A 249,932-nucleotide genomic window follows, 5' to 3' on the forward strand; every position below is an offset into this window, starting at 1 on the left:
CTGCAATGAGAAGCCCATGCACCGCAATGAAAGTAGACCCCACTCGCCACAACTAGAGAAAGCCGCGCACTGCAGCGAAGAACCAAAGCAGCCAAAAATAAATTAATTAAATTTTTCTAAAAGCCTATCCTTCTAGTGAATTACTTTTTTCTTTTATCTTTTTTTTTTTTTTTTTTTTTTTTTTTTTTTTGCGGTACGCGGGCCTCTCACTGTTGTGGCCTCTCCCGTTGCGGAGCACAGGCTCCAGACGCGCAGGCTCAGCGGCCATGGCTCACGGGCCCAACCGCTCCGCGGCATGTGGGATCTTCCCGGAACGTGGCACGAACCCATGTCCCCTGCATCAGCAGGCGGACTCTCAACCACTGCACCACCAGAGAAGCCCTGAATTATTTTTTTCAATTAACTTTTTTGGTGTGCAATAGTTTTTATTGTGGTAAAATACATAATATTGATCATTTTAACCATAAGCATACAATTCAGTGATAGACATTCTAGTTATTTCTGATGCAAATGTTTCTCTAGGCCCTAGAGTGTAGGGCACATTCTAAAGAGAGAAGTTTCTAAGTCAAAAGATATATGAATCTTAAGCTTTACTAGATGAAGCTAAATTGTTTTCACAAGTATATCAGTCTTTCCCAAACCCAGTCATGAAGATAGTCCTTTATTTTATCTTCTAAAACTTCGTAATTTTTCTATTCACAGTCATATCTTTAATAAACCTGAAGCTAGTTTTACATATGATGTGAGGTAGAAGTTTATTTGTTTTTTTTTCCATAAGTGCCTACCCAGTTGTCTGAGCATCATTTATTGAAAAGACCATTCTTTCCCTACTGAGAAATGACATGTGATACCTCTGTCATAAATGAAGAATCCGTATATGTATGGGTTCTTTATTTTGTTCCACTGACCTATTTGTTTATAGCCAAGCCAATAAAACAGTCTTAATTACTATAGCTTCAAGATAAATTTTAATATCTGGAGAGGAAAGTCCTGTCATTTTATTTTTCTTCAGTATCACCTTGGCTAGTCTCAGCCTTTTGCATTTCCACATAAAATTTAGAATCAGATTGTAAAGATTCACAGGAGAAAGGGAGACTTGTTGGGATTTTTATTGATAACATTGAATCAATAGACCAATTTGAGAGAAATTGGCATATTTACAATTTTGAGTCTCCAATCCATAAATGTCTCTTCATTTATGTAGTCTTCAAGTCAAAGCCTTTTGATAAAGTTTTATAAGTTTCCCAGTAGAGATTGTGTATATATTTTGTTTCTTGTTACTTTTTGATGTTATTATAGAAGATATCTTTTTCAAATGTCATTATTTTTGCTATTATATAAAATAAAATTTTTGTATGTTGATTTTTGTAATGCCACCTTTCTAAAACTCTTAATAATCCTGATAGTTTATGAAATTTCTTTTCAATTTTTTAATATACATAATCATATCATCTTTGAAACTGAGTTTTATTTCTGCCTTTACAATAATTATTCTTTTTCTTTCTTTTTTGTGCCTTAATGCACAAGATTAAACCTCCAGTACAGTGTTTATTAGAGATGGTGATAGGCAGGCACCTTTGTCTTGTTATCTCAAAGTAAAGCTTTAAAGTTTCACGATTAAGTGTGATGTTTACTGAAGGTTTTGTGATGTCACTGTTGCTGTTGATATACCCTTTACCCAGTTAAGAAAAATTCCCTTTTACTTTTAGTTTCTAAGAAATTTAACATGAGTGGATACTAAAGTTTTATCATAGTTTATTTTATTTATCGTGATGATTCTGTGATTTACACTTTTATCCGTTAGTGTGGTGAATTCTAGGAATTCATCCATTTAATCTAGGTTTTAAAATGTATTGGCATAAAATAGTTCATAATACTATTATATATGCTTATTATTTTTTCTACAATGTGAGGCTATGTTCCTTTTATTGATCCTGACTTTGGCCATTTGAACTATTCTTTTTTTTCCTTGATCAGTTTAGCCAGGAGATTATTAGCATTTTAAAATAAAAGATCAAATTTTGGCTTTGCAGTTTTCCAGTTTACTAATCCTTGATTATATCTTTATTTTGTCTGTCCTACTATTTTTAAGTTTATTTTGCTGTTCTTTTTCCAACTTCTTGCGATGGTAGATATCTAGCTCAATTTTTAGTCTTCTTTTCTACTATGTACTTAAGTCTACATATTTCCTTTTTTAAATTATTTATTTGTTTGTTTGTTTGTTTGGCTGTACCGGGTCTTAGTTGCGGCACACGGGATCTTCGTTGCTGCTTGCGAGATCTTTGTTGCTGCTTGCGGGATCTTTGTTGTGGCATGCCGGATCTTTTAATTGCGACATGCGAACTCTTAGTTGTGGCATGTGGGATCTATTTCCCTGACCAGGGATCAAATCCAGGCCTCCTGCACTGGGAGCACGGAGTCTTAGCCACTGGACCACCAGGGAAGTCCGTATATATTTATTTCTAAGTAATATTTTTGTTATCACTTAGCTCTTCTACATGATGTTTTAAATATATATTATGTTTCTATATTGTATTAATATATACCATATGTTTGTCTTTTTTCTTTTGTGGTCAATAAGAAAATGAGATCATTATTGTACTTCATAACAGCACTCAGTCCCAAGGTTACAGATTGGACTTGGAAAACAGATGAAATTTTGAAGGTGGGTGTTTCCACAAATGAAGAATACCTGAGGCGCAAGAGATTGATTTGCACTACTGATATATTTGCTCTTAAAATGTTCATATCTTCAGTTTCAAAGTTTATGAAAATGAACAATGAATAACATATCAGACTGAGCCCAGGTAGGACCTATATAGCTGAGAGTAATTACACTCACAGCTGAAGAAAGTCAAGATGTTTAGACTGAAAATGGTATAAATCCCAAGTGGCACAAATATATATATATATATATATATATATATATATATATTTATTTATTTATTTATATATGTGTGTGTATATATATATATATATGTGTATATATATGTATATACATATATTCCAACCCTTTTAAAATATTTCACTAGGGGGAATTCCCTGGCAGTCCAGTGGTTAAGACTCTGCACTTCCAGTGCAGGGGCATGAGTTGGATCCCTGGTCAGGGAACTGAGATGCCACATGCCATGGTACAGCCACAAAAAAAAAAAAAATTCACTAGAAATACTTAACAAGGGCAAAAATGTAATGAGGTAGAAAATTTTAATCACCATGGTATCATTTCCTTGGAAAAAACATCAAAATCCAGTCTGATGCTCAGATTTGCAAGTACACAAATTACCTTTACTGGAACTCAGCAAGATATTTAGACTCACACTAACCAAATTCACAAGAGATTTTTTTCATAGCAGCTATTATCCAGTGCAATATACACCATCCCAGAAGATCTTAATGGTTATTAACAAAATGTTAAGTTTATGTATCCATATACTTCAGTGTAAACTGCTGAGGAGGAAAATTTTTTTCTCTACCCTGCTAGATTTGTTAGCAAGACAGTAATAAGGAAGGGCTGGGGTTAAACTAGAGTATGTCATACGTTGCCGAAGTAGAATACCATACTAGGCAATAAGAGAAATTGTAACATGTGCTGGACAAGTTTAAGTTAAGAACCAGAGTGTGAATTTCAGAAACCTCTTTGTGTTCTCTTTACTGATGATTGGGAGGAAGGAGAACTATGGCCTCCTAGGTCTTCATGTGAAACAAAGAACAGGTCTCACTAATTAATGATTTTAAAAGATCAAAGAGGGCTTCCATGGTGGTGCAGTGGTTAAGAAACCCGCAGGAGACACGGGTTTGAGCCCTGGTCCCAGAAGATCCCACATGCCATGGAGCAACTAGGCCTGTGCGCCACAACTACTGAACCCGCGCTCCAGAGCCCACGAGCCACAACTACTGAGACCACATGCCACAACTACTAAAGCCCATGCACCTAGGGCCCATGCTTCACAACAAGAGAAGCCACCGCAATGAGAAGCCTGCGCACCGCAACAAGGAGTAGCCCCGGCTCGCCGCAATTAGAGAAAGCCCGCGCAGAGCGACAAAGACCCAATGGAGCCAAAAATAAATAATAAAATAAATAAATTTATTTTAAAAAAATCAAAGAATGCAGGAATTATTGTTGGGCAAGAGAAGTAATCATAGCAGATACAATAAATCAGTCACAAAATCTCCCAGTTCCATATCAAAGGTAAAGACCAGGGCTTCCCTGGTGGTGCAGTGGTTGAGAGTCCGCCTGCTGATGCAGGGGACACGGGTTTGTGCCCTGGTCTGGGAAGATCCCACATGCCGCGGAGCAGCTGGGCCCGTGAGCCATGGCCCCTGAGCCTGCGTGTCCAGAGCCTGTGCTCCGCAGCGGGAGAGGTCACAACAGTGAGAGGCCCACATACCACACACACACAAAAAAAGGTAAAGACCAGCCATAAGCACATCCTTGAGCTGTTTGCAGAATCTAAACCCCCTTGAACACTCAACCACTAAACTAACTGGAGCTTAAGGACTGATTACGCTGACCTTTGCTGACTCTCTTGACTTCACTCAACTAGGTGCCTGGATTTTGTTAACCTAAACTTTGCCTCATTTTAAGACTAAAATGTCCACCCCAAGGGCAGGGATTGCTATCATTTTTTAACAGGCAAGTATGTTTGAACATGTTGTGCTGCTCAACTAGAACTCCACCTCCATGTGAAAGATCACACTCACCCTTTCATGAATATGCATGCACCCTTAGCTTAACACTTCCCTGATCTTGCTGTGCTGGGAGACAGTGTTTTGAGAGCTATCTCCCTGTCTCCTTACTTGTCACAAGTGAAAAACACCTCTGCTTTGATCAAAAGTACTTGGCGTGTTCATTGGCTATGCACCCCAAGCCACAGACCCATTGAGTCTGGTAACAATTTCTGGAGACGCTGGTGGGTCCTGATCAGGGACTAGGGTGGCCGGCCACACTGGGGTGAAGCAGTTGGTGGGGGCAACTCCTCCAGGGCTTACCTCCGCTACTGATCAGGCCGCTTGGGGTGTCTTGGTTGGTCAGAGGTCTGCTTGGTATCTACCAGCTCAGAGACTGCTCACAGGCTGATCTCTGTGGGTGGAGTGCCCACCTGAACAACTTTGTTCGGTGCCAGCAGACTTCAGAGGGTGAGTAGAATTCAGAACCGGTGCTATATTTAAGTGCAAGTGTTGGGATAATTTCACTTTTGATTAAAGCAGAATTTCAGGAACGTGCAATTGGGGTTTCAGGTGGGACAAATTAAACCTTGGGTTTCTGTAACTCTGGGAGGTTGTGTTCTTCCTGGTAAGGAACCAGAAACCTCTGTGAGTGGGAACTTCGTACCGACTGCTCTGGGGTGTTGCGTTCCTCCTGTGGGAGACTAGAGACCTCTGGGTTTAGAAGCCATGTTTTCTGTGACTTGGGGAGGTTAAGTTCATTTTTTAATAAGAAACAAGCGACCTCTGGGTTCAGGGAATGCAGACCTGGATAGGGCCCCTATCAAGTTTCTGGGACACTGGAGACTGGGCAACTTGTTGTCGCAGCTTTTTGGGGATCAACAGAAAACTTGCCACGACTTAGGAGTTCCCACCTGAGATCAGTTGGGCCAGATACTCAACCACATCAGTTTTTTTTTTTTGTTCTTTTTTTATTTTATTTATTTTTGGCTGCATTGTGTCTTCGTTGCTGAGTGCGGACTTTCTCTAGTTGCGGGGAGCGGGGGCTACTCTTCCTTGCGATGCGCGGGCTTCTCATTGCGGTGGCTTCTCTTGTTGGGGAGCACGGGCTCTAGGGCGCACAGGCTTCAGTAGTTGTGTCACACAGGCTCAGTAGTTGTGGCTCGCGGGCTCTAGAGCGCAGGCTCAGTAGTTGTGACACACGGGCTTAGTTGCTCCGCGGCATGTGGGATCTTCCTGGACCAGGGCTCGAACCTGTGTCCCCCACATTAGAAGGCGGATTCTTAACCACTGCACCACCAGGGAAGTCCCCCACATCAGGCTTTTCCTTTCTTTTTTTTTTTTTTTTGGTTGTGTTGGGTCTTTCTCTAGTTGATACGTGTGGGCTTTCTTTAGTTGCGGTGAGCAGGGGCCACTCTTCATTGCGGTGCCCGGGCTTCTCATTGCGGTGGCTTCTCTTGTTGTGGAGCATGGGCTCTAGGCGTGCGGGCTTCAGTAGTTGTGGGGCGTAGGCTCAGTAGCTGTGGCTCGTAGGCTCTAGAGCGCAGGCTCAGTAGTTGTGGCGCACAGGCTTAGTTGCTCCGTGGCATGTGGGATCTTCCCTGACCAGGGATCGAACCCGTGTCCCCTGCCTTGGCAGGCGGATTCTTAACCACTGCGCCACCAGGGAAGTCCCAGGTTTTTCAATCAGGATGATGAGAGGTGGGAAACTATTTTCAGACTCAGGAGGAGCAGACTCTGATGTCTGTAAATTGTATCAGTCAGCCCCTGAGAATGGCTGCTTCCCTGTGGTACATCAGAATGGGAAACATTTCTGTTCCCGATTGTAGTCCGTTGAGATGTATTATAAGTAATTGTAAATCTTTTGGGTAACAACCCATGACAAAGAAACAGATAGTGATCTTCTGTAATGTTGTCTGGCCCCAATGCTCATTAGGAAGCCAAGACAAATGACCAGAGAATGGATCTCCAAATCACAATATCATCCTATAGTTAGTTCTTTACTGCAGAAGGTTAGAAAAATGGGTCGAGATGCCACATGTACAGTGCTTTATGACCCTTTGTAAAGTGACAGCAAGCCAAAAACCAGTAAGCATTGGGAAACCGATTCTGCCAATCATAGAAGGCCTATATATCAGAGGGCCCTGTAGATTCAGGACTTCCCATGGGAAGGGCCCAACCTCTTGTACCACCCCCTTACCCAGCACCTCTTTTTCTTTTTCCTTTTGGCCACGCCACCATGCGGTTTGTGGGATCCTATTTCCCTGACCAGGGATCGAACCCGTGCCCCCTGCAGTGGAAGCACCCAGTCCTAACCACTGGACTGCCATGGAATTCCCTACCGGGTACCTCTTACCGGGTACCAACACCTGACCCTGTTCCGCCTTCCCTGTCAGAAGGGAAGGGAGGTGTACCACCTCCTGCAGAAGTGAAGAAGGGCCTGACCGTTCCCTCTCAAGATTTTTGCCCTCCCCTTCCTCCTGGGCCCTCTGTTTCAGGGGGAACCACCTGAAGTGGGGCTAATTATCAACCTGAGGTTTCTGTTTGCTGCCTCAGGCAGGTCCCTAATGGTGAGGGGGGCTTACAACCATCTATGTTCCCTTCTCTACCTCAGACCTCTATAATTGGAAAGAACATACTAGAAGCCTGAGAGAGGATCCAGAGAGATTCATAGATTTAATAAGTGGAATATTTATGACTCATAACTCTAATTGGGCAGATCTTCAGTCCCTCTCAACCTCCTTAGAGCTGAGGAAGACCAGTGTCCTGTCGAAGGCTGGGGAAGAGGCAGATAAGCAGCACTTAACTCAGCCAACCACCAGATCTGGAGACCAGCAGTGGAAGCAGTCCCTGCCATTGACCCTACATGGGGTCCCGTGTTTCAGTGAATAGGGCCTGGCTTGAGAATTACCAGTCTCCCACTTAAGGGGATAAAGCCTTCTTGCCGGAGACCCATTAATTGGGGAAAAGTCAAATATTCAGCAAGAGGCTGAAAACCCATCAGCATTCCTAGAGAGGACTAGAAAATGTCTCCAACAGTATACAACTCTTGATCTACACACCCCTGAGAGTAACCCAGTGGTCAATACTTATTATATCTCAGAGTGCCCCCAACATACGAAGGAAGCTGCAGAAAGTAGCAATGGGCCCAAACACCCCAAACTCCCAGCTGGTAGATATTTCTTTTGGGGTGTTCAACAACCGAGATATGGCTGAGGAAGAAAAGGGGGACAAAGGGCTTCCCTGGTGGCGCAGTGGTTGAGAGTCTGCCTGCTGATGCAGGGGACACGGGTTCGTGCCCCGGTCTGGGAAGATCCCACATGCCGCGGAGCGGCTGAGCTTGCGCGTCCGGAGCCTGTGCTCCGCGACAGTGAGAGGCCCGCGTACCGCAAAAAAAAAAAAAAAAAAAAAAAGAAAAGGGGGACAAGAAGCTGAAAAGACCAGGCACCCTCCTGGCTGTTGCTCTCCAGTTCACCTCAGGTAAGCCACGGGTATCGGATGGACCAATGTGGGTGAGTAACCCCGGCCCCCACCGAGGGACCAAAGTGGGGCCACCAGTGAAGTTGGGGCCCAATCAATGTGCTTTCTATAAGAAGGAAGGGCATTTGAAAAGGGAATGTCCTGACCATCCTCAGAGCAGGAGGGCCACAGAAATCCCAAAGCTCATGATACCCCCAGTAGAGGAAGACTGACAGGGCCTTATAAACCTGATAATATATAATCCCAACCTCCCCAAAGGAGCACCAGGTTGTCTTAGAACTAGAGGGGGAGAAAGTAGAATTTTTAATAGATACTGGAGTCACTTATTCAGTCTGGACCACCCTGAGAGGAAGACTGTCCACACTGGAGTATACTATTAAAGAGGCATTAGGCAACTTTACTAGGAGGTTATTTTTAGAACAATTAACATGAAAATAGGACCCTCCACACTACTGGACTCCTTCCTATATGTCCCAGAGTGTCCCATCCCTCTGTTGGGATGGGACCTGCTCTCAAAGTTAAAAGCCTCTGTAAGTGTTGACCTAACGGAAAGGCATATCTCTCAGTGGGGAAAAACAGCTTTTACTAGCCCTGGGAGAGGATATAAGAAAGTCTGAGAACGTACCTGCCCATATCTTAGAGAAGGTGAACCCAGATGTATGGTCTCAGGGTTGAGTCAGAAGAGCTAAAAACATACAGCTGATTAGGATCACCTTAAGGAATTCTGATCAATATCCTCGAGGAAAGCAGTATCCCCTTAAGCCTGAGGCAATCAAGGATGAGTTACATAGGACTGAGTGAACTGGTGAATATGGTTGTAATATTTATGTTTTTTGTCTGAAATATTACTGGCTTTTAATCTGTGTTTTCCAGATATAAGGAAACATTTCCACTTAAGCTAATTGTGATTGACAGCAACTTGGTAAATTATACCTATGTAAGCAGAATTGAAACACTTTTCTTTCTACCTAATCCCTCCAGAAACTGGAAACTCTTAGGTTCCCAGCAGCCTGTCAGGTGAACAAGGAAGGTCAGCTCCCAACAGGTGCAGAAATCTCAAGGTATTTTGTGACTTCAGGAAGAGCGGAATTCATCCAAATCTGTAGATATCATAGGCAGAATCTGTGGCAAGCTCTTGATGTGGCTTTTCTGGCCTTTTAAAGATTCAATCTGAGATTCCTTATGAAAAGTTCCAGCACAGCTAATTGAAAAGACCCTTTATGATCAGTTAGACTTATGTAAATAATCAGGCCAAGTTTATTGAACTTAGACTTATGTAGCAAACAAATTAGTCTTAATTTGGCTATACTGTTTTCCATAGTGGCTGTACCAATTTACATTCCCATTGAATGGAGGAGGGTTCCCAACTGTAAAGTTTAATTAAATTATTAAAAGTACACTCTAAGTTTGTTTCTAAAGCTTATCACAGCAATCTATCTTTAGATGAAGATCAGATGCCCTATGACCTGCAACCAGGAGATTAGGCATCTGTCTCCAATCTAGATAAAAGGATCCTTACCAGGTACCCTTAACTAGCTCATGTGCAGTGAAACTGTAGGGAACTGACTCTTGAGTTCATATTTCCCACTTAAGAAAGGCCTCTGCACTGGACTGGTCTATAGAAAGAACTGCTGACTCCAAACAACATCCACACCAGGGTGACAAGAAGACAGCAACAATGGTAGGCAGCTGACCCGAGAATCTGGACTAGGCCTGTAAGACCCATCCTACTAATTTAATCGAACTCTTTAACAAATGTTTGTAACTGCCTATTAATATTGAAAGTTATTGTTTTATTTCTAACCATACTGGGGACCCCAATGTATAGAATGGAAAGAAAATTCTCTAGTGAAGTTGTCACAGAGCCTAAGTACTCATGACATGTATCATTGCTTGCTTTAAGTCTACTGTTAAAAGCACATGTACAATGTTTGTGTAACAATTCGGTATAATTGATAAATGTATAGCCTATAAAAAGTTTTCCCATTAGCATACCTCTGAGCTTGTTCTCTGTGGTCTGATTAGTTTTCCCCCAAAGTGGATAACTAGGCAAATATCTGTATAAACAAAAAGGGGACCTAGCACTGAGTGACATGATGGACCAAGGTGAGGCAGCAACCTCACTAGCACTGAAGGACAAATATTTTGCTCTAGACAAAGATTTGCAAACAAAAGGGGAAATGATAGACGAAATCTTCACACTGAAGTATGGGTAAGTCATTCTGGCTAATACATAATTAACCTGAACTTTATGCTGACCAGAACCGCCTGCTTTGTGAACTATCAAACATGTATTGTATAACTGCTTTGACCACTAAGGAGGGGAATCATTTGAAAATCCAAATGGAGTGGCTGTAGTTCAGGCATCCAAGGTGGAGCTGGATGGCTGTTGTGAATGTGATTTTTATTCTTTTTTTTTTTTGCCTTGCCACATGGCATGTGGGATCTTAGTTCCCAATCAGGGATTGAACCTGCAGTGGGAGTCTTAACCACTGGACCATCAGGGAAGTCACCCATTTTTATTCATTTTTGTTTGTTTTTTGGATATGATTTTTAGACACATTCCTATATTGCTGTATTTTCTGAACTGTGTCAAGGACACTCACTGGTTCCCAAGGCAGTGTCTGCTGGCATTTGCCAGCTGGAGACCATCCTTGTGGTCTCCTCTTGTAACTATTAAATTTTTTCTTATTTTGGAAATAGTAACAAATGAGACAGTTCAAGCCATAGCCTCCCAGCAGAAGACACTAGATTCTTTAGCCAGAGTAGTACTGGACAATAAAATTGCTTTAGATTAGATTTTAATAGAAAAAGGAGACATATGTGTAGTGGCCAATAGCTCCTGTTATGTGTATGTTAATAACACATCAGAAGTTAAAACCTCCTTAAATAACATTAGGCAACTGGTTACCTGGCTACAACAAGTCTCCCCAGAAGTAACAGGTACAGACTGGTTTTCAGGCTTATTCTTCTGAATTCCTCAGAGAATGAGATCTACTTTTCAAGGTTTATTAAAGTTCAGGTCGTCACTCCTCCTCCTACTTCTAACTGGGACTATTACACTAAAATAGCGGACCAAGGAACTAATATCTTCATCATACAAGACTAGGTTCCAAGACCTGGAACTTGGGAATATTTCCATCTTGGTGTCCATTCCCCAGCTGAGGCAGGACTACACCCCATTTTAGTAGGAAGTATCCAGAGTGGTTATTGCCCCATTCCCTCAAAGATTTGGGGAAAGTTAAAACAGGAGTGGAGATTGAAACTGAGTCCCCCTAAAACTGAGTTCTACTGCCAAGTTTATGATTAACCTCTCTATCCAAAACTATTCTCTTTTTTGTTGTGCCCGTTACCCTCAGGATTGAGGAGTATCAAAGAAATGGGGGGATTAAAACTGAGCAGGTTATGACATAGTATGAGTGTGTTTCATGTTTGGTAATTGCAATCATTGTTGCTTTTGTTGTGGTCATCCATTTACAATGCTTGGTGTCAGTCTATTTATCTCTTGTAAAAATAAAATACAGTGTGTGTGTGTGTGTGAAAAAAAATCCAAATATATATGGGTCCTGAGCAGGACCCTGTGAGGCCCTCCTAGGTACAAAAGCCCCTTGAGTCCCCCATTTCTTATATGTAGAAAAAGACTAGGCCTTCTCTGAATCCCAAACAGCAGACTCAAGCAGTTACTAATTAGGGGAATGCAGAAGCACAGGAAAAGCAGTCAAGAAACAATAATTCAGTGATAAAACAGAATCCTAGTTCCTCCTCAAGGGATAACAATATGTTGAATATATTTGAGTTGTTATGCAGAAACTAAGGCCCCCTGCCCAGGCGGAAAATGGTGACTATGTGCTGACCACAAGTGTGTAGACCCCAGACTGATTAGAACCAGGTTGATGATTGAGATTTCTGAAACACCACCTTGTTACCTTACCACCAACCAGTCAGAAGAAAGTCTATGACCTGATCGTGCATGCTGCAACCCTTACCCCAAGTGTTGCCTTTAGAAACACTTTCCTGAGGGACTTACCTGGTGAGCCAGTGGTAAAGACTCTGCCCTTCCAGTGCAGGGGGTGTGAGTTCGATCGCTAGTTGAGGAACTAAGATCCCACATGCCAAAAAAACAAAAAAACCCACACTTCCCTGTTTGGGTCTTTTGAGCATGAGTTACCCATTCTCCTTCCTTGGTGCCTTGCGATAAACACTGTTCCTTCCTTCACCACACCCCAGTGTCAGTAAATTGACTTTGCTGCACAGCAGGCAAGTGGACCCTAGTTTGGTTTGGTAACAATAGTACCTCATATAAACAGATACATACATTTTAAATTCATAGGTGTGTTAACCAAGGTTCAGCTGGGCTGTTTTCATGGGAAAACTGGATGCCTATGAGTTTACTGGCTGTGACATTGATTGAAATTCACATCTGATTGAATCTTAAGGAATCATAGCAAAACTGTATTCAGCTGAATCTTGGGGAAATATACTTGTAGAAAGGTGTTTTTTATTTACAACGCATGTCTGCTGCCCAAGGACTCTTTCCATTTTGTCAGAGTACTAGGAAATTGAATTAGTAAGGAACAAATGAGATTGCTTGATACACATCACCTATATAGTATTCTGATTTTTAAAAAATACTTAACCTGAATCTAATCGTGAGGAAGTAAATAACCAAATCTGGATTCTCTGGACAACTGGCTTTAACTCTTTAAAAGTGTCAATGTTGTTGACCTAAAACACACTGCCAGATATTTTTCCAGCAAAAGTGGGTTTATTCTGGATCAGCAGAGAATTGCAGTTCAAGATTTGCAACCATGGTGGGCCACATGCAAGTCCCCACACTATAAGGGAAGGAGAACACATTTATAGAGAGGAAAAGGAAGCTGGGAAGGCTGCAGTAAACAAGGAGGTCCTTGCCAGGAAAGAAGAGGAGTCTTCTGCTTTTTGATGGGCTCTGCTATCAATGCAAGGTTTGAGAGCTCCCCCTTCTGGTTTCCTGACTCTACTTAACTGAGTTTTCTAATTTATTTATTTTTAATTAATATTAATAATTTATAATATCAATAATTAATAATGTATTAGTTTATTAATTTTTTTAATGTCATGAAATCAAAACAAAACAAAAAGGCAGGGGAATTCTACTAGAACACAGGAGACTAAAGAGCCTTTGGAAAGGCAATGCCTGATCCCTGACTGAATTCTGTATTTAAAAAAAAAAAATTCATAAAGGATATTTTGGGGACACTTGGAAATTTGATTATTAACTATATATTAGATAATATTCTTTTATCAATGTTAAATTTCTTGACTGTGATAATAGTATTATGTAGGAGAATGTCCTTATTAGGAAATACATGTCTGCAACTTACTTTCAAATGGCTTTTTTAAAGTATATATGTGGGCGGGACTTCCCTGGCAGTCAAGCGGTTAATACTCCCCGCTTCCACTGTAGGAGGCGCAGGTTCCATCCCTGGTCTTCGAAATAGATCCCGCATGCCGTGCGGTGTGGCCAAAAAAATTTTAAATATATGTATATGTGGGTATGTGTATATATGCATGTGAGAGGAAACAAATACAGCAACATGTGCATAGGTGTTTAAATGCACCGTTCTTTCAACATTTCTGTAGGCTTTTTTTTGGCCGCCAAGCGGCATGCGAGATCTTAATTCCCCAACCAGGGATCCAAGCCTGCCCCTGCAGTGGAAATGCAGGAGTCTTAACCACTGGACCGCCAGGGAATTCCCAGGCTTTAATTTATTTTTATTTCTTTTTTGAAGTATGGTTGATTTATATAGCCACTGTGTTATTCATTTATTTTTATTTTTATTTTTTGGCCACACTGTGCTGCATGCAGGATCCTAGTTCTCCAGGGATTGAACCCATGCCCCCTGCATTGGGAGCTCGGAGTCTTAAACACTGGACCACCAGGAAAGTCCCTTCCCAGGCTTTAATTTTTTCAAAATGAAAAATTGCAAATGAAAAGAGGTTTGCTTGGTGGCCAAGTAACTAGAGGTAGTATAGTCCTGAGAGAGGTTTCATCCAGGCTTTAGGGAAGCCTGATGAATCGCTTTTGTTCCATAAGGAAGTATATCTTCCTGCAACTGTTTCTGATGCCAAATTTTGTTTCTTTCCTCCCTAGACTATGCCAAATTCTTGCTGGTGATGTATCCCCATCCTTTAAAATTTTTCCAAAATGAAAAATTGTATTGTGTTCATTTTTAAAAATCAGACTTAAATCTGTATTATTTTTAGTTTTTGAGTGGGTAATACATTCATATGGCCCCAAATTCAAAAAGTACTGAAAGGAAAGTAAACATGTCTCTTTTAGTCTGCCCCCAGACACCCAGTTTCCCTTCTTGGAGACAACTAATGTTATCAGATTCTTGTCCATCATTTCAAAGCTATCTTGAATACAAAAGCAAACATGTATGCAAGTAGGAATGAGTGTGTAAATATATATTTCTTCTCTCCTTCTTTCTACACAAATAGCACAGCAATACACACTGTCCTTCACTTTGCCTTTTTTACTTAACGACATATCTTGATAGGTTCAGATCAATACATAAAGAGCTTCCAACCCATATTTTTCCTTTTTATTAAATCATAATCCACTGGATGGATGTACGATATCTCTATTGATAAACCTGTAGGTTGTTTATCACCTTTTGCTACTGCAAGCTATGCTGAAACTTTGCGTATGTGTAAGTTTATCTGCAGGATATTTTCCTAGAAATGGAGCTGTTGGGTCAAAGTCTAGTTGCATTTGTAACCTTAATAGATGTCACCAAATTGCCCTTTAAAATAGTCAAATCAATCCTACTAGCAATGAGTGCCACAAACTTGCTAATACAGTACATTCCAAACTTTTTGGTGGTATCTCAGTATGGTTTTAATTTATATTTCTCTCATTATGTATGAGGTTGAGCTTCTTTATATATGCTTTAGAGAAATTTTTATGTCCTTTTCTGGGTACTGTTGATAATCTTTGCCCACTTTTCTGAGTTATCTTTCTCATTGACTTGTAGAATGTATTCAAATATAAAAGAACTCTTTGTGATATAGGTTGCCAAATTTCCCCCCTGTTTGTTGGTTTATATGACCTTATTTATGATGGGTTTTGCCATTTAGAAATTTAAAGATATATAGTGATGAAATAAAATTCATATTTTAAGGCAAGACAAAAATTTAAACATAAAATTTTTCTCTGCCCTTTCGGGCCTCCTCCTTCCCCTCCAGTGTGCATTGTGCATCTGTATTATGTATTAACCAGACCTCCCCAACAGCAGAAATACCTGCTTAGCCATAAAGATCAATTTTTCTTTTTCTGGAACCAGCCATATAATCCTTAGTAGAAATCATTCCTTTCTCAATCCTGTAAGGGATCATGATGAACCACTACCCACATTGTATGTGTAGATGACTTTGGTGAACTTAATGAATAGAGATTGGTCCAGAACAGACTGGGTCAGATGACCTGGGAAGATACTGGGAGATACTAATGGAAATTCTTAGCTTAAATATTTACTTACTTTATTAATGTTACTAGCTATATTACTTGTATTCTGCCTATTTTACAAGATTATTGTTTTTTGCACTACCAAATATGTGACTAAGCCTTCAGTAAAATAATGATTAGGGAACTTGAAACGACTGACCAAATATATAGGTCTATAAGAGCAAAGATTGTAATAGTGTTAACTCTAGATATGGGAAGAAGCCATTTCCTGGACCATAACAGATGTAATACAGGCGGTCCAGAGGATCTGGGCTACTGTTAATAGGGCTGAGTCCAGTAATAGCACAATGAGTGGCCTATCAATGAAATCCTCACCTGACCTGAGAATGAGTATTCCTAGCGCTGTGGGATGAATTGGTCATGAAATGCCTCCCATCCTTGGTCAAAATTAAGACACAAAGGGAGGGTTTTGTAAGATAAAGAATGGTGGCCAGGGACTTCCTTGGTGGTCCAATGGTTAAGAATCTGTCTTGCAATGCAGGATATGCTGGTTGGAGCCCTGGTCGGGGAACTAAGATCCCACATGCCGCAGGGCAACTAAGCCTGCGCACCACAACTAGAGAGCCCAAGTGCTGCAACTACAGAGCCCGCACTCTCTCTGGAGCCCACGGGCCACAACTAGAGAGAAGCCTGTGCACCACAATGAAGAGCCCACACTCCACAATGAAAGATCTTGTGTGCCACAACTAAGAAGCGATGCAGCCAAAAAATAAATAAATATTTAAAAAAAAAAAAAAAAGGAATGTTGGCCACCATCCTGTTCTATAAGATTCCAGTCGTTAGCAGTGCAGTCACTGACCTACAGTACACCCGAGAAAGGAATTCAGGGCAAAGAGCAGGACGAGGCATTTCCTGCTCTGGGAAAACTGGCAGAACTGGCCCTCAGATACATATTTTCTGAAGAAAATTTTATGAACCCAGTTTCTTGCATCTTCCCGTACTTAGAAAAGCACTAACACCATTAACTAAGATATCCATTCCTTTCAAATAGCGGTAACCTTCTACCAAAATGTGTGCTTGTTTGCACATACCCCTTTGTTAAAATCACATACATACTGGCCTCCCCCTTTACTTCTTTGGAACAGTCCTCAGAGCTTCTGAAAGACTGTCTCCTGGGTTATAATCTTCAGCTTAGCTCACATAAAATTTTCCGTTTCTTTCTTAGACTGAATATTGATTAATTTTCCATCAACAATAGTCAAATGTTTCAATATTTTCCTTTATAGCTTTTGTAAGGCCCATGGTTTCTCTTAGAACTTTTATGGTTTGACACTTTATATCTTTGATCCATTTAGAAATTTATCCTAACATAAAGTCTGAGATAAGGATCAAAATTAATGTTTTCAGATGGCTATGTGGTTATCCCAACACCATTTAATAAACCCTCTATATTTTTTCCCTCTGATTCAAAATTCCTCTTTTATCATATACTAAATTTCTCTGTATATTTGTATCTATAACTGATTGTGGTAGGCAGAACAATAGCCCCCCAAAGATGCCCACATCCTTTTTTAAAAAAAAAATTTATTTGTTTGGCTGCGCTGGGTCTTCGTTGTGGCATGTGGGATCTTTTAGTTGTGGCATGCGGGATCTAGTTCCCTGTCCAGGGATTGAACCCGGGCCCACTGCATTGGGAGCATGGAATCGTAACAACTGGACCACCAGGGAAGTCCCAAGATGTCCACATCCTAATTCCTGAAACCTGTGAATGTTACCTTACATGGCAGTAGGGACTTTGCAGATGTTTTGAAGGATCTTGACATGGGGAGAGTATCCTGGATTAGCTGGGTGGACCAGTGTAATCACAGGATCCTTATAAGAGGGAGTCAGGATGTCAGAGTCAGAGAAGGAGATGTGATGAGGGAAGCCAAGGTCAAAGTGATTGTTGGCTTTGAAGATGGAGGAAGGGGCCTCAAGGCAAAGAGTGCAGGTGCCTCTAAAACCTGGAAAAAGCAAGGAAATAGACTCTCTCCTAGGACCTCCAGAAGGAACACAATTCTGCCAACACCTTGATTTTAGCCCAGTAAAACTCAGAATTTAGGATTTCTGACTTCCAGAATTGTAAGATAATACAGCTTTCTTGTTTTAAGCCACTAAATTTGTGGTAATTTGTTGCTAGCAGTGATAGGAAACTATGACACTTAGATAACTAGTCTGTGCCATTGACCTATCTTTTTAGCGCAAGTACATTTTAATTATTGTAGTTTTATAATTTGTTTTAATAGCTGGTCAGTTCAGGCCCTTTTATTTCAGGATTTTCATGGCTCTTCTTGCTTTTTATTTTACCATATAAACGTGAGAACTAGCTTGTTCAGTTCCAAAATAAAAACCTTGTTGGTATTTTTACTGAGATCATGTTGTATTAAAATTAAAGATCAACTAATGGAGGACTGCTGTCTTTAAGATGTTGAGTCTTGGACTTCCCTGGTGTTCAGTGGTTAAGAATCCCCCTGCCAATGCAGGGGACACAGGTTCAAGCCCTGCTCCTGGATGATCCCACATGCAATGGAACAACTAAGCCTGTGTGCCACAACTACTGAGCCTGCGCTCTAGAGTCCACGAGCCACAACTACTGAGCCTGTGTGCCACAACTACTGAAGCCTGTGTGCCTAGAGCCTGTGCTCCGCAACAAGAAGCCACCGCAATGAGAAGCCCATGCACCGCAACCAAGAGTAGCCCCCACTGGCCACAACTAGAGAAAGCCTGCGCACAGCAACGAAGACCCAGTGCAGCCAAATAATTAATTAATTAAAAAAGAAAGATGTTGAGTCTTCTATTACAAGTAGATAGTATGCTTTTCTGTTTTGTGTCCTTCTTTAATATCTTTTTTTAATTTATTAAAAAAATTTTTTTATTTTTGGCTGCGTTGGGTCTTTGTTGCTGTGCACAGGCTTTCTCTGGTTGAGGCGAGCAGGGGCTACTCTTCGTTGCGGTGTGCAGCCTTCTCGTTGCAGCAGCTTCTCTTGTTGCGGAGCACAGGCTCTAGGTGCGCAGGCTTCAGTAGTTGTGGCACGTGGGCTCAGTAGTTGTGGCACATGAGCTCTAGAGTACAGGCTCAGTAGTTGTGGCGCACGGGCTTAGTTTCTCTGCGGCATGTGGGATCTTCCCTGGCCAGGGCTTGAACCTGTGTCCCCTGCATTAGCAGGCAGATTCTTAACCACTGCGCCACCAAGGAAGGCCTTTCTTTAATATCTTAAAGTTTCCTTTGATATACACTTTTCTCATTAAGTTTATTCCAAGATATTTTATATTTTTGTTACAATTTAAAACTATCATCATAAAGTCAAAACAAATTTGTACAAAAAGTTCAAACCATACACAAAAGAATGCAGAGGAAGACAGAGTCATCCAAAAATCTTACTAGAGAGCATCCTTCCACATACTAGTTTCTCTTAGCCATAAGGAAGGGCAGTGTCTGTTGGGTAGGCAACCCACAGTGATTGCCACAAATCCCATTGGGATTTCTATTAGGAATTCACTGATTTGGGAGAATTTTCAACTTTATAACATTGAGCTCTTCTGCGAACATAGTTTTAGAGATCTCTCCATGCAGGTCCTGAACATTTCTTAAAGTTTATTCCTAGACATTTATGGGTTTTGTTGCTACTTTGAATGGGATCTTTTTTTCCATTACATTATCTAGTTATTGTTAGCACTTAATAAAGCTCTGATCTTTTTATATTTCGTAATTAGCTACACTAATGTACTCTCTTATTGTCCCTTAAACTATCCAGGCATATAATCATATCTGTAAATCTTTTCCAAGATATGCATCTTTTATTATTTGTTTTTTATCTTTTATTATTTCATTCTTTTGTTATTGCACTTAGTAGCACTTTTTGCACAATAGTAAATAATAGTGGCAATAGATAATTTTGTTCTTGATTTTAATGAAAGTGTTTCTAACATTTCATTAGCAAAGAGATGATGGCAGCTTGTCTGGGATATCTGTATCTATATATTACTGATCGTGTTAAGCAAATATCTAATTCCTTTTTTACCGTTTTTTCCCCTTAATCAGGAATTTATGTTGAATTTTATTGGATATGTAGGGGAGCAAAACTTGGCACACTAAAATGTCTCTTTGGTTTGTGGGTTGTTTCGAGTTGAAAACAAGGCCCAATCAAGGTCAGGAAATAACTTTGACCTTCCCCCTAATTGCCTAAAACAAGTCCACTCTGTGTTCCATTGTCTCTGCATGGCCAAACAAACATTTATTTGCCAAACGTTTGCTTTTCCATCTGCTTGTGAATTGCCTTCCTCTCTTTTGAAGTCCTAAACCACTACCCTCAACATCCTCTTTTGTCCTTACTAAAGACAGTATTTAAGGTGAGGGTTTCTGCTGTTTTGAGGAGTAACTCAGGTTTCCTGGGTCACTCCCAGATATACATGTTATTAAAATTTTGTTTGATTTTCTTGTCTTACGTCAATTTAATTCTTAGGTCAGCCAGAAGAACTTAGGAGGGTAGAGGAAAATTTCTTCCTCCCTGACAGATGCTTTTCCAATATGATGAAATTAACCATTTGGTTTTTCTCCTTGACCTATTAATATAGCCAATTATAACTGACTTCCTAATATTGAATCGTCCTTGCACTACTCAAATAGATCACTTGGATGTGACATGGGGTTTCCCTTTCTGGATTTCCCTTTCTGTACTCCAGGGTGACTACACTGATGAGATCACTTTTTCTTGAGACGAATTATCAAATTTCTGCTGATTAAGTTTTGGTCTTATTAGAAGTTGCCTCCTTGAGCTTTCAGATAGTTCACTTACATTGTAACTTAGAATATATTCAAAACTTTTCAATTACATATTTATAAATATTCTCATGGATTGCTAATTTAACTGTTATCAAGAAATCTATTTTGTCTCATTTCCGACTTCGTAGTGGGTTGCCTTGGATGAAAAGACATATTTGTTTAAGCAGAAAAAAATGGGAGATCACTGGAACATAGGGGTATCTCACGGACCTCAAGAGCATTAAGTGCTGCTGGGCCCCTGAGAAATTGGAAAGATCTGGAAAGCAGTCAGAATTTAAAACTTTTTTTCTGTATGACTCTCTCCCACTTTCTTAGTCTCTAAACTTCTTAATCTTTCTGCAGATGGGGTTTCTCTGGTTTGACATCCACACAGCCAAAGGAATTCCATTTTAATGAAAGGTCGAAGTCATGTATCTTCACTCAGCCAAGAGGGGCTGTGGGTTTGCAGGTGCTCTCAGGAGGAAAGTATGTGAAGAATAGGAGGTGAAGGTGCGTATTTCTGGTATGGAAGGCAGTTCACTATTATCCCCAGGTATCATCTATAACCACTAAGGTTGATTCTACCGCCAAAATGCTTCCTGAATCTGTTCTCTCTGTCACTGCTCTAGCTCAGGCCTTCCTCTCTTGCCTGAAATATTGCAAGAGCTTCCTAACAGTTTTTGTAGTCTTTACTCTCACTCTCCTGAAATCTATCCTTCAATGCCACAAGGTAACAGTGTGAGGATTAAACAAAAACTTTATGAATTTTAAAGCACTCCACAAATATAAAGTGGTGGGGAACAAAAAACAGGTCTAAGCACATGACTCATCAGGTTAAAAACTTTCAGTGATTTCCCCATTACCTAAAGAATAAAGGCCAAAGCTCTATAATGGTCCTAAGCCTCTTCAAAGCCTGAAATAAACGTAATTTAACAGTCTCAGCACCTGTTACTACACTTCTCCTGCCTCATCAGACAACAGTATTCCTTGACCACACTGTTAATTTCCATACCCATGCTGCTCTATCCGCTTATAATGTTTTCATCTCCTCTTCTTCGCCCAGGAAACCCTACCCAACCTTTAAAACCGTAATCAACTTTTAACCACGATAAGATTTACATTCTCAAAATCAATGTCTCCTTCCTCTGGAGTCCCGCAAATCTCCAATGAAGTACCACAGCTTTACTAATATTTCAGTCCTTTCTTCCTCTCCTCCATTATTAGCTCTATGTTCCAGCCTCATCCATCTACTCGAGCGTCCTCAGCTCCACCACCTACAAGGGCCTAGAAAGCCCCTGGCTCCAGAATTTGACTGAGTTGGAGTTCAAAGCAACCTGAAGGATCAAATACCCCAGTTTAGATGCTTAAGAAACAGATCAAGAGTTCCGAAAAGCCTAGCTATTATCTACAGGTGGTGAGGAGCTAAAGCTGCGTCGCCCTCCCGCGGTGCATATTGGGAGATGTAGTCTCGGACCGGCCCACTACCTCTTGGGAGTTGTAGTCCCCGCTCTGGTAAAGGGAGGAAGGACGCAACTTCCAAATTTTGAATTAGTCGTAAGGGAGAAAAACAAGAGGGGAACCCAAAACATCCTGCGAAGTCAAGTTCTTTCGGCCTATCTCGGCCTCACGACTAGCCGAAGTGGCGGGGAGGCGGACCCGAGAAGGGCGGGGAGACGTTACGTTGACGCAGGCGTGACCCTGCCCAATAGGATTTGGCGGGATTTCCGAAGGCGGCAGACGGAGTGGGTGCTGCCGCCTGAGACCGCAGCCTGAAGAGAGCTGAGACGCGCCCCAGGAGCGTAGTTAGGAGCTGAAAGTCGCCGGGGTTTCGTGCAGAAGGCCGGAGCAAGGGCGTAGAGAAGTGGGGTGCAGGTGAGGGGGTCTGCAGTCCGTCCGGGGTCGGGCGCGCGCGGGTCCGGCGGACTGTAGTCGGAGCACGCAGCCCGCCCGGGCGAGTTACGCTGCAGGCTGAGGTGAGTGTGAGGCGCAGGCCTGGCCCCTTCCCACCGCGTAAGCCGGACCCGAACCCGTACCCGGACCCAGACTTGGGCCCTAGCTCCCTTAGCGGGCTTAGGGGCCCCTCCATGCCAAGTAAAAAATTCGGATATGGCGGGGCGGGGCGGAGCAGTGTTGTGCCCGGGCTAGTCCGACCCTCGGAGCTCATTGTGGCGAAAATAGAAGCGCATTCTAGAGCTGGGAGGAACCTTACTGGCCTTCACTTGCAACATCCACTTTATGGGCGTAGGCGAGGAAGCCCAAGATCCAGAGAGGTGTAGTGACTTAAAAGTCACAGCTCTTAAGCTAGAGCCGGATTTCTGGTGAGTGCCCTTTCCGTTACACAAAGTTTGGCTTACAGAGTACCCACCTCCAGTTGCCAGTAAGGTATTTGCGTTTTTTAATGCGGAAGACCGTTCAAGTGATGTCTAGGGAATGATCTCTAGTGAGAATTGTTGTTTTTTCTTAAACTTCTTAAGTGAAGTGTAATATACAAATAGAAAAATGCACAGATCGAAAGTGTTTACAGCTCCATGAATCATTACAAAATGAATATATCTGTGTAATCACCACTCAGGTCAAGAAATAGAATGCTGTCTGTCAGCACCCAAGAAGCCTCCCTTGTGCCCCCTTTTCTAATACTCTCCCTTTTCCCCAGAGGTAACCACAGTGTTGACTACTAACACCATTGTCTAATTTTGCCCGTTGTTGAATTTTGTATAAAGGAAGACTATATATTTGTGTCTGCCTTTGCTCAACATTTTGTCTGCAGGTTTGTAAATGTCTTTGCATTTAGCAGTTCTTTCTTGTTCCTATGTTGTATTCCTTATTCATTATACCTGTGGCGGATATCGGGATTGTTTCTAGTTTTAACTTGTATGAGAAAGGCTGCTGAGAAAGAATATTTCTGTATACATTTTGGTGCACACGTGTATGCTTTTCAGTGGGTTAATAATACAGAGTAGTGAAATTCCTGGGTCATAGCATTTGCCTATCTTCACCTTCCATATTTAATACCAGTTTTCTAAAGTTGTCCAATTTACACTCAAACCAGCAGTGAACGAGTGTTTAGTTGTTCCACACGTTTGCTAATACTTAGTATTGTCGGTCTTTTAAATTTTAGCTATTACCTTGTTGGGGTTTTTTTATTATTATTTATTTATTTTTGGCTGTGTTGGGTCTGCGTTTCTGCACAAGGGCTTTCTCTAGTTGCAGCAAGCGGGGTGCGGGGGGCACTCTTCATCGCGGTGGGCGGGCCTCTCACTATCGCGGCCTCTCTTGTTACGGAGCACAAGCTCCAGATGCGCAGGCTTAGTAGTTGTGGCTCACGGGTCTAGTTGCTCCGAGGCATGCGGGATCTTCCCAGACCAGGGCTCGAACCCCTGTACTGGCAGGCAGACTCTGAACCACTGCGCCACCAGGGAAGCCCTACCTTGTGGTTTTAATTTTAATTTTCCTGATCATTAATGAAGTTGAGCATTTGTTGATATGTTTATTAGCCATTTGGGTATCTTCTGTTGTGCAGTGCTTGTTCAGATCTCTTGCCTGTTCTTCTATTGGGTTGTCTGTCTGTCTTGCTGATTTGAAGGAATTCTTTGTATATTCTGGTTACCAGTTATATATGTGGTAAATATTTTCTCCCCTCACTATCATTTGACTTCATTCTCACAGTGGTGTCTTTTGATGAATAGAAGTTCTAAATTTAAATACAGTCTAGTTTTTCAGTCTTTTGCTTTTTGGTTATTGCTATATGAATACAGTTCAAGCCATCTTTTTCATAAATTATGAAGGAAGACACTTAAATTTAAGCTGCATTCAGGTGATTCTGATATTTGGAATTATCATAAACTCACATTATGCTAAACATGCCATCTAAGAGCTACACCTGAACCAATCAAGAACATGGTTGTCTTCTGTCAAGTCTCTAAGAATGGAGATTTTTTTTTTCCTGTTAATTTTATTTATTTATTTTTGGCTGCGTTGGGTCTTTGTTGCTGCGCACAGCCTTTCTCTAGTTGTGGCGAGCGGGGGCTACTCTTCATTGTAATGCGTGGGCTTCTCACTGTGGTGGCTTCTCGTTGTGGAGCACCGGCTCTAGGTGTGCAGGCTTCAGTAGTTGTGGCATGCAGGCTCAGTAGTTGTGGCACACGTGCTTCGTTGCTCTGTGGCATGTGGGATCTTCCCAGACTAGGACTCGAACCCGTGTTCACTGCATTGGCAGGTGGATTCTTAACCACTGTGCCACCCGGGAAGCCCTTATCTGTTCTCTCTTTTTTTTTTTTTTTTTTTTTTTTTTTTTTACAGTACGCGGGCCTCTCACTGTTGTGGCCTCTCCATTGCGGAGCACAGGCTCCGGACGCGCAGGCTCAGCGGCCATGGCTCACGGGCCCAGCCTCTCCGCGGCATGTGGGATCTTCCCGGACCAGGGCACGAACCCATGTCCCCTGCATTGGCAGGCAGACTCTCAACCACTGTGCCACCGGGGAAGCCCATCTGTTGTCTTTTGAGTTAAATTTATCTTGCTTGTTAAATTGTCCAGATTTAAGTACATTTATTCTTGTGGCCATCAAAACTTGTTTGCTTTTACTAATACCTCATAATAGAAATCTTTTTGTTCTTCATTCTTTTCAACCTGAGCAGTCTTAACTCTATCAAAATAATCTGACTTTGGTATAGGCCTTATATTTATATGGAAGATTTCAAACTGAGCAAGGTAATTCCATGTTATTTATTCATTTGTGCATTCAGTGAGGTCTGGAATTGATTAAAATGGTGATCTTTATGGGACTTCCCTGGTGGTCCAGTGGTTAAGACTCCGCGATTTTAATGCAGGGAGTGTGGGTTTGATCCCTCATTGGGGAACTAAGATCCCACATGCCGCACAGCACCCCCCCCCAAAAAAAATGGTGATCTTTAAATTTCATACACTTCTATTAGAAGCAAACTGTGTGACTGCAAGCCGTCCTTGCCTAAGATGGGGATACTTCTCTCATCTCAGTCCATTGTTTCTCTATCAGGAATGGAGGCTTATGGCAATTATTCTGTACCTTTGTTTCACTCCTGTCCCACCACCCCAAAACCCTGCTTTCTGGAGGGGAACAATGGGACTGAAACAGTTTAACCTTTCATCGATTTTTTTTTTTTTTTAAAGTAGAGTTCTGGAAAGTCTGCATCCACTTGCCAGATATTTACCAAACACCTAAGATGTACCTAAGATTTATCATGTATCATGAGGTGTATACAAATAAATGAGACTTGGCCCCTATCCTTAAGGAATATAAAGCAGGGGAACAGAGGGATATAGTTGATCTAGTTAAGCTGTTCGTCTCTTTTTTTTTTTTTTTTTTAATTTTATTTTTTGGCTGCGTTAGGTCTTTGTTGCTGCACGCGGGCTTCTCTTGTGCGGAGCGCAGGCTTCTCTTGTTGCGGAGCACAGGCTCTAGGTGTGTGGCCTTCAGTAGTTGCGGCGCGCGGGCTCTAGGGCACCCAAGGCTACAGTAGTTGTGGTGACAGACTTAGTTGCTCCACGGCGTGTGGGATGGTCCCGGACCAGGGATGGAACCCGTGTCCTCTGCATTGGCAGGTGGATTCTTAACCACTGCACCACCAGGGGAGTCCAAGCTGTTCTACTTTATAGAAGCAAGATAGTGCTGGCTCCTCCTAAAGTCTTTCTGATACAGCTATCTAGGTGAAAGGGAAGGCTGGTGAGAGATTTTTTTTCTTTTTCCTGCCATGGGTATGTCAGTGATTAAGCCAAAAGCCTAGCAAATAATTCTTAAAGAGATTTATTGTAAAACTATGTTTGCAGCTCTGTACTTTCTCTAGTGTTCTTCCTGATGGCCATCTGTACTTTTCAGTATTGAACACTAAGTAATGGCTATGCAGATGCAGCTTGAAGCAAACGCAGATACTTCAGTGGAAGAAGAGAGCTTTGGCCCACAACCTATTTCTCGATTAGAGGTATGTGCTTGGTTGTTAATTTTAGAATTATAGTGCTGGACAAGATTGTTCTACCTATTGGGAGAAATCACAACCTTTACATAAACCATTGGTTTACTACCTAAGGTCAAAATCCAAATTAGAGTTTTCAGGAGGGTTGTCAAGGATTCTGTGGAAAGGCTTAAGACAGTTGCTAAACACATCTGGCCAGATCTCTTTTTTTGTCAAGAATTCTTCTACTACATTATCATTTTTCTTTCTTAGAGCTGTATGTCAGAAACTAAGAAGCCCTATGATCCCATGGTAGAGTCTCTGCTATTTGTACTAAGTATGAAATTACTGTCCAGGGAATTACAATGGCCTGGGCCAGCTATGCAGGAAGGGGAGAGGAACAATGTCTCTCCACTGACCTCGATCTGTGCTGAAGTTACTAGGAAGACAGCTGTCATAGGCAGAGAGAAGGGCTTGGGGTTACGTTGTGAAAGTTCAAGACTCTGCACAAGAACATCAAGCACCAGAGCTGGGGCCTTGCACTATTTCTGTGCATTGTACAGAGGCCCCAGAGTGAGTGCACTTGACTTGGGCTGAAAGAAGCAGGATAAAAAGCTGAGAAAGCCTTCATTCTTCTGTCTCCTTATGCATATTCCTCCCGTTGCCCCCTAAGCTTCCACTCTCTGGAAGTTACTTAAACGGGTCTGTGATAAACATTGGAAAATTCAGAGTCATAACTTTTGATTTCAGTGAGCATCCTTATACCCACACATATGTGTTGCTTTTTGCTTAAATATTAATAACAGACAGGTTTCTATGGGCAGGTACTATTCTCTCCCCTCTCCCAAACCTTCCCTGACCCCCAGATACATACACATCCCTCTAATAATTCATGCTGTCCTAGAAGTCATGGTTTTGGTGGCTAATAAAAATCAAAACTGACTTTGTATATAGGGAGAAAGAAGTGCCTTTGGGTGGTTTGTTTTTGAGAAGTGGTATATAAATCCCTGACCAAAAGTAGTTTTCTCCATCTTTACTATCAATTGTTAAAACAGAGCTTTCCAGTCATTGTGCTACAAAAAGGTTATGCTAAGACATGCTTCCCTTAGCTCTGGGGCAGTCTTAGCTGTTTATCCCAGCTTAGTGTAAAACATATTTTTTTATGTGTGCTTGATGTGGAAAACATTGGGAAATGTTTAAAGTGGGCTTTTAGGGCCCAGGGTCTCAAAGTTCATTTAGAATCCTAGTCATAAAAGGTTTAGAGTTACAGGTTTAATCCAATTCATGACAAGAGTGTATTTTAATATACATAGTGCTAGTTTAAAACTCCTGGTTTTGCTCTCCAGAAAGTGAGCATAGAGGGAACCTACCTCAACATAATAAAGGCCATATACGACAAACCCACAGCAAACATCATTCTCAGTGGTGAAAAACTGAAAGCATTTCCTCTAAGATCAGGAACAAGACAAGGATGTCCACTCTTGCCACTATTATTCAACATAGTTTTGGAAGTCCTAGCCATGGCAGTCAGAGGAGAAAAAGAAATAAAAGGAATACAAATTGGAAAAGAAGAAGTAAAACTGTCACTGTTTGCAGGTGACATGATACTATACATAGAGAATCCTAAAGATGCCACCAGAAAACTACTAGAGCTAATCAATGAATTTGGTAAAGTTGCAGGATACAAAATTTATGCACAGAAATCTCTTGCATTCCTATACACTAACAATGAAAGATTAGAAAGAGAAATTAAGGAAACAATCCCATTCACCATTGCAACATAAAGAATAAAATACCTAGGAATAAACCTACCTAAGGAGGTAAAAGACCTCTACTCAGAAAACTATAAGACACTGATGAAAGAAATCAAAGATGACACAAACAGATTGAGAGACATACCATGTTCTTGGATTGGAAGAATCAATATTGTGAAAATGACTATACTACCCAAAGTAATCTACAGATTCACTGCAATCCCTATCAAACTACCAATGGCATTTTTTACAGAACTAGAACAAAAAAATCTTAAAATTTGTATGGAGACACAAAAGACCCCAAATAGCCAAAGCAGTCTTGAGGGAAAAAAATAGAGCTGGAGGAATCAGGCTCCCTGACTTCAGACTATACTGCAAAGCTACAGTAATCAAGACAATATGGTACTGGCACAAAAACAGAAATATAGATCAATGGAACAGGATAGAAAGCTCAGAGATAAACCCCTGCACCTATGGTCAACTAATCTATGACAAACGAGGCAAGGATATACAGTGGAGGAAAGACAGTCTCTTCAATAAGTGGTGCTGGGAAAACTGGACAGCTACATGTAAAAGAATGAAATAACACTCCCTAACACCATACACAAAAATAAACTCAAAATTGATTAGAGACCTAAATATAAGACGGGACACTATAAAAAACTCTTAGAGGAAAACAGGAAGAACACTCTGACATAAATCACAGCAAGATCTTTTTTGATCCACCTCCTAGAGTAATGGAAATAAAAACAACAAATGGGACCTAATGAAACTTAAAAGCTTTTGCAAAGCAGAAGAAGCTACAAATAAGATGAAAAGACAACCCTCAAAATGGGAGAAAATATTTGCAAACGAATCAACAGACAAAGGATTAATCTTTAAAATATATAAACAGCTCATGCAGCTCAAAAAAAAAAAAAAAAAAGCCCAATCCAAAAATGGGCAGAAGACCTAAATAGACATTTCTCCAAAGAAGACATACAGATGGCCAAGAAGCACATGAAAAGCTGCTCAACATCACTAATTATTAGAAAAATGCTAATCAAAACTACAATGAGGTATCACCTCACACTGGTGAGAATAGGCATCATCAGAAAATCTACAAACAACAAATGCTGGAGATGGTGTGGAGAAAAGGGAACCCTCTTGCACTGTTGGTGGGAATGTAAATTGATAGAGCCACTATGGAGAACAGTATGGAGGTTCCTTAAAAAAGTAAGAATAGGGCTTCCCTGGTGGCGCAGTGATTGAGAGTTCGCCTGCCGATGCAGGGGACATGGGTTCATGCCCCGGTCTGGGAAGAACCCACGTGCCGCGGAGCAGCTGGGCCCGTGAGCCATGGCCACTGAGCCTGCGAGTCCGGAGCCTTGCTCCGCAACGGGAGAGGCCACAACAGTGAGAGGCCCGCATACCAAAAAAAAAAAAAAAAGTAAGAATAGAATTACCATATGACCCAGCAATCCCACTACTGGGCATATACCCAGAGAAAACCATAATTCAAAAAGACACATGCACCCCAAAGTTCATTGCAGCACTATTTACAATAGCCAGGTCATGGAAGCACCCTAAATGCCCATCAACAGATGAATGGATAAAGAAGATGTGGGGGCTTCCCTGGTGGTACAGTGGTTAGGAATCCGCCTGCCAATGCAGGGGACACGGATTCGAGCCCTGGTCCGGGAAGATCCCACATGCCACGGAGCAACTGAGCCCATGCACCACAACTGAGCCTGCCCTCTAGAGTCCACGAGCCACAACTACTGAGCCCGTGTGCCACAACTACTGAAGCCTGCGTGGCTAGAGCCCGTGCTCCACAACAAGAGGAGCCACTGCAATGAGGAGCCTGCGCACCACAACGAAGAGTAGCCTCCGCTTGCTGCAACCAGAGAAAAGCCCACGCACAGCAATGAAGACCCAATGCAGCCAAAGATAAAATTAAAAGAATTTTTTTTTTAATTTAAAAAGATGTGGTACATATATACAATGGAATATTACTCAGCCATAAAAAGGAATGAAATTGGGTCATTTGTAGAGACATGGATGGATCCTAGAGACTGTCATACAGGTGTAGAGAACAAACATGGACACCAAGGGGGGAAAGTGGTGGTGGTGGTGGGATGAATTGGGAGATTGGGATTGGTATATATACACTAATATGTATAAAATAGATAACTAATAAGAACCTGCTGTATAAAAAATAAATAAAATTCAAAAAAAACCCCACTGGTTTTGATAATGAATAGGTTGATAATTTGTTATTAAATGCCTCAAATTTCAGGTCATACTTTTCAAAGCTTTTGCATATAATATCACAGTTAAAAAGAGCTCTGTGAAGTAGGTAGGACAAATAACCACATTAGACAGATGAGGGAATCGAAGCTTAAATTTATCCACAGTTTTCTTCACTTGCAGCAATGTGGCATACATGCCAATGATGTGAAGAAATTGGAAGAAGCTGGATTCCATACTGTGGAGGCTGTTGCCTATGCACCAAAGAAGGAGCTAATAAATATTAAGGGGATTAGTGAAGCCAAAGCTGATAAAATTCTGGTAAGTACTGTTTGTGTGACCGAGGGAGGCAGTAGTGGTACGAAAGGGTGTACAGTGAAAGGCTACGGTCTTCCTCCTTCCACCCCTCCTGTGTCACCCTCTTCCCCTTTCCAGAAGTGACTGCATTACCAGATGATTATCTTTGTATGTGCCTCCTTGCATAAATTGGGATTTTTCTTAGGGAATTGCAGTATCACAGGTTATGACATAAATATTGCTAAGTTGACTACCAGTTTGCACTCCCACCAGCAGTGAGTGGTATGTACCTTATCATTCTGGATATTATGATTTCATGCCTTAGAAATACACTCATTAGTATGCAGCCACAAAAAATAGTTTCAAAGAATATCCGTTGACATAGGAAAATATTACTGATATAAGAAAGCAGGTTAACAAAACATGTTTGTGTGCATATATGTTTTTGTTTTTAAAAATGTGTGTTTTTATATATGTATAGCACATACACTGGGGATAGATACACTAAAATATTAACGTTGTTTCTGGATGGTGAGAATGTGAGCAGTTTTTATTTTTGCCTCAATTTTCTGAAGTTTCTACAGTTTCTATGATAAACATGTATTAATTTAAATAGAAAAGCTGTTTTGCTTGAATATTAAAGTCATGTTAATTAGGCTCTCAGGGTGTATAATCTGTTAGTCAAGTAGTCATAAGCAAGATTCTTTAATAATAAGGAAAAATGTGATTATGAATCATACGCTTGTTTTTTTTAACCTAAATAAATGACATAAAAGTGATTTCACTGGCTTAACCTAAATGAGGTAGTAACTTAATAACCCTTTATATTATATAGCACTTTAACTTTTTAAAACTTTTTTTTAATTGAATTTTTATTTTATATTGGCATATAGTTGATTTACAGTGTTGTGTTTCAGGTGTACAGCTAAGTGATTCATATACATATATCCACTCTTTTTCATATTCTTTTTCCATATAGGTTATTATAGAATATTGAGTAGAGTTCCCTTATAGCACTTTAACTTTGAAATCCCATCCCTTTCATATATACAGTATTCTCACTTAGCCTTCATAATGACACTGGGAAAGACAGGACCAGTATTATCTCTGTCTTACAGATAAGGAAACTTAGGCACAGTGATTCAATTATTTATCCAAAGCCATGCAGTTAATCACAGAACTAAGACTAGAATCCAATTATTTTCATCCTGATATACTGTGATCCTTTCTCATTTCCCTCCAAAGTCTTACAGCTACTATTCATTTTTCTTGCTTCATATATTCCTTTAGCATTCATACCCTGTGATTACATTTTATTTTATGCACTTATCCTTTGGTATTTACAGGCTATACCTTGGAGATAATAGCAGGTTAGGTTCCAGACCACCATAATAAAGCAAATATTGCAGTAAAGCGCCACGAATTTTGTTGTTTCCCAGTGTATATAAGTTGTGTTTATACTGTTTTGTAGTCTATTAAGTATACAATAGTATTATATCTACAAAAACAATGTACATACCTTAATTTAAAAATACTTCATTACTAGAAAATGCTAACCATCATCTGAGCCTTCAGTGATTTGTAGTCTTTTTGCTTGTGAGGGTCTTGCCTCCATGTCAGTGGCTGCTGACTGATCCGGGTGGTGGTTGCTGAAGGCTGGGGGGGCTGCAGCAATTTCTTAAAATAAGACAACAGTGAAGTTTGCCACGTAGATTGACTCTTCCTTTCATGAATGATTTCTCTGTAATATGCAGTGCTATTTGATAGCATTTTACCCACGTAGAAATTTTTCCAAAATTGGTAATCAATCCTCTCAGACCCTGGCACTGCTTTATCAACCAAGTTTATGTCATGTTCTAAATCTTTTGTTGTCATTTCACCAGGGTCTTCACAGCATCTTTACCAGGAGTAGATTCTATCTTAAGAAACCTCTCTTTGCTTATCCATAAGAAGAAACTCCTCATCCATGAAAGTTTTATCATGACACTGCAGCATTTCAGCCACACCTTCAAGCTCTACTTCTCATTCTTTTGTTACCGACCAGGGTTCTTGGCCTTCTTAATCAATGGAAATTGATCAGAGGCCAGACAAGAAATTCAGGCAAGGCTTTATTGGGGCCCCTGCTGCAGCAGGGGGGAGCGAGAACAAACAACAGGCTCCTTTGCTTGCTCGCTCCCTGAGTGGGGGTGAGCTTGTTCTTTACGTGGGGTGAGGGTAGGGGTGTGTCCAGGCGTCGGGCTGGAGGGGTGGCTTAGGTGGTTTGCCCATCCCTTAGTCCGTGTTTCTTGTAGGGCGCATGGCAGTACCCTCCTTTTGCTCCAGGCTCTTCAAAAGTGACAGTTGGGTTTTTTGGTCTCTTTGTATGTTTTGTCCAGAATTTGCCCTAATTGCGCATGCAGACAGTTATTTTTTGTCCCATACAGTTTCTTTGTATTTTGTTGCTCAAGGAGAGGTGTGTCCAGGTGCAAGCATTGCAGCACTGCAGCAAAGGGTCCCAGGTCCCAGCCTGTCTCACTTGTTTTTTCTACCACATCTGTATTTACTTCCTCTGTTGAAGTCTTGAACCTGTTAGAGTCACCATGAGGGTAAGAATCAACTTCTTCGAGACTTCTGTTTAATGGTGTTTTGATCTTTTCCCATGAACCACGAATGTTGTTGTTTATATATATACTTTTTTTTTTTAACGAATGTTCATAATGGCACCTAGAATAGTGAATCCTTTTCAAAAGGTTTTCAGCTGACTGCCCAGATCCATCAGAGGAGTCACTATCTATGGCTACTATAGCCTTACAAGGTGTATTTCTTAAATAGTAAGACTTGAAAGGTGAAATTACTCCTTGATCCACAGGGTGCAGAATGGATGTTGTTTTAGCAGGCATGAAAACAACATTAAATCTCATTGTACATCTCCATCAGAGCTCTTGGGTGACCTGGTACATTGTCAATGAGCAATAAAATTTGAAAGGAATCTTTTTTCTAAGCAGTAGGTCTCAAAGTGGGTTTAAGATATTCAGTAAACCATGTTGTAAACCGATGTGCCATCATCCAGACTTTGTCATTGCATTTATAGAGCACAAGCAGAATAGATTTAGCATAATTCTTAAGGGCCCTAGGATTTTCAGAATGGTAAATGAACATTGGCTTCAACTTAAAGTCACCAGTGGCATTAGCCCCTAAAATGAGAGTCAACTGGTCCATTGAAACTTTGAAGCCAGGCATTGACTTCTCTTCTGTAGCTATGAAAGTCCTCAATGGCTTCTTCCAATATAAGACCATTTCGTCTACATTGAAAGTCTGTTGTTTAGGGTAGCCAGATTCATTCATTATCTTAGCTAGATCTTATGGATAACTTGCTGCAGCTTCTACATCAGCACTTGCTGCTTCACCTTGCTCTTGAATGTTATGGAGATGGCTTCTTTCCTTAAACCTTATGAACCAACCTCTGCTAGCTTCACACTTCTCTTCTGTGGCTTCCTCACCTCCCTCAGCCTTCACTGAGTTGAAGAGAGTAGGGTCTTGCTCTGGATTAGGCTTTGGCTAAAGGGAATGTTGTGGCTCCTTTGATCTTCTACCCAAACTACTAAAATTTTTTCCATGTCAGCAGTAACGCTGTTTCTCTTTCTTACCATTCATGTGTTCACTGGAGTAGCACTTTTAATTTCCTGCAAGAACTTCCTTTGCATTCACAACTTGGCTAACAGTTTGGCACAAGATGCCTCGCTTTCGGCCTATTTCAGCTTTCGACATGCCTTCCTCACCAAGCTTAATCATTTCTAGTTTTTTATTTAAAGTGAGAGATGTGCAACTTCACTCCTTTCCTCCTCTAACTTCACTTAGAGGCCACTGTAGGGTTATTAATTGGCCTAATTTCAATATTGTTGTGTCTCAAGGAATAGGGAGGCCTGAGGAGAGGGAAGATGGGGGAATTGCCAGTGGGTGGAGCAGTCAGAACACACAAAACATTTATCAATTAAGTTCAGTCTTATATAGGCGTGGTTTTTGGCAGCCCAAAACAATTATAGTAACATCAAAGACGACTGACCACAGATCACCATTACAAATGTAATAATAATGAAAAAGTTTGAAATACTGTGAGAATTACCAAAATGTGACACAGAGACATGAAGAGAGCAAATGCTTTTGGAAAAATGGTGCATATAGACTTGCTCAACACAGGGTTGCCACAAACCTTCAATTTGTAAAACGCAGTATCTGTGAAGCACAATAAAATGAAGGGCAATAAAATGAAGTACGCTTGTATGTTGTTACAGAGTTTATCTTTACTCTTGGAGTTTTCTGTAGTGCAAAGCAAGTATTTAATTTATAAAATTATATGTTTGTGTTGACTATTGTTATACAGAAATTTTCTATGAAAAATAATCTTCAAACGCTAAAGAATCTTCAAAAAATGCATCCTACAGCTTCAGTACATGTAGTTCTGCCACATAACCTAGTCAGATGGACAATATCTGAGATTTATTTAATACCATATAATAATATATATACAACCCAGTAAATTCTGTTTTATTGTGTATCATACTAAGAGCTTTGATTTTTTTTTTTTTTTTTTTTTTTTTTTTGGCGGTACACGGGCCTCTCACTGCTGTGGCCTCTCCCACTGCGGAGCACAGGCTCCGGACGCGCAGGCTCAGCGGCCATGGCTCACGGGCCCAGCCGCTCTGTGGCATGTGGGATCTTCCTGGACCGGGGCACGAACCCGTGTCTCCTGCATCGGCAGGTGGACTCTCAACCACCGCACCATCAGGGAAGCCCCGAGCTTTGAATTTTTAAGCACTGTTATTTTATAGTATTAATTCAGTGGGCTCAAAAATTATAAGTAATTCTTAATTTAAACCCTTAAAGATGTTGCCATCCATGAAGTATGAAGTTGTCATTTATTGGATTGCTCAAATAAATTGTTGAAGTGGTGACTTAATTGAATAAGTAAGAATTCTGAATACCTAATGCCTCTGAAAGATTGTGATATTAAGCCAGTAGGTGTCCCTAAAGTCTATATGTTGCTGATTTCTGGGCATCTGTTTTTGTGACTGAACAAATCCTGACCTTTGCTTATGCCTTGTCAGACATAAAAAACTCCTTGTCAGACATTGAAAACTCCTACAGATTTAAGACAGATGAAAGCAAGCTTATATAAACAAAATAATAGAAGTCAAGTTCTGCCAGATTAGGCAGTTGGCATGGTTTTTACTTCAGATTTCACTTTGGTTATAATCTGTTCCTTTAAGAGCTCATAGACTAGAAAATGTCGAGCTTAAAATGACAAGAAGGGAAAACATCTCCTATGAGTTTGGTTTTTTTCCTTCACATTTTTGATTAAAATTTTTGAACTTACTGGGAAGTTGAAAGAATGTTACAATGAACACTAATTTATCCACCACCTAGACACTGCTATTAACATTTTAATATACTTTTTTATCTCTCTATCCAGCCATCAGTCCATCTGGGATTTTTTTTTATGCTTTTCGAAGACAGTTGTAGATGTCAGTACACTTCCCCCTAAATATTTTAGCATATATTAACTAGAGTTAAATATTGGTTTATAGTTCTTATCCCTTCTCTTCAGTATTTTTATTTTCTAATTTTCATTCATCCTGAAGATTAGTAAAAGTTATAGGAAAAAAGAAGGAAAGAAAATTCTCAAAGAAATAATACAAGATTTCCCAGAGCTAAAGGGAAGCAGAAGTCTAAGGCCCCACAGAGTGTCAAAGACGCACACCTAGACTCCTCAGTGTGAAATTTTCAGTATACCAATTATAAGGAGAAGATTCTGAAAGATTTCAGAGAAAAATGTAAGTGACCTCTAAAGGAACAAAAATCAAAAAGATAGCACATTTCTTATTAGAAATCTGGATGGTAGAAGCTAGTAGAGCAGTGCCTTCAAAATTCTGAGGGTAAATAATTTTAAACCTAGAATTCTATTTGTAGCAATATTATTCACCCAGTGTTAGAGCAGAATACAACATTTTCAGAAATACAAGAATTCAGAACATTTTTCTCTCATCCTATTCTTTCTTAGGAAGTTACTTGAGGTTATACTTTACTAAAATGAGGGCAGGAAACATAGGATCTAGGTTGGAGAGACTCCAACTCAAATAGTCAGTGAAGGAAAGCCCTGGACAGTAGATAGCCTGGAGAGCAGATAGCCCCATTTGCAGAAGAAAAGGATACCTTCAGGGGGGAAAAGGATTAGCAGAATACCTAGTAAGATTGAGAGGTTGGAAAATTTGAGAAATGATAAAGTCAGAGAATACTAGAGAAAGACATTCCTCAGATATAAAATCAAGGTAAAATGGAGCATGATTTTGAAACTAGTGGCATATAAAAAAGAATTCATTTGAATTTGACAGAAACCTTTGAGAGACATTGGTTGTTAACATTGGAAGCTTAGTGAAGGAATTGTATTTCTAGCACACCATTTGGTTCTGCAACAACTATAATATAAACATTGTAAGGAGTTTTCAAGTGAAGTATTAAGCATATAGAGAAGTTTAGAGAATAATGCAAACCCACGATTCAGCTATTTACTGGTTTTCTCCCTTTGTGGAAAGTTTTTAAATTACAAGTTTAATCTCAACTTGCTATAGATCTATCCAGATTTTCTCCTCCCTCCCTCCCTCCCTCCCTTCCTCCCTTCCTCCCTTCCTCCCTTCCTTCCTTCCTTCCTTCCTTCCTTCCTTCCGACTCAAACAATTTATTTTACTGAATTTAGATTCAAGCTCAGCTAATCATTTGGGGCCTGGACTTGGATTCTTTTTCTACTTCAGTGAGTTCTGATAGTTTGTGTCTTTCTAGGGATTTCTGTATTTCTTATAAGTTATCTGTTGGCATATATTTATTTTTGTAATGTTGGTAGTAATGTCCCCTCTTTCATTTCTGATTTTAGTGATTTGAGTCTTTTTAAATCAATTTTGCTTATTTTTTCAAGGAACCAACTTCAGGTTTCGATGATTTTTCTCTATTGTATTTCTATTCTCTATTTTACTAGTTTCTACTCAAATTGTATCTTCTTCCTTCTTGCTTTATGTTTAGTTTGCTCTTTCTTCAGTAACTTAAGGTGGGAAGGTTACGTTATTGATTTAAGAGCTCTCTAATATAGGCATTTACAGCTATAAATCTCCCTTTAAGCACTGCTTTTGCTGCATCCCATACGTTTTGGTATGTTTTGTTTTCATTTTCATTCATCTCAATGAATTTACTAAATCCCCTTGTGATTTCTTTGATTCATTGGTTATTTAGGAATGTAATGTTTAATTTCCATGTATTTGTGAATGCATTTATTTATTATTTTTTATAAATTTATTTATTTTTGGCTGCATTGGGTCTTCGTGCTGTGCACAGCCCTCCTCTAGTTGCGACAAGCGGGGGCTACTCTTCATTGCAGTGCGTGGGCTTCTCATTGCAGTGGCTTCTCTTGTGGAGCATGGGCTCTAGTTGCCCGGGCTTCAGCAGTTGTGGCTCATAGACTCAGTAGTTGTGGCTCGCGCGCTCTAGAGCGCAGGCTCAGTAGTTGTGGTGCACAGGCTTAGTTGCTCCACAGCATGTGGGATCTTCCCAGATCAGGACTTGAACCCGTGTCCCCTGCATTGGCAGGCGGATCCTTAACCACTGCACCACCAGAGAAGCCTGATAACTTTTTAAAGAGAGATCATTCTGGAAATTTTGTTAGATGTTATCTCTTCCCACTGTATGCCTGGTTTTTACTAAGCATATTTCATCGATTTGGCATTTCTTATTTTTCCCCAGACTGAGGCAGCTAAATTAGTTCCAATGGGTTTCACCACTGCAACTGAGTTCCACCAAAGGCGGTCTGAGATCATACAGATTACTACCGGCTCCAAAGAGCTTGACAAACTACTTCAAGGTATAGTAATCCCTTATCCTGTGCTGTGAACTGCGGTTAGCAAAGCATCAGGTTATAGAATATAACTAAATAAAATATTTGGGTCGGGTTTATGTGTTAGATAGAATTAAGAAATAAAGAGAAGTATTCACAATGAAGAAGGAAGACTGCTGGAGGGTGGTACTTGACTTAAAAAATACTAAAATTATCTGCCAATTAAATAATTTAATCTCCATTTAATATTGCATTCTGAGAGTAAGCTCCCTCTGCCTAAAGAATAATTATAACCTTTTATCTACCACAAGGTAGAAAATCTGATTACTGGTTAAAATACTCCACGCTTGAATACTACTTTGTAGGATCAATACATTGTAGTGCACACTAATCTTCAGGACTTTATGGAAAGCTGTAAAGGTTTTGAACTTTTGAAAGCACTGCTGTTTTAATTTTTGCAGAGTTAGATTTGGTCCTTGTTGCTTCCCCAAATATTCGATTATTCAAGTTTCCTTTTTTTTTAGGGCACAAAATAGCATGGGTTCAGGAATCACACTCAAATTTGAGCATTTGCTTTCTCTCCTGTTCCCCCCTCAGCATTTACTGGCTGTATTACATGGTGCAGACTACTTATTGTGGTCTACGCCTCGGTTTTCTTATGTTCATAATGAGGACAAAAAGACTTCCTACCGGGACTTCCCTGGTGGCACAGTGGTTAAGAATCCGCCTGCCAATGCAGTGGACATGGGTTCAAACCCTGGTCCAGGAAGATCCCACATGCCGCGGAGCAACTAAGCCCATGGGCCACAACTACTGAGCCTGCGCTCTAGAGCCCACGAGCCACAACTACTGAGCCCACACGCCTAGATCCCGTGCTCCACAACAAGAGAAGCCACTGCAATGAGAAGCCTGTGCACCACAACGAAGAGTAGCTCCCGCTCACCACTAGAGAAAGCCTGCGCGTAGCAACGAAGACCCAATACAGCCATAAATAAATAAATTTATTTAAAAAAAAAAGACTTCCTACCTTATAAGTTATTGGAATTAAATGAATTGATATATATATAAATACATAGCACAATGCCAGATACACAAGAGACATTTGGTAAACATTAGATATTATTTATAATTTATTTTTTGAAATGACTGTTTATTGACTTGTGATGGCATAGTTCTGTATATTGATTTGTGGTGATAGTGAAATGAAGCTACAGATGGGATAAAATTGCATAGAACTACACACACACAAATGAGTGCATATATACCTGGAGAAATCTGAATAAGCTCTGTGGATTGTATCCATGTCAGTTTTCTGATATTGATACTGTATTATAGTTATGTAAAACGTTAACAATGAGGGAGGCTGGGTGAAGAATTCACAGGCCCTCTCTGTACATTTCTTTGAAATTTTCTATGAATCTAGAATTATTCCAAAATAAAAAGTATTTTTAAAATTACTGCTTGTTGAAAATTGGGGTTCTAAATTATGTAAACATCTTTCTGATGAGCTAGGACATTTCCTTTTTTTATAAATATAAGTTTATTTATTTTTGGCCACATTGGGTCTTCATTGCTGCGTGTGGGCTTTCTCTAGTTGCGGTGAGTGGGGGCTACTCTTCATTGCAGTACGTGGGCTTCTCATTGCGGTGGCTTCTCGTTGCAGAGTATCCGCTCTAGGCACACGGGCTTCAGTAGTTGTGGCACGCAGGCTCAGTAGTTGTGGCTTGTGGGCTCTAGAGTGCAGGTTTAGTAGTTGTGGTGCACGGGCTTAGTTGCTCTGCAGTGTGTGGGATCTTCCCGGACCAGGGATCAAACCCATATCCCCTGCACTGGCAGGTGGATTCTTGACCATTGCACCACCAGGGAAGTCCCCCTAGGACATTTCTATGATTATTGTTTCTAAATATTTGTATTGTGCTAAGAAGGTGTTTCTTATTGCTCTTCTATTAGGAGGAATTGAGACTGGATCCATCACAGAGATGTTTGGAGAATTCCGAACTGGGAAGACCCAGATCTGTCATACGTTGGCTGTAACATGCCAGGTGAGCTTTTGGGGCTCTAACTAATCAGATCAGCAAGAATGTGTTGATTCCTGTTATTAGCAAGCATCTGTTAGCATGGGCAAAAAATGCACTTTCACTGTTTTCAGGAATGCTATAGCTAGGGGAACTTCCCGGGCCATCCAGTGGTTAAGACTCTGTGCTTCCACTGCAAGGTTCGATTCCTGGTTGGGGAACTAAGATCCTGCATGCCACATGGCTCGGCCAAAAAAGAAAGAAAAGAATACTATAGCTAGTTAGAAGATAGACTGCTACTGCAAAACTTCCACAGCGTAGAAACTTTCAGATTATTAATTTCACATACTTTCTTACCAACCACCAGGCCTCCCTGGCTTCACCTGCCCTCTTCACTAGTTTATATTGTATGATTCATCATTAAATGATTCTTCATTAAAGTCATTCCTTTACAGATACCCTCAGATTTACATCCCCCATCTGAAGAGATGCCATTCCTAGATAAACCCTATCTGTCTTTTCAGTGCCTGTTCCCAAATAGCTGATCATACTGGAGAAAAATCCTAACATAAAGGTGATTGGCATCACTTTAAATTCAAGATGACAGATTTTAAGTTAACATTTGATACTGCTTGGCAGACCTACTGAATTTCTCCTCTGAAAAAGGTTGAATTCAGACAGACTTTTTCCCACTCAGTACGACAGTTATCTCATACTTTGTCCTTCTCAAACCTTCATGCTTCTCTTCAACCCTCACTCTTAGCCAAATGACCTAACCTGTTCTTCACATCAAAACTACAAAACCCGGGCTTCCCTGGTGGCGCAGTGGTTGAGAGTCCGCCTGCCAATTCAGGGGACACGCGTTCATGCCCCGGTCCGGGAAGATCCCACATGCCACAGAGCGGCCCGTGAGCCATGGCCGCTGAGCCTGTGCGTCTGGAGCCTGTGCTCTGCAACAGGAGAGGCCACAGCAGTGAGAGGCCCGCGTACCGCAAAAAAAAAAAAAAAAAACTACAAAACCCACCTACCTTTTTTTTAAAATTGATTTTAGGAAGTATAGTTGATTTACAATGTTTTGTTAATTTCTGCTGTATAGCAAAGTGATTCAGTTATACTAATATATACATTCTTTTTCATATTCTTTTCCATTATGGTTTATCACAGGATATTCTTTTTTTTAATATTTATTTATTGTTAATTTTTATTTTTCTATTTTTCTTTTTGGCTGTGTCGGGTCTTAGTTGCGGCACACGGGATCTCTTCATTGAGGCATGCGGGATCTTTCGTTTCGGCGCGCGGGCTCCAGGGCGCACATGGGTTCTGTAGTTTGTGGCACATGGGCTCTCTCATTGAGGCACGCCAGCTCAGTAGTTGTGGCAGGTGGGCTTAGTTGCCCCATGGCATGTGGGATCTTAGTTCCCTGACCAGGGATCGAACCCATGTCCCCTTCATTGGAAGGTGGATTCTTTACCACTGGGCCACCAGGGAAGTCCCTATCACAGGGTACTGAATGTAGTTCCCTGTGCTATACAATAGGACCCTTTTGTTTATCCATTCTATATATAATAGTTTGCATCTGCTAATCCTAAACTCCCAGTCCATCTCCCCCCCCGCACCCCTCCATCGCCCCCCACCTCCAGCAACCAGAAGTTGGTTCTCTATGTCTTTGAGTCTATTTCTGTTTCGTAGATAGGTTCATTTGTGTCATATTTTAGGTTCCACGTGTAAGTGATATCATATGGTATGTCTTTCTCTTTCTGACTTATTTCACTTAGTATGATAATCTCCAGGTCCATCCATATTGCTACAAATGACAATAAAAAATACCCCTCAGCCCAACAATGTATTACTTTGGTAAACTCTAAAAAGGATTTTGGAGAGAGAGACAGTTTTATGGAAAGATGAGTTCAAAGTTAGAGATGGTGGGTTTGAGGTGTTTTGAACAAAATGGCATTACAGATCTTCCTTGATATACGATGAGGTGACATCCTGATAAACCCATCGTAAATTGAAAGTCATAGGTCACAAATGCATTTAATACACCTAACCTACTGAACATTGTAACTTAGCCCAGCCTACCTTAAACATGCTCAGAGCACTTACATAAGCCTACAGTTGGGCAAAATCATCTAATACAAAGCCTACTTTTTTATAAAGTATTGAATATCTTATATGTAGTTTATTGAATACTACACTGAAAGTGAAAAACAGAATGGTTGTAAGTGTACCAGCTGTTTACCCTTTGGCTCAGGCAGCTGCCTGGGAGCACGGCACACTGCTGCTGCCCAGCATCATGAAAGTATCGTACGGCATATTGCTAGCCTGGGAAAAGATGGAAATTTAAATTTTGAAGTATGGTTTCTACTGAATTTGTATCACTGTTGCACCATGGTAAAGTTGAAAGATTGTAAGTCGAGCCATAGTTAAGTTGGGGACTATCTGTAATTGAATCTAGATAGATTATACTCACTTCTCCCATGGGCAAACTTACTGATGGAGTTGGAGAATAACTGAAAGGAAATCTGCCTCCTTTTAGTTTTTTTTTTTTTTTTTTTTGCGGTATGCGGGCCTCTCACTGTTGTGACCTCTCCCGTTGCGGAGCACAGGCTCCGGACGCGCAGGCTCAGCGGCCATGGCTCACGGGCCCAGCCGCTCCGCGGCATGCGGGATCTTCCCGGACCGGGGCACGAACCCGTGTCCCCTGCATCGGCAGGCGGACTCTCAACTACTGCGCCATCAGGGAAGCCCTCTGCCTCCTTTTATCATTATGACAGAGGGGGCTTCCTAGTATCTTTCCTTTCAGTGTGAATTCTTATCATCTCAACAAAATAAGAGTCATTGTTGGAACTCATTTATAAATTTAAACATCAAATATAAATTGTTCTCTTTTGTGTTTTTTTCCCTTATAAAACAAGTTATGAACTATCCTTCATAATTTATTCTGTATTCAAATAGCACTTTACAAAAAATGTTTATTACATTATTGTAATGCAGTGCTATAGTTAAAGATGGTATGTGCCATAAAAAAAAAATATATGGATTTTGTTGGGATCCTGTGTCTTGGGTAGGGTTCACATTTTAGTGAAACACATATATGATGTGCAGAGGCTAATATTATGAGACTGATTTTCTGAAGTTACCCAAGAAAATCTGTCTCCTCATTTTTTCATGTTACAGATATGTCCATCAGTCAATACTTCTGTCTTGAAGTGGTGAATACCATTTCTTTCTTTCAATATTTATTTATGTATTTAGGCTGCACCAGGTCGTAGTTGCGGCATGTGAACTCTTAGTTGCAGCATGCATGCAGGATCTAGTTCCTTGACCAGGGATCAAAGCTGGGCTCCTTGCATTGGGAGTGTGGAGTCTTACCCACTGGACCACTAGGGAAGTCCCGCCATTTCTTGAGATAGGAAAATATTTTGCTTTTTCATGAATAAAAGTTTATCTAATAGCTAGAGGCCCAACTTCATGGTCTTCTGTTTTTCTCATCATTTTCCTTTCTCACTTGTCATCTTAATTGTGTTTCTCTCCTCAGTTGCTCTACTGATCTTTTCATTGCAACTAAAATGTCACCATATGACAGCCACGTTAGGATTCCAGTATCAAGTAGACCTAAGCCATGTTGGCTCCATCTCATACATAACTCCTAGTAGAAAAAGAGTTAGGGGGATAGGAGAACTTTTAGGATAAGAGGGGAAGCAATGAGAAGAGGAAGAGTGGTATAGTAAGCTGTAGAAGCTATAGCTTATTGCCCAAAGCACCATTAGAAAATTGTTAGCTAAAGGGAAATAGGAGTGTTTAAAATATCACCCAGACATGGGTCATTTGACATGATATGTGACCTTTTTAAATAGAAATGATTTCCCCATGTTGTTTTGAGTTTTTTTTAATCTTATTTTTTTTTAATTGTTATATTTATTTTATTTTTGGCTGCATTAGGTCTTCGTTGCTGCGTGCAGGCTTTCTCTAGTTGTGTTGAGCGGGGGCTACTCTTCGTTGCAGTGCGCGGGCTTCTCACTGTGGTGACTTTTGTTGTGGAGCACGGGCTCTAGGTGCAGGCTTCAGTAGTTGTGGCTCGCGGGCTCTAGAGCGCAGGCTCAGTAGTTGTGGCGCATGGGCTTAGTTGCTCCGTGGCATGTGGGATCTTCCCGGACCAGGGCTTGAACCCATGTCCCCTGCATTGGCAGGTGGATTCTTAACCACTGTACCACCAGGGAAGCCCCCCCACCCCATGTTGTTTTGACAGGGATTCATGTGGAATAAATATTTCAAGTACATTACACAATATAGTTGCCATGGCAGCTCAGCCTATCACACTGATGCTCTTAAGTTGTACAAACAGACTCCTATATTGGAAATGTTTATTAAGTTGTCAGATAATGCCTATTAATAAACTGAAGGAAAATTCTAAAATAAATATATCCTCTATAAAAATAACTGAACATTCACAGTTGGCTGAATAACTAGGGATCTTTGATATTTTTTTCAGAGAAAAACAATTCTAATTCATTAATAATAGAAAGGATTACATGTCACCAGCCTAAGAGCTGGAACCAGAGGTATAGGGAGGGTGTTAGATTACTATTTAAATCTAAACATTATCACCTCACATTTTTTCAGGTTTTCTCAACTTAATGAAGCGAAACCCCACTATATATTAGATCTCTGTCTAATAGTGAAGTTATATAAAGTTGGGAGCCATACTTAGGTTACAAAAATGAATAGCCCATGCTTGTTCAAAATTCTAGAATAATTTTAAAATTCTGAGAAGACAGTTTAACATAAGTACCAATTTTAAATGCACATGCCCTTGACAGAAAATGTGTCTTACAGAACTTTTCACATATAGTCAAGAATAAATGTGTAAAGAATCTACACCATAGCATTATAAAATGGTGAAAGTTCAAAACAACTTGCATCACTACAAAATAGGAAGAAGAGTTAAATTATGGTACTAAGCAGGTATTAAAAATAGCTACTTTGGTGGTGTCCCAGCCCAGTAACACAAGATAGCTGAAGTGGCACTGGAAGGGTGAGGTGGAGGAGACAAAATGCAGTGGGGTGCAGAGCATATAGTCCATCCCCTTGTGACTGGCCCAGCAATACCCTGGGACCATGTCCACTTCTCTGCTGTCAGTCGGCCTACCAATGCCATGCCAGCCACTCATGGCCTCCCTTCTCCCAAGGAGGTCTATTTAGCTGGAAAAGAACTCCCTGGCATGCTAGCACTAAAGATACAAGAAAGTGAGAGAAGGGAGAACTTCATTCATCTTAATTCCTGGGGACTTAGCCTCCTGAATGTGAAGATTTTCTCCTCCCCCCAAACTGAGGCAGCTTCTGCTTTCTGTCCTCTTGGCCAGTGGTTTTAAACATTTCCTCTATCAAGACCCTCTTTTGTTATATACGTATCCTTTGCTCCTTTCATGGATTCCTAAGATTTGAAAGATTTATCTGCCAACCTGCATAATGATAGCGTAATCATTTCCTCCTTTCCAAATTAACAAAGCCTTCTGTAATTGAGTATATGCTAAAATCAGTGCCCTAAGAGGTGGAGGATATCATAAGTCTTCCAAGTACATTCTGTATGTCAGGCACTGTGCTAAACAGTTTACATGAATTATCTAATCTTCAAAACAGTGCCATAGGGAGATTTTATCTACATTTTACAGAAAATGTAGAAACAGAATTAATATTCTCAGGTTCACATAGCAAGTGGCAGAATCACATATAAAAAGTGTTTGTATGAAAATGTATAGAAAGTGATCTGGAAGAGGACTCCTGTGGGAGATGGGAGTGATAAAGAAGAACTTTCAATTTTTTACTTTTTTCTATATTGCTTGAATTTTTAATACAAGCATGTAGTACTTTTGTAATTTTGAAAAAATACATTTTCTCAGAAATAGGAAAAGAAAATTTTGGTGCTACCAGGCACTTAATGTAAACTGTCCTGAGGGATTTTCCTCAGAATTTAAAGGTGTATTAGGCTCCAAAGTAGATTTCAAGGGTGGAAAATACACTTTAGCAACATTCACTTAAAATCTGTAGAACTCAGGGTGTCTGGCGTGGGATAGGTAGCCTGAAACAGATTTCCCTGAGGAGCTCATAAGACAGTTTTCATGTCATTCCTCCATTTTCTTTCCTTTTTTAAAACTCTTCGTATTCTTCCTTTTCTGCTTTTGTTCATTTTTAACATCTGTGTGTACGATTGGAGCAAACATCTTTTTATTCTTTCCTGCTCATACTGTAGATGTGCTAGGGATGCCCCTGGGGTATTTCCAGTCTCCTTTAGCAACCCTAAGGAATGAACTCTGCTCAATAAAGTGAAGTGTAAGTGTGGTCTGCATATGCTAAAATTAATTGGGTATTGGATCAGGGTCTCTTACTTATTAAAGCTAAGTAAATGATCTTCTAAATGTTTGTTGTCTTGAGAGAATTGATCGGTCGTGTGTTGGTATACAGTCATAGAATTTTAAAAAAAATTATAAGTTGTTTTTTTTTTTTTTTTTTTAAGAACACCGACTTTGGTCTATATTTCCAAGCACTCCAACTCTGGCTAGACTGTAGCCTCTCGTGTATGGGACACAATGAGCCTCATATCTACTACTAACTGTATTTCTGTCAGAAGTGAATGCCTCCTCCCTACCTCTGATTGTCACTTTAAAGTGTTTTTTCCTTTTGCTTTATTGGGGGTGGGAGGAATTATAGACCCATCATGAGGAAGTTGGTCAGTTATAATAGAAGTACAGTGTCATTTCCACTGTTCTTTTTCTCTCTAGCTTCCCATTGACCGAGGTGGAGGTGAAGGAAAGGCCATGTACATTGACACCGAGGGTACCTTTAGGCCAGAACGGCTGCTAGCAGTGGCTGAGAGGTAGGTTACTGGATCAGATGAGAGAAATATGGCTCCATATGTCACTGTAGTGATTGCCAGGGCTAGTCTGGCTGAAGGGTGTCTCTTCTTCTCTCTTATTGCTCTGTATCCCAAAGTCGTATGTGTGTTTCAAAAGAATAACCTTCCTTAGAGAAAAACATGCTTCTTTAGTCAAAAATCTATGAGTTGCTGTCAGACTGGATAAAAAACAAGATCCAACTATATGCTGCCTTCCAGAGAACCACTTAGATTCAAAGACACAAATAGGTTGAAACTAAAAGGATGGAAAAAAGATATTGCATGCAGACAGTAACCATAAGAGGGCTGGAGTGGTTGTACTAATATCAGACAAAATAAACTTTAAGACAAAAAAAAATCAGTAGAGGCAAAGAGGAATGTTTTAGAACTAAAAGGTCAGTTCATGGGGAAGATGTAACAAATGTAAACATATAGAGACCTAATAGAGCCCCAAGATATGTGAAATACAAATTGATATAATTGAAGGGTGAAATAGACAATTCAAGCTCACTGGGGCCTAATGCCTCACTTTCAATAATGGATAGAACATTTATCAGATGCCCTGATAAACAGCATCTACAAAAAACCTACAGCTAGCATTTTAATGGTAAAAATCTGAATATTTTCTCTGTAAGATTGGAAATAAGGCAAGGATCTCCACTCTCACTACTTACGTTCCACATTGTACTGTAGATCCTAGCCAGTGCAGTCAGGCAAGAAAATGAAATAAAAGGCATCCAGATTGGAATGGAAGATGTAAAATATCTTTATTCACCAATGATATGATACTGTATTTAGAGAATCCTTAGGAAACTACACACAAAAAACTGCTAGAACTAAATTAGTTTGTTGCAGGATGCAATCTCAATATGAAAAATCCATTGTACTTCTGTATACTGTAAATGAACAATTCAAGAATTAAGAAAATAATTCCGTTCACAATAGTGTCAAAAAGAATAAAATACTTAGTAATAAACTTAACCAGAAGTTCAAGACTTGTACACTAGGGACTTCCCTGGTGGTCCAGTGGGTATGACCCCGTGCTCCCAGTGCAGGGGGCCTGGGTTCAATCCCTGGTCGGGGAACTAGATCTTGCATGCCACAACTAAGACCCGGTATAGCCAAAATAAATTTTTTTTTTTTTTAAAAAAGGACTAGTACACTGAAAACTAACATTGCTGAGAGAAATGGAAGATCTGCATAGAGAAACATTCCACATTCATGGATTGGAAGATGCAATATTATTAAAATGGTAAGGGAGTTCCCTGGTTGCCTAGTAGTTAGGATTCTGGGCTTTCACTGCTGTGGTCCAGGTTCAGTCCCTGGTCGGGGAACTGAGATCCTGCAAGCCGAAGTGCAGCAAAAAAAAAAACAACACCTCCCCTCAAATTGATCTATAAATTCAACACAATGCCTATTGAAATGCACCAAGACATTTTTGCTGAAATTGACAAGGTGATTATAAATTAATATGGAAATGTCAAGGACCCAGAATAGCCAAAACATTCTTGGGAGGAAAAAAAGAACAGAATTGGAGGTCTCAGTCTTCCCAATTTTAAAACTTACTATAAACAACAGTAATCAAGACACTGTGGTGCTGCCATAAGGAGAGACATATGGATCAATGGAACAGAATTGAGAGTTCAGAAATAAACTGTTTTGGGACTCCCTGGTGGTGCAGTGGTTGAGAATCCGCCTGCCAATGCAGGGGACAGTTTCGATCCCTGGTCCGGGAAGATACGTGCTATGGAGCAACTAAGCCCATGCACCACAACCACTGAGCCTGCGCTCTAGAGCCCATGAGCCACAACTACTGAGCCTGCGTGCCACAACTACTGAAGCCCACGCACCTAGAGCCTGTACTCCGCAACAAGAGAAGTCACCGCAATGAGAAGCCAGCGCACCACAACGAAGAGTAGCCCCCACTCGCTGCAACTAGAGAAAGCCCTTGTTCAGCAATGAAGACCCAACACAGCCAAATAAATAAATTTATAAGAAAAAAAGAAATAAACTGTTTCACTTATAGTCACTTGATTTTTGACAAAGGTGAAAGACAATTTAGTGAAGGAAATAATAGTCTTTTCAATAAATGGTGCTAATGTAGTTGGATATCCGCCTTACCTTACACTACACATGAAAGTTAACTAAAAATGGATACCATTCTGGTGATTGCTCAGAAAATTAAACAAAGAATTACAATATGATTCAGGAATTCCACTTCTGAGTATATACTCAAAAGAATTGAAAGCAGGGACTCAGATAGTTACACACCAGTATTCATGGCAGCCCTGTTCACAGTAGTAAAAAGGTAGAAACAACCCAAGTATCCATCAACAGTTGAATGGATAAACTAAATGTCCTCTATACATACAATGGAAAATTATTCTCAAAATGTAAGGAAATGCTTACAGTATGCTACAACATGGATGAACCTTGAAAACATTATGCTAAGTGAAATAAGCCAGTCGCAGAAGGACAAATGTATGATTCCTCCTATATGAAGTACTTAGAGCAGTCAAATTCATAAAGACAGAAAGTGGAATGGTGGTTGCTAGGGGCAGGAGTGAGGAGAATGGGGGATTATTGTTTAATGCGTACAGAGTTTCAGTTTGGGATGGTGAAAAAATTCTGGACATGGATGGTAGTGATGGTTGCACAACAATGGGAATGTGCTTCCTGCCATTGGACTGTACACTTTAAAAAGATTAAAATGGTAAATTTTATGTTATGTATGTTTACTGTATATCTATATATATATTTAAAGAATGATAGTCCTATATTTAGCTAAAATTATAAAACTTTTAGGAAAAAAACAGAAAATCTTTGTGACCTTGAAGTAGGCAGAGATTTCTTAGATACAACACAAGAAAGCATAGTCTATGAAAGAAAAAAACGATAATACAGAGTCAGTTTTCATTTAATCAAAATTTGAAATTTCTGTGCTTCAAAGAGCACTATCAAGAAAATAAAAAGACAACCCAAAGAATGTGAGAAAATATTTGCAAATCATATCTGATAAGGTTCTAGTATCAAGAATATATAGGGGCTTCCCACGTGGCGCAGTGGTTGAGAGTCCGCCTGCCGATGCAGGGGACACGGGTTCGTGCCCCGGTCCGGGAGGATCCCACATGCCGCGGAGCGGCTGGGCCCGTGAGCCATGGCCGCTGAGCCTGTGCATCCGGAGCCTGTGCTCCGCAACGGGAGAGGCCACAACAGTGAGAGGCCCGCGTACCGCAAAAAAAAAAAAAAAGAAAAGAAACGGGCAAAGGACTTGTATAGACATTTCTCCGAAGCAGATGTAAAATGGCCAATAAGCACATGCAGAGATGCTCAACATTATTAGTCAAGAAGAAATGCAAATTAAAACCACAGTGAGATACCACCACTAGGATGGCTGTAATAAAAAAGTAACAAGTGTCAGGGAGGATGTGAAGAAACTGGAACCCTAATACATTGCTGGTGAGAATGTAAAATTGTGCAGTCACTTTGGAAAAGAACAACGTGGCAGTTAAACATAAATTTGTCATATAGCCCAGCAATTTCACTCTGGTTATGTACCCAAGAGATATGAAAACATGTCCACACAGAGACTTGTTTGTGGATGTTTATAGTATTGTTATAGTGGCCAAAACCTGGAAACAACCCAATTGTCCATCCACTGATGAACAAATAAAATCTGGTTGATCCATACAATAGACTGCTATTCAACAATTAAAAGGAATGAAGTACTGATACTTGTTACAGCATGGATGACCCTCAAAAAACATGCTAAATGATAGAAGCTAGACATAAAAGACCATATATGATTCCATTTATATGAAATTTCCAGAAAGAAAATCTGTAGCGGGAATTCCCTGGCAGTCCAGTGGTTAGGACTTCCATGTAGGGGGCATGAGTTCGATCCCTGGTCGGGGAACTAAGATCCTGCATGCCACGAGCCAAAAATTAAAAAAAAAAATCACTTCAGGTGTTTTTTTGTTTTTGGCTGCGTTGGGTCTTCGTTGCTGCACGCAGGCTTTCTCTAGTTGCGGCACATGGGGGGGCTGCTCTTCTCTGCGGTGCACGGGTTTCTCATTGCAGTGGCTTCTCTTGTTGCCGAGCACGGGTTCTAGGTGCGCGGGCTTCAGCAGTTGTGGCTTGTGGGCTCAGTAGTTGCGGCACACGGGCTTAGTTGCTCTGTGGCACGTGGGGTTTTCCCGGACCAGGGCTCGAACTGGTGTCCCCTGCACTGGCAGGCAGACTCTTAACCACTGGGCCACCAGGGAAGTCCTATTTGTTTTCTTTTTGAAAATAGCCATTCTGGCAGGTGTGAAGTAATATAGCTCATTGTGGTTTTAATTTGCATTTCCCTTGTGATTAGTGATATTGAGCATCTTTTCATGTGCCAGGTGTTTGTTAAATATGCAAATTATCACAACTCTTCCCTGAGCATTGTGATTCATTAAGTCCAGTTTAGACCTAGGATTTTTTTTTTTTTTTTTTTTTTTGCGGTACGCGGGCCTCTCGCTGTTGTGGCCTCTCCCGTTGCGGAGCACAGGCTCCAGACGCACAGGCTCAGCGGCCATGGCTCACAGGCCCAGCCGCTCCGTGGCGTGTGGGATCTTCCCGGACAGGGGCACGAACCCGGGAAGATCTCTCACGAACCCGGCAGACTCTCAACCACTGCGCCACCAGGGAAGCCCGGAATTTAATTTTTTTAACTCTATCTTCACTTCATTTTCTTATCTCCATGCCCAGACTCAACAAATTCATCATCATCAGTCCACTTAATACAAGAGCTAAACTTCCATTCATGTTGATAATGGTGAAGAATAGCTGGTGAAATGTCCAGGAAAGTGCAAAGACTGCATGTGCCTAATATGATGAATCAGTTCATCATAAGATGTGGAAAATCCAGTTGGATAGAGTAGGATCTCCTGATATTGTGGTTCAGCTTATTGCAGTGTTATTTCAAGTGCTAGAACATTCTTTTGTTTTTCTATTCTTTTGGGTAGGAAAAATGAGAGGAAAACTATTTACTAAAGCTGTCTCAGAAAAATAGTTTTGACACAGTGTATGCTTTTGTAATGATCAGAATCTACATAGAATACACTACTTTTAAAAGACTGATAAAATCTTAAGCATAGAAGTTTTTGGTTCTCAAGGAATTATAGCACACTGATTTTGTTTAAACAGATTATCTTTTGAACTGTTACATAAGGGAGTCAGTATTATACTTTTGGACTATAATTTTAGGTAACATTAATATGAAAATATTACTTGAGTTAAAGTGATGATATATAATTCTCTTTTGGTTTGGGTTATAGATAAAAGCTGTATTCAGCAACATTTATTCAGAATGTACTAGGTATAAAAAAAATGTGCTAGTTGGAAAGGCCTAGTCTTTTCCCTCAGGGAATTTGTTGTCTAGTAAAAGAATGGCAGGTAGCTCCTCACAAGTGCCATAGAAAAGCCTAAATCAAGTTTTCTGTAAGTGCAGAAGAGGGAGAATCACGTCTATTTGAGAGGTGCAGGGAAGCTTTTATAAAAGTGCAGGTATTTAGTTGTCTTGATAGATGGATAAATCAAACTCCCTTTGAAGAAATGGGGTCCCATTAGCATACATTTAATGAGAAGTTGTCTTACTTGGACCACCTTGAGTATTCACGTCTTAGGTAGCAGTTACAAAGGTGAGAAAATATAGATTGTTCTAAGAAAATAGTAAGTATTTTTAAATGCAAAGGGAAGAAAAATCATTATTGAGGTATAAGATGAATTAAGGTATCACTTATTTAACCATACTAGATACATGTCACATATTCTATAACTGTAACTAGTCACTAGCAAGAAAAAAGGGGAGAATAGATGAAATATACTTACTTCTCTTAAACCTCTTACAGTTTTGAGTCCTTAGAAGGTTTTTGAGCTTAGAAGGTTTTATTCCTATACAACAGCAGTTTATGTATGTTTTTAATTGATTGATTCATTGTTTTTGTTTCAGTCCCAATTCTGTCATGCTGCCCTTTGTTTTTCCAGGAGACCACTGTTTCCTTATATTTGGAAATTTCTCATTCTAGTTCAGGAGTCCTCAAAAAATAAATTTGATTTATTCTGAAGTCCTGCCAGGTAGATCTGCTCTAAAGCAGTTGCTGTCATCTCTTTATAGTTTCCCTGGGCTTCCTAATAGAAAGGGAATTATATTCTTTAGCCTTCTCACTATCATTTCTTACCTACCCATCCAGGTTATTTCGTTGTTAGAGATGAATTTCTCATCTGCCTTAGTTCTGTGTGCAGCCTCAAAATGTTCTTTCTTCTAGATATGGCCTCTCTGGCAGTGACGTCCTGGATAATGTAGCATATGCTCGAGGGTTCAACACAGACCACCAGACCCAGCTCCTTTATCAAGCGTCAGCCATGATGGTAGAGTCCAGGTATGTGGGCAATAGAAGATACCAAGTATGTTCCCAGAGCCCTTACCCTGAATCTTGTACATGTGGCCAATTTGATAGTAGCTTGAATTAGATATGGGGAGATTTAAGTTTTAGTTCCTATTTTGCCACTCTTGCTTTGTCGTTTAGGTCAAGTCGCTTTTAAAATATGAAGCTATAATCCACCTGAACTTGTTGGAATTTTTTACTTTGTTATAGGGTTATTCAGAAATGGATGCTGTATAAATAAATAAAATATAACTATAGAATTTCAGGGTAATGGGAAAGAGCAGAATCTGACATGGGCTAGAAACAGGCTTCAGAGAATCCGTGTTCCCTGTAGGTATGCACTGCTAATTGTAGACAGTGCCACCGCCCTCTACAGAACAGACTATTCGGGTCGAGGTGAGCTTTCTGCCAGGCAGATGCACTTGGCCAGGTTTCTGCGGATGCTTCTGCGACTTGCTGATGAGGTAAGTTGTGGGGTAGGGACAGAGAATGCCTACTTTCAGGGGCCATGAATTCTAGTAGCCTTGCTGGGAGGCCAGGATACCAGGGCCTGGTATCATCAAGATATCAGTTAGATATAGAGACTTCAATCGTTCATTGCTTTATGGGGGATAAGCAGTAAGTCTCTTGGAATGTCTGACCACAAAAAAATGACATTTATCCTTTCCCTATCAGTTTGGTGTAGCAGTGGTAATCACCAACCAGGTGGTAGCCCAAGTGGATGGAGCAGCCATGTTTGCTGCAGATCCTAAAAAACCTATTGGAGGAAATATCATTGCTCATGCCTCAACAACAAGGTAAAGTGATGGGAGAGATGGCTTCATCATGGAATGTCATATTAACTGTGCAATAGACATGAAGATAACATTTCCATTTGAACCTTGTTAACTGCTGCTGTTGTGTAATTAGACACGGGAGCCCTTGCTTAACCTAATTGTCATGCTCTGGTTAGAACAGGTGTTTGCTTTTAGTTCATAAAGGAATTAAAAGCTCTCATATGTGGAAGAATAAATGTGAGCAATTGATGTCTCTCATTATTTTTTAAAAGGTTTCAATATGGGAAATCCACTGTGGGGCAGGGGGTGAGCAGAAATGCATTCCTCTGGATTGCAAGTGCCTTAAGGCAGTGGTCCCCAACCTTTTTGGCACCAGGGACCAGTTCTGTGGAAGACGATTTTTCCATGGGGCGGGGGTAGTGGGGGGGTGGCCAGGATGGATGGTTCAGGCGGTAATGCAGGCGATGGGGAGCGGCAGATGAAGCTTCGCTCACTCACCCTCTGCTCACCTCCTGCTGTGCGGCCCAGTTCCTAACAGGCTGCGGACCAGTACTGGTCCATGGCCTGGGGGTTGGGGACCCCTGCCCTAAGGAATACAGAAAGATCCCCAAAGTCCTTCTAGGAAGTATATTTGTCTAAAAATTTTTTAGATCTACTATAAATAGGAATATAATTTTTTTTTTAATGTTGAGCCTTTTATTTATTTTTATTTTTGGCTGTGTTGGGTCTTCGTTTCTGTGCAAGGGCTTTCTCTAGTTGCGGTAAGCGGTGGCCACTCTTCATCGCGGTGCACGGGCCTCTCACTGTTGTGGCCTCTCTTGTTGTGGAGCACAGGCTCCAGAGGCGCAGGCTCAGTAGTTGTGGCTCGCAGGCCTAGTTGCTCCGCGGCATGTGGGATCTTCCCAGACCAGGGCTCGAACCCGTGTCCCCTGCGTTAGCAGGCAGATTCTCAACCACTGCGCCACCAGGGAAGCCCAGGAACAGAATTTTTTAATTATAATAACTTTGGTGCTTTGGTCTGTGTCTTTGTCCCAGACTGTACCTGAGAAAAGGAAGAGGGGAAACCAGAATCTGCAAAATCTATGACTCTCCTTGTCTTCCTGAAGCTGAAGCTATGTTTGCCATCAATGCGGATGGAGTAGGAGATGCCAAGGACTGAATCGTTGGGTTTTTTCCTGTGATAAACCTTAAGTGCTGCAGCCTAATGGAGAGGACTGCTCCCTGAGGTTCTTCACAGGCCTCTTCCTGTTGTGACTGCCGGGAAAAGGCTTCCAGGAAAACAGCTATTATATCGGCTTTTCTTACGGTGTAAACACGAGACAGGTCAGTAGTCACAAGCTGATCTGAAATGTTTATTCCTTCTAGAGTATATTAATCTCTATGTGAATTGTTTGGTTTGGGGGTGTAGGTATGAAGTACCTTTGACATCATAGTGCCTTGGGGTTGACTCAGGACTAACTGCTATTGGCCAATCTTATGTCTCTAAGAGAACTAAAACTGGAGAGACCTGACTTCTCTCACTGTCTGAATAATGTTGGGGAAAAATATGCCTGAGCTATGTGGCAAAGGGAGTGGGTCTCCTCACAGGTTTTTTTTTTTTCTCTGCCAGTAAAACTCTTAAATCAGAAGCAGGTAAAGTTTGTGTGTCTGAATTAGCTTATATAAGAATGTTTTTTTAGATAAGGTGTATTGACTAGGCCTGCTGGGCTACCAGCCCTTCACCATCTACTCTTTTAATGCTAAGAGCAATTCAGGATAGTTCTGGAATCTTAAACATTTCGGAAGCTCTTCAAGTAAGTAGATTCAATGTGAGACTGCTAATAAAGTAGTTATTTGTAGTGAATGTGCCGCTTGTAGGAGTTATTCTGGTACAAGCTGAATATTTCAGGATAGGGCCTTCATAATATAGTTTTGGCTCTGGGTAGGGTGATCAGTTTCTATTGCTTTAAAACTGAAAATTTAAAAGGGAAGTCCCACATTCAGATGATTCATTTTATACTCCTTTAACCTAATAGAAGCTCTCACAAGATGGCTACACCATGGCTTTCCTGTGGCCTTTGTTTTTATTCTTTAAGTTTTGTATGGTATAGGGCTGGTTCTTGCCCAGATTATTCTACTTCAGGGGTTTGAGATACTCCTTCCTCTTCAAACTTCTACTCAGGATGGGTTCTAACCAACTCTTCCAATTTCAAAGGGCTTCTCGGCTAGTATTAGGAGGAGAGGCAGTGCAAATCTCTGCTGTTGCCAGTGTTGATCCTACTATATGTAGGGAGATAGGAAGATACAATTTAATGCAACTTTGTTTTAAAAACAGTTCTGTTCCCTGACTTTATAGAACAGAGTACCTCCTAGGCCTTCTTTGGTTTCTACATTACAGAACAAACCTGGGATGAAATAATAAAGCCACAGTAACAGATTCTGGAATGGAAGCTTGGTTCTTAAATAAAAGCATCTCATCTTTTAGTCCTATAAAGTATTTAAGTGACCTTGACCTAAAAAACTTCTCAAATTTTCTTGTAGGGAGGATTTTCTTTTCAGATGGGATTAGGCTTTGTGCTATTGGCCCTGAGAGGGTCAGGGAACACCTGCTTAGTTGGACTAGGCCTTGTTAGGCTAAAAATAAGCTCTTCTTATGTTTTACATTTAACTAAAATTTTCTCTGGAAGTATTAGGAAGTATTATTAACCAGAGAGCTTATTCTAAACTATTTGGTACTGTTTTTCTACTTGTCTGCAATAGTCTCATAGTAGAAAACAGTTATGGAAGTGTCAAGCAAGAATAAGGAGCTATAACAAACATAGAAAGGGGATTATAATCATGTCTAGTTAAATTTGGTTTATTTCAGGTTTGTACCAAAATATATTCCGGGCAACTCCTCAGATCATCATTTTCACAGTCTCATAAGCCTTATGCACTGCAGTCGTTCCAAAAGCTGCCAGGACTCTGGAAGTCAAGTAGTCCAGCCCCTCGGCCCAGGAATACAGTTACAATCCACATGATAGGTTGAGAAGAGGCGATACCCGTGGACTCTCCGACCTTTTATCCGGGTAGGTTAGGGTGTGATTTTAGGACTATATACTTTGGTGTTGAATATTAATCAGTGAAAAAGAGAGAAGTTCTATGTTTTGTTCCTATAGCTAGCTCTCTGGAGTTTCATCCACCTCACCAGCAGTTGGAAGACAGCTTTCAGTGCTCTACCCACACTGTACCCTAGGGCAGGTGTTATACTAGTCTTGGCTTTTCAAGAATTCACTTTACGGAGAGAGTAACAGAAACCCGGGCCTCAAGTACTTCCCCAATTTCAGATTAGGTAACGGATTAGAATAAGTTAACCAGTAGACAATAAGAAGAAGTTGGGGAATGGTGGCAGGTAGCAGTCAGACCTAGGAGTCAGGACACTCCCTTAACCAGTCTTGCTCAGTTTCCTGATCTAAGCAGAATCTAAGCGAAAAAAGACTTGATTTTTTTAGACTTGATTTTTTTCCCCCTCAAGTCATGAAGGCCGTTGAAATGTGATTATTCTCCTAAAATTACTTCCAATTCTTCCAGGTCCTTCTGGAAAGCTGAATCCTAGGGAGACAAGAGAATAAGACTAGGACTCAAAATCTAAGCCAACATTTCCAAAACCATTGGTACCTGAGAATGGGCCCTTTGCTTCCTTGCTAAACTGTTATCATAGTCTTTTTCCTACTTTCCCAGAAGAGCCTGGAACCTACGAAATCTGTCTCCTCCCCTAGGGGAGATGTATACGAGACAGCACACATGCAAAAGGAGGAAATAAGACCTCAAGGGAAGATAGTCTTTCCTGAAAGGGTGACATAATGACTCAGTGAAGGATCCCTGTGTTAGTAAAGGTCTTAAGTATTACCTCTTTAGTGACATTTGGCAGCTCCAGGGCCAACTTCATCCACCGTTTAGCTTCAGGGTTTTTCCCTAGTTCTCTGTAGCACTGAGAAGAGACAACAGTGAAAACCTGGGAGAAATGCCACCAGGAGACTAGAAGGGGATGAATATGTGTGCCCTCAGGAGTTCCTAGAAATATCAACACACATACTTTCATCTATGTTGAAATAGGCAGGTGAGTTTACCTTGGAAATATATATCCTTCCTGCTTTGGAAAATCCTGGCTGTAGTTCTTCAGCCTGGAGAAGGGAGAACACATTTCAGTGAGGTGTTCCAAAGTCCAAGTCGGGCTAAAGTTTATTACAGAGTTCCAGTCCCCAACCTGGAGACTGATTCAGTGAATCTATATTTTTTATAAGCTTTTCTGATGGTTGTGATTTTCCCATAGAACAGGCACACATAAAACTGCCCTCTACTTAAAACCCCTTCCAATAATGTCCTTAGGAAAAATAAGGTCACTCTGGCTGCTGTCCACCCTTCCCTTCCTTCCCCAATACCTTTAGGAAGCTCTGGAGGGCATCCTCCACAGTGGCACCGAGAGGGCTTTCACACAAGGCTGTCGCAGTTTTTTTTTCTAGCCAGCTTAGGTGAGAGACCTGCCACCAAGAGATCAAGGTGTGACTAAAAACTCAAGTACCTTTAGGAACACTGAATGTTCTGTACTGAAAGCAAACAGGGCCAAATAGGACTGGGTCTAATCACCACTAATGTGACCACTTAGAGGAAATAACACATAAGCCAGACCAGGCTGAGGACCCTGCTCTTCCTTGTAAAGGTGATCAGTGTCTCAGGACAGTTAGTTAGGGCCCTTATGTCAAGCCCTGAAATTTAGCTTACCTGGTAGCACCACCTGCCAAGGAGAAAGTATGCCATGGGGTTTTCTGGCTTGAGAGCAATGGCTTTGTCCACATGCTCCTGAGGGGAAAATATAAATATAAGCTAACATCAGATAGCAGAATTACTAAGGGAACAGAGGCAAGTCACAGAGGCTGCAGGAACACCTTTGCAAGGAGCTAGGATGCAGCAGGGAATCTGGACTAGACCAGCACCGGGGAAGGAGGAGAAGCCTTTCCTCACCTTGAAGCTAAAGCCACTCTGGATGCGCCTCTGGATGCCCTCATGCTCAGCCAGCTGACCACAAAGCACTGCATACCTAGGGGGAAGCAGCAGCAAGCTCAGGGACAAGGACTGAGTACCGTTCCTGCCAGTATTGGGATTCCCACCCATGGGCAATTGCACTGCGCCTGCATCCTTATCCAGAGATGAAAATATCATTTCCATCTGTACTTAATTCCTCTTTTCACAGACCTGTGGTCCCAATTCATATTCTTTAGCAGATACAGTGGTAGGCTCACAATTCTCCAAAGTACCCTAGGTACAAAAAAGGTGGGTCTTCCACATTAAAGCTCTCTTATACTTAATATTTAGGCAAGGTCTCAGTCCAAATTTCCCCTCATAATGAGTATAGTCATAGCTATCATAAACACTTAAGCAGGTATCTAAAAATCAGCATCAAAGTATAAGAGACCTGAGTACACTGCTTTTTGTCTCCTGAGCAGACATTGAAGAAGAAGGTCTCATTAGCCTTGGAAGTATACAGGTATATCACTGGGAAGCTGTTTGGGAATGGGATTCTCTAGGAATTTCTAATGTTAGCTTGGGAACCAACAGAAGCAGAGGAGGAAGAAAAGGCCTCTGATTTCAGCCCTCTCCTCTACATCCTCCCTCCCAGGAGAACAAAGGCAGCCAGCTTCCTATCTTCTGCCTTCAGAAACAAAGGCAGAAGATATTACCCCCATCCCCTCTGCATCCTTTCTAGAAGCACAGTTGACAAATGAGTGTCTAAAGGCCCAAGTTGCTTTTTTGTGTACTCACTAAATATCTGGGGGTATTTGTATCGGATACTTCCAGAGGCTCATTTCCAGTTTAGTCCAAACAGCTGTTCCCCAGGAAAAGCTAAGAAAGTATGAGGTCAATTTCCATCCTTGGGACCCCAGGAGCCCCAAGAGAGCCCACAGGGAAACAGCACCTGTGACACCCAAGAAACAATGACCTGGCCTCTGAGAAGAGGCGCTGCAGAGACAAAGTTTCAGCAACAGATAGAGAAACAGCCTCTCCCAGCTCACAGTCTGAGGGCAGGGTTATGGGAAGTAGGGAGGTGGAAAAGGAACATTTTCACTAAAACTGAGGCGCTGGAACCACGCCCCCAGGACACAGGTTGCCCCTGACCCACATGGGTTGGCAGAACTTTGCCTCACGTCAGACCACAGACAGGGCTGATGGTTTTGTAATATTAGTGACTGCTGAACTTCCTGGGGGTGAGCTCACATCTACTTTTCCTCACGCGAGCCAAGCGAAGAAGCCAAAGTCCACCACCAGCCAGGGATTGCAAGCTAGGGGAATGAAGAGCTTGTGTGGGAGAGGGGAACTGCCACCGTCCCAGCCTCTCTGAGGAGCCAAGAACCCACAAGTTCTGTAGCCAGGGGTGACTACCAAAGCTACTCGTTTCTCCAAGCTTCACCAGAAAGAAAAACTATTCCCCTTGCCTCATCCCCAAGGCACTTCCCAAAGCAAACTCCCCTGGGTCCCTAGCTTGGGGAAGGATGGGACATATGAAAATAAAGGCCAGAGCTCCCTCTCCTGGTGCCTCTGGCAAATGCCTCTTTGGCCACAGGGCAGAGAAACAAAAGGGCTCTCCTCCACTCTAACCCATGCTGGCTCTTCCTGGGAGCCTGCGGGGTGTTATTACCACTGGTGACACTCAGCATTCTCATTCCCCTTCTCCAGAGCGGCCTCCGCTGCTTCTTTTCCTGTAAGACAGAGGTGATCCAGAGTTGACAAGGGCTCCCATGCACCCTTCCACAGGAAAGGCTGTGGGAAAAATGACAGCTTTTGCTCTCACCAACCCCTACCCGAACGGGACTTGTAAATACTTATGCACTTGAGCAGAATGAAGAGCTGCAAATAGCTTTTCAGGGATGACTTCTGCTTCACCTTGTTCTCCCTATCCATCATCAGCTGCCCCAGCTCCCTTATTTTTATAATACCTACCTGATATGCTTGAAGCATTTCAAATATAAAAGGACTCAAAAGCAATCAGAAACTGTCCCCAATAGACCGTTACCCTGGAGAGTTTTTGATTTGGGGTCTGGATAGGCTTCACGGTATCCATGAATCCCACTGAAGTTGTATATAATTTTAGGTATATGTGCATTTTATTGAGGAGAGGGTCCACAGCTTTGATCAAATTCTCAAGAGGGGGACTTCCCTGGTAGCGCAGTTGTTAAGAATCCGCTTGCCAATGCAGGGGACACGAGTTCGAGCCCTGGTCGGGGAACTAAGATCCCACATGCCTCGCAGCAACTAAGCCCATGTGCCACAACTACTGAAGCCTGCGCACCTAGAGCCTGTGCACCACAACAAAGAGTAGTCCCCGCTCGCCGCAACTAGAGAAAGCCTGTGTGCAGCAATGAAGACCCAGTGCAGCCAAACAAATAAACATTAAAAACAAATTCTCAAAAGGATCCATGATCTAGGAACATTAATCATGGCCCTAGGCCAGAACTCCTCACCAGAGCCAAATGGACTGGGATCTGACCAAAGATGAGTTTCATGTAGTTCTTCCCCAAGTTTTCCAGGCACCCAAACTAACAAATCAAGGCCTAAACACATGTAGGCTCTTGACAAGGGTCCCCTAGAATGTCAAGGAGCTGGAGCCCTTCAGATGAGGACCATCACGCCTACACATGGGAAAAGAGAACACTGCAAAATGGGAAATCTGATTAGAACAGAGAGGGCTTCCATAAAAAAAAATGAAATAATGCCACCTGTAGCAACATGAATAGACCTAGAGATTATCATACTAAATGAAGAGAAAGACAAATATAATATCACATATGTGGAATGTAAAAAAAAGGATACAAATAGGGACTTCCCTGGTGGCACAGTGGTTGGGAATCCACCTGCCAATTCAAGGGACACGGGTTCGAACCCTGGTCCGGGAAGATCCCACATGCCGCAGAGCAGCTGAGCCCACGCACCACAACTACTGAGCCCGTGTGACACAACTACTGGAGCCCACACACCTAGAGCCTGTGCTCCGTAACAAGAGAAGCTGCCGCAATGAGAAGCACCTGCACCGCAATGAAGAGTGGCCCCTACTCGCCGCAACTAGAGAAAGCCCACACACAGCAACAAAGACCCAATGCAGCCAATAAATAAATGAATTAAAAAAATTTTTAGAAAAGGTACAAATAAACTTACTTACAAGACTCATAGAAAACAAACTGGTTACCAAAGGGGAAAGAAGGGGGGAGGGATAAATTTGGAATTTGAGACTAACAGATAGAGACTACTACATATTAAGTAAACAAGGACCTACTGTATAGTACAGGGAACTATATTCAATATCTTGTAATAAACTATAATGGAAAAGAAACTGAAAAAGTATATATATGTATAACTGAATCACTTTGCTGTACATCTGAAACATTGTAAGTCAACTATACTTTAATAAAATGTAAAATTAGTAAAATTTTTTAAATGGTGAGGGCTTGGAAGGGAAGACAGAGAACAAAAGTAATGGGTTGAGGTGATAGGCTGGCTATTCTGAAATGTTTCCTCATGTTTAAGTGATAGTAATCATGGTATAATTTTGTATATGCAACAAATACATTTAAAGAGAGCAGATGAGAACCCTACATTCCCCTATCCAAGCAGAAGAACCATACGGCTCCACCACTGAGGGACATTTTCTCTTAGGGGACTTCTCCGCCTCCTTCAAAGCACTATCTCACTAGGGAAATAATGGTGAAGAATGAGGCAAACCAGTTCCCGCTGCCTCCTGGTGGTCCAGCTTCTAGAGAAAGAACAAAATGAAGAACTTAAGGTCCAGCAAGGTTGGTCCTAAAAAGCTAGAATCCCAGAGCAGAGTCTTCAAAGATACTGCATAGTCCTCTGACCTCCAGGAGGAACAGATTTGTCCAAGGTGCTATACTCAGGAAGCCAGACCAGACCAGTGCGGGCTTCGCTGCTAGCTCTAATCACTGCCCCACCTCCACCTGTAGGGTTCATGTTGGCTGTTAGTACACAGAGATGATCAAAAGGGAAAGGAAAGGTGGTTGTTGCTACCAAAAGTGCAAAAAACAGCCCCAAAGGCTGATCAGAATCCTCACCTGAAATTTAAGAGGGGAAGCAGAAACTGTTTTGAAAAGAAGCAAGCTGTGTCCCCTGCATCAGTAGGAGGACTCTCAACCACTGTGCCACCAGGGAAGCCCCTCCAGGGACTTTTTTGAAGATCTATATCAAACATTCAACTCAATTGACCTTTCTATGTTGGCAGAATTCTATAACTGTTTAGAATAATGATCTTGAGGTACTGTCACTCTACATTATCAAAGATTCAGTGTTTGCAGGACTGTACTTATAAAAGTGGGAAAGCAGTTAACTTAACTTTGGATAACTGAACCACAAGATCTGGAAGTCCACTGATGGTGCCTGACTCAAAGGATGTGTAGGTAGGCAGGACATATCACCTTCCCCATAAAACCAGTCTCTATTTTTAAAGTCCGAGGGTTCTCAATGACCTCATGACAGAGAAGGACAGGCCTTGAACCTGGCACAAGTCAGATGTACCCTACACCCCCAGGTACAGATTTTGACAACAGAGTTGCTAAGTAGACCCCAGGGACTTCTAACCTAGCAGTATTCTCCCAAACTGCTCCTTCTGGGCACTCACAAACATACTCCACTCATTCTTAAACACCTGCCCCACAGGCTCCATAACTGAAACCAGATTCCTAAGCAACAGCAAAAAAACCCCTCAGATTAAGAAACGTTGTGCCTTTTGTAGTTGAGGAATGAGAACACAGAACTGTGCTAATATGATACAACTACAATTGGCCTTGGACAACGTGGGGGTTCGGGGCACCGGCCTTCTGCCCAGTCAGAAATCCACATGTAGTTTATAGCTGGGTCCAACCAACCATGGATTGTGGATTGAAAAAAAAATCCACATATAAGTGGACGTGTGCTGCTCAAACCGCTGTTGTTCAAGGTTCAACTGTACTCCTAAAGTCGTGTATACCCGTGTGACTCAAGCACCATGCCATGCAGAGAAGCAGAGGTTGCTCTCTGTCTCCAGGAGGAAGCAGGGGTCTCTGGGAGCCAGTCTGTCCCAAAGAGTAGTAGAGCCCCAGCTGTACCGACAGCGTGTGTCTTGGTGGTTCCCCTGGGCCCCAAGCTGATGGGCTGGCTCCACCCTCAGAGTCAGTCAGTGGCCTTCCCACCAGGAACCTGTCAGCACTTACCACTTAGGGCATAGGACCTCTTCTCACCTGCCTCCTCAGCAAGCTCACACATGTCACTGTAGGCCCGGGCCAGGCGCCAGAGAAAGTCCTGCTGGCTTCCATGCTGCAAACCAAACAGAGGGATAAGACCCCCTTCTCTCAGCTGCAGAGAACTGGGGCTCGACCTTCTCCCCACACCCTACCTTTGAGTGTGTTATGCACACTGACATCAGGCCACCCCACGTGACCTCTCACCTGCAGTTAGCTGATGACATTATCCCTAGTCAACAGATTGCACAACCCACAGAGTGAGGGCATTCTGGCCTTTTAATACTGTGAGGAAGAAAGGTCAATTCCAACATGTAATGAGGCACAACAACAGAGAAGTCTTGCTAACAATGAAAAATTTGTGAAAATGCCCAAGAAAAAGGAAATTCTAACTTTGGAGGCATTTATAGCCAGGTGAGCATAAATTCTGGCAGTGAACCTGAGAAGGGAATTGTGGTTGAGTGACCTAGTGACCTAACACTTGTCACTTGTGATGAAAGCTTTAAATGGGGTAGGCAGCTGTGGCTCTGCCTCAAGGGAAATAAAAGAGGGAAAAACATTCTAGTTCTTTCCACATTTCTCCTTAAGGTGAGAGGAGGAGCTCTTCTGCAGTAGCTCTACAGGAGGCAGCCGACTGCCCTGGGTCTGGCAGAGAAAGCAGCTCTGGGGCAGGCAGCACACAGGGCCGGTGCTCAGCCTCCCAGGAAGAGGATGTACAACCCTGGGTGCAGATGCAGACCTAGCCACCTCACCCTCACTTCCCTTCCCACGTCACCTCGCAGGGTCAGTGACACATTCGCGGGGGGTTAGTGGGGGATGGAGGACAGACAGGCAGTTGGAGCCTCACCGCCAGCTTGTTGTTGAGCAGCAGCTGCAAGCCCTCCCGCTTGCCCTGCTCACTGCCCTGGCGCAGCTCGTCTGCCTGCTGCAGGAGGGCCAGCACATCTTCTGGGCCAGGGGAGCCACCAGCCTCCAGGGCTTCAGGTGCCGGGCCTGAAGCCACCTCCAGGTCCAGAGAATCCTTTCTCCCCATCTTCACGGTCTCACAGCTCACTTCATCTTCCCCGTCGTCATCACTCTCCCTTTCAGAGTCCCGCTCATAGTCAGACTCAGCGTTGGCTGTTGTGTAACTGTGGCAGAGAAATGTAAGTGACAAGGTCAAGGGAGGGATTCCTTAGCCTCAGATCCCTGGGGTCTTGCTTCCACCCACAAAGAGGCACTCTCCACGGCACTGTTGTCCAAAGCACCAACTAAGAAGCATTCCCCTCCACTCAGGGGCAGGAATTAGTCCTTGAGAGAAAGCTTCCTATGGGAAGTATGGGCTGGGGCCCTGTGACAGTCAGAGGCCAGTATGAGAATCCCCTGCTTAGCTACCACCAAGTCTGCCAGAAAACAGACAAAAAGAGAAAGCCTAGAAAGGTATGTACCAAAATGGCAGGAGATCTCACAGGGTCAAGGAATTAATTTTCCCCCCTATACTTCAGTATTAGATATGATTGCTTTACTGAGCATGTATTCTTCTTATAAATAAAGAAATAAAAGTTTAAGATAAAACCTTAAGATGGTGGAACGAGGGGAAGATGGCGGAAGAGTAAGACGTGGAGATCACCTTCCTCCCCACAGATACACCAGAAATACATCTACACGTGGAACAACTCCTACAGAACACCTACTGAACGCTGGCAGCAGACCTCCCAAAAGGCAAGAAACTCCCCACCTACCTGGGTAGGGCAAAAGAAAAAACAGAGACAAAAGAATAGGGACGGGACCTGTACCAGTGGGAGGGAGCTGTGAAGGAGGAAAGGTTTCCACACACTAGAAGCCCCTTCAAGGGTGGAGACTGCAGGTGGCTGGGGGGGTGGGGGGGGAAGCTCCGGAGCCACGGAGGACAGCGCAGCAACAGGGGTGCAGAGGTCAAAGTGGAGAGATTCCCACACAGAGGATCGGTGCCGACCACACTCACCAGCCCGAGAGGTTTGTCTGCTCACCCGCCAGGGCGGGCGGGGCTGCGAGCTGAGGCTTGGGCTTTGGTCGGAGCGCAGGGAGAGGACTGGGGTTGGCGGCGTAAACACAGCCTGCAGGGGTTAGTGCACCACGGCTAGCTGGGAGGGAGTCCAGGAAAAGGTCTGGAGCTGCCGAAGAGGCAAGAGACTTTTTCTTCCCTCTTTGTTTCCTGGTGCACAAGGAGAGGGGATTAAGAGCGCTGCTTAAAGGAGCTCCAGAGACGGGCGCGAGCCGCAGCTAAAGGCGCAGACCCCAGAGACAGGCAGGAGACACTAAGCCTGCTGCTGCCACCGCCAAGAAGCCTGTGTGTGAGCACAGGTCACTATACACAGCCCCCTTCTGGGAGCCTATGCAGCCCGCCACTGCCAGGGTCCCAGGATCCAGGGACAACTTCCCCGGGAGAACGCACGGTGCGCCTCAGGCTGGTACAACGTCACGCCGGCCTCTGCCGCCGCAGGACACTGGTCCACAAGAGACCTTCCAGCTCCAACTAATATCAAACGGCGAAAATCTCCCAGAGATCTCCATCTTAACACCAGCACCCAACTTCACTCAACGACCAGCAAGCTACAGTGCTGGACACCCTATGCCAAACAACTAGCAAAACAGGAACACACCACCACCCATTAGCAGAGAGGATGTCTAAAATATTAAGTCCACAGACACCCCAAAACACACCACCAGACGTGGACCTGCCCACCAGACAGACAAGATCCAGCCTCATCCATCAGAACACAAGCACTAGTCCCCTCCACCAGGAAGCCTGCACAACCCACTGAACCAACCTTAGCCACTGGGGACAGACACCAAAACCAATGGGAACTACGAACCTGCAGCCTGCAAAAAGGAGACCCCAAACACAGTAAGATAAGCAAAATGAGAAGACAGAAAAACACACAGCAGATGAAGGAGCAAGATAAAAACCCACCAGACCTAACAAATGAAGAGGAAATAGGCAGTCTACTTGAAAAAGAATTCAGAATAATGATAGTAAAGATGATCCAAAATCTTGGAAATAGAATAGACAAAATGCAAGAAACATTTAACAAGGACCTAGAAGAACTAAAGATGAAACAAGCAACGATGAACAATGCAATAAATGAAATTAAAAGTACTCTAGATGGGATCAATAGCAGAATAACTGAGGCAGAAGAACAGATAAGTGACCTGGAAGATAAAATAGTGGAAATAACTACTGCAGAGCAGAATAAAGAAAAAAGAATGAAAAGAACTGAGGACAGTCTCAGAGACCTCTGGGACAACATTAAACGCACCAACATTCGAATTATAGGGGTTCCAGAAGAAGAAGAGAAAAAGAAAGGGACTGAAAAATATTAGAAGAGATTATAGTTGAAAACTTCCCTAACATGGGAAACGAAATAGTTAATCAAGTCCAGGAAGCACAGAGAGTCTCATACAGGATAAATCCAAGGAGAAATACACCAAGACACATATTAGTCAAACTGTCAAAAATTAAATACAAAGAAAGCATATTAAAAGCAGCAAGGGAAAAACAACAAATAACACATAAGGGAATCTCCATAAGGATAACAGCTGATCTTTCAGCAGACACTCTGCAAGCCAGAAGGGAGTGGCAGGACATATTTAAAGTGATGAAGGAGAAAAACCTGCAACCAAGATTACTCTACCCAGTAAGGATCTCATTCAGATTTGATGGAGAAATTAAAACCTTTACAGACAAGCAAAAGCTGAGAGAGTTCAGCACCACCAAACCAGCTTTACAACAAATGCTAAAGGAACTTCTCTAGATAAGAAATGCAAAAGAAGGAAACGACCTATAATAACGAACCCAAAACAATATAGAAAATGGGAATAGGAACATACATATCGATAATTACCTTAAATGTAAATGTAAATGGACTAAATGCTCCCACCAAAAGACACAGATTGGCTGAATGGATCAAGACCCTTATATATGCTGTCTACAAGAGACCCACCTCAGACCTAGAGACACATACAGACTGAAAGTAAGGGGATGGAAAAAGATATTCCATGCAAATGGAAACCAAAAGAAAGCTGGAGTAGCAATTCTCATATCAGACAAAATAGACTTTAAAATAAGGACTATTAAAAGGGATAAAGAAGGACACTACATAATGATCAAGGGATCGATCCAAGAAGAAGATATAACAATTGTAAATATTTATGCACCCAACATAGGAGCACCTCAATACGTAAGGCAAATACTAACAGCCATAAAAGGGGAAATCGACAGTAACACATTCATAGTAGGGGACTTTAACACCCCACTTTCACCCATGGACAGATCATCCAAAATGAAAATAAATAAGGAAACACAAGCTTTAAATGATACATTAAACAAGATGGACTTAATTGATATTTATAGGACACTCCATCCAAAAACAACAGAATACACATTTTTCTCAAGTGCTCATGGAACATTCTCCAGGATAGATCATATCTTGGGTCACAAATCAAGCCTTGGTAAATTTAAGAAAATTGAAATTGTATCAAGTATCTTTTCTGACCACAACGCCATGAGACTAGATATCAATTACAGGAAAAGATCTGTAAAATATACAAACACATGGAGGCTAAACAATACACTACTTAATAATGAAGTGATCACTGAAGAAATCAAAGAGGAAATAAAAAAATACCTAGAAACAAATGACAATGGAGACACAACGACCCAAAACCTATGGGATGCAGCAAAAGCAGTTCTAAGGGGGAAGTTTATAGCAATACAAGCCCACCTTAAGAAGCAGGAAACATCTCGAATAAACAACCTAACCTTGCACCTCAAGCAATTAGAGAAAGAAGAACAAAAAAGCCCCAAAGCTAGCAGAAGGAAAGAAATCATAAAAATCAGATCAGAAATAAATGAAAAAGAAATGAAGGAAACGATAGCAAAGATCAATAAAACTAAAAGCTGGTTCTTTGAGAAGATAAACAAAATAGATAAACCACTAGCCAGACTCATCAAGAAAAAAAGGGAGAAGACTCAAATCAATAGAATTAGAAATGAGAAAGGAGAAATAACAACTGACACTGCAGAAATAAAAAAAATCATGAGAGATTACTACAAGCAACTCTATGCCAATAAAATGGACAATCTGGAAGAAATGGACAAATTCTTAGAAATGCACAACCTGCCAAGACTGAATCAGGAAGAAACAGAAAATATGAACAGACCAATCACAAGCACTGAAATTGAAACTGTGATTAAAAATCTTCCAACAAACAAAAGCCCAGGACCAGATGGCTTCACAGGTGAATTCTATCAAACATTTAGAGAAGAGCTAACACCTATCCTTCTCAAACTCTTCCAAAATATAGCAGAGGGAGGAACACTCCCAAATTCCTTCTACGAGGCCACCATCACCTTGATACCAAAACCAGACAAGGATGTCACAAAGAAAGAAAACTACAGGCCAATATCACTGATGAACACAGATGCAAAAATCCTCAACAAAATACTAGCAAACAGAATCCAACAGCACATTAAAAGGATCATACACCATGATCAAGTGGGGTTTATTCCAGGAATGCAAGGATTCTTCAATATACGCAAATCTATCAATGTGATAAACCATATTAACAAATTGAAGGAGAAAAACCATATGATCATCTCATTAGATGAAGAGAAAGCTTTCGACAAAATTCAACACCCATTTATGATAAAAACCCTCCAGAAAGTAGGCATAGTGGGAACTTTCCTCAACATAATAAAGGCCATATATGACAAGCCCACAGCAAACATCATCCTCAATGGTGAAAAACTGAAAGCATTTCCACTAAGATCAGGAACAAGACAAGGTTGCCCACTCTCACCGCTCTTATTCAACATAGTTTTGGAAGTTTTAGCCACAGCAATCAGAGAAGAAAAGGAAATAAAAGGAATCCAAATCGGAAAAGAAGAAGTAAAGCTGTCACTGTTTGCAGATGACATGATACTATACATAGAGAATCCTAAAGATGCTACCAGAAAACTACCAGAGCTAATCAATGAATTTGGTAAAGTAGCAGGATACAAAATTAATGCACAGAAATCTCTGGCATTCCTATATACTAATGATGAAAAATCTGAAAGTGAAATCAAGAAAACACTCCCATTTACCATTGCAACAAAAAGAATAAAATATCTAGGAATAAACCTACCTAAGGATACGAAAGACCTGTATGCAGAAAATTATAAGACACTGATGAAAGAAATTAAAGATGATACAAATAGATGGAGAGATATACCATGTTCTTGGATGGGAAGAATCAACATTGTGAAAATGACTCTACTACCCAAAGCAATCTACAGATTCAATGCAATCCCTATCAAACTACCACTGGCATTTTTCACAGAACTAGAACAAAACATTTCGCAATTTGTATGGAAACACAAAAGACCCCGAATAGCCAAAGCAATCTTGAGAACGAAAAAAGGAGCTGGAGGAATCAGGCTCCCTGACTTCAGACTATACTACAAAGCAACAGTAATCAAGACAGTATGGTACTGGCACAAAAACAGAAAGATAGATCAGTGGAACAGGATAGAAAGCCCAGAGATAAACCCACGCACATATGGACACCTTATCTTTGATAAAGGAGGCAGGAATGTACAGTGGAGAAAGGACAGCCTCTTCAATAAATGGTGCTGGGAAAACTGGACAGGTACATGTAAAAGTATGAGATTAGATCACTCCCTAACACCATACACAAAAATAAGCTCAAAATGGATTAAAGACCTAAATGTAAGGCCAGAAACTATCAAACTCTTAGAGGAAAACATAGGAAGAACACTCTATGACATAAATCACAGCAAGATCCTTTCTGACCCACCTCCTAGAGTAATGGAAATAAAAACAAAAATAAACAAATGGGACCTAATGAAACTTCAAAGCTTTTGCACAGCAAAGGAAACCATAATCAAGACCAAAAGACAACCCTCAGAATGGGATAAAACATTTGCAAATGAAGCAACTGACAAAGGATTAATCTCCAAAATTTACAAGCAGCTCATGCAGCTCAATAACAAAAAAACAAACAACCCAATCCAAAAATGGGCAGAAGACCTAAACAGACATTTCTCCAAAGAAGATATACAGAATGCCAACAAACACATGAAAGAATGCTCAACATCATTAATCATTAGAGAAATGCAAATCAAAACTACAATGAGATATCATCTCACACCAGTCAGAATGGCCATCATCAAAAAATCTAGAAACAATAAATGCTGGAGAGGGTGTGGAGAAAAGGGGACACTCTTGCACTGCTGGTGGGAATGTGAATTGGTTCAGCCACTATGGAGAACAGTATGGAGGTTCCTTAAAAAACTACAAATAGAATTACCATATAACCCAGCAATCCCACTACTGGGCATATACCCTGAGAAAACCAAAATTCAAAAAGAGTCATGTACCAAAATGTTCATTGCAGCTCTATTTACAATAGCCCGGAGATGGAAAGAACCTAAGCGCCCATCATCGGACAAATGGATAAAGAAGATGTGGCACATATACACAATGGAATATTACTCAGCCTTAAAAAGAAATGAAATTGAGTTATTTGTAATGAGATGGATAGACCTAGAGTCTGTCATACAGAGTGAAGTAAGTCAGAAAGACAAAGACAAATACCGTATGCTAACACATATATATGGAATTTAAGGGGAAAAAATGTCATGAAGAACCAAGGGATAAGACAGGAATAGAGGCGCAGACCTACTGGAGAACGGACTTGAGGATATGGGGAGGGGGAAGGGTGAGTTTTGACAGGGCAAGAGAGAGTCATGGACATATACACACTAACAAACGTAGTAAAGTAGATAGCTAGGGGGAAGCAGCCGCAAGGCACAGGGATATTAGCTCGGGGCTTTGGGACAGCCTGGAGGGGTGGGAGGGGGAGAGTGGAAGGGAGGGAGACGCAAGAGGGAAGACACATGGGAGCACATGTATATGTATAGCTGATTCACTTTGTTATAAATCAGAAACTAACACACCATTGTAAAGCAATTATACCCCAATAAAAAAAAAAAAAAAAGTACTCTAGATGGGATCAATAGCAGAATAACTGAGGCAGAAGAACAGATAAGTGACCTGGAAGATAAAATAGTGGAAATAACTACTGCAGAGCAGAATAAAGAAAAAAGAATGAAAAGAACTGAGGACAGTCTCAGAGACCTCTGGGACAACATTAAACGCACCAACATTCGAATTATAGGGGTTCCAGAAGAAGAAGAGAAAAAGAAAGGGACTGAAAAATATTAGAAGAGATTATAGTTGAAAACTTCCCTAACATGGGAAAGGAAATAGTTAATCAAGTCCAGGAAGCACAGAGAGTCTCATACAGGATAAATCCAAGGAGAAATACACCAAGACACATATTAATCAAACTGTCAAAAATTAAATACAAAGAAAGCATATTAAAAGCAGCAAGGGAAAAACAACAAATAACACATAAGGGAATCTCCATAAGGTTAACAGCTGATCTTTCAGCAGAAACTCTGCAAGCCAGAAGGGAGTGGCAGGACATATTTAAAGTGATGAAGGAGAAAAACCTGCAACCAAGATTACTCTACCCAGTAAGGATCTCATTCAGATTTGATGGAGAAATTAAAACCTTTACAGACAAGCAAAAGCTGAGAGAGTTCAGCAACACCAAACCAGCTTTACAACAAATGCTAAAGGAACTTCTCTAGGCAAGAAACACAAGAGAAAGAAAAGACCTACAATAACGAACCCAAAACAATTTAGAAAATGGGAATAGGAACATACATATCGATAATTACCTTAAATGTAAATGGACTAAATGCTCCCACGAAAAGACACAGATTGGCTGAATGGATACAAGAACAAGACCCATATATATGCTGTCTACAAGAGACCCACTTCAGACCTAGAGACACATACAGACTGAAAGTAAGGGGATGGAAAAAGATATTCCATGCAAATGGAAACCAAAAGAAATTGGAGAATTGCTACTGGAGTAGCAATTCTCATATCAGACAAAACAGACTTCAAAATAAAGACTATTACAAGAGACAAAGAAGGACACTACATAATGATCAAGGGATAGATCCAAGAAGAAGATATAACAATTGTAAATATTTATGCACCCAACATAGGAGCACCTCAATATATAAGGCAAATACTAACAGCGATAAGAGGGGAAATCGACAGTAACACATTCATAGTAGGGGACTTTAACACTCCACTTTCACCAATGGACAGATCATCCAAAATGAAAATAAATAAGGAAACACAAGCTTTAAATGATACATTAAACAAGATGGACTTAACTGATATTTATAGGACACTCCATCCAAAAACAACAGAATACATATTTTTCTCAAGTGCTCATGGAACATTCTCCAGGATAGATCATATCTTGGGTCACAAATCAAGTCTTGGTAAATTTAAGAAAACTGAATTTGTATCAAGTATCTTTTCTGACCACAACGCTATGAGACTAGATATCAATTACAGGAAGATCTGTAAAAAATACAAACACATGGAGGCTAAACAATACACTACTTAGTAACGAAGTGATCACTGAAGAAATCAAAGAGGAAATCAAAAAATACCTAGAAACAAATGACAACGGAGACACGACGACCCAAAACCTATGGGATGCAGCAAAAGCAGTTCTAAGGGGGAAGTTTATAGCAATACAAGCCCACCTTAAGAAACAGGAAACACCTCGAATAAAAAACCTAACCTTGCACCTAAAGCAATTAGAGAAAGAAGAACAAAAAAACCCCAAAGTTAGCAGAAGGAAAGAAATCATAAAAATCAGATCAGAAATAAATGAAAAAGAAATGAAGGAAACGATAGCAAAGATCAATAAAACTAAAAGCTCGTTCTTTGAGAGGATAAACAAAATTGATAAACCATTAGCCAGACTCATCAAGAAAAAAAGGGAGAAGACTCAAATCAATAGAATTAGAAATGAAAAAGAAGTAACAACTGACACTGCAGAAATACAAAAGATCATGCCCATAAAATGGACAACCTATGCCAATAAAATGGACAACCTGGAAGAAATGGACAAATTCTTAGAAATGCACAACCTGCCAAGACTGAATCAGGAAGAAACAGAAAATATGAACAGACCAATCACAAGCACTGAAATTGAAACTGTGATTAAAAATCTTCCAACAAACAAAAGCCCAGGACCAGATGGCTTCACAGGCAAATTCTATCAAACATTTAGAGAAGAGCTAACACCTATCCTTCTCAAACTCTTCCAAAATATAGCAGAGGGAAGAACACTCCCAAATTCATTCTACGAGGCCACCATCACCTTGATACCAAAACCAGACAAGGATGTCACAAAGAAAGAAAACTACAGGCCAATATCCCTGATGAACACAGATGCAAAAATCCTCAACAAAATACTAGCAAACAGAATCCAACAGCACATTAAACGGATCATACACCATGATCAAGTAGGGTTTATTCCAGGAATGCAAGGATTCTTCAATATATGCAAATCAATCAATGTGATAAACCATAATAACAAATTGAAGGAGAAAAACCATATGATCATCTCAATAGATGCAGAGAAAGCTTTTGACAAAATTCAACACCCATTTATGATAAAAACCCTGCAGAAAGTAGGCATAGTGGGAACTTTCCTCAACATAATAAAGGCCATATATGACAAACCCACAGCCAACATCATCCTCAATGGTGAAAAACTGAAAGCATTTCCACTAAGATCAGGAACAAGACAAGGTGGCCCACTCTCACCACTCTTATTCAACATAGTTTTGGAAGTTTTAGCCACAGCAATCAGAGAAGAAAAGGAAATAAAAGGAATCCAAATCGGAAAAGAAGAAGTAAAGCTGTCACTGTTTGCAGATGACATGATACTATACATAGAGAATCCTAAAGATGCTACCAGAAAACTACCAGAGCTAATCAATGAATTTGGTAAAGTAGCAGGATACAAAATTAATGCACAGAAATCTCTGGCATTCCTATATACTAATGATGAAAAATCTGAAAGTGAAATCAAGAAAACACTCCCATTTACCATTGCAACAAAAAGAATAAAATATCTAGGAATAAACCTACCTAAGGATACGAACGACCTGTATGCAGAAAATTATAAGACACTGATGAAAGAAATTAAAGATGATACAAATAGATGGAGAGATATACCATGTTCTTGGATGGGAAGAATCAACATTGTGAAAATGACTCTACTACCCAAAGCAATCTACAGATTCAATGCAATCCCTATCAAACTACCACTGGCATTTTTCACAGAACTAGAACAAAACATTTCGCAATTTGTATGGAAGCACAAAAGACCCCGAATAGCCAACGCAATCTTGAGAACGAAAAAAGGAGCTGGAGGAATCAGGCTCCCTGACTTCAGACTATACTACAAAGCAACAGTAATCAAGACAGTATGGTACTGGCACAAAAACAGAAAGATAGATCAGTGGAACAGGATAGAAAGCCCAGAGATAAACCCACGCACATATGGACACCTTATCTTTGATAAAGGAGGCAGGAATGTACAGTGGAGAAAGGACAGCCTCTTCAATAAATGGTGCTGGGAAAACTGGACAGGTACATGTAAAAGTATGAGATTAGATCACTCCCTAACACCATACACAAAAATAAGCTCAAAATGGATTAAAGACCTAAATGTAAGGCCAGAAACTATCAAACTCTTAGAGGAAAACATAGGAAGAACACTCTATGACATAAATCACAGCAAGATCCTTTCTGACCCACCTCCTAGAGTAATGGAAATAAAAACAAAAATAAACAAATGGGACCTAATGAAACTTCAAAGCTTTTGCACAGCAAAGGAAACCATAATCAAGACCAAAAGACAACCCTCAGAATGGGATAAAACATTTGCAAATGAAGCAACTGACAAAGGATTAATCTCCAAAATTTACAAGCAGCTCATGCAGCTCAATAACAAAAAAACAAACAACCCAATCCAAAAATGGGCAGAAGACCTAAACAGACATTTCTCCAAAGAAGATATACAGAATGCCAACAAACACATGAAAGAATGCTCAACATCATTAATCATTAGAGAAATGCAAATCAAAACTACAATGAGATATCATCTCACACCAGTCAGAATGGCCATCATCAAAAAATCTAGAAACAATAAATGCTGGAGAGGGTGTGGAGAAAAGGGGACACTCTTGCACTGCTGGTGGGAATGTGAATTGGTTCAGCCACTATGGAGAACAGTATGGAGGTTCCTTAAAAAACTACAAATAGAATTACCATATAACCCAGCAATCCCACTACTGGGCATATACCCTGAGAAAACCAAAATTCAAAAAGAGTCATGTACCAAAATGTTCATTGCAGCTCTATTTACAATAGCCCGGAGATGGAAAGAACCTAAGCGCCCATCATCGGACAAATGGATAAAGAAGATGTGGCACATATACACAATGGAATATTACTCAGCCTTAAAAAGAAATGAAATTGAGTTATTTGTAATGAGATGGATAGACCTAGAGTCTGTCATACAGAGTGAAGTAAGTCAGAAAGACAAAGACAAATACCGTATGCTAACACATATATATGGAATTTAAGGGGAAAAAATGTCATGAAGAACCAAGGGATAAGACAGGAATAGAGGCGCAGACCTACTGGAGAACGGACTTGAGGATATGGGGAGGGGGAAGGGTGAGTTTTGACAGGGCAAGAGAGAGTCATGGACATATACACACTAACAAACGTAGTAAAGTAGATAGCTAGGGGGAAGCAGCCGCAAGGCACAGGGATATTAGCTCGGGGCTTTGGGACAGCCTGGAGGGGTGGGAGGGGGAGAGTGGAAGGGAGGGAGACGCAAGAGGGAAGACACATGGGAGCACATGTATATGTATAGCTGATTCACTTTGTTATAAATCAGAAACTAACACACCATTGTAAAGCAATTATACCCCAATAATAAAAAAAAAAAAAGTACTCTAGATGGGATCAATAGCAGAATAACTGAGGCAGAAGAACAGATAAGTGACCTGGAAGATAAAATAGTGGAAATAACTACTGCAGAGCAGAATAAAGAAAAAAGAATGAAAAGAACTGAGGACAGTCTCAGAGACCTCTGGGACAACATTAAACGCACCAACATTCGAATTATAGGGGTTCCAGAAGAAGAAGAGAAAAAGAAAGGGACTGAAAAATATTAGAAGAGATTATAGTTGAAAACTTCCCTAACATGGGAAAGGAAATAGTTAATCAAGTCCAGGAAGCACAGAGAGTCTCATACAGGATAAATCCAAGGAGAAATACACCAAGACACATATTAATCAAACTGTCAAAAATTAAATACAAAGAAAGCATATTAAAAGCAGCAAGGGAAAAACAACAAATAACACATAAGGGAATCTCCATAAGGTTAACAGCTGATCTTTCAGCAGAAACTCTGCAAGCCAGAAGGGAGTGGCAGGACATATTTAAAGTGATGAAGGAGAAAAACCTGCAACCAAGATTACTCTACCCAGTAAGGATCTCATTCAGATTTGATGGAGAAATTAAAACCTTTACAGACAAGCAAAAGCTGAGAGAGTTCAGCAACACCAAACCAGCTTTACAACAAATGCTAAAGGAACTTCTCTAGGCAAGAAACACAAGAGAAAGAAAAGACCTACAATAACGAACCCAAAACAATTTAGAAAATGGGAATAGGAACATACATATCGATAATTACCTTAAATGTAAATGGACTAAATGCTCCCACGAAAAGACACAGATTGGCTGAATGGATACAAGAACAAGACCCATATATATGCTGTCTACAAGAGACCCACTTCAGACCTAGAGACACATACAGACTGAAAGTAAGGGGATGGAAAAAGATATTCCATGCAAATGGAAACCAAAAGAAATTGGAGAATTGCTACTGGAGTAGCAATTCTCATATCAGACAAAACAGACTTCAAAATAAAGACTATTACAAGAGACAAAGAAGGACACTACATAATGATCAAGGGATAGATCCAAGAAGAAGATATAACAATTGTAAATATTTATGCACCCAACATAGGAGCACCTCAATATATAAGGCAAATACTAACAGCGATAAGAGGGGAAATCGACAGTAACACATTCATAGTAGGGGACTTTAACACTCCACTTTCACCAATGGACAGATCATCCAAAATGAAAATAAATAAGGAAACACAAGCTTTAAATGATACATTAAACAAGATGGACTTAACTGATATTTATAGGACACTCCATCCAAAAACAACAGAATACATATTTTTCTCAAGTGCTCATGGAACATTCTCCAGGATAGATCATATCTTGGGTCACAAATCAAGTCTTGGTAAATTTAAGAAAACTGAATTTGTATCAAGTATCTTTTCTGACCACAACGCTATGAGACTAGATATCAATTACAGGAAGATCTGTAAAAAATACAAACACATGGAGGCTAAACAATACACTACTTAGTAACGAAGTGATCACTGAAGAAATCAAAGAGGAAATCAAAAAATACCTAGAAACAAATGACAACGGAGACACGACGACCCAAAACCTATGGGATGCAGCAAAAGCAGTTCTAAGGGGGAAGTTTATAGCAATACAAGCCCACCTTAAGAAACAGGAAACACCTCGAATAAAAAACCTAACCTTGCACCTAAAGCAATTAGAGAAAGAAGAACAAAAAAACCCCAAAGTTAGCAGAAGGAAAGAAATCATAAAAATCAGATCAGAAATAAATGAAAAAGAAATGAAGGAAACGATAGCAAAGATCAATAAAACTAAAAGCTCGTTCTTTGAGAGGATAAACAAAATTGATAAACCATTAGCCAGACTCATCAAGAAAAAAAGGGAGAAGACTCAAATCAATAGAATTAGAAATGAAAAAGAAGTAACAACTGACACTGCAGAAATACAAAAGATCATGCCCATAAAATGGACAACCTATGCCAATAAAATGGACAACCTGGAAGAAATGGACAAATTCTTAGAAATGCACAACCTGCCAAGACTGAATCAGGAAGAAACAGAAAATATGAACAGACCAATCACAAGCACTGAAATTGAAACTGTGATTAAAAATCTTCCAACAAACAAAAGCCCAGGACCAGATGGCTTCACAGGCAAATTCTATCAAACATTTAGAGAAGAGCTAACACCTATCCTTCTCAAACTCTTCCAAAATATAGCAGAGGGAAGAACACTCCCAAATTCATTCTACGAGGCCACCATCACCTTGATACCAAAACCAGACAAGGATGTCACAAAGAAAGAAAACTACAGGCCAATATCCCTGATGAACACAGATGCAAAAATCCTCAACAAAATACTAGCAAACAGAATCCAACAGCACATTAAACGGATCATACACCATGATCAAGTAGGGTTTATTCCAGGAATGCAAGGATTCTTCAATATATGCAAATCAATCAATGTGATAAACCATAATAACAAATTGAAGGAGAAAAACCATATGATCATCTCAATAGATGCAGAGAAAGCTTTTGACAAAATTCAACACCCATTTATGATAAAAAACCTGCAGAAAGTAGGCATAGTGGGAACTTTCCTCAACATAATAAAGGCCATATATGACAAACCCACAGCCAACATCATCCTCAATGGTGAAAAACTGAAAGCATTTCCACTAAGATCAGGAACAAGACAAGGTGGCCCACTCTCACCGCTCTTATTCAACATAGTTTTGGAAGTTTTAGCCACAGCAATCAGAGAAGAAAAGGAAATAAAAGGAATCCAAATCGGAAAAGAAGAAGTAAAGCTGTCACTGTTTGCAGATGACATGATACTATACATAGAGAATCCTAAAGATGCTACCAGAAAACTACCAGAGCTAATCAATGAATTTGGTAAAGTAGCAGGATACAAAATTAATGCACAGAAATCTCTGGCATTCCTATATACTAATGATGAAAAATCTGAAAGTGAAATCAAGAAAACACTCCCATTTACCATTGCAACAAAAAGAATAAAATATCTAGGAATAAACCTACCTAAGGATACGAACGACCTGTATGCAGAAAATTATAAGACACTGATGAAAGAAATTAAAGATGATACAAATAGATGGAGAGATATACCATGTTCTTGGATGGGAAGAATCAACATTGTGAAAATGACTCTACTACCCAAAGCAATCTACAGATTCAATGCAATCCCTATCAAACTACCACTGGCATTTTTCACAGAACTAGAACAAAACATTTCGCAATTTGTATGGAAGCACAAAAGACCCCGAATAGCCAACGCAATCTTGAGAACGAAAAAAGGAGCTGGAGGAATCAGGCTCCCTGACTTCAGACTATACTACAAAGCAACAGTAATCAAGACAGTATGGTACTGGCACAAAAACAGAAAGATAGATCAGTGGAACAGGATAGAAAGCCCAGAGATAAACCCACGCACATATGGACACCTTATCTTTGATAAAGGAGGCAGGAATGTACAGTGGAGAAAGGACAGCCTCTTCAATAAATGGTGCTGGGAAAACTGGACAGGTACATGTAAAAGTATGAGATTAGATCACTCCCTAACACCATACACAAAAATAAGCTCAAAATGGATTAAAGACCTAAATGTAAGGCCAGAAACTATCAAACTCTTAGAGGAAAACATAGGAAGAACACTCTATGACATAAATCACAGCAAGATCCTTTCTGACCCACCTCCTAGAGTAATGGAAATAAAAACAAAAATAAACAAATGGGACCTAATGAAACTTCAAAGCTTTTGCACAGCAAAGGAAACCATAATCAAGACCAAAAGACAACCCTCAGAATGGGATAAAACATTTGCAAATGAAGCAACTGACAAAGGATTAATCTCCAAAATTTACAAGCAGCTCATGCAGCTCAATAACAAAAAAACAAACAACCCAATCCAAAAATGGGCAGAAGACCTAAACAGACATTTCTCCAAAGAAGATATACAGAATGCCAACAAACACATGAAAGAATGCTCAACATCATTAATCATTAGAGAAATGCAAATCAAAACTACAATGAGATATCATCTCACACCAGTCAGAATGGCCATCATCAAAAAATCTAGAAACAATAAATGCTGGAGAGGGTGTGGAGAAAAGGGGACACTCTTGCACTGCTGGTGGGAATGTGAATTGGTTCAGCCACTATGGAGAACAGTATGGAGGTTCCTTAAAAAACTACAAATAGAATTACCATATAACCCAGCAATCCCACTACTGGGCATATACCCTGAGAAAACCAAAATTCAAAAAGAGTCATGTACCAAAATGTTCATTGCAGCTCTATTTACAATAGCCCGGAGATGGAAAGAACCTAAGCGCCCATCATCGGACAAATGGATAAAGAAGATGTGGCACATATACACAATGGAATATTACTCAGCCTTAAAAAGAAATGAAATTGAGTTATTTGTAATGAGATGGATAGACCTAGAGTCTGTCATACAGAGTGAAGTAAGTCAGAAAGACAAAGACAAATACCGTATGCTAACACATATATATGGAATTTAAGGGGAAAAAATGTCATGAAGAACCAAGGGATAAGACAGGAATAGAGGCGCAGACCTACTGGAGAACGGACTTGAGGATATGGGGAGGGGGAAGGGTGAGTTTTGACAGGGCAAGAGAGAGTCATGGACATATACACACTAACAAACGTAGTAAAGTAGATAGCTAGGGGGAAGCAGCCGCAAGGCACAGGGATATTAGCTCGGGGCTTTGGGACAGCCTGGAGGGGTGGGAGGGGGAGAGTGGAAGGGAAGGAGACGCAAGAGGGAAGACACATGGGAGCACATGTATATGTATAGCTGATTCACTTTGTTATAAATCAGAAACTAACACACCATTGTAAAGCAATTATACCCCAATAAAAAAAAAAAAAAAAGTACTCTAGATGGGATCAATAGCAGAATAACTGAGGCAGAAGAACAGATAAGTGACCTGGAAGATAAAATAGTGGAAATAACTACTGCAGAGCAGAATAAAGAAAAAAGAATGAAAAGAACTGAGGACAGTCTCAGAGACCTCTGGGACAACATTAAACGCACCAACATTCGAATTATAGGGGTTCCAGAAGAAGAAGAGAAAAAGAAAGGGACTGAAAAATATTAGAAGAGATTATAGTTGAAAACTTCCCTAACATGGGAAAGGAAATAGTTAATCAAGTCCAGGAAGCACAGAGAGTCTCATACAGGATAAATCCAAGGAGAAATACACCAAGACACATATTAATCAAACTGTCAAAAATTAAATACAAAGAAAGCATATTAAAAGCAGCAAGGGAAAAACAACAAATAACACATAAGGGAATCTCCATAAGGTTAACAGCTGATCTTTCAGCAGAAACTCTGCAAGCCAGAAGGGAGTGGCAGGACATATTTAAAGTGATGAAGGAGAAAAACCTGCAACCAAGATTACTCTACCCAGTAAGGATCTCATTCAGATTTGATGGAGAAATTAAAACCTTTACAGACAAGCAAAAGCTGAGAGAGTTCAGCAACACCAAACCAGCTTTACAACAAATGCTAAAGGAACTTCTCTAGGCAAGAAACACAAGAGAAAGAAAAGACCTACAATAACGAACCCAAAACAATTTAGAAAATGGGAATAGGAACATACATATCGATAATTACCTTAAATGTAAATGGACTAAATGCTCCCACGAAAAGACACAGATTGGCTGAATGGATACAAGAACAAGACCCATATATATGCTGTCTACAAGAGACCCACTTCAGACCTAGAGACACATACAGACTGAAAGTAAGGGGATGGAAAAAGATATTCCATGCAAATGGAAACCAAAAGAAATTGGAGAATTGCTACTGGAGTAGCAATTCTCATATCAGACAAAACAGACTTCAAAATAAAGACTATTACAAGAGACAAAGAAGGACACTACATAATGATCAAGGGATAGATCCAAGAAGAAGATATAACAATTGTAAATATTTATGCACCCAACATAGGAGCACCTCAATATATAAGGCAAATACTAACAGCGATAAGAGGGGAAATCGACAGTAACACATTCATAGTAGGGGACTTTAACACTCCACTTTCACCAATGGACAGATCATCCAAAATGAAAATAAATAAGGAAACACAAGCTTTAAATGATACATTAAACAAGATGGACTTAACTGATATTTATAGGACACTCCATCCAAAAACAACAGAATACATATTTTTCTCAAGTGCTCATGGAACATTCTCCAGGATAGATCATATCTTGGGTCACAAATCAAGTCTTGGTAAATTTAAGAAAACTGAATTTGTATCAAGTATCTTTTCTGACCACAACGCTATGAGACTAGATATCAATTACAGGAAGATCTGTAAAAAATACAAACACATGGAGGCTAAACAATACACTACTTAGTAACGAAGTGATCACTGAAGAAATCAAAGAGGAAATCAAAAAATACCTAGAAACAAATGACAACGGAGACACGACGACCCAAAACCTATGGGATGCAGCAAAAGCAGTTCTAAGGGGGAAGTTTATAGCAATACAAGCCCACCTTAAGAAACAGGAAACACCTCGAATAAAAAACCTAACCTTGCACCTAAAGCAATTAGAGAAAGAAGAACAAAAAAACCCCAAAGTTAGCAGAAGGAAAGAAATCATAAAAATCAGATCAGAAATAAATGAAAAAGAAATGAAGGAAACGATAGCAAAGATCAATAAAACTAAAAGCTCGTTCTTTGAGAGGATAAACAAAATTGATAAACCATTAGCCAGACTCATCAAGAAAAAAAGGGAGAAGACTCAAATCAATAGAATTAGAAATGAAAAAGAAGTAACAACTGACACTGCAGAAATACAAAAGATCATGCCCATAAAATGGACAACCTATGCCAATAAAATGGACAACCTGGAAGAAATGGACAAATTCTTAGAAATGCACAACCTGCCAAGACTGAATCAGGAAGAAACAGAAAATATGAACAGACCAATCACAAGCACTGAAATTGAAACTGTGATTAAAAATCTTCCAACAAACAAAAGCCCAGGACCAGATGGCTTCACAGGCAAATTCTATCAAACATTTAGAGAAGAGCTAACACCTATCCTTCTCAAACTCTTCCAAAATATAGCAGAGGGAAGAACACTCCCAAATTCATTCTACGAGGCCACCATCACCTTGATACCAAAACCAGACAAGGATGTCACAAAGAAAGAAAACTACAGGCCAATATCCCTGATGAACACAGATGCAAAAATCCTCAACAAAATACTAGCAAACAGAATCCAACAGCACATTAAACGGATCATACACCATGATCAAGTAGGGTTTATTCCAGGAATGCAAGGATTCTTCAATATATGCAAATCAATCAATGTGATAAACCATAATAACAAATTGAAGGAGAAAAACCATATGATCATCTCAATAGATGCAGAGAAAGCTTTTGACAAAATTCAACACCCATTTATGATAAAAACCCTGCAGAAAGTAGGCATAGTGGGAACTTTCCTCAACATAATAAAGGCCATATATGACAAACCCACAGCCAACATCATCCTCAATGGTGAAAAACTGAAAGCATTTCCACTAAGATCAGGAACAAGACAAGGTGGCCCACTCTCACCGCTCTTATTCAACATAGTTTTGGAAGTTTTAGCCACAGCAATCAGAGAAGAAAAGGAAATAAAAGGAATCCAAATCGGAAAAGAAGAAGTAAAGCTGTCACTGTTTGCAGATGACATGATACTATACATAGAGAATCCTAAAGATGCTACCAGAAAACTACCAGAGCTAATCAATGAATTTGGTAAAGTAGCAGGATACAAAATTAATGCACAGAAATCTCTGGCATTCCTATATACTAATGATGAAAAATCTGAAAGTGAAATCAAGAAAACACTCCCATTTACCATTGCAACAAAAAGAATAAAATATCTAGGAATAAACCTACCTAAGGATACGAACGACCTGTATGCAGAAAATTATAAGACACTGATGAAAGAAATTAAAGATGATACAAATAGATGGAGAGATATACCATGTTCTTGGATGGGAAGAATCAACATTGTGAAAATGACTCTACTACCCAAAGCAATCTACAGATTCAATGCAATCCCTATCAAACTACCACTGGCATTTTTCACAGAACTAGAACAAAACATTTCGCAATTTGTATGGAAGCACAAAAGACCCCGAATAGCCAACGCAATCTTGAGAACGAAAAAAGGAGCTGGAGGAATCAGGCTCCCTGACTTCAGACTATACTACAAAGCAACAGTAATCAAGACAGTATGGTACTGGCACAAAAACAGAAAGATAGATCAGTGGAACAGGATAGAAAGCCCAGAGATAAACCCACGCACATATGGACACCTTATCTTTGATAAAGGAGGCAGGAATGTACAGTGGAGAAAGGACAGCCTCTTCAATAAATGGTGCTGGGAAAACTGGACAGGTACATGTAAAAGTATGAGATTAGATCACTCCCTAACACCATACACAAAAATAAGCTCAAAATGGATTAAAGACCTAAATGTAAGGCCAGAAACTATCAAACTCTTAGAGGAAAACATAGGAAGAACACTCTATGACATAAATCACAGCAAGATCCTTTCTGACCCACCTCCTAGAGTAATGGAAATAAAAACAAAAATAAACAAATGGGACCTAATGAAACTTCAAAGCTTTTGCACAGCAAAGGAAACCATAATCAAGACCAAAAGACAACCCTCAGAATGGGATAAAACATTTGCAAATGAAGCAACTGACAAAGGATTAATCTCCAAAATTTACAAGCAGCTCATGCAGCTCAATAACAAAAAAACAAACAACCCCATCCAAAAATGGGCGGAAGACCTAAATAGACATTTCTCCAAAGAAGATATACAGAATGCCAACAAACACATGAAAGAATGCTCAACATCATTAATCATTAGAGAAATGCAAATCAAAACTACAATGAGATATCATCTCACACCAGTCAGAATGGCCATCATCAAAAAATCTAGAAACAATAAATGCTGGAGAGGGTGTGGAGAAAAGGGGGGACACTCTTGCACTGCTGGTGGGAATGTGAATTGGTTCAGCCACTATGGAGAACAGTATGGAGGTTCCTTAAAAAACTACAAATAGAATTACCATATGACCCAGCAATCCCACTACTGGGCATATACCCTGAGAAAACCAAAATTCAAAAAGAGTCATGTACCAAAATGTTCATTGCAGCTCTATTTACAATAGCCCGGAGATGGAAAGAACCTAAGCGCCCATCATCGGACAAATGGATAAAGAAGATGTGGCACATATACACAATGGAATATTACTCAGCCTTAAAAAGAAATGAAATTGAGTTATTTGTAATGAGATGGATAGACCTAGAGTCTGTCATACAGAGTGAAGTAAGTCAGAAAAACAAAGACAAATACCGTATGCTAACACATATATATGGAATTTAAGGGGAAAAAATGTCATGAAGAACCTAGGGATAAGACAGGAATAGAGGCGCAGACCTACTGGAGAACGGACTTGAGGATATGGGGAGGGGGAAGGGTGAGTTTTGACAGGGCAAGAGAGAGTCATGGATATATACACACTAACAAACGTAGTAAAGTAGATAGCTAGGGGGAAGCAGCCGCAAGGCACAGGGATATTAGCTCGGGGCTTTGGGACAGCCTGGAGGGGTGGGAGGGGGAGAGTGGGAGGGAGGGAGACGCAAGAGGGAAGACACATGGGAGCACATGTATATGTATAGCTGATTCACTTTGTTATAAATCAGAAGCTAACACACTATTGTAAAGCAATTATACCCCAATAAAGATGTTAAAAAAAAAACAAAAACAAATGGGACCTAATGAAACTTCAAAGCTTTTGCACAGCAAAGGAAACCATAAACAAGACCAAAAGACAACTCTCAGGATGGGAGAAAATATTGCACATGAAGCAACTGACAAAGGATTAATTTCCAAAATTTACAAGCAGCTCATGCAGCTCAATAACAAAAAAACAAACTACCCAATCCAAAAATGGGCAGAAGACCTAAATAGACATTTCTCCAAAGAAGATATACAGAATGCCAACAAACACATGAAAGAATGCTCAACATCATTAATCATTAGAGAAATGCAAATCAAAACTACAATGAGATATCATCTCACACCAGTCATAATGGCCATCATCAAAAAATCTAGAAACAATAAATGCTGGAGAGGGTGTGGAGAAAAGGGGACACTCTTGCACTGCTGGTGGGAATGTGAATTGGTACAGCCACTATGGAGAACAGTATGGAGGGTCTTTAAAAAACTACAAATAGAACTACCATATGACCCAGCAATCCCATTACTGGGCATATACCCTGAGAAAACCGTAATTCAAAAAGAGTCATGTACCAAAATGTTCATTGCAGCTCTATTACAATAGCCCGGAGATGGAAACAACCTAAGTGCCCATCTTCGGATGAATGGATAAAGAAGACGTGGCACATATATACAATGGAATATTACTCAGCCATAAAAAGAAATGAAATTGAGCTATTTGTAATGAGATGGATAGACCTAGAGTCTGTCATACAGAGTGAAGTAAGTCAAAAAGAGAAAGACAAATACCGTATGCTAACACATATATATGGAATTTAAGAGAAAAAAAATGTCATGAAGAACCTAGGGGTAAGACAGGAATAAAGCCACAGACCTACTAGAGAACGGACTTCAGGATATGGGGAGGGGGAAGGGTGAGCTGTGACAAAGCGAGAGAGAGAAATGACATATATACACTACCAAACGTAAGGTAGATAGCTAGTGGGAAGCAGCCGCATAGCACAGGGAGATCAGTTCAGTGCCTTGTGACTACCTGGAGGGGTGGGAGGGAGGGAGACGCAAGAGGGAAGAGATATGGGAACATATGTATAACTGATTCACTTTGTTATAAAGCAGAAACTAACACACCATTGTAAAGCAATTATACCCCAATAAAGATGTTAAAAAAAAAAACCTTAAGATGTAGGTGGAGCTGATCTCCTGAGCTAGATGGCTCACCAGGCTAAGGGTCTGTCAATCATTTTTGCTTTATCAGCCAAATGCACCTGCCAGAACCAACATGGGTGGGTACCAGTCTCTGCGGCCATGGGCGGCCACAGATACCCACATTTTCTTTCTCAATTCAGTGTATACCTCTGTCCCAAGTCAGCAACCAAACCTAAACCACAACAGGAGTAGCCCTTGAAAACCCTGGGAAGTTGCCAGGGCTGGGGAGGGGCCCTTTTGCAGCTGGAAGCAGGAAAGTAGAAAGATGTGAACAATCCCTTGGGAAGGTGTCTATGGGGCCACTATGAGCCAGATGTCTCCTAGGGAGCCCAACCCTGATGCAGCCACTGAAGAGGAAGCCAAGTTTCTCTTGGATCTTGGCCTCCACCAGCAGCTGATTATGGTGTGTTCCCTAATTGCCAAATGAATCAGACAAAAACTGAGTAGAGCAGAAGATAAGGCTTCCAGGGGTCACAACCAGATACCAAAGAGCCCTCCAGACTGAGTGAAGGAGAAGCAAATTCCATCAAAGCCAGAAGGTTCCAAGGCACAAGGAAGATCTTTGAGTCACTTAAGGATAAGCCTTTCTCTGTCCTGAAATGAAAGGGGTAGGACCCCTATGACTGGAGCGATCAGACCTGAAGGAGAGACATGTACGAATAAAGTCAATACAAGACAGCCTAAGGTCAGGGGCTGAATGCTGTGGGCCGAAGTGCTGTCTTCCTCATCCAGAAAGCCAGAGATGACGAGGGGGCCGGCTCCAGAAGGCAGCAGGTGAGAAACCAGACTTGATGCCCAATCCACGCATGCTGTTTCTTTTTTGTGTGTGTGTGGTACGCGGGCCTCTCACTGTTGTGGCCTCTCCCATTGCGGAGCACAGGCTCCGGACGCGCAGGCTCAGCGGCCGTGGCTCACGGGCCCAGCCGCTCCGCAGCATGTGGGATCCTCCCGGACCGGGACACGAACCCGTGTCCCCTGCATCGGCAGGCGGACTCAACCACTGCGCCACCAGGGAAGCCCCATGCTGTTTCTTTATAGAGGAGCTTTCAGACTCATTTAACAAAGGGGCTCCAGTTACATCTATTACAGGAACTTTTGAGGTACTTGTAGGTAACCTGTAACCTTCCTAACCTTGCTTTTTAAGAGGTTATCCAAGTATCTCTCCCCTCTAGCAATTTGCAGTAAAAACTTTAGAAATTAAAGGGACAAGGAAAAGTGGTATCAGATTTCACAACCAACCTGGGTGATGATGAGCAAGACCACAGAGACAGCCTAGAGAAACTCGCTACCAATTCCTAGGCTTAGACAATAACCTGCCCCAAACGAGAAAGTCAAATCAGCATCTACCAGTGCCCCTACTCAGCCCAGCCAGGCCCAAAGGTAAAATGAGTAAATGGATTTTTTGGGGGGTGCGAGCTTGAGTCTCAACATCTCCCAGTGCAAAAAGGAGACCCCGTTCCCTGATCAGCTGAAGGCTACCTTGGCAGATCAGGAATCTCCCGGGGTGGGGGGACCCCTGCTCTCATCCCTGCTGGAGCACAGGCATCAGCATAGTCTCTCCAGGGAGCTAGGCTAAGAGGAAGGTCCTGCAATGCTGTGATCCTGCTGGGTCCTAATGGCCAGGAAGCTCACTTGGACAAGGAAAAGGAGAGGTCAGGAGGGGCCTTGCTGCCACCCAGAGTGAGAGCTGGTAGAGCCCTGTGAGACAGGGAAGCTCTAGCGAGGCCGGCGTGGTGAGGAGACCTTTTATTGCACCTCAGCCCCACTTCAAGGAGCTCTGCCTCACTAATCTGCAACCCTGCTGCCTTACATGCAGCAGGCTGGCAAACACTTGTTGAGTGAATACAGACACCGGCCACCTGGACTTCCATGGGCTTCCAGCCCCATCTCTTCCAAAAGATAGTTTTCACGTGCCAGAGCTCAAGGGCTGCTGTCTCGACATTCACAGCATTCTCTCACATTTCTTGGACCACCAACCCAGCCTCTGGAGAAATCCACCAGAGAAAAAGGGGTGGCCCTTTTGTTTAACATGCCCGGCAGCTTTTGAGATGAGTCAAAGCCTGCAGAGACCTTTGAAAAGGCCCTTTGGACCTGTGCACTCAGGAGGACACACTGTTCCCACAGCAGGGCGAGGACCCAAGGCTCCCTTGAAGCAAGGAGGCCACCTCTACTCCTTGAGGAGAGCCCCCAGGTCAGTGATCAAGAACTCGGTTATAGACGCACCCCCTCCTGGCAATTACTTTTCTTTCTTTCAACTCCTAAGCCCCATTAGAGGTGCTGAGCTGAGGCATTCAAAGACAACCAGGCCTGGGCCCTGACCCTGAGAGACTCTCAGTGGTGGGGGAAGATAAGACCTAGCAGAACGAGGTGATAAAGGCCCAAGAAGGAGTGGCAATGAGGTTGCAGGCAGTTGCTCTTGGCTGGGATGCCTGGGAAGGCTTGCCAGAGGAGCTGTAGGGCAAGTTAGGTTTTGACAGGGAGGGAACTAAAGCTGTGTTTGGAACAATGCTCTGAGGACAAGCTCACGGACCCACCCAGTGATTCTGACTCTACCACATTCAGTTGATCCTCTGGGAGCTCAAAGTTGCTATTTATTTGGAAGAAAGAGGGAACACAGCTTTCAGTGGAGTAGAGTAGCCCATCAAATCATCTTATTCTTTCATCCCTCAAAAAAGCTCTCCTTCCCCAGGGCCCACATGTTTAAAGTCATTCCAGACCAGTCATTACAGAATTCTGGTCTCCTCCCAGAATTCCCCCTGGACCATAACCATGGCAAAATGAATGATTCACCGTGGCCACTACCCCAGATAGCAGCCAGCTAAACCAGAGTCTTGAACCATGCACGACCATCGGCTTCCACATGCCTTAGGGTCGATCATGGGGCTGAGCCTGCTAGAGCTGTAATTAAGAAAAGACACCCTTCCTCTCACACCACTACAGGTGGCTGGCAGCCCAGTCCTGCCCTTTATGGCCTTGGGAGCCCCAGTGAGCATCCCAAGCTGTGAAGCACCTGCACGCTTCCCTGGTTAATCACTCTGGCTCTCACTACCCCCAGAAGTTTGTACAATTACTAAAGATCATCACTAAGGGGTTTGAGTTCTAGTATCCTGGTCTTGGGCAGAGCTGTGACCTCTCCTTCTGTTCTACAGTTATAAAGTTCAAATGGCAAGTGATCGGCTTCCTTGGGTTGCATAGAGATGCTCCTTAAGTCTCAGGGCCCACTATCAACTATTTTGTCCTTTCTTTTCAATCCAGACGTGTCCATTTTTATTTTTTTTAATTAACTAATATATTTATTTATGGCTGTGTTGGGTCTTAGTTGATGCACGGGGGCTTTTCCTAGTTGCGGCGAGCGGGGGCTACTCTTCGTTGTGATGCGCAGGTTTTCACTGTGGTGGCTTCTCTTATTGTGGAGCATGGGCTCTAGGCACACGGGCTTCAGTAGTTGTGGCACACAGGCTCGGTAGTTGTGGCTTGCGGGCTCTAGAGTGCAGGCTCAGTAGCTGTGGCACACAGGCTTAGTTGCTCCACGGCATGTGGGATCTTCTTGGACCAGGGCTCAAACCCATATCCCCTATGTTGGCAGGCAGATTCTTAACCACTGCACCACCAGGGAAGTTCCCAGATGTGTCAAATTTTAATTTCATTTTTGCCCCCTCTAACACAGCCCTCTGGAAGCATGTTTCAGCCCAGAGGTACTAGGTAAATTGAATAGAAAAGGGCTACTTCTTTGAGCCCTTGAGAATACAGATAATAGGGATCAGACAACCCAGGCAACAGCAGTCATGAATGGAGGACCAAAGCTTTTTACCAAGACCTCACTTATTTCAAGAGGCACCTGAGCAATAGTTAAATTCAGCACAGATGCCCAATGGCAGTGACGTAGAAAAAGAGAGAAATACTACTCTTAATTTTCTTAGAAAACCAGATAAGGAGGCAGGAGAATATAATGGTTCAAACAAGAAAACAAGGCTGAAACTTCTGAAGAAGATGTACTGAACAGACCGTACTGCTCTGGAGAGGTCTTCCCTGGGCAGTGAGCCGTGGCAGCTTTTTTTTTTTTATTTAATTAATTTATTTTTGGCTGCATTGGGTCTTCGTTGCTGTGTGTGGGCTTTCTCTAGTTGCGGCGAGCAGGGGCTACTCTTTGTTGCGGTGCACAGGCTTCTCATTACAGTGGCTTCTCTCGCTGTGGAGCATGGGCTCTAGGTACGCGGGCTTCAGTAGTTATGGCTCACAGGCTCTAGAGCGCAGTCTCAGTAGTTGTGGCGCACGGGCTTAGTTGCTCCGTGGCATGTGGGATCTTCCCAGAACAGGGATTGAACCTGTGTCCCCTGCATTGGCAGGCGGATTCTTAACCACTGTGCCACCAGGGAAGCCCCTGAGGCAGCTCTTAATCAATGGGAAGACCTGCCCGGGACTGCAGGCGACATGTCTTCTTGTGAAGGCCCTTCTGTGCCCTGACGACCAAGCCATGCCTCAGAAGGCAGATGAGCCTGGCTGAGCCTGTGCTTAGGAGCTGTATAACCCTGGGAAAGCATGCATCAAACCTCGCTAAGCCTCAAGTCTCTGTCTGAGAAACAGGGCAAAGAACATCACCTACTTCACAGGAACCTTGTGAGGATTAAATGAGGAAATACCTCTGAAGTGCATTGTACAGTGTCTGTTACAGAGGAAGGATAAACAGTAGTTAATACTATAAAGTGTTTTCAGCTGAAGAGGGACAGGCTGCGAAGATCATCCTGAATGGCTGGTTTTAGCTTTTAGTTTCTGTGTGCATGTTTTTAGCTAAACCAGTCATTCTGACCTGACAGAAGGCTTGACTGTTCACTTCACCAGGCTCTTCCTTGAGGAGGAAGAAAGGTCATCAGAGGCCACCAAGGAGAGACCAGCCTCTAGACCTCACATAGGCCACCTGGATGACTGGACCTCACAGCAGAGAAGGGCAGATGCTGCCACCTACAGCATCGGGCACCCCAACAAAGATATTCATTCAGACTCCGTCCTTGGGACCAAAGTTTCAAAATGGCATTAGTGGTTTAAAATCAAAAAGCCCTTTGCCTGCCCAAGTTTGGGGGTTGTCCACCAGACTCCTGCCTGCGGCCCTGTCTCACACACAGTAAGGCCTATGGTCAGACCTGCTGGGCCACCAATTACTCAGGTGAGTCACCGCCCACCTGTGAAGATGGCCAAGATGCATGAGCAGGCCTCTCCCATGGGAAGAGAACTTCCTGAGGGAGGGAGAATGCTTAGTGCTTACAGAGCTCTGTAGACCTGGCCCAGCCACTCAGTGAAGGAAACAGTCTTAAGACAAAGCTTACAAAGTCCTTGTGGTAACACAGGGAAACGCCCAACCAATGTTACAGGAAAACGAAAGTAAAAGATATAATAACTACATAAAAAACAAACCTACTCGGAGGAAAATAACAGATGCAAGCACTAACCACTGTTAACATTTCAACTTGTCTGGATGACATAAGGTGGATGGTTTTTCTTTTTTAGGTACGAAGTGGTGTTTTTGTTTTTGGTGGATGGTTTTTCTTATTTCAACTGTTCTGTATTTCATTTATTTATACCCTTACCTTGTTCCAAAAATTATTTACAGCAGCTTGGTGTGAATTTTCCATTATAAACATTACTTTTACAAAACGTAACCTGGCTGAAGCTACAGCTGTCTCCAGGAGAGAAGACTCACCCGCCTTCGCTCTCAGCATCTGTGAACGTGGCTCCCGAGGTGGCCGTGAAGTAGACAGAGCTGGAGCCGGTGGAGTCACTCCTCTCCCGGGCAAATGTGAACCTTCGCCGCCGGGCCACTTTCTGGTTCTCTTCCAGGTGGGATCTGAAAAGCAGGCTCGTTTCTAGAAGGTGCCATTGGGCCCCATCCAGCCTGCCTTTCCCCTCACCATGAGGGAGCCTCTTACTACTGCTGCTCATTAAAGAGCTAAAAGCAGAGAAAATCCTGGGTCTCTACCCTCAGGAGAGCAAGCAGGGCAGCTCACTGGCCCCAGCCTGCACGGCAGACCAGGTTAGTCAGAACAAAGCATTTCAGCTGCTACAACAGGCCATGAGGGCCCAAAAGCAGCAAGAACTTGTGCAAGGCAAGGAATCAAGCACATGGCTTCCCTGCCAATTAGGTGAGAAGCTATAAAACTGGCTTCGTCCTGAGACGGGCGGACAGCAAAGGCTGAAAAGCTGTAGGGACAGGGAAAAGCTGGGGAGCGGGGGACAAGGCAGAAAAGGAGGCTGCATTACTTACCGGACCTCGCCCACAATCTGCCCAGCAAGCCCCTGCAGGCTGCGCCTCAGCTCCTCCACCTCCCCACGCAGCGCCAGCAGGCTGGTCAGTACAAACTCCAGACGGCCCAGCACCTCCTCCTGCCCTTCTCGTGGAAGGCTCGGAAGCACCGCAGCATCACCAGCCTCACCTGGAGCTGCCCGCAATGGCCTCACTGCAGGAAGGAGGACAGGAGACATTGATGCCCATGGGAGAGAGTGAGGAAACGATCTCGCACCCAGAATTCAGAAACACTTGTTTCTCACTGGAGTTCAATTTACAAAGATCTTTGAGGCTCAGAGAGCATATGTTCACGAGTCCCAGGTAATGATCCAGAAAAAATCAAGGTCCCAACCTCCAAACAAGAGCCCTCTGTTCCAAAAATCTTCCACACCAGGGCCCTTCAGCAGTACTGCATACCATGGCAGATCATGTAAAATGCTCACAAGAGTGTGGTATCCAGAAGGAAGGACAGCTGTCCTGCTAGAGTAAAAGAAAACCCTTTATCTGACTATATTTCATGCCCAAATCCCAGGCAGTCAATACTAACCCACAGCAAAATTAAAATGGAGCTCACTCAAACTCTGATCTTTCATTTTACAAAGAATGGCAAAGAAAACTCTGAGCTCCTCTCAAGAGCTTCATTTAGTATCATCAGAGAGGAGCAAGGAGAAAAGGAGCAGTTACTGAGAGAAAAGGTACACTGGGAAAAGCCCACCCAAACCCCATTGGAAAAACACCATTGCCGAGCCCTGAATTGAGCTCTAGGTAAATGCTAACAGTAAATGCTAGAAAACTGACAGCTACCTAAGGCAAGTGGACTGGAAAATGTAAAAACAGAGAAGAAACCAGTAAGGCAGGACCCACAGTCCAAGCAAGCATAAAGCTGTTAAAGGAAATCTAGTAACAATCTAGGCCAGATTACAATACACACCCAACAGTGTTCCAGTAGGTAAAGCAAGAAAGATCCCTGGGAATGTGGCCACTTTCTCCCAACCTCAGCAGAAGAAACACTAGAGCTAAGAAATTACAAACAAACAAAATACAAGGAAAAGAAAGGAAGGACAAGCACATTTGCAACACTAGGTTACTACCTAGTGCTATAAAATGCTGACAAATGATTGCAATCTAAGGTGACAACTCTTTGAAGACTTCAAAAACGAACTTTTCCAAACCATCTGGCATTTGGTAATCAGAGGCAACACTTGTTCCCAATTAACACAGGGCGAGATGATTTGAATGCTCCTCTATCACACACACCTGGGAGTGGTTTGAACCAGCCCTAGATGCTTTGCTCCAATTAGTTAAGGAAAGTTTTTACAAAACCGAAAGCACTACCCATTTCAGCCGTGGCTGGCTCCCAGCCATATTCAGCTTCAATTGCAGTAAGTGCACTCCCAGCCCCATGCTGTGGAAAGTCCACAGGAACAGGTGACCAGGCCACTCAGGAGAGCAAGCAGCACAGCTGCCACTTACTTGCTCTGTGACAGCCTCGGGAAAGTTACACAATCTTTTTCAATATCGACTTATAAGAAGGATTTTAAAAACTTGGCCTAGATAGTCTCCAAGGTGCCTGCAAAATTTAACACCTAATTTAATACATAAGCCTCAAAAATTTTTAATTCCTACAAGACTAGTTTTTCCTTTTACCTTCTTTTGGACTTTTCCTCTACTTATTAAACAGCTCACCCACACTAATCAAGTGCCTTTAATATATATATAGCACTCCTGTGGCCAGAACTAAACGTGAAAGCTAAGCCTTTTCGCAGTATACTTTCCTGCGATTACAGGAGAAAGACGACAGAAGAGGAAGACTGCTTTTCCTTTTCAATAAACTTTCCCCAAACGTGAAACTCTCGGGCCTCGCACCCACCCTCCTATTCCTTCCTCCGTTGTCCTGTCCCACAGATTCTGCTAAAGGCAGCCCCGACCCCAGGCCCACCCCTCAGCAGTCACTGAGGCCGGCCTCAAGAGACCGTCTCCTACCCTGGCGTCCAGGCTCTGAAGTCTGCATGTAGTCCAGGGAGCTGGGCTGGCTCTGGCTCTGGCCCCGTTTCCACCGCTGGCTGTAAAGGGCACATAGGAATCCAAGGCCCGCGGCAGTGCCCAGCAACAGTCCTAGCCCGGCGCGGGTGCCACCCAAGGCCCCCAGACTAGACATGCTGCACCTGCAGCCCGCGTGAGCCACCGAGAGCAAGCGGGAGAAGGAGGAGGAGAGATTCATGAGCGTGGTCCACCCACCTCCAAGGTTGAACCCCTGGAGATAATCTTGCCCACACCCTGGACACCCACCACCCTCACCCTAGTCCCGACCCTAAGGTTTCTGCTAGCCCCGGACCTGGCTACCGCGCGGTTCAGCCGGCCCGGACGCAGCCTCCCCTCCAACACGCCCCCTAACCCTGATTCCGGAGTCAGGTTGCTGGGCCTCCAAACTCCTCCCCCAGCCTCACGACACTGCAGACCACAAACCCGCCGCCCTGGCTGCAAACCCCTGGCCTCCCCGCCGCGCCATTTGAAGGCCCCCTGGCCTGTCAGGAGCTCAACTCACACTCCTACTCCGCCGCTCACTACTGCGGCAGCAGCCGCCGCTTCGCGCTGTCAATGACCGTGACGTCATCAAACGGTGCCGACCGTCAGCCCTGCGCGCCTATAGAAAGGCGGGGTGAGAAGGTCACCGAGGCTCCGCCTCCGGCGCAGGGTTTTTTCAGGGGCGGGGCCATGGGCTCTGCCAGAGGGGAGAAACCTGCAGAGAGTAGGAAAGGGGGTCCTAGAATGGGTTAGAAGCCGGGAAGAGGGGGAAAGCTGGGAGACCCCTTGGGCTGGATGCTAGAGCAGTAACCCCCACGGTCTGGCCAGCTGAAGTTCCATTTCCCTCCATTTACACCAGATTACTTAGTGTTCCCGGAATATGCTCCGCGTATTCACCCTTTCTAGCTTTTCGACTGCTGCTTTCTGCCTAGAATGACCCTTTCTCTACCTGGAAAACGCGACCCCCCTCCCACCTTTCCTTAACACTGGGTCATAACTCAGACTTTGTTTGATTTCAGCTTAATTTGTTTATGCATTTTTACCCAAACCATTTACTAAGCACTAGACAATAGTGACTGGCATTTCAGATTAGAACTGATAAATTGTTGATTATCCACAAGAGGTCCCTGAGTCCCCAGGGCCAGCTTCTGCCAGTTGAAACCTAAAAACTTTTATTGTAGATGCACACCCCATCATTAAAAAAAAATCTTAAACCTTACATTGTCGTTTTAACATTAATCAAGGACAGGGTTATAAAAACTTTTTTATTTCCAGAATGTAAATGAAATTCATTCCTCTAATGATAACATTTTTTAACATTTGGCTGAGGCTGAAACTTGGGTTTATCTCTGATTGCTTAAATTGGTTCAGATACCATTTCAGGTTTTTTTGTTTGTTTTTAATCTGAGTTAATCATTTTTTTCTACCTACCTGTGGCCCATAGTTCCTTCTATAATTCTATTTTACTCCTGTGATTTTATGCAACTTGTAATTTTAGAAACTAAAAAGACATGATTTTATGCACTATGGTTCCAATTTTATCATCAGCATTCCTTAAAAGTTAAATTTTAGTTTAGTGGGAGCTGAAATATCTAGACCAGTCCTTCCCAAATCCTTTACTAGATATTATTTATTCACTTTTTAATTGTGAGATATTTTACACATTTGAGAGACATTTGAGGACTTCCCTGGTGGCGCAATGGTTAAGAATCCACCTGCCAGGGCTTCCCTGGTGGCGCAGTGGTTGAGAGTCCGCCTGCCGATGCAGGGGACACGGGTTCGTGCCCCGGTCCGGGAAGATCCCACATGCCGCGGAGCGTCTGGACCCGTGAGCCATGGCCGCTGAGCCTGCGCGTCCTGCGCGTCCGGAGCCTGTGCTCCGCAACGGGAGAGGCCACAACAGTGAGAGGCCCGCATACCACAAAAAAAAAAAAAAAAAAGAATCCACCTGCCAATGCAGGGGACATGGGTTCAAGCCCTGGTCAGGGAACTAAGATCCCACATACCACAGAGCAACTAAGCCCGTGTGCCACAACTACTGAAGCCCGCGTGCCTACAGCCCGTGCTCTGCAACAAGAGAAGCCACCGCAATGAGAAGCCCGTGCACTGTAACGAAGAGTAGCCCCCACTCACCGCAACTAGAGAAAGCTCACACGGAGCAATGAAGACCCAACACAGCCAAAATTTAATTAATTAATTAATAATAATAAAGAGTACATTTGATGCATAGGTACATTGCAATGAATCACTGAAAAGCAATGAGGTACCCATCCCACTGCCTAAGGAACAGAACTTCACCAATACCTGCTACTCATTTTTAAGGACTCGGTTTGATTAGTACCTCTTGTGATACACTAAGAGATTAACTATGTTGTCTTGGTGGTGAGAAAGGAATGTTTTTAATATCTTTTCCATATTTTTCCTCATTTTTCTGAAATAAGCATGTATTTCTTTTCTAATAAGAAAAAATATTAACTTTACTTTAGAGGGAATAAAAACCTGTTTCCTCTGGGAAACTTTTCCAGACCACCATCTTAGTGGAATTAATCTTTTTATCTTTCTTTGCTCTTGAGGCTTGTTTACCTCTATAACACTTGGTTCCATGATTATTTGCTTTCTAGTCTGTCTATCCCACTGGGCTGCTCACTCTTCCCTGATAGAGTTCATGCCTGATTCATCCCCTATGCCTAGCAGAGCTCTAATGCAAAAGCCATCCATAAAAGTTGAATGGAGAAAAGAAGAAAATAAAGAACGACCAATATCCAGCCCGTGCCACACTGACAATGCTTTTGTTACCAAACCAGGTTTGTTTGCGCAACGTGTGGCAAGCCAAATGCTGAGACACAGAGGTTTGCGGCAGAAAAATAATTTATTCACAAGGCAGCCAAGCCAGGAGATGGGAGAACAAATCTCAGATCTGCCTCTCTGAAGGTTTGAGCTATTTATGGGATAAAGAAGTAGTGTAGACTTAGGCATGGGGAAAGGTGATTAGAGGTAGGGAAAGGTGAGGTAAATGGTGTTTTGTGCAGGCGTATCTGGATTATATGCTTCTTCATGGGATGCATGTTCAAAAATGGAGGGGCTTAGTGTGATCTGAGAGTGGACTTTTGGCCTTCTAATGTCAAAAGGTTGTTCATTGGACACCTGTGAGGGCCCAGCTTTAGGGTCAGTGGTCCCAACCAGCCTTAGCCAGATTGAACTGACCAAGAGCCGATTCAAAGTTCTGAAAAAACAAATTAAGCCCCTGTTACTATAGCAACCCATACTTCAGAAGTGTTATCTGTAGGGGTGGTTAAGGAGTCTTGTGATATATTACCCAGGCTATGCGATGCCTGGAGGGTATGAAATTAAACAGGGTAAAAAAACAAATTAAGGGTAGCTTAATCTGTGAAGGTAGTTTACAAGCAGAGGGGTTTTTAACAAGCTGTTCCTTATCTGTTGTTCTGTAAAACTGGCTGAAGAATTTCTGCCAGTCACAAACCTCCGTTAACACTGTGGACACAGTTTCATTTTCATAATGAAAGCCGAGTTGTAGAAGAACAATTTCTCCTCTTTTTACAGGGAAGGGAGATCTGCCAGATAAACTCATTGTGGCAAGGGGCGAGGCCAGATGGGAAAACCAAGTAGGGGAATTCATTTCCTCCTGGATATTAGAGATGTTATCCAGCGTGCATGCGTCTGCCAGGGGAATCAGCCGCGCGCTGGGTGATTCTGGATGGAGCGCTCTATCTTATGCTGCATCTGCAGACCAGTTTTGCAAATGTAATAAATCCCTGGCAGTCTGAGATAGGCACTGCCCTCCTGTCTCATCCCCACCCCTCAACGGCCCAGCCTGAGAGAAGAGAGTAGAGCAGACCCCAAACCCCTGTCCTGCTCTCTGCCCAGAACACGAGAGCCTTATGTACCTAGTTCTTTCAAGAGAGGTGACATATGCCTTGGGATGGTGGCCTTACCTCTTGTGTCTAACCTCTAATACGCTTGACACTTAAAAAAAATTTGTTCTTGTAAAATATTTAATGGCTACAAAATAATACTTATAATACATGTATAAAAACTGAGTACATTTATAACCCTTTGCACGCCAGTCCTAGTGTAAGAAAAAGAACATCATTTTTGTCTTTTAAGAACCCTGCTTTCGTTGTTTTGTGTATATTGAAGAATCCTTGCATCCCTGGGATAAATCCCACTTGATCATGGTGTATGATCTTTTTAATGTGTTGTTGGATTCTGTTTGCTACTATTTTGTTGAGGATTTTTGTGTCTATGTTCATCAGTGATATTCCTCTGTAATTTTCTTTTTTTTGTGATACCTTTGTCTGATTTTGGTATCAGGGTGATGGTGGCCTTGCAGAACGAGTTTGGGAGTGTTCCTCTCTCTGCAATTTTTTGGAAGAGTTTGAGAAGGATAGGTGTTAACTCTTCTCTAAATTTCGATAGAATTCGCCTGTGAAGCCATCTGGTCCTGGGCTTTTGTTTGCTGGAAGATGTTTAATTACAGTTTCAATTTCATTACCTGTGATTGGTCTGTTTACCATATTCACAAATTAAAGAATAAAAACCAGGGGCTTCCCTGGAGGCACAGTGGTTTGGAGTCCACCTGCCAATGCAGGGGACACGGGTTCGAGCCCTGGTCTGGGAAGACCCCACATTAGTTGCTGTGGAGCAACTAAGCCTGTGCGCTACAACTACTGAGCCTGTGCTCTAGAGCCAGTGACACCTGTGCTCTAGAGCCAGTGACTCTGCAACTTCTGAGACCGTGTGCCACAACTACTGAGGCCTGTGCACCTAGAGCCTGTGCTCCACAACAAGAGAAGCCACCTCAGTGAGAGAAGCCCACGCACCACAACGAAGAGGAGCCCCCGCTCGCCACAACTAGAGAAAGCCCACCTGCAGCAACGATAACCCAATGCAGCCATAAATAAATAAATAAATAATTTTAAAAAGAATAAAAACCATATGATCATCTCAATAGATGCAGAAAAAGCTTTTGACAAAATTCAACACCAATTTATAATAAAAACTCTCCAGAAAGTGGGCATAGAGGCAACCTACCTCAACATAATAAAGGCCACATACAACAAACCCACAGCAAACATCATTCTCAATGGTGAAAAACTGAAAGCATTTCCTCTAAGATCAGGAACAAGACAAGAATGTCCACTCTCGCCACTATTATTCAACATAGTATTGGAAGTCCTAGCCATGGCCATCAGAGAAGAAAAAGAAATAAAAGGAATACATATTGGGATAGAAAAAGTAAAACTCACTGTTTGCAGATGACATGATACCATACATAGAAAATCCTAAAGATGCTGCCAGAAAACTACTAGAACTAATCAATGAATTGGGTAAGGTTGCAGGATACAAAATTAATGCACAGAAATCTCTTGCATTCCTATACATTAACAACCAAAGATCAGAAAGAGAAATTAAGGAAACAATCCCATTTACCAGCACAACAAAAAGAATGAAATACCTAGGAATAAACCTACCTAAGGAAGCAAAAGACCTGTACTCAGAAAACTATAAAACACTGATGAAAGAAATCAAAGATGACAGAAACAGATGGAGAGATACCATGTTCCTGGATTGGAAGGACCAATATTGTGAAAATGACTATACTACCCAAAGCAATCTACAAGTTCAATGCAATCCCTATCAAATTACCAATGGCATTTTTCACAGAATTAGAACAAAAAATTATACAATTTGTATGGAAACACAAAAGACCCCAAATAGCCAAAGCAATCTAGCGAAAGAAAAACGAAGCTGGATGAATCAGGCTCCCTGACTTCAGACTATACTACAAAGCTACAGTAATCAAGACAATATGGTACTGGCACAAAAACAGAAATATAAATCAACGGTACAGGATAGAAAGCCCAGAGATAAACCCACGTACCTATGGTCACCTAATCTATGACAAAGGAGGCAAGAATATACAATGAAGACAAGACAGTCTCTTCAATAAACGGTGCTGGGAAAACTGGGCAACTACATGTAAAATAATGAAATCAGAACACTACCTAACACCATACACAAAAATAAACTCAAAATGGATTAAAGGGGCTTCCCTGGTGGCGCAGTGGTTGAGAGTCCGCCTGCTGATGCAGGGGACACGGGTTCGTGCCCCGGTCTGGGAGGATCCCACATGCTGCGGAGCAGCTGGGCCCATGAGCCATGGCCGCTGAGCCTACGCGTCCAGAGCCTGTGCTCCACAGCGGGAGAGGCCACAACAGTGAGAGGCCCACGTACAGGGGGAAAAATAAAATGGATTAAAGACCTAAATGTAGGGACTTCCCTGGTGGCGCAGTGGTTGAGAATCCGCCTGCCAATGCAGGGGACACAAGTTCAATCCCTGGTCTGGGAAGATCCCACATGCCGCAGAGCAACTGGGCCCATGTGCCACAACTGTTGAGCCTGCACTCTGGAGCCGCCGAGCCACAACTACTGAAGCCTGCACACCTAGAGCCCGTGCTCCACAGCAAGAGAAGCCACTGCAGTGAGAAGCCCGTGCACCGCAATGAAGAGTAGCCCTTACTCGCTGCAACTAGAGAAAGCCCGCATGCAGCAACAAAGACCCAATGCAGCCAAAAATAAATAAATAAATAAAATTTTTAAAAAGACCAAATGTGAGACCAGACACCATAAAACTCTTAGAGGAAAACACAGGAAAAACACTCTTTGACAAAAATCACAGCAAAATCTTTTATGACCCACCTCCTAGAGTAATGAAAATAAAAAAAATAAATAAACAAATGGGACCTAATGAAACTTAAAGGCTTTTGCACAGCAAAGAAACCATAAACAAGACGAATAGACAAACCACAGAATGGGAGAAAATATTTGCAAATGAAGCAAGAGAAAGGATTAATCTCCAAAATATATAATGCAGCTTAATATCAAAAAAACGAACAACCTAATCAAAAAATGGGCAGAAGACCTCAACAGACAGTTCAGCAAAGAAGATATACAGATGGCCAAGAGGCACATGAAAATATGCTCAACAACACTAATTATTAGAGAAATACAAATCAAAACTATAGTGAGGTGTCACCTCACACCAGTCCAAATGGCCATCATCAAAAAATCTACAGACAAGATTCGTGGGCATTGCTTGATGCTCAGGAATTTCAAAAGAATAAGATTAGATGATTGATAACAAGGATTTCTGCAGAAGAGCTATGCAAATAGACCTCTCAGAATGGGCACAGGGGTGGAAGATGAAATCTATCGCATGCAAAGTCTCACCAAAGGTTATTCAGAGCAGAGGAATCTCAATAATCAAATGGACAGAATGGCCCATTCTACAGATGTTGAGAATATCCCTAACCATCTGCTGCTTGTGCAATGGGTTCATGAACAAAGAGAATCTAATGTATAAGATGAAGGTCATTCATGGGCTGAATCACATGGACTTCCCCCAACCAACATGATCTGGTTAATACAACTCCTGAGGGCCCAAACTGCCAAGAGCAGAGCCCAATACTGTGTATCTTCCCTGGTACTGCAAACCAGCCAGCTATGTGGAGAAGGATGACTATTTGTGGCTTCCTTCCATCATTGTGAGGCTGCGATACCTACACAGGCATGAACTTTATTCTGAATTTGCATATGATATCCCTGCCTGTCTGCAAATTTACAAATTACTTTAATGCCCAATAATGCACTCCAAAACAATGGCTAAATCTCTTCCTAAAAAAGTGAAACATGGACCGTTGCCTATGGAATTCACTGGCGTATAACACAGAAGCAGCTGCTCTTATAAAATGGACGATAAACTGGACAACTGAAGACCCAATTTAGGAAACAGCAGGGAAATGACTTTTAGAGTTTGGAGTGCTGTCCTACAAAATAATGTTTAAGCTCTGAATCCAAAACAAATTTATATTTTGTTTCTCCCTTACCAGAATACAAGGGTCCTGGAATCACGGGGTGGCATGAGAAAGAAAGGAGGCATGGTCCATTGTATTAACTGACACCAAATCACAGACTGTACCTAATGTCTCTTCTGCTCAGATGATCAGAGACTTGAGATGCACAAGATTTGAGGACACTTGCCAAAGAGATTTGGGGAAGAGATGTGGATAAGATCAACTAAGAAGACACCCAGAGCGTGAGAATATTTGCAGCCCTTGTAAATCTCACCAAAAAGGCCGGAATTGTAGGGAAGGCTCTCTTATGAACTATTCCAAACATAAAATGGTGCCATAAAAATATAATAAAAACCTGTGTTGAGCTTCCCTGGTGGCGCAGTGGTTGAGAGTCCGCCTGCCGATGCAGGGGACACGGGTTTGTGCCCTGGTCCGGGAAGATCCCACACACCGCGGAGTGGCTAGGCCCGTGAGCCATGGCTGCTGAGCCTGCGCATCCGGAGCCTGTGCTCTGCAGTGGGAGAGGCCACAACAGTGAGAGGCCCGCGTACTGCAAAAAAACAAAAAACCTGTGTACCCACTACCCAGATTATGAAATAAAACAGTACCAGTACTGGGGGCTTCCCTGGTGGCGCAGTGATTGAGAGTCCGCCTGCCGATGCAGGGGACACGGGTTCGTGCCCCGGTCCGGGAAGATCCCACATGCCACGGAGCGGCTGGGCCCGTGAGCCATGGTCACTGAGCCTGCGCGTCTGGAGCCTGTGCTCTGCAGTGGGAGAGGCCACAACAGTGAGAGGCCCGCGTACCGCAAAACAAACAAACAAAAAAAACAGTACCAGTACTATTTAAGGTCCCTGGGTAACCTTCCATGATCTCGCCATCCTTACTCTTTATACCCCCTCCTAGATGTAACCACTGCCCTGAATTTTGTTTTTTATGTTCCCATTCATAAGTTTATTACACATGTACATATCAACTAAAAACATGTCAATTTTCATATTTTTCCATTTTATATACACGGGAGCATACTATCTGGATTCTTCAGCAACTTATTTATTTTTTGCTCAAGATTAGGAAAAGCATCCATATTTAATTTTCAATAATGTATAATTGTCTAATGAGTGAGTTTATTATGATTGTGGTTAGCAAATACCTTTTGAGTATTATATAAGTTGTTTCTAAATTTCCTTCTGCTATTATAAATAATTCTGTAATTTTTGTACCTGTATTCTTGTACATTGAGTTTATCTTGAGTTTTCTGTTTAAGCAATTATATTGTTTGAATAAAAAAACTCATTTATGAAAAAAAACCGTACAAACAATAAATGCTGGAGAGGGTGTGGAGAAAAGGGAATCCTCTTACACTGTTGGTAGGAATATAAATTGTTACAGCCACTGTGGAGGACAGTATGGAGGTTCCTTAAAAAACTAAAAATAGAACTACCATATGACCCAGCAATCCCACTACTGGGCATATACCCTGAGAAAACCATAATTCAAAAAGACACATACACCCCAATGTTCATTGGAGCTCTATTTACAATAGCCAGGACATGGAAGCAACGTAAGTGTCCATTGACAGATGAATGGATAAAGAAGATGTGGTACATATATATAATGGAATACTACTCAGGCATAGAAAGAAATGAAATTGAGTCATTTGTAGAGATGTGGATGGACCTAGAGTCTGTCATACAGAGTGAAGTAAGTCAGAAAGAGAAAAACAAACATATATTAACGCATATATGTGGAATCTAGAAAAATGGTACAGACGCACCTATTCACAGAGCAGGAATAGAAAGGCAGACGTAGAGAACGGACGTGTGGACACGGCGGGTGGGGAAGGGGAGGGTGGGATGAATTGGAAGATTAGGTTTGACATAAATACACTACCATGTGTAAAATAGCTAGCTAGTGGGAACCTGCTGTATAGCAGAGGCAGCTCAGCTCGGTGCTCTGTGATGGTCTACTTGGGTGGGATGTGGGGGGAGGGAGGTCCAAGAGGGAGGGGATGTGTGTATGCATATGGCTGATTCACTTCACTGTGCGGCAGAAACTAACACAACATTGTAAAGCAATTATACTCCAATCAAAAAAAACCCCAAACCCTGCATGTCTGTCTCCACTCCATCCCTTTCCCTTTTCTCAGAGGTAACCACTCCCCTGAATATTACATTTATCATTTCCTTTTCTTTTAAATCTGACCACGCATGTCTTTATCTCCGAACCATATACTGTTTAATTTTGCATGTTTGTGAGCTTTAGGTAAATAGAATTATTCTATATTTTTCCAAGATTTGCTTTTTCATTCAGCATTTTCGTTGCTATAGTTTCCATTGTATGAATCAACCCAAAACTCCACTTTTGTTGGCCATAAAGTCTGTTTCCAGTTTTTTGCTTGTTACAAACAGTGCTATTATGAATATTCTTTTTTTTAATATTCTTGTATGTGTATCCTGATGCGGTCAGTGAGTTCTCCTAGGTTTATCTAGGAGAGGTTTGGTGGGTCACAGTGATGCATGTCTTAAGCTTTACTAGACGATGCCGAATTGTTTTCCAAGGTGATCGTATCAGTCATAACAATCTGCAATCCCAACAGTAATGTTTCAATTGTTAGACATCTTCACCAATACATGATGCTTACACATTTTTATTTTTTGCAAATCTGTAAAGCAGTATCTCACTGGTTTAATATGCATTTCTGGGATTTCTAATGATATTGAACATCATGTTATAAGTTTATTGGCCATCTCCACTCTCTCTTTTGAAAAGTGCCTATTTGAGTCATTTGCCCATGTTTCTTCTATTGATTTATCTTTTTCTCCCTAATTTGTAAGAGTTCTTCATATGTCCTGGGCATTAATCGTTTGTCAGTTTAACAAATCCTTTGTTAATCTTGAACATGTCTTATCTCTCTAGCTAAACTGTTAGTCCTGGAGGTTGAGGATAGGGATAGAGAGTACAGAAAAATAAATTAGACCAGTAGTGATCCTCTAGGATTACAACTTCCTATTTCCCTTATACCTTTCTCCACATGGGTCAAAGTGCTGGAGGCACAGAGCGTACCCTTCAGTGAAGTGAAGAATTTTCAAGAGCCTGGGAGGGAAGGTTACAAGCTGGCTTTCTTTTGCTTTCTTTATCTTTTTCATTTATTTTTTTGCTCCAAGTATTTTATTTTTTTATTGGGGTATAGTTGTTTTACAATGTTGTGTTAGTTTCTACTGTACATTGAAGTTCCCTGTGCTAAATAGCAGGTTCTTGTTAGTTATCTATTTTATACATATTAATGTATGTATGTCAATCCCAGTCTCCCAATTCATCCCACTGTCTTGCTTTCTTTTTAAAGAACCAATCACAGCAAGGCAGATAAAGAATGTTCAGTTGTCAGACTTTGAAACATTCAGATGAAGGCGTGGACGCGTGGAGGTGAACTCGCTGCACTCTCTTTGGTGGCTGGTGCGCAGAAGTTTCTTTTGCCCCCAGGTGTTGCCTTGTGAGCTCTTACACGTGCGCTGAGTCTCTCCAGCTTCGCCGGAAACTCTCTGAACCGACGGCCAGATTCCGTTGGTTTAACTCTCTCCAGGCCTGGCACTCAGCCAAGCGCTCAGTGCCTTTACAGATTTACCTACAGGGCCACAGAAATGCACGGTTCCGCCGCTGTACTAGGAATTACGGTCGGGAAGGCGGGAAAGCGCAGTGCACCCGAGGGATCTCCTGCCTGTCTCCCGCGCGCTGAAGGAATCTCTGGAGAACGTGTCTCGGGGCCGGGAAGTGGGGATCCGCTAAACATTTTAGAGGCCTTCCGCGGGTGGGGTGGGCAGGAGCTTGGGAGGCCTCAGTGGGGTAGCCGTTTGCACCCTGCTCTGCTTCACAGGGGAGGGGGCGGGGACCAGGAGGACTTTAGAATCTGTTACCGAAGGTGTTGCAGTAACAGGGCGCAAAGTCAACACGCGCTTAGGGCGCCACGGCCCGCCGCAGCCGGCAGAGCCCGGCGGGCCACCCCGGCCTCCGGTCCGGGGCTGGGGGAGCGACACCCCGCCCTCCCCCGCGCCCAACACAGATCCCGCCTCGCCTCCGGACGACCCTCGGAAGCGTCGGCGGAAACCAAGGGTCTCAGGGCGCTGCCCTACCGCTGGGGGCGGGTCTCGAATCGCCGAGCTCCGGGGCGTGTCACGGGCGCCAGCTCCTGATTGGCCGGCCGAGGCGGTAACGGGCCAGGAGCTGCTGGATTGGCGCAGCCGGAGGCCAGAGCAGGAGTAACTGGACTCCAGGTGGCCGGTCGCAGTCCCGGAGCCCGAGGGGCTGGCGTCTGCGCCGGGCCCAAAGTCTAGGGAGAGATCCTGACCGGGACGCGCGCACCATGCCCTACCTGCTCATCAGCACCCAGATCCGCATGGTGAGTACCCGCTGGCCAGCCCTGGGAGTTGGCGTTCGGCCCGGGTCAGGGGTGGGGGGGTGCTGCAGACCGCATCTCGGCGCCTCCTTCCCGGGCGACGCCCGCGCGTGGCCGGACCCGGAAGCCGCCCGGAACACGCCCCCCTGGGCGGCCGGGAGGGAGGCTGGGTCTTGGACTTAGCCTGGATCCAGGGACTCAGAGAGCTCTGGCAGCCCGGCGACTCCAGCGCCGCGAAGGGGGCCGGGTGAGTGCGTCCCCACCACCCAGCGAGCTCTGGGCGCCTGTGGCTCCAGTCCTACCTGCCTGAGAGAAGGTCAAGAGCCTTTGGGAGGGACCCAGGAAGTCCTGGTCTCACATGTGCAGCACCCACTGCCCCACACAGAGCCACTCTGCCAGGGAGTGGGGAGTGGGAGTGGACTAACCTGAGGGAGAGAGGTTTGTTAAAGGATGTGCTAAGACGCCAAGACCCCTGTGCCGAGTGGCCCACTAGCTACACCCTTAGGCACTTCCAGGAAGAGCTCTCCTGAGACCTTAGGAAAGGAAGAGAAGAAAGAACCCGAGACAGCCCATGGGGTTAGAGATGGGAGAACACATTCAACAGTCAGAAACCATGCCCCTTTCCCTGGGCGCAGTTTCCTCTGCAAAAAGAAGGTGCTGGTTGCTCCATGAGTCCCCATTTGGCTTCAGAATAATATGACCGGGTCCCCAACCTGGGTAGCAGGATGCTCCTCTGCCCCTTCCCACTCCCCAGTGCTTGGGTGATCCATCAGAGGGTACACAGCTCCCTTGGGATGCAGGAAATAACAGATGGGCTCACCACTGGGCAGGAGAGGTCTCGGCAGTGCCACAGGGCAGTGGTTTAAGAACCAGTCAGCTGTGCAGTTGTTAAAATGTAGACTCCTGGACCCCTTCCCAGACCTCCGGAAGCACTCTGGAAGCCTGGGGCTTGGGAATTCAGTGCTCCTCAAGCAACTTAAAAAAATAAGTTTCATCGATATATTATACATATCACGACAGAATTCACCAAAGTGTACAATTCAATGGTGATGGGGTTTTTGTTTTTTAGCTTGCTCAGAGTTGTGCATCCATCACCATAGGCAATTTTAGAACATTTCTATCACCTTACAAAGAAACCCTGTACCCATACCCTGTCCCTAGCAGTCACTCATTTCCCCCGGGCCCCTCAGCCCTAGGTAACCACCCGTCTACTTTTCGTTGTAATATGTGGTCTTTGGCCTCTTTCACTTACGTGATGTTTTCAAGGTTCATCCATATTGTAGCACACATCAATACTTGTTCCTTTTTATTGTCAAATAAAATTCCATTGAATGGCTATACCACATTTTATTTATCCACTGATCAGTTGACAAACATTTAGGTTGTTTCCACTTTCTGGTTATTATGAATAACGCTACTGTGAACATTCGTGCGCAAGTTTTTGTGTGGACATGTTCTCATTTCTCTGTTCTCCAGCTTATTCTGATACACAGATGTAGGTGGTGGTGCCTGGCGTGAAGGTGTTGGGCATTGCCCAGCCCGGCCTAGAGGGTGCAGGGAGGCCCCGCATGGCTCAGCCTGATCACTGATGGACTCCACCCCTTCCCAGCTTGTGTTTAGCGCCCAAGATTCCTTTCCTCTCCCTCCAGTCTTTAACTGAAGCAGGCTCAGAGCCAGCAGGCGGGGGAGGAAGGAGAGGCGAGACAGCTCACCTCTGCCTGGCAGCCAGCCAAGCAGCCGCTGTGACTTACCTTGCAGGAGGTGGGCCCCACCATGGTGGGCGATGAGCACTCCGATCCAGAACTGATGCGGCATCTGGGGGCCTCAAAAAGAAGCGTCCTGGGAAACAATTTGTAAGTAGTAGCATTCCTAAGGATCTTCTCCTTGCCAGCCCCTAGACTTGTCTCTGTTCCTTTTACACAACAGGACAATGCCACTGCCTAGCCTCAGGACCCCTCTGCCTGCATCCTGGGGATCTGTCCTCTGTAGGCTTTCTCTGAGAGCTTTCCCACTGGCCCTCCCTTCACAAGGGAGCCCCTGGACAAAGTCCCAGGACAGAGTCTGGTTCCCTGAGTATAGGACTCTGCAAGTGGACTGCTCCTTGCCCTGCCCTTTCATCTCTAAACTGGATCCCATCAAGGCAAAGACAACCACAGAGAAAGGCTTCTGTCTTGAAGAGATGGCTAAGTAACAAAGCTCAGCCCTAGAAACAGGGAGAAGGGAGCCTGGGTCCTGCTTCCAGTTCAGCTGCTGCCTGGGGACTTAGCCACTTCCCTTGGCATCTTTCACACCAGCCCCAAGTCTAAACAGTGATTCATGCTTCCTTTTCTGCCCTTCACCCCTTCCTGCCGTAGGCAGGGAGAACTCTGGCTACACAGGCTCAAACTCCTGAGAAGGGTCACCAGAGTGCACCCCAGTTAGAAGAAGGGAAAGAGGAGGCAAGCTGGCCGTAGCCCCCTGGTCAGGGTTGGAGGACAGAAGCCAACGCCATCCCTTTGCCATAAGGCTTTTGTCTCTCAGATGCCCAGCCTGGGGCTTCAGCCCTTTATCTACTTGATGGCCCTTCAGAATCAATTAACCCTGAAAGAAGGGAAACCAGGCATTCTCCATCCTAGGCAGTGGCACTCAGAGCCAGGAGCTCTTGGGGGCCAAACTTACTGCTCCACCACTACAGGACAGCCAGGCAGCAAGAGGGCAGAGGCCTGGGGGAGGGTCCCAGGGAGAGCAGGCCACTCCTGCTGAATGGGCAGTGGCCCAGGGCACATGGAACTGTTGTCAGACTCATGCCGGTTCTACTCTCTGGATGACATCGGGAAAGCTGCTTTACTCCTCTCTTTTCTCACTTATAAAATGGGAACAATAACAGTACCTTCCTTAGGTTGTTGGGAGGAATAAATGAGATGATGCAAAGAGCTTAGTAGATGAGGGGCAGGGAATGTGTACTCAGCCTGGCACCCAGAAGTCACCCAGCAAACGTCAGTCCCTGTTAGGAGTACTCCTGACCAGGCCTAGTCTGCAGCAGATACTAGCTTGGTACGCAGGGCTGTGCTGTGTACTCCCTCACGCCACCCTCCTTCTCTTCGCAGTTGTGAGTACTACGTCAATGACCCTCCTCGAATAGTCCTTGACAAGCTGGAGCGCAGAGGCTTCCGTGTGCTGAGCATGACAGGGGTGGGCCAGACGTTGGTGTGGTGCCTGCACAAGGAGTGACCCTCCCACGCCGAGGAGCTGCAGTCACCCCTTCTCTGGAGTGGTTGCCATGGGCCCCGACCCCAGGACCCTGCCTCACTCACCGCCCTGCCCATTCTTCCCAAGTCGTCATTTTCCTCGGCCCAGCACCACTGGGCAATGAACGGCCTTCTCTGAAACCTGCCTCAGCCAGTGGGGGGGCAGGGCCCCTGGCCCTGGTGCCCCCAGCTGCCCCTCCAGCTTCAGGCCTGGCACGGGCCCTGGAGGAGGCCGTGTTCTGTGGCAGGCTGAGGAGCTGGCAAGAGCCAGGCTGCCCCTGGCAGGGAGCTGGGTGCCCCCGCGGAGCATGGCTCCAGGACTGGGCGTGTGGGTCCTGCGTAGCTAGTCCAAGCAAGTAAAGGGCTGTGATGAGTGGCTGCTCCTCTGCTCTGCTGGCCACTGACTCTCACCGTGTGGAGCGCCTCCCTGGGAGGGAGAGCCAGGCCTGGGTGGAGCCCTCCGAGGCAGAACCCAGAAACCAGGGTCACACTTGGGCAGGCCCACACCCTACACCTATGTATGCAATAGAGGTAGACTCTAAAAAAAAAAAAAAAAGTTTATTGGTGACATTTAAGAAAAGGGCTGTGGGATGGGAGGGCTGGAGGCAGGAGGCTACGTGGGCTGCCCAGCCTGGTCCTCCTGCTGCATCTGGGCGATCAGCTGCTGCCTCTCAGCTGCCTGGCGCATACGCATCATGACGAGGCTCTCATAGTCCCTCTCGGACCGCACGGAGCCCTGGGGGGACAGAGGGAGGACACGGAGGCGTCAGGGCGGCGGGGCACAGCCCCATGGATTCCAGACTCGGAGGACAGGGCCTAGGGAGAGCCGCCGCCAAGAGTCAAGGAGGGAGGATGCCCAGGAGGGGAAGGACCCTGGAACATCCTGCAATCCCAACTCTCCCATGTTCCTTCAGAGCAAGCAGGCCTTTGGCCCCAGGCCAGCTTCTCAGCTGGCTCCCCTTCAGCCCATCTCAAGCAGCTGTCACCCCACCCCACCTCCCCTTTCCCAGGCCCTTCACATCTACAGTCAGCTCAGGTGAATCACTTCCTCATGCTCTAGCCAGGCCCTCATCCCTTCATTTCCTCCACCCCATGGCTTCTGCTTCTCACAAGTTACCAGTGAAGGGGGGTTGTCAGAAGCACAGAAATACACTCCACTCTGCCAGGTGGAGGTGAGAGCACTGACCCCTCCCAGCTGCCCACCCTCCCTGTGGTCTGGCTCCTGCTGAGGATGCACAGGGAGCCCTACCCGACACACAGCCTCACTCAGCCCCACCCTAGAAGGAGAGAGAAACAAGCATGAGGCCAGCTTGCCTCCTAAAAATACACACTAGGGCTCCTGGAGGGCAGGGCCCGTGGCTTTTTCTTTTATGATCTTGCCCGCACAGTGAGGGGGACTGAACGGTGCAATATTTTCATAATCAAAATAATAAATGACCACCTCAGTGGGCCAAGGCTGTGGGGTGGAGAGGCAGCTCTACAGGAGAGCCCTGAGCCGCCAACGCCATGCCCTGATAAGGTCTGCAGTGGCACTTAAATCATTTCCTCCCTCTGAGCAGCTGAAGCTGCATGAAGAAGTCTGAAGCCCACCAGAGTTGGCACAGAAGGGAGCCAGGCCAGGGGGGCTGCACAGTAGAGCTGCTGAGGCCTGCTTCGCAGTACCCCAAGCTGATGCACCTTCGTGGAACAGGCCAGGAAAAAAGTTTGGTGGTCAGTGACCCGGGGAATTAGAAGGGAGTGGCTGGGGTTAAGATGCCAGGCCCTGGCCAACTGGTTTGGAGTCAGGGGTGTACAGAACCAGGAAGTGTTACCCAGCCCAGATCCCCCTGCCCTTCCCGACAGCCCCACGCCTCCTCCCAGGCCTCCGCAGTTCCTAGGAGAATTGCCCTCCCAGCCAGGCCCACCTCCTAGACTTGACCCAGCCCCTTCCCCAGAGGCAGGACCCCAAATGAGGCCCAGGCAGCCCCACAGGAAGGCAGGACACTGGCTCTCAAATGTCCTTTCCTGCCCTGAGGCTATCTGGGAAAATCCAGGAAGGCTGAGGAAATGGGAGCAGCCAGGCTTGCTGTCAGGCCAAGGGGAGGGCAATTCTCCCCCCGCCCAAGGTAATGCTGCTCTGCTGAGAAAACTTGAAGTCACCCTCGGCACGCCCCGAGCCTGGCCCTGGGAGGAGCCAGCCCTTTATAGGCACAGGGCCGCTCCCCGTTAACACACCCTCTGCCTCCTTCCTTCCCCCCATCCCTGCAGGCTCTGCTAATGAGGGCCAGTCACACACCAGTGGCAGGCCTCTTCCTTCCCCAGCAGTCGTTCCACACGCCTGCCTTTCAATTAGCTCCCACCTCCCGGAGCTCCTCACCCCACACCCACGGGGACTGGGGGGCCAGGCCTGCCCGCAAGGGCGCAGGGCGTTGGGCTGTGGAGGAAGAGGTGGCAGCGTGGTGACACACAAAGCAGGGCTGCCCCAGACGGTCCCCAGAGGAATGTTAGGCTCCCTGGTGCCCCGGGGAGTTGCCACTGCCCCAATCCCTGCCTGCGGAAGCTGCAATTACCTCAGAGCACGAGACCAGCCTCCCACCTGACTGAGTCAGCCGAAGACAACAACACGTCTCCACCGCCACACACTGGCACAAACAGCCAAGCCACTCAGTCTGGGAGCCAGCGGCAGAGAGGCCAGCACCCGCAGGGCCAGGAGCCACCCCGGGTCGCGCAGCAGCTGCCCTCACTCGGGCTCCACGGAGTGGAGTGCTGTTTCTTCCTCCTGGGGTTTTTCCACTGCCCTATCAAGTAACCAGGCCACTCCTGTCCCTCTGGGAAACTCCCGTCGCCAGGAACGCTCAGCTTTTTCGGCTCTCCTGGACACGCGTACGCAGGTCCCTGCTGAGCAGAAACCCGGAGGCCTCTGCTTCTGCCAGCGAAGGCTGCCTCCCTGATTCTCGCCGTTCACTGCTCCAGCGGGACCAGATGGCCCCCAGCTGCCCTTGAACCGGGCTTCTGAGGTACCAGGCTTGTCTGCTGGCTCCCTGGGGCCCCATGGAGATCTGGCGGAAAGGCTCCTTCCGCAGCGCCTCCTTCTTCAAGCGGCTGAGCCTGCGGCGGCCGCGGAGACTGCGGCGACAGGGCAGCGTGCTCAGCCAGGCCAGCACGGCTGGAGGGGACCACGAGGAGTACAGCAACCGGGAGGTCGTCCGGGAGCTGCGAGGGAGGCCAGATGGCCGGCGCCTGCCACTGTGGGGGGACGAGCAGCCCCGGGCCACCCTGCTGGCCCCGCCCAAACCCCCGCGCCTCTACCGAGAAAGCTCCAGCTGCCCCAACATCCTGGAGTCCCCGTCCACCTACACTGCAACCTACTCTGCCACCCTGCCCTCCGCGCTCTCCCTGGCGGACGCCCTCTACCAATACTCCGACGAGGACCTTTCGGACACGCCCCCCTTCCAGAGGACACCTGCTCCAGACCTCAGCGATCCCTTCTTCTCCTTCAAAATTGACCTAGGGATTTCACTTCTTGAGGAAGTTCTACAGATGCTGAGGGAGCAATTTCCCAGTGAGCCCAGCTTCTGAATGGGGGGAGGGTGGCCAGAGGTGGGTGAAAGAGCCAGAAGCCTGGGGACCCAGAGAAGGAGGGGACAGTCGTGGATTAAGGTAGGGATAGGAATCCAGGTCCCTGCCTTCCCTCTGGGTCCTGAACAGTTCTCTGAGTCACCCCAGAGTGGAGGGACAGAGGTACAGAGGCAAGCTGGAAATGTGAGGGGGCACCTGCTGGCAGGAGCCCTGAAGGCAGCTAGCTAGGCTGGGAAAGGAAGGCCACACCTGCAACCACAGGGACCAGGCAGAGGCCAGCAGAGAGGGAGGGAAGCATAAGGGGTGAGTCCAGGAGCGGAGGACGTGCAGACTGGGCACGACAGATGGGTGCCCTGCACCAGCTCCCTCTGAAGCCACTGTCAACAGAATGAGGTTACAGGACAGGTCTGGGCAAAAGTGGTCCAATCCAGGCTGGAGAGGAAAGTGGGAGACCTAAGGGGAGAGGGATGAAACAGGCATGACCTTGTACAGTATGGTAGCCACTAGCTGCACGTGGCTGTTTAACTGAAATTAAATACAATTAAAAATTCAGCCCTCAGTCACACTAGCCACGTTTCAGGTGCTCGACAGCCACATATGACTAACGGCTACCACACTGGACAGTGCAGAGTGAACGTTAACATCACTGGAGAAAGTTCTACTGGGCAGCACAGGCCTAGACCATGGCCTGGGGCCTGGTGGGGGGAAGGGGGAAGCATATGGGGCCTGCAAGGGAAGGGAGGGGCTGACAGAGTAGGAAGAGTGAGGCAGGTAGAGATACACAGTGTAACTCTGGAAAAGCGCCAAACAAATCACTAGCAGAAAAGGGGGCATGAGACACTCAAAGTGCCAGTAGAGCTGCCCGGAGCACGAGCACTCCCTGGTGCCCAAGGAGGGAGGCTCTGGGGAACGCCAGGCACAGACAGCTTGCGAAAGGGGGCTCTGGAGAACGCCAGGCACAGACAGCTTGCGAAAGGGGGCTCTGGGGATTCCCGGAGTTATTAGTGAAGGGACCCTTGGGAAATGCAACAAAAAACAGTGGCAGGTTTTCCTCCTTCCTGCGCCCATGAGAATATGGGAGGGAGCACTGGATCAGGGACAGACATGAAGCTCAGAGCTGTTACAATGAAGAGGCAAGCTGGTCTCCAGAATCCTCACCAGGACTGAGGAACTTTGCTTTGCTCAAAACCTCTGACAACGGGGCTACGACCCCACCCTGAGGCCTGGCCAGAAGACTTGGAGCAGAGCCCAGTTGGCCGCATGAGCTTCTGACACCCCAGGCCTTTCCAGGTGTGGCAGAGGGGGAAGGGAAGCCTGGACACACAGCACCTCCACAACCCAAACCTGTGGCCTCCCCCTTCCCTCCTCTTGTGTGGCTGTGCTGAACTGAAAGCCCCCGTGGGATGGTGATAAAGAGAGCTCTTTGTAACACAGCCTATGGAGTGCCGTCTGGGGCTCTGAAATGCTGGGCCTTAACTGTGGGGAAACAGTCTCTAAAGAAGGATCCCAAGTCAAGCTCAGACCAGGTCCTTTGCCTCCTCTGTCCAGGGTCTGGGACACACTCTAGAGAGCTCCCCATCCTCACGGCCAGGTGAGGGGCGTGGTGGCGGGGTGCCTGAGGCAATGGGAGTGGAGCCCTTGCTGACCCGTAGAGCGGAACATAAGCCTTCGTGGAGCCGTGAGGACTAAGAGCCGGTGTTGGGCGTGTCAGCTCAAGTGCATGCTTTACCACAAGTCGGGCACCAGGCAGCACCTCAGTGTCGGCAGGGTAGCCAGTGTTATTTCTAAAGAGGAGATATTGCCTCTTGACATTAGGTGCCCATCTGGGACAGCCATGGACACACCTGGAAGGAAGCTGGGGAAGGAAGCAGCCACCCTCATCACCGGCCCCTTCCCTGAAGCACCAGGTCATCTCAGCGCCAAATGCTTCACACTGCAACCAAGCGACCCGCAGGCCAGGACAATGCCTTTGGGTGATGATGAGAGACCCCAAAGGGGACCAGAACATGGAAAATAAGGTCTAAGAGGTCTGCATAGGGTGGGCCCCGCTGGCACTCAGAGAGGAAAGGGGATCAGCAAGGAATCACAGTCCTCCTGCTTGGATTGGCAGACCTGCCAATTCCTGATGACTGGGATTTGCGAGGAAAGGGCCCTGAGAAGAGCCCAAACAGGAAGAGGCGCCCCGAAGCCTGAGCAGGCCCAGCTGCGTGAGGCCTGGCTCCTTACCTGGGACAGTCCTGGGTGGTTAGGGCCCATTGTGCTCTGGGGCCGTCCCTCCAACCAGGAAATCTTCAGAGGGTTATCGACTAGGCCCACTTCATTCTGGACAGCCAGCTCCTGTCACATACAGCATCCGGTCCTGGTCCCATCACTCCAGTCGGCTACAAAGTAGCTCTCGCTACCCCCACAGAAAGAACCAGAACCAGCGCTCTCATCCTCCAAGCAAAGCACAGCAAACTTCATACAATGGTGTGCTGAAGCTCTGACCCTCCTTGTGTGCCATGTGAGCTTTCTGACTGGGGAGTGGGGAAAGGGGAGAAGGCAGTGCGAGGGCTCCAACCTGGAGGCGTGCTGGCTTCCAGGGGAAGGTGGGGGGTGTGGAGCCAGGCAGCAGGAATTAAAGCCATCCCCGGAATATTCTCCTGTCCATCCCTTCACTCGCTGTGCCTCTACTCCTGGGAGCTGGAGGGGCTCTGGGAAATCTTGGCTCTGAGCTGGCCCAGAGATCCCCTGGGAGTGTGGACACCTAAGCTCAGAGGGCCTACAGAACTGGATTCCTCCCCTGGAAAGGCAGGGCTGTCGGTAGCCCCCAAAGCCCCACATAGCACTCACCGCAGCCTTGATGGTTGCAAACTCCACCACGGCGGTGCCTGCCTTCTTACTGGACAGTACCAGGTTGAGCACCTCTCCGTACTGTGAAGATAAGGGGGAACCGGTAAGCGTGGCTCAGCCTTCAGGATGGCCCAGCTCACACCAGAGACAAGCCTGAGCCACCCAGAGGCCACTAGGCCATTTTTAGCCGGGGTATAACCTCTCATTGCTAGGTTCAACCAGAAAGGGGATATCAGAGATGGGAAAGAAAGGTTCCCCCGCCCCTCGGGAATGCAGAGGACAGCAAAGGAGAGCTTGGTAGACGTGGGAATTTAGACCAGCAGAGACGCACAGCTGCCTCAGCAACTGAAGGAGGTTAAGAGGATGGGGCTTTGGTGCCAGACAATAGCCTCCTCTTGCCCCACAAATGCAGCCAAGCCCTTTGCTTCTAAGGATGGCAAGGGAAGGGGCACATGGCAACATGAGTGACTGGAAGGCTGTGGCCTGGGGAGAAGGTCTATGACACAGAAAAAAAGGCAGGTAGAGATGGGAAGGAAGGTTAGGCCTGGAGATCCTGGGGTTTGGGCTGAGGTGGGGCCTGAGATGATGGGTTAGGGGGAAGTCAGCAGGGCAGACCTTTTGAAAAAGCCGCAGGAGGACATCTCTGGAATAGCGGCCTTGTGACTTGCTCTTCCACTTGAGCTGAAAAGATAGCAGTGGGTGTCACCATTAAACACTGACTTCTCAACAGAACCAGACCCTGCACGTGAGCTTTACAGTCTGAGCAGACACCCCCCTTCAAAGTACTGGTAATCTAAGGAGCACCCCCCAAAATGCATTCCCCTTGAAAACAGGCAGGTGGCCTGCTCATCCACAGCTACGCTTCCAGCCCTATAAGATGCTCTCCTTCGAGGGCCTCAGGGAGGGCTGCCCTGCAGCCTTTCACGGCCAGCTCTGAGAGGCCATCCTGATGCCCAGGCAGTGGGAAGATGGAAGGATGGGATGTGGGTAGTGGTGTGGCTCCCAGAGATCCAGCGTCCCCGCCAGAAGCACCTGTGCCCATGGAAGCATCTGTTCTGCTGAGAGGAGATGGTGTGAGGTGGCCCGTAGATCCGCAGGGCTCACCTTTAGCTTGGGGGTTCCTCTGCTTTCAGGATTTTCTGCCATTCCTAGAAAATTTAGGAAAATTAGCAACGTAGAATATGATGGAATCAGAGGTTCTCTTTCCCAAAGGAGACACAGCCCAGGGCCAAAGGACCTAGAAAAGATCACTCCTGACCAAGGGCAGTATTTGCCCCGCCCTGCTGTGGAGCCTGGTAGGGCAAGTAGAGGCAATCCCACCCCAACCCTGAGGAGCTGTCACCTTGGGACAGCTGCCCAGCTGCCTGCTGAAGGCCATGGTCAGCACTCTGCCAACGAAGGGCTATGAACACCTACGGGGGGCAGAAGGTAGAGGTATAGACCACACAATTCTACTGAAACAAAGTACCCCAGAGCCTTCCCCGCCCCGCCCTGGTGATCTGCTCCAAAATAGAGCCAGCTCTGCTTGGGACCAAGATAAATGGGGCCAGGAGATCGCAGGTAGAGTGAAAATCCAATAGGCCTCAGAGAACTGGTAAGAAGAGACAGGTGGCATGTGTCCAAGTGGGGTGCCCAGGGGGTTCCAGCAAGTGGAAGCTTCCAGAACAACTTCCCTGAGCAGCCACTGTGGCCACTCTGGGCATCAAGAGCTGCTTCAGAGTGGGAGGCAGGTTTGGGGGATGGACTCTCACCTCTCAACCTCTGTTCCCGTTCCTGGCGTATCTGCTCCTGGATCACCCTCTGCTGCTCCTCCAGCTGCCGGGAACCCTCTTCTCGCAGGCGTTTGATCTGCAGAGTGGGAGTTGGGGAGGGTGACAGTTCTGTGCAGATCCAGTTCCAGGTTGGCTCACCTTGCAAAGGTCCCTGGGACATTCCACCTGCAAGCTAGGCTCAGCAACCTGCAGGTGGGACAGATCACCCAGATCCCACAGAAGAAAGTGGAAATGGCATGCCCTCTCCAGCCACAGCAACCCCTTTGCTCCACCAGCCTCCTCCCCCTCAGATGGCTGCAGTGCCTGGACACTCACCTCTTGCTCTAGTGTCCCGGTGCTCCGGCTCTCCTCCTCCTCCTCCTCGTCGCTGCCGTGGGCCTGGGCCTGCCGCTCCCGGGCCTCCAGGTCTACGAACAAGGGTTGAATGACCCAATGTCTGGTCTAAGCAGTTTCTACATGGCCCCAGCCTACCAGGCTCTGGCTGCTTCCCCAAAGTCTCACACAGCATGAACCTATACAGTAACTCTGGCCCCTCCCTCAATGCCCATGTGCTCCCAAATTAATTTCCATTGAGAAAAGTCCTAACAAGGAAGAGAATAGGATCCAGCTCGGTGGCCAGGGTCTGAAAAAGTTAAAGCAGCTCACGCTGACCAAGCGGGTTCTCCAAACAGTGAACAAGGTGTGGGTGGGTGCTTATGTCAGCAGCCCAGCGCCACGGGTCAGGGCTGCCAGTGGATGGAGCTCCTGGCCTCTGTTCCTGTGGTTTGGCACCACAGCCTGACCTGCGACCTTGCCATGGCTTTGATGCTCTTCCCACCACTGAGCTTGAGTTCCCACAGAATCTTCTTTTTTTTTTTGGCTGCATTGGGTCTTCATTGCTGCACGCAGGCTTTCTCTAGTTGTGGCGAACAGGGGCTACTCTTCGTTGCAGTGCGCGGGCTTCTCATTGCGGTGGCTTCTCATGTTGCGAAGCACGGGCTCTAGGCGTGTGGGCTTCAGTAGTTGTGGCTTGCGGGCTCTAGAGCGCAGGCTCAGTAGTTGTGACGCACGGGCTTTGTTGCTCCACGGCATGTGCACTAGGGATTGAACCCGTGTCCCCTGCATTGGCAGACGGATTCTTAACCACCGCACCACCAGGGAAGTCTCACAGTGGAATCTTCAACCTCCCCCCTCAACTCACATTTACCAAGCCTCACTGTGGACCCGGCTACAACGGCTCCTACAGGGATGGCAGCCACCATGCAAGGACATCACCCCAGGTCCTGGAGCCTTCCCACCTTCCAAGAGAAACCTGCTTGTGGACCTGTCCCAGGCCAGCTGCTGTGACAAATGCTTCTTTCAGGTCTGGGACACACCACTTTGTTTTCTGTTCACTTTACTTACCTAAACTCTTCAGGTTTGTTTGTTTTTGATGGATGTACTGGGATGGTATATGTACATAATAAATATATGGATGTGAAGCAGGCAAGAGGAAGGGGAGAAAAATCGAGTAAAGCATGCTTGGACCAATCTTATGGGGGTGATGAAAATGTTCTAAAATTGATTTAGAGTCATAGTTGCACCATTTGGTAAATTTACTAAAAATCACTGAATTGTTCACTTGAAATGGATGGACGATATGATATACAAAATATATGTCAATAAAGCTGTTTCTTAAAAGACAAACGCCTGGATCTCTTTGGATTCTTCTGAGAGGATTTCACAGAGTGAAAGCTCTGTGCAGAGCTGGGACGAATGAAAAAGAACCAGGACGGCATGGCCAAAAAGAACGCTGACTGTACTCATGCTGTGTGGGTTCAAATCCTGGCTCCAGCAAGTTCTTATCCTTTTGGTGCCTTAGCCTCTTTTGTCTATAAAAAGTGGGTTTCATAACACCCAGCTCCTTGGATAGTTGTAATAATTAAAGGAGGCACTAAAACATCTGTCACAGCGCTTAGCTAATAGCACACCTAGTCACTGTTATTATTCCTATGACTGTCCTTTAGGAGCCACCCCTGAGAACAGGGTTCTGCCCAGAGCCGGGGCCGCCAAGCTCTGAGTTGCTGGAACTGAAGCTGCAGGAGGAAAGGTGGGGGAGCTGCAGGAAAGCGGTCCAGGGAAACTGCAGGCTACCAGCACCACGATGTCACCTACCAAGCTTCACTTTCTTCCTTCTCTCATCAAGTTTCTGGGTCCTCTCTGCTGCCTGCTTTTTGGCTTTCCTGACCTTGTCATATGCAGCCTGGCAGAAGAAAGGAACACAGAGGAGCAGTCAGCCAGGGAACACACACAGAGCCCAGCCACCTCCCCGGCCCTGCCGCTAGCCCTAGAGCCATCAGGAGGCAGTCTGGTGACAGGGTCTCCAGGCTAGGACAGCAAGGACTGTGATGCATGGCCAAGTATAGAGGATGAAGCACACAGTGGTCTATAAATGTGGAGTAATTTAGATAGAGAAGGATGAGCTTACCCTGGCGGCAGCATCGGTCAGTACCTCCAAGGCCTGAGAAAGCTGATGGAAGAGTTCAGCTAAACATAGGGATCAAAAAAGAGAGAGGAGAAAAGTAAAGTTAGACTTGATGATGGTGTACTCCCTCCAGAGAGCACCTCAAAGAAGCCACAGGCTGCTAGAAAAGCAGACATCAGCAGATGATGGACTAGCAAGGAAGGGTGAGTGCATCAGCAATTGACCAGATGCTCCTAACATGCGAAGTGCAGCCTTGGGGCCCAGCGCCCAAAGCCAGGCTGTGTGCGTTGGCCTCCCACGGCACTCACACCACACCCAGGTGGGTTGGCCTCCTTCTCCCCATGCCTAGGAGAGGCTCACCTGCTCTGGGATTATCCGGATTTTTGTCTGGGTGGCAGGAGAGGGCCTTCTGCCTATATGCCTTCTTTATCTGGAAGAGTCAAGATTTGGTTATTTACTCTCTCACCCCAGGACGGAAAGGAAAACATTGTTAAAGTGATAAGGGAAATCCAGGGAGTGCTCTCCATCGCTAAAAGAAAGGCTGCTACACTGAAACCGTCACCTCACAAACACAGAGGAGACCTGCAGTGGGGGCAAAGGCCGTGGAGGGAGCTGACCACTGCCCTGCAGCAGAGGGGCTGGGCCTGCTTCCGCTGAGCACCAGTCTTACCACTGTGGATGTCAGAGGGCTCCTGGAGGGGGGCAGATGTCCCTATAGCCACCCAGAAACAGGCACTCTCACACACTCATGGTGTAATGTAATGTAAACCAGGGCAACCTTTTGCCCTGGAGGGAAATATAGCCATCAAAATTTAAAATGTGGTTGGTCTCGGCTCCTCGTCATGTCCTACGGTCCCTTAGATATGTACCGGAACCCGGGGGCCTCGGGAACCCCGCTCCGGGACTTCAACAGCATCATCCAGACGTGCAACGGCAACATCCAGCAGATCAGCCAAGCCAGAGAAATAACTTGTACATGCTGCTAAGGACTAAGTTGTTCAGTTTCTACTTAGGAGAAGAGTCACTCAGCAATCACCTGGAAGATTTTGCTTAATTATTGTTTCTTAACAGACTTAGAGGCTATTAACACATCTGTGTTTTTGTAAGCTGCTCACATAAAGAATTTGATGAGCCAACTAAGAACTAAGCAAGATTCAAGCAAGCTACAGGAAAATCTGCAACAGTTACAGCACTCTACAAATCAGCTTGCCAAGGAAACAAATGAATTACTGAAGGAATTAGGGTCCTTGCCCCTTCCTTTATCTACTTCAGAACAGCACCAGCAGAAACTTCAGAAGGAACGTCTCATGAATGACTTCTCTGCAGCCTTAAACAATTTCCAGGCTGTGCAGAGAAGGGTATCTGAAAAGGAAAAGGAGAGTATTGCCAGAGCAAGAGCTGGATCTCGTCTTTCTGTGGAGGAGAGGCAAAGAGAGGAGCAACTCGTCTCATGTGACAGCCATGAGGAGTGGAACCAGATGCAGAGCCAGGAGGATGAGGTGGCCATCACTGAACAGGATTTGGAACTTATTAAAGAGAGGGAAACGGCAATTCAGCAGCTTAAGGCTGATATTTTGGATGTCAATCAGATATTTAAAGATTTGGCAATGATGATCCATGACCAAGGTGATCTCGTTGACAGCATAGAAGCCAATGTGGAAAGCTCAGAGGTGCATGTAGAAAGAGCCACTGATCAGTTACAGCGAGCTGCTTACTATCAGAAAAAATCTCGCAAGAAGATCTGTATCCTGGTGCTTGTCCTGTCAGTGATTATTGTAATCTTGGGACTTATTTTGTGGCTAGTTAATAAATGAAGTGATTGCCTCCGAGCCTTCTCCTGCTGAGCTGTTTCCAAGGGCAAGTGCTTGCTGGAGTCTTGCCAGAACAAACTGATCACAAGAAGACAGAATACACCAGAATGTCCTGTAATAATTTAGTTAGAAACTAACTACTAACTAGTCCTTGGAATTAGTGACCTGTGGAGACAGTATTTATCAATTTATGTATACATTTTATTGATGTCTCAAATTAAGAATTAATTTATGTGGATTTTGCTTTCTCTTATATTTTGATTGCCCTTCATCCCAAGTGTTTACTGAAAATTACATTCTAGATATTCTTGTTTTGGTAGGTAACACTATAGTCTTGTAATATTGTCTTTCTATGTACATACAAGATTTACCTTTTTACTAGCAGAGAGATAGAATTACTTTCTGTCACCCAGCATATTGGAGTCTGTCAGAAACTGTGTAATAAGCCAGCAATTTTTATTATTTAATATTTGTTTGAATTTCTAAGAAGCCTGCCCCCTATATGCTTTGAAAGGTTTTGGCAATATATTTAACTAGAGAATTAAAAATTGCACAGGTGATCCAGATTAAATGAGAAGTAACTATTTGAGCTGGTCAGCTGTTGGGGTGTGTGTTAATCTGGGTTTAAGTTTATTATCTGCTAGTGTCATCGACTGCAATTCATCCATATATACACTAAATGATCTTGTTCACTTTTTGAAGAGTTTAATTTAATTAACATTATGATTCTCTGTGAGGTTCCTCTCCCACCTGTCTGTATAGAAGGGGAGAATTAGACAAAGCGTTCTTCTGGAGAGCAAATAGGAATTGTTTGGAATGATTTAATCTTTTGTTGTTGTTGCTCAGTTGTGGTTCTGCATTCCTGGTAAATGATGAATGTTGCCATCAAAAGGCTGCCCCCTACCCTAATAAGGTTTGCTGGGCATTTGATGGCAGGAAGATTTTAAAAGCTAGACTGAAGTTGGTTTAAAATTTAGTCCTGTGAACCTGGCGATAAAGCAAAGGTTCTTTTTTGTAAATAATACTGGTTTGGAATAGTGATGTTAGACTTATCCTAATTTATGAACAAGAGATTAATCTCTCCATGCATAGTTTTAGACAAAACTGTTTCAATAAAAGATTGCTGTCTTGTAACATAAAAAAAAAATTTTTTAATGTACTTTCCCTTTGACTTACTCTGGAATTTGGACTTGTAGAAGCATGCCAAAATAAATATGCAAGGATGTCCACTAAAACATAGTTTATATTAGCCCCAAAGTGGAGCCAACCAAAATCTCCAACAACGGAGACCCATTAAAAAAATTACCATAGACTGAAGTCTGTATGTGCTTTCTAGAAAGATCTTCAAGTCCTCATCACAAGAAAAAAAAATATAACAATGTATGGTAACAAATAGCAAAGCATTATGTTGTACAAAATGTGCCAATTATATACCTCAACTTAAGAAAAAGAAAGAGATATCTTCAAGGTATGGTGCATGAAAAAAACAAGGCTTAGTATATACAATGATCATTTTGGGGTTGAAAATAAGAAAATAAAAGAAATGTAAATAGTTAGAGACACTTGGGCATGTGCACAGCCCTTGTTTTCTCTTCTTTCCTCAAAGCAATCGTAAACTTGTGGTTTCCTTTGGAAAGAAGCTGAAAGTGGAGGGGAAGGAAACATTTACTTCTCATTTTATACTTTTCTGTAGTTCAAATTTTCAAACCTTAAACATGTCTTACTTTATTATCTTTTTTATTGATAACAGGGGTTATCCTGGTGGCAAGGCTATGGTCCTTTTTTAGTTTTTATCTTTGCACCTCTCTGTATTAAAAAGAAAATGTTTTATTTCTTATATTAGTAAAAATTAGCAAAAATAAGCAAACATAGCCACCAAGATTCCCTTATTCCACACACATAAGGGAAGGCAGAGCACAAAATCCCAGAAGCTACCCTCTGCTTCCTGAGGCCTTGCTCTCAGTTCTGCCTGCACACCTTACCTACTGCTCAAACCTCCTGGGAGGAGGAGCCTCTAGACCAGAACCTCTACCAGTAACTAAGAAGACTGGCTTCCCAGGCTTCCCAGAGGGAACCAATAAACACTTCTATCCAAAGTGTGCTAAATAAGGGGCTTCGGAGGCAAGCAGCCAGCACCCCCTGGGGAGGGCCTGCGGGCAGGTGCCTAACTCTACTCCCACCTCCAGAGCTAAGGAGGGCCAGGAGCCACCTAGCCCAGGGCCTCTGGGGTGTGCTGCCACCTGCTGGGCCACGCCTAGAAACACACCTTCACCTGGCAGGGCAACCAAGCCCATCTAGCTCTCCTGGCTGAGCCTGAGGAAGCAGGAACCACTCCCAGGACAGGCTTTGAGCAGAGAGGGTGTAGATGTGCTTCCCTGCTCCCCAACCTTCCCAACTGCCCGCCTATGTTCACCTCCCACCCCAACTCAGGTCTTCACCATTAAAAAGAAATGACAACAACAAAAAAAAAAAAAAAAAAAAAAAAAAAAGAAATGACAACAATAACAAAATCTAGCTTTTTTCACTATTAAGAAATAATAAGGGAAGGGGAGGTGATAGTTTTATATATAGTCTCACACTTGGAATGTTATCTTTTTTTTTATAAATTTATTTTATTTATTTATTTATTTGGCTGTGTTGGGTCTTCGTTTCTGTGCGAGGGCTTTCTCTAGTTGCGGTGAGCGGGGGCCACTCTTCATCACGGTTTGCGGGCCTCTCATTGTCGCAGCCTCTCCCGTTGCGGAGCACAGGCTCCAGACGCACAGGCTCAGTAGTTGTGGCACACGGGCTTAGTTGCTCCGCGGCATGTGGGATCTTCCCAGACCAGGGCTCGAACCCGTGTCCCCTGCATTGGCAGGCGGATTCTCAACCACTGCGCCACCAGGGAAGCCCTGGAATGTTATCTTTACTCTTTTTTTTTTTTTTTTTTTTTTTGCGGTACGCGGGCCTCTCACTGTTGTGGCCTCTCCCGTTGCGGAGCACAGGCTCCGGACGCGCAGGCTCAGCGGCCATGGCTCACGGGCCCAGCCGCTCCGCGGCATGCGGGATCTTCCCGGACCGGGGCACAAACCCATGGTCCCCTGCATCGGCAGGTGGACTCTCAACCACTGCGCCACCAGGGAAGCCCCATCTTTACTCTTTAGGCACCTTATCATTCATCTTTTCTCCCTTTTACTCTTTCTTTTCCTTTCTCCATTATGCCCAGGGCTTTATTTCTTTTTATTTTAAACCAAGCCTTTATTATATATTCTTTATATTTAAGGGTCCTTTATTTGTTTTTTCAAGAAGTAAAACAATACAAAAAATATACAAAGAGAGAGCTAAAAAGCTAATGTTCTTTCCCCATTTCCCCAGCCCTCTCTCCAAGGTTCCAGTGTTAACTGGATGGTGGGTGTCCTTCTAAACCTTCCCCCTTGATCATTCCAACAAATGATCTGGGGTCTTTGGGGTCTTGTTTCTGCCTCTCCACCCCCACCTCTCTCTCTCTGATCCCAGGCCCTTTCTCTGAACTGGTTGAGAGGAAGAGGAAGGGAGAAGAGGGTGTATATTGCCTCAATTTGTAACACCGCCCTCGGAATGAGCTTCCTCAGGACCAGGATTAGCAGGCGTGCACTACTGATACTGGAGGATTTTGTGGAAGATGGTTTCTTTTATATCATGGGGCTCTTATTAAAGAGTTACATGTTCTTTTTTGTAAATCTAAGAGGGACAGTAAAAGGGAGAGAGGAGCTAAGAAGGAATAGCACGAAAGAAAAATAAAAGAAGCATGGGGGTGTGGGGTAGTAGTACATTCTTCATTTTCTTTTCTTTTTTTAAAGAATACTTTACAGATTTTTATTCTAAAGGAATGATATTAAATATTGTTTTGTGGGGTTTTTTTTGTTGTTGTTGTATGCAGGCCTCTCACTGTTGTGGCCTCTCCTGCTGCGGAACACAGGCTCCGGACAGGCAGGCTCAGCAGCCATGATGGCTCACAGGCCCAGCCGCTCCGTGGCACGTGGGATCTTCCCGGACCGGGGCACGAACCCATGGTCCCCTGCATCGGCAGGCGGACTCTCAACCACTGCGCCACCAGGGAAGCCCTTGTTTTGTGTTTTATAATTCATTTTATATGTTCTATATCAGAAGATTGTTTTTTTTTTTACTTAAACAGGAAAACAAAACTGTTCAAACAAAAAACTAATTATATAATAATGGGAAATACTCTACATATATTAATTTGCTTCCTTATCAATTCTCTTTCCAGAATGTGTTCCTTTGACATATGTCTTTAACTGTCTCAACAAACTTTATGTGAAGCAATAGTACAACTGGACCTAGGTCACCTCACTCCCTGTCTGGGTGGACCCCCATCTTACCCCCACCCCTCCAGCCTCCCACACTCCCAACATCTACAACCAAACACAACTGCCCCAATCAACTTGATGTATCCTGGACCCCTATTCCCTCAAGGCCTGACTGGGCCTCCATTTCCAAATCACCCTTTAAAGGTGTAAGGGGTTGAACATTCTGTGTTTCAAGAACCTATTGGAAAAATTTACCAGTCTCATGAGTAGGGGGAGAGGTGAGGCCAGAAAGTCAAGGTCAGGCTGGTATTCATTTTTAGAGAGGAATGTCTAAGGGTAAGAGGGGAGCTCTCCTACAGCCCTTCAGTACAGCACCGAATCTACCCTACCTCCCAGGTCCACTCATGGAGCAGCTAGGATATGGAGGGGCTGAGCTGGAGCTGGGGATACAGAGGAAAATCAGGAATTTCCCTGACACTGAAGAGGAAGGACACTGCTTAGCAAGGAAGATGGCTATGAAAACAATGAATTACACTGAGGCTGTAAGATGCCTGTAAGAGAGGGCCCTAAGAATGGAAACAAAGAGAAAAGAATGGCTAATTTTAGCCCTGAGGGCCTCACAGAGGAGGCAATATCTGAGCTGGATCTGAAAGGTGAGTAACAGTTCTCCAAGCAGGGCCAGAAAGGGTATTCAAGACAGAGGATGTGGAACAGCCCAACTTCTCTTCAAGCCCCAGACAAGCTTAGAGAAGAAATATGTTTTCCTTTACTGAGGAATAAGTACTGAGAAGAGAAAAAGACATGAAAAAGGTGAGACATGGTTGCAATAAAACATGGGAATAAAAATAATGTTTTTGTCAAAGAATATTTTGGTTAATTAAAAAAAAAATTCAACCAAAGAAAAGTAATAGAAGAACATACCAACAAGTTTTAACACACAAACTTGGGGTGAAGAAATGCTAGGGAATGAGAGCATACATGAAGGCAAAGAAATGCAAACTGGGCTGAGAAGAGGAGAAAAAGATTAAAGTTAACTCAGGTATGATACTGAAAGTACAAGAAAGTTAACGTGATTCATAAGGTATGTGTAATTCATAAAACAGAGAGTAGAACAATTAGAAGGGAAAGCCCCACAGTGCATATGAGCAGGGCGAGATGTGGAGAGCCTTCTGAGTTCAAAAGTAATGAACCAGGATGAATGACTGAGGAGGCATTTGGGGTCTCCAAGCCCAAAGAACTTGAACCTCAAAGTTCTCTGTGACCTAATCAAAGTTTATTGTAAAGCACAAAGGCAAGATTAATGGAACATATAAGCATGGCCAAGAAACAAATAGTAATAAATGTAAAAATTCAATGTATAGTAAAAAGTATTACTAAAATCCAATACACTGAGTGAAAAGAAAAAGGTTTTAGCTCTTCATCTCAAACCATATACCAAAATAATTCCAGATAGATAAAAAAACTAAATACAAAAAAAGAAACTAAAAGAACCTAAAGAAAATGATGGTAAAGAAAGAAAATGATGGGACTTTTAATCTGCTTTTAGGATGGGGAAGAAATTCCTAAGCATTAAAACAAGGGAAGGAATCACACATGCATGCACACACACATGCATACTTATACAAAATGAATGGATTTACAAATGAAAAAATTTTAATTTCTCTAAGTAAAAAATCATAGACAAAATTAAAAGATGAGGGATATAATAACAGAGAGAAGTATGTGCATGAAATATGACACACAACACAGTCTTCACTATGCAAAGAAATCATGCAGAAAAAGACAAGCAAGAAAAAGACAAACTACAAGAAAACAGAAAGAACATGAAGAAACAATTCATAGAATATAAATGGTTAATAACAAGAAAAATGTGCACAGCAAAGGAAACAATAAACAAAATGAAAAGAAAACCCTCAGAATGGGAGAAAATATTTGCAAATGAAGCAACTGACAAGGGATTAATCTCCAAAATACACAAACAGCTCATGCAGCTCAATATCAAAAAAACAAAAGACCCAATCAAAAAACAGGCAGAAGAACTAAATAGACATTTCTCCAAAGAAGACATACAGATAGCCAACAAACACATGAAAAAATGCTCAGCATCACTAGTTATTACAGAAATGCAAATCAAAACTACAATGAGGTATCACCTCACATTGGTCAAAATGGCCATCATAAAAAAATCTACAAACAATAAATGCTGCAGAGGGTGTGGAGAAAAGGGAACCCTCCTACACTGTTGGTGAGAATGTAAATTGGTACAACCACTATGGAGAACAATATGGAGGCTCCTTAAAAAACTAAAAATAGAGCTACCATATGACCCAGCAATCCCACTCCTAGGCATATATCCAGAGAAAACCATAATTCGAAAGGATGCATGTACCCCAATGTTCATTGCAGCACTATTTACAATAGCCAGGACACACAAACAACCTAAATGTACATCGACAGAGGAACGGCTAAAGAACATGTGGTACATATACACAATGGAATATTACTCAGCCATAAAAGGAATGAAATAGTGCCATTTGCAGAGATGTGGATGGACCTAGAGATTGTTGTATATACTGAAGTAAGTCAGAAAGAGAAAAACAAATATCATATAATATCACTTGTATGTGGAATCTAGAAAAATGGTAGAGATTAATTTATTTGCAAAGCAGAAATAGAGTCACAGATGTAGGGAATAAACTTATGGTTACCAAGTGAGGAAAGGAAGGGTGGAATAAATTGGGAGATTGAGACTGACATATATACACTACTACGTATAAAACAAATAACTAGTGAGAACCTACTGTGTAGCACAGGGAACTCTACTCAATGCTCTGTGGTGACCTAAATGGGAAGGAAATCTAAAAGAGAGTGGATATATGTATATGTATGACTGATTAGCTTTGCTGTTCAGCAAGAAACTAACACAACATTGTAAAGCAACTATACTCCAATAAAAATTAATTAAAAAGAAAAACATGAGGGATTTCCCTGGTGGCGCAGTGGTTAAGAATCTGCCTGCCGGGCTTCCCTGGTGGCGCAGTGGTTGAGAGTCTGCCTGCCGGTGCAGGGGACACAGGTTCGTGCCCCGGTCTGGGAGGATCCTACATGCCGTGGAGCAGCTGGGCCTGTGAGCCATGGCCGCTGGGCCTGCGTGTCTAGAGCCTGTGCTCTGAGGCGGGAGAGGCCACAACAGTGAGAGGCCCGGGTATCACAAAAAAAAAAAAAAAAAGACAGAGTGGCTGGGACTTCCCAGGTGGTCCAGTGGTAAAGAATCTGCCTTACAATGCAGGGGACGCAGGTTCAATCCCTGGTCAGGGAACTAAGATCTCACATGCTGCCGGGCAACTAAGCCCGAGTGCCACAACTACTGAGCTTACGCGCCTCAACCAAAGCCTGCATGCCACACACTACAGAGCCCACACTCTCTGGAACCGCATGCCACAACTACAGAGCCCACCTGCCCTGGAGCCTGCACGCCACAACTAGAGAAGAGAAAATCCACATGCCACAACTACAGAGAAGCCCACGCACCACAACAAAAAGGCTGCACGCTGCAACGAAAGATTCCCCATGCCTCAATGAAGATCCTGCATGCCACAACTAAGATCTGATGCAGCCAAAAACAAACAAACAAACCCCAAGACCCCTCTATATGCTGTCTACAAGAGACTCACTTCAAGGGCTTCCCTGGTGGTACAGTGGTTGGGAGTCCGCCTGCCGATGCAGGGGATGCGGGTTCGTGCCCTGGTCCGGGAGGATCCCACATGCCACGGAGCGGCTGGGCCTGTGAGCCATGGCCGCTGAGCCTGCACGTCCGGAGCCTGTGCTCCGCAGCAGGAGAGGCCACAATGGTGAGAGGCCTGTGTACCGCAAAAAAAAAAAAAGAGACTCACTTCAGACGTAAGGACACACACAGACTGAAAGTGAAGGGATGGAAAAGATATTTTATGCAAATGAAAACCAAAAAAAGCTGGGGCAGCTATACTTATATCAGACAAAATAGGCTTTAAAACAAAGACTGTAATAAGAGACAAAGAAGGTCATTACATAATGATAAAGGAGTCAACCCATCAAGAGGATATAACATTTGTAAATATTTATGCACGCAACACAGTAGCACCGAAATATATAAAGCAAATATTAACAGACCTAAAGGGAAGCATAGACAGCAATACAATGATAGTAGAGGATTTTAATACCCCTCTTTTGTCAATGGATAGATCATCCAGACAGCATATCAATAAGGAAACATCGGCCTTAAATAACACATTAGTTCAGATGGACTTAACAGACATATATATAACACTCCACCTAAAAGCAACAGAATAGGGGCTTCCCTGGTGGCACGGTGGTTAAGAATCTACCTGTCAATGCAGGGGACACAGGATTGAACCCTGGTCCAGGAAGATCCCACATGCCACGGAGCAAATAAGCCCATGCGCCACAACTACTGAGCCTGCACTCTAGAGCACGTGAGCCAAAACTACTGAGCCTGCATGCTACAACTACTGAAACCTGCATGCCTAGAGCCCGTGCTGTGCAACAAGAGAAGTCACTGCAATGAGAAGCCCACACACCGCAACAGAGTAGCCCCCACTCGCCGCAACTAGAGGAAGCCTGCACACAGCAACAAAGACCCAATGCAGTCAAAAATAAATAAATAAAATAAATTAATTAAAAGAAAAAAAAAGCAACAGAATACACATTGTTCTTAAGCACACATGGAACATTCTGCAGGACAGATCATATATTAGGCCACAAAACAAGTCAATAAATTTAAGAAGACTGAAATCATATCGAGCATCTTTTCTGACCACAATGGCATGAAACTAGAAATCAATTACAAGAAGGGAACTGGAAAATTCAAATATGTGGAGATTAAACAACATGCTACCAAACAACCAATGGTTCAAAGAAAGATCAATGAAAGCAAGATCTTTTTTTTTGAAAAGATAAGACAGATGAACTTTTAGCTAGACTCCCCAAGAAAAAAGAGAGGACTCAAATAAATAAAATCAGAAATGAAAGATGAGCCATTATAATTGATATCATAGAAATACAAAGGATCATGAGACTACTCTGAACAATTATATGCCAAAAAATTGGACAACCTAGAAGAAATGGATAAATTCACAGAAACATACAACCTACCAAGACTGAATAATGAAGAAACATAAAATCTGAACAGACCAATTGCCAGTAAGGAGGTTGAATCAGTAAATAAATATCTCCTAATAAACAAAAGTTCAGGACCAGACAGCTTCACTGGTGAATTCTACCAAACATTTAAAGAAGAATTAGGGACTTCTCTGGTGACGCAGTGGTTAAGAATCCGCCTGCCAATGCAGGGGACATGGATTCAATCTCTGGTCCAGGAAGATGCCACATGCCGCACAGCAGCTAAGCCCGTGCACCACAACTACTGAGCCTGCACTCTAGAGCCCGCAAGCCACAACTACTGAGCCCGTATGCCACAACTACTGAAGCCTGTGTGCCTAGAGCCCATGTTCCACAAGAGAAGCTACCTCAATGAGAAGCCCGCACACTGCAATGAAGAGTAGCCCCCACTCACCACAACTAAAGAAAGCCCGCGCACAGCAATGAAGACCAAACACAGCCTAAAATTTTTTAAAAATTTGTTTAAATAAATTTTTAAAAGTTAAAAAAAAAATAAAGAAGAATTAATACTAATCCTTCTCACTCTTGCAAAGAATAGAAGAGGAGGACACATTTCCAAACTATCTTTGCAAGGCCAGCATTATTGCCCTGATACCAAAACCAGACAAGGATGCCACAAGAAAAGAAAATTATAGGCCAACACCCATGATGAACACTGATGCAAAAATTGTCAACAAAATATTAGCAAACAGAATTAAACAATAATATGTACTTAAAGGATCATACATAATGATCAAGTGGGATTTATTCTAGGGATGCAAGGATAGTTCAACATCCACAAATCAATTAATGTGAAACACTATATTAACAAAATGAAAGATAAACATCTTATGATCATCTCAAGAGATGCAGAAAGGCATTTGACAAAATTCAACATCCATTTATAAAAACTCAACAAAGTGGGTATAGAGGGAATATACTTCAACTTAATAAAGGCCATATATGACAAGTCCACAGCTAATATCATGCTCCATGGTGAAAAGCTGAAAGCTTTGCCTCTAAGAATCAGGAACAAGACAAGGATGCCTACTCTACCCTCTTTCATTCACCATAGTACTGGAAGTCCTAGCCAGAGCAATTAGGCAAGGAAAAGAAATAAAAGGCATCCAAATCAAAAAGGAAGATGTAAAACTGTCATTATTTGCAGATGACATATTATATATATAGAAAACCCTAAAGAGTCCACCAAAAAAACTGTTAGAATAAAAGAATTCAGTAAAGTGGCAGGATACAAAATCAATACACAAAAGTCTCTTGCATTTCTAGGCACTAACAATGGATGATCAGAAAGAGAAATTAAGAAAACAATCCCATTTACAATTTCATCAAAAAGAATAAAATACCTAAAAATAAATTTAGCTAAGGAGGTGAAAGATCTGTACACTGAAAACAAAAAGACAATGATTAAAGAAGTTGAAGAAGACCAAATAAGAGGAAAGATATTCCATGCTCATGGTGTGGAAGAATTAATATTGTTTAAATGTCTTTACTACCCAAAGCAATCTATGGATTCAATGCAATCCCTATCAAAATTCCAATGGCATTTTCACAGGAAAAAAAAAAAATCCTAAAATTTGTATGGACCCACAAAAGACCCCAAAAAGGCAAAGCAATCTTGAGAAAGAAGAACAAAGCTAGAGGCATCAGATGTCCTGGTTTCAAACTATTTACAAAGTTACAGTAATCAAAACTGTATGGTATTGGCATAGAAACAGACACCTTGATCAATGGAACAGAACAGCCCAGAAATAAACCCACATATACAGTCAATTAATTTACAACAAAGGAGCCAAGACTATGTAATGGGGAAAGGACAAAGAAGCCAAGAATATGCAATGGGAAAAGAACAGTCTCTTCAATAAATGGTGTTGCAGGGAGGGGAGGGATAAATTAGGAGCTTGGGATTAACATACACACACTGCTGTATATAAAACAGATAACCAACAAGAACCTACTGTATAGCACAGGGAACTCTACTCAGTATTCTGTAATAACCTACATGGGTAAAGAATCTGAAAAAGAATGAATATATGTATATGTATAACTGAATCACTCTGCTGTACACCTGAAACAAACACAACATTGTAAATCAGCTATACTCCAATAAAAAAATTTTCCCCAATAAAATTTTAAAAAATAAAAAATGGTGTTGGGGAAATTGCATTCCCCATTTTGCATTTTGCCACATGCAAAAGAATGAAACTGGATTGCTATCTTACCCATACACAAAAATTAGCTCAAAATGGATTAAAGACTTGAATGTAAGACCTGAAATTATAAAACTCCAAAAAGAAAACATAGGGAGTAAGCTCCTTAACATTGGTCCTGGTAATGATTTTTTTTTTTTTTTGGATTTGAGAGCAAAAGCAACAAATGCAAAAAATAAACAAGTGGGACTACATCAAACTAAAAAGCTTCTGCACAGCAAAGGAAACCATCAACAAAATGAAAAGGCAACTATGGAATGGGAGTAAATATTTGCAAATCATATATCTGATAAGGGGTTAATATCCAAAATATATAAAGAACTCATACAATTCAATAGCAAACAAACAAACAAAAAAACCCAAAAACAACCTACAAACAACAAAAAACCCAATCTGATTAATAAATGGGCAGAGGATCTGAACAGACATTTTTCCAAAGAAGATATACAGATGGCCAACAAGTACATGAAAAGGTGCTCAACATCACTATCCATCAGGCAAATGCAAATCAAAATCACAACAAGATACTACCTTACCAAAAAGACAAGAATAAGTGTTGGTAAGGATGTGGAGAACAGGGAACTCACGTGCACTATTAGTGCAGCCACTATGAAAAACTGTATACAGATTCCTCAAAAAATTAAAAATAGAACTACTGGGAATTCCCTGACAGTCCAGTGGTTAAAACTCTGAACCTTCACTGCCAAAGGCCTGGATGGATCCCTGGTCATGGAACTAAGATCCCACAAGCCACACGGCATGGCCTAAATAAATAAATAAATATTTTAAAATAAAAAACAGAACTACCAAATGATCCAGCAATTCCACTTCTGGGTATTTATCCAAAAGAAATGAAAACACTAACTTGAAAATATAATGCACCCCCATGTTCAATGCAGCATTATTTTACAGTAGCCAAGACATGGAAACAACCTAAGTGTCTACTGATGGATAAAGAAGATGTGAGATTATACATATACATATACACACACACACATACACACACAGATAGATAGATAGATATACTCATTCAGCTATAAAAAAGGAAATCTTTCCATTAGACAATATGGATGGACCTTGAGGGCATTATGCTGAGTGAAATGAGTCAGACAGAGAAAGACAAATATCATATGAGCTTATTTACATGTGGAATCTAAAAAACAAACAAACAAGAAACGACTCATAGATACAGAGAACAGATTGGTGGTTGCTAGAGGCAGGCAGTTGGGGGAGGGTGGGGGGAGCAAAATGTCAAAATGTACAGACTCCCAGTTATAAAATAAATAAGCCATAGGGATGTAATATACAGCATGGCAACTACACTTAATACTGTACTGTTTATTTGAAAGTTACTAAGAGAGTAGATCTTAAAAGTTCTTATCACAAGAAAAAACAAATTTTAACTATGTACAGTGATGGGTGTAATTTACTTAGACTTATTATGTTCATCATTTCACAATATATATATCAAACATATCGAATCATTATGTTGTATACCTGAAACTAATATGTTATATGTCAATTATATCTAGAAAAACAGGGGACTTCCCTGGTGGCGCAGTGGTTAAGAATCCGCCTGCCAATGCAGGGGACATGGGTTCGAGTCCTGGTCCAGGAAGATCCCACAGGCCGTGGAGCAACTAAGCTCATGCGCCACAACTACTGAGCCTGTGCTCTAGGGCCCATGAGCCACAACTACTGAAGCCCCAGCACCTAGAGCCCGTGCTCTGCAACAAGAGATGCCACAGAAATGAGGAGCCCGTACACCACAACGAAGAGTAGCCCCCGCTTGCGCCAACTAAAGAAAGCCTGTGTGCAGCAACAAAGACCCAACACAGCCAAAAATAAATAATAAATTTATTTTTAAAAATAAAAAAGCAAAAAACCAGGGATGTTGAGCTTCTTTCAACTATTCTAAGCTAGGAAGTAGCATGGTTCACGGAAAGAAAGAAGGCTCTGGAGTCTAACATGTGTTTTCAAATTTTGAATCTTCCGCATACTACTAGCGTGACCTTGGGCAAATTACTGGATCTCACTCAGCCTTAGGTTCTTCAACTACGAAGTGTGGAAAGTATCCCATACACATAGGGCTGTTGTGAGGATTAAAGAAAATAACCCATGTGAAGTACCTAACAAAAACCAGGCACTCAATATAAGGTCCAAACCTCTTGTTTATCCACTCCTGAGAGGGAGGTAAATTGTGACACCAGCCCAGGACAATGCCAACCTGACAGGAACTCCAGGGATGGACATGGGTCCACAATGGGCCCAGGTGAGTCCAGTATGAATTCTTGAGGTGTACAACAAGGCTGGTTTCAGGTCTGCTGGGGGCAGCTCTAAAATTCTATCCTTGGTTAGCCCCCAGGGGCTCTGAACTACTCTCATTCAAAGTGTAGGGGGTACGGGTAAGTAGCCTGAGATCTTCCAGAGTGGCCATGAACCAAAACCCAGCTGGCCTAAGAATGCTGGCCAAGTGTGTCTGTCCTGATTAACTAGTTATTACTATGGTTAGCTCCTAAGCCTGCCCTGGGCAAAGCCCACTGCTAGGTTTTAGCCTCGAAGGCCAGTTCTGACTTTGAACCGGTTGGCCTGGAGTTTGGTGTTTTGTGTTACAAATAAGACTCCCAGCTTTGCCCAGCCCTCCTGGAGTGACTGGTGCCTGAAGAATTTCTCATCATGTAAACACAACTCTCCTACAGCAGGCCTTTGAAAAGCTTCCGTGTCGATATTGTTTATTATGAAATATTCTACCTTATTAGCTAGCAGCTCAAGAGGCTGGATTCAGGGCAAAAAGATGCAACAATATTTTTCTTAACTATGATAAGTTGGGAAGGAAGAGGAACTTTCAGAAGAACAAAGAAACAGTAGGATCCTACATGTAATGATGTGAGAGAAAGACAGGACCATCTAATCCCAGGCATTCGGGTTGGCAGCTCCTCTATGAAACCGAGTCTGCAAGTGCTGGGACACCTAGGCAAGGTTGAAGCAGCCACTGGAAGGTGCCAAAAGCTACTGAATTGTCTTAACACTTGCAGTTTTCCTTCCTTACCTATAGGTTTCTCCTAAATCCCCAGGTTTCTCTAGCACTTGGAAACATTCATTTGCATTTCCTGAGACTTCACAGAAAGGGGGCCCCTTCACAGTTGAGGGGCCTCTCACCCAAAGCCCCCTGCCCAGACCATGGTTTTTTGGAGGACCAGGCTGTCTCCAAGGCTCAGCCCCAGAATAACAGAGATCTCAGATGAACATAAGCTCCACGAGGACTTTAAACTCCAATTTGCAGAAGTGTGGTCTTCCTCCTGATGTCTTTCTAAAATATTACTGCCTTTCCCCATCCTAGGACACTACTTGAATTTAATGTCTTCCATATCTCAGGATCATCATTCAGAACAGAAACTACTGAACAGTACATGTTCAGATGCTACTGAGGGCAGAGTCAGGCTTTCCCTACGCTTCCTTAGGTGGTAATGATCTTAAATTCTACTCTTTTTATAGTTCCTCTATCTCCTCCCCAGTCAGCCTCTACTAGACTGTGCCAGATGCCAGCCTGTCTCTGAAGTGCTTATTATCTGCTGTTTCTTTTCTGGTATGGTCTGGAAAAACAGATAAATTGGTTATGATTGTGCCTCAAATGAGGGCATACAGGTACAGGAAATTATGGGGGTTCTTACGAATAAAGGGAATGTGCTTTAGGGGGCAGGGAGTTTTGCCTATCCCCAGGGGCCAGAACTGTGCACTAGACAGCACCTGGTACTCAGTAGGCAAACAGTAAATATCTATTGAATGAAAGGGGCACATGTCCATTTGTTCTCAACCAAACACAATTAGGAAGCCTCAACTATGTCAATTACTTCAGGCCTATTGAAGAGCAGAAAGAAGTGGGTGCTATCCCAACCCTAGGAGACCTTCCCACACTATTTCATAATTTCCCCTTCTACCTGCTAACACTTCCTTTTGAGAAACTAAGCCTGGAAAAGGGAAGAAATCACTACAGCAGACTGATAAGAGAACTGCAGTGGGAACTAAATGTTATCCCCCCAGAGCCCACATCACAGAGGGGAATAATGAGTCATGAATTAGCAGCCACCCACTCAGCCCTTCCCGGGGCTCCATAACTGATTTCGCCACTCACAGCAACCTGAGCCCAGAGCAGGGAAAGGAGACTGGAGCTGGGTCTCCCGCCATCTCCACTGCGTGGCGCCAGGCACACAACAGGGCCTCTGACAATCCACCTGCCTTCAGTTTCACCTCTTATAAGGAATGAACTCCTGACTCACACAAAAAAGCCAAGCACTAAGGGGTCCAATAAATATAAAATAGCCATCATTAAACTTAAAAGAAAAGTGCCCTACATAGAAGAGATCATTATTTTTTAAAAGGCTGCTATCCTTTCTTATAATAAAACTTGGAGCCAAGTAAGCAGTACAAGTAATTAAGCCCAGTTCTCAAAAGCCAGACTCGTAAGTCAGACTCAGATACAGAGGGCACACAGGGAGGTCACTCTATGTGACAACAGGTACTGAATGAACAAACCATGCCAGTGAATCAGCTAGGAAGCCATTACAGGCCCAGTTCCAGGAATGGGAACAGTCAGTAATCTAGGCCTGGGCAGTAATTTCTCCCTAAGCCTGGGGGAGGCAGACAGTTCCCCAACCCTGTACTAACCATAACACCAGAGGTTATGTGCCTGCCTGATGTCATAGGCAGGAAGTAAACCACAGAGCTCTAGGCACTTACCTGGAAGTCCCCTCTGCCTAAAAGACTGGCCACTTTCATTCCTTACAGCCTGTGGTCCACACTGCAACAGCACTACATAGAAATTCCCAAATTCCTGCGGAAACCAGACTGCTCCAAAGGCTCTGAGCAAGCAGGGTGCCAGCCACCCCTCAGACCAGCACCCCTTAGTTCAACATTCCCAAAATGTGGGCCTGCTGGTGGTAACGAGATGCTGGGGACACCCGGACCTCACACCAACATCTCTTGTAGTCTGCTAACCATGGCCCACAGTCCAGACTCAGGACAGTGACCTGTGTAGCCTGAACCAACTGAGACCATGCACAGAGCCTGGGCTGCTTCTCCCCATATGTTGCCCCTATGCACCCTAAAGGATCTGGATCCCCAGCCCATCCTGAGGTCACTCTTCTGGTCCTCATACCCCTCGGGCTCTCACCTCTGGGTCCCCCTTTAGCACTCCCAGTATCCCTTCCTGGGCCTCAACCCCTTCCCTGCCCTCCTTCTCAGCCCACTTCCCCAAGCCAGCTATCCACCGGGCGCACAGTCTACAGCCCTTCTCCTCCTCCGATGCCCCCTTCTCTCAGGCCCCGGCCTCTCCCTCTTACCCTTACCCTAAGCAGGCTTACATCATGCTCAGACTCTAAAATCCTCACCTGCATTCTTCTATCAGGTTGGAGATTCCCACCCCTCAGATCTGTCAGATACCCTGGGTCTGGCGGCCCCTCACCTCTCCCCACAGCCTGCTGTCACTCTTAACCCCTGGAGACCTGGGTCCCTACCCCCAAAGCCACTCTCCTCTGCCCAGGTGCAGAACTCTTTCTCTCTGGGCCCTGGTACTCCCTACATCTCATTCTTTTTTCCCCTTTACACACTGGTTTCCTTTATAAACAAATTATATTAGTAAAAACAAGTGAGTCGGGCTTCCCAGGTGGCGCAGTGGTTGGGAGTCCGCCTGCCGATGCAGGGGACGCGGGTTCGTGCCCCGGTCCGGGAAGATCCCGCATGCCGTGGAGCGGCTGGGCCTGTGAGCCATGGCCGCTGGGCCTGTGCGTGCGGAGCCTGTGCTCCGCGATGGGAGAGGCCACAGCAGTGAGAGGCCCGTGTACTGCAAAAAAAAAAAAAACAAGTGAGTCAATTTAAAGAAAAATAATAATAACCAAATAACAGTATTCAGGAACAGCAAAAATAGGGAAAGCAGCTATGCAAATGGAGAATAATTTGAATTCTACCTTAGCTGAAATGAAAACTCCACTGTGGTAGTTTTAACACAAATTTTAACATACTTCCTCAAGTTGTCCGGGTCGGCTTAATACCCTTTGAGCTCACCCAGGTCGTTCAGCTTTACCCACAGAGTCAAATCTCTATCTGTGTCACAGATGGGAACACAAGGCTTTCTGGGGCCCGCAGACCCATATCTTGTTACCCTAATTGCTCCTAAGGTGTGAGTCATGGAAAACAGCTCTGAAATAGGAGTAGAAAATGCAGGTTTGGGCAGGCGTTCTGCATTTACTAGCCACCTTATGCTGGGCAAATCAAACTCTGTCAGTGTCAGTCTTCTCATCTATAAATTGGAGCTAATAGTCCTTGCATACCTCACACTCTTGTTTTTTTTTTTAATTAATTTATTTATTTTTGGCTGTGCTGGGTCTTCGTTGCTGTGCACAGGCTTTCTCTAGTTGCGGCGAGTGAAGTCTACTCTTTGTTGTGGTGCGCGGGCTTCTCACTGCGGTGGCTGCTATTGCTGCAGAGCACGGGCTCTAGGTGTGTGGGCTTCAGTAGTTGTGGCACACGGGGTCAGTAGTTGTGGCTCACAGGCTCTAGAGCGCAGGCTCAGTAGTTGTGGCACATGGACTTAGCTGCTCCACAGCATGTGGGATCTTCCCGGACCAGGGCTGGAACCCGTGTCCCCTGCATCGGCAGGCGGACTCTCAACCACTGCGCCACCAGAGAAGCCCTAGATTCTTATGTATTCTTTTTTTTAAAAAATATTTTATTTATTTATTTATTTTTGGCTGGGATGGGTCTTTGTTGCTGCATGTGGCCTTTCTCTAGCTGTGGTAAGCGGGGGCTACTCTTCGTTGCAGTGCGCGGGCTTCTCATCGCGGTGGCTTCTCTTGCTGCACAGCACAGGCTCTAGGTGCGTGGGCTTCAGTAGTTGCAGCACGCAGGCTCAGTAGTTGTGGCAAGCAGGCTCTAGAGCGCCAGCTCAGTAGTTGTGGTGCCCGGGCTTAGCTGCTCCGTGGCATGTTTGATCTTCCCGGACCGGGCTCGAACCCATGTGCCCTGCACTGGTAGGAGGATTCTTAACCACTGCACCACCAGGGAAGCCCTCACAGGCTTTGAAGATCACATCAAATGAGATAATTTATGTGAAAGCACTTTGGTGTCATGTAAATATGAGGTATTATCTTGAATGCTAATGAATAGCTTACAGCTTACAAACACAAATGAATCATTCCTTTTGACTTAACAGGCAGCCAAGGAACTTCAAAAATTCAGAGTTTCAGCCAGACAGACAAACCCAGGAATGAGTTAACCATCAGAGAGGTACAGAGAGGACTTGGAGGCCTGGCTCCTGGTCCCACCCAGTACTGGTCAGGCCCTTGGTGAATGAAGGACAGCTGTCAAGTGAAACCAGGCTCACTGCCCAACCCTGAGGCCTCAGTGCCTGGTCTGGAGGTAAGAGGCTTTGAGAAAGGCTCCCATTGGAGACAGTGGACTGAGTCAGGCTCACCTCAAATCCAGAAATGGCCCCCAGATGCCCACAGAATCAAGTCCAACCACCCTAGGGCCTAGAAGCCCAGAGATACCACATTTTTCAGATTCAACTCCTGCCACACCCTCAACAGACCCTAGGCAATGTCCTATTCCTTGTCATGCCAGGCACTTTGACTTCTATCCCTTCATGTCATTGCTTCAAGTCCTTCTCTGTCCTCAAAAACTTATTCCTTTTTTTTTTTTTTGCTGTACGAGGGCCTCTCACTGTTGTGGCCTCTCCCGTTGCAGAGCACAGGCTCCGGACGCACAGGCTCAGCGGCCATGGCTCACGGGCCCAGCCACTCTTTGGCGTGTGGGACCTTCCCGGACCGGGGCACGAACCCGCGTCCCCTACATCAGCACGCGGACTCTCAACCACTGCACCACCAGGGAAGCCCAAAAACTTATTCCTTTTAAATCTGTAAGAAACAATGTCAATGTATCACATTCTAGGGTATAACAGAAATAAGTGATTTAAATAAAGGTATTAGGGCTTCCCTGGTGGCAGCACAGTGGTTAAGAATCCTCCTGCCGGGCTTCGCTGGTGGCGCAGTGGTTGAGAGTTCGCCTGCCGACGCAGGGGACACGGGTTCGTGCCCCGGTCCGGGAAGATACCACATGCCGCGCAGCAACTAAGCCTATGCACCACAACTACTGAGCCTGCGCTCTAGAGCCCACAAGCCACAACTACTGAAGTCCGCGTGCCTAGAGCCTGTGCTCTGCAACAAGAGAAGCCACTGCAGTGAGAAGCCCACGCACCGCAACGAAGAGTAGCCCCTGCTGGCCACAACTAGAGAAAGCCCGCACAGCAACAGAGACGCAATGCAGCCAAAAATAAATAAAATAAATAAATAAAAATAAAGTTCCCTTTAAAAAATAATTAGCTAGCAAACAGGTAAAACAGCCTTTTCCTTAAAGCAATAATAAAATATAAACTGAAAAGATGAATATTAAGTTTCCATGGTAGTTTTCCTGGTAAATACAAACTTCAGTCTTCAAACAGTTGATCAAAATGCATTTTAAAGCTTCACCAAGTAATACCTGCCAAGATACAGTGAGTTATGTACCCTTCAAAGGGCTTCAAATGAAAGGCAAGGCTGCTATAGACAGGAGAGAAATTCACATGTCAACTGCAGAGCAGTGGAAGGAATATTAAACTGGGGCTCCAGTCTGACCCAACACTCACTCACTGGGTGATCTCAGCAAGTTCCATAGCCTCTTTGGACCTCCATCCTCCTGTCTATAAAATGAAGAGAGTAAATGACCATGATGATCCCTTTTAACCCTGCTGTGATATATTCTTTTCTCTTCTCAAGGTCTTGCACAAAAACACCTCCTCAGGGGAAGTCTTCCATGATCCTGCCAATCATATGAATCTTGTCTTCCTCTTTATTCTGACAGCATTTTCCTTATATACTTTTTTTTTTTTTTTGCGGTTCACGGGCCTCTCACTGCTGTGGCCTCTCCCGCTGCAGAGCACAGGCTCCAGACGCGCAGGCTCAGCGGCCATGGCTCACGGGCCCAACCGCTCCGCGGCATGTGGGATCTTCCCGGACCGGGGCATGAACCCATGTCCCCTGCATCTGCAGGCGGGCTCTCAACCACTGCGCCACCAGGGAAGCCCTCCTTATATACTTTTATTCCACCTCTTTCACTCTACCTCAGAATTCATTCTTTACTATATTGTGTGAGCTGTCAGAAAGCAGAAGTGATGTCTTCTTCAGCTCTAAGTCCCACCATGCCTACACAGTCCCTTGTCCATGGTGACATACTCCATTCATTTGTAGATTTGAACTGAATAGTGAACTCTGCTGATCCTCAATTTTGTTCTACCTGATGCCCCACCGCCTTTCTACCCTGACCACTGCCTTGGTCGAGAATCACTGGTGTAGTGTGAGGTGAATCAGCACTGGTCTATCAGGACTGGAATGAGTGAGAAGGTGTGAGGAGTGGAGGGTAAACTTAGACATGAGTTTGGGAGATGTGCATTGGACATTAGCACTTACAGTGTAAGGAAGGTGGAGCAACAATGATAACAGCATGAGGGAACTTGTAGTGAGTCTGTGCCAAGTGCCTTGCCAAGTGTTTTGCCTGGACTGAGCCTCATAACAAGGCCGGCGAAGAGGGACTGCCACCATTCCCATTTCGCAGACATGGAAGCCAAGGCACACAGAGGTTAAATATTTGCTCAAGGTCACAAACTAGGTAAGTCATGGAGCCAATATCCAGGCAGTCTGCCTCTAAAGTCCACTTTCTTAACTGTCACTGGTGATAAGTACAAAGATGATTATAAACGTACATTTAGAATTGCTCAAGGCTCTGTATTATGATTTCCATCCATTCTCAACACACGGTAGATGTAACAAACAACGACTCTTGGCCTTACTTGTTAAGATTAGTTATAAAAGCTGTCATTTTCTACATGAGTTACACTCTCTAGGAAATCACCATCTGATTAGAAAGCATCACCTTCTAGAATTATCAACTTTGTGACCTCTGCATTTCAAAATGATGGACCACAAAAGCAAGAGACAGAGACGCTGGAAACAGACACGATGGGGTGACCCTCCAGGAACTGCTCTCTTCACATTTGTATCCTTAGCACCAGGCTCTGCGACAGGCACACAGTAAGTAGGCACTTAAAAGTTTGTGGAATCGAATGGTGTTTGTGGGAAATGTTTCTACCCTCCTCGAAAACACAGATGAAGAAAGAGAAAAACAAAAGAGGCAGGGAGAACACTGTAAAGTTTCATTTAATGAACTGTGGGACCTGCTGTGTGTGTGTGTGTGTGTGTGTGTGTGTGTGTGTGTGTGTGTGTGTGCGTGCGCAAGGCACTGGGCACACAGCATGCTGTTTTCGAGAGTCAGGCTGGGAGCTGCCAGCTGAGAGATGGGGTGATCTCCTGCCTACCCAGTGGGAGTGTAAGATGGCACCACTTTCCTGAAAGAGAATTTTTAAAAAGCTTTTAAATACATTTACTTTTGGTAAATATATTTGATTGGTCTAGTAATTTCACTTTGCCACAAAGTATGACTGCATAAGAAAGTAATAATACATATTCAATCATTCAACAAGGATTGACTGAACACCTATCAAGGGCCAGGCATTGTTCTAGGTGCTAGAGACATAGCAGTAAACATAAAAGAGTAAGTCTCTTCCTTCCTGGATTTTTTACATTCTAATGGGGGAGACCAATGGTAAGCAAATGGGCATGTAATACAATGTATAGTAATTAGATGTATGACTTCTGAAAGTCTTTGAGAGAGTAGGGGGTGATACTTGAATGGAAATCTGAATAAGGTGTGGGAGTGAGATATACAACTACCAGGAAAGAGATGTTCTAAACAGAAGGACTAGCAAATGTAAAGGCCATGAAGCAGTAATGTGTTAGGTGAGTTTGAAAAAATATCACTGGAGGCCTCTTTCATATCCATTAGGATGGTTATTATCCAAAACACCGAAAATAACAAGTGGTGGGAAGAATGTGGAGAAATTGGAACGACTGAGCATTTGTTGTAGAAATGTGCAATGGTGCAGCTGCTGTGGAAGGCAGTATGGCAGTTCCTCAAAACATTAAACATAGAATTTTAATGATACAGCAATTACACTGTGGGATACATACCCAAAAGAACTGAAAGCAGGACTCGAACAGATATTCATACACTCATGTTCCTAATAGCACCATTCACAACAACTAAAAGGTTGAAACAACCCAAATGTCCATCAAAAGATGAGTAGAGAAACAGAATGTGTATATACATATGGTGAAATATTATTCAGACTTAAAAAGGAAGGAAATTCTGATCCATTCAACAAAATGGATGAAACCTGAAAACATTACATTAAGTGAAATAAGCCAGATATAAAAAAACAAATACTATATATTTGCATGTTGTATGAGGTACATAAAATAGTCAAGTTCATAGAGAAGAAAGGTAAAATAGTAGTTACCAGGGGCTGAGGGGAGAAGAGAATAGGGAGTTAACGTTTAAAGTTATGGAACTTCAGTTTGGGATGATGGAAAAGTTCTGGAGATGGACAGTGGTGATGGTTGCATATCAATGTAAATGTACTTAATGCCACTGAATTGTACACTAAAAAAAAGGTTTAAATGGAAAATTTCATGTTATGTATATTTCACCACAATTAAAAAAAAATTATAGGACTGATGTGGCTGGAGCCCGGTGAGTAAGGGAAGAGTGGTAGGGAACATGCAAGAGAGGCATTGAGGGCCCCAAGGGCCAGGGAGGGCCTTCAGGCTTCATTCTAACACTGATGAGAAGCCCCTGGGGAGCTGGGAGCAGAGGTAACACAATCTGATTTACCATCTAAAGGCTCACTCTGGCTGCTGTGCGAAGAGGCTCAAGGGGGCAAGAACAGAACTAGGAAAAGGATTAGAAGGCCATTGCAGTCACCTAAATAATCCCTGAGATTAATTCAGAATCTTTTCAAGGTTTGCAAGTGGCATTAATCCATGACCTACTCTTCATCTTGGCAGGCTCTAGGGCCCGGCCCTGTCCTGTGTGTGTGCGCACATACACGCACACAGGCACATGTGCATTAGCACATAAGAACCTGGGGCTTACTGCCTGAGATTCTAGGAGGAGACTGGATTCCTGGGGCGTTATCCTCTCCCCCGGAGAACTTCCACACCAAACCTGGGTCCTCAACTCAAAGCCTTCCTACAAGAAAATGATACCTCGCCCCACCTGTCTCCCTTAGGGCTGGATGGGGAACAAAAACATCTACCTTTGGGACTTGCTGACTCTCTAAATTCCCGTGACATATGTTCTTCTTTGTTTTTATTCTGTTTTGGTTGGTTGTTTTTATTGTAAAACATATATAAAATAAAATATATATTAACATAAAAGTTACCATTTTAACCGTTTTTAAGTGTATAGTTCTATGACATTAAGTACATTAATATTGTGCAACCATTACCGCCATAAGTCTCCAGGACTTTTTTCATCTTGTAAAGCTGAAACTCTGTACCATTTAAACACTAACTCCTCATTCCACACTCACTCTCCTGCCCCCAGAAACTACCATTCTACTTTGTGAATCTGACTACTCTTAGGAATCTTGTACAAGAGGAACCATATAATATTTGTCCATTTGTGACTAGTTTATTTCACTCAACATCATACCCTCAAGTTTCATCCATATTGTAGCATGTGTCAGAATGTCCTCCCTTTTCAAGGATGAATAATATTCTATTGTATGTATATACCACATTTTGTTTAACCATTCATTTGTTGATGGCCACTTTGGCTGCTCCCACCTTTTGGCTATTGTGAATTATGCCACTATGAACATGTGTGTACAAATATGTTTGAGGGACTTCCCTGGTGGTACAGTGGTTAAGAATTCGCTTGCCAATGCAGGGGACACAGGTTTGATCCCTGGCCCGGGAAGATCCCACATGCCGCAGAGCAACTAAGCCCATGCGCCACAACTACTGAGCCTGTGCTCCAGAGCCCGCGAACCACAACTACTGAGCCTGCGTGCCTAGAGCCCATGCTCCGCAACAAGAGAAGCCACCGCGGTGAGAAGTCCACACACCGCAGCAAACAGTAGCCCCCGCTCTCCACAACTAGAGAAAGCCCGTGTGCAGCAATGAAGACCCAACACAGCCTAAAGTAAATAAAATAAATAAAAAACAAATACCTGTTTGAGTCCCTACTTTCATTTCTTTGGGGTATATACCCAGAAGTGAAATTGCTGGATCATATTGTAATTCTATGTTTAATTTTTTGAGGAATTGTCATACTGTTTTCCACAGCAGCTGCACTACAAGCAATGTACAAGGGTTCTAATTTCTCCACATCCTCACCAACACTAGTAACTTTCTGTTTTTGTTTTTCTTTAATAGCCATCCTAATGAGTATGAAGTGGTATCTCACTGTGGTTTTCATTTGCATTTATCTAATGACCAGCGGTACTGAACGTCTTTTCATGTATTTATTGGTCATTTATATATCTTCTTTGAAGAAATGTCTATTCAAGTCCTTTGCCTATTTTTTAATTGAGTTATTCGGTTTTTTGTTGTTGAGTCGTGGTTGTTTTTTTTACAATCGTTTTAACATGAAAAACCATTCTCAGCTCATGGCTCATTAAAAACCAGGTCATGGGCCATTTGACCCCTGAAGTCATAGTTTGCCCAACTCCCTCGTTTTACATTTGAGGAAAGTCAGGCTCTGAATGAGGTCCCAGATCTCCTGATTCTCAAGCCAAGTTGTTCCAGTGGGCTCTTAGCTGCTACTTCCTTCATTCAACAAATATTTATTGAGAGCCTACTCTGTGCCAGTCACCAGGAAGGGGATGCTACAGAAGTGAATGGACCAGACCTGCTCCTCAGAGCTAAGAGTACAGAGGGGAGTAAGGCATGAGATAAATAATCACACAAATGAATATATGCTTGCAAACTGATATAAGTGCTGGAAAGGAGAAGTGGCTGCTATGAAAGTACAATAGGCAAGGCCTCTCTGAGGACGTGCCATTTAAGCTGAGTTCTGAAAGCCAAGTAAAAGTAACCCAGGTTAACAGAAGGGGAGAAAGAGTTCTCGGCAGAGGGAAAAGCATGTAAGAAGGGGTAAGAAATTCTATTGCATGTTTTATTAAAAGTACAATAGGGTTTTAAAGGAGCACCAAGATTATTCCATTTTCCGTGAGTAGAACAAATTGGAGGAGTGCAACAGAGTGTAATAGAATAGACTGGAAGCAGGGAAATGAGTTGGCAGGCCACTCTAATCATTCAGATGGAAGTTGATGGGCATTTGGGCTGGAGTGGTGGTGGTGGAGATGGAGATTAATGAACAGGTTTGGAGATTATTTGAGAAGTGAATTCATTAGGACCTGGTGATGGACTAGATGCAAGAGTGAGAGGATAGGGAGGTATCAAGAATGATTCCAGGGGACTTCCCTGGTGGCCCAGTGGTAAAAAGTCCGCCTTCCAATGCAAGGGACGCGGGTTCGACCCCTGGTCAGGGAACTAAGATCCCATATGCCGCAGGGCAGCAAAGTCCGCACATCACGACTACTGAGCTCGCGCACCTCAACAAGTTGCAACTACAGAGCCCATGCGCTCTGGACCCCACGCACCACAACTAGAGAGAGAATACCTGAACACCACAACTAGAGAGAAAGCCCGCGCGCCACAACTAGAGAGAAAACCCACGCGCCTCAAAGAAAGATCCCACATGCCTCAACGAAGACCTCGCGTGCCACCACAACTCAAAAGACCCAACGCAGCCAAAATAAATAAATAAATATTTTTTAAATTCTTAAAAAAAAAAAGTCGTCTCACCTATCCCTTATCTCACCTGAGTGAAAACTGAATCCTAACCTCACTGTGCTGCTTAGACCTTGGCCTCTTGCCTAGACAACAGCCCCACCTGACCCCCTAGTGGCAGCTCCTCTACCCACCCCCTACTTGTGTCCTTTCTGCACACTGATGTTGAATATTTTCTTTAAAATCTGATTATGTCACTTCTCTGATTAATATATACATCAGTGGCTCTTAATTGCCTTCCTCAGGAGTTCTCAACTTTGAGGTTCCAACACACTGGCTAGATCTGGTGTGAAGTGTCCAAAGTAATTTCTCACTATTAACGAAGTACTAATTAAACAATTTACAAATGTAGAACACTTAGAATAGTGTCCAGCACATAGTATTATATAGGTGTTAGGCATTATTAACAGTGAACATTTAAGACTTATGAGATAGGTGTAACAGATGCTTTTGGTGCTGTGTATACATCCCCATGGCCCACTTCTGATTTCAGCTGCAGCTGCAGGGAACAGTTCTGTACAGGCTGACAGTATCCCTCCACAAGGGCCCTATGGGTCTCCCTGCTTTTCTGCCCCAGAGCTTCCTCTTCTCACAAGCTCTGCCGATGAGCAGAGCAGCCTGGAGGTACAGGGGCATCTGCAGGCATTAATTTCCATCTGGTGGCTTATCTGCCTCCCCTTCCTACACTGCTACAGCTACCACCATAATCCAGGGGAAAGTAACATAAATCTTAATTACAGCTTGATCAGTGTCCCACTCCCTGACACATCTATCAACGCCTTCCCGTGAAACTCTAGGTCATCTGCCTTATCCTTCTGATCCTCCTGATTTTGGCCCACTAGCACATGGTGAGAGGGCAACACCTGAGCATCTACTACTTGAAAAGAGTCAAAGGGCTGGGATGTAAAAAGAAAATAGAGATGGCAGAGTCATAGGTCACACTGCCACGGAGGGTATGAAAAAGGAATGGAGGAGCCTTGAGACCTGGCCTTTCTTCCGCCCTAGGCTCTAAGCAGAGTTAAATCAGCCAGCAAAAGAGAGACAATGAAGCTCCCCCTGCCACAGTTTAGATAGATGCGGAATCGAAGGCTGACACTGCGCAGGCGCAGGAAGTAGGCTAGGGTTGTCTCACACTCACCCGCGGCCCATTCTAGGCAAGGGCCACGGGGAGAGCACAGTACAGTTCCCGCGCTAGGAGCCTCCCTCTCGTGCCCCCTCTTCCTCGTGAGGCCCTCAGACCATTCAGGAAAGGTCTGGGAACCCACCTGAGGCCGTCGGGCCGCCCCTCGCTCCCCACTCAGGGCCCGGCCGAACGTGGAAAGCTGGTGGTGCCAGCCGCGGGCGAGGCGCCAAGACGGGAAAGCCCGCCAGGTCGCTCGGGATCGGCCCTCCTCGCCCCAGTTCTCACCTCTTTGTCCGTCGCCTTCTCCTCGATACCTAATAACGCGTACAGGTCCATCTGTAAGAGCTCCTTGGTCACCGCCATGGTTCCAACCCTGACTGGATTAGTACCACAACTCCCAAGAGCCTAAGCGTGTGGGGATTCCCGGGGACTATCGACCCCCCCCCCAACCCAAGCCTGAGGAAGGCGCTTAGCCTCCTGGGAAATGTCGTGATCTGAACTAGGCTTGACTGCCTCTGAGGGAAGCGGGCACTAGTGAATGAACTACGACTCCCAACAGCCCTCGCGTCCGCCGCTGGTGCTCTCGGGCTGAGGTGACCGTAGTGATTCTCCTGTCGGAGGCCTCGGTTGGCCCGCGCGAGTGGGCGTGGAGAGTAACGGCGGGGCTGGGTGAGGGTGCACGGGGTCCTGGATATGAGCCGCAGGAGCTCAGCTCCGCCGACCTTGCCGCGCCGCGCAGACAACCACGATGGAGAATAGGTGCTACGGCTGCGCTGTCAAGTTCACCCTCTTCAAGAAGGAGGCGAGTCTTCTCTCCCCGGGGGCTAGAGGGCTAGGGAGGGCGCGGAGTAGAGGGAAATGCACAGGACTTGCAGTTCGCAGACTTGTTTTTACGTGCCCTCTCCAGGTGTGTGGTTTTGATGAAGTCACTGAGCCTCAGTTTCCATTTCTATAAAGTGTGGCTAACACTCCCTCGCTTTCGGGGTTGGTGTGAGGGTCCAGTGAGGTGCTGGAGGTGAGAGGTCCCCCATAAACTGTAAATTGGGCTCCTGTCATTTTTGGAAATCTAGGCTTTTCTGTCTGCCAAGTGTAGGATCCGGCTGTTTCCTTCCCTCCACTCTGCTTCTCCACAGCCTACTCTCCATCACACCACGCCCTTTGCTCTCTCTGCTCTGAAACCGTCACCTGCAAGCCCTTCCCCGGTTTCTTGAGTTAGATTACTGCCCTTTCTCCTGCCCCAGGGCACCATGGCAAAGTCTCACTTGTCCTCAGGCCAGACCTGCCAAGTTTCCCTGGTAAACTGCAGGCTTCCTCAGCCTCAGTTGTGACCAGGAGATAGGAACCAGATAGGATGAATGAATAGCAGGTAGGGAAGCAGATCCATGTAGCACTCAGAAACCTGGGTTTTGGAGTCAAAGTGGTCAGGATCCAAATTTGAGCTCTGCTGTCATTCATGGGGTGACCTTGATTTGGGCAAGTCGTGTAACCTCTCTGACCCCGTTTAAAATAGGAATAATAATGGTGGTCATCAGGAATAAGTAAGATAGTGTGTATAAATTGTGAGGATTAAATCAGGTGGTGAAAGTTAAGTACTGAGTTTAGTGCCTGGCACACAGTAAATGCTTAATAAATGGAGGCTGCTACTGTTACCATCCCATTCTGAGTCAAGCCTCCTTTCATCTCTGCTAGAGCAGAGAAGGCATGGGCTCTGCACTGTTTCTCCTTTTTGAAGAGTCAGTGACCTGAAGCATGGGGCTTTGCCTATTTGTCTTTTACACTCCAGTGTCAGGGAATTGAAGACAGAGTAGAAAGCATGGGAATTTTGCATGAAGCTTTCGAGATTTGAATAGAATACTGGAGACTGAGGAATCGCTTTACCCTCCACCCCTGTCTCTCCCCAGTCCTTAGGGGCCCCACTCCTCATCCTCCTCCCAGCAGCTGGTCACAACTCCAGTGTCTGCTCTCTGTGTGTGTTTGGAGAGTCCCAGGGAGGAGCCTGCAGGGGCAGGTGAGAGGTAGACCCCTTGCTTCATGTTTCTTGTAGTACGGCTGTAAGAACTGTGGCCGGGCCTTCTGTTCCGGCTGCCTTAGCTTCAGTGCAGCAGTTCCCCGGGCTGGAAACACCCAACAGAAAGTCTGCAAGCAGTGCCATGAGGTTCTGACCAGGTGAGAAGCCAATATGGTCGAGGGTTCAGCCAAGCATGGCAGCAGGCAGATGGCTAGGCCTCACAGCCTTGTGCTCTATGTCTAGAGTCAGCCCAGGAAGTGTTTGGGGTGGGGGACACTGACAGGCAGATGGCAGGTGACTTCTGACACCAGATTTCTTCTCTATAGAGGATCTGCTCCTGCCAATGCCTCCAAGTGGTCACCACCTCAGAACTATAAGAAGTAAGTGCTGAAGGGACAGAGACAAATGGGGATGGGGAAAGGACAAGGGAGCCATAGGGTAGGAGTCTCTTCCCAGCCTACAGATCAAATGAGCACAGGATCAGGAAAATATCTACCTCTCAGGCTCCTGACTGCCCTCTTGGGCTTAGAAAGCAGCTCACCAGTCCTTTCCCCAGAAAAGATTCTTGGTAGACCTCACCCTCGCATCTGGACTCTCCCGTCGGTCAGCTGGGTTGGGCTGCAGGGTGACATGAGCCAGCGCCACAGAAAATTGTCTGTTGGAGGCCTCCCTAGCTGCCTAGAAATGATTTGAATGGGAAACAGTGAGTGCCTTCACCCCTCCCTTCTGCATTCTTTAAGAGCCTCTATCTCATATCCTGCCAGGCGTGTGGCAGCCTTGGAAGCCAAGCAGAAGCCCAACACTCCCCAGAGCCATGGACTGACCCAGCAAGACCAAGTCATTGCTGAGCGCCTAGCACGGCTCCGCCAGGAGAACAAGCCCAGTGAGTGGGGGCAGACAGGGTGGAAAAGACACTATTCAGGGCTCGTGGGACTAGGATTCCTCTGGATCTTACAAGGCTTCTCTATGCCAATTGCAGAGTCAGTGCCCTCGCAGGCAGAGATAGAAGCCAGGCTAGTTGCACTGAGGGATGCACCCCAGGGTTCCATCCCTTCCACCCAGGAGATGGAGGCACGGCTTGCTTCACTGCAGGGCAGAGTTCCACCTTCTCAGACCCCCCAGCTGGTGAGTGCTGTGGCTTTGGAGGGATGGAGGCCCTGGGACGAGGACCCAGTAGAAGCCCAGATACGTATATGCTTAGATACTTTGCAGGAGTACCTCCTGCTCCTGAGGCCTGCTGCCAGACCAAGGAACCAGGGACAGGCAGCAGGATTGGGTGGGGCAGGAAAGAGTGGCCCCTTGGTCGTGCTGGGGACTGCCAGACCTATTTGATTATGTGGGCTCTGGAATTGTCCCCTTTCCCTGAGCTTTGGGAACTCCTCAGCATCCACCCCTGACCTAAAACTGTTCTGAGCCTTATGGTGTGGCTTCCTGCCTACGCTGCTCCCCACTGAGGTTCCCTCCTCTGAGCAGGCACATCAGCCACCAGACACCAGGACCCAGGCCCAGCAGGCACAGGATCTGCTGACAGAGCTAGCAGCGGAGGTGGCTATTGATGAGAGCTGGGAACGAGGAGGCCCAGGTATCTTCTCCACCTAGCTCCCCCAGGGATCTGCCCTGACTCTTTCCCCAGGTGGGAGAGGCTCTGCTGCCCACGCTCTGGGAGGTGAACATCAATCAGAGAATAGTCAACATTACAAAGGCTACCATTTAGTGAGTATTTACTCCAGTGGGAGCCAGTGTAGGCCTAGTGGATAAGCATGTGGGCTTTAGGCTCAGACAGTGATTCCCTTTTCTACCTCTTACTAGCTGTGTGACCCTCGGCACGTTACTTGACCTAAGTCTCACTTTCCTCATCTGTAAAATGGAGGAATGTGTGGTAAAACCTACCTCACAGGGAAGTCATGAGGAGGAAATGAGCTAATCCAGTAGCGCTTAGGACCCTGCCTGGCTCATAGTAAATGCTTAGTGAATGTTCTCTACAACGATGATGATGATGACAAAGAGGAGGAAGAGGCTATTTACGTTTAGTTGAAATTAAATACAATTTAAGATTCAGTTCCTCAGTGGTACCAGCCACATTTCAAGTGCTCCGTAGCCACAAGTGGCTCATGGCTACAATCTTGGACAGCACAAATACAGACATGATATGGAATGATCCCATCATCTTAAAAAATTCTTTTGGACACTGCTGTTCAAAAGCTTCAGAGCAGTGGTTCTCAACCATGGATGATTTTCCCTCCAGGGCCCATTTGGCAACGTCTGCAGACTTTTTGGGTGTCACAACTCATAGGGTACCACTGGCATCTAGTGAGCAGAGGCTAAGGATGCTGCTAAACATCGTACATACACAGGACAACCCTGCAACAAAGAATTACAGGCATGCCTCAGAGATAGTGCAGGTTCAGTTGAATACCACTGCAATAAAGTGAGTCACACAAATTTTTTGGTTTCCTGGTGCGTGTAAAAATTATGTACACGATACTGTAGTCTATTAAGTGTACAATAGCATGTTTAGAAAAACAATGTACATACCTTAATTTAAAAATATTTTATTGCTAAAAATTGCTAACCATCATCTGACAACATAGGGCTGCCACAAACCTTCAATTTGTAAAAAAAAAAAAAAAAAAAAAAGGCAGTGTCTGTGAAGCGCAATAAACCGAAGCTCAATAAAACAAGGTATGCCAGTATCCTGTCCAAAATGTCAATAGAACCAAGATTAAGAAACCCTGCTTTAGAGATACAATCTCACTGAATAGCCTCAGTAATCCTATAATAACTGTTATTATCCGTATTTGATAGATGAGGAAACTGAGGCCTGGTGAGCTTAAGGAACTTGACCAAGGTCACACAGCTATTAAGTAGCAAAGCTGGGACTTGAACCCGAAGCCGACTGACTTCAAACATCTTACTCTGAAACTCTGAGCTAAAGGGCACCATGTCAGAGCCACACCCACTCTGGTAAAATTCTTCCTGCCTAGTGACGTTCAAGACCTCAGCTTCCCTCATGTCCTCTCTGCGCTGCTCCCTGGAAATGCTGATTCCAGCCTGTAAGGCAGAGAGCCTGGCTGGACCTTGACCTCCCCATATCCTGCTCCTTTTGGGCAGTGATTCTCATACCATGGGGCAACTACCCTAAGGGCAGCATGTTAAAATATCAGGTGGGTGGGATGGATATAATTGAAAAAGAAATGTCTAAGATTACTAGTTCTTTACATTTGGGATAATGGAGGAAATACTAATTTTATTTGTAATATAAACCACAGGAGCTATTGTTGAACAAAAAGCTGATAATCTGTGGGTTTTTTTTTTTTTTTTTTCGGTACGCGGGCCTCTCACTGTTGTGGCTTCTCCCGTTGCGGAGCACAGGCTCCGGACGCGCAGGCTCAGCGGCCACGGCTCACGGGCCCAGCCACTCCTCGGCATGTGGGATCTTCCCAGACCGGGACACGAACCCGTGTCCCCTGCATCGGCAGGCGGACTCTCAACCACTGCACCACCAGGGAAACCCAATCTGTGTTTTTTTTTAAAACGTTGAGAAACGGGCTCAGTGGTTTCTGATGAGAGATCCTGAAATGTCTGCCTCCCTGAATGCATCACCCTTTCCAGCCGCCTCTATCCAGAATGACCTCAACCAGGGGGACCCAGGGGCCCAGAGCACCAGCTGCAAGGGACAGGCCACCTGGTCCCTGGAGGAGGAGAAGAGGAGGCTGCTGGCTGAGGCAGCAGTCACGCTTCGGGAGGAGAACACAAGGCAGGAGCGGATCCTGGCCCTCGCCAAGCGCCTGGCCGTGCTGCAGGGACGCGACCCCGATAGAGGTAGAGGCTGGAGAGCAGCCACTCATTCATGTCCACTGGGCAGTCCTCCCCACTCTCACCCTCAGGCCAAACTGCACAGTGGCTGTACTCCCTGCCAGGCTGAGTCAGGGGCTGGGGGTCCCTGTGCCCAGGGGTCTATCGAGCTCCACCCAGAACCACGAGGAAGGTGCTAGGGCAAAGCAGTGGATGAGGAACAAGTGGCAGCCCTCAGGGGGCAGGGGACCCTGGGTCCCTTCAGGTACGGAGCCTTCTGTTCATGCCCTCCAGCCCAGCATGGTGGGGCAGGGTCTGATCAGAATGGCTGCAAAGGCTGCTCAGTTGTGGAACACGTGCCACTGGAAACCAAACCTCTGCTGGGGGCAGAAGTACAGCCACTCAGGTGAGCTCTCAACCTCACTCCTCTTCCCCTGCTCCCGTCTCTCCCTCTTCAAGTGACCCTACAGGACTACCGCCTTCCAGACAGTGATGACGAAGAGGATGAGGAGACAGCCATCCAGAGAGTCCTTCAGCAGGTCGGCCCCGCCTTACCCACCCGACCACCCCTTGTCCTGTCCCTGCCACACTGCCCCACCACCCACCTGACCCCATTCACTCTGCCTCCGCTCTGGGGCTCGATGGCTAGTCACTGTGCAGCTCCTGTTCTAGCTGGGCCCCCCTGCCCCTGTGACACAGACCTGCCCCTGGGCCCTTGAGATGGGGTATCAGCAGCCACAGACAACATAAAGGAAGATGGGTTAAGAGCTAAGGCCACAGAGCGCAGAAATACTGTGTGTTGGCGGGGCTGCCTGGAGTGGGGAGCTGTACCTCTTCGCCCTGTCCACAGCTCACTGAAGAAGCTGCCCTGGATGAGGCAAGTGGCTTTAACATCCCTGCAGAGCCAGCTCTCCGACCCCAAGCCCAATCCTTCAGGGCAGAGCCTGAGGTGAGGAAAACCCCAGACACAGACCCCTGGGCCGCCACCACAGCCTCCCTCCCTGCCTGGCCGACTGTTCCTCCAGCCGCCCTCCCAGACCCCATCGGGTACCTTATGTCCCCCATTCCTCCCTGCTCTCCAAATGTTCAGGCCGTGGCCGCCAGGCCTGAGGCTGAGGAAGAGGAGCTCCCCTGGTGCTGTATCTGCAATGAGGATGCCACCCTGCGCTGTGCTAGCTGTGACGGAGACCTCTACTGTGTCCGCTGCTTCCGGTGGGTGCAGGTGGAATGTTCTTTGGGGCTGGGAGAGTTGCGGGGCCACCTGTGATCCCTGACCTCTATCTGTGCTCCACAGGGAAGGCCATGATGCCTTTGAACTTAAAGAGCACCAGACATCTGCCTACCACCCCCAGCATAAAAGCCGAGAGCACTGAGGGAACCCTGGTCCTCCCGGGAAGGCCATCCTACAGGCAGTCACACAAGCTGGGGTGCCCTCCAGGGCATCTGATGGGAGAACATGTCAGGCTAGACTGCTTATGAATGCGCTCTTTCCTGAGCCTCCGTCCCTGGAAGGAGGAAGGATTCTCCATTGGAGACGATGACTGGAGGAGCCAGAGGGAAGGCAGAAGTCTGGAGCCTCCAGCATTGAAGTCTGGACTAGGAGTGAGAGGCATGATGGGAAAGACCAGCCTGAATCCAAGGAGGAGTCCTGAAACTTGCTCAAGGGTCCAGGGCCCTCTACTGGCACTTAGAGCATTTAATAAAGTATGTTGATTCATTGGACCCAGCATCTTTTATCTATAGAACCCTGTGGGCCCTGAGCCTAGGCCTTGGAGAGGTGGCAAGAGCAGAGTAGGCTGTAAGTCCAGTCCTGTAGAGTGAGGAAAAGGCTTGAGCCGTCCTGCAGGCTTCTGCAGGCAGGAACAGTCCCACCCATCCTGGTGGCCTCATACGCAGTAGGCATGAATATTCATACTACTGAACTGAACTGAACTGTGCATCCTGCTCTGGGCAGCCCAGCTTAGCCCCCAGGCCCCACCATACTCAAACACTGCATGCACAAGCAGTGAATGCATACCCTGCTTCCTGCCTTACTCCTAAAGGATGCACCTCCAGGGCTCCTGTCCCAACCCACATGCCATTCAGACCCAGTGTCTGTTCCCACCAACTTCCTTCTGACCTGATTCCTGGCCTCTGAGCCTATACCCTTTATACCCCTCTGCTTAGCCCCTGCTTTTTCTCTTTCTGCCTCTGGCTTGGAGCTGGTTCAAGAAAGAGTCCTCAGCCTGAGGTCTCCTGAATCATTTAGTGAGGGAAGAGGGTTTAGCTTTCCCTGAGGCCCCCAAACCCAGCTAGTTTTTTTCCTGTTACCTCTCCTATGGGTCTTTGCCACTTGGGTTCCTATTGGTGATGTCAGGATGCTGTGTCTCTTAGCCAGGTGCCTTCTGCTTGGCCTCCAGGTCTTGCTTGATGGTAATTTCTCTGATGCAGAACTGTGACCTTTATCTTTGAATTCTCAAGCCCTGGGTGGATGGATGGATAGATGGACAGATGGGTGAGGCATGTGGATGCAGACTAGTGACTCAGGATGCTGGCCTTATGGTATAACACTTCAATCCCTCCCTCCTCCATCCCTCAGCACAGATATGCTCCACACTCCATTCAGCTGGGGCTCCTCAAGGTTTTATTCACTCGGCTGCCGAGGAAAGCACTGGGCCATAGCCATGACTGGCTCCCAGAAAGCCCAGCTGACAGAAATTAGCTGTGACTGCACATAGACGGGGGTGTCCAAATGTCCCTCCTCACTCTCCATGTTCCTTGTCTGTGTCCCAAGGAGCTGTTTCCCTCTCAGCTCAGGACCCAGGGGTTCAGGGCAGACCTGGCAGTGCTGAAGCTGATGAAGGTAGTCTCACAAGGCTTATTTCTGAGGCCGACTGAGTCTCCGAAATTTCTTGAGTTGACTGAGCAGCTCAGAGATAAAAGGCTGAGAAAGAAACACGGGTGAGATCAAGGCATGGGGTCACACCCACCCACCACACTGCTCTCCCTAGTCTCCACCTGACCCCATCGCTTCAGAGTCAGGGAAGGGGAGAAGGACCCAGGACCAAGCTTTCCTCTTCGCTAGCTGCCGTCCCGCTGGGCCTCCTCTTACCCCCAGACTAACAGAGCATCCCTTACCTCTGTGGGGCGGGGGCAGTTTTGGAGAATAGCCTGGTAGAAGAAAGCAGAGAGTGGGTTCCCGAGCCACAGCACTTTGTCACGAGTCCCCAATCAGTCTCCCAGGAATTCTCCCCTCTGAATTGGTTCTCCACACACAGATGGGGAGGCAGAACCTGGGTTCTTGGGCTCCCCTTGGTCCAAGCCCAGCTTCCATCCCCCAACCCCTGGGCCCGGGGCCTGGCCCCCCATTCTACCTCCAACTGAGTCTTCTGCTCCTCTGTGGATAGTTCCATGAGAGCCTCCAGGTCGATCTCAGGCTCAGAAGGAGTTGGTTGATCCTGTTTGGGAATCACACGGGGCTCAGAGGAGCCTGGCTAGCTGGTGCTGGGGTGACAGTTAGCTGTCGGGTTCACCCATCTCCCACTCTATTTCCCATGTTCAGTTCCTCTCCTCACCTTACTCAAACCACCCCATTCATCCTTTTATTCAACAGTTACTGAATAACTACTATGGTCTACCTGAAACAGTCTAGGGTTCTTTAAAAAGAGTATCTGTTTAATTTCAATAGTTATAAACATTGTTAGTAGGGATGCAAAATGGTGCAGATGCTTTGGAAAATAATTTGGCAGTTCCTTAAAATGTTAAATATAGAGTTATCATCTGACCCAACAATTCCACTCCTAGGTCTATTCCCAAGAGAAGTGAAAACATACATCCACATATGTCCATATGAATGTTCACAGCAGCATTATTCATATTCAAATGTCCATCAACTGGTGAATGGATAAGTAAAATATGATGTAGCCATACAATATTTTTCAGCAATAAGAAGGAACAAAGTAGTGATTCATGCCACAACATGGATTAACCTTGAAAACATGTAAGTGAAAGAAGCCAGTTACAAAAGGCTTCATATTATATGATTCAATTTGTATGAAATGTCCAGAATAGGTAAATCTATAGAGACACAAAGTGGATTAGTGGTTGCCTAATGCTGGGAGTGGTGGTGGTAGGGAATGGGGTGTGACCACTAGCGGGTACAGGGTTTCTGTTACAGATTATAAAATGTTCCAAAATAAGGGTCATCCCTGGTGATGCAGTGGTTAAGAATCCGCCTGCCAATGCAGGGGACACAGGTTCGAGCCCTGGTCCAGGAAGATCCCACATGCCACGGAGCAACTAAGCCCGTGAGCCACAACTACTGAGCCTGTGTTCTAGAGCCCACGATCCACAACTGTTGAGCCCGTGCATCACAACTATTGAAGCCTGCGTGCCTAGAGCCTGTGCTCTGCAACAAGAGAAGCCACCGCAGTGAGAAGCCCGTGCACCACAACAAAGAGTAGCCCCCGCTCACCACAACTAGCAAAATCCCATGTGCAGCAACAAAGACCCAACGTAGCCAAAATAAGTTAATTAATTAATCTTTTTTTAAAAGTAAGTGCTGGGACTTCCTGGCGGTCCAGTGATTAAGACACCATGCTTCCATTGCAGGGCGCACAGGTTTGATCCATGGTTGGTAAACTAAGATCCCACATGCCACACGGTATGGCCAAATAAATAACAAATAATAAAATAAACTTGTTTTAAAAAAAATTCCCTCTCTGTTAAAAAAAAAACAAAAACAAGTAAGTGCTTTTTTTTTTCTTTTTTTTTTTGTGGTACGCGGGCCTCTCACTGTTGTGGCCTCTCCCGTTGCAAAGCACTCTCAACCACTGCGCCACCAGGGAAGCCCCGTAAGTGCTTTTTTTTTTTTTTTTTTTTTGCGGTACGCGGGCCTCTCACCGCTGCGGCCTCTCCCGTCGCGGAGCACAGGCTCTGGACGCGCAGGCCCAGCAGCCATGGCCCACAGGCCCAGCCGCTCCGCGGCACGTGGGATCCTCCCGGACCGGGGCACAAACCCATGTCCCCTGCATCGGCAGGCGGACTCCCAACCACTGCGCCACCAGGGAAGCCCCCCGTAAGTGCTTTTTGAAGAACATTTTGGATGGTGGAAATGTTCCATATCTTGATGGGGTAGTGGTTATATATGGCAGAGTGCATTCAAATGTACACTTCAAAAACAGGCAAATCTTGTTGTCTGCCATTAGACTTCAGTAAAGTTGATTTAGAAAAGAAAGAAAGGGCTTCCCTGGTGGCTCAATGGTTAAGAATCTGCCTGCCAATGCAGAGGATACGGGTTCGTGCCCCAGTCTGGGAAGATCCCACGTGCCACGGAGCGGCTAGGCCCGTGAGCCATGGCCGCTGAGCCTGCGCTCTAGAGCCCGCGAGCCACAACTACTGCGGCCCGTGCACCTGGAGCCTGTGCTCTGCGAAGAAAGAAGCCACTGCAATGAAAGCCCACACACAGCAACAAAGACCCAACGCAGCCATAAATTAATTAATTAATTTAAAAATATTTTTTAAAAAAAAGAAAAGAAAGAGAAAAGATGCCTCACCCTCTCATTCCTTCCACTGCCAATGGGTAACCACTGTTAACAGTTTTGGTCCTTCTATACCATTTTAAAAATAAACAGTGCTAGGGTTCTAAGTTACTTCTTTCACCCTAAACTCTAGACTTTCCCCTTTGCTTCCTTGGTTTCTAGCGCATCTGATTTAGCATTCATTCATTAAATGCAGATTTATTGAGAGCATACTATGCACCAAGCATTGTGATGGGGCCATAACAGCAAAGACAGACAGACATGATCTTGCCCTTGAAAAGCTTATAGTCTCCTGAGGGATACAGACAAGTCAAATGGCAGTTATAATACAGGGCAATAAGCACTCTGATGAGACACTATGGTAACACATGGAAGGGGAACCTAACCAAGCCTGGGGTTTAGGAAGGCTTCCAGGAAGAGGTGACCTCTAATCTCAGACCTGAAGGCTGAATAGGAGTTAACAAGATGTTTACACTTCTGATGATGGAGTAACAGGGACTGGATTTATTCTCTCAACATAAGTAACTAGAAAACCAGACAAAAATATATGAAAAGTGTTTTCAGACTTTACATAACAGGTAACTCAGCACTACCTGGGAAAGAAACGAAATGAAAGGGAGATCCCAAGCAGAGCACAGTGGTCATACTAAATTGATATGACAGATACCAGAATTTGGGGTTGAGGTGGCTGGAAGTTGCCAGAGTTCTGCAGAGGAGGGAGTTATGAAGAAAGAGACCTCCAGAAATCTACATGAGGGTTCTTCTGAGTCTTTTCTGAACACAAGATACACATTCACAGGGTAAAACTTCACAAAGCCAGGTACTCTGAGGCACTGTGGGCACAGAGATGAACACTTCCCAGACCTCACAGAGGACTGACACAAATCAATTTCCACTCAGTCAGAGTGGACAGTCATCACCGATCATACAGGAATTCAGGAGAGACCTCAGGAGGGCCCTGCTTTACTTGGGGGGTAAATTGTTTCCTAGATTAAAGGCCACTCTATACTCACCCCAACAGAACTTAAAAACAAGCTTCAGAAGGATCAAACTGAACCACAAGTAGCTAAACTGCATCCTAGAACAAAGTCCAACACTCTAAAGGAAGAAAAAAAAATCCAACAACGTAAAATTCACAATGTCCAGCATCCAATCAAAAATCACGAGTCAGGGCTTCCCTGGTGGCGCAGTGGTTGAGAGTCCGCCTGCCGATGCAGGGGATGCGGGTTCGTGCCCCGGTCCCGGAAAATCCCACATGCCGCGGAGCGGGTGGGCCCGTGAGCCATGGCCGCTGAGCCTGCGCGTCCGGAGCCTGTGCTCCGCAACGGGAGAGGCCACAACAGTGAGAGGCCCGCGTACAGCAAAAAAGAAAAAAAAAAAAATCACTAGTCACAGGGCTTCCCTGGTGGCGCAGTGGTTAAGAATCCGCCTGCCAATGCAGGGGACACGGGTTCGATTCCTGGTCCGGGAAGATCCCACATGCCGTGGAGCAACGAAGCCCGTGCGTCACAACTACTGTGCCTGCGCTCTAGAGCCCACAAGCCACAACTACTGAAGCCCATGTGCCACAACTACTGAAGCCTGAACACCTAGAGCCTGTGCTCTGCAACAAGAGAAGCCACCACAATGAGAAGCCTGCAAACCGCAACGAAGAGTAGGCCCCACTCGCTGCAACTAGAGAAAGCACGCGCAAAGCAACAGAAGACCCAGTGCAGCCAATAAATAAATAAATATATTAATTAATTAATTAAAAATAAATCTATAAAAAAATCACTAATCATGCCAAGAAGCAGGACATGTGACCTATAAGCAAGAGAAAAAAATCAATTAATAGAAGCAGATCAGATATGACAGAGATGATGGAATTAGCAAATGAGGAAAACATGAACGTAGTAATAAGAGAAATGGAAGACACGAGAAAGAACAAAGTGAAGCATCTAGAGATGAAAAATAAAATATTTTAAAGAAAAATTTTACTGAATGGAATTAACAGCATATTTGACACTACAGGAAAAAAATACCATTTAAACTTGAGGAAATAGCAAAAGAAACTAGCCAAAATGAAGCATGGAGAGAAAAAAACTGGTAGAAAAGAAAAGAACAGCATAGAGCTTTGGTGATCTGTAGGACCATATCAAGTGGTCTAACATACATGTAACTGGAATCCCAGAAGGTGGATGCTGGGGCCAAATAATAAAAATACATACTAATGATTAGAATTCCACCTCTAAAAAAGGTTTAGTCCTGCTCCTAAAACCATTTTATATCATTTAAGACATTAACTATACATATATTGAACATAGGGTATGTATATCACTGAGAGTCAGATTGTCACTGCAGTCTGGTATTGAGAATATGGGCTCAAATCATAATCCAAAATATTCTTTCCCTCAAGTATTTTTTGAATTCTCAGAAAATGAGCAGATATGTCAAACAACTCTGACCGAGGTGAACAAGTATGGTCATATTGTGACTCTGTATTACATGTGGTGGTTTCCTGACAGATGCTGCCTGATTTGACCCCTTTCTCTGCTCCACTCCATACTCTGTCCACTTACTCCTGATCTCTCTGCCATAGAAACCAGTAATCGAGTGAAATTCAGAGATGAGCTAACAACTGTTTGTTTCACATTTCATTGACCATATATACACACACACACACACACACACACACACACACACACACACACACACATAGTTTTTTTTTTCCTTTGGCCTCACTGCTTGCAGGATCTTTGTTCCCTGACCAGGGATCGACGCTGGGCCCATGGCAGTGAAAGCTCCAAGTCCTAACCACTGGACTGCCAGGGAATTCCTGATAATACATTTTTAAAGTTGTAAGTTTTTTGTTTTTTTTTTTTTGCGGTACGTGGGCCTCTCACCGTTGCGGAGCACAGGCTCCGGACGCGCAGGCTCAGCCACTCCGCGGCATGTGGGATCCTCCCAGACCGGGGCACGAACCCGTGTCCCCTGCATTGGCAGGCAGACTCCCAACCACTGCGCCACCAGGGAAGCCCTAAAGTTGTAAGTTTAATAGATTGTTTCTTAAAATGCCATCACATCAAAAGGGCTGCCTCAAAATGCATGGTATCATGTAAACTATAGGAAACTCTGGGGTGGTCAACAGTGTCCCCTGCTGATGTGTACACTAGATTTGGCCCCAAGGTGGTGACTGGTGACTTTGCCAAGAGGTCTCAATAGAGTGGTGGGAACAGAAGTCAGAATCCAGTGGTTTGAATGGTGATAGGAAAGGAAAAAGTAAGTAAAGCCTCTGAGTTGGTACAAATCCTTTAAGGAGCCTTGTAAAGGAGACAGGAAATAGGGGATGGTAACAAAAGGGGGGCATATTGTTAAACAAGAGTCTCCTTAAAATAGGAGAAACTCATGAGTGTTTAAGTCTCTGCTTAGAAGCCAAATCCACACTCCATTTCTGGACAACAGGAACTCCAGGCCCCCAAGTCAGTTTGTTTTGTTGAACCCAGACTTGGTTTTTCACAAGACCCTAAAGCAGGCTGCACACCCAGTGAGAAGAGGTGGGGTCCTCCAACAAAGGAAGGTTGGGTTCCACTAAGCTAAACTAAACAAATAGTGACGCAACCCACTCCTGGAACCATTCCCAGTGGTGCTACCCAAGGTGGGCATGTGGTGGGGAGTCCCAGTGGGTGGAGAGGGGCTCTATGCAGGAATAACTGAGGCAGGGTAAGCCTGGAGACTGGGTTGCCTCAACCTCTGCCCAAGATAACCAGCCACCTGAGGCTTCCCCAGCCACTTGCCTGCTTCCTGCTGAAGAGGACAGAGATTAGAAGAGGAACCGCCACCTGGCACCTTTGGACAATTGTCATGACAACTGTAGACCAGGTTATTTTATTACAGTCATTGCCTGGGAGCAGTCCTCCCACATGTCCTGTTTTCCAATGTTATGAGTTCATTATTTTACAGCTTTTCCCCTGCCTTGATCTTTGCCCTGAGGTGTCTGAGATATGAGACTTTTTATGTAAGGGCACAACAGTCTGAAATTGAAACTGATCCAGAGAGGGAGGGTGCTGGCAGGAATGAAGGGCAGCGGAGATGTCCTGCAAGGCGAGAGTACACATAGGCAAAGAAAGTTTGCCTCTCCTGTTCCCAGTTCTAGGGCATCTCTCTCCCCACTGCGAGTGGCCCAGGATGCTGCCAGGGACACCGTCAACACCTGGACCAAACCAACACATGACACAGTGAGACTCACAAGACAGCCTGGGCCACATGCATCACTCTTCCCCTCCCCCAACCACAGGACCACTGACACAGCCCTTACCTGGAAGAATCACAAGCCCTTGCTGCCCCCAAAAGAAAAGACAGGACCTGAGTAAGGAAGGAGAGAAACAAGGACCATGGCATGTGGACAAGGAGGACTCTGGTCTCCAGCTTGGTGCGTGGTTCTCGCCAGCCACACGCTACAATCAGCAGTGGAGCTTATGAAAAAGACCAGTGCCTGGGCCCCACCCTAGTAGATTGAAATTCAGTTGAAATGCAGCTGGGACATCGGATTATTACTGAAGTACTTCAGGTGTGGAGAACCACTAGCAGCTTGAATAAACGCTCAGGCGCTACAGGCAGAGCCCCAGCTGCAGCTCCTGGTCCCTGGGCTCCCTAGTGGTGTGACCTTGGGCTAGTTACTCAACATTTCTAAGCCTCCATTTCCTCCACGGTAAACCATACCTACCTAATGGACTTGTGGGGAGGGCTGAATGACATAACACAAGTCAAGTGCTGGGCACTGTGCCTAGTGCAGAGTTAAGTGCTCCAAATGTTATTCTTGTTGTTGGAGCAGCATTTGTTACTACACTAGGATCCCGATTAGTAGGTATCTAGGTTTTAAAAAAAAAAAAAAAAAAGGCTACTCTCCCAGGGTGGGGTTGAGGGGAGTCAGTCAGAGCCAGGCCCAAGGCTAGGTCAGGTGCTGGTATTAGCGTTCACTATTGATCACTTTGACCTTCTAGTCCAGCACTATCTGTTCTGAGATGATGGAAATGTTCTGTATCTGTGCTGGCAACTTGGTAGCCACTAGCCATCCGGATGTATGGGGCACTTGAAATGTGGCTAGTGTGACTGAAGAACTGAACTTTTAATTTTCATCAGTTTAAAGTTAAATAGCTACACATGGCTGACAGCCACAGGAATGAACAATGTCGCTCTACTCGTGTATGTGTGTTGAGGTTGAAAGTAAATAAAGACATAAAATCAAGAAAAATAACTCCTCTACTATCTCATCTGAGCCTCAAAAAGTCCTACGAAAGGGATACGACAGGCACTGATAGCCCCGTTTTATAGATTAGGAAACTAAGTCTCAGGGATGTTAAAAGACCTGCTGCAGATTATGTAGAGAGTGAGAGGCAGAGCCCAGACCAGAGGGAGGCAGATTTCAGGACTGCAAACGCATGATTCACCTGTGGGGAAAAACTTTGTCTCCATGGGAGCATCTCTCATCTGCCCTCCAGCTCCTCCTGAGGCCTCAGAGCAGGCTCTCTCCCGGTCCCCTGGCCCGCGGTGTCTTACCCACCTGGAAGAGATCCTGAACCTGGGCGTCCACCCACTGCTCCATCTCCAGCCAGCTCTGGAGCTGCCCCAGGTCATACTTCACCGTCAGCCGGCCGAGTTTCCGGGACCTGGACGCTTTGGAGGGGTCGGACTGGGACTTTGAGTCTGTGGATGACGTCCTCCTCCTCCCAGAAGCCCACTGGACCTTCTTTCTTGGATTCTCCTTGTTCAGGTTGGGAGATGTGCAGGAGGCAGGGCTTGAAGACAGCATGGAAGGATTGGTTTGGTCAAGGAGCTGGGAAAAACTGCCAGTCAGAGCAAGAGAGCCAGGGAATGAGGAGACAGAACAGAGGGTGAGGCCAGCAGGGAAGAAAGGAAAGCAGGCAGGAGGGAGGGCCAAGGCTCCTGGAGTGGTGGGGGTCAAAGATCAATAGGCCTTTGTCTAGTGCTGGGAATGCCACTCTTTTGGCTCCTGGCTGCTGGTGAGTGGCACTCCTGAGTCGTGCCCCGGGCTCCCTTTCTGCAGCCGCTGGGACGGAGTGATATACCAAGCAAAGGTCAAGAGGATGCCATGCCTCCAGAGGAGGAAGAGGCCCTTGGGTCCTGAGGCGTGCGGGGCTCTGACCTGAGTCATACTCACCTGAGAGCCCTCAGTGTCCCACTTTCCTGGCCTAGATCCACCTGGGCCCCCAGAAGCTGCGGTCACATGGATCCTGCTGCAGTGGGGTCCCTGGCTGGCAAGGGCTCCTGCTCAGAGAGTGGTGCTGCTGATGGCAGAGTCGCCTCAGGGATAATTAGAGGGGTGGTTATCTCTGGCCCTAATGGGGTCAGTATCCTCTTGTGTCTGAGTATGAGTTGCCTTTAGGAATGTGAGGGAAGAGGCACTACCCTGGCCCTGTGTTTGCAAAGGCGAGCTCGTCTCCCAAGCCCATTCCCCAGGGGCAACTGCTTAGGAAGCCAGGTTTATCATCACATGACCCTCCCCCAACTCATGTCCTTCCTGATGCAGAGGAACCCTGCAGACCTAACATTTACCCAGGTGTCAAGGACTATTACTTCTAGGCCTACTTGCATTCTAAAGGAAGGGTGTTTTTGGACTTCCCTGGTGGTGCAGTGGTTAAGAATCCGCCTGCCAAGGCAGGGGACACGGGTTTGAGCCCTGGTCTGGGAAGATCCCACATGCCGCAGAGCAACTAAGCCCGCGTGCCACAACTACTGAGCCCGTGTGTCACAACTACTGAAGCTCGCTTGCCTAGAGCCCATGCTCCACAACAAGAGAAGCCACTGCAATAAGTCCACACACTGCAACAAAGAGTAACTGCTGCTCGCCGCAACTAGAGAAAGCCCGCACACAGCAACGAAGACACAATGCAGCCAAAAATAAATAAATTACAAAATAAATAAATAAAGGAAGGGTGTTTTTGTTTGTTTAGTCTTTTGTAACAAAAACTTCAAAACTTTTTAGAAAGGTTACACAACAGAATACTACTATAATTTTTTTTTTTTATGAACAGCTCAGGACAAATGAAAAGTGTCTCTCTTCCCCCCAGTTCCACTCCCTAGAGGGAACCCAACCAACAGCTTCTGCTTTTAGTTCTCCTGAGATCACCATTATCCCTTTGTGTAATATCATAAATTTGTCCATTTTAGACAGTATCTCTTCTCTCCTCAGTATGAACGATGAGAGATTTAACTCCCTCACTCATGCTCTCTCATCCCCTTTCCTTTGCACATTCTAATTTTTGTTTATGTATTTTTTTTTTCTTTTATGTATTTCTTTTTAGGTCTTGTAGTGATTGCCTTTATGATGATGAGTTTCTGTTTCCAAAGTATCAACTTCATACACTGACTCCTAAAAGACAGTGTTAGACACAGGCCAACGGATGAGTCTTTAATGATGAAATTTTAGGTCCTAAGTTAACAGGGTGAGGGAGATGTTTGAAGGCTGGAGGCCAGGATGGTAGCCTGGAAAAGCCCAGGCTTCAGAGGAAGGCTGACAGACCCCAGTTCAAACCCAGCTTTGCCCTGCATTGGTTTAATAACCCTCAAGTTTCACAACCTGAGTCTGTTTTCTCATCTGCAAAATGGGGTTTTGGAGAGGATTAAATGAGATGATGTACGTAAACGTTCAGCTTGATATCCAAAACAGAGTCCCTTCTCAATAGACATCCCTTCTCTTCCTTTCTTTGCCTTCTCATCCTCCCTGCCTTCCTGGTGAGGCTCTGTCCGTCAAAGGCTGGCCCTGGAATTTCTCTGCAGTGGCTTCCTTCCTGGTCCTCTTTGGAAGGTGGCAATAAGAAGGGGGTAGGGAGGGCTCTAAAATACAGCCTGTAGACTCAGCTCTTACCTTGATGACCTGTTACATTCTGTGATAGGCATTATTATGGCTGTTCCCTCCCTCTTCTGTTTCTGTCTTCTGAACCGTTTGGGAGCCCTTTCAAGAAAAGGAACCAGATCAGAAGAGTCTATGGGTTTTGTTCATTCATTAACTCATTCATTTAACAAAGATTTTATGAGCTCTTCTTGTAGGTCAAGTATTATAGTCAGTACTGGGGATTGGTGATCCAAAAGACAGTCTCTGTTTTCATGGAACTTACAGTCTAGTATAAAAATAAACAAACATTAACCAACTAATCAAATAAATGTAAAACTACGACTGTATTTAATGATCTGAAGAAAAGGTAAGAGGAGATATAGTAGGAGTTAACTAGGTATAGGAGCCAGCAAGAGTGGAATTGGCAGAAGGCACAGCATATGCAAAGGCCCTGTGACAGGAGGAAGAGGGTGAATACAAGGGACTAGAGAAGGTCAATGGAGATGGAACAAAGAGATGAGGGAAGCAAAAGCGAGCCATGAGGCAGACAGGGTGGAGGTATCTACATAGGGCCCTGTCAACCATGTTAAGGAGTTTTGTCTCTATCCTAAGAGCGTTGGGAATAACTGCAAAATCTTAAGCAAGGGTGGCTGGGTAGACTGACGAGTTCAGATTTAAATTTCCAAAATATCGCCTTAGCTATTGAATACAGAGAGGATCAGAGGGCAAAGAAGTCCTGGAGGTCAGTTGGGAGGCCATTTGCTGTAGGGCTTGACGGGGGGAGGTAGCGCTGGTGATAGTGAGAAGTGGACACATTGGAGAGCTATTTAGGCGGTAATATTTAACAGAACTTGGCAATGGATTGGAATATGCAAACTTCATGAATGCCTACACAGGAACACAGACAGGTTCATGCATGGGGGCTCTCTGAGCATATTTCTTCATCTGTAAACTGGGGGTTGGTGAGATTCTGCATGAGCACACAACATGGCCCCAGTGAAGCTTAATGGTACACAAATGAGTTATGCCCATTATTTATAGTGTAACCCTCCTTATTTACATTCTTCCATCTCAGCATTGACCTGCGGAGTGTCACTATTCATCAGTAAGTTTGCCCAAGATAAGGGAACTCAAGTTTCAAGATAAGATGTGAAGAAAAACCACCAGGACCACAGGGTCATATCAGGGTGGGGAAATAAAGAGGGTGCAGGCCTGGGCAGAGGCAAGGGTGTCTGCCCTGCTCTCCTGGCCTGGCCTGGGTCCAGTGGTGGGATAAAATAAGCAGCAGGCAGACCCCATCAGAACTAGACAGGATTTTTGTTTTTTAATTTTTCAGCCACGTCATGCAGCATGTGAGATCTTAGTTTCCCCACCAGGTATCAAATCCATGCCCCCTGCAGCAGAAGTCTTAACGACTGGACCACCAGGTAAGTCCTTAAAAATTTTTATAATAAAAGAAAAGCATGTTCATTTTAGAAACATTTCTAAATTTTCTAAAACATTAAAAAATTCCCATAATCCTGCCACACAAAACCACTGCTAGCATTCTGGCAAGTTTCTATTCTCTCTCTCTTTTTATTTTAAAACAATTTTATTTATTTTTGGCTGCTTTGGGTCTTTGTTGCTACATGTGGGTTTTCTCTAGTTGCAGTGAGCAGGGGTACACACGCTTCTCATTGCGGTGGCTTCTCTTGTTGCGGAGCACAGGCTCTAAGAGCACGGGCTTCAGTAGTTGTGGCTCGCGAGCTCTAGAGTGCAGGCTCAGTAGTTGTGGCGCACAGGCTTAGTTGCTCTGCAGCATGTGGTATCTTCCCCGACCAGGGATCTAACCCGTGTTCCCTGCATTGGCAGGCGGATTCTCAACCACTGTGTGACCAGGGAAGCCCCAAATAAATATTAAAAAAAAAAAAAAAAAATCAGGACTTCCCTGGTGGCACATTGGTTAAGGCTCCACGCTCCCAGTGCAGGAGGCCCAGGTTCAATCCCTGGTCAGGGAAATAGCTCCCACGTGCATGCCGCAACTAAGAGTTTGCATGCCATAACTAAGAAGCTGGCGAGCTGCAACTAAGGAGCTCCCTTGCCACAACTAAGACCCAGCCCAACCAACCAAATAAATAAAATGTTAAAAAAGAAAAAAAAACTATCAATACTTCAATAAAAAAAGTTTTTAAAAAGACATGTTCATTATAGAAAATTCTAAAATATAGATATAAGAAGCATAAATGATATGTTTGGTGTATTTTCCACTTTTTATATAGATTTACTTATTTTGGATTTTCACGAAATTGGATCATTTTGTAACATATGTGTGCTATTTTGTAACTTATATTTTGAATACTTTTTGTGTCATTAAGTAATTTTTTTTTTTTTTTTTTTTTCAGTACGTGGGCCTCTCACTGTTCTGGCCCCTCCCGTTGCGGAGCACAGGCTCCGGACGCGTAGGCTCGGCGGCCATGGCTCACGTGGCTCACGTGGCTCCGGGCCCAGCCGCTCCACAGCATGTGGGATCTTCCCGGACCGGGACACGAACCCGTGTCCCCTGCATCAGCAGGCGGACTCTCAACCACTACGCCACCAGAGAAGCCCCTTATTTTTTTTTTTTTTTTTTTTTTTTTTTCTTTTTCCTTGCGGTACGCGGGCCTGTCACTGCTGTGGCCTCTCCTGTTGCGGAGCACAGGCTCCGGACGCGCAGGCTCAGCGGCCATGGCTCACGGGCCCAGCCGCTCCGCGGCATGTGGGATCCTCCCGGACCGGGGCACGAACCCGCGTCCCCCGCAACGGCAGGCGGACTCCCAACCACTGCGCCACCAGGGAAGCCCTAAGTAATTTTATACACATCTTTTTTCAACACTGCAGAGTTTCTCAAAATTTAGACCATGACTCAGAGTAAGAAATTCATTTAACCTCATGACACACACGCATACAAACACGAAATGAAAATGTCTTATGAAGCAAAACTTACCTTTATTTTTTCAAGTGCTGACGGCAAGTCACTTTGCTTTCAAGACTCACTAATAGTTTCCAACCTGTTCTGTTAGAGGCAATTCCATGATCTAGTTACTCAATCCCCTGCTACTAGATATATAGATTGCTACCAATTTTTTTGCCATTATAAATATTGCTGCTCTGAACATCCTTGTAACTATTCCTTTTTTTAGCAACGCATGCTTCCCACCCCCACTCCCCCCTCCCACGCTTTAGCGGATTTTCTAGAGGCAGAACTACAAGGCCAAAGGAAGTGTGAACTTGTAGGGGAATTTGATGTTATGGCCATATTAGCTCCCTGAAAGGTTGTACCAAATAAACTGTTTATAGTTTGATATCCTAATGTTTTAAGTTAATGAATATCTTAGTTTTATATTGCTGCATAACAAATTATCCCCAAATTGATCAGCTTAAAACAGCAGGCATTTATTTTATCACTGTTTTAGTTGGTGGCTTGGCTGGCTCTTCTGGCTCAGGGCTTCTCAGAAGGGTGCAAGCCAGGTGCGGGCCAGGGCTGTTGGCCAGACATCTGTTCCCTGCTATGTGGAGCTCTATAGAGGGATACTCACCACATGGCAGCTGGTTTCCACAAGAGCCAGGGCACTGAGGGGCGGGGCTGGGGGGGGGTAGGCAAGATGGAAGTCACAGTCTTTTTTTTTTGGTTGTCAAATAACCCTTTATTATTTTTCTTTGCAGTGCTTCACTAGCTGGGCATTCCACCGCACCACTGTGATGTCATCTATGATGTCGTGAGGGTGGCGGCCATCAACATTGCAGCCCACAGACTGGGTGGCCCCCAGGATCTCTTTAATGGTTCCAGAGAGTTCTCTAGCTAAAGATTGATGCCGCATCTGTCGGGCAATGTTGACAATCTCATCAAAAGTCACGTTTCCACTGTACTTAATGTTTTTCTGCTTCTTCCTTTCTCTTGGTGATTCCTTGAGGGCTTTGATCATCAGGGCAGAGGCAGAAGGTATCACCTCAATCTGGGCCTGTCGGTTCTGAATGGTCAGCTTCACTGTAATCCTCAGACCCTTCCAATCACCAGTTGCCTTGGCGATGTCATCACCAACTTTTTTTGGAGTCAGATCCAGGGGGCCGATTTTGGGGGCCAGGGCAGACGTGGCACCGACTGCCCCACCGGTGCACCTCAGGTACACGACTTTGATCTCGTTGGGGTCGAACTTAGGCGGCATAGTGGAGGCAGCTGGTGTCGGATGAACCCGGATTCAGGATGACTGAAGAAAGTTGCACCTTGGCCTCCTCTGATCCTAAAGCCAAAAGCAAGTCACAGTCCTTTTGTAACCTAATCTAGGACGTGACATCCCATGACTTTTGCTGTATTCTATTCATCAGAAGCCAATCACTAGGTCCAGCCATGCTGAAGGGGAGGAGATTACACACAAAACAGCATGAATACCAGCAGGTGTGGACCATTAGTGACCATTTAGAGGCTATCAAACACGCTGAAATATTGTGAGCATTTTTTTAAAAAATTTCCCAAGCAGCTATTTCACTTTCTAAAAATTTATTTATTTATTTGCTGCTCTGGGTCTTCATTGCAGCACATGGGCTTCTCTAGTTGCAGCACTCGGGCTTCTCTAGTTGTGGTGCATGGGCTTAGTTGCGGTATGTGGGATTTTAGTTCTACGACCAGGGATCGAACCTGGGCCCCCTGCCTTGGGAGCAAGTAGTCTTAACCGCTGGACCACCAGGGAAGTCCCATGAGCATTTTGGACATTAGCAAAATTCTTCAAGAATTCCTTTTTGAGGGAATTCCCTGGCAGTTCAGTGGTTAGGACTCTGTGCTTTCACTACCAAGAGCCTGGGTTTGATCCCTGGTCGGGGAACTAAGATCCCACAAGCCTCAAGGAGTGGCCAAAAACAAACAAAAAAATTCCCCTTTTAGGGCTGCAGCAGTATCTGAGGGGCCTTGTCTCCTTTACATAAAGATTGAACAGGTGACAGCAGCCTTGCCTGGAAAAGTATTTCAAGGGTCATTACTTTCCCCAAAATTCCTTATCAAAAATCCTTGGGATTCCCTGGTGGCACAGTGGTTGGGAATCTGCCTGCCAATGCAGGGGACACGAGCTCGAGCCCTGGTCCGGGAAGGTCCCACGTGCCACGGAGCAACAAAGCCCACGCGCCACAACTACCGAGCCTGTGCTCTAGAGCCCACAAGGCACAACTACTGAGCCCACCTGCCACAACTACTGAAGCCCACGCGCCTAGAGCCTGTGCTCTGCAACAAGAGAAGCCACTGCAATGAGAAGCCCGCGCACCGGAACGAAGAGTGGCCCCTGCTCCCCACAACTAGAGAAAACCCGCGCACAGCGCACAGCAATGAAGGCCCAACGCAGCCAAAAATAAATTAAAAAAAAAAAAAAAATCCTTGACTCTGCATTATCAAGGGAATTAGAAGGCTTTTATTTAGATCATTAAAACTAAAATTTATAAAATGTATTTATTTATAATCATTAGATAATTAAAACTAAAATTTGTTCTGTAAATATATTATCCTTCTGTTTCAGTTATTATTGCCACAAAACAGTTACCCAAAAACTGGGTTGGCCTCTTGGTGGGTGTTGAGCCAACAGATATGATCCAGCCAGAGACTGGGAAAAGGAAGGATTCATTATTACTTGCAGCAAGTAAGGAGAACACCAGGGATCTTTCCCAAAGCAGCCTCTCACCGGAACAGCAAAACTGGAAGTTCTGAGTTAAGGGTACATGCATATTCATGAAGAGGCTTGAGCAGAGGAGAATTCAGAGCACAGAATTATGGCAAAGGTTGACAGAGTCCAAGTCTTGGTGGATTGAAGTCAGGAGGGTCAACATCATCATTCCGTCCTCCACCTGGGTGGGGGCCTTAGTTCCTGCTGAACTCAAAGACGTCTAATTATGTATTGAATATATCCCTTGAGGAGGAACTAGGACTCTGCTTTATCACTGCACTATTGTTTGACTGCCTTCTCTGTTCTGACATTCCTTTGTTCCCTCAAGATCCTTGTTACTGAGACCTGTTTGAGGGCAAGCATTGCAGCCAGGCTTAGATCACAAAATGACTTCTCTCTTTTTTCTAAAAATTTATCCTCATAGCGCGGCTTGTGGGATCTTAGTTCCCCGACCAGGGATCGAACTGAGGTCCCCGGCAGTGAAAGCCCGGAATCCTAACCACTGCACTGCCAGGGACTTCCCCCAAAATGGCTTCTCTTATGTCAAGAATGCCATTCCTGATTCTCTTTCTCCAGGGACCCGCTAACCTAACTGCTTATGAAATCACACCAAAATTTAAAGGCTTAAAACAAACACATTTGCTCACAATTCTGCAACGTGAGCAGGGCTTCACAGGTGTAGCTAATCTCTGTTGGGACGAGTCGACTGGGGCTAAGGATGCAGGATAGCTTCACGAAGCTAGTCAGCTGAGGTGACTGTGAGATAGCCAGATCCCTCTCTCTCCCTTCACAGTCTCTCATCCTCCAGGGTCTTGCTCTCTTCCGGTGGCCTCTCTCTTCCTCAGGGTAGTCAAACTTCTTTACATCACAACTGGTGCTAAGAGGGGAAAATGTAAGCCACAAGGCTGAGGCCTGAAAGTCATGTGGCACCACTTCTGCTCCGTCCTACTGGTCAAAGCAAATTATGGATTCAAAGGGAGGGGAAAGATAGATGTCACCTCTTGGTGGGAGGAGCAGCATGCACTTACAGGGAAAGTGAGGTCCTGTCTACCATCTTCGATAGCCATCTTTGTAGACAATCCATTATACCTACTTACAGAAACCACCAGACCACCATCCAAGACAAGGCACTCAGGGTTTCTTTTCTAGTAGTGGTGTTAAGGACTGAATGTTCTCACCAAAACACCCACTTCTAAGGTCAGTGGTTGGTACTGGTGGTATGGCAAATATGAAGGAAACCTGTAGCATAAACCCTGGCTTTCTCTTTCCCAAGTTCATACACAGGGAGTGAGCCACATGGTCTAACAAAAGAGATAACTTACCCAGACAGCTCTCCTTGGGCCTGCAATGTACAATTAGAAAACAATATCATCTGGAAATGCTTTGCAGGAAGTCAGGTCAGAATTACAGAAAGGACCTAAGATTGGCATTCAAGAGACCTGAAGTCTGGAGGTGGCCTCTGCCACATACTATCTCTGTGTCTCTGAACAAATCAAGGACAAATCTCTGGACCTCAGTTTCCTATATGTAAGGTGAAGGGCTTTAACTAAGGTCCCCAGTACCTCTGACGCTCTCTACCTCTCCACAAACCAAACTTTATGAATCCATCCAGAGGACAGCTGGTTCTGTACACACTGCTAAAGAGGGTCTTGGGGGTCACTGGATCTGAACAGGTGAAGGACAGATGAAGGCAGGGCTAGAGTGTTACCGAGTCCAAGCTCACTCTGCTCGCCAAACAACAGGCCAATAAATCAGGAGACAAGCTGTTGAGGCAAGGAATACGACTTTATTTGGAAAACAGGCAGACTAGGGTCCCCAAAAAACCATCATATCTGGGTCTGGATGCCTGTTTCTTTTATAGAACAGAGAGGGGGAGGAGGTGAGGAAGTAAAGTAAAAAGGCCATTTATCTTGCAAAACATCTCCTCCTGTGGCCTGCATCAGGGAGGGGATGTGTTAATTTCTTTTTTTGCAGCCATTCACAGGTGGGCAGGGTCAGATTGTCTCCCTGTGAGCTGAACAAAGGCACTTTAGTTTAACATTCAGACACAGGGGCAGGGTTCCCTAAGGCAGGCCATTATGTATGATTATAATAACAAAAACAATGAAAAGCAAAGGTTAAATTCAAAGAAACAAATCCAACATGGAGTCAAAATTGGCTCTTCCCTGGGGCTTCCCTGGTGGCACAGTGGTTAAGAATCTGCCTGCCAATGCAGACCCGGGTTCGAGCCCTGGTCTGGGACGATCCCACATGCCACAGAGCAACTAAGCCCGTCTGCCACGACTACTGACCCCACATGCCACAACTACTTAAGTCTGTGAGCCTACAGCCTGTGCTCTGCAACAAGAGAAGCCACCACGATAAGCATGCACTCTCCAACAACTAGAGAAGGCCCGTGCGCACCAATGAAGACCCAACGCAGCCAAAAATGAATAAATAAATTTTTTAAAAAAAGAAAAGCCAGGGCCCACAGATGACTCCAAAGTGACTGGAACAGTGAGATCAGGAGAGAATATGGAGACAGAAGCATTTTGGGGCTAAATATGATCAATGTGGAGGTTGTGATGATGTAGTTTTCTCTTCACCATGGAAGCATTCTATGCTCACTGAAGGAAATTTCGGAAATTATTTTATTTTATTTTATTTTTTTTTTTGCGGTACGCGGGCCTCTCACTGTTGTGGCCTCTCCCGTTGCGGAGCACAGGCTCCAGACGCGCAGGCTCAGCAGCCATGGCTCACGGGCCCAGCCGCTCCGCGGCATGTGGGATCTTCCCAGGGCACGAACCCATGTCCCCTGCATCGGCAGGCGGACTCTCAACCACTGCGCCACCAGGGAAGCGTCGGAAATAATTTTTAAGCTAGGAAGAAGAAAATGTCACTTCGAATTCCCATCATTCAAATGCCATCACTTTCACTACTTTGGTGGACTATCTTAGTCCTTTTTCCCCTCGTGTGTAGGTTTTGTCTTCTGGATGTAAGAAGCAGCATAAGGTAGTGAGAAAAGTGTCCTTTTTGATGTCAGAGAGACTTGAGATAAAATTCTGACTCTGTCACTTTTTTCAGGTGTCAAATGTTATCTGTATTAACTCATTTAACCCTCATACTAACCCTGTGAAGCCCCACTTCATATACAAGGAGGCTAAGGCACAGAGGGGCTAAATAAGTTGCCGAAGTCTACAACTGATAGTGACAGATGAAAGAGTTAAACCCAGTAGTCTTGAGTCTGAAGCCCACAAGCTGAACCCCTACACAGTCTTGCCTCCCACTCTTCACTGCGTGACCTTGATGGAGTTTAGTGAGCCTCTCTGCAAAGCAGAAACTATTCTCAGAGCTGTTGTGGGAATCAGAGATCACAGATGTCGAGTGTCTGGCACACAGCAAGCATCTCAAATGGGGGCTGATCATCACTTGAAAGTTTGTGTTTCAGGCAAGTTGAATCTGAGGTGAGGGTGGAATTTCCAGCTGAAGTCAGAATTGTAAGTGCAGTAAAGCAGTGTTTAGGTGCTGAAGCAACAGACGTGGCCTTCCTGGACTCCAATCCCTGCTCTGCCACCTAACTGCCACGTGACCTGACAAGTTCATTCACCTGTCTGAGCCTGTTTGCTCATCTGTAAAAGGGGAATAAAATTAGTACCTACTTTCTTGGTTTGTTTTGAGTATATGGGGCAATGCGTGGGAAATACATAGGGTTTGGGCATTGTCAGGGCTTGACGGATGTAGGTTTTTGTAATGGTGTATATGATGGAATGGAAGTAATGTGTAATGGTGTAATGGAAGTAATGATTAATCTGTAGTAATATTACCATAAGGTAACAGTCTCCTGTGTTAGGATTCTTGTATGCATAAGGTATTGAAGGAGGTAGGAATGAAATCTCAACAAAATCCTTTCTTTCCAGTAACTGCACGATCGTATGCTTCATTCCTGGTGTACCATCATTGCTCTATGTTCCCCACTGTGCCTGGGGCAGTGGAAAAACCCAGAAAATCCAGAGAAGGGGAGACAGACCTCAGATTCCCACCCCCAACACTCATAATGTGGGCAGCTAGGGAATGTTGCAGTTTAGCCAGGAAAATGATTGAAGGGTTGGCTACAGGACCTAGTAGGTAAAGCTGCTCTAGATAAGAAAGTAGGAAGACCGTTCCCATTGGGCTGGGGTTTGTTAAGTCATCATGAGAAGGTGTGGAATCTCTTTGGGGGGAAAGCATTAATAGGATCAATCTTGCTCTGTAAAGAATGGACTTTAGGGGCTTCCCTTCCCTGGTGGTGCAGTGGTTAAGAATCCGCCTGCCAATGCAGAGGACACGGGTTCGAGCCCTGGTCCGGGAAGATCCCACATGCCACGGAGCAACTAAGCCCGCGAGCCACAACTACTGAGCCTGCAAGCCACAACTACTGAAGCCCGCGCACCTAGAGCCCACGCTCCGCAACAGGAGAGGCCACCACAATGAGAAGCCCGTGCACCGCAAGGAAGAGTAGCCCCTGCTTGCCGCAACTTAGAGAAAGCCCGCGTGCAGCAACGAAGACCCAGCACAGCCAAAAATAAAAAAAATAAAGAATAGACTTTAGGAGGAGCTTCTCTCAGGAAATGCAATGAGCCTGGCTTCAAGGAGTCCATGGCTCTGTGAAGGTCATTAACTCAGCTACTTTGGAAAGCTGCAATTTCTAGCTTCCAAGGATGTTATTTCACTGGAAGAAAGCAGCCAGCTCCCGACCAGGAGCACCCCACCTGGTGAGAGAGGAGAGTGACTCTGCAGAGAAGGGATCAACTCACCAAGGAGGCTAACAGGGACTCAGCTCCGACAGTGACCCGAATGTAAACGTTAGTACACGATGAGGAAGGGCCTCAAGCCAAAAGGAACCACTGCAGATCAAGCAGGGAAGCCTGGACACTGGAAATCTCCTGTTTCTCACTCTGACAGAAAGGAGGGCTTCCGGAGCTGGCGAAGGTGGTGACGATGGAGCAGGCATCCTGGATTCCAGTTACCAAAGGTGCAGCCACGCAGTTTCTGGGATCTCTTCCTGCCACAGATGGAAATGATTTCCCGAGGGCTGACGACGACAGCGAGATCTTTTGCATAGGGCTTTCCCCCATTTCTTCTCCGCCAGCCCCTTCCCAAGCGCCTCAGGCCTGGGGTCTGGGAATGCCGGCCCGGACCAGAAAGGGAGGCCGGAGGTAGCCGTCCCAGAGCGCCCGACCCACCCTCGGGTGCCTGACTTCGCTGAAGCGTCCTCCTGACCTGTCCGGGCCTCCGGAAATACGGGTGTACTTCTGGGGTGCGGGGAACCACAGGAGGCTGGACTCGGTGGATCCAGCGGCCCGGGGCAGGGCGCCCCGGCCTCTGAGCCCCTTTGGGCACCAGGCTGAGGGAGAAGAAGGGTCGGGGATCCCGGGGATGCGGATAGGCGGTCCGGAAGCTGGGGCTGGACAAGCGCACCGGGCGTGGGCGGAGCCGGCGGCGCTGGGGTTAATGTCCGCCCCGCCCCGGCCGCGCTGACTCAGTTTCACTAGAAACTAGGGGGGAGGAGGTGGCCGATCGCCAGCGCACCGGACACCGGGGCGGAAGCTGCGGCCCGAGCCGCGCAGGAAGCCGGGACCGGAACCTCGGCTGGCCCGGCCCCACCCCACTCACCTGAGCAGGTAACCAGGGCCGAGGTGAGCGAGCGAGGAGGTGAAGTGGGTTCTGAGTATGTTTGGCCCTTTGTTTTCTGCTCGTGCGTGTGTCCGGGTACGTGAGTTCCTTAGACGTCCGTCTGGCCGTCCGTCGGGCTGTCGGGTCACCGGAGTGTGCGTGGGAGGACCGGGCCCGCGTGCCCCTCTCCACTCCCGGGGTGCTCGGTGCTTCCCAGTCCTCCCCTTAACTTCCTCCCGGCCCGCCCGCCTACCTTGAAGTCTCCTGGCTGATCCGGTGTCTCCTCCTCCGTCCCCTCCTCTCTCTCAGGTCTCTATCACCCTCGGAGGTCAGGGGCCCGCACTGTGAAGGTGACCGCCGTGGGGAGGAGGGCGACGGTCCCTGGGGGGATGATGGCCGGGGCCCGCCTCTCCCAGGCCCGCATCCCAGCGGTCGCCGTGTGGCTCCTTTGCTCGCTCGGCCTTCTGGGCACCGAGGCCGGGCCGCCGCCCGTGCCCCCCACTCTGCTCACGGCCGACAACTGCCTGGACCGCTTTACCCCCGGGGTGCCTGCCTTCGTACTCGACACCGACGCCTCGGTGAGAAACGGCGCCACCTTCCTGCGCTCCCTCACCGTGCGCCGCGGCCGGGACTGCGTGCAAGCCTGCTGCAGCTCCAACGACTGCAATCTGGCGCTGGTGGAGTTACAGCCCGACGGCGGGGAGGACGCCATCGCCTCCTGCTTCCTCATCAACTGCCTCTACGAGCAGAACTTCGTGTGCAAGTTCGCGCCCAGGAAGGGCTTCATCAACTACCTCACGCGGGAGGTTTACCGCTCCTACCTCGAGCTGCGGACCCAGGGCTTCGTAGGTAAGGACGAGGGTGCCAGGATTCGGGGAAACTCAGAGAAGGGACTGGTTATGGAGTCCTGCGCGAGGCATCAGAACGCAGTTAGGAGGAGAGTCCCATTCGACCCCAACTCCTCCTTAGAAGTAGGCGGCACAAACAGTAAATAAAGGACAGCCTACAGGAGTGGAGAGGGCTGACACCCTAGAGCACAGACTGGCTCCTGAATTCAGGAAGTTGAGTGGGTTGGTGCTCTGGGATGTGTGTACAGGAGAGAGGACGCAGCTTCTCCGGATTCTCACTTCTGGCCCCAGTAGGCCAAGTCAGGGAGTTAGCTGTCTGGAGGCCACCTGGTGACTAGATAGAAGATACGCCTGGCGCCTTGGCGGAGCACTGTCCTAGGCACCTTGGTGCCCTGTCAAATGAACCTGGTGAAGGATAGGTTCCTTCTCCGCTGCTGGGCTTGGGATTGGTTATAGCATCTCTCTGTACTCCTCCCCCCACGAGCTGATTTTTTGGTGGTCTGGGGGAAACTGCCAGGCCCCCAGAGTCTAAAGAACAAGCCCAGTCTGGGGGTGACCCAACTGGGGAGGGGGCGGTATTGAGGGCGCAGTAGCCTAGAGCCTCTGGGGTGGGGGTGAGGAGGGTTGCTGTGTGAGTCAGCCCACTGGTATGTATACCTGGTAGGGAAGGGATGTCAGCTGTCCAGGCAAGTGTGTGTGTGTGTGTGTGTGTGTGTGTGTGTGTAAGACAGGCAGGGCTCTCCCTGCTCAGGATCTGGTAACCAACCTGTCTGTTCACCTTGTTTACTTCCAGAATAAGGGCAAAGTCGGGCCCAAGGCTCCTTCTCTTTCCTCCTGGGACTCAACAGTTAGCTAGGATCAGGGCCCCTCCAGAGAACTTCAGTCCTCATTCTCTCCACCTGCTGTTCTGGCCAGGTGGGGCTCCGGGGCAGGGATGGGTCACTCTGATAACCTCTGTTAGCTCTCTACAGTTTGCTGATTGCTATGCCACTCAGCCTCTCACTTAGGCATCATGACAACCACCTCTGAAAAGGGTGTTATTAGTAGTCATCCCACTTTTAGATTAGGAAACTGACTCCCATGTTAAATGGATAAAGAAGATGTGGCACATATATACAATGGAATATTACTCAGCCATAAAGAGAAACGAAATTGAGCTATTTGTAATGAGGTGGATAGACCTAGAGTCTCTCATACAGAGTGAAGTATGTCAGAAAGAGAAAGACAAATACCGTATGCTAACACATATATATGGAATTTAAGAGGAAAAAAATGTCATGAAGAACCTAGGGGTAAGACAGGAATAAAGACACAGACCTACTAGAGAACGGACTTGAGGATATGGGGAGGGGGAAGGGTAAGCTGTGACAAAGTGGGACAGAGGCATGGACATATATACACTACCAAATGTAAGGTAGATAGCTAGTGGGAAGCAGCCGCATAGCACAGGGAGATCAGCTCAGTGCTTTGTGACCGCCTGGAGGGGTGGGATTGGGAGGGTGGGAGGGAGGGAGACGCAAGAGGAAAGAGATATGGGAACGTATGTATATGTATAACTGATTCACTTTGGTATAAAGCAGAAACTAACACACCATTGTAAAGCAATTATACTCCAATAAACGTGAAAAAAAAAGTAATGGGTCAATGAAGAAATCAAAGAGGATATCAAAAAAATACCTTGAGGTGAATGAAAATAGAAATACAACTTTCCCAAATCTGTGGGACACAGCAAAAGTAGTTCTAAGAAGGAAGTTTATAGCAATACAGGCCTACCTAATGAAGCAAGAGAAGTCTCAAATGAAAAGTCTAACTTTCCACTTAAAGGAATTAGAAAAAGAAGAGCAGAGGCAAAAATTAGCAGAAGGGAGGAAATAATAAAGATCAGAGCAGAAATGAATAAAATAGAGACCAAAAAACACTAGAAAAGATCAATGAAACTAAGAGCTGGTTTGTTGAAAAGATAAACAAAATTGATAAATCTTTAGCCAGACTTGTCAAGAAAAAAAAGAGAGGGGGCCCAAATAAGTACAATTAAAATGAAAGAGGAAAAGTTACAATCAATATGACATAAATACAAACAATGATTAATAATAATAATTTGCCCAGGATAACACTGCCCACAAATGGGAGACCTGGGACTCAACCCCAGGCAGGACCTCCAAAAGTCCTGTGCTGTTCCTCACACAAGACCACCTTTCTGGTAAACCTGTCTCTGATCCAGGACAGCTCAGTGGACAACAGAACCAGAGACTGGGGCGCCCAGGGGCCAGGATTGGAGTGGAGCTGGGTGATCTCAGTCCTGGAAAGTAGAAAAGGGACTTTCCTCTCCAGCCTTTCCTCTTCTCCCTATTCTTCCAATAGCTCTGGATCTCTGAGGAGAGGTAGGGTGGAGATTCCGGGAGGGGGACAGTGTCTCTGGGCCAGGCTGGGCCACTGAGTCCCACTGGGCCAGGGCCTGAGCCTGTTCCACAAGGAAGCAGCGGAGTGTAGGTGGTGATGACTCTAATTGACCTGAGCTGCCTGCCCTCCCTGTTCTGCCAGGACCCCTCACTGTAGGGCTAGCGCCTGAAACTCTGGGATCTGGTCAGGAAGCTGAGCTGGATGGGGCCTTCCTCATCTGGAAACCTCCCCACCCCCTGACTGGCCTGGTTGGCACAAGACAGGATGGAGTGGGGATTTCCTGGGACCTGTGGGGAGTTGGGTAGACCTTGGACTTAGTGTGGGTCCCAGGCCATTTCAGGGCAATGCAGCGTTTTGGGGAGTGGGGGATGCCATGTGCATGTCAAGGAGTCCATTCTCAGCTGAGTCCTATTAGAGAGGTTGGAAGTACAAAGAGGGTCAAGCCACTGTGGCATCCTGGAGGCTAGGCTAGGGTAGACCGAGGCAGGCAAAGTGGGCAAGTGCTCAGGGCTTCTAAAACCTTTGATTTACTGGGGAGAATCCTCCCCAGGGTGGGTTGATCTGTTCCCCCTTTCCCTGCCTATGGCCAGGCCAGTCCAGTCCAGTCCAGATTGCTGGGGCCTCCTGAGCACCCTGCTCTTTCCTCCTCTCCCCTTCCCCCTCTTTCCGTTGTTGGAGTGGCTTAGAAGGTGGAGTCTGTGTTTCCCTTGAGAGTCCTGAGGCCTGGCAGCTGGGGGAGGGGCTGGCTTTATTGCTACTCTGGCCCTTTGCTCTCTTGGGGGTGGGAAAAAGGGAGTAGTGGTAGGGCAGGGCACCTGCCCCTTGCTCCTGGGGGCTGGGGCTTGGAGAGGACCAGCTGCCAAGTAGTCTGTCTCCTTTCCCCTTTGCGACTGCTGATTACTTTCTGAAAAATGCAAGGAGGGAGGAATGGGGTCCTCCCAGCTCACTGTCCCCTTGGCTTGGCCTCTCACCTCAGGGCCTGGGGATGGCCCCTGTTGGGCCCTTAAGCCACTGGGCTGGGGCTTGGTTCCAAACAGGTACTTTCCTGCTCTCCCGGTCTCTTACTTCCCCTCAACCGAGGTTCCCTTTTCTCATTCCCGTAGCCTCTGCACCATTGGATGTGTTCCTCTGTGGAAGTTCTCCCCTCCTATCCCTTTGCTGTCACTGTGTGTCCTGGTCTTCTCACCTCTGGGACCACCCTCTGAGAGTTCCCTGTTGGCTCTGCTTACTCTGCCTCATCAAAGAGGAATCTCTGTGACTCAGCCTCCTACCAGTTGTTCTTATCTCTTTACCTTCTCTTCTTTGAACTCTTAAACTTGATGTAACCCTCTGCAGAGCTTCTGTGGAGGGCAGTTGGGCAATACCCACCCAAAATGTAAATGCATATAACCCTCAACATGACTCCACTTGCAGGAACTCATCTTGCGGCTATGCTTAAACGTGTAAAACAACTTACCAGGCAATCAGTCACTGTACCATTGTTTATAAGAGCAAAGAATTGGAAACAAGCTCAGTGTCTGTCAACACATCCTATAATTGGATACTGTGGTGCTGTTTTAATCATAATAATAAACCCTGAGGTAGCAAGGGTTAGTTCTTAGTAGGGAGGGAGGAAAGAAGGAAGGAAGGAAGGAGGAAAGGAAGGAAGGGAGGGAGGAAAGAAGGACCTACATCAAGAGAGACTAGACTGATGGACTGGTTAAATGTGTTGTAAATTTTGGTGCATTCATACAGTAAGTACTATGCAACAACAAAAAAAAGGAAGAAGAAGAATTTCTTTATATATTGCTATGACTGATTTCCAGTATATATTAAGGGAAAAGCAAGATGAAGAACTAGCATGCTTGTGAATATTCTATACACTCTCTCTTGATACTCACACATACACACACACCCAAACTAGTAATTGAGAATGCCTCTGGAGAGAGGAACCTGGGGGTTTAAGAATCAGGGACTTAATTCTCACTACCCTTTTGTATTTTTTGCATATTTCATCATGTACATGTATTACCTAAGCCAAAAACAAAAACAAAACCCAAAGACTATAAAGATTATTTAAAGAATCACCCTTCTAAGCACATATGGCCTGCAGCATGGCGTTTTGATGTTTTGGAGAGAGCATGAATCAGACCAGGGTTCAAACCCCAGCTCTGCCGTTTTGAAACTGAGCGACCCTGGGCAAGTCATTTAACCTCTCTGGTGTCAATTTGCTCATCTGGAAAGAGGGACGAGAATGCAGCTGTGGCAGGATCTATCCAGCCCAGCCGGTCTCCTCAATGTCCACCTAACCAGTCTTACAAATTCCCGACTCCTTGCTTTGGCTCATCATGTTTTCTGCTGTCATCAACAACACCAACATTCTTCCCCACAACCAAACAAATAAAAACAAACGGATCAAAAAATCCTTTCTCCCTTCTTCACAAAGCCTTGCCTTTTTCCTCTAGCTTGCTGTGGTCTTTCCCTTCTCTAAACATCCACTTCCTTTTCTTGTACATGTATCACACAGCCCTTCATCTTTTTGGGTCTTTCTCCCATTTTGCTTCCTGTTGTTGGGTCTTACCTGCCTAACTGGACCGTAGTACCCTCAAGGGCAGTGTGTCTATTTCCTAGGGCTGCTGTGCCATGTTACTACACCCTGGGTGACTGAAGACACTAGAAATGTACTGTCTCACAGTTCTGGAGGCCAGAAGTCCAAACTCAAGGTGTCAGCAGGGCCGCACCCGCTCTGAAGACCCTGGTTGGGGGAGGGTATGGTTGCCTTGTGCCCCCTTGTAACTGGAGGCAGAGTCTGTCTGAGGTGGCAGAGGCATCCTGCTCCTGTGCCAATCATCATGTGGGACACCAGTGCTTGACGTGCTGCCCGGGGCTCTGCTCAAGGTCTCTGTCCGGATGGGCTTCTTAGCAGTGATATGGGCTGCAGAGCGAGGGGTGATGGTGTTAATTACACATTGACTTATTTGGCTTTTCAAAAGTATCGTTACTCTTAACTTTTTAAAGCAATTAGCACAAGTACCTGCTTATTGTAGAAAACAAGAAAAGTCCCCCTTCCACATATACGTGCATATATTGATATATATAGATAGTGTCTATATATATTGTACATGTATATTGATATATATATAGTGTCTATATATATTGTATGTGTATATTGATATATATATAGTGTCTATATATATTGTATGTGTATATTGATATATATATAGTGTCTGTATATATTGTATGTGTATATTGATATATATATAGTGTCTGTATATATTGTATGTGTATATTGATATATATATAGTGTCTATATATATTGTATATGTATATTGATATATATATAGTGTCTATATATATTGTATATGTATATTGATATATATATATAGTGTCTATATATATTGTATATGTATATTGATATATATAGATATATTTTTTTTAATTTTTTTCCTAAATGGGATTAGATGGCAATGCTGTTGCTTCATAAGCAATGCTATTTGCTTCAGAAAGTTGGTTTTACAACATAAAAATGTCTTAAGTATGATATATCTAAACAGAGGGCAAGAAGATGGTTTAGTTGTGAAATCGCCTCTGTATCTCAGGCAGGCTGCCGAGTCCTAGGTTGGTCTAGTTGCGGCCCATTAGGCACCAGCCCCCCACTCTAGGAGAGATCCTGTCCATTCAGTGAGAGTTGACCTTATCTCACCTTCCTCCCAGGGTCCCGGATCCCCAAGGCCTGGGAAGGCACAGACTTGAAGGTACAGCCACAGGAACCCCTGGTGCTGAAGGGTGTGGAGAACACAGATTGGCACCTACTGCAGGGTGACACAGACGTCAGGGTAGAGGTGCGATGCTGGGCTGGCTCCCTGACCCCCACCTCAGCTCTCCAGGGCCCCCTTTCTGGGGCCGTAGGCCAAACTGCGGCTCCAGACGGGGTGGGGTGGATAGAAGCTGAGGATCCATTTAATACCAAGTCCCTCGGCTCCCCACAGTGGGGCAGGGGGGCTGACTGGGAGGACCTGCGGCCAACCAGGGGCATCAAGGGGTCCCAGCCTGATGGCCACTCCTGTGTTTAGAGGAATGATCCAGACCAGGTGGAGCTGTGGGGACTCAAGGAAGGCAGCTACCTGTTCCAGCTGACGGTGGCTGGTTCAGACCAGCGAGAGAGCACGTCCAACATCACAGTCACCGTGCTGTCTCCCAAGCAGACAGAAGGTGAGGAAGGGGGTGGGGAGGCAGACCCAGGACTCACCCACACCCTGCACCCTGCTCCGGCTCTGCCGATTGGCCCTTGGAGCTCCCTCACCAGCTTTCCTTCCCCCAGAATATTGCCTTGCATCCAGCAAGGTGGGCCGCTGCCGTGGTTCCTTCCCCCGCTGGTACTACGACACCACAGAACAGATCTGCAAGAGTTTTGTTTATGGAGGTTGTCTGGGCAACAAGAACAACTACCTTTGGGAAGAAGAGTGCAAGCTCGCCTGCCGCAATGTGCAAGGTGGGCCTTTGTGAAGCAGTGTTGGGGCTCAGATGACATTCCCCCAGGGTAGGTGTTCTCTCCTCACGGGTTAGGGAGGTAGGTGTGGGAATCCCCCGTCCCCGGGCCCCCTATCAGCTCATCCCTGCTGGGGCCTGGCCCTGCCTCCTCTCACTTCTCTGTTTTTCTCTCCCAGGCCCCTCAGTGGAAAGGCATCATCCAGGTGGGCTTTGCTTCTGTCCCTATTCCCCTCACCCCTGCCAGCTCCCCAGCCTCTGTCAAGTCCAGGCCCCTGACCACACTGCCCTGGCCCAACAACCCATTCCTACCATGAGAATGAACGCCCACGAGTGCCCCAGCCCTTGTAGCCCAGGATCCTCCTATCAGCTTCTGTCCGTTTTGTGTTAGGAGGGTATAAGGGACAGGGGTGGAAAGGGAACCGGGGTTGTGTCATGATGCCACCTTGGGGTAGAGAGGGCCAAGTAGATGATGGACTCTTGGTATTTGTTGGCCACTGCTTGAGCCTGACCTCACCGTCCACCCTGTCCCGCCCCCACCCAGTGTGCTCTGGCACCTGTCACTCCAGCAAGTTCCGCTGCAGTGATGGCTGCTGCATCGACAGCTTCCTGGAGTGTGATGACACTCCCGACTGCCCCGACGCCTCCGATGAGGCCACCTGTGAAAAATGTGAGGACTGGGGGATGGAGGGCAGTGGGCGCAGCAGGGGAGGTCCAGACCACTCACCCCACACCTCTGGGAAACCCTTGTCAGGTCTGCGCCTCTGATCTTTCATCTTTGCAGATACCAAAGGCTTCGATAAACTCCAGAGGATCCATTTCCCCAGGGACAAAGGTGAGCTCCTGCCCAGGTCCCCTGGGTCAGGGCTGGCACTGCTATCCTCACTCATCCCATCAATGGGCCAAAGGCCTGCTGTGTGTACCAGGCTGTGGGCAGAAAGCTGGGTGGGGGGGTGTCCTGGACTTGCCTTCTATGTTTCCCAAGCATCATACATCCTCTTAACACGTTCAGAAATTTAGCCATGCCTACATATCACTGAGATGTTATTGATTTAACTTAATGTATTAAAAAGGAAATTTCATGTCACTACCGTAAATGAAAAGCCACTATTATGTGCCACGATCTGAGACTGACTATTAAAATAAGTATAATAGGGACTTCCCTGGTGGCACAGTGGTTAAGAATCTGCCTGCCAATGCAGGGGACACGGGTTCGATCCCTGGTCCGGGAAGATCCCACATGCCGTGGAGCAACTAAGCCCGTGTGCCACAACTACTGAGCCTGCACTCTAGAGCCTATGCGCCTAGAGCCCGTGCTCCACAAGAGAAGCCACCACAATGAGAAGCCCACACACCGCAACGAAGAGTAGCCCCCGCTCACCGCAACTAGAGAAAGCCTGCGCACAACAACAAAGACCCAATGCAGCCAAAAATAAAAATAAATAAATTTATTTTAAAAGAATAAATAGGGCTTCCCTGGTGGCGCAGTGGTTGAGAGTCCAACTGCCGATGCAGGGGACACGGGTTCGTGCCCCGGTGCGGGAAGATCCCACATGCCGCGGAGTGGTTGGGCCCGTGAGCCATGGCCATTGAGCCTGCGCGTCCGGAGCCTGTACTCCACAACGGGAGAGGCCACAACAGTGAGAGGCCCGCGTACAGCAAAAAAAAAAAAAAAAAAAAGAATAAATAAATAAGTATAATAAAACGTGGTAATAAATTTTAGCTGGACATTGTTGTCTGCCAAGGCTCAGACCCTTAGCCTTCTTTGTTAAAAAGGTAGACTATCCAGTGCTAGAGAGAAAAACCAAGACCTTGATAGAATTGGGAATGCTGAAAGAAAATTGAAAAATACATGAGTCAAGTCTAGGGTGATTCTGGGCCTAAGCTTACTCTCCTCTATCCTCCTTGCAACACTTTAGATGAGCCAGATATTTCTGGGGCCCCAGGCCCTCATTGAGTCACAGCCATCCTCAACATGAGGAGGAGGGTCAGGAGGTGGTGGGCAGCAACGATGTGGAGCCTGGTGGTGGCAGGGAGGCCACGTGGACACTCACCCCTTTGCCTGCTCCTTACCCCCCAGGCCACTGCGTAGACCTGCCAGACACGGGCCTCTGCTTGGAGAGCATCCCCCGCTGGTACTACAACCCGTTCACTGAACGCTGCGCCCGCTTTACCTATGGTGGTTGCTATGGCAACAAGAACAACTTTGAGGAGGAGGAGCAGTGCCTTGAGTCCTGTCGTGGCATCTCCAGTGAGCAGGGCAGTGGGGGGCGGAAGATGGGGAGGGGAAAGGCTTAGCTAGAGCATTTGGCTCTGTCCCAAGGCCTGGGCTGGTCACACCTCGTCCTCAGAGCACCCGGAGTAGGGGTGGGAAAGGGTGGCACTGGGTCTGGGGCACTGCTGAAGAGCAGCTGCGTCTTTGAACCCTTTGTATTGACTTGTCTCTCCGCGACCCCCGCCTTGATCATTTTGTAGAGAAGGATGTGTTTGGTCTGCGGCGGGAAAGCCCCATTCCCAACACAGGTAAGCCCCCATCTGCCCTGTCACCACTGAGTAGGTATCAACTCAAGGATCAACTCACACAATTGGTTGTGACTGCCTAAGCCAGTGCTGAGAAGGATCTGAGGTTGGCTGAAGGGACAGAGTGCCACGATCAATAGTGGTATCTGTCAGGGGCGAGGGAGAGAAGCATAAAAATGCATGCCAGGTGTGTGTGCCATCAGCACCCCGGGCCTTCCCCCACACTACCTGCAAGTAGCGCAACCTGGAGCCGAGACCCGAAGCCCATCAGAATCCCTCTCACCGAGCTCCCAACGGAGCCGACTGAGCTGCTCACATGCCCGAGGGCCGTCCACGCCCGGCATCCATTTGCCTTGACCCTTACAGAGTTGGGGTGGGCGTCAGAACTGAGCAGGCCCTGGGAGGACCTCATTCGGCTCCTTCTTCCTCCAGACTCGGTGGAGGTGGCCATTGCAGTGCTCCTGGGAACCTGTATCGTGGTGGTGGTAGCTATCCTGGGTTACTGCTTCTTCAAGAACCAGAGGAAGGGCGTCCACAGACACCGCCACCACCACCCCCCACCCTCTACCCCCACCAGCTCCAAGGTATCCACCACCGAGGACACGGAGCATCTGGTCTACTACCAAACAACCCGACCCGTCTGAGCCTGAGGCTCTAGAGGGCTCTAGCCAGTTCTCACCTGGCCCTGCTTCCTCCTTGCCAAGGTGGAGGCCTGGGCTGAGGAAGACTTTGGGACCAGACTCCTCCAGCCTGTTTCCCAGGCCTATCTGTCTCCAGACCCTCTTGGAGGTGTCTCAGCTAAGCTCAGGCTACTTGTTCCTGAGAAAGCTCAAAGGTCTGCAAGGAGCAGAAAACCTTTGAGCCAGGAGTCCCACGCATGGTTGGACCCATCTGCCTAGGACTTCAGAGGAAGTTGGAATTTTGCTTCCTGTTCAGAGCTGCCTGCTCCCATCCCACGACCTTGAGAAGAGGCCTGGGGTCGCATCAGAGGCTGGAGGCCCCAACTCCCATCCTCCAGAGCTGCCCCTCCCACCCTGCAAAGTCCAGGGCTGGGGTGCTGGGGAGGACGTCCCTGTATATTCTGTGTTGTACAGAGCTGCTTTCTGTTTATTTAATGCGATGCCGGGTGGGTGAGAGGAGTGGAAAGTGGCTCTCTGGCCGCTGCCGCCTCTTCCCCTTCCCTGCGGAGTGAGCCCCAACCTGGCCTGGCCTGGCACACACAGCCAGGTCCTCGGCACCCCCCAGGGCCCTGCTGCTCCCCTACTTCCCACCGGCCCCAGTCCACCCACAGTGTAATAAAGTGATTTGTCCTGTGAGTCTCCTGCCTCTGCTCTGTGGGCCAGGAGAGGGACAGAGCTGCAGGGGGAGATGGGACTGCCCCGTCCTACCGGTTCAGGCTTTGGTCACCCTGTTTAGCAGGTTTTCCCGCCCTTCCCGAAACTGTCCTAGCCCCAGCCCCTGAGGGTGGGGAGATGTGCCAAGTCTGACCGCCAGGGGGTGGGGAGGGGAGAAAGGGCCGTGGGAATAGGGGGCCTAGGGAGGCCACAGAGCACCGTTCCGGGTTTGAGCCTGCAGTGTGTAGTTGAGGATGGGGGAGGGGGGTGGGGAGTGCATAGGCTTGAACCCTGGTTCTTTTTTTTCCACGGCATTTGGGAATCTTAGTTCCCTGACCAGGTATGGAACCTAGCCAGGCCCCCTGCAGTGGAAGCACGGAGCCCTAAACACTGGACCGCCAGGGAAGTCCCCTGAACCCTGGTTCTTATCTCTGCTCCCTTTGGTGTGGGTGCAGGGGTCCCATGTGGCCACCCACAGAAGCCTCTGCTTCTTTACCGGAGTATAGTTGCTCCCCGGTCTCTGAGGAGCAGAGGAGGAAGGAGCCTTTAGCTGAGGTGCTTCTCTCCAACACACACGCCTGCATTTGTTTGAGCTACCCGCCTCTTGGTGCCCCCCCCCAAAAAAGAAAAAATCATCCCTTTAATTCATTTCTTCATTTTCTTTTAAAAAAAAATTTTTTTTGTCCGTGTCACAGGACATGTGGGATCTTAGTTCCCTGACCGGGGATCTAACCTGCGCCCCCTACAGTCAAGGCACAGAGTCTTAACTGCTGGACCGGCCGGGAAGCCCCCATTTCTTCACTTCTTCAACCAATTATTTATTGAGCTCCTATGTACCAGGCACCGCCAGTCATTAGAAATTTGGTTTTGTAAGATAAGCACATAGGAAGTACTATGTAAGTGCTTTACATATCTTAAGTGATTGCCTCAGCACACAACCCTGGGATGAAGGTACTATTATCCTCATTTTACAGGTGAGGAAACGACTCAGCAAAGTTCAGTTCCTAAGGTCCTAGAGCTGGTGCCGGAGGACTGATTTAAACCCTTACATTATGGCTCCAGAGTCTAGCCTTACAAAAGAGACACTTAAATTGTGATAAATGCTATACAGAAAAATCAAACGGCAGTGTGAGAGGTTGGGGGCTACTTTTAAAGGATTGAAGGGCAACCTAGGTGAATGTCCATATTTGAGTCCTAAGTGCACGGCTCAATGAATTTCTGTAACTGAACACACCCAGGAGCCAAGCACTCAGATCAAGAAGCAGAACCTTATTAGCAGCCCAGGATGGGCCTCCTTTTGATGGGTAACTTTCTCACACCTTTGTGTTCTAGTACCTGTTGTACTCAGCCTGGACCACCTCCCCCTTTCTCATCTTTCAACCTAAACTCGAGTTCTCATTCCTGAAATCCTCCTGCATACACACGGCTGGGGGGCACTCCCTACTCTTCATCCCCGTGTCTGCTAACAGGACCTTCAGCACAGAGCACCCCAGCACAGAGCACCCCCTTTTCCTTTCCATTTACTTATCTGTCTTCCCACTGGGTTGTGGGCTCCTGGAGACACAGATGGTATCTTAAGTCACCTCTGGGTCTCCAGCACCCCACACCCCCTCTACGACCTTAGTAAATGGTAGCAGGTCAATAAACTGAGTAGATGGCAGGGGGTGGGTCCCGTTACGGTGCTGTGGCTATTCCTATTTCATCAGGCACTGTATTTTTTTTTTCGGCCAAGACACGCAGCTTGTGGGATTTTAGTTCCCCAGCTAGGGATTGGACCTAGGCCCTTGGCACTGAGAGCACAGAGTCCTAACCACTGGACTTCCAGGGAATTCCCAGACACAGTATTTTTGCTTCCTACCTTGCCAGCCACTCATCCATCCTTCAAAGCTCGAAATGGGCTCTATTCCTCTTCTGGTCTCCCCAGCACTGGGAACAACCTTCATTATCCCTTGGTTCTCTATGAGCACTTCCGGGCTGAGGTCAATTCTGTATCCCAATGCCTGGAAGAGTAATCAACACATAATAAAAGCTTAATAAGTGTTTGTTGGACCAAAGGGAGCATCCTCCTCTTAGGGAGAGGTGGAGATATAGTGAGATGATGGCAGACAAAGCGCCTTCCCTAGAAAGCTGCTGGGAGGGAGGAGGGCAGGGCTGAGTCAGCTGGGTGACAGGAGGTGGGAGCGCGGAGGAGCCGCTAGGGGGCGCGCTCACCACTGCTGGGCGCTGTCTTTGCTGCAAGGGTTGGATCCAGAGTACACAGTCCCAGGCAGGTGTCAGGTGTGGAGCAATAAAAGCTGAGACGCAGTGCCTGTTCTTCTGCAGCTTACACTCTGGAGTGCAGGCGGAAGGAATGCAAATACTGTAACAAAACAATATGGTACCCAAACTACTGAGATGTCCCCAGCTGTTCTCTGCTCCATCCCCAGCCAAATGACTCCCTTTCTCAGAACTTTGATGCCTCCCAGGACTTCCCTGGTGGTCCAGTGGGTGAGACTCCGTGCTGCCAATGCAGGGGGCCCGGTTTCGATCCCTGGTCGGGGAAATCAGATCCCACATGCGTGGGGCAACTAAGCCTGCATGCTCTAGAGCCCGCATGCCACACCTAGAGAGCCCGCCTGCCACACTACTGAGCCTGCGTGCTCTGGAGCCCCCATGTCACAACTAGAGAGCCCTGCACGCCACAACTCCAGAGCCCACGTGCTGCAGTTACTGAGCCCGAGTGCTCTAGAGCCTGCGCACCACAACTAGAAAGAAGCCCATGTGCGGCAACGAAGACCCAGCGTGCTGCAACTAAGACCCGATGCAGCCAAATAAATAAATATTAAAAAAAAAAGACCCGGCACAACCTAAATAAATAGAACTGTCATGCCTCCTTTCTTTGCACAGGCAGTTGCCTCCACCTCAAATGCCTCTTTACCCCCGGAAGGCTCCTACTTACCTCGTGATCCAGCTCAGAAAGCCTTCGCTGTTTCACAGCTGCCCTCTCCATTCTCTCACAGCTCTGCTGCATACATATGACCCATGTTAGCATAAGTCTACCCTCATAGGGACAAGGCTCCTCGGGGGCAGGGATGGGGACTGGGTCTTATTTATCTCAGTATCAACTGTGCTAGGATCTGCTTGTGCATACAAGGTATCCCACAAATGGCTGTTGAATAAAACAGAGGCTGATCAAGCCGTGGAGATTAAGAAAGAGCTTCATGAAGGAGGTATAAAATGAGATGAGCAGGTGGGTGTGGGTGTTCCAGGCATAGCAAAATCATAGTGAGCAAAAGCTGGGCAGGGGAGATCATGGGTCTTGTTTTGACTGGGGTCCAGCAAGCTGCTCAGTTTGTCTCAGGCCTTGAGAGGAAAAGCTGGGAGGCTGGTGGGTAGAGGTCACATTGGTGGGCACTTGGGGATTTGAACAGAGGGACAGGGGAAGGGGTAATCCAAACTCGGCTTTAAGGAGTATAGAGGTCACAACTAGAGGTCACAACACAGGGAGAGGGGAAGGAAGAGGACGCCATACCAAGTAAATCAGGGAGAGTAACCTGCATGAAGTACACAGTAGATATGCAGTAAAGGCTAGTTGGCAAGGTTGCATGCTGGTAGCCAGTTGGGCTGTGACCCAAACAGTAGTTTAATTTCTTTAATTAGTTACTAACAGTTAAAGAGTCAAGAAAGTTTATTTTTTTTAAATCCCATACCTCTAGCTTCTTGTGAAAATTTGGGAGACTGGCAATGGGGGCCCACATTCCTGCAGCAATTTAGGCCTTAGGGCCTCTTGAGTGCCTCAGGCTCTAACCCTCCCCATCCACCCCGCCACTCCCAAGGTTAGGTGCTTGCCTGGGCCCTCAGGGCAGTTTTATTCAAAACCTATTGGTCCCGACAGTTCAAATAAACACGGACAAAAACTGGGTTGTTTCTCCCAAACCCACCCTTGCCCACTTAAACAAAAAGCCCTGAATGAGGAGTGGTTTGCCCTATAGCACAAGACCGCTTCCTCCCCCGCCACCGCAGCTAGACTGAAGTCTGGGAAGGCACTGCTCAGCTCCCCCCACACCCCACTCCAAGGGTTGTGGTCAATGGCACCACCTAGAAACCCCAAACCCGGAAGCCTGCTTCAGCCCTGGGAGTGGCCCAGACTCCCCCGCAGGCTCTCCTTCCCCACCTGCAGTAGCTCCTGGGGTTCCATCAGCTGAGCCCAGAACAAAGAAGAACAAGAAAATAGACTGGGAAGGAAACTGAGAAGCCCCCTGTCATGAGGCTAAAAAACAACCACTTTTTTTACACAAAACTGGAAAAAGATATTTACCCAAATGTCCACAGTGTTCTCTTGTCGTTGATAAAATTACAGGTGGTTGGGCTTCTCTGGTGGCGCAAGTGGCTGAGAGTCCGCCTGCCCATGCAGGGGATATTGGTTCGTGTCCCGGTCCGGGCCCATCTGGAGCCTGTGCTCTGCAATGGGAGAGGCCACAACAGTTAGAGGCCCGCATACCGCAACAAAAATAAAAAATTACAGGTGGTTTTTACTGTCTTCTTTTTGTTGACCTGCATTTAAAAATTTTTCTACAATAAATATTTATTGCTTTTGTAATATGAAAAAGGTGTTTTTTGAAGAGGTATTGAGATCTATTTCAGAAAGAAACAGATCATCAGACGAGGAGGCTCCCAGGTGGGATAGAGACCATGGAGCTGGAAAAGGAGAGATAGCATCCTAAGCCCTGGGGAAGGGAGAAGCTCTGAGACCTGGTGACTGACTGGCTCATGCAGAGGGAGAAGCTGAGTCAGTGGGGCCTTCAGGTTTTCTGTCCTGGGAGCCTGGCAGTGCCACCAATAGAAACAGGGCTGACGGGAGGGGGGTAGCTTCAGGAGAACCAGGCAGAAGGTGAGGGATCATCAGGTACCAGATGGAGGCTAGTTTTATTGATTTTATTGCGGGTTACTTAGTTTTTGTTTGCTTTTGCCTAGCCTTACTGGGGAGGGATTTAAAGGCAGTTTAAAAGCATCTATAAACTATGAGATAACCTGAGTATAAAGTAGGACCAAGATTTAAAAAAAAAAGAAGAAGGAATATAAAATAGGGCTAGGAACAGGGCAAAAACACACGTGTCTTGTAGTGTTTGGGCCACACACTTAGCTCTGTGTCCCAGCTGTGGGTGCATCCTGGTGAGGCCCCCAACACTCTGGAGGTGAGCATGTGGGCCTGGTGAAGGGAACGAGCCATGTGAGGGTGAAACGGAGGAGTGGGGAGATTACTGGAAGAGGGAGAGAGCGGACCCAGAGAGGACAGCAGAAAGTGAGGACAGAGGCTTTTCTTGGAGGAAGAGGAAGCAGAGGAGGATTAGTCGGAGGGGCGGTGGGAGACCCAGGAAGAGAGAGGCTCAAAGGAGAGGGGTTTCAAAGCCTGCCAGGGTCAGGAAAGGAGGATGCTGGGAATGAGGAGCCAGCTGACCATCATGAATGGTTGAGGAGCCAGGCAGGAAACCTAGCGGGGCAGGGGGCAGAGTCGGGTTGGAGACTGTTGTAGAAGTGGGGAAAGGAAGGAGAGCTGTGGGTAAGGAGAGACCCGTGCTGCATTTCAGGCCTGGAGGGAGAGGCTGAAGGTACAGTGACAATGGAACACTGATAGAGTACAAAGGAGTACATTGCTGCCCCACCAGCTCACTTGGGGTTGTCTTCCCAGTGGCTTTTCTCTGACCCACATACCCTCTCTTGCTTGATCCTCTTTGCAACCAGTTTATGACCTCAGGTTAACCAGGGTTAGTCTGTGGCCTCCAGAAACCACATAGTGGTCTATGAAAAGCAAAGGACTTGGACTAGATGGCGAGACCCTTTCTATCCCAAAACTATGGTTACAGGTTACAGGCTCTAGGACCCCCTGAATGCACAGCTGGGGGAGGCTGTCAGAGCCAAGCTGTTGAGGCCCAGAGAGGGGCAGTGACTTGCCCACAGTCACACAGCCAGTGGTTGGGGACAGAGTGGATTGGGAGGCCTGAGCCCCAAACTTTTTGCTCTGACGTCTCATCTTCTCCAAACAACCAGACTTTTGGGTTCAGTTTCTGCCCTTTCTCTGGAAGTGGGACAAAGGAGCCAGGAGCCAGGCCGAAAAGCTGTCAGGGCTGTTCCCAAACCTCAGGAGGCTGGGATCCCGAGGTCCACACCCAGGTAAACACAGGTCAGCGCTGATACCTCTCACTTGGGTCTTGATAGTTTCCTCCAAATCAGTTCCCCACTATTATCTTGCTTATCCCTGCAGGCCCCCTGGGAGCCAGGGAGGGGCAGAGAGTACTAGCCCCACTTCAGAACCGGGAGAAACTCAGACAAGGAAGAAGGCAGTAATTTGCCCAAAGTCGCCCTGCGAGTCAGGGATAGGACTGGAATAGGAGAACCTGTGGGAGGGATGGTCCAGTGGTTAAGACTCCGTGCTCCCAATGGAGGGGGCCTGGGTCCCATTCCTGGTCAGAGGACTAGATCCCGCATGCCAAAACTAAGACCCTGAGTGCCGCAGCTAAAAGATCCTGCATGTGGCAACAAAGATCCCATGTGCTGCAACTAAGACCCGGGGCAGCCAAATAAATATTTTTTAAAAAAAGGAGAACCCATGGGAGGTGGGGTGGTCAGCAGAGCACATGGCCTGTTGGGCAGGGGTGGAATGGTGCCATAGGGATAAAAATGCACACAGCCTCAGGAATCGAGGGTCCCCTGTCTCACCAGGACAGTGATCTCGCCATCCCAGGAGGGAGACCTCTGAGGACAGGCTCTGCTCACTCCCCAACTGGTGCAGGGTCCTGGGGGTGGGGAATGGAAGATGGGCAGAGGCAGCGGAACATGGTCACAGAGAATACAGATCTGAGGGGGAAACTAACCTTGGGTCAGGCTACTTGTTTTTCTGCCAGATTCATGGGGCCCCAGGGAATCCCTATGCAGCACAGCGCCCAAGGCTCCCCTGCTGCCCCTCACTGCCAAGGGGCCAGGGAGTCATCTGGACACCTGGGGACAGAAGCAGATTGGTGCAGGCAGGGGTCAAGGAAGCCACAGAGCTGGCCAGTCAAGGAGGCCAGTGACTGGCTCTGACTTCCAGAGGGGTTATGTGTGGGGTGACCATAAACCCAGGTTATTAATAGAGTTCGCATACAATCTCAAAACCATCCTGAGTCTGACAATGAATTCCACTGTCATCCCAATTAGGGAACAAATCTGTCAGTGGAGGAAGCCTTGAGAACATTCCACTAGGAGGGCAGGCCTAGTTCAATGCTAACATCTCTCCTCACATCCCACTTCCAGCCCTGTCCCCCTCTGCCCGAGCCTAGGAAAACCTAATCTGTCCCGTAAACTATGCCTCCCAGCCCTGCCCTCTGAGAGATCCATTTCTAGGGGGCAGAATCCCCCAGGTGACACAGCAGAAAGAAGCCTGGACCCAGGGTCAGGACCCAGGTGCAAGCCCCATCTGCTTCACCTTGGTCGTGTGGCTCTGTGCTTCAGTCTCCTCATCTGAAAATTGGAGCTAATAAGAGCTGTCTGGCCCATCTTGAAGTTCGGTTGTAAGAATGGAAGGCGATAATGGAGGAGACCAGGCTGCCTAAGCATTGCCACGTACAGGGACAGAAAGCGGTGGTTTCCTGGGACAGCCAGCACTGCCCAGGCCTGGGAAGTCACTCCCTACTGTTGCCATAGCGTGACTAATGTGGCTCCTCGGCCGGCTGAGTTCCGCTCCCCGGAGGATTTGGCCCAGGCCCAAGGAGGGCGCTGACAGTGCAGCCCTGCTGGGAGCTGGGTTTCCTGGCAGCCAGGCAGTGGGCAGGTCTGACCTGTGAGAGCCTGGTTCCCGCCTGGGGCCTGGGCTGGTTGCAAAAGGGGCTGGTGCTCCTGACGCAGATTGCTCTCGGTCTCACTCACTCTCCCAGGCTGGTTCCCAGGAAAATGAGGAGCTCAGAGGGTGTGTCACCTCTGCCCTGGGCACCACTCTGCTCCCAGGGGGAAAGCAAGCCAGGCCCAGCTCCCTCAGGTGTGCACACACTTACACACCGGCCTAGCACGCATGCCCAGAACAAAGATGCACGTGGAGAGAGACCCCTCACACAGACCCACACAGAACTGAACCTGGGCACACACAGACACATAGACATACAGCCCCCAAGAAGCGAGGTCCAACCTAGATATGCACCCACAGGCACAGAGACCAACTCACACACCCAGACACACACATAGAGTTGTGTATAATACATACTCCTAAGGGCAGACATTGTGTGGCTACACAGACATACACGTTCAGAGCTATACACATCTCACCTAGACACCCACATTTACAGACATGGATACACAGACTTGCACATATATGGAACGATTCAGAGGTTTGCACAAAGGTAATACCCACTTGAAATACACAAGAGTAAAAACAGGGACACAGGGGAATGTACATGAAAACCAATATGTCATATATACACACCTTGTCATCAGTTAGCATTTATTGAACACAATCTGCTAGTCATGCACCAACAGAAAGAGCTCCCCACGAGTCACACAGACACAGAAACTCAAGTTCCCTCATAAGTGCCACTTGGGATTATATGGGGGCCCTGTCTCCAGGCCAAAGATGAAGGACAGTTTTTTCTGTCGATGGTCACCAACTCATGGTGGAAAAAATAATCAACTGTGGATATAGTCTCATTTATAAAAGAAAAAAATTATTTAAAGGAAAACAACCTAAATGCCCCCAATGGGGATCTAGTTGAAGAAATTATGGTCAGGGTGAAATAGTAAACAAACATACATATATGGTTATAGATTCTGGTCGGAGTTAATAATGACATGAAAAAACGGTTAAAATTAAAAAAAAAAACCCAAATACAAAATTGTATATACAGCATAATCACAAGAAATATTTCAAAAATATGCATAGAAGAGAAGACTGAAAGGAAGTACATCAAAATATTATTACTGGGCTTCCCTGGTGGCGCAGTGGTTAAGAATCCACCTGCCAATGCAGGGGACACAGGTTCAAGCTCTGGTCCAGGAAGATCCCACAGGCTGCGGAACAACTAAGCCCGTGCACCACAACTACTGAGCCTGTGCTCTAGAGCCCGTGCTCCGCAACAAAAGAAGCCACCACAATGAGAAGCCCGCGCACTGCAACGAAGAGTAGCTTGCGCCCGCGTGCAGCAGCGAAGACCCAATGCAGCCAAAAATAAGTAAATAAAATTTTAAAAAAGACTATTAGTACATTTTCAATCTTCTAGTTCTTCAGATTTTCCAATTTTTCTATAAGCATTTATTATGGAAAAAGAAAATAGACATTTTAAAAAATCAGCTAAGAGTTGGTTACAGAGATATTAAAAATAATTTACATTAATAAGCACTAATGTAAGACTGAATATGTAAGAAACATACACTTATCCATTTAATATAATCAATGTTCCTTTAAATTTAGATTCAAGAGCAGAGAAAGCAGGGGAAAAGAGGCAAATGGAAGAGAGATAAAGAGGTAAAAACAGTCCCAGAAAAGTAGAGAGAGGACGCATTATAGAGAGAAACAGAAGCAGAATGAGACAATGGTTTTGGAACCAGAGGTAAATCCCTTTTGCTCTGCACGGGCTTGGGCCCCCATGCCTCAGAGGGCCTTTCCAGCAAGTCATTGCTCTTTAGGGCTATCTTCAGGCCTCAGTGACACAAACCTGGAGATGAACTTTATCCTCAGGATCCCCTACAGGGCACACTGCTTGGCTTCTTCATCTTAGGCACTTAATGGCCAGCAGCAAACATTGCCTGAGCTCAAGACTCTGTGGGAGCACATGGGCATGAGTAGGACTTTTTCTCTGTCTGTTTAGCTGGAGAGATGTAGCCTGAGCAAGTGACCAAATTTGGTGTCCCTTCAATGTGCCAAGAGAGCAGTGAGGACAGTAATACAGGTCCTGGAGAAGGGGAGTATTGATTGGAAGATGGTTAAAGGAGAAACAGCGCATCTGGGGGATTGCGGGGGTGGGGGGAGGTGGGGGCACTTTCTAGAGGATTTGGCAAAAGCACAGACTTGGAGTCAGAAGTAAAAAATTATTGGGGATCAGGGAGTGGGGATCACTGGGACAAGCTGGCCTTGTCCGGGTTGGTGTCAGATTTGAAGTCCTGAGTGCTTAAATGAGAAGCTGGGAGTTCACTGCAGGCAATGAGAGGTACTAACAGTCTTGAGTCAGGGAGGTGCCAGAGGATAAGGAAGCAGCGCTAGGGGGGCTGGAGTGGGAAGCGGCAGTGGCAGAGATGTAGGAGCGAGGCTGATAAGGCTCAGTGACCCAGCAGGAGAGGAGACATAATGACATGGATGTGCTGGTACCATTAGAGAATTAGGGAAGTAGTTGGAGGTGGGGCAGCCCAAAGATCACCTAATGAGGCTTCCTCCCCTGACCCATGGCACCTCTAAGTCCCCTCGGAGCAGTTTGAAAACCTCTAATCCAGAGTCTTGAGTGTTTCATTTTGCAAATGAGGAAACTGAGGCACAGAGAAGGAAAAAAAAATTGCCTAAGGTCATGGTTGATGCTAGAGCCTGAACTTGAACCAGGAAGGGAATGTGTCAGGCTGGGTTGAGGTAATGGCAGGCCACGGAGCAGGGGTGTGAGACCCCCATCAAGACCTGGCTGCAATGGTGCAGCTCAGCACCTCCACCTGAGGGGCAAGGGGACAGAAGGAGACAGGTGGCTGGAGTCCTGGGCGGTGGGCCTAGGTGGGACAGAAGTCGGACAGTCTTGGGTAAAACTAGGGGATTATCTGAGGTTTCACTTGGCTAGGGTTTCTGTCCCTCAGCCATATGCTGTTTCTCACATACACAGCTTCCTGCAGAGGGAGCTGCGCAGGGACAGAGTGCTCACCTGGCCCATTAGTTGCCTAGCAGGTGTTCCAGGTGTCCCAGGAAATACCTCTCCACACGAATAACACCCATGTACCTACTCTGGAGTTTGCAAAGTGCTCTTGTAGCCACTGAGTAATAATATCTCACTTGCGATATTACTGAGCCTCTCTTTCTTTATGGGTAAAATAAAGTGGTGCCCCGCCCCCCACAAATGTGCCCATTAAAGTTCCTTCCAGCTCCAATTCCAGGGAATGTTCTCTGGATCCCTGCTCCTCTCCAAGTCCTCAATCAATGAATGCTCACTCTCAAAGGATTTCTGGGACCAATCTTCAATTTAAGTTGCTGACAACTGGCATCCAGACCTTCACTGGATCCTTATGTGGACTTTGAGTGCTAAGGCTGAAGACTGGGTCCAACCAACTCAAGTCCAAGAAGTTTGGCCAGTGGTTGAGGTTTAAGCTGTATATGGGGGTCCTTTCATGCTCAGGGTCTGAACCAGAGGGCCACTCCAACCTGAGACCCTGGGCCCTGTGGACTGTTGGAAGGATCAGAGCAGGAAGGTTAGAAGGCTCAGGATTGCCCCAGAGCCCAGCGCTGAACACTGCGCTCTAGAAAGGAGGAGGAGAGGGGAGGGGCACCACCCGCCTGGTGAGGTCATGGGAAAGCAGCTCTGGCGCTGACACCTGGGGAAACCCGTTTCCAGGCTGCTTCCCACGCTAGCTTTCCTGGGAACCAGCTAAGCCCCAAGCGGGGAGCCCCCAACCCACCCCCCCAGTCCAGTTCCCATCACACTGTCCCATCTAGTCCAGCCCGCCCCTTTCGATCTAGCCTCATTCCTTTGGTACTCAACCTGCCTCCATCCAAACTGTTGGGCCTCGAGGGACCAGTGTGCTGACTCCTGCAGGAAATGACACAAGACAGCAGCTTCAGAAACTTAAGGCTTTATTTGCAGACTCTGCACTGCCTTATCTTCTAGGTTGTGACCTTGGAGAAAGCCCCTTCTTTCTTCAGGCTCCAATTTGCAGCTCCTCCCCCTCCTCTTGCTGGGCCTTGCCTCTCACTTCCTGCCCCACTCCTGGCCTAGCCAGTTTGGGCAGTGCCTAGGGAGCACTGAGACCCAGCTCTTCCCAGGGACCAGCCCTACCCTCCCTGGCCTTGGGGGTTGAGGACAGCCCAGGTGGCAGCCTTGCTCCTCAGCTGCCCCACTTCTCTGCTCTCCTTCTTTCTTCCAAGCCTAGCCCTCTCATCTGCCTCCTCCTCCCCAGCCTGCCTCCAGTCCCAAGGCTCCAAGCCTTTACTTTCGGACCCCTCTCAATCTCTCACTGACGTCCGTCTTACCCAATCCATCCTAAACTTCTCTCCAGTTCAGGGCCGGATGCCTTCCAGCCCTCCTAGATGCCCAGCTGTTCCCCAGGCTCTTCCTCACCCCTGTGCCAAGGAGCAGGTGGGGACCACCAGGAGTGGTCCTAATTCAGCCAGATTGACCTAAGGGCCCATGAGAAGAGACTGGGTATTGGATCCCAAACTGCTTGGAGGGAGCTGACACTGTTAGGATCATCCCATGAAAATCAAAGTACTGGGATTTCTCTGTACTTGAGAAATCCAAGTCAGAGAAATCCACAGAAATCCAAGTCAGAGGCTTCCCTCCTCCAGGCCCTAGGCTCACCCTGGCACATAAGAGTGGGCAGTTGGAGGCTGTGTTGCCACAGTGTTCATATGGGAACTGAGTCCCACGGGGGTGACGTGGCCCTGCCAGCAGGTCCCTCAAAGGCCCCATGCCCCAGGTTCTAGAAGTCTGTGGCCATTGGCCTACTGATCATTTTGCTGCCACAGCTCTTCAAACAAAGCAGAAGAACTTCTTCCAGCGGCAGCGGGAGAGGGTGCGCACACCTTTGGCATTCAGTTTCTTCTCCAGCCGGGCTTTGTGCTCAATGGCACTGAGAATGGCCAAGTCAAACACCTCCTTCAAGTTCTTCTGTGTCAAGGCAGAGCATTCCAGGTAGCAGCAGGCCCGGATCTTCTCGGCCAGACCCTGAGCCTGGGGTTGAGGCACGGGGCCTTTCCGGCCTCCCTGGTCCAGCTGAATCAGTACATTGACATCGTCCCTCAGGTCGGCCTGCGTGCCCACCAGCAGCACGGGCGCCTGGGGGTTGTGAGTGCGGATCTCTGGCAGCCATTTCTCTGTGATGTTTTGGAAGGAGCTGGGCTGCACCACGCTGAAGCAGACCAGGAAGACATCCGTATCCGGGTAGCAGAGGGAGCGAAGGCGATCAAAGTCTTCCTGGGATGGAAAGGCCAGGCCATTAGTAGGCTTATTCCCTGCCCCTGGACGCGGGAATCCGCTTGTCACCTGAGGTTGGAGGCTGAGACTCGTAACTAAGGGCCCAAGGCCTTCTCCATTCCTGATGGATCAGGGGTCCTCCCAGCTTCCAGCCCACCTCACCCCAGACCAGCAGAGGCCGCTCCCTACTCCTCTCACCTGTCCCGCTGTGTCCCAGAGCTCAATGCGCACCGGGGCTCCGTCAACCAGGACTTGCACTGCAGAGGAGGAGCAGGGGAAAGTCTGAGTTACAGCGTCCAGGATCCCACCAGGCCTCACCAGCGCCACCTCGGGGCCTGCTCCCGTCAGCCTCCCCGGCGGTTTCAGTGCACTCGCGCCTCAGCGCCAGCCCCAGCCCCGGTGCACAACCCCAGCCCCTGCCACGCGGCCGCCGGGGCCGTTGAAATTACCGGAGAAGGTGTCCAGCGCTGTGGGCCGGTAGCGCGCGGGGTACCCATTGCAGGTATAGCTGACGATGAGGCTGCTCTTGCCCACGGCGCCGTCGCCCACAAGCACGCACTTGATGCCCAGCTCTGGGGACGCGCTGCCCCGCCGCGACGGAGGGGTCGGGGCCCGGAGCGGGGACGACTCGGCCTCGCTTAGCTCCCGCGGGGGCATGGCCCGCTCCCGGGACAGCCGGGTACCAGGCTCCGCTGTGCTCGGTGAAGCAAGGTCCGTCGAGGTTGCCTCTGACTGAATCTGCCGAGACCCGGCTCAACCGCCAGCAGCTAACCGCGGGTATATGGGGGGGCCCCGCCTACCTCATCTGCATATCCCATGCGGCCTCGGGCCCCGCCCACCCTCCAGGCCTCCTCTAGGACCTCCCTCTGCAGCGTACCGCAAGAGGTCAGGCAATCTCTCACACCCCGAGAAAGAGAGGCAGGCCAAAAAATGACGCTCGGAGAATCACACAGGTATGAGGACAAAGACTCGCCCAAATGAGGCAGATCTAGGTATCTTGGCAGAGAAAGATATCCAGGATTTATTGTTAGGAGGAAGAAGCAAATTGCAGAACACATAATGCTGCATGTTCAAATTAAACCTCTGTTCAAATTAAAACAAAAAACTAGACATGTTTGTACGAGTATAAAAAAGTCTGGGTAATAAGTTTATTAATTAATGAATTATTTTTTTAAAATATAGAGATCATGAAGAGGCCGAAGATACACTCAGGCGTGAACTCAGCAGGCAGGAATGTAACGACCCCCTTCCACCGAAGAGGTCCTCTAGACTCAGCCTGAAGGCAGGCTTTAAACACCTTCACTCTGCTCCTCTAAAGGAACTCAGGGTGCTGGAGAAGCTAGCTGGGGAGGATCTTCAAGGACAGTCCTCCAATTGAATATTTTCTAAATCCCCAAAGTTCCTAATATTATCTTCATCATCATCATCAAAAGCACATAGTAATTAACTATTTGCTGATGCTGTTCTGGGCCTCGCACTGTCCTTGCCTTAGAAGGAGTTTACAGACAGAGACAAGATATCCCAGGTAGCCCTAAGAAGGTCACCAAGAGAGCAAGTGAAAAATAGCCTGATGCTGATTTCATCTCTTTATTGCAGCCACACCAAGTGACACCAGGCCCAGAATCCTTTCTCTGAATTCCAAGCCCATACAAAGATCTCAGCCTACACAAAGATCATTGAAAACACCGCATTCATGAGTTGTTGAAGGGAGACTGTTGGGAGGCAGATATTAAAGAAAAGAGATAATCCAATTTCTTAAACAGTTGGTAGTATAAAAATCCCTAAGTCAAAATCTCTAAATCTCTTGAAAAAAGTCTCAGGACCCCTGGTTTTTATTTATTTTTCTTTTTTTTCCCCCACTGTTGGTCAAAAGTTGAGGACAACTAGAACATTGCTGATTTAACCATTTAAAGCTTGACTGTGGGGAAATGGTAGGATCCCCAGTATCCACTTCTGCATCCCAATGTCTACATCCTGCATTTCCTATGTCCGAGTGTCTGGGGATGCTAATAACCCCTAACTATAGCCCCCAGTGACTTCTCAGACACATCCACATAAGTTTATTCATCTGGCAAGTGAAAGAAGCCTCAAAGTGTTGTCTTGCCATTGTATAACCCAGGAGGTCTAAAAGCTATTCTTTTTGCTCTCCTGGAAAGGGAGGCAAGAATGGGAATTTGAAAGACCTAGACATCAAGAGATGTGCCCCAGTATTCCTACTTCTTCAGCTCATTAGCTGTGTGATTCCTGAGAAATCACTTGCTCCATCTCAGCTATAAAATGCCAGGTGAAGCATATTTATTTCTTAAGGTCCTTCTGGTGCTAGCAATCTGTTATTCAGGGAACCTGGGGAAGTTGCCTCAGCCCAGGTGTCTGGGACAAAATTAACACACACACATACACACCCAACACACACACACACACACACACACACACACACACACACACACGCTCTTCTTCACAGCACTCTTGTCCTTTTACCCAAGCTTTAATAGTTTTATTGTAGCTTATTACCCAAGCTTTAATAGTTTTATTGTATTTATTATTGAAGGTAATCCTGTTTAATTCTTTCTGCAGGTAGAAGGGGTATAAATAATACACAAATACACAAATGGGGGGAGGTATCAGCTGGCTATGGTTAAAGCCCTAACTTGGCCTGCAACAGGCCATTCTTCACTGGCCCCTTGGGTGGGGACACTTTCGAACCTAGGTCGTTCTGTCGGAGCTGGTTTAGGGACAGTCTTGTCAGCAAGAGGGGGAGGGAGGAGACAACCTGGGGAGCTGGTGAGTCATCTATTTCTCAGCTAAGGGCTTGTAATTCTGGCTGTTGCTGCTGGGAGAGTCCCCTCCCGAGGGTGGCTTGAGTCTTATTCCTGCCCACCTGACGGATTGTCTGTCCCAACTTCCAGTCAGATACACATTTGCTAAGACTAAAACGTCGCCTTGACTTTCTCCTTGGAGAAATGATTGATTTTAGGATTGGACTAGGAAATATACAAGATGAGCCTGGGAACATTTTGTAGCACAGAAAGTAAGGAAGTGCTAAACAAACAAACAAAACAACAGGAAGGTGGAGATAAGTTAGAGGACACAGGGGCCAACTGAAAGAGCTTCCAAAGGCCAAATCTGGGACAATTGGAGCAACAAAATAAACCAGTATTGGATTATAACCCAAAGTATAAAATAAATAGCTGCTAGTCTATTCTGATATAAATGATTGAATACATAAATAAATGGGGGATAATAGCCAAATCTCCTGTGAAGAATTCCAAATAATGTATGTATATACTCCACCCTCAAGGAGGAGTGTAAACCAGCAATCTTGTGGGCTGTGTATAGTGATTTCCTTGCAAAGAGGACAGTCTGAAAAGGGTGGGGAAATAAATAACTTTACAGTGGAGAATCCTGACAAACACTCCCTCAAGCAGGTGATCAAGATTAAGATCAACACTGATAAGTCAAGCTGATAGTATGCACCCTTGATGTGATGTGATGAGAATGACATTTTACCTCTGACGAACTCCAGCCTAATCATGAGAAAAACATCGGAAAAGTTCCAACTGAGAGACATTCTACAAAATGCTGGCCCAGTACTCCTGAAAACTGTCAAGATCATCAAAAACAAGGTAAGTATGAAAAACTGCCACAGCCAAGAGGAGCCTAAGGAGACATGACAATTAAATGTAATGTGGGATCCTGGGTGGGATCCTGGGAGAAAAAGAGGACATTAGGTAAAAACCAAGGAATTCTGAATAAAATATGAACTTTAGTTAATAATAATATACCAATGCTGGTTCATTAATTGTGACAAATGTATACCATACAATGTAAGATATTTATAATGGGGGAAACTGGGTGTGAGATACAGGGAAACCCTGTGCTATCTTCTCAATTTTTCTGTAAATCTAAACTGTTCCAAAATAAAGTGTATTAAAAAACAAAAAAACTGAGCTTCCCTGGTGGTGCAGTGGTTAAGAATCCACCTGCCAATGCAGGAGACATGGGTTCGAGCCCTGGTCCAGGAAGATCCCACATGCTGTAGAGCAACTAAGCCTGTGCACCACAACAACTAAGCCTGCGCTCTGGAGCCTGTGAGCCACAACTACTGAGACCCTGTGCCACAACTACTGAGGCCTGCGTGCCTGGAGCCTGTGGTCCGCAACAAGAGAAGCCACTGCAATGAGAAGCACGCGCACCGCAACAGAGTAGCCCCACTTGCCGTAACTAGAGAAAGCCCGCACGCAGCAACAAAGACCCAACACAGCCAAAAATAAATGATAAATAAATTTTAAAAATTAAAAAAAAAAACTAATAAAGAAAAGTATGGTACTGGAACAAAAACAGACACATAGATCAATGGAAGAGTATATAGAGCCCAGAAATAAACCCTTGCTTGTACAATCAATCTACAACAAAGGAGGCAAGAATATAAAATGGGGAAAAGACAAGCTTTTCAAAAATGCTGCTGGGAACACTGGACAGCTACATGCAAAAGAATCAAACTGGACTACTTTCTCACACCATATACAAAATAAACTCACAATGGATTAAGACTTAAATATAAGACCTAAAACCATAAAACTCCTAGAAGAAAACATGGGCAGTATGCTCTTTGACATAGGTCTTAGTAATATTTTTTTGGATCTGTCTCCTGGAAAGGGAAACAAAAGCAAAAATAAGCAAATGGGACTACATCGAACTAAAAAGCTTTTGCACATCGCAAGAAACTATCAACAAAACAAAGACAGCCTATTGAATGGGAGAAGATATTTGCAAACAATATATTCAATAAGGGGTTAATATCCAAAATATACAAAGAACTCATAAAATTCAACGAAGAAAAAAACCAAAACAAAACAACCCGACTAAAAAATGGGCAGAGGACCTGAATAGACATTTTTCTGAAGAAGACACATGGACAGCCAACAGGCACAAGAAAAGATGCTCAACATCACTCATCATAAGAGAGATACAAATTAAAAGCACAATTGTCAGAATGGCTATCATCAAAAGACAACAAATAACAAATGTTGGTGAGAATGTGGAGAAAAGGGAACACTTGTGAATTATCAGTTGGACTGTAAATTGATGCAGCCACTATGGAAAACAGTATGGAGGTTCCCCCCAAAATTAAAAATAGAACTACCATATGATCCAGCAATTTCACTTCTGGGTATTTACCTGAAGAAAACAAAAACAATAATTCGAAAAGATATATGCACTCCAATGTTCATTGCAGCATTATTTACAGTAGCCAAGATATGGAAACCACCTTAGTGTCCATGATAGATGAATGGATAAAGATATGGTATATATGTACAAAGGAATATTACTCAGCCATAAAAAATGAAACCTTGCCATTTGTCACAACATGGATGGATCTACAGGGTATTATGCTAAGTGAAATAAGTCAGACAGAGAAAGACAAATGCCGTATGACCTCACTTATATGTAGAATCTAAAAAACAAAACAAAACGAAATAGGGACTTCCCTGGTAGTCCAGTGGCTAAGACTCCACACTCCCAATGCAGGGGGCCTGGGTTCGATCCCTAGTCAGGGAACTAGATCCCACATGCCGCAGCTAAGACCCAGTGCAGCCAAATAAATAAATACATACATAAATATTTTTAAAAATAACAACAATAAAATAAAAAGAGAGTCGTAATTACAGAGAACAAACAGGTAGATGCCAGAAGGGAGGAGGGTGGCAGGGAGTGAAATACTGAGGGGATTAAGAGGTACAAACCTCCAGTTATAAAATAAATAAGCCACGAGGATGTAAAAGGAATATGGTCAATAATATTGGAATAACTGTGTGGCAACAGATGGTTACTAGACTTATGGTGATCATTTCATAACATATGCAAATGTCAAATCACTATGTAGTACATCTAAAACTGATGTAATATTGTATGTCAACTATATCAAAAAAACCCCAAAAACCTAAGCCCTAAGTTAAAAAAAATTAGCTAGCTTAGGGAGAGTGTAAGATTAATAAAATAGTTTTAATTAGCAGAAAAACAAAACTAAACTAAAACGTGGCCCTGACATTGAATCACGGCAGTCATAACATTTTGTTTCCAAAGTGTCCAACACAAGGTGTATGGAGCTTTAGACTTGTAGAAGTGCTTTAGTTTGCCCTATCTCACATGATACCCAAGTGCAATTGCTGGGGTCTGTGAGGGGTGTTAGGGGGAGTATACAGGGGCCCAGAGAAGTTAGGGGACTAGCCTCAAGATCAAAGAAGCTAGTAAGTGGCAGACAGTCCCAGAACCATCAATCCACAGGTTCACACTCAGGTATGGTCAAATTCTTAGGCATTTCTGTTAAGCCCATATCTTATTTAAAATTACTGCATACACTGGAATACCTACAGCAAAACCTCAACTCAGTAAGAATAAACCAAAAGAAATCTACCCGTACCCCACCACCGTGGTTTTCCTATTGCTGAAAAAGGGATTAACAAAAAAGAAAGAGTTTACTCAAAAAGTTCAGTGCACAGGCTCTTTGTGAGTGAAATGCACCTCATGTAGTCTTTTTCTATTTCTTCTGCATACTAAACTCCAAAGCCTCCGAATCAGGCTTGTTACTCAGAAGGAGCCCAGAGACTCAATGGGCAGGTCAGAAAGCTTTGAAATAAAAAGCGGATGCAAGAAAAAGAATTTTGGGCTTCCCTGGTGGCGCAGTGGTTGAGAATCCGCCTGCCGATGCAGGGGACACGGGTTCGTGCCCCGGTCCGGGAGGATCCCACATGCCACGGAGCGGCTGGGCCCGTGAGCCATGGCCGCTGAGCCTGCGCGTCCAGGGCCTGTGCTCCGCAATGGGAGAGGCCACAACAGTGAGAGGCCCGCGTACCGAAAAACAAAAACAAAAACAAAACAAAACAAAAAAAAGCGGATGCAAGAAAAAGAATTTTATATCTAACGCTTAATTTCTTTGTCCATCATACTTCAATAAACCTGGGAAGAACACTACTTATTTACCAACATACTGATGATAATACAGTAATTAGGCTGCACACTCACCAGGCTTTCCAGTTAATTAATTGGATTTTTCTCTACTCGGTGTACTTGTGTCCTGGGAGAGAGCTGGCGGCAAAGTCAGCGGCCTGGGCTGAGTCAGCCTCCTGGTGCCGGGGGAACAGGATCTTGCTAGTCAGCCCTCCAGCCCCTCCATGCCATCTGTCTCTAGGATCAGGCTGCCTCTGGAGCGTCGGCCTTGCCCTGCCCACTGTCCCGCATCCAGCCTTGCTTAGCCTTTGCTTCTCCCTGTCTTTCTCTCCACCCCGTCTCCATCTACCTGATCCCAACTGCTACTGCCCCCCTCAGACAACTCTTTCCTGCCCAGTATTTTTTTCTTTTTCTTTTCTTTTTTTTAACTGCCTTCAGGAGTTGCCAGCTAAAAACGTTCATGTAAAAGAACTCCCCTCTCCTTTCATTAACAGAGTTCCCCTTCTAACTTCCTTATTTCTGATCACGTAGCACAATTCTCTCAAGCTAATGAATTGGAAGGAGTTGGAGCCGAATACTCTCCAAACCTTCCGATGCACTTGGACTCCCTCCTCTCCATCCTCCCCCGTCCTCAGTCCTTTTCGTGAAGTACTTGACGCCCCTCTTCCTTTTAGCATCCCTTGCCCAAAGAATCACCTCCTGCCTGCCTCCCTGGCTTTGTTCTGCTCATTTCTAGTGCGCTCAGTCTTCCTAAGACAAGTTTATTCTGTCACCCTCCCACTAAAAAACCTATAGTGAATCCCTGTTTGCCATTGGATAGACTGTACAAGTCCCTGCTGGCATCCCACAGCCTCTAATTACAGTATACCCCCAGGATGGGATAAATAGCCACTGAAATAATCCTTGAGAGAACTTCCAATGATGTAGGAAAATGTTAAAAATAGTGTTAGGGCTTCCCTGGTGGTGCAGTGGTTGAGAGTCCGCCTGCCGATGCAGGGGACACGGGTTCGTGCCCCGGTCTGGGAAGATCCCACATGCCGCGGAGCAGCGGCTAGGCCCGTGAGCCATGGCCGCTGAGCCTGCGCTCCGCAACGGGAGAGGCCACAACACTGAGAGGTCCGTGTACCGCAAAAAAAAAAAAAAAAAAGTTAAATGATACAGAATTATATAAACAGTTTGAGCCCAGGTATTTTTTTTTAAAAGTGTACAGTTAGAATTAAAGAGAGTCCTATATGAAGGACATAGACCAAAATATGGAGATTCATCGCCATTGGGTGGGAAGCCTGATATATAATGAACACTAAACACGTTAGCAATTAATATTATGTTGCTTTATCATCATTTTCTCTCCTTTTTCTACAATGAACATGTTATTTTACACTAAAAAAAAGTTACTGGGCTTTCCTGGTGGTGCAGTGGTTAAGAATCCACCTGCCAATGCAGGGGACACGGGTTCAATCCCTGGCCCGGGAAGATTCCACATGCCGCGGAGCCACTAAGCCCGTGTGCCACAACTACTGAGCCTGCGCTCTAGAACCCATGAGCCACAACTACTGAAGCCCGTGCACCTAGAGCCCATGCTCTGCAACAAGAGAAGCCACGGCAATGGGAAGCCCGTGCACTGCAACGAAGAGTAGTCCCTGCTCACCACAACTAGAGAAAGCCCACGCACAGCAATGAAGACCCAAAGCAGCCAAAAATAAATTTTACAAAGTTACTGAAATTAAAAAATATATTTGTCGTATATTTAGAAAAAAAAGAGGAAATGCACCAACATGTCAATGACTACCTCTGAATGGCAGAATTATGAATAGTTTGTTCTCATTCATTCCTTCATTCCATGAGGTTCTTTTCGAACCCACTGTGGGGCAGTCACTGTGGAAAGTGCTGAGTGCACGTGGATGAACAAAACAGGCCTCACCTCTTTCCCCACCTCGCTCTACCCTACATTAACCTCCCTCTAAACTCATTGTTTCTCTCACTTTGAGAACGTTATGTGTTTCCTGTGTGCATATCATATACTTCAAGCAGCTGGGAACAGGGAGGGTCTCATACAACTTCTGGCTCTTACTGCCCCAGTCCAGTGGCATCCCACTTAGGAGGAGCTTATTAACTCTTTGTGGAATGAATAAATGAATGGGGAGGCATGATTTGCCAAATGATAAAGAGACTGATAAGCAGGCAGCCCCACCTTCCCTGATGTCACAAGCACTTGTCCAAATGGCCAAGCCCTGGGTTCAGCCAAATCCTCAGTTACTTCTCCTCAAAGACTGGCTCCACTGGCCCAAAGCCTCCTCTTGAATAGAAGTTGGGGCCTGAGACCGCCGAGGTCCACTCAGCTCCCTGGGGTTAACGCTAGAGTGTGTGTTTTCCTCTGATGATGAGGATGATCATTATGAACATTAGCAACTTTACAGAAAGAGGACCCAATAAACAAGCATTCAATTAATAATGACATCCAAATTCTCTTCTTGGCATTGCTTATATAAATTCACATTTTACATAGTTTTAATCAGGGATGATATTTACATTGTTTAACAACTGGTATGGCTGCAGAGAGATGCTAGTCCTTGTGCTGGAGCAGCTTTTTAGAAGATCTTTAGTGTGCCTGATATTAACCCTTTAGTGGCTGGCTCCTGGGGAAGAGTGATGGGGAGGGGTACACTCAGGGAAGTGGATTTTTTTTTTTTTTGGCCACATCGTTGCGGCACATGGGCTCTAGAGCACGTGAACTTAGCTGCGACATGCATGTGGGATCTTTGTTCCCCGACCAGGGATTGAACCTGCGTCCCCTGCATTGGAAGGCAGATTCTTAACCACTGGACTACCACGGAAGTCCTGGAAGTGGATATTTTAACAACTGGTGTGGCCACATCGGTGTGTACCTGCTGAACTTCATCAGTCTGGTTGGGTTTGGAGTGAGTGTGAACCAAGCAAAGAGGGCTTGGAAACAGCCTGAAGAAACAGCAGGAATCACGCCCAGAAGGTAAAGAGTCTTGTCCATTTTGGAACTAAAACTATCTCAGCCTGGCCAAGGAAGAGAGTGGTGAGAAATGAGCTGGAGAGGGAGGCAGGAGCCCAATCCAGGTCACATCACAGCTTTTCTTTTCCTTCAGGGTTATTTCACTGGGGAACAGCTAGCCTAGGGTGACCAGGACTAGGGGGTATCCTGGGACACAGAACTTTCAGTGCTAAACCCAGGAAGGCTGGTCTCCCTAACTAGATCTCTTTTTCCTCCTGTTAGTAGGTCCAGCCTGCTCTTCAGAAAGACCACAGCAATTGAAACTAGAAACAGAGCAGGATTTTCCAAACCACCATGAAATCACCTTTCACTATTTTTTGTAAAAGTGCTGATAGAAAGGTACTGGGTTTTGTTCACATTTAAGTTTGTATAAAGCTAGTATTTCTCAATCAACTTCCTTTCCCTGCCTTTATTGCAAATTATGCTTTTGTTAACAAGAGACAAGATAGCTTGATGGCTAAGAGCGTGGGCTCTTGGCCAAAGCATCTGGGTTGGTATCTGGGTTGTGTCCCTTAATAACTGTTGTCTTTTCTGGGCCCCAGTTTCCTTGTCTGTAAAATGAGATTGATTAAAATAGTACCTGCTTCATAGAATGCTGTGAGGATTAAATGAATTATGGAGAATGCTCAGAATAGTGCCGGTACAGAGAGAATGCTCTGCAAGGGTGCACTAGTGTTATAATTATCTTCCTCTGGGACAGGGCAAGTTTTTTCAGATGAAGTCATGGCTCCACCTGAGACTGAACAATACAAATTTGTCAGATAAGGTAGATTCGGAATTTCTTCTTCTGTGACCCAGACAGGGAACACAAAAAGTCATCATTCTAATACACTGGTATTGTTATTATCTTTATAGGTGAGGAAACTGAGTCTCCATTGAAGTTAAGTGACTTGCCCAAGGCCTCACGGCTAAGACTGAGCCAGGATCGCAGAACCCCGTCTGTCGCCCCACCATCACCCCCGTTTCAGTCCTCCCCTTAAGAATGGTGGGCTATGGGGACTTCCCTGGTGGTCCAGCGGGTAAGACTCTGTGCTCCCAATGCAGGGGGCTCAGGTTTGATCCCTGGTCGGGGAACTAGATCCTGCCTGCATGCCACAACTAAGAGTTCACATGCCGAGACGAAGATCAAGTGTGCCACAACTAAGACCCAGTGCAGCCTAAATAAATAAATCTTGAAAAAAATAAGAGTCATGGGCTACACCATCAATGGACATGGTTTAGGAAGACATGATATATGTATACACACACACGCACGCGTGCACACACACACACAATGGAATATTACTCAGTCATAAAAAAGAATGAAATATTGCCATTTGCAGCAGCAAATGGATGGACCTAGAGAATATTATACTTGGTGAAGTAAGTCAGACAAAGACAAATATTATTATGAAATCACTTATATGTAGAATCTAAAAAATAGTACAAATGAATCTATATACAAAACAGAAACAGACTTATGGACACAGAAAACAAACTTACAGTTATCAAAAAGGAAGGGGGGCAAGGATAAATTATGAGTATGGGATTAGCAGATACGAACTACTACACATAAAATAGATAAGCAACAAGGGTTTACTGTATAGCACAGGGAAATATATTCAATATCTTATAATAACCTATAATGGAAAATAATCTGAAGAAAAAATATATATAACTGAATCACTTTGCTGTACACCTGAAACTAACCCAATATTGTAAACCAACTATACTTCAATTTTTAAAAATACAAAAAAAAAAGAATAATTATGGGCTACAAAGCATGCTATCTATTGTTTTATTATCTTTTGTCTTATAAACTCTAATATCCATTCTGACATTTGGGCAGAGATCTTTTGATTTTTTTAATTTTTATTTTTAAAAAAATATTTATTTATTTATTTTTCTGTCTATCTTGGTTGCACCAGGTCTTAGTTGTGGCATGTGGGATCTTTAGTTGCGGTGTGTGGACTCTTAGTTGGGGCATGTGGAATTCCTCTTAGTTGCGGCATGCAGACTCTCTTAGGTGTAGCATGCATGTGGGATCTAGCTCCCCAGCCAGGGATCGAACCCAGGACCCCTGCATTGCAAACGCAGAGTCTTACCCACTGGACCACCAGGGAAGTCCCGTGGGCAGAGATCTTTTTAAAATTTGATATCGCAATCAACTCTATTGAGATATCATTTACATCTAAAATGCACCCATTTTAAGTGTATAATTTAATGAGTTTTGACCAATGTATCCACCTACATAATCAACACCACCACAATCAATATACAAAACATTTCCATCTCCCCTAAAAAGTTCCTTCTTGCTCCTTTCTAGTCAATCCTCCACCCCCATGCCAGGTCCTACGCAAACACTGATCAGCTTTCTGTCGCTAAGGTTTAGTTTTTGCGTTTTAGAATTTCAAATAAACAGAAACGTGCTCTGTGTACTCTCCTATGTCTCACTTCTTACACTCAGCCCGTTTTTGAGTTTCATTCATGCTTTTGTACGTAAGGCTAGTTTGTTCTTTTTTTAATTGCTGAATAGTATTCCATTGTATGGATGTACCACTATTTGTTTATTCTTTTATTGATAGACATTTTTAAAATAAATTTATTTTATTTATTTATTTTTGGCTGCATTGGGTCTTCATTGCTGTGCACAGGCTTCTCATTGCAGTGGCTTTTCTTGTTGCAGGACATGGGTTCTAGGCACGAGGGCTTCAGTAGTTGTGGCGCACGGGCTTAGTTGCTCTGCGGCATGTGGGATCTTCCCGGATCAGGGATCAAACCCATGTCCCCTGCATTGGCAGGCGGATTCTTAACCACTGCGCCACCAGGGAAGTCCCTCTTATTGATAGACATTTGAGTTGTTTCCAGTTTGGGGCTATTATGAATAAAGCTGCTATAGACATTCGTGTCCAAATCTTCATGTGGACTATGTTTTCTTTCTCTCAGGTAAATACCCACGTATGGAACTGCTGGGTCATAAAGTCAGTGCATGTTAAGTGGCTGTGAGTCGTCACACCATTTTATATTCCCACCAGCAATGGGCTCCAGTTGCTTCACAGCCTCACAACACTACATATTAGTGGTCTTTTTGAACAGTTTGGATTTTACTGTTGTTGTTGTGTTGTTACTCTTGTTCTTAATGTAAAAATCTCATTACTTTTAAAAGTTTGAAAACAGTTTCTGCAAGAGGCCACGTGGATGAGTACAGAGGCAAGTTTTATTCAGACATATGCAGTGTGATGGCATGATGTAAATGCACATTAACGTGTCAAGTCATGCATTAACTCAGCAGGCACTTCCCAAGTACTTACAGTGTCGGGTCTTATGATCTAAAAGGTTGGAGACAGGATGAGGGCTGGTTGTTAGATTTTATTGGGTTTCGCATAATCAGAGAAGGCTTCCTGGCTGAGGCATCTTTTGAAATGTATCCTAGACTAAGGGATAGATAAGGAGCATAGAAACTGGCTTGGAGGCAGTGCCCTGAAAACCATTATTCCCTGGGTGCTGTCCCCAAGTGTCTCTAAATGGACTGTGAGAAGGGTTTGGCTTTCAGAGAACTACAGACTGTTAGAGATGGTCTAGTTCTACCCTCACCAGTTACAGTTGAGGAAATACAAGGAGTTCAGAGGGGCCAGGTGACTTGTTCAGCAGCATCTGGCTGAGTTAGCTTCCATATCCTGAGAAGAAGGGGGTCTGGAGAAACAGCCCGGGAGGGTGGTGGGGAGGGCAACGGCCAGCCTGGGAGGGGCTCCTGGAGAGGTGGTGCTGGTCCAAAGCATGCACCCCACCAAGACTCCCAGACTCCCTAGAAGTGTATAAAACTGTAGGTACTGACAACTAAAACTTTTCATCTTAAGACCACATAGCTGCAGAGAACGCCACTTGTAGCGTACTGTGAATAGTAATGCTTAAATAAAACTATGACCTCATTCTTTTACATATACACATTGGAATCTAAAATACCAAAGGAGTTTGATATTCTAACACATCCATTTAAAATAATGTGAACAAGCTCTCCTTTAACAGTTGGAAAGTTTATGTTATTTATTTTCTCTTTCAGTGCTCCCAATCTTACTGTAACATATGTTACGACTGAAAGTTTTATTGGTACCTTATCCTAATTGGGTGTAATTAGTATATACATTTTTTAACGTTATAATGTTATATATCTGGTGACTTTGAGGCTCTAAGTCTTAACATTGTTTTCTTTTGAATGAAATTATCATTATAATTATTCAACTCATCAAAACATAAATATATTACACATTTTGATATAGTTACACATAAAAAGTAAAATTATACAAGAAATACTTTTTTTTTTTTTGCGGTATGCTGGCCTCTCACTGTTGTGGCCTCTCCCGTTGCGGAGCACAGGCTCCAGACGCGCAGGCTCAGCGGCCATGGCTCACGGACCTAGCCGCTCTGCGGCATGTGGGATCTTCCCGGACCGGGGCACGAACCTGCGTCCCCTGCATCGGCAGGCAGACTCTCAACCACTGCGCCACCAGGGAAGCCCAAGAAATACATTTTTTGATGAGATGCATCAGGCTCTTTTGGTTTTGTTTTCAATCAGTTTATGCATTCATGGATAGAATGCTTGAATGCGACAAAGTTCAGCATCAATTCTCTTACGTTTTTGTTTTGTTTTGTTTAATGTAAGTGCAGAGAAACCTTGTTCACATACATCTTTAGACGGGAATGGAAGGAGGTTTGGTATAGCAATATTACTTGATTATTTGACTCCCTTCCAAATTATATGCCAAAAATATTAGCAATTATTTTTAATGATGTTTTATTTATTTAGGCCGTGTTGGGTCTTCGTTGCTGCGCGCGGGGCTTTCTCTAGTTGTGGCTAGCGGGCGCTACTCTTCATTGCAGTGCGTGGGCTTCTTGTTGCAGTGGCTTCTCTTGTTACAGAGCACCGACTCTAGGTGCGCTGGCTTCAGCAGTTGTGGCTCGCAGGCTTCAGTAGTTGTGGCTCGCGGGCTCCAGAGCGCAGGCTCAGTTGTAGCACACGGGCTTAGTTGCTCCGCGGCATGTGGGATCTTCCCAGACCAGGGCTCGAACCCGTGTCCCCTGCATTGGCAGGCGGATTCTTAACCACTGTACCACCAGGGAAGTCCCTGTTAGCAATTTTTTTTCAATTAACTAAAGTTTGATTAGGTTCTCAAATCGTATTCGAATTAGCGAATTAGAAACCGTTCGATGTTTTCTTGTCACTTGGTCTTTATTCTCTTTGTGGGAACACCAACAATAATTCCAGTGGTCTCTTTGCTGGGCTCCTGGAAGATTTTTATGCCCTGAAGCAATGTACCATGGGGTGGAGTGGTTTCCATTTCACCATCCTGGTGGGTGAGTGGTGCACTTTTGTTCTGAAGAGTTAGGAGCAGGGGAGGTGGAAGGGGATAAGACCTTGCTCCCAGGGGCCGTCTCCTGATGGTCACTTTTGGCCCAGGGAAACTCTGGACACTTATTCCCTTAAAACTATTTGGTGTGCTCTCCTTGGGACCTGTGAACCCCAGTGTGAGGACCGCTGACCTGAGGATGCCTTCCATACCCCTAAGGACCTGTGAACCCCAGTTTAGGACCACTGACCTGAGGATGCCTTCATTTCCCACCTAGAGAGGTGAAAAAAGTGTCCTATCCCCTCTCACCTAGTGGCTTCTCTGGGGTCTTCACAACCCTGGAAGGTGGTGGGAAGAAAGAGGGCAGGCTGAGTCTATACATGCCTTGGGCAGGGCTTTGTCACTCAGTGAGAGAAGGAATGACAGTAACAGGGAGGGGAGAAGGCTTTTTGAGAACTGGGACTATTTTAGGTAGATTTGGAAACATCTGGAAGGGAATCAAACAGGAAGAAGAAATTTACCTCTTACAAAGGGTTGTAAAGAGGTGTTCTGAGTGAGCCAAGGACCTTCTTTCTTTCAGCATATTTTAGCAGAAGCCAACAATGTGCCAGCCCTGTGGCAGGAGGAGGTCTGCAAGTCACCTGTCACTGCCTTCAGCGAGCTTATACTGTACACAGTTGGCCCAGGGAGGGGGAGGGAAGGGAAGAAAGTGGGAGGGGGAGGAAGAAGAGGGGAGAGGGGAAGGAGGGGATGGAGGAAGAGGAGAGAGAGGTGAAGGGGAGAAGAGAGGGAGAGAGAAAGAAAGAGAGAGAGGAGTTACTAGGCAGTTGTAATGCAGGGAGATCATAATGTGGGGTGATCAGCACAGAGGGCTGAGGGAGCACCCAGGAGGGGCCCTGATCCTGGCAAGGGGAGGGGTACCAGGGAAGAAGCCAGTCTGGAGGGAGCAAACACCTAAAACCAAATACTCAGGTGTCTGGAGGGGTGGGGTGTATTTTGGCAATATCCTTAGATCAGCACTGAGAGATAAGAACAGACCTGATGAGGAGTTTAACTGGGTATGAGGCAAAGGACTGCTCTGTTTCCTTAATAAGTCTTACAGCTCTCTTTCTCTCTCTGTATATATATACACACACACATATATTTAATCATATATATGATTAAAATAAAAAATTTAATTTATAAACAAATCCATAAATCTCCCACACAGAAGAATTCCAAATGATTTGTACTTTACCCTCAAGTGAGCATAAATCTCCACTCCTTAAGTCTCGTCTGTGCATAGTAACTTCCTTCCAAAGAGTACAGTCTGGAAAGGAGGGGAAGAGTAACTTCACACTGGAGAAACCTGACAAACCTCAGTCAGGGGATCAAGGTCAACATCAACAGTGATAAGTCATGTTGATGATATGTACCCTTGATATGATGTGATGATAATGGTACTTTACCTCTCAAAAACCCCATAACCCCAGTCTAATCATGAAAAAAAGATATCAGACAAATTCCAATAGAGAGCATCCTACCTACCCAGTGTTCCTCAAAATTGTCAAGGTCACCTAAAACAAGGAAAAGTCTGAAAAACTGCCACAGTCAAGAGTAGACTAAGGAGACATGATGACTAAATACAAGGTCATATCCTGGATGGGATACTGGAACAGAAAGAAGATATTAAGTAAAAACTAAGGAAATATGAAGTATGGACTTTAGTTAAAAATAATGTATCAATTTTGGTTCACAAATTTTAACAAATGTACCATACTAATGGAAGATGTTTATAAGGGAAATGATGTGAAGTTTATGGAAACTCTCCATTATCTTCCCACTTTTTCTATAAATGTAAAAACGTTCTAAAAAAAGAAAGTCTCAACAACAACGACAACAACAAAATCTCTTTTAAAAAAACTAATTACTGGGCTTCCCTGGTGACGCAGTGGTTAAGAATCCACCTGCTGATGCAGGGGACACGGGTTCGAGCCCTGGTCCGGGAGGATCCCACATGCCGTGGAGCAACTAAGCCTGTGTGCCACAACTACTGAGGCTGAGCTCTAGAGCCCGTGCTCCACAACAAGAGAAGCCACTGCAATGAGAAGACCACGCACCGCAACCAAGTGTAGCCCCCTATCGCCACAACTAGAGGAAGCCCCTACATAGCAACAAAGACCCAACGCAACCAGAAATAAATTTTTAAAAAAACAAAAACAAAAGAACTACTTTGCAGCAACATGGATGGACATAGAGATTATCATACTAAGTTGAAGTAAATCAGAGAAAGACAAGTATCATATGATACCAGTTATATGTGGAATCTAAAAAAATGATACAAATGAACCTACTTACAAAACAGAAACAGACTCACAGGCATAGAAAACAAATATATGGTTACCAAAGGGGAAATGTAGGGGGGAGGGAAAAATTAGGAATTTGGGATTAACATATACACACTACTATGTACTAAATAGATAAACAAGGACCTACTATATAGCACAGGGAACTCTACTCAATACATGGGAAAAGAATCTGAGAAAAAAATATGTATAACTGAATCACTTTGTTGTACACCTGAAACTAACACAACATTGTAAACTGACTATACTTCAATAATAATAATAATAATAAAAACAGATCTACTATCAGCCTAAGGCTTCCTAGTCAGAAACAGTCTCAGATACTCTGAAGTAGAATAAAGAATGTAGACTATTTTGGGGGAATTCCCTGGTGGTCCAGTGATTAGGACTCCGGGGGCACAGGTTCAATCCCTGGTCAGGGAACTAAGATCCCACATGCCGCACGGCCAAAAAAAAAAAAAGAAAAAAAAGAATGTAGACTGTTTTTCAATGAAAAGAAAAACCAAACTAATTACTCTCTTAAGTCAATTAAATCATTTCTTTCGGTCCCAGTCTTCATTCAGTCAACAATTACTACTATAGTTAACTTGTATTGAGCATTATCTAGCTTTAGGCAGGCAGAGTGACTTACATAGTACCCTATAATACGATGCTACAAGGTAGATTTTTCTCCTTTTACAGATTAGAAACTGAAGCATGAGAAAGCTCATTCATGCAGTTGTTTAATAAACAGTGAATGCCTTACAGGTGCTGGGTCTCTTGGAGTAAATGCCTGCAGGGGCCTCAAGTGCAACCATCTAGACTGAGCTCAAGCATGTGACCTCTGCTCTCCCCACCCCCACCCCACCCCCAGCTCCTCCTCCTCCCAAAGTTGTTACTGTACCATCTGCCAGGTGTCTCAAGAGCAGTCCTGCACTGGCCTCCTCCCTGGCCTCCCTCCCCCCAGTGTTTAACTTGACACTGAGCTCAGTGACCCTTCCCCAGAAATGTCTCCTCAGAGTTCATCCTCTCTGATGTGGACTCCACCCAAGCCTCCACCCATCTTTCCAGAACTCACATCAGATGGTTTCATCCCCAGCCAAAACCTTCTGATGGCCATTCAATAGCTTTCACAATGTAGCTACAACCAGTCCCATTTCTCCCACTGCCCTTCTCCCAGTGCTCCAGCTCCCACCACACCCACCTGCAACATCACACTATCTGCAGGTTTCTGCTCTTGGTTTTCTTGAGGCTTGCTTAAAGCTTTCCCTTTTTTACCCTTGGAAATCATACACGCACTTCAAGTCTTAACTCAAATTCATCAGCTTTCATACACCAGTGTTCTCCCTCCCTGGCCCAGCAGTCAGCCCTTACCTGTCTCATTGCAACTACCACATGGGTTTTGAGGGGTCAGAGCTGGTGGATCTGTATCTCCAGCTGTGAGTTCCCTAAGGCATCTCTGTATTCTGGGTGCTCAGGAATGTCTGAGTTATTCCCCTCAGTCAGCTTCTGTTATGTAAAAGCAAAATGCCCATGTTTCATAATTAGGTGCCAGTAGAGATCGATGCAAGGAAAGCCATAGCAGTTATGAGGGAGAAGTTGTGGTCCAGAGAGGCTTCATGGAGATGGTGGACTTGAGAGTCCACTGTCAGATTAAAGCCACATTTAGAGTTTACTGAGCACATGCTCTACGTTGGATTGTGCTATCGCAAGGAACTTTCACCTAGATCACCTCATTTACTCTTCAACACAGACCTACTAGGTATCATTATATCTATTTCTGTAGATGAGGAGACCAAAGCTAAGAGCATCAAATGCACACAGTGTCACAGCTACTGAGTGACTGGGCCGGAATAAGAAGGCTGGTCTCTGACTCTTACTCCAAAGTCCAGCCTAACATTAAAGAATGAGTATGTGGGGGAAAACTGCTGTAATCAACTCAACAGAGAGTATGTACTGAATCTGTAGCAAGCAAGGCCCACTTAGGCCCCACCCCATACATCCCAGAGAGCAGTGGAACCAAGAGGGAGACTCTGGGGACAGTGAGGAGGTGGCTGGAAGGATTCTGTGTCCCTGAGACACCCCTCCTATGCTAACCACTCCATGCAGGGGGGACATTCTCTCTGCACAGTCCAGACCTGAGGATCCAGTTGTATACCCCTTCCCTCAGCTTGTACTGGCATCATGGAGAGTGTGGTGGTGAACCCTTCAGCATTTGCTTGGATTTGAATATTGCCTCCTGGCTTCCCCACTTCCTGGCCACATGACCTTGGACAAATTGCTCCACCATGTTGAATTTCAGTTGCCGGTTTCATAACGTGGGGAAAAGAGCAGTGCCTATTTCACAGCATTAGTGTGAAGATGAAATAACAATGAATATTAGGAACTTAGTGTGGTGCTTGGCACATCGTGGGTTACTCAGAAAAGGTATTTCTGGTTATTTGACCTCTGTCTGGACCTATCTGTATTTCCCTAAATGCAGCCGGCAGGTGATCTGGGGTGGAGCCTTACAAACTAGCAGCTCCCAAGCTGGGATCACTATTCCCAAGGCGGAAACCTCCCTACCTCCCAGCTCGGGCACCCTCCCTCTTGGGACCTAGCCTGCCGCGCAGCGCCCCTGGCGGTACAGCCGCGTCGTGGCCGCAGGTTTCGGGCAGGAGAAGCCGACCCGGGAGCAGCGAGAAGTTATTTTGGCCCACGAACCAGGCCGGGGCCACTGCAGGCCCAGAGAGCCTTCGGTGAGGGCTGGTGAGGGTCCAGTCCTCTGCGCCTATCAGGAAAGTTCGGCAAGAAAAGCATAACCACACAATGTACGGTGCACACCTGGACGCTTTTGAGAATACAGGAGGCGCGCTTAGTCATTACTCTTGGGCTACCAGTTAAAGCCAGGACACCGGTGACCCTGGCCTAGAGCCTTCACTTTAGCAAGGTAGCAAGGCCCATGGGCCCCAGAAGGGAACAGACTCCGTCTGGGTCGCCTAGGCCGGTGGAAGAGAGAAACCCAACAGCAGTTGCACCCAAACTCTCGCTGTTCTGCCTCTCTGGATTCCCCACCTGCCTCCAACATCTCTTGTCTCGTTCCTGCCAGGCTTTTCAGGCATTTCTTACCCGCTCCTGCGTGCTCCCACAGCGCTGTGGCCATGTTCCTGGGTACACGTCACGAGCATGGCTTCCTGCTGGCCAAGCCACCAGCTCTGCCACTTTCTGGACCTGGTGGGCCCCTGGATGTGGGAGAAGAGAGGCCAGTGCCTTGTGAAGGTAGGATTACGATGGCGATTAGATTGAAGAACGGGAGGTTCTCTTGGGGACCTAGGGCAACGGGCTGTTTATTTATTTTAAAAAGTTATTTATTTTATTTTAAAAAAATTTTGGCAGCACTGGGTCTTTGTTGCTGTGCACGGGCTTTCTCTAGTTGCAGCAAGTGGGGGCTACTCTTCCTGCAGTGCGCAGGCTTCTTATTGTGGTGGCTTCCCTTGTTGCAGAGCATGGGCTCTAGAGCGCAGGCTCAGTAGTTGTGGCGCATGGGCTTAGTTGCTCCGTGGCATGTGGGATCTTGCCGGACCAGGGCTCGAACCTGTGTCCCCTGCGTTGGCAGGCAGATTCTTAACCACTGCGCAACCAGGGATGTCCCCAACGGGCTGTTTTAAAAGGTGGGAGCGGGAGCTGGACAGAGAGGCTGAGCAGTCTTCTGAGGGAGGGAAGCCTGGGCCTGAAAGGTGCTGGGGACCCGCTCCTTGTCTGGGGGTAGATTGCGCTGGGCGGGTGGGGGAAGGGGGTTTGAGAAAGCTGGGATTGCCTCCTGGTGTCAAAGCCTGGAACTGCAGCAGGGTCCAGAGGGGCCTGTGTTCAGCGGGGCCCGCCCACCACCCAGCTAGTCTACAGCTCGGACATGTGCAACGCTCCCCGACCCGACTCCCCTCGAGAGCGGGATAGGCCTTGCCCAGCCCCCCACACCACCACCACCCCGGCCCCGCCCTCCCGCCGCAGTCCTCACCGCATCTCCCAAGGGCCGGCCTCGCGACTTCTCTGCGGGAGCAAACGTGGGCATCTGAGAACCCGGAAGTGACGTTAAAGGCGCGCGTCCCGGGGGCGGGAGTCAGCTGAGCTGCTCGGGCGAGGTTGGGATCACCTGAGATCGGCTAGGGAGAGCCGGTGATCTCCTGGGGGCGGGAGTTGGGTGCAGTACTGCGCCAGATTCAAGGGGGAGAGCTCCCCGGTCTTCTCGCTCTATAAGGCGAGAGTGAGAAGATCCTCAGGATTTTAAAGAGGAGGAGTCGGCGGCGGATTGCCAGGATCTGTCAGATCCCTGTCGAGGCTGGGGAGTCGCAGCTTCCAATCCGGGGAGACGGGGATCCCTGGGGGGAGCCCTGTTGTAATCCCTGGGCCCAAGACGGAGGACCCACAGGCCGGGCACCATGGCGTCTATCCTGGATGAATACGAGGACTCCCTCTCCCGCTCGGCCGTCTTGCAGCCCGGCTGCCCCAGCGTCGGCATCCCCCACTCGGGTAAGGGAAGTGAGGGCGCCGCTGCACCTCTTAGCTCTCCTGGCATCTGCAAGAGAGGAGCGGAGGGGTTGGCTCCAGGAGCTCGGGTTCACCTCCTGGACGTGCAGTCTGGGTCTAGGCCCTTGATTCTTCTCAGGCACTTATGGCCCCCAGCTGGTGGATGGTCGAAGATTGAAAGAGCAGCAAGAGCAGCCGCGTGATCTAGGCCCTGCCACTAGGGTCCTTCTAAGAGGGAACTGGGACTCAGATAAGGAAGTGTCTTGCTTACAGGGCCGCAGTTGGGAAAACTGAGAATAGGCTCAGATGAGAATAGGCTTCATCTGATTCAGTGTTTTTCCCACCAGGCCCCTTATGGAGGTGGGAGGAAAAGAGTGGGCAAAGAACTGGTGAAATGGGAGTGTCGTAGGGGAAGGAGGGATGGTCCTAGAGGGAACTTTGTCACTGAACAGGGGAAAATGAAGTACTTTAGGCTTTTGCTAGAGCTGTGTGCAGCTGGGCGTTGAGGGGAAGTTTTTGCAGCAGTTTAACCAACTGATTGGAAGCATTCCCCAAGGATCCCTCCGCCCTCATTCTTCTGGAGACTCACTGAGAGTATTACTGCATGGGCAAGGAGGAGGGGAGAGAGCAGAACTAGACTACTTTAGTTGAGCTGGGATTGCTTGGCCAAAGATTGATAAGGGAGAACACCCAACCCTTCCCCGCCCACCCCGTTACCACTGGGAGCAGGTATATCATGGTGTAACAGCATCCCAAGGGTTCAAAGAATCAACCCCTCACTGATTTCAGAGATGTGGGAAGAGCCCAGAACCCCTAATGTAGCCTAGGACTAATGTAGAGGTGATTAGCAAACTGCTTGATATATTGGTATTCAAGTGGTGGCTAACCAAGGTCCCGGGGTAGCAATATGTTGGGAAGGTGGAGAGGAATATGTTGCCCTTCCTCCCTCTGTTCCATAGCTAACCTTTCCTTGGCTCCTCACCTAGGATATGTGAATGCCCAGCTAGAGAAGGAAGTGCCCATTTTCACGAGGCAGCGCATTGACTTTACCCCTTCTGAGCGTATCACCAGTCTTGTCGTCTCCTGCAATCAGCTCTGCATGAGCCTGGGCAAGGATACGCTACTCCGGTAAGTGAGGACCCAAAAGGTTTAGGAGTAGGGAGTGGATTGGTGGTATTTTGGAACTACTGACTGACCGGGCCTTTTTTCCACTCTGGGCAGGTTAAACAGTGGATTTGGAATGTTCAGGAAATATCCTATCCCTTCCCAAAGAGAACCAGTAGAGTAGTAGACCCAGACTCTGAGCTCAGCTCTCCCACTTAACAGGGATGGAAAGTCATCCAGTCTTTCTGAACACGTCCCTTCATCTGTTAAAGACAGTACCAACCCACAAGTTAGTCATGTAGATAAGCGAAACGGTCTAGAGTCCTGAAAAAAATCCACTATAAATGGAAATAAAATACCTCAATAAAACTGGAAATAAATAGTATAAGTAAATGGAACTAATATATGACAAAGGTGTCAGCAAAATTGGTTATCTATCCAGAATAACCATCTGGGATGAAACAGAGCTAAACCTCTGTATCATAAAAATGAATTCTAAGTGGAATAATTATTTGAATATAAAAAATAGTGTGAATGTTAAAAGAATATTTAATAAATTTCAATGTTCTTGGGCTGAAGAGAGACCTTCTTACTGAAGCTGGAAAATCCAGAATCCACAAGGGAAAAGGTAGATAGATTTGACCACATAGTGATTGCTGTTATGACAGAATAAAAATAAAAAAGCATATGAAGCAGGTCAGGACAAAAGATGGTGGGAAAATAATGTTTTTCTACATATGACTGAATATTTACATTCCTGTTCCTTAAAAAGCCCTTAGAAATTAATAAGAAAAAGACAGTCCAGGGAATTCCCTCGTGATCCAGTGGTTAGGACTTGGTGCTTTCACTGCTGGGGCCCAGGTTCAGTCCCTGGTTGGGGAACTAAGATCCCGCAAGCTGTGAGGTGCAGCCAAAAAAAAAAAACAACGAAAAAAGACGGTTCAGTAGAAAAGGGAGGGTAAACAAGATAAACAAGCAGTTCACAGAAGAGGAACTACAAATTTTCCAGTAAACATCTGAAAATAATTTTCAGCCTGTGGGAAATGCAAATCAAAATCACAGTAAGATATCATTTTTTTTCAACCTATCAGATTAGCAAAAATTTTAAACAGCAATATATGATGCTGGTAAAGATACACAGAGATGGACTCTCATACATTGCTGGAAAGAGTATAAATTGCCACCATCTTTTGGAAAAATAATCTGGCAATGTCTGTTAAACACTGAAATATCTATAACTTTGACCTGGCAGTCCCACTTTGGGGAATACATACCATAGAAAGAAAAATACCAGTTTACAAAGGTATAGATACAAGGATGTTGATTCCAGCAGTATTTGTGGTAGGAAAAACTGGACCCAAGCTGCATATCCATCAGTAGGAAAATGATTAAGTTATAGTTCACCCATAAAAGGGAATATTATGCAGTTATTAAAACAATGAGTTAGCTGTATCTGTTGACCCAGTGGGATGTTCATGAAATATCATTAAGTGAGAAAAGCAAATTATAAATTAATATGCATACACACACATATATACAATGTGAAAACATTTTTGTAAAAACTATTAAAATACGCTTGTTTATATTATGAACATGGAGAAAGATGTTAACATCAGTTTTTTCCATTGGGAATAATAGGAGTTTGGGAAGAAAATCATTAACTTTTTCTTCATACACTGTTGTATTGATTCTTTAGTTAGAATGAGCATATAATTTGAAAAGAATTTAATAAGGGAAATACCTTAAATAGGAAATAATCTTAAGGGAGCACTCCTCAAGGTTATTGTGAAGGTTAGTTAAGGTCATACTAGCTCAAGCTCTTGGCATGGTGCTTGGTATATAGAAAATGTTCAGTAAACATTAGCTACTATTTGTTGTTCCCTTTTTACCCCGGCATTCTGGGATACCCCTGCCTATCTTCCTAGATGCACTGGAGGTATGTTGAGCAGAAGGAAAAGACTTCTGCTTAGTGACTTCTCAGAATGAAGTGTGGGGGTGTTCTCAGAGCTGAGCATTCTTAAGGAGGACCCCACATGTGTTTCAGAGTTCCCTTGGGATTGTATTCAGAATTTTGTGTGTCTATGTAGATTTCAGGGAAGAAAGGCTGTGCCTTTCATCAGATTATAAAGAGGTCTGTGATTCAACAGAAGGATCTGCCCTTCTCTGGAGTGAGGCTGTGACTCTTGTCCCAACAGCATTGACTTAGGCAAAGCAAATGAACCCAACCACATGGAGCTGGGGCGCAAGGATGATGCCAAAGTTCACAAGATGTTCCTGGACCCTACTGGTAAGTGGTGGTAGAGTTCTGAGATGGGGGGTAGGGGGTGGGGGGTGTTGAGGGTAGGTCACTGCCTGGGTGGGTGGGATCTGAGGGTGGGAATGGCAACATCCTCTAGGGTGCCGTGCTCTCCCCCACTCCAGGCTCTCACCTGCTGATCGCTCTGAGCAGCACTGAGGTCCTCTACGTGAACCGTAATGGACAGAAAGTTCGGCCCCTGGCACGCTGGAAGGGGCAGCTGGTGGAGAGTGTGGGCTGGAACAAGGCCCTGGGTACTGAGAGCAGCACAGGCCCCATCCTGGTCGGCACTGCCCAAGGCCAGATCTTTGAAGCAGAGCTCTCGGCCAGCGAGGGTGGGCTTTTCGGCCCTGCCCCGGATCTCTACTTCCGTCCGTTGTATGTGCTAAACGAAGAAGGGGGCCCAGCACCTGTGTGCTCCCTCGAGGCGGAGCGGGGCCCTGAAGGGCGTGGGTTTGTCATCGCCACCACTCGGCAGCGCCTCTTCCAGTTCATAGGCCGAGCGGCCGAGGGAGCTGAGGCCCAGGGCTTCTCAGGGCTCTTTGCTGCCTACACTGACCACCCACCACCATTCCGTGAGTTCCCCAGCAGTCTGGGCTACAGTGAGTTGGCCTTCTACACCCCCAAGTTGCGCTCTGCACCCCGGGCTTTCGCCTGGATGATGGGGGATGGCGTGTTGTATGGCTCGTTGGACTGTGGGCGTCCCGACTCCCTGCTGAGTGAGGAGCGGGTCTGGGAGTACCCAGAGGGGGTGGGTCCTGGGGCCAGCCCACCCCTGGCCATCGTCCTGACCCAGTTCCACTTCCTGCTGCTGCTGGCAGACCGGGTGGAGGCGGTGTGCACGCTGACGGGGCAGGTGGTGCTGCGGGACCACTTCCTGGAGAAGTTTGGGCCGCTGAAGCACATGGTGAAGGACTCCTCCACAGGCCACCTGTGGGCCCACACCGAGCGGGCCGTCTTCCGCTACCAGGTACAGCGGGAGGCCCGGGATGTCTGGCGCACCTACCTGGACATGAACCGCTTCGACCTGGCCAAAGAGTATTGCCGAGAGCGGCCTGACTGCCTGGACACGGTCCTGGCCCGGGAGGCCGACTTCTGCTTCCGCCAGCATCGTTACCTGGAGAGTGCCCGCTGCTACGCCCTGACTCAGAGCTACTTTGAGGAGATTGCACTCAAGTTCTTGGAGGCCCACCAGGAGGAGGCGCTGGCCGAGTTCCTGCAGCGAAAACTGGCCAGTTTGAAGCCTGCTGAGCGCACCCAGGCCACACTGCTTACCGCCTGGCTGACGGAGCTCTACCTGAGCCGACTCGGGGCCCTGCAGGGTGACCCTGAGGCCCTGAACCTCTACCGGGAAACCCGGGAGCGTTTCCGCGCCTTCCTAAGCAGCCCCCGCCACAAGGAGTGGCTCTTCGCCAGCCGGGCCTCCATCCACGAGCTGCTCGCCAGCCACGGGGACACAGAGCACATGGTATACTTCGCTGTGATCATGCAGGACTACGAGCGCGTGGTGGCATACCACTGCCAGCATGAGGCCTACGAGGAGGCCCTGGCTGTGCTGGCCCGCCACCGTGACCCCCAGCTCTTCTACAAGTTCTCACCCATCCTCATCCGTCACATCCCTCGCCAGCTGGTGGACGCCTGGATTGAGCTGGGCAGCCGGCTGGATGCCCGGCAGCTCATCCCTGCCCTGGTGAACTATAGCCAGGGTGGCGAGGCCCAGCAGGTGAGCCAGGCCATCCGCTACATGGAGTTCTGCGTGAACGTGCTGGGCGAGACTGATCAGGCCATTCACAATTACCTGCTGTCGCTCTATGCCCGAGGCCAGCCAGCCTCGCTGCTGGCCTACCTCGAGCAGGCCGGGGCCAGCCCGCACCGGGTACATTATGACCTCAAGTACGCGCTGCGGCTCTGTGCTGAGCATGGCCACCACCATGCTTGCGTCCATGTCTACAAGGTCCTGGAGCTGTATGAGGAGGCTGTGGACCTGGCCCTGCAGGTGAGCCAATGAGCCTTGACCCTGTCCAGGAGAGGGGCCTGGAGAGCAGTAGCTTCAGGTGCTGAAGGGTCAGAGGGACACTGTGGCTAGGGGGTGCTGGCTTCTCTCCCAGATAGAAACTGTGGTATAGAGGTTAAGAACACAGACTCAAGTCAGGGTTTGAATTCTGGTTCTGTCTCTTACTAAGCTGTGTGACCTCAGGCTGGTTTCTGAACCTCTCTTTGCCTCAGATTATTCAGATGCAAAATGGGGATGATGTTATAGTACTTCCCTCACAGGTAAATTCTGCATACCTGCTAGCCACAATTGCAGAAGGGGAAAGTGCTGAGTTGCATTGCTCAAATCATGAATTGTCACCTGTGTAGGATCGTGTGAAGTGCTATTTAAAATTTGAGGGGGGGGCTTCCCTGGTGGCGCAGTGGTTGAGAGTCTGCCTGCTGATGCAGGGGACACGGGTTCGTGCCCCGGTCCGGGAGGATCCCACATGCCGCGGAGCGGCTGGGCCCCTGAGCCATGGCCGCTGAGCCTGTGCGTCCGGAGCCTGTGCTCCGCAACGGGAGAGGCCGCAACAGTGAGAGGCCCGCGTACCGCAAAAAATAAATAAAATTCGAGGGAATTCCCTGGCAGTCCAGTGGTTAGAACTCTGCACTTTCACTACCAAGGGCGTGGGTTTGATCCCTGGTCGGGGAACTAAGATCCCGCAAGCCACGCAGCGAGGCCAAAAAAAAAATGGAATTCCTGGGTCTGAACCCAGGACTTACTGAATCAAAATGTCTGTGGGTGGGGCCCAGAAATCTGTATTTTGGATGTGCTCCCCAGGTGATTTGTAAATTCACTAAAATTGCAGGCCCATCATCATAAGTAGCGTTTGCGTAGCTCTGACAGAGGCAGGCCCATTACTGAGACAGGTTCCTTCCCAGCCCCGAGGAGCCCCGTCTCACTTGCTGCCAGGAGTGCTGGGCCTCTGTCTTTCCCACAGACCCTGTCCTGAGTGGGACCTGACCCTAATGCTCTCAGCCTCCCCACAGGTGGACGTGGACCTGGCCAAGCAGTGTGCTGACCTGCCCGAGGAAGATGAGGAGCTGCGCAAGAAGCTGTGGCTGAAGATTGCTCGGCATGTGGTGCAGGAGGAGGAGGATGTGCAGACGGCCATGGCCTGCCTGGCCAGCTGCCCCCTGCTCAAGATCGAGGACGTGCTGCCTTTCTTCCCTGACTTCGTCACCATCGACCACTTCAAGGAGGCGATCTGCAGCTCGCTGAAGGCTTACAACCACCACATCCAAGAGCTGCAGCGGGAGATGGAAGAGGCCACGGCCAGCGCCCAGCGCATCCGGCGAGACCTGCAGGAGCTGCGGGGCCGCTATGGCACCGTGGAGCCCCAGGACAAATGTGCCACCTGCGACTTCCCCCTGCTCAACCGCCCTTTTTACCTCTTCCTCTGTGGCCACATGTTTCACGCTGACTGCCTGCTGCAGGCCGTGCGGCCTGGCCTGCCGGCCTACAAGCAGGCTCGGCTCGAGGAGCTACAGCGAAAGCTGGGCGCCGCTCCACCCCCTGCCAAGGGCTCTGCCCGGGCTAAGGAGGCCGAGGGGGGCGCTGCCACCGGGGGGCCCAGCCGGGAACAGCTCAAGGCTGACCTGGATGAACTGGTGGCTGCTGAGTGCGTGTACTGTGGGGAGCTGATGATCCGCTCTATTGACCGGCCCTTCATCGACCCTCAGCGCTACGAGGAGGAGCACCTCAGTTGGTTGTAGGAATGTGTCAACCCCGATAGGCGGGCAGGCGGTCGGGGGCTGTCCCTTCTTGGGAAGGCCACAGCGTCATCTGTCCTTGGTCTGCTGGGCTGGGACTGTGGTGGGGGGAGCGGAATCATAGCTGTTGTCCTCGAGGGGTGAGCTATGAGTGCATTCTGCCAGCTGCCTGTGCTGTTCTTCAGGGCTGCCTTAGAGCTGCTGTTTTGCCAGGCCGTCAGCCTGCTTCCCAACAGAGGGCCTTAGCCTGGAGAAGTCAGAATTCTGACCCCACTACCATCCCCCCTGCGTCTAACAGCTCTTTCTTCCTCTTCCCTCCTCACACACATCATGTTCTCTTTCTGGAGCACTACCTACCATTATTCCTTTTCACTCTGTGGCTCTTCTCCCTCAGAAGCCCTCTCTTCTGTCAGCTTCTAGGTCCCACAGGTGAAAAGACAACCCCTCCAAGTCCTGGGCATGGGATGGGGAGAAAGGTGGTGCTGATGGTGGGCATGCTCTTGTGCACACTGGGGCTCCAGTGTGAGGGATACCCTGGGGCAGAGGGCCTCACGGAGGACAGTGGGAGATGGTGATGGGGTGGAGAGCATTAAACTGTCTGCACTGGTGACGAGTTGATGGCTTTGTGTTGATGCTGGGCAGAGTGGTGTGTGAGTGATCTCCAAGAGGGGCTAGGGTGTCACGGGGAAGCTGCCAGGGCCCTGCATGTTCAAGCCTTGGCCCTTGCACCTTTTCCTGGAGATGTGACAGGATGATTTTTGCCATTTTCTGCTCACTTCTTTGCCTTCCACTGTATCCGTTCTGATTCCAGGCTTCGGTTGGTAATTAGGGCCCACCCTCCGAAGTCTAGGAGCAGGGACTGTTCTTCCCTTTGGCCAGCAGGTGGTGTTGCTCCCCACAGAACCCTCCACACTCAGGCAGCAGGGGGCGCTGATTTCTCAAGTCACTTTCTCCACTGGTGCTTCCTAGGTCTATTCCCTCCCTAGTTGTTCCCAAGAGTTTATTTGTAATCTCCACTGCCTAACCATAAATCTTAGCCCCTCGTTCTTCCTTTCTCCACTGGCCCTTACGCATGGTAGATTTTGCTTGCCCCTCCCTTTGCCAGCCTGCATCCCTGCCTTCTCAACTTCTGCTCAGTTTTGATACTGCCCTACCACTGTCTGGCATTAAACTATGATTTTTTTTTGGCAGAGCTGCGTGGCATGCGGGATCTTAGTTCCCCGACCAGGAATCAAACCTGTGCCCCCTGCATTGGAAGCAGTCTTAATCACTGGACCACCAGGGAAGTCCCTTAAACATAATGTTGAGGTCCAACATGGAGGCGAGAATACCACTGCCACCATCCATGGCATTTGGCAGATAGGTTTTCTCCCCATCTATCTCCTTTGACCTGCCCATCCCCCCAGCTTACAGCTCTTTAGTTGTGGCTCGAGGCTAAGCCCTAGGGAGTCCTGAAGCAGGGCCTTCCCGTGACATCAGCTGAGCACCCTTTGCTCCATGGACTGGTGTTCACAGTCCACTGCCCAGGTTTATGGGTGTGGTCTATCAGCCGCCCAGACTGAAACAAAATAACAAGTGAGTGTTCCTGGAATCAGGCTGGGGTCAGGTCACCTGGCTAGTGACTGCAGGCGTCTCTCTTGCCCCTGCAGCCTAATCCTCTTCCAAGACTTTTATCTTCTGCAGCCCTGGGAGAATCTTGCCCTGCTTATTCTTTTCCAGCCACTAGAACAACGGGGTCTCTTCATGGCCCCTGCCAAGGGATAGGGCCAGAAGCCACCCATCTTTGATGAGCCTCAGACTCCCCATCTTGCCCCAGAAGCCAGAATGGAAGCAAATGGGGGGTAGGGTCCCACTGGGTGAGTAGAGGGCATCCTAATCCTGTTCCGTTTCCCCCGTTCCAGGAAGATTTGGAGGGCTCCTACTCCCCATGTGGCCTAAGGCTCCCCTCACACCTAGACATGCCCAGTAGTGGGCTCAGGGTCGTATTCCCCACTGTCAGTGAGAACTAGGTATAAACCTTGGCCCACCACTGGCATGGTCACTTGCTTACTTGGAACAGCTTGGGGCTTCTGTCTTTGCACATAATGGGGTGCCTAATACATGTTAGTTAAACAGACACTGCCCTATTGCTCCCTCCTCCCAGAGGACTTGGCTAAGACAGCTTGGGACACCCCTGCCCCTTCTGTCCTCTCTTAAGCCTGCCCATCTGGTCCTAGGCTGCTTCCTCTTTCCTGGAAAAAGGCCCCAGTCTTCTCTGGCACTGACAGAATGGGGTTCCGTTGAGTCAGGGCAACGGGAAGCCACAGCTCTTAGATCCCTGGAAACCAAGCAAGGCCTGGAGTGGAGGGGAGAGAGACGGCCCTCTGGGCCTTGGCCCTAAGCCTGGGGGAGGGCCAGGAGGGGGTGGGGTGGGGGAGCAGCTACGTGGGTAGGGGCCAAGATGAATGAGCTGCTCCTGGAGCGGTCACTGGAAATAGGAGGAGTGGCCACAGGCAGTGACGCTGGGATCAGGGCAGGAGGCCTGTAAACAAGGAAGCCACCTGGGGGAGATGCAGGGCGGCCACTGGTCCTGGAGAGCAGGTGCTTCCTGAGGCCCGCCCTTGAGAGGGCCCTGGGGGGCCGCCTGGCCGAGTCAGCGGTGGGCACTAGGGGGCGCTGTCTACTGGCTTCCTGAACTCACCGGCTCCTTTCCTCCGCTCCAGGGAGGTGTGGCCCCCGGAGGGTGTGCCCGCCCTACGTCTGAGGCCCGGGTGACCCGCTCGCCGCCCTTCTCCTGTCCCCAGAGCAGACTGGCCAAAGGCACCAACCCTGGCAGGGAGGGCGCGGGGCTCAGAGCCTGGCCAGCCCGGGTGTGAGCTCATTCCCCCAGGACCACCAACTCCCGCAGTTCCTGCGCAGCGTCCCCCTGCCCCGAGCTCGGGTCACAGGCCGGGCACCCCAACCCCATTGGTTGGGAGGGGGCCTCCAGGCTCCAGGCTGCCCTTGGCGCTGGCCCCCCTGGCGCCAGGGAAACAAAAGGTTAGGGGGCCGAGAGGGAGTTATCAGGCCCGCCACTACCACCGGGGGAGGGAGAAGGGGAGGGGGCCACGAGGGGCGCACCTCCTCCCCACTGCCCCAGCTCTGCAGATTCTTCGAGACACTTTCACAGGCGGAAATTCCCAGAGGTCAGAGGAGGGAAACGGTTAATTCCTTTTATTCAATGGGTCCCCCCTACACGCCTCCCCCCAACTTCCTCCCTCCACTTCCCGCCCCCCCCCTGTGTGAACAGGAAGTGGAGAGGAAAAGGCTCTGAGCAGAGCAGCTGGGAGCAGGAGGCAGGGAGTGGGCGGCAGGCTTGGTGCCAGCCCTGCCCCTCACGGTTACTTGCTGGAGGGCCAGACCCACTGTGGCCTGGGAAAGAACCTGCAGTCCCGCTGGCGGGTGGCAGCAGAGCCGGGAAACAGCCTTGTGTCGGAGCCCCCTTCCCTCAGCCTGCTTCCAGGTCAGAGGCTGCAGCACTGAGGGCGCAAAGCATCCTCTGCCCAAAACCCAGCTGCCCTTGCCACTGCAGCCCCACCCCCACTGAAGGCTGGGCATCCCGAGGCTGGCAGGCATCTCTTCAGGCAGCCGCCAGTCCTGGCAGTGGCTCCAGCCACTCAGCCCCTTGGCCCTGCCAGTTCTTTGAAGCTCATGCAGCACTTCCTGTTTGGGGCAGGCGATGCCAGGGCCCCTCCCCCACCATTGTTCTGTAGAGACCATAGGTCCATCTGTTGCCCCATGGTGGGGCCCCTAGGGAGTGCCACAGGGGAGCAGCCCCACAAAGGACCCTGCTGGCAGCTTTGCTTACGTGGAGCGAGGCTGGGCCTTGCAGCAGGTTGAGGGTGAATGGTGGTCAGAGGCAGGCCCGGGATGGGCAGTAGGACAGAAGGAGGATGCTAGATGGTTCTAGTCCTTGGGCCACCTTCAGCTTTCTCCTCCACCTGGACCATGGAGATGACGATATTCAGGGAGCTATACATGCTGAAGCCACCAGGAGAGGGACACCATTCTTATGCCCAGCTTCCAAAAGGGCAAAGTGAGGCAGAGGGACAAACTTTGGCTAGGGATGGGCCATAAAAGGGGCACAAAGTAGGATTCTTCTTTCAAGGGGATTAGCCCCTGCTCACTGAACGCCCCCTATTGGGTGCTTTCCTCTCCCTGAGCAGCTTTGCCTTTTCTCAGCTTTCAACTTAAAGTAGCCCTTGAGCTGAGCAGTAGGAGCCATGAGGTCACGGGAGGTTAGGGTGGCCCTAGGTCGGTGACCAGCAACCGATGTCCACTGAGAACAAGCCCGGGCAGGCCTGGCAGAAAAGGAGAAAGGGGCATTGGTTTGGCCCCCAGGAAGGTGGGTGCTACTTCTGGTTTCCAGGCTGCCGTGGCCAAAGGTCTATTTGTGTTTCCCAGGTGGAGAGGCAGGTGCTGTGTATCTCCAGCTCACCTCCTCTGCCGAGGTGTGGTCTCATGGCTCTGACCTTGACCTGCTTCCTCCCGCAGGGTTAGGACCCCAGACATGGTCTGCTCCATTCCTCTCACCAGATCCTCTGGCTTCTCTCCCCAGCCCAGGACCTGAAACTGTCTAGATCACAGCTCCCAGAAGGTCAGAGCTGCAGAGACCTCAGATCGAGGCCATAGAGTGCTGTGGGACTTTTATTCAAATAAAAACATCCCTTGTGGATGTCCGATACCTGAAATTGATATGCTGAGCATCCCTGGTGGGAGCTGGGCTGGCAGAGGGTGGGGATCACCTTATTCACTGTCATTTCCTCCTCCATCCCAATCTCTATGAGATGCCAGGATGCCCAGGAACCAAGTTTGAAAACCACTGAGCTGCTGATCCCACCTCCTGATTTTACAGATGCTGAAGAGAAATTTGTGGCTGACATGAGGCTCCATCCAGGATCCGGTCCCTTCTCCATGAGATTCAGCATCGGTCAGCAATGATCCCATGTCCCCTGGGAGCCAGACACAGTCCTAGACCCTTCGTTGTGCTTGCTTTCCATCTCCAGTCAAGTGGGTTGAGCTGAGGGACAGGGAGGTGATCTGGAAAGAGCAGTCTCTGCTCTGTCATTTACCAGCTGTCAGTTTAATCACAACCTCAGAACCTCCATTTCTTCATCTGTAAAATGTGAATAAACACAGCAGACCTTGAGAGGCTCGCATGAAGTCTAGGGAGAGCAGTGCAGCACATCTGTGGTTAGCCCAGGGCCTGGCACCCACACATCCCTGATGGCTTGCTTCTCCTCCACTTTACTCTGTGACTGTTCCTCTAGGGCTGGGACCCTGTGAGCCCTATCATGGTTCTCTCCTCACAAACCCCTCTGATCTCCTCGTGGGAAATCAGAGTGGAATTGAAAGAAAGAGGCTTACTTGAGAAGGTTTTTCTGGTTTCTCAAAAGATGGTCGTTCTGGGAAAGAGAGGTTCAGGATGAGTATGAGAGAGGAAGCACTCAGGCATATAGAATGCGGCCACTGAGGTGGGACAGGGGTGCTACCTTGGGGGACAGGGTCCTGGTTTCCTGGAGGAGAGAGGGCACTACTCCAGCTCCAGGGGACAGTTAGGAGAGGCTGAGGGGACTGGGCCAGGCGTGGCTCCTCTGCCAGCCTGCCCTTATGGTCCAGCCCAGAACTTGCACAACAGCCTGGCTGGCTGGCACTCCCCTGAGAGCCTCAGGAAGTCCCCCTTGTCCCCCCCTTGACCTTTGACCCTTCGGGCCTGCTGCAGGCCAGAATTCCAGGCAGCTGTCCTCCCTTTTACCTTCTGTTCCTGGCCATTTCCCTTTAAGGCTGGAACTCAGAGACACCCCAGACCCCCACCTTACAGCTCATCTTTTCACGTGCTCTCAGTACAGACCAGCTGGAGCCTCCCCTAGGGCAGCTCCCTCTGTGAGCCAGTGGGGACCCTTGGCCACAAGCCAGCAGGATCCTTGGAGTCCGAAGGGCCCGAGCCTTATAGGAGAGCCCCCCAACAGGTGCTCCTGAACTCCAGACATCCACCCAGGTGCCGTGCCCAACTTTATCCCTGTCCCAAAGTCCAGGGGGTGAAGCCAGTAACAGCAGACAGAGCCCCTCCTCTGCCGCCATCCTCTGAGCAAAGTCAGAAGAGCCCTTGATACTGTTCCCCATTAAACCATGCTGCGCCTCACGGCTCTCGGCTGCGTAATCAAATAATTCCCTTTGGTTTTTCTAGTGGACTTTTTGCTTTTATTTTTTAGCGTTTCTCGGCCTTTTTTTTTTTTTTTTTAAGCAATCAGTCTAAATTTGTCATCGCACATCCCCCATTTCCGCCCCCAATGGCCTCCTTTTCATCCCCTGGAATCTGGAAACCATATGTGTGGGCAGAAAGCCCCCAGCATCCCCCGCAGCACCCTGGCTCGTCCTGACGTCCTCAGGGGCAGCCTGTTAGCTGCGGGAGAGTCTAGGATCCAGGCTGGGGCTGGAAAGGGAGTTTCTCTTTGGACCTTCCCAGCTCAAGCCATGGAGAAGCCGTGTGGTCTAGTGGTTATGGCTGGAACACACGGGTTCTGTCCCCAGCAATCTCTTTGACTAACGCTAGAAGCCTGGGAAAGTCCCCTTGGTACCCAGGGGACTCAGTTTCCCCACGAGCTGAGCGGCTCAGACCTTCACCTGCTAGCTCATCTCCTATCTGCCTTGGTAAAAGAGTTTTTGATCCAAAAATTTTGCTCTGTCACTTACAAGCTGTGTGACCTTGACAAATGGCTTAATCTTTCTGAACCTCAATTTCCTCATCTATAAATTAGAGATGATTATTCTGCCTATCTCCCGGTTTTAGAGTTAAATAAGAAAACATACTCTCAAGGGCCTAGTGTCAGGCATGCTGTAAACAAAAAGCTCAATAAACAGTAGTTGTTATTGTTAACAATAAGTAGACATACATAATGAGATGGGAATGTGTTCTCAGCAGGCACTGCTCTGAGGCCCAATCTGCCCCTGCCTCTCCTGCTTAGGCTGCCTGTCTGGACCTTCCTCGGGCCTCCTCCAGCCCTAGAAGGGGCAGGGATGCGTTACCAGTAGCTGTGGATCAGGGCCGAGGCCCTGCTGCTCTTCCCTGTCTCCATGACAACCCCAGCCCCTCCCCTCCTTCCTTCCTCGGGAGCTTTCTGTTTACTGTAAACAGCTGTCCCAGCTCTGCCCTAGCTGATCCCGCCCAGGGCCAGCCAGACCCTCTCTGAACTGGGCACTGGTTTGATGTGTGAAGGTCTGGGCACAGCGTCTGGGCTCCACACAGCCTTGAACAGGCTCTGCTTTGCCACCTTGACTGGAGGGGAGGGAGGGAGGGGAAGAGCCTGTCGCCTCAGACTAGGGCAGCCAGAGCCTCAGAGACAAGGAGCAGGTAAAGCGTAATTGAGGAGGACCATGCTGAGAGAGCCTGGTAGAGAGACCTCTGGCTTGGCCTTGGACTGACCTGGGTTCAAATCCTTGCCTGGATTTGCTCACTGTGTGACTTCAGGCTGGTCATTTAACTTCTCTAAATTTCACTCAGTTTATTGATTTGTAAAATGGAGATTATAACACCTTCCTCAGAGGATTGGTTGCTATGTAGATTGGTGATAATGCATGTACATTATCATGGCATGTTGCTAGCCTGCATTGATGGTGGCTGGATTTATTATTTCACCTCTCAGATGCTCTCATGCTCAGGGACCTTGCGTGAGTCCGCCGCCTCACACACCTCAATCACACTAGCCTGCAAGCATGTGTATGTATGCACACAGCAAACACATACAAACCAGGTAATGAAATGAAACTCACAAGTGTCTGAGGCACAGGAGAATCTTCATGAAAGTGGAGGAAGAGGCTAGCTGTTTCCTAAGCCATTACTTGGGCCTAAGTGAGCCGACACTGGAGCTGGGACATCTGTGTGTACCACCATCACCAGGTCGCCACAACTGTCTTAATTCTCTCTCCAAACAGCCCCCAGGATCACACCCACCCTCCTTGCCCAGCTGACCACAGTGCAGGAAGACAGGGAATGCTGTTAGGGTATGGCTCCCCTTTCCTGGGGATCAAGCTTTCGGGGCAAGCTGTCTGGGACATGAGGCTCCTGGCTCCCAGCTCCCGTGGGGCTCACATTGGTTCCTCCGACTCTCCAGCACCTCTGGAAGTACCGGCCAGTTAGCGGAGCCTTAGAGGGTGAGATTCAGACCTGCCATTCCCCTTACCACCAGAACCAGGAAAGGCTAGGGTTAGGCAGGGGCATTCATTGATTTGAGTCATTCCCCACAGGGCCATGAGTAAGAGTGGCTTTGGATTTCCAGGCCCTACTCCCCACCAAGATGCCTGTCGGGGTCTTCCAAGACTGGGTCCCTGTTGGTCCCAGGTGCTGTCCTGGAGTTCCGCCTTGGGCTTGGCTCCTTCCGGATCAAGGAGTAGCAGCTGGGGAGGCTTGTGAGCTTAGCTGACTCTGCTGCCCTCACACCCCTTTCGCTACAACTGGGCCTACCTCTGGAGTTTCTGTCCTCACCCGGGCATGGGCTGCATGAGAAAGGAGAGGAGCCCCCAGCACTAAGTCAGCCCCGTGGACAGGGCTGGAAATCCCCCACTTCTTACCTTGGCCGGTTGAGGAAACAGCCTCCCGGCAGAGGGCCGCCTCCCGCCAGGGACTTTTCTCCTGGGGGTGACACAGCATACAGGGCAGCTGCAGGGACCCCAGCCGCACTTCAGCCAGCCGGGGGTGAGGGGAGCAGCACACGGGACCACTCTCTCCCTTGTGGGAAGCATGGCAGCCAAAGGTCCTAGAACCCAACTGGGACATAGGCAGGCCCGAGAGGGTGGGCAGGGAGAAGGGAGGCCACAGGGGTAGTGATGGCCCAGAAAGTCCACGCTGCTGGTGACATCTGGGAGTCTGACCGGGCCCAAGTGGTTCTGCATCCAGAGCTCACCAGCCCCTCCTCCATAGCTCCCTTCCCTCGCCCAGCACCCAATCTGAAACAGGCTTCTGATAGGCTATAAAGCCCTCACTGATCTCTCAGGGTGGTGGTCTCCAAACTTTTTTGAATATGAATATTTATGTATAGATTAGACACTATAGTCAAAACACATATCAAATATTATTAAAGTTCAGTTTACCTTTTAGATAAACAATGAATCTAAATTGAAATTTTCCTATTTCCTCCAGCCCCCAGACAGATGGCCTTGCTCACTCCTGCAGGCAGCCCACTGAAGAGCCCACCACACTGAGAGGTGAAGGTAGGAGAGTCCCTCTCAGAGCTCACCATCCACTTTGCAGGAGGGTACAGGGCAGGGGGGCTAGTTTTCTTAACACATTGGCAAACCACAGACAATAGAGTAACTCACAGCCGAAGCCCTTCTATTTGCTGCTGTTGTGAACTTTAAAAGAAACTTGGGGACTTCCCTGGTGGTCCAGGGGCTAAGACCCTGCGCTCCCAGTGCAGGGGGTCTGGGTTCGATCCCTGTTCAGGGAACTAGATCGATCCCACATGCCATAACTAAGAGTTTGCATGCTGCAAGTAGAGATCCTGCCTGCCGCAACTGAAGATCCTGCACCGGGTGACGAAGACCCCGTATGTTGCAACGAAGACCTGGTGCAGCCAAATAATAAATAAATAAATAAAAGAAGCAATTGACTGGCTTCAAAAAAATTTAAAAAAAAAGAAAGAAAGAAAGGAAAGAAAGAAAGAAGGAAAAGAAACTTGGCCATCTTAGGTAAGACCCTATTGCTGCAGTCGTGGTTATGCTGCAGCTCCCCACCGCAAAGGCCCAGGCAGCCTGTCCCTAGAACCACAGCACCTGATGTAGAAAGTGAGTGTTTATCAAGGAAGAATGCCGAGACCCAGGATGTGTGTGTGTGTGTGTTGTGTGTGCATACATGTGCATGTGCGCCTGGGATGTGCCATTCAGACAGAACCTGCCCCCTTGCAGTTGAGGGGTGGCCTGCCCTTCCTACCCCACTAGAGGGAAGGCAAGCCCAGGACCCTCTCCCTGCCCTTGGATATGTGGCCCAGCCACATATGTGGATCAGCCCTCTTAGCAGGGAGCAGGGGCCCCTCAGGCAGAGGATAGGGGCCTGACTTTTCTGCCAAGGCCAGAGTTGTCACTGGCTCCAACTGGCCTGGGTGGCTCTGGGGCCAGTGCTTCCTCCTTCATTCAAAAGCCCAGCCCTGTAAGGGTGGCAGAGAGGGAGGGTGAAGGGAGGGCTCAACCTCCAGCCCCCTCCCCCCTCACTGACAGCTGTAATCTGCTTGGGAAAATCTCTTTTTTTTCCGCACAGGAAAAAATATTAGTTGTCCCGATAACAAGGAAAACAAAATCCAGCGCAGGGCATCAGAGACTTCCTGAGGCGGGAAACAATGTCCAGGGAGCTCAGTGGAGAAGCCCGAGCTGGGAGGCTGAGGGGGAGCTGAGAGAGGACACTGGTCCAGGCCTATCCGGCCGGCGGGGGAGGGGGATGACAGATCGAGGAACTTGGAAAAAAGATTTCCCCCCCAAAACCTTGAAGTCTGGGCTGTTGAGCTATATCCGGGAAATGATTCAGGACCGGTGCACGTCCCTAAATGGGATCAGGCCCCATCAGCTCAGGTGATCTGAGTCTACCCCTCTTCCCTCCCAGTCCCCAGCGTGTTCTCCTGGGTGCTGTCCCTCCCATCTGGGGGGCTTGGGATGAGGCAGGAGGGTCCCTTCCTGGGCGCCTGGAGAGGCCATGGGCACCCCATGGGTGCACCTCTCCTAGTATTCTTGCCTTGTCTGCCCACAGCTGCTTCCCTGGGTAACTTTCCATTGAGGGTGGGGGGTTTCAAGAAGGGGAGGACTTCTCCAAAGGCCCCATCCCCAGGCCTAGGGGACTCTGTTGCCCATTTCCCTCTCGGCCCAGGGCACCTGCACCATTTGGTCCAGTGGGTGTGGCCTCTGAGCACTATGGGCTCTGGGGAGGGGCGTGCTCCCAGCGAGCAGTAGTTCTGACTCTGACTGCACACTGGGTCACTTAGAGGCTTTTGGAAAATACCAGTGCCTCCTAGGCCTGATCCCAGACCAATTATATCAGAATCTCTAGGGAGCTGCTCAGGTGATTCTCTGTTTTTTGTTTTTTTTTTAATATTTATTTATTTATTTTGGCTGCGCCGGGTCTTAGCTGTGGCACGCGGGATCTTCGTTGTGGCATGTGGGATCTTTTTTTAGTTGCGGCATACGAACCCTTAGTTGTGGCCTGTGGGATCTAGTTCCCTGACCAGGGATCGAACCTGGGCCCCCTGCATTGGGAGCACAGAGTCTTACCCACTGGATCACCAGGGAAGTCCCTGCTCAAGTGATTCTTGTGTGCTTCATGGAGCGGGGGATTCTTGAGAACCCCCCGCTCCATGAACCTGTGACCCTTTGGTCACTTGCTGGCTGGTCCCCTTCACCTCTAGCAACAGCACTGGCCTCTCCGTTTCAGATTGGAGCCCCTCAGAATTTACCACCTAGCCAGTGGCGTCCAGAGGTGCCTGCAGAGTTCCCTGACCAGCTGGAGGCCAGCTGCCCAGCCCAACAGCAGGTTCTGGGTTACCCCACCCCCTCCCTCTGCTCCTTCTTCTTCCCCCTGGGCAATGACGCTTGGGGCCTTTGTTCTCAGCCAATAAGTGTGTGACCAGAAACCTACCCACAGCTTAATTACAGCTCCATTCACTGGCCATAGGCTGGCCACGGTCCACACTCAACCTGCCCAGCTCTCCCGCTCAGCATCCCCCACTCCCCACAGCCTGTAGCCCAGGCAAGCCCAGTGCAGCTCCTCCCCACATCCCAGGGTCATCTCCAGCTTTGTTCTCAGCAGGACCCGAGATTCCTTCCCCCACAATGCCCTTAGCCCTTGCTCTGTACAAAACTTAGGATCCTCAGGGAGATCTAGGCTCTGAGCCTTTGTGGCTTTCCCCAAAGGCTGGGGGCGCCCCGCCAGAGTCCTGCTGCTGTGCCATGCCACATACTGAGCTTACACGGGCTTACTCTGAAGTCAGACTATTCCTGGTTCTTTTTTTTTTTAATTTTCCTGGTTCATTTTTGATTGTTCATAAGCATGTTCCAGTCTCCTACGTGCTGTGTCTATAGGGGGATACGTACACGCAGGAGCCACAGTCCCTCCCCTCAAAGGCCTTCTCAGTACAGAGAGAAGGACTGTAATGAGCTATCACAAGGTAGTGCCATTTGAATTCCTTGAAACCGTCTCAGGAATTCCCCACCAGCACAGTGCACGGAGTATTTTGGACACTCCAGAAATGTTTGTTGAATGAATATTTGTTTCTTAAGTGGAGCACAGTATGTCCCTCCCCTGGCAGTACACATAAAAGGAGATATCTCAGGGGTCAGGGATAAGATGGCATTCCCGTTGCATAAAATGGGGGACAGTGGAGGGTAGAGTGAGCTGGGGCCTGTGGCCTGGCTGAAGAGAACTCACTAGGGTCCTTTTTTGTTCCTGGCCAGGTTTTTACCAACTGAGGGGCTCGCAGGTCCCCAAGGTCTGTCCAGAGGGCCAGTGGGTTACCAGTCCCTCTGCCCAAGTTGTCTTGCCCACCTGGAGGATCACCAGAGATCCTGAGAGGTAGGACCACAGAGCAGGCTTCTCCCTTCTCCTAAGGGGGCCTTCTTGGCCTGGGATTCCCAGGGGTCTCCCCTTTCCCTCTGGAAGAGACCATCCCAGCTCCCAGCCTTCATCACAGCATTTTCCAAACAGGTGGAGGATGCTGTGGACAAGTGGCCACCTGGCTACGGGAGAGGGGAAGCCCCATTGCTTGTCCCTGGGGCTTCATCCTCCCCAGGGGGAAATGGTTGGCCGAGAAGCCACTGCCTGCTCCCCAGAAGCTAAGGATCTGACCCCTGGCCTGGGCAGTGGGCAGCAGGCTTCAGGAGCTTGGGGTGAGGGGACTTAGAAGGGAGGGGCTCCAGTCCCAGCTGCCTGGCTTTGGGTACTAACAGGCCACGCTGGGGGCAGCCGAGATTGGGGGGAGCACCACCACCTGCTTTTCCTTGTTTTGTTTTCAGGGCACTAATTA

The 249,932-nt window shown here is 46.1% G+C and overlaps 11 protein-coding genes, 1 non-coding gene and 1 pseudogene across 15 annotated transcripts; 7 read left to right on the forward strand and 6 right to left on the reverse strand.

Annotated features, from left to right (window-relative positions):
- The first annotated feature begins 22,142 nt into the window (after nt 1–22,142).
- RAD51 (RAD51 recombinase) lies at nt 22,143–56,092 on the forward strand. 3 transcript variants are annotated; one of them, XM_065873031.1, is made up of 12 exons: nt 26,265–26,351; nt 30,488–30,679; nt 30,758–30,773; nt 31,245–31,268; nt 34,339–34,377; nt 38,529–38,534; nt 40,407–40,498; nt 47,251–47,345; nt 53,660–53,773; nt 54,114–54,243; nt 54,455–54,576; nt 55,591–55,714. In XM_065873031.1, exons 1-12 carry the CDS (start codon nt 26,265–26,267, stop codon nt 55,712–55,714), a joined length of 1,041 nt encoding a protein of 346 aa, XP_065729103.1. The 3 variants fall into 3 exon arrangements, with proteins under 3 accessions (XP_065729104.1, XP_065729103.1, XP_065729106.1); XM_065873032.1 differs by lacking the exons at nt 30,758–30,773; nt 31,245–31,268; nt 34,339–34,377; nt 38,529–38,534 and adding exons at nt 22,143–22,369; nt 38,366–38,483 and having other exon boundaries at nt 26,249–26,351; nt 30,488–30,625; nt 55,591–56,092; XM_065873034.1 differs by lacking the exons at nt 30,758–30,773; nt 31,245–31,268; nt 34,339–34,377; nt 38,529–38,534; nt 54,455–54,576 and adding an exon at nt 38,366–38,483 and having other exon boundaries at nt 30,488–30,625; nt 55,591–55,641.
- Nucleotides 56,093–57,380: 1,288 nt separating this feature from the next.
- Nucleotides 57,381–97,182, reverse strand: RMDN3 (regulator of microtubule dynamics 3). 2 transcript variants are annotated; one of them, XM_065872017.1, is made up of 12 exons: nt 97,007–97,182; nt 95,003–95,195; nt 94,442–94,585; nt 65,641–65,923; nt 64,767–64,869; nt 61,208–61,268; nt 59,536–59,611; nt 59,296–59,373; nt 58,956–59,054; nt 58,644–58,697; nt 58,424–58,504; nt 57,381–58,125 (listed from the first exon to the last, which is right to left on the reverse strand). In XM_065872017.1, exons 1-12 carry the CDS (start codon nt 97,179–97,181, stop codon nt 58,072–58,074), a joined length of 1,401 nt encoding a protein of 466 aa, XP_065728089.1. In that variant the 5' UTR covers nt 97,182; the 3' UTR covers nt 57,381–58,071. The 2 variants fall into 2 exon arrangements, with proteins under 2 accessions (XP_065728089.1, XP_065728088.1); XM_065872016.1 differs by having other exon boundaries at nt 58,072–58,125; nt 64,767–64,944; nt 97,007–97,181.
- Nucleotides 97,183–109,169: 11,987 nt separating this feature from the next.
- On the forward strand, nt 109,170–112,924 carry GCHFR (GTP cyclohydrolase I feedback regulator). The gene is made up of 3 exons (XM_065872554.1): nt 109,170–109,318; nt 111,074–111,168; nt 112,402–112,924. Exons 1-3 carry the CDS (start codon nt 109,283–109,285, stop codon nt 112,523–112,525), a joined length of 255 nt encoding a protein of 84 aa, XP_065728626.1. The 5' UTR covers nt 109,170–109,282; the 3' UTR covers nt 112,526–112,924.
- A 231-nt stretch (nt 112,925–113,155) lies between these two features.
- DNAJC17 (DnaJ heat shock protein family (Hsp40) member C17) lies at nt 113,156–152,898 on the reverse strand. Its single transcript, XM_065871981.1, has 11 exons — nt 152,821–152,898; nt 123,508–123,577; nt 123,151–123,209; nt 122,838–122,925; nt 121,020–121,111; nt 120,684–120,780; nt 120,037–120,080; nt 119,548–119,613; nt 118,933–119,013; nt 118,327–118,437; nt 113,156–113,278 (listed from the first exon to the last, which is right to left on the reverse strand). The coding sequence occupies exons 1-11, from the start codon at nt 152,896–152,898 to the stop codon at nt 113,156–113,158; spliced, it is 909 nt and encodes a 302-aa protein (XP_065728053.1).
- Nucleotides 115,573–116,100, forward strand: C2H15orf62 (chromosome 2 C15orf62 homolog). Its single transcript, XM_065872951.1, has one exon. The coding sequence runs from the start codon at nt 115,573–115,575 to the stop codon at nt 116,098–116,100; it is 528 nt and encodes a 175-aa protein (XP_065729023.1).
- On the forward strand, nt 123,990–124,961 carry LOC136119141 (syntaxin-12-like). The gene is made up of 2 exons (XM_065872569.1): nt 123,990–124,119; nt 124,255–124,961. Exons 1-2 carry the CDS (start codon nt 123,990–123,992, stop codon nt 124,959–124,961), a joined length of 837 nt encoding a protein of 278 aa, XP_065728641.1.
- Nucleotides 152,899–153,209: 311 nt separating the features above from the next.
- ZFYVE19 (zinc finger FYVE-type containing 19) lies at nt 153,210–159,711 on the forward strand. Its single transcript, XM_065871982.1, has 11 exons — nt 153,210–153,337; nt 154,580–154,701; nt 154,870–154,923; nt 155,308–155,426; nt 155,523–155,668; nt 156,017–156,125; nt 158,156–158,365; nt 158,798–158,877; nt 159,189–159,287; nt 159,429–159,550; nt 159,633–159,711. Exons 1-11 carry the CDS (start codon nt 153,284–153,286, stop codon nt 159,709–159,711), a joined length of 1,194 nt encoding a protein of 397 aa, XP_065728054.1. The 5' UTR covers nt 153,210–153,283.
- Nucleotides 159,712–160,944: 1,233 nt separating this feature from the next.
- Nucleotides 160,945–169,880, reverse strand: PPP1R14D (protein phosphatase 1 regulatory inhibitor subunit 14D). Its single transcript, XM_065872566.1, has 4 exons — nt 169,397–169,880; nt 161,692–161,775; nt 161,456–161,488; nt 160,945–161,261 (listed from the first exon to the last, which is right to left on the reverse strand). The coding sequence occupies exons 1-4, from the start codon at nt 169,643–169,645 to the stop codon at nt 161,196–161,198; spliced, it is 432 nt and encodes a 143-aa protein (XP_065728638.1). The 5' UTR covers nt 169,646–169,880; the 3' UTR covers nt 160,945–161,195.
- Nucleotides 169,817–175,935, reverse strand: LOC136118440 (large ribosomal subunit protein uL11-like; annotated as a pseudogene).
- Nucleotides 175,936–183,050: 7,115 nt separating this feature from the next.
- Nucleotides 183,051–194,526, forward strand: SPINT1 (serine peptidase inhibitor, Kunitz type 1). The gene is made up of 10 exons (XM_065872022.1): nt 183,051–183,828; nt 189,921–190,048; nt 190,280–190,418; nt 190,528–190,698; nt 190,874–190,900; nt 191,239–191,364; nt 191,479–191,529; nt 192,775–192,945; nt 193,170–193,217; nt 193,647–194,526. The coding sequence occupies exons 1-10, from the start codon at nt 183,369–183,371 to the stop codon at nt 193,856–193,858; spliced, it is 1,533 nt and encodes a 510-aa protein (XP_065728094.1). The 5' UTR covers nt 183,051–183,368; the 3' UTR covers nt 193,859–194,526.
- A 12,678-nt stretch (nt 194,527–207,204) lies between these two features.
- RHOV (ras homolog family member V) lies at nt 207,205–208,305 on the reverse strand. Its single transcript, XM_065871354.1, has 3 exons — nt 208,098–208,305; nt 207,847–207,905; nt 207,205–207,648 (listed from the first exon to the last, which is right to left on the reverse strand). The coding sequence occupies exons 1-3, from the start codon at nt 208,303–208,305 to the stop codon at nt 207,205–207,207; spliced, it is 711 nt and encodes a 236-aa protein (XP_065727426.1).
- An 11,342-nt stretch (nt 208,306–219,647) lies between these two features.
- On the reverse strand, nt 219,648–219,720 carry TRNAA-UGC (transfer RNA alanine (anticodon UGC)). Its single transcript has one exon. It is a non-coding gene; the product is annotated as a tRNA-Ala (tRNA).
- Nucleotides 219,721–229,389: 9,669 nt separating this feature from the next.
- Nucleotides 229,390–237,522, forward strand: VPS18 (VPS18 core subunit of CORVET and HOPS complexes). The gene is made up of 5 exons (XM_065872350.1): nt 229,390–229,772; nt 230,756–230,897; nt 233,069–233,160; nt 233,295–235,165; nt 236,194–237,522. The coding sequence occupies exons 1-5, from the start codon at nt 229,682–229,684 to the stop codon at nt 236,917–236,919; spliced, it is 2,922 nt and encodes a 973-aa protein (XP_065728422.1). The 5' UTR covers nt 229,390–229,681; the 3' UTR covers nt 236,920–237,522.
- Nucleotides 237,523–249,932: the final 12,410 nt, after the last annotated feature.

The sequence above is a fragment of the Phocoena phocoena genome, chromosome 2 (genome assembly GCF_963924675.1).
Source record: "Phocoena phocoena chromosome 2, mPhoPho1.1, whole genome shotgun sequence".
Taxonomy (NCBI): Eukaryota; Metazoa; Chordata; class Mammalia; order Artiodactyla; family Phocoenidae; genus Phocoena; species Phocoena phocoena.

Bases quoted from the DNA above. Each gene is read 5' to 3' on its own strand.
- VPS18 (XM_065872350.1), top strand. From the start codon at position 229,682: ATGGCGTCTATCCTGGATGAATACGAGGACTCCCTCTCCCGCTCGGCC. The intron at 229,773-230,755 runs GTAAGGGAAGTG...CTCCTCACCTAG, and splicing joins CGTCGGCATCCCCCACTCGG to GATATGTGAATGCCCAGCTA. The intron at 233,161-233,294 runs GTAAGTGGTGGT...CCCCCACTCCAG, and splicing joins GATGTTCCTGGACCCTACTG to GCTCTCACCTGCTGATCGCT.
- PPP1R14D (XM_065872566.1), bottom strand. From the start codon at position 169,645: ATGCTGTCTTCAAGCCCTGCCTCCTGCACATCTCCCAACCTGAACAAG. The intron at 161,776-169,396 runs GTGGGTAAGACA...ATTCCCAAACAG, and splicing joins AGGTTCAGGATCTCTTCCAG to GATCAACCAACTCCTTCTGA. The intron at 161,262-161,455 runs GTAAGGGATGCT...TTTCTTTCTCAG, and splicing joins ACTGCCCCCGCCCCACAGAG to CCTTTTATCTCTGAGCTGCT.
- C2H15orf62 (XM_065872951.1), top strand. From the start codon at position 115,573: ATGGAGATCTGGCGGAAAGGCTCCTTCCGCAGCGCCTCCTTCTTCAAG.
- LOC136119141 (XM_065872569.1), top strand. From the start codon at position 123,990: ATGTCCTACGGTCCCTTAGATATGTACCGGAACCCGGGGGCCTCGGGA. The intron at 124,120-124,254 runs GTACATGCTGCT...TGTTTTTGTAAG, and splicing joins CCAAGCCAGAGAAATAACTT to CTGCTCACATAAAGAATTTG.
- GCHFR (XM_065872554.1), top strand. From the start codon at position 109,283: ATGCCCTACCTGCTCATCAGCACCCAGATCCGCATG. The intron at 109,319-111,073 runs GTGAGTACCCGC...CTTACCTTGCAG, and splicing joins TCAGCACCCAGATCCGCATG to GAGGTGGGCCCCACCATGGT. The intron at 111,169-112,401 runs GTAAGTAGTAGC...TTCTCTTCGCAG, and splicing joins AGCGTCCTGGGAAACAATTT to TTGTGAGTACTACGTCAATG.
- ZFYVE19 (XM_065871982.1), top strand. From the start codon at position 153,284: ATGGAGAATAGGTGCTACGGCTGCGCTGTCAAGTTCACCCTCTTCAAG. The intron at 153,338-154,579 runs GCGAGTCTTCTC...TGTTTCTTGTAG, and splicing joins TCACCCTCTTCAAGAAGGAG to TACGGCTGTAAGAACTGTGG. The intron at 158,366-158,797 runs GTAGAGGCTGGA...TCCCTCTTCAAG, and splicing joins GGGACGCGACCCCGATAGAG to TGACCCTACAGGACTACCGC.
- DNAJC17 (XM_065871981.1), bottom strand. From the start codon at position 152,898: ATGGCGGTGACCAAGGAGCTCTTACAGATGGACCTGTACGCGTTATTA. The intron at 122,926-123,150 runs GTAAGCTCATCC...TTCTTCTGCCAG, and splicing joins TGACCGATGCTGCCGCCAGG to GCTGCATATGACAAGGTCAG. The intron at 120,781-121,019 runs GTGAGTGTCCAG...CCCACTCTGCAG, and splicing joins CCGGGACACTAGAGCAAGAG to ATCAAACGCCTGCGAGAAGA.
- RMDN3 (XM_065872016.1), bottom strand. From the start codon at position 97,181: ATGTCTAGTCTGGGGGCCTTGGGTGGCACCCGCGCCGGGCTAGGACTG. The intron at 65,924-94,441 runs GTGAGTCTTCTC...TCTCTGCCACAG, and splicing joins GATGCTGAGAGCGAAGGCGG to TTACACAACAGCCAACGCTG. The intron at 59,055-59,295 runs GTAAGCTAAATT...TCTTGGTGGCAG, and splicing joins TTGGCAGGTGGTGCTACCAG to GTCTCTCACCTAAGCTGGCT.
- SPINT1 (XM_065872022.1), top strand. From the start codon at position 183,369: ATGATGGCCGGGGCCCGCCTCTCCCAGGCCCGCATCCCAGCGGTCGCC. The intron at 191,530-192,774 runs GTGAGCTCCTGC...CTTACCCCCCAG, and splicing joins CCATTTCCCCAGGGACAAAG to GCCACTGCGTAGACCTGCCA. The intron at 193,218-193,646 runs GTAAGCCCCCAT...TTCTTCCTCCAG, and splicing joins AAGCCCCATTCCCAACACAG to ACTCGGTGGAGGTGGCCATT.
- RHOV (XM_065871354.1), bottom strand. From the start codon at position 208,305: ATGCCCCCGCGGGAGCTAAGCGAGGCCGAGTCGTCCCCGCTCCGGGCC. The intron at 207,906-208,097 runs GTAATTTCAACG...CCTCCTCTGCAG, and splicing joins AGCGCTGGACACCTTCTCCG to TGCAAGTCCTGGTTGACGGA. The intron at 207,649-207,846 runs GTGAGAGGAGTA...TTTCCATCCCAG, and splicing joins TCTGGGACACAGCGGGACAG to GAAGACTTTGATCGCCTTCG.
- RAD51 (XM_065873031.1), top strand. From the start codon at position 26,265: ATGGCTATGCAGATGCAGCTTGAAGCAAACGCAGATACTTCAGTGGAA. The intron at 26,352-30,487 runs GTATGTGCTTGG...CTTCACTTGCAG, and splicing joins AACCTATTTCTCGATTAGAG to CAATGTGGCATACATGCCAA. The intron at 53,774-54,113 runs GTATGTGGGCAA...TGTTCCCTGTAG, and splicing joins GCCATGATGGTAGAGTCCAG to GTATGCACTGCTAATTGTAG.